The 275563-nt window shown below is 41.7% G+C and overlaps 7 protein-coding genes and 1 long non-coding RNA gene across 25 annotated transcripts; 2 read left to right on the top strand and 6 right to left on the bottom strand.

Moving 5' to 3' along the window:
- Nucleotides 1-7047: 7047 nt before the first annotated feature.
- On the bottom strand, nt 7048-39349 carry LOC309530718 (TPA-induced transmembrane protein). 3 transcript variants are annotated; one of them, XM_082219750.1, is made up of 10 exons: nt 39125-39349; nt 35040-35305; nt 33342-33465; nt 31376-31533; nt 29402-29472; nt 28087-28286; nt 12232-12564; nt 10815-11132; nt 9311-9462; nt 7051-8400 (listed from the first exon to the last, which is right to left on the bottom strand). In XM_082219750.1, exons 2-10 carry the CDS (start codon nt 35124-35126, stop codon nt 8296-8298), a joined length of 1548 nt encoding a protein of 515 aa, XP_082075876.1. In that variant the 5' UTR covers nt 35127-35305; nt 39125-39349; the 3' UTR covers nt 7051-8295. The 3 variants fall into 3 exon arrangements, with proteins under 3 accessions (XP_082075877.1, XP_082075876.1, XP_082075875.1); XM_082219751.1 differs by lacking the exon at nt 39125-39349 and having other exon boundaries at nt 7048-8400; nt 31376-31530; nt 35040-36157; XM_082219749.1 differs by lacking the exon at nt 39125-39349 and having other exon boundaries at nt 35040-36155.
- Nucleotides 15452-22739, top strand: LOC309530741 (uncharacterized protein). 6 transcript variants are annotated; one of them, XM_082219806.1, is made up of 6 exons: nt 15452-17549; nt 17903-17991; nt 19163-19209; nt 19777-19811; nt 21360-21404; nt 21803-22739. In XM_082219806.1, the coding sequence occupies exons 2-6, from the start codon at nt 17966-17968 to the stop codon at nt 22001-22003; spliced, it is 354 nt and encodes a 117-aa protein (XP_082075932.1). In that variant the 5' UTR covers nt 15452-17549; nt 17903-17965; the 3' UTR covers nt 22004-22739. The 6 variants fall into 6 exon arrangements, with proteins under 6 accessions (XP_082075932.1, XP_082075931.1, XP_082075930.1 ...); XM_082219805.1 differs by having other exon boundaries at nt 19160-19209; XM_082219804.1 differs by lacking the exon at nt 17903-17991 and having other exon boundaries at nt 19160-19209.
- A 1715-nt stretch (nt 39350-41064) lies between the features above and the next one.
- Nucleotides 41065-67930, bottom strand: LOC309530709 (suppressor of tumorigenicity 14 protein-like). The gene is made up of 18 exons (XM_082219731.1): nt 67730-67930; nt 67424-67592; nt 66562-66686; nt 65440-65507; nt 64197-64393; nt 64069-64107; nt 61481-61697; nt 59899-60041; nt 58887-58984; nt 54972-55084; nt 53658-53791; nt 52113-52217; nt 51405-51518; nt 49186-49305; nt 47213-47396; nt 45867-46141; nt 45232-45368; nt 41065-44304 (listed from the first exon to the last, which is right to left on the bottom strand). The coding sequence occupies exons 1-18, from the start codon at nt 67808-67810 to the stop codon at nt 44146-44148; spliced, it is 2478 nt and encodes an 825-aa protein (XP_082075857.1). The 5' UTR covers nt 67811-67930; the 3' UTR covers nt 41065-44145.
- Nucleotides 67931-71731: 3801 nt separating this feature from the next.
- On the bottom strand, nt 71732-98180 carry TMPRSS7 (transmembrane serine protease 7; the record flags this gene model as incomplete). The annotated part of the gene is made up of 18 exons (XM_082220468.1): nt 98007-98180; nt 96322-96523; nt 93443-93573; nt 90935-91002; nt 90444-90637; nt 88704-88742; nt 86198-86426; nt 85545-85675; nt 83583-83695; nt 81337-81443; nt 79656-79792; nt 78168-78275; nt 77964-78074; nt 76931-77047; nt 74983-75160; nt 73938-74206; nt 72766-72902; nt 71732-71902 (listed from the first exon to the last, which is right to left on the bottom strand). The coding sequence occupies exons 1-18, from the start codon at nt 98055-98057 to the stop codon at nt 71732-71734; spliced, it is 2493 nt and encodes an 830-aa protein (XP_082076594.1). The 5' UTR covers nt 98058-98180.
- An 18735-nt stretch (nt 98181-116915) lies between these two features.
- TAGLN3 (transgelin 3) lies at nt 116916-127375 on the bottom strand. Of its 2 annotated transcripts, none has more exons than XM_082221626.1 (5): nt 127270-127375; nt 126371-126552; nt 125165-125339; nt 119266-119368; nt 116916-117463 (listed from the first exon to the last, which is right to left on the bottom strand). In XM_082221626.1, exons 2-5 carry the CDS (start codon nt 126548-126550, stop codon nt 117322-117324), a joined length of 600 nt encoding a protein of 199 aa, XP_082077752.1. In that variant the 5' UTR covers nt 126551-126552; nt 127270-127375; the 3' UTR covers nt 116916-117321. The 2 variants fall into 2 exon arrangements, with proteins under 2 accessions (XP_082077752.1, XP_082077751.1); XM_082221625.1 differs by lacking the exon at nt 127270-127375 and adding an exon at nt 126893-127248.
- Nucleotides 127376-127451: 76 nt separating this feature from the next.
- On the top strand, nt 127452-131607 carry LOC309531874. Of its 2 annotated transcripts, XR_014219501.1 has the most exons (3): nt 127452-127853; nt 128915-129075; nt 129963-131607. It is a non-coding gene; the product is annotated as an uncharacterized lncRNA (long non-coding RNA). The 2 variants fall into 2 exon arrangements; XR_014219502.1 differs by lacking the exon at nt 127452-127853 and having other exon boundaries at nt 128242-129075.
- A 3951-nt stretch (nt 131608-135558) lies between these two features.
- ABHD10 (abhydrolase domain containing 10, depalmitoylase) lies at nt 135559-142287 on the bottom strand. The gene is made up of 5 exons (XM_082219782.1): nt 142134-142287; nt 139666-139849; nt 139334-139445; nt 138059-138196; nt 135559-136853 (listed from the first exon to the last, which is right to left on the bottom strand). Exons 1-5 carry the CDS (start codon nt 142231-142233, stop codon nt 136518-136520), a joined length of 870 nt encoding a protein of 289 aa, XP_082075908.1. The 5' UTR covers nt 142234-142287; the 3' UTR covers nt 135559-136517.
- A 6551-nt stretch (nt 142288-148838) lies between these two features.
- Nucleotides 148839-226185, bottom strand: PHLDB2 (pleckstrin homology like domain family B member 2). Of its 9 annotated transcripts, XM_082219698.1 has the most exons (22): nt 226065-226185; nt 203195-203298; nt 201173-201271; nt 196152-197488; nt 185428-185811; nt 182757-182900; nt 181361-181498; nt 170086-170214; nt 168118-168273; nt 166990-167100; nt 165708-165797; nt 164079-164213; nt 162164-162337; nt 159843-159977; nt 159407-159506; nt 156058-156093; nt 155196-155403; nt 154698-154788; nt 152696-152842; nt 151478-151697; nt 150308-150393; nt 148839-149304 (listed from the first exon to the last, which is right to left on the bottom strand). In XM_082219698.1, the coding sequence occupies exons 3-22, from the start codon at nt 201255-201257 to the stop codon at nt 149164-149166; spliced, it is 4047 nt and encodes a 1348-aa protein (XP_082075824.1). In that variant the 5' UTR covers nt 201258-201271; nt 203195-203298; nt 226065-226185; the 3' UTR covers nt 148839-149163. The 9 variants fall into 9 exon arrangements, with proteins under 9 accessions (XP_082075824.1, XP_082075823.1, XP_082075825.1 ...); XM_082219697.1 differs by lacking the exon at nt 203195-203298 and having other exon boundaries at nt 226065-226184; XM_082219699.1 differs by lacking the exons at nt 203195-203298; nt 226065-226185 and adding an exon at nt 225916-226058.
- Nucleotides 226186-275563: the final 49378 nt, after the last annotated feature.

Below are 275563 nucleotides of genomic sequence, written 5' to 3'. Positions count from 1 at the left end.
ATGTTTGTGAGATTATCAGGGCCCCTAACTTTTGATGACTTTTACTAGGGAAATGCTTTAAATAAAAATCTGAGGTCTTTACTACTGTTCCTGTTCTATTTTATGACTGTGCTTTAAACAAAGCCCAAAGTCCTGAGATCATAGAATATTCTAAAGTAAGAAATGACCTATGGGTTGTAGTCAAGTAAGTTTTACTCAGCAGTAGCCCTATTGAAAGTACTGTAATGGCTCTAACTTAGGCACATTCATTCATTTCAGTGGATCTGCTAAGAGTAAAACATGTTTGAATACTACCCTATATATTCTACAGAGCCGGAGTATTAAATATTGTTTCTTAATATTGTAAATGCAAGGCAGTTGGTACACAGAGGCAAAGCCGGCACACATAGAAGGAGTAAGAGAACCTACAAGCAATGAGGAGATGTCCCTACTACACAAAGAAGAAGTGTATACTCAATGCTGTGCCCATGTTTGCCTCTGCCTCCATCACTGCAGGCATTTGGACCTTAGAGGTTTGCCCAGAAGTGGGGGCGGCCTTTATGCACCCCATGTTAATACTACAGTGGTGCCTCGCAAGACGAAATTAATTCGTTCCGCAAGTTTTTTCTTCTTGCGAGTTTTTCGTCTTGCAAAGCACGGTTTCCCATAGGAACGCATTGAAAATCAATCAATGCGTTCCTATGGAGACCGTCCGGGGACAGAGGGGACCTGTTTTAAAGCAAGGGAAGGGGCAGCGGGGAGAATCGCTTCTCCCCGTTGCCGCCCCTTGGTTCAAAAGGGGTCCGGGGAGAGAGGGGAAGGCGCGCGTGAGATTGCGGAGTTGGCAACGGGGAGAAGCGATCTTCTCCCCGCCGCCCCTTGCTTCAAAAGAGGTCTGGGGTGCGCCGGCAAGCTTCGTTTTGCGAAGCAAGCCCATAGGGAAATTCGTCTTGCGAAGCAACTTGAAAACGAAAAAACCTTTCATCTTGCGAGTTTTTCGTCTCGCGAGGCGTTCGTCTTGCGGGGCACCACTGTATTGAGCTAGGTGGACCAATTGTCCAACTTGGGATAAGGAACTTCCTGTGCTCCTCAGTTCCCTGCATCTTGATTGGCTGATGCTTGGAGCTCTAGTCTAGTATTATGAAGGAGAAAAACTCCATAGCAGCTTTCATCGGGGGAGGGCATTAACTCAGTGGTACATACATACATACATACATACATACATACCATTTAAACCATGATGGCCTACATCACGGGGAGGGGGGGAATACAACAGTTAAATACATTAACTACAACATAGCAAAAGTAGTCATAAACAATAAACAAAACATTAAAAAATACACAATTAAACAACAATTTTCACATAGATTACAACAAGATCTAAAATAAAACACCAACAACAGCCTCAGCTGTTCAGCAGCCTCAGCTACTGATAGAACTTCGGTGTTGCATGAAGAACGTCCCAGCTTTCAAATCCTGTCATCTCCAGGTAGATAGGCCAATGGTCTGACTCAATGTAAAGCAGCTTTCTGTGTTTCTGCATTCTTGTCTTAACAGATGCCCTTTAGGACCTGACTGGAGTTGGTTACTGGTTCCCAATTTGTTCGTCCCGCCTTTTATACAGTGGTGAATGAGCATCCCCAATAAGGAACTACATTTTAGATTCTGTTTTGAATATTCATGGGAAAAAAGGAACTGAAAATTTGTCACTAGGATTGCCATAAAAAGGTAAAGGTAAAGGTACCCCTGCCCGAACGGGCCAGTCTTGCCAGACTCTGGGGTTTGTGCGCCCATCTCACATCTATTGGCCGGGGGCCAGCGCTGTCCGAGGACACTTCCGGGTCACGTGGCCAGCGTGACAACGCTGCTCTGGCGAGCCAGAGCCGCACACGGAACGCCGTTTACCTTCCCGCTGGTAAGCGGTACCTATTTATCTACTTGCCCCCGGGGGTGCTTTCGAACTGCTAGGTGGGCAGGCGCTGGGACCGAGCAGCGGGAGCGCACCCCGCCGCGGGGATTCGAACCGCCGACCTTTTGATCGGCAAGCCCTAGTCATGGTAATTCCTGACATGTCCTGGTTTTGGGGTGTAAAAATGGGGAAATCACAATTTTGCGGGCGTCAGGAATTTTACTTTTTGAAATATGGCAACCCAGCTTAGAACCAACCTCAGCCTCCTTCTCTCATATGGGCAGCCAGTGAGTGAGCAAGGCGGTCTGCAAGAATGGTCTGGATTGCGTTCTTGCATAATAGCTCTTTGAGTCATAATAGCTCTTTGAGTCATCCAGCTGCCACTTCCTAAGGGACGCAAATTTGATTGCTGCTTTTAGAGCTCCTAGATGACTGGTTTATCAAGCATTCTTCCTGATTTCCTTGCACGAAGTTTACATACAGGATATATATATAGCTGCCATATCTTGAAGAACAAAAAGAGGACAGCCTGAGACGCTACCAGACCGAGTGGGAGAAAGAGGCATGCTGGCTCAGGCTGGCAGCAGTCATGGCATGCAGAGCAGCCCGCACTCCACTTAAATATTTATTATTTACACAATAATTCCTTTTTTATTTATTATAATTTTGTGTGCCCTCGGCTTGGTCTCCTTGCAGTGGAATCACCTACGGTGCCCTAAATCGGGTGCTGATCCCATCTTCATTTCTGAATTATTCACAAGAGGTTTTGCAAGAGAAATTGACCCCCGGCTCAAACCAAACTCAGCCATTTTGTGGTTCACCTCAGTTGCAAAAATGTATTGACCGGCCTTGGTCTCTTCCCTTGTTTATTTCTTTGTTATTGTTATGTTAACGTCAAAAATTCAGGAAAACGTAAAAAATATTCCAGCTATTATCATAGTATTCTTTTTGCTTCTGAATCTCTCAACTGCTCATTTTTTGGGCTCTTGTGTATAGCAAATCTCAAGAGATGCCAAATGAAGAACAGGACGCTATCATGTTTAACAAACAAACAAACAAAAGGACATTTCTGGGATCTTACTTCCCCAATAAATCTGTTCAGCTTTGAAAGGCTTGTGTTAAGAAGTTGACAAATTAAAAAGATTCTGTAAAGACTGTAGCTCAGTTGGTAGAGCATGAGATTCTTAATCTTTGGGCAAAGATTTGGGGAAAACAGTCTTGCATTGAAGGTGGTTAGACTAGATGATTCTTGTGGTCCCTCCCAACTCTATAATTCTATGACTAAACTCTCTCCTCTACCACAGGTGCCCTTTGGGAAGGGTCCTGATTACTTTTTATATGTTAATTACTACTTCTTTTGCTTTTTTAAAATGTATATTACTGTAACATGTAAGTTGCCTTGAATCCCCCCCCAATAAATTATTATAATAATATGGCCTCTTCTTTAACAGTTCCAGATTACTGTTATTGTTACCAGCAGCCATAATTACATCATCAAAAGGATGGTGTCTTCTCTTTAACAGCTCCAGAGGAATATATTTATATATTCTTTCTTTCTTTCTTTCTTTCTTTCTTTCTTTCTTTCTTTCTTTCTTTCTAAATTACTGGACGAATTTGCACTACCCCGTTTTGAAAAGAAACAAAAATTAAGCACATCTGTTTCCTTAAGCAATGAAATGAATCTATAATTTTTGTTCCAGTGTTAAGGAAAAAGCTTAGCAGTCAAACCAGTCCGCTTTTTAAGCGTTCCTGCTGAATTTGTACAAGAGCCATCTTCTTTACTGTCACAGATTCATGAAACTGATATACTGTAAAGGGGAAAGCAGGTTTTTGAAAAGGATACTCTTGTATAGAGCATTGTTTTCTGCCTGCCTGTTTAATAATGAAAAAGTCAAGAGGTAACAGACTATTTTAAGAGGTATTCAATTCATAGATCTTAAAGGGGCACCCAGTTCTGAGATCAGATAAGGCCGCGGACGAAATTGGCAGAAACAGCAGTAAACAAAACACAATTGCACTGAATTAGTTCTCATTAAAGAGATAGTGCCACTCTAGTAACTTTGGAAGAGTAAAGGCATTGTCTGAAGGCCTTAATAGGTGATATAATATACTGGTCTTCTAGCACCAACTTTGCTCAATTTCTTTTAAAACATTTTAGGCTCTTACATAGATTATTGAAACTGCTGTGTCCTGAAGAAACAGACAATATCCTTAACCCAAATATGTTGTAGTATGCAGGCTGTTTCTTTGGCCCTCTTGAGGTCCTGTCTTCCAAGCCATTGTAACCTAGTGAAGGTCGAGAATGGGTCTACACTTATTTCCCCTTCCATCCCATCATGGTATACCGGCTCAACCCCACCCTGGTGTTCACACATAGGTAGCCGCGTACCATGAGCTCCCAGCACCAGGGGTGTGCATGCGTGCTGGGGGGGGCATGCGTGTGTGCCACGGAATGGGTCACAAAGGGTGGAGGGTGGAGGATCTCACCCCAGCCTCCCAGCTCTCACCGCTGACACTGCCAGAGCGACCCCACACCAGAGCCAAGAAGAACCACACTGTGTTGCCTGCCCACCCACACAGGAGGAGCTTGGCCACTCAACACAGTACTTGGCAGGCATGAATGAAGCACACCCACAGCAGTGCACCCAGCATGGCCTGATACGGTGCTCCTCTCTGTTGGTTGCGCAGATGCTGAGAGAGGTATGTAACAAAGGAAATCCCCTGTGTTGCAAAAACTGACAATATTAAGCAATATAGTCATACCTCGGGTTGAAGCTGCTTCAGGTTGAGAGCTTTCGGGTTGCGCTCCGTGGCGACCCGGAAGTAATGGAACACGTTACTTCCAGGTTTCGCCGCTCACACATGCACAGATGGTCAAAATGATGTCACCTGCGGAAGCGGCGAATCGCGCACGGGCACCGGTTGTGTTCACTTCAGGATGCGAACAGGGCTCCGGAACAGATTCCGTTCATATCCAGAGGTACCATTGTATTGTTATTTTTTAAAAAAATCATTTTTATTAATTTTCCAATTAATAATCCAATCATAATCCAAATAAAAAACTAAAATAAAAAAGACCAAATTGTAATCCAAATTATAATTATTGATTTTTTGGAGCTCCCTATAGTCTGGATCTCTGAAGCATATCTCCACATCTCAGTCCTGCCTCTCCTAAGCAATATTGTTATTTAAGCAATAACAGGCAACACAAGGCTAATAATGTTCTTTTGTATATAATTTTTATTAATTTTCAACTTTTAATAATTATATAATACCATAACATAACAACCATTATATCATTTGCTCTGCCAAGCTTTCGACTTCCCTCCGTCCTTTTTCTGGTTTCCTTCTGTTACATTTTATTTTGCACATTTATAACATCTCCATCCTATATTTAACTTTGCTTGTCTTAAATAGAATGTTGATTCTTCTCATGAAGTGAGCCCTATCTCCATCCTGCTAGTGTCTTTATATGTGTACAGTTAGTCTCTAAATATAATATAAATTTAAGTCCATTCTTTCTGGAATGCTTGCTCACTCTGGTTCCAGATGCGTACAGTCAGCTTTGCCGCTCTCGCATACTCCATTACTTTCACCTGCCATTCTTCTATTGTTGGTAGCTCCTGTTTCCATTTTTGGGCTTGTAAAATTATTGCTGCCGTTGTAGCATACATAAACAGTTTTTGATCTATTTTTGGTATTTCCACTCCAATCATTCCTAATAGAAATGCTTCAGGTCTTTTTGGAAGGGTGTATCTGAACATTTTTTAAAAACTCATTATATATATTGAGGCTAATAATGATCTAACAATATATATATAACCTGTAATATTTCACAATTCTTAAACAGAGAATATATGATGGAGATACAAATAATAAAATAATAAATCAATATTGTATCAACAAAATACGGAAGGTAATCAATCAATATCACAGAGGTAAACAAGCCTTTCAATAGTCCCAATCCTGTAATCATGTGATAATAGAAACTCCAAGCGTAGCAGTTCTTGAACAGAGAATATGTAATAGATTTGCAGAAAATAAAAGTCTATCATTGTTGCATGAACAAAATTAGGCAATATAGTCCATCGGTAACCTCTCTATTGGTTCCACTGACACTGGGAGAGGAACACCAGGCCTCAATGCACCAGGGGCGCCTGCAATGCACCCCCTCAAAAATATGCACCCTGGACCACTGCTCCACTGCCCCCCCCTACACTATGCCCCTGCACATTGGCAGATATGTCTGTAGAAAGGACTCTGCATTGTATATGCTTCAGCAAGCACAGAAAGTATAGCACCTTATAGGCAGATGCCTTATGCCTCTGGAGAAGGTGGTGGTGCATGAATATTGCTGCATGAATTTTCACTGATAAAACCACACCACCACCACCTTCTGAAGAGGCATAAGGCATCTGCCTATAAGGCATGCTCAGTTCACACACATTTATAAGTATGGGGGGGGGGGATGTAAATAGTGGAGGAGGCAGGAAGGCCAAAAATGCAAGAGATGAAGTCTGTGGTGTTTCTCTGAGAAGCTCAGAAGTGACTTCAGCTTGCGTTGCCGTTGATCGCAGAAGCACCACCAGATGGCATCAGACGCTCTTCCCATCCAACGATGAGTCACTTAGTTGAAAAAACGACAACTAAACTCAAGCCCAAGAAAATACAACCGTCTTCGTGGTATTATTTGTCTAGAATGGAATATGATGTGACTGTATAATAAAATATGATATAGCCAATGACTGCAGTTAAATAGGAGCCACAGTTTTATGCATTGGGTCTGACAAAAAAGAACATTGCAAGAATTGGGAGTTTGAGGTCCCCTCACAAGACTATCCCGTGAAAAGGTATGTTGAATGATGACACCACTTTTCTCCAATGGCATTTTTCCTTTTCTTTTATGAATGAGCTGTTGCCCCCACCTGGCGATATTAAGGTAAAGGTAAAGGGACCCCTGACGATTAGGGAGCCGGCGTTTGTCCGCAGACAGCTTCCGGGTCATGTGGCCGGCATGACTAAGCCGCTTCTGGCGAACCAGAGCAGCGCACAGAAACGCTGTTTACCTTCCCGCCGGAGCAGTACCTATTTATCTACTTGCACTTTGACGTGCTTTTGAACTGCTAGGTTGGCAGGAGCAGGGACCGAGCAACGGGAGCTCACCCCGTCACGGGGGAAGCTTAGGCTAATAATGATTTTGTCTCCTTTTCCTTTTATGATTAACTCTCACTCCTCTGGCTTACTGGGACATTGCTAACACCATTAAAACTACGGATTCTAAAAGTTTTTAGAAAGTTGCTTTGAGACTTTCTCTCATATAAACCACCGACAAATAAATTAAATAAAACAACAACCATTATAACAATCTCATTCGGAGGCCACCCTCTGAGACACCTTTATGAGAACTGTGATTCCTCATGTTGTTTAATTATAACAGCCAGTTGAAATTCCTACATCACAGGGGGTTGGACTAGATGACCCTACATCTCTTCCAACTCTACAATTCTACAATATTCCACAACCGGCTGCTACCACCAAGAGCATCTTCTTCCCGGTAGTCTTGCCAGAAGCATCTGAAGAAGCACCTCTGAAGAGGATGTCAAGACTCAGGTAGGTATACATGGGAGAAAGTGGCTGGTCTCAAATGGTTTAGAGCTTTTAAGGTCAACTCCAGCTTAGAACCACCCTTTGGTGTATTTTTTAAAGCATCCTAACATCTTTCCAAAAGGCAAACCAGAAGCGCTCTACCAGGTTTAGATACCAGAAAATAGGGAGCAGCCCTGGTCACTAGCAAAGGTGGGAGTGAATGAGAGTCATCTATTTTTTTCTTTCTTATTAAGATTCACCAATATAACATATACACCCAAGCTTTCTCAATATTTAGTGAGATGTTTTTTTGTGACTGCCTCACATATATAGACATGATGTAAAAAGGTTCAATGAGTTTCCTTTCCCCCCTAATGGTCTTGAAGTATTTTGATATGTATTTTCCATACATGTCACCTCCCTTAACCCAGCAACAGAATCAGAACTTTATCTTCAAGCCAGTCATGTCTGTCTCACTTTTATCAGATGGACTGAGTCATTTTTCATTTGAATTTCCACTGCATTTTTAAGTGTCACAATAGCAAACTGGCCCTCGGAGTTCACAGTTTCAGAATTCCAGTGGCCACAATGCATAAAATATGTAGCAAATAAATATGTTCTGTTTTTATTATTCTAGTCTATAGAAACAGATTTTTCCAATAAATAGTCATAATATTGGGCAATGTAGCTTAATTCCTGAAGATCCTACTGAAGATTTTATATGAACTTAATATAGAATCCAGCAGGCAATTCTCTGTTCGCACAGAAACATTCTGAGTTCACATTCTTAAAAGTCTGGTGTTGTTTGTCCAAAATATATTTCATCTGTTCAGAAGGCTTTCTTCAGGAAATGGTTCCACTACAACGTGTTCCTGAGTATAGGAATATCTTGCACCCGTCGTGCATCCAGGACATACAGGAAGAACCTATCAACAGAGATATATTTTACTTTAAAGATGGTGAACTAGATGGGCAGTTCCAGAATGCTGACTTTTGCACGTAAATGTGTTCTCTTCAGAACCTGCAGCTGAGAAATATCTTCTCACATTGACCATATATTGCCTTCAAACCATGGGCAAGTATGATGCCTTCTAAAGATGCAAAGGAGTTTAGTTTTTGCAGCAGGGCCATCCCTACTGTTACGCAGAGGACCTCAGAGAGCAGGTGCTGGTAAGAACTGGTGGCTTGCTTCAATATTCCCCTTTACTGGAGTTGCATGTACTACATGGTCTACCCTTCAGCCCCTAAGCTAGTCTGCCTTTCCATCACCAGTTCTGAAATCAGATTCAACTGCGAGTCCAGTAGACTTCTATACACGGAATGGAGAAAGGGCACCATCTAGTATTGCAGCTTAGGCTGGAAAGTTTATGAACCATTCCTGCTGTAAAGCTTGTACCAATTTTTCTCTTCCTTCTCTGTCACTTCTACAGAATGTTGCAGCATCACAAACATTCTGAGGTGCCAAGTTACTAGTGAACTTTATGATGGTTGCCACCTAAGGATGCTCTGTAGGACAGCAAAATCAATTGCCTCAATATCTAGACCATAAAAGAGGCTGGATGGTAAACTTTTGCTACTAAAGTAGGCATTACTGTGCCCAGATAGGCAGTATAAGCTAGTTTAGAGGTTTTTCAAACAAAACAAACAAAAAACAAAATGCAGCAATATTTCAGAATTCAAATTCAACTTTTGAAACTTATTTTTTGAAATTGAGTTTTCTGGCTGTCTAGAAGCCTGAAATCTTAAGTCTTGTGGCTATATTTTTTTTTTTAAAAAACTTTTTTGTACAACTTTGTCAAATTCTTTCTTACTTTCTCAATCAATCAATATATTTACCATGCATAGAAGGTCTTGCTTCTCATTGGCTGGGTGTAGCCTCCTCCAACGGTACCAGATAAAAAAGAGCAATAGACCAAGGGAAAACATGGCCACCAAAATGCAAATTGCAATAGTGGCAGAAGTTCCTGGCAGTAGATCTTCATTTTGAACTGCAGAAATAAACAAACAAACAAACAAACAAATAAATAAATAAATAAATAAATAAATAAATAAATAAATAAATAAGAATTGCTACTGAACAAGCATCAGAAAAAGTGGTGGAAAATAGCTTGATGTCTATACATAATAAGCTCAGCAGATGTATACCAATAGGGAGGAATTTCAATTCACTTAGTAGTTTCAAAACAATACATGAACCAAAACACAGCCACCCTTCAAAAATTACACTTATCTGAATTTTGCAATGTAGTTCTCCAGCCAAATAGCATGTGCAAAGGTACATATGTTGGGGGGATGTGTGCATAAAAATGCATATATAAGTGAAAATAGCATACTAAAACACATTATTTTGGGGGAACTTGCCTTGTAAAATGTGTATATCATGCAAATGTGCATACAGACATTTGTACATTATGAGACATTACCACTAAAATGCTGTTGAAAGGACAAGGACTTAAAAACTGATGTGGGGAAATGTATCTCAGACTGGGAAACTGAGAAACTGAGAGAAACTGAAACTGATAGATTTGTCCCTCCATTTCTTTAACTGATCCCCAAGATCTACACTGTGTGTTACGAAAGGTGTGCATTTTGGCAGCACTATAACATCTGTGCTGTAGGCAGGTGTGGATGCTGGTGCATACAAGTTGTTGTTGTTGTTGTTGTTGTTGTTGTTGTTGTTACCACTGGCATATGCACAGTATTTGAGGCAGTGCCATGGTGTAAGTACCATCTTGTTTCCTAACATGTCATTTCTTTATAAACATAGGTATTTTATCATGGAAAGATTCATCACAGTATATAAACAACACAGCCAGAAGCACAGTCAACAGCCAAGGACATCATTTTATTTTCACTCCCCATCTTCTGTCCTGGATTTTAACACATGTAAGATAATGATTTGTGAAGCTGCCTTTCTTTCAACCGACTAGGAAACAATGTCTCATTTTTAGCTATTCCAAAAGTGTAGTATGGTCTTCAAAATCTCTTTCGTCCATCCCACCTCCCAAAAAATCCATGTTTTGTTTAGAGTGTGGCATTGGTGGTGCATTTAGAAAATGCATATTCTACAGGGTGCTAAAAAATATTGGGAGTGCCAAGTAAAAGAAATGTTATACTGATTTGGCCAAAAGCAGGACCCTCCACTCATGGGGAAACCTGTGCCCAACAATGCGGATCACAACAGGTCACAAAACTGCAAGCACCCTGAAGAAAGGTGGCTAAAAGACTAGAGGTGATGGGCACACCCTGCAATCAAGTTGTCTTCTTCTTTTTTAATGTTCTATGCAATCAGCTTTTTTTAAAAAAGTAAGTAAATTAAACTCAGAATCATCAAACTCACCATGTATAATCCCAGGTATAATCCCAGGTAAAGTCACCTCTTGTTCAGTGTTTAAAGATGGATGATGAATAACACAGGTTATTGTGTTGTCCCAGACATCTTTGAGGAAGACATAAGAAAAATTGCTGACAACGGTCACTGTCTGGTTTAGGTGCTGGGTGACATACTGCTTTGGCTCCACCAGAAGAGGTTTGGTGACCTTCCAGGTTATCTCTGGAGCTGGTCTCCCTGTTGCTGAGCAGCTTATCTCCACCACTTCTTCTTCAGGATTGCCTGGATCCAATACACTCTTCACCGTCACTTGGGGTTGTGTTAGAGCTTTAAAACAAAAGAAGCTAGTTAAAATGTCTTTGTAACTGCTAATTAAAAACTAAGAAGCCTGAGAAAGCAGGTACATCTTTCACTTGGTGCTGAAATGGCAAAGACTCTCCTCCCTGAAGGGGAGGGGAGGGGTTGTGGTCGGGGCTCAAGCTCCGGCTAGCAGGGGGCGTGGCCCCCTGCCGCCCACTCACCTGGCTGGCGCTCACGCCCTCTCGGTGGCCATCCAACCAGGGGCCACGGAGGGGGCGTGTTCAGCAGCATTTTGCTGCAGCGCCAGCCTTCCTCGGCCTCATTCTTCCTTCCTTCGCCCCTTGCGAGTCACCCACCCTCCACTCCCTTTAGTTAGGGCTTAGGTTTTTTGGCCTTGCTATGGACCTTAGGTTGGTTGCCCTGGTTGTCTAGGGGGCCTGGTAGGAGTTTTTCCATTTGGCATTAGGCTTTTTGGTTTTTTCACCTACCTCGTAGCAATCGTCACAACTTTTGTGGTATTGGTGGGTAGGTTAGGCATTGGAATAATGTGTTGCGCTGTGTGGAAGTGCTAGGTGTGGCCATCGCCTATGCCTTCAATTTTTAGGGGTATTCCGTTAAAGGAATCTGGGGGTCGTGTATTCCGTCCGATGCCTGCTTGGCGGGAGGCCATGGCACGACCTTCGGTGACAGCAGGGGTGAGCCTATAGTTGGATTAGCATCAACAGGCTCCACCTACTGGTGAAGAACCCACTTGTTTCGATCCAATGCCTAAGCCAATACCTTTTCAATTGCTGTAACCAATAAAGTTGTGGCCTCTTCTAGCCCATTAACCTTATATCACGTGTCCCTGTGTCTTCATTTCACTTCGCCTGGGTCGGGTCCTCGAACCACAAGAGGTCTTGATGTACTCATAAGTACAAGGCAACACCAAGGGAAGGCTGTATCTGTCATTGCCATTAAATGTAAAAAAGAGAGAGCCCCCTCTGCTGATCTGAGAGCATGGGAAGGGTTGATGTAGGAAACGTTGCCCTTTCAAGTACAAATGTTCTTGCTGAAAAGAAATAACATGGCATTGTTGGCCTTCCAGTAAGATCGGAGGCTTCCTTTAAGATCATACGACTCTTACCATAGACCTTGAGACATGTCCTGCCTGTGATGGGTCCTATGGGAAATACATTGAAGATGCACTTGTAACAGCCTTCATCCTTGAGTGTAGCATGGAAGGTGATGGCAGAAACCATCAGTCCACTTTGGGACATGTGGACATTTCTTTTGAATTTGCTCAGTATTGTAGTGCCACCAGCCTCACTGTAAGTAGCCATGTTGGTCTCTTGTTCCCCCTGCTCCTGCTGCCAGGTGATCTGAACAACGTCGTGCTTTTTGGCCAGCCGACATTGCAAAGTGACATTTTCTCCTGCTGTGATGTTCTGAAACCGCTCGTGAATCACCTGTGCTGCACCTGCAAAAGAAGCCAAGACTGCTTAAATTCTTGGGAGCTCAACAAACGCTTAGAACATAAGAAAATTCTACTGGATCAGACCAAAGGTCCATCTGTTCTCTCAACATCCTGTTCTCACAATGGCCACCAGACGCCAGACTCCTATGGTATTTTCATAAACAGGGATGGTCCAATTTGGCAATCTCGGATTCTCATTTCTCCTATCTTAGGCTCAGTTCTCCAAATTTCCACCGCGGTTTTTTTATAGCCCTCAAGAATAGCATCTACATTTCCGTGCTCACATAATGTACCTGTTTCTATGCAGATTTTGCCTAATACACCAATTTTTGCAAAATAATTTCCCCAAATGCATTTTTATATCTTCCTTTCACTAATATATGCATATGTAAACACACTTTACCCTAGTATATGCATTTTTGTACACACTAAAAGGTAAAGGTAAAGGTACCCCTGCCCGTATGGGCCAGTCTTGACAGACTCTAGGGTTTTGCGCCCATCTCACTCAAGAGGCCGGGGGCCAGCGCTGTCCGGAGACACTTCCGGGTCACGTGGCCAGTGTGACATCGCTGCTCTGGCGAGCCAGAGCCGCACACGGAACGCCGTTTACCTTCCCGCTAGTAAGCGGTCCCTATTTATCTACTTGCACCCGGGGGTGCTTTCAAACTGCTAGGTTGGCAGGAGCTGGGACCAAACAACAGGAGCGCACCCCACCACGGGGATTCGAACCGCCGCCTTTCGATCGGCAAGCCCTAGGCGCTGAGGCTTTTACCCACAGCGCCACCCGCGTCCCTTTGTACATACTACTTGGCTGCAAAACTGCACTGCAAAATTAAACTGATTTCCGTTGCTGTTCATGTCCTGTTTTGGTAAGGGCAAATATAGTAGGCCCAACTTTAAATGTGAACTGGATCTTAAATGTGAACTCTTCCATCCCTAAAAAATAATAAACAAAGCATCTATCATCAGCTTTAGCAACACACTGCAAACTTCCCACCTTCTCGATAGTCATGTGGAAACTCAAGGCTGTGTTGAAGTAACATTCTCTGATCTGGAAATATTTCTCCATAATCACTGATGTAAGAAATGCACACTTCACCTGCTCAGAGGTACTTTTTTCATTAAATCAGAGAATCAAAGAACTGGAAGTGACTTCGAAATATGTTAAGCTTCTTTTTAAAGCTACACTCTCAGCAAGCAACATGTATAAGAGTGACAGAACAGGTACAATAACAAAAGAATAGATGCATCATATGATAAGTGATAAGCTGCTCTGGAGACACAACCTATGGTCAGAAACAGCTGAAGGCAGCTGTATAGAGAACAGCATTCAGGGCCCACCTGAATGACACAGAGATGATGCATAAGTCCCTAGAGTTCACCTCTAACCCAGACATATAGTTCTGTTATGTAGACTTGTTTTAAAAGTGTTTCTGATTTCATCTGAGTCTTTATTGATCATTATTTTATAATCATTTTCTGTACACCACTTACGATATTTACTTTTTCTATTTAGCAATTCATACATTTTCCTGAATGAATGAATGAATGAATGAATAAAGCAGTTCAACCACCTTCTTGGTGCAGGATCTGAAATGTGAGACACCTTGTCCCATATATTCTATTATGTTCCAGATTTGAACCTTGAATAAAAAGTAGGTGGCAGGGCTCAGCCCTGTTGCTCCATGGCACAGATCATTTTCATTCACTACAGGGTCTAGTTCACTACATTTATGTTACATTTTTGTTACATGTCAATTGGTAGTCTTTGGAGCACCAGTGGTCCATGAGCTTCGATCAGGTTGTCTGTGATGTGTCTATGGATTTGCGGTTGAAGATGAGAGATGGCACATCCATTACATTAAATATCCATATGGATTTTCAGTTGTAATTTGTAATGCTTCTTCTATTTCTTCTGTTGTGTTTTATAAGATTACAAGTGGAACTCAATGGAATTCAAATTGTAATATAATAAAAGTACAATACATGAGAAATGATAGAATGAATAAAAATACAACAAAAACGATGTGGCGTTGCAATGGCTACAAAAGGCAGAAAGATAATTAAATGGTCTTCCAAGACTCACAGCCATTTTCAAGTGGTCTGTTGCAGGGGGAATGTTTAGGAACAGCTGTGCTAGAGAATCAGTGGCATTTTCACAGGGATTTTGCAAATACGGTAATTAAACTACAGTACAATGGTAACTTGGGTTAAGAACTTAATTCGTTCTGGAGGTCCGTTCTTAACCTGAAACTGTTCTTAACCTGAGGTACCTACCACTTTAGCTAATGGGGCCTCCCACTGCTGCCGCACCACTACTGCGCGATTTCTGTTCTCACCCTGAAGCAAAGTTCTTAACCTGAGGTACTATTTCTGTGTTAGTGAAGTCTGAAACCTGAAGCATCTGTAACTAGAGGTACCACCTTATGTGCATTTATCTGTAAATAAAAACAGCATACAGTAAGGGTAAAACCAGGTCTGAGCTACCTTCCGCTGCACTACACTGCACTGCTCTCGACAAACAAAGACAGCAGTAGCTGCTGCAGGCACTTCAGCTGATGTTTCTGGGCTGAGCACCACCACCCATTCCTGCAACCACTCCCTGCATAAGCTAATGAGCAGCAGTGGAGAAGGACTAGCTGCACTTTAAAAACAGCTGCTGTTGCAGCAACCGCTATATTACCTTAAAATACCTCCAGGAGCAATGGACAGCTGCCGTATAGCAGCAAAACCACAAGTTTTCACTTGGAGTCCTGACCAAAAAATGTAAAAGGGGATGGTAGCATCAGACCTAGTGGGACCAACAGTTGCCCTACCACTCCAGGCACTGACATCCCAGAGCTTGAATTAAACTAGCTTGCCATGGTGCAGTACTCACCAGATAGCACCATCATGCAGAATACGAAGGTGAGCCGAAACGCAGAGTACATCTTGCCTCTGTAGTCTGCTGTCGACTGATCAGTTCTGCATTGTGTATTCAGAAATATAGTTACTTCTGCTTTGGATACTCCCAGGGGGAACTGGCTTTCATAACAGCTACACTTTGATGGTAATTGAACACACACACACACACATCGGCCCATTTTAACTATAAACAAATTAAATTATTCGGTCTTATCTTTTTCCATTTCAAAAGAAATTGATATTTTTATATCTCAGGACTTTGGATAGTGAGAAGAGAAACATTTCCATATTAAAGCTAAAGGAAGCTTTGCATTCCTGAATGTTATTGTCCCTGTTTTGAATGTGGGACACATTCTAGCCAGGCAAAAGCACTCAAAAAGGGCCTGGCCTAGAGAGAGAGTCTTAAGCACCAAAAAGAGAGGCCTGGAGTGCCATAATCGCCCTTTGGGTCTGAGATTCCTCACACTTGAGACAGTAAATAAAACCACAACTTTGACCCCTGACAACACTTATTTCTCTAAATCTTCTTTCCCCCCAAACTTTGTGCTCTCAGGCAAGGCCGCCACATGTGCCTATATGCACCTATTTCTTTCACATCTTCTCCAATAGTAGGTAGCAGGGCAGTGCTGCTTACCTGACTTCCCCACTGTCTATAACCAAGAAGGAGAGACGAAGGGGTGAAATGGCAAAGGAATCAAATTTCTAGTCTGCTTATCTTCCCAAAACAGCACAAGGCAGCAAACAACAAAGTAGTAGAAACAGGATAATTAAAATTAAATAAACCTATTTAAAACCTTCAAAAATAATAAAGGACATCTAAAAATCATTTTTTTAAAAATACCAACTAAAATCTTTTAAAGCTATCCTCAGGCAACGCATTGGCTCAAGACTTTAGCCCAAGGAGAGCCAAGGTGATGCTCTCTCAATGTTCTTGGACTCCAGCACCCATCAACCGCAGCTTGCATGGCCAATGGCCAGGGGTGATGGGAACTGTAGTTCAGCAGCATCTAGAGGGCACCGTGTTGGCTACCCCTGCTTGGCCCCTTTCACCATGAGTGCTCACATATTCAATTGTGGGGACAGATGCCCAGCCAATTAGCCCTGCACTTTCTTAGCCTTTATATGCCCAAGTTAGTGTGAGATTCTACCAGGGAAGGGCCATATCTCAGGTAGAGCACCGGCTTTGTATGCAGAAGGTCTCAGGCTCAACTCCAACATTTCCAGGTAGGGCTGGAAGAAAACCTTGCCTGAAGAGCAGCTTCCAGTGTAGACAGTACTGAGCTATATAGACTAATGTTCTGACTCTGTATAAGGGAGCTTCCTATGTTTCTACAACAGCATAAGCTCCTCGTAGGCCAGACACCAAAAGACTAGTAAGACCAAGTACTGTTTATTGCAATGAATTTAATCATGTTTTCCCCTGAGCTTCTATGGACTCCAATGCTCAGCTGGTTCTACAGACCCAAGATGTCTCATACATAGCAGACAAGGTCAATGGTAGGGTTGCCATATTTCAAGGGGTAAAAATCTGGACACAAAAAGTTGTTGAGCTTTTTTAGAGCCAAGCCAGAGCCAGAAACTGAACCAGAGCTGCCCTTGCACACACACCCAAAAATTTAGAACCCAAAATCCTGAACATTTGCTTTAAAATGTAAAATTCTCTCCAGGTGGGCATGTAGGACCCCAAAAAGAAGACATGTCCTGGAATTCCTAAACATATGGCAACCCTGTCAATAGTGTTACATCCATGACACAGTATTCTAAAAAAGAAACATTTTACTAATCACTTTGGCTGCATGATTCATCATACTTCAAAACCCCATGTTGTCAGTTTACGATATGTGCTATAAAAGGAAAACACCCAGAAACCACTAGATAGCAAAAAGTTTACCGTACACACAGTTCTTTATCCCCAAGAAACCAACTTCTTCTTATTTATTTCCTTAAAACACAGTTTTTGTAACATGATTGTTTAAACCTTCTTCCAGGATTTATTTCTATTTTTGTGCTTGGGGACACTGGATGAAAAATGAGGAGGTGGACATCAGGCTGCTTTGCAAACGAAAGAGGAACAACATTGTGTGGTACGTTTTATGAGCAAACTTCTTTTATACTATTTTATCACGTGGGCAAAATGTTTAGCTGGAGATAAGGTGAAAGTCAGATGATGATTCATGATGAACCCCCAAAAAGAATCCCAGCCATATCACCTGGGTCTTTCCTCTCTCGTTACTAGAAAGCCACAATTAGCCTGTTCTGACATATCACTTTGCAGAAGTGACATCATTTATCTCTTTGGCAGCTACACACCTACCTGTGATGTAAAAGGGGAATTTCTTTGCTGTGTCATTTTACTCTATTGATTTTGGTTATGGAAACCATGTGAAAGAACGTTTATACCTTCTGACGGAATTTACTCTTCTAACGTTATTGGCAGAGCAATTACTATAACACACTCAAAAAAGGAAGGAAGGGGAAGTTGAAAACTCTCACAGAAGAGATGGGGAATAAAGGAACCAAAGAACGGTACGTTTAGTGTTACTTCAAGTGGGAGGGGATTCAGGTTATCCCAGCTCCAGATTTAACCTTGGACTTTCCCACTTCAAGCAGATAATGGACCAAACTTCTTCAATGGTTTAATAAAAGCTGTACTTATAAAATGATGTCGGGAGACAAGGCTTCTTGTATACTTGGCATCCTATGTCTGCATGCTTTTAATCTATAATATATAGCTATAGATATGTAGATATAGTTTTAATTCTATTAATGTTTAATTGTTTTTTTTTAAATTATTCTTTTTCTGTGTTTTAACTGTTCTTATTTTATCTTTAAGCCACCTTGAATCCCTGCCAGGGAAAAAGGCTGGGTTTAATAATGCTTGAGGATCTCAAACTTAGATGTACAGAAGAGGGATCCTAAACCTAAAGGATTGTGATGTTCTACCATCTTAAGGCTGGACTTCCTTGGGATGAGGCTGAAGTGTTAGGGATAAGCCCTCCATCCACTAGACAATGCCGTCCAATTTGGCTTTCATGAACTCTATGCATTTTTCTATTAATTCGTTATTTCTATTAATTCATTATTATAAGGTAGCTTCCTATGTTAAGTTGTGGGCTCGCCTCACTATACTGAAACTTTCCCTTTTCCCTATTAGCAGGACCATTTCATAGTCAGATGGGGTGTGGGCATTATTTCATATAAAAATGGACACCAACGCAAAGAAAGACAATTCTAAAGTCTTGTGTTTGCTATTGTGCCACGAATCACTTCACACACCCATTCATGTAAGAGTTTCTGTATGTAGGATCAGTTTATCTCTCTTTGACATGCCTCTGCCTTAGTAAGACACCCAGATGAAACAAGGAGTTGGAGAAATGGGTGCTAAGGAAAATAGGAAGCTGCCTTGTACTGAGCCGGACCATCTAGCTCAGAATTACCTACAATGAATAGCAGCGGCCTTCCAAAAGTTTTAGGCAGAGTACTCTTCCAGCCCTTATTGGAGATGTTTGGGATTGAACCTGAAACCTTCTGCATGCAAAACAGATGCTCTACCACTCATCTATTGCCCTGATCTGGGAGAGGTCTTCCCATCTCTGGTAGGGAACAGATATTCAGAAGGGGAAAGCATTTACAGTATTTGTACACTGTGGCTGAACTCCATTCTCAAACAGCTTCTCTGGTTTTTATGTTGCAGCAGAAAGCCTTTGCCCTGCCTGAGGAGAAAGAAAGGCTTTCACATCAGAAGTGAGTGAGTAGTTACTTCTCTAAGCCTATTGCAGAGCCTGGCTAGGGGGGCTTCTAGAGCATCACCACTTTGGGGCGGCATTCAATCGCACACTGGCAAAGGCAGGTTATGCAATTAAATTTGGTCTGGAGGTCTTGCACAACAAACCCAGTTCCTCCAAAGATTGGCCTTTCCCCACATGATGGGAAATTGCACCAGGAAAGTGTGGATCACAACTTGCTTGACACAACACAAGGAAACAAAAATGAATTCTAGATAAACAGGCTTTGTAGAAGTGAAAATGACAGCACTGCAGCAGAGCTTCACGCTTTTCAGATCGACTGAGCAAAGGGCTTTGGGGTTTTTTCAGTATTAGAACTGAGGTGAGCTTTCACAAAAAAAGCCCACTCCTAGTTACCATAAGCTTTTCTTATTTCTGCTGCCTAAATTAGGTGGGGAAAGTTAATTTTGTTGTTGCCATTGAAAGTCAGGAAGCAGGATCCATGATATTTGTAGTTTCTCATGCCTACCTCAATGTTGTTGTCATTATTTTTACACTCAAATCTTATTTCTGCTTCTCCTTCCAGTACAAGCTGAGGACGTTTCATCAGTTCATGATGAGGTACTGAAAGATTTTTCCTATCCTCTTCAAGATTGTGTTTATTATTTATATTTATATCCTGTTTTCCCTCTGAGGAGCTCAAAGTGACAATAGTTACTGTATTTTTCACTCCATAAGACACACTTTTTTCCTCCTAAAAAGTAAGGAGAAATGTCTTTGCGTCTTATGGAGTGAATGTGTGGTCCCTGGAGCTGAATTGCCCAGGGGCAAAAACAGATAATATTTTTTCTTTTTTCTTTTTTGAAAGTGGGAAGTGTTGAAACAAAGTGGCTGATCGGCAAGTGATTGGGAGGGAGATAAGGGACGCTAGCAATAAAGGAGGCTGCCTGGCAGGGGGAAGGTAAAGACAGCGAACTTGCAAGGAGAGGAGACAGGAAGACAGGAAGCAATGAGGAGAGAAATTAGAAGAAAAGGAGGAGCAAAAAACTGCTCCAGCTAAGGCAAACAAGAGGGAAGGGAGTGTTGAAAGGAAGCAGCTGATCGGCAAGCAATTGGGAGGGAGAAAAGGGACACTAGGGATAAAAGAGGCTGCCTGGGAAGGGGAAGGTAAAAGCCCATGGATCCTCAGGATTTTTGCATAGGGTCACCCCAAATTCACCATCAGATCACATAGCATGTTCATGGCTACAGCTTGCACCAAATAACCACACACCCACTGTTTCGTGGGGTTGCAATGGCACAAAAACATGGTTACAAAACATGGATCCACATGGATCCTCAGGATTTTTGCGTCGGGCTACCCCAAACTCACTGTCAGATCACATGTCTGTGGCCACAGCATGAACTACAAAAATCATACATCCACTGTTTCATTCAGAATATTTTTCTTCTTGTTTTCCTCTAAAAACTAGGTGTGTCTTATGGTCAGGTGCATCTTATGGCGCGAAAAATACTGTATTTCCCTTCCCATTTTATGTTCCTAGTAAGCAAACACCTCTTCACAGGAAACCTGAGTATTGTAGCTTTGTAAAGGGAAGGGGGCCTCCCAGCAACTCTCAATTACCCCTTAATGAACTACAGGATGCCTTGGCGGAAAACATGATTGTTTAAAGTGGAGCAATACTGCTTTAAACATATAGCACAGGTCAGGCCGTATTGTACTTATTAATTGCTAAAAGCTGCCTCTTTTGGTGTTTACCCTAGAAGGCAAGATTAAAGGCATGAGTTAAATAAATAAATATCATATTTTTTAAAAGGTAACAAATTCTTTAGGATTACAAAATGTTGCTTCAATATCAGTCATATATGAGAACTGACAGATATTTGTAATACCTAAGGTCAAGCTGATAAATGAGAAAGAGGCCCTGCTAGAGCATAATTGTGTCACACTAACAAGGGATTATTTATTTACTTGCGTTCTGAACTCTCTTGTCCCATTTGGTTCCTATTCTGGTGTCATGCTCTAAGGCCAAGGAGTGTAAAGAGAAGTTTGGGTTTTGCATAAGGATGAGTCATAAATTCTGTGTGAACTTGATGGCCTCATACAAACTGGGAAAATTTACAATGTTCAGCAGAGGTAACCACTGAGAGATTTTGTTGTTGTTATAGGAATGGCTGAGTTATTCTGGGAGACTCATATCTCATTATGCTCAGGTGAATACCAAGCAGAAACCAACAAAATATATTTGTGACAGAGCCCTACTGAAATCCATGATACTGAAGTATGGAGTTAAATACTTACAGGGACTCCAGATATTACAGAACTCCAACTCCAAGGGAAGTAAACTCTTCAAGGGAGAGCCAAGCCAAATTATTTTGCATTAAAAACAAACAAACATGACTAAGCGTGGAAACTTGGAAAACTGAAGTTAAGATAGATAAAATGATAAACTGGGGGGGGGGGGGACGGACCAAAACTGACAGATTATCCAGTTCCTAGCTGCACTACCAATGATTGGTAACAGTATTAGGCAGAAGAATTTCATTTACGGTCTCCACACACAATTGAAAGCTGCATTTTTTTATGTTAAAGTTGATTTCTTTCTTCCCAGGAGAACACTGATGACAAAGTCTCTGCAGAGCCCTCTGAAATATGCTACGCTACCCTTGACCATATTATTAGAGGAAATGGCATTAAAGGACACAAAACAAGCACTACCACCATCTATGAAGATGTCATCATTATTCCGAAAAGAGTGAGCTCTTCCTGCTTCCAGTACAACAGTGACTATGATGATGTTGTGAAAGATTAGTTCTCCTCTTTGGGATAAGAAAACATTACATTTCGTAGCATAATGGCGAAAATTTCATTGCCATAAATACAGCTATAGTGCCTCAAGTTATTTTGGGGTGGTGGTGACACATGCATTGCATAAGCACCTGCGCTCAGAGATCTGCACTGGTTGCCAATTTTCTACTGGGCGAAGTTCAAGGTGTTGCTATTCGTATATAAAGCCCTTAACAACTTCAATTTACCTATGAGATTTCCTCCCCTCATATATGACCATTCAACTGCAGTGGAACTGACATGGCTGCGGGTGTCAAATGATACTTGTTCTGCAGTTGTAAGAACTCGATCTTTTCATATGGCAGCACCTCCATTTTGCAACTCCCTGTCTATTGATATCAGGAAGGACCCCTTCACTGTACTCCTTTTTCCACTTGCTAAGAGCATTTTTGTCCAGACCACCCTACCCAGATGTTTAGAAAGCTGGTGTGGATTTTAATCTAATTTTGGTCTATTGTTATTTTAACTTTTCCAGTATTTTAAATGATTGTTGTTAGTTTTATTGTGATAAATTTACTGTTTATTGTGTTAGTGGTAATTTTATTTTAGCAATTTATTTCTCACTAATTATTATTGCAGTTAGTGATAATTGAGGTTTTTTAAAAATAATAAAAATAAAGTGGTGTATAAATTTTACAAAATAGAAAACAATAAACATCCCTCTCACCCAAGCACTGCTGTTGTAGTCATTAGGACCTGAAGACTTTTTCTGCTCTTTTGATTGTAAATTGTTTTACCTGGTTTTCATGTTGCATTTTTATATTGTTACCTGGCAGTTGTAGTGAATGTAGGTCATTAACAGTAACAACAGCAGCAGCAGCAGCAGCAGCAGCAATAAAGCTCAAGGTGATGAGTGGAAAGGGAAGAAAGCTTTGGTCAGTGTGGCTGGTGTCCACTGCCATGGTCGTTCATTCAAAGGCTCATCCCAGATCCCAAATGGAATTGGGCTGATTTAGGTCAGTCTGGGATTTGGTTGGCTTCAGTGGAGGCAGCAGAGTTTTAATGCACGGGAGAGAAGGAGCCAAATTTTATTTTATTTGACATATTTATCTGCTGCTTAATTACCTAAGTATCTAGTAGTGTACACAAAAATTACCGTATTAAAATTTATACAATGGATAAAAGCAATCAAAAGTAATCATAAAAACAGAAAACTCCCTGAAAAATGCCTGCTGAAAAAGAAAGGTATTTGGCAGGCTCCTGAAGTTGAATGGTGAGAGCCCCTCTTTAATCTTAACTGACAGGAAGTTCCACAGAATCATGGAAACCTATCTAAGAGTTTGCTTGCCCATGTGGGTCTGTCTCTTGGGCTTCTCCTAATTGGGGTACTTCCTCATCTGAAATAAACTTTGAAGAAATTAAAAAAGGTGTTTTCTCTCTTTAAATGTCACAGTGTAATGACTGATGATTGTGATGGGCCTTTAGCTGTCACTGTAAACCACCCTGGAAATTATTCACATTGAACGATAAGCTACAAATCTATTGGATGAAGAAACTAACACCTACTGATTCCTCTCCTGGGGTCCCTTCATAAGAATTCCTTGTTGGTTTTCTTTAATACTGTGATTCGTTAATTATGAACGTATCCCTGTTAAGGTGGCTCTAGTCATTCTCAGAAGGGTAGTTTCAGAAAGGGATACTGGGGAAACTCCTGTTGCCCATGTTTCATCTTGTCCCTCATGATATTTAACACATACATGAAATTTCTGGGTGAGGTCATTGGAGGTTTGAAGTTCATTGGGTTGGCTCCAACACAGCCACCCCACTTGCGCAATGAAGGTTCATTCTGCTCTCTATCCCTACAGTTCCTTGTACACCCTCATAATCTGCCACAGAGGGAGCAGATTAGGGAGGGGCAGGAAAGGAGAGGAAGGGTAAGCCCTGTTCCATGAGTAGAATACCAAACACACTATGTTGGATAAAACCCAGGACCATCTCCTTCTCTTTCCATCTAAATGCAAGGGAGCTGTTCAAGTTCTGAATTAAGCTCCAGCTATGGAGTTATGTGGCACTGTGGGTTAAACCACAGAGCCTAGGTCAGAAGGTCAGCGGTTCGAATCCCCACGACAGGGTGAGCTCCCATTGCTCGGTCCCTGCTCCTGCCAACCTAGCAGTTTGAAAGTACATCAAAGTGCAAGTAGATAAATAGGTACCGCTCTGGTGGGAAGGTAAATGCCGTTTCCGTGCACTGCTCTGGTTCGCCAGAAGCGGCTTAGTCATGCTGGCCACATGACCCGGAAGCTGTATGCTGGCTCCCTTGGCCAATAAAGCGAGATGAGCGTCGCAACCCCAGAGTCGGTCACGACTGGACCTAATGGTCAGGGTCCCTTTACCTTTACTATGTATGACATTAAATATGGCTTTGCTCTGAAAATGTAGGGGTTTCTTTTTAAAAAATGAAAATAGCATAAATATTGCCATACAGCAGGTAGAAAAGAATTATTTAACTCCTTAGTTACCCGTTGCAGTTCTGAGGTAAAACCCTCCATTGAAGCAAGGATTTGTATTGGTAGGAAATTCCCCATTGGAGCTAATGGGGCTTTTCCTACCAAAGCATTACTGACACCAGAAGAGGGGTTTTCCTCAGGACTGCAGCAGGGGAGGAAAGAGTTAAATCCTTCCCCACATGAACGCTCTGATACCATTAATTATCAACACCACACCCGCTACTGATATAATTTGCATTTTGAAAAAGCCGGCACAGTAAATACAAACACACATTTAGTGTCATGTGAAGACCTCAGTGTCTGATCTTATGGATGTGAATGAACAAACTGAAGCTTTATACAGGAGAAGAGGTGCTTCTGGTCAGTAATAAGGCAGTTCAGAGAAGAGGGGCTCAGCCTATGTTGAATAGGGTTGCACTTCCTCTGAAGACTCAGGTTTGTAGTTTGGGCGCACTCCTGGATTCAGCCCTGAAACTGGCTACCCAGGTATCAGAAGTGGCCTGGAGTCAGTGGCAAAGCTGTATGCTCCAGCACCGGGGGCGGGGAGCAGGCGAGGGCATGGCTGGTGCATGCCACCCTGTGGGGAGGGGCGCATGGCATGGTGGTGTAGCACGTCGCCCGTGGGGGCATGGCGTGCGTCCTAGGGGCATGGTACGCCACCTGTGGGGGCGTGGTGCCCAGTGCAGTGGGGGGTGCACGGCGTGTGTCCGGGGGCGTGGCAGCTATGGTACCCCCCTCGCCAATCGTGCCAGGGGCGATGCACTCCCCCCCCCGCCCAGTGCCTGGAGTGATTCTATACACTGCTTCTGTTCCTCAAAATGTAAGATCTGGATTCAGTGAGACCTGCCTTAGTTACATCTCTGGGCTTGCCATTCAAGAGTGTTCAGGAACTCCAACTGTATCAGAATATTATACTCAGACTATTGACTCAGAATATTACACTCAGACTATAGGAAGCATATACAGTCATACCTCGGGTTGAAGTTGCTTCAGGTTGAGCGCTTTCGGGTTGTGCTCCGCGGCGACCCAGAAGTAACAGAACGCGTTACTTCCAGGTTTCGCCGCTCGCCCAGACGGTCAAAATGACGTCACTTGCATGCGGGGAAGCAGCGAATCGCGACCTGCATACGTGCAGATGCGCAGTTGCGGGTTGCGTTCACTTCAGGATGAGAACGGGGCTCCAGAATGGATCCCATTCGCATCCTGAGGTATCACTGTTCCTCTCATGTCATGTTGTAGCAGCTTCAGTGACCACCAACCTGTTTACAGGCACAATTCAAAGTGCTGATTATGATCTATCAAAATTAAGATATCTGAATAACTATTCCCTGATATGAGTTTCCCTGCATCTTAATATCTTAAAGATATTATACATTTCAACTTCTCAAGCATGTTTGGTGGGAATTTGAGTGGACCTTCTCAGCGTCAGCTCCCAGGGTTTGCAACATCTTCCCATTAGATGCAACGGAGGAGAATTCAGATTCCAGAAAACAAAACTCTCCTTGTAGGGCCAATATGGTTTGCTTTGTCCATTCACTACAGATTATCACTCCAGGGTTTTGAAACAAACATACTGTACTGATGGCACATTTCATCCACCATAAAAGGAAAATAAAGCAACGGACATAAAAAAAGAATTAGTTACCAGTAATTAAAAAATAGAACGTTGTTGCTTAACATTCAAGGCATTTCAGCACCATCATGTTATTATACAACTGCACTTTTGTTTCTATTTGTGTCCCTCTAGATGTCCCTTTCATTGCACATTCATGATGATTTATGCTTCTGATGCTGTTGGATCACACATGATCCTGCTTACCATACTATTTACACCTGCACATGTTTTGGGGTGGTAATACTGTTTCATTGTCAACCAAAGTTTATCTTGTAACTTTTCATACCACACAAATGTTTGGAGTTTTTTGTCCAGATTTTGTCACATTACAGACCCCTCCAGGCAGCAGTAATGTGGATGCAAGAATAACAGAACAACTAACAAATCAGAATATATCCACCACTAAAACACTCTTATAGTGTCATAACACACCCACAATAAAACATGAGTCTGGACATCTTAATACGCACAGTCCAGCAGTCTGCTGAGAAACTTGGAAAGACTGTCATAACTGAGAAACCAAAATGGCTTTCAGAATGATACCTTACTAACTTTGGGTTCATGATACTAAGGAGCAGCTCTAGCTTGAATGAAGCCTTATGCGTCTATGTTCTGGAACTCTCCTTTCATCAAGCTGCAAACAACCAGATTTGGTTGTGGTCAGATAACAGTCCAAAAAACTCATATGTTCTTCTAAACGGGCATCTATAACATTGCCAGTGGCCACCATCTTATCCACTTGACTGATGCAGTCATATTCTCCTGAAGTTCTTGATTTCAGTAAGAGGTCTGAAGACATGCTGGAAATGATCCATAGTTCTTTGAACAAGATGTCCTTGTTTCCATATATGACCCTTCCTCTGATGACATTTTGGAGCTCCACCAGTCTGCTTACTATTCACGCTTCCTCGTGCTATTCACCAGTCTGTATTTCTTTAGAAACAAGAATATTATTACTTTTAAAAGAAGAAAGAAAGCCATTGCTAAAACTAATAACTGATTGGCACATCTCCCCTAATTTATCTTCTCTAATTTACACTCATCCACAAATATACATATAACCAACTGTTATATATGTGCCAAACATACAAACACACACACACACACACACACACACACACACACCACACATAACCCAACACATACACACACAGCCTATTTCTAGATCATAAAGTTATTATCTATGCAATATTTGATCAGACATAAAGGCCACATCCACACTATACATTTAAAGCACTATTATACCACTTAAACAGCCATGCCTTCCCTCAAAAGAATCTTAGGGGCTGCACTTGTTTGAGCAGGTTAAGCAAGTGGTTTTTAACTCCACTATGTAGAACCAATGACAATACAGTCGTACCTTGGAAGTCAAATGGAATCCGTTCCGGAAATCCGTTCGACTTCCAAAATGTTCGAAAACCAAAGTGCAGCTTCTGATTGGCTGCAGGAAACTCCTGCAGCCAATCGTAAGCTGTGGAAGCCCCATTGGGCATTCAGCTTCCAAAAATAGTTTGCAAACCAGAACAGTCACTTCTGGGTTTGCGGTGTTCAGGAGCCAAAAGAGAACTAAGCTATTCGAAAACCAAGGTGTGACTGTACTGTTGTTTTATACTCTGGGAATTATACAACAGTAAGGGAATCAGAATATTCACAGAATCTGCATATAAGGTTGCATAGAGCAAAGTTGTTGCATTGGCACAAGAATGCATGCCTGCACAACAGGTCTTCCTTTCCCTGCATCCCCACCTTCAAATTTTCTCCAGAAGCTTGGAAGACACCCCAGAACAGATTAGGGTTGGAGGAGGCACATGAGGAAAGGGAGTCCCAGTGTGCAGGTGTAAGTTATTGTGCTAATCAGATAACTTCCCTGGGTATATGCTAAGGGAGTGAAATATTACAGAGAGGTTCATTCACTAAATAACCTTTCTAGAAAATTCACACTTTAAAAAATAAAGAGTACAGTTCTTCACTGCATGAGGTACTTACGCGTTACTGAAAGGGAACTTGGATCAAGCGTCATGTTTGTGCAATCAGGTACATTCAGCCCATCCATTTCTTCCTTGTCATAAATATTTTGCCTTAAAATATTCATCACAAAGCCTTCACTCATTCTAGACTTCATAAACTCTTCAGTCTCAGGTGGCACCATGAACCATAAAAGGTAGGATGCTGAACTGTTTTCTTTACTGTAAGAAGGAAAGAAACATTGTGGGAATGAAAAGCCATTGGGTTATACAGCTATTCTTTTCCCTACTTTCAATACGCTTCATGAAGTAATGTGATAAATGCACATTTGGGAGCAAAAAACAAAGAAAGACTGGGGTGCTCTCCTTTGCATCATAGGAATGTAAGCTGGCAGTATTATTATTATTATTATTATTATTATTATTATTATTAATTACCCTGCCCATCTGGCTGGGTTTCCCCAGCCACTCTGGGCAACTCCCAACAGAATATTAAAAACACGATAAAACATCAAACATTAAAAGCTTCGCTGAACAGGGTTGCCTCCAGGTGTCCCTCAAAAGTCAGATAGTTGTTTATTTCCTTGACATCTGATGGGAAGGCATCCCACAGGGTGGGTGCCACCACCGAGAAGGCCCTCTGCCTGGTTCCCTGTAAGCTCACTTCTCGCAGTGAAGGAACCGCCAGAAGGTCCTCAACACTGGACCTCAGTGTCCAGGCTGAATGATGGGAGTGGAGACGCTCCTTCAGGTATACTGGGCTGGGGCCGTTTCACGTTGGAGTGGCTTTAAAAAAAATAAATCTCACAACTTCTTAAAGCCCCAAAGCTATATTGTAGGGCTCTCGAACCCTTAATCATTGCAAAGAGGAATGAATGTAGCTTGCTGGGTGGACTGTTATTGCACCCGCCACCCTTAATACTTTAATAGCAATAGGTTATGGCTGCCATACATCTGGGTTTTCTCAAACACATCCAGGAATCACTGCGAAAAATGGCGTCCTGGCAGATTTTTGCTGAATTGGCAAGTTGGGCTAACAAAAAAATATGGGGCGGGGTGTTCCCCCCAAAAGCTCAACAACTTCAACAAAAAAGTAAAAAAAAGCCTCCGGATTTTCACTTTGGGAGAAAATGGTAACCCTACAACAGGTGGTGAGTGCTGAACAAAGTAGAGCCAAAACAGGGCCACCAAGAAACAATTAAAAAAAAATGGACTGAACATTTTAAGAAATCAAATATGGACTGTGTTAAAATTTTCTCAACACACTTTCCCCCCATTCAGTTTCAGGTGTTCTAAATCACATAATTGAATCCTTGGAGCTGACTCCCCTTTCCTACCTGAAGGAAACAACTTCAGCCATGACGAAATACCGTCCAAGTGCAGGTGAATGACTGTATACATCTGTAAGCTTGAGAGAGAAGACATTAATTACTGACACATGTTATTCACTTATCTATTTATTTATTGCGTTTATGTCTCTTTCAGGAGCTCCGTGTGGTGTACATGGTTCTCGTCCTCTTAGTTTATTCCCCACATCAACGTTATAAAGTAGGTTAGGTTTGGAGACAGTGACTGGCCCAAGGTCAACAACTGGGCTTCAAGTGTTTTCATTTTGTATTTTTATGTTGTGAACTGTCCTGTGATCTTTGGATGAAGGGTGGTATGCAAATTTAACAAACAAACAAACAAAGACTATGAACCCAGGTCTCTTCCAGGTCCTAGACCAACACACTAACCACTGCACCACACTGGTTGCTGATATTGTACATTGCATTGATATTGTTTAGCTATTCTCCATGACACTCTGTGACATTATGGGCTATAACATTTCAGAAATGTCATCTACAGAGTTACAAATTACTTTAGATAAATAGTAAGTCTCCTTCTGACATTTTGCTTGCCTAAATTACATCCTGCCTTCCTTACTTGAAGGCAAAATTACACCTTCCTATCACTTTTGTTTCCCAACTAGTTCCCAAGTAGCGATCCTTCCTGCTTTTCTAAGGGGGGAAATGTTGTCTTAACATTCTGACCAGGTTACCCAAGGGATGAACAATGAAAATACCACCATCAGTTGGACCAGGCTGTAGTTTAGAAGGCCCTGGTGCAATTGTCACTGCATCATATTATTCCCAGGGACATTCCTGGAAGGGGGGGGCGTGCAGCTGACCTGTTTGGGCAATGAGAGGAGTCATTTTCTTCCCCCAAGAATGATCCTGGGAAGGACAACACCAGAGGCACTGACTTGCACCCAAGATTGAGGGGTCCTAGTGGACGGCGTGCATGTGCACAAGAAGCGTCGTTGGGAGGAGGCTGAGTGTGACACAGCTTCAATGGCTGGTGGCTCCTTCTCTCGCACACTCAGGAGCCAGCCACTGAAGCTGTGCTGTGCTCAGCTCAGCACTGGCCCTCCTCCATCCCCTCAACACTGAGGGGCTCCTAGCAGATATTGGAGGGGGGGGCAAAAACACCTTGGCCCCATAGAGCTGGTGCTCCTGGACAACGCATCATGACATAAGAATGATCTCATTGGAATATTCTATTCAAAACGGAGACCTTGTTTGGCTCATTGTTGCCACCTCAAGCAACAGTAAGGATGGATGGCTCACCACAGAGCCATTCTGAACAGATTTCATTGCCCCCAGAACTGGCTCCATGTTTGCTTGTTGACGGGTGGACACATCTACCCACTTTTACAAAGAGGGAGGGAGGTGCTTGGGGACTGGTCCTAGGGCTGCCTCCTTATTTCTTCAACCTTTTAAATATTTTGGTTTGTTTAGAGCAGCTTTGTGGCTGCACAGTGTGTGTGTGTGTGTGTGTGTGTGTGTGTGTGTAAACAAATTTCCAAGAAATGGCTGCACATGATAATTTCCTACCTGGAGATTGTATGGGGTGGAGGAGATGACTGTCCCATCTTTCCCTCCTTATATTGACTGGAAGTAACTCACCAGGCTTTCAGACAGAGGGCCATTCTCTTCCCTATCTGGAGATGCCTGGGATTGAACCTGGGACTTTCCACATGCATGACAGATGCTCTGTTACTGACCTATGGCCCATCTCCTAAGGATGAGGGTCTTGTGCCTTATAAGAATGGGACAGAAAATATGTTCATGTGTGAGATCATGGGATCATTTGAGTTAGAAAGGACCTTGAAGGTCACCCAGTCCAATATACTGCTCAATGCAGGATGAAGTGGCAGAATGAATAAATACAGGAGACGTAAAGGGAGTTCTGTTTCACCGGCAGAAACTGTTCAGTTTGTGCAATGATGTCACTGGATACCACCATGGGACCTTAGCTGGAAAACTTACCCTCTTACTAAGATTTTCAAAAATCAACTTAAATGCTGATTCTGAGAGCTCCAGGTCAGGATTAGTACAGTGAATTTTTAATATCCCTGTGAAATTATGAAGACTGCCATGTTCTATTGATTCAGGGTCCCAGTAGTCATCTTCATCTATATAAACTGCTAGAATAATAATAAAAAGTATTTGTAGTAACTCTCACAAGCTAGCCAATATATTTTTCATCATATAATGATTCTAAATAATAATAACAACAATAACAACAATAGCAATAACAACACCTTCCTCTCAACGAGATGAAACACATGTCTATATTTCAATTTCATTAAACCAAGATCAGTGGTTTGGGCTGTGGGCTGTTGCAAAATCATAGGAGATTAGAGTTGGAGGACATCTAGACAAACTTCTTGCTCAGTGCAGGAACCTTGCAAATACAGCCCATTCTATGACAGCAGTGGGTGGGCAGAGAGTAGAATGATGGCTTTATGCCCAGCCATATACCTGCATTCAAGCACAGATGAGTCTATGTGCATACAAACTGCACATGGAAAATTCAATTCACATGATCAAGATTCTTGAAAAAGAGGCATGGAAAAAATGTGAAGCAAATAAATAAAACCAGTGACCTTGCCTTTGAAAAGTTTTCTAAGTATATGTACAGTCTGTACGCATTTAGGCTCTTTCATGCTATTCCCCCTTTTACATTTTTAATTGAATGTTCAGTGAATGTTCAATACACATGCCGATGACATGCTTACATTTACACCCAGGGCCAAATTCAAAGCAGAAGTAATGCTAGCATACCCAGACACTGGTGGTGCCTCTTTTTCACAGCATACAGACACAGCTATCTCTTGGGACCTAACTAGACACAGTGCATAGGATGAATAGTATCATGTGCTCTGTATAAATAAAGCAGCTATGGTGAAAGTTCAGATGGTTCAGAAATGGTGAAAGTGTCATCGGCATGTGTATTGAACATTCACTGAACATTCAATTAAAAATGTAAAAGGGAGATAGCATTAAAGAGCCTAAATGCATACAGACTGTACATATACTTAGAAAACTTTTCAAAGACAAGGTCACATGTTTCACTCTCAGTGTTGATCTATAACCCCCAAAGAAATAAAAGTGTGTTGAAAACTGAATAAGTCTGAAAGCCATTTTTAAATCAACTATAGCATGTTAAATTTTCAATGTTCTGTCAGTTTTGCATCATAGTTAAAACACAGGCATAGGCAAACTCGGCCCTCCAGATGTTTTGGGACTACAACTCCCATCATTCCTAGCTAACAGGACCAGTGGTCAGGAATGATGGGAGTTGTAGTCCCAAAACATCTGGAGGGCCGAGTTTGCCTATGCCTGTCAAAACAGCTTTGTGAGGAGGAATCCTAATTTTTCTTTCATAGATGGAGAAAGGTGAGAGACATTGCCCAAGATCACATAAGAAGTTCAAGGCAGAGGTGAGCCTTGATCCAAGTCTTCAGATAAATGTCTAACTGCAGGGGCAATGCTGGTTTTAAATTCTTTGCCATTTCTAATCCACAGGAGTACCCCCTCCTCACATAGAAACACTGTCGGTATACACACTCTACATTTAAAGCACCCCCCCCCAATAATCCTGAGTACTGTAGTTTGCGAAGGGTTATGGAAATTGTAGCTCTGTGGGGATAAACTATAAGTCTCAGGATTCTTCGGTATGCGTGTCCTTAAAAGGTATGGTGTGTATGCTGCCATAGAAGTCCCAATCTAGATGATTACATTAAGTCCTATTGCTTTTCAGTGGGAATTCAGATACAATCCTATAACCACTTACCCGGAAGTAAAGCCCATTGAACTCAGTAGGACTTACTTTGGTGTAGACATCATATAAGGACTGCCCTGTTAGTCACAAGTAACTTGAGACCATGGTGGGGAGTAGCTCTCCCTACATAACTTTGGTGTCATTTCATATTGGAAGAAGGGTACATACCTGAATAGAAAACTAAACTTAGAATAGTCACAAGAATCAACACCAGAAAAGCGGAAGTTAAAATCATCCACAGCTTGCATTTCCAAAAAACAGTTTCAAAACATGACTTGAAGTAGGCTGGCGTCTGTCACAATAAAAGAGTAAAAGGGGGGAAATACATTAATAAGTTATGTGAAAGATTGAAAGCAATCTCTAATTGAATTATTCCAACACACATGTATTAGATTTGACCTTGTAGATCAAGGTAACCAATGCCTCTAGATGTTGCTGAACTACAGCTTCCATGATCCCTGGCCATTGCTCATGCTGGATGGGACTGACAAGAGTTGGAGTCCAACAACATCTCAAGAGCATCATTCTTCCTACCCCCAAGTCTATAACAATATTGGAAACCCCAAAAGGAGATGTTGGAGCTCGGAACTCAACAAGTAGAAGCTGTCATACTAAGTTCCTAGCTTGAAGAGCTAACTGTTACACCTTTAGTAAACATCTGTGTTTGCTAAGCAGGATGTTTGCTATCACATGCATACTTGCTTAAACCAGCACCTTCTTTGTTGAGAATAAAGAGCGATAGGGTTACAACAGTTTCAGGTGTGAATAGCTGTAGGCTTTGAAATCCATGTTCTTGCGCCATAAATATGATAGTGAGCACATCACATTAAAAATAGAGTTGCAACATGTTGCATGACTACCTAGGAATAAATCACATGCAGATTTAAACATTTTATTTTAACAACTGAGACCTGCAACAAAATGTTGCAGTGTTGAGTGCCTGAGTGCACTATTCACACATTGTACTGTTGACCGTATTGTTTGCTTCCCCCAAAATACTCCATTCCATCCCTCTTCTCACCAGATTCCCGCCTTCCCAACATGTTAGGTCCCCCCCTCCCCACGATTTGTTTGTACTTCAGCAAGCCTTGGGATCACCTCAACCTGCTGATAGCAACATCTTGTTTGTGTATTATTGTTTGCTTTATAAGAAGCAATGCTTTGAGAACTGAGATTGTTGTTAGCATGTTGAATTTTAATATCTGAACATGTAAAAGTATAGGGTATATCTTTCATTTATGTGCAGATTCTCTCCCCCCCCCCTAAGAACTGTTAATGAATGGGGGAGAGTGATAACTCTTTTAAGGCAGCCACCTTAGAGACATTTACCTGTCCCATTGAACTTGATGGCTCTTGCTTCTGAGCAGACATACATAGGGCTTAATTGCAAACTAATCACAACCCACCTTGGTTTTACTAGTCGAAAACCATGTATACATAACATGCATAAATGTAAGACTTTTCACACACGAAGCTCACACACGAAAATGCTGGTGAATTTTCATGACAACTTTTTTTAAAGTTGCAGACTGATGTGGAAATGTGGCAAGATTAAGATTAGAAAAATGAGGAAGTGAGAGAAACTGAAACTGGCTGATTCATGCATCGCTGCGCCCCTGAAACTGATATGTTGGCATTCTTAGTGAGAAACAGGTGTTGTATCTGTTAATTGGGGGTGTTTCACACTGAATTACCCAATTTTTCCATGTGAAACACACACACACACACACACACACACACACACACCTTTAAAACTGTTAAAGTCAAATCTTGTCCCAAGAGAATTCTTTATTATTCTGAATCAATGCAGATTAATTGTAGTAACACACTTTTACCAAACAGAAAGTGAATAATTCAGTGGTTTACCTGATTATGGGCTTCAGGATTAAGAGGTTCATGCTCCCGTTCTTCATTGCTTAGTGCTGGTAAATCAATGGTCTCATGGCCATTCATTGCTTCTTATTCCCAGTGAAGAACTTTTCAACACAGGACATGTGAGCAGGAAAAACTAACTTCCTCTGCATTTTCAGCCCTGGGTATGTTTCTGATGATAACACGCCAGAGCCGAAAGGTTTCTATTGTTCCCATGTCCCATATCCTGTGCCCCTGAAACAGGACGATAGACTGGAATGCTTCAAAACAAAAACAAAAAATAGATTTTAAGTGAGCTCTTGGAAAAATCAATACGTAAAAGTTGAGAAGTCCCAGTTTTATCAGCGTTCGGGAAATGCAAAGTCTCGTTCGAGGGTTGTGCAAAGAAAGGCTGGATTTTCCAGTTTGGTAAGCCTGCCTTCTGCAGACACAAGCAGGTAATATAACCTGAGGCAGCCCAGCCCTTGCTGGAGTGACAAATAAAAGCTCATGCTTGTACAAGAATGAAACTAGATCCTTGACAGGGATGGCCTTCTTAGATATCAAAGAACGCTAGCACAAAAAACCGTGATTGTAGATGAGAGCTGGAAAAATTCAAATTATATACAAAGCTTCTTTTGTCTGACAGTGGCTAATTGCTAGACTAATAACTACATATATCTAGATAAGAATCTTGCCTAAAGGACCCCAGCAGAACCCTGGCATTTTCAAAGAACATTTGATCATTAATTCCTTGAAGGAATTTTGTAAATATAGACTTGGCCCTACTAAGCCAACTGGGAAAGAATGAAATATAATATTAAGGCTGAACTCCTATGCAGACTTATTTGAGCCGCATCAAACATGATGGCACTTACAGTACCTCTGAATAAACAAATGCAGAATTGTAACATTAGAGTACTGTTGCAAGGGTTAATAACAATATTCTGCACGTCTACTTAGAAGTAAGTTCCATTGACTTCAGTGGGATTTATTCCTGGGTAAGTGAGTTTATTATTGCAACTTTAGTGTCTGTTTCTTACTATTGAGATATCATACTTGGTTTCCATGGCTGTAAAGGTATGTCATCGGAGACTATAGTTATACATCTTCAACTTCACAGTGACTAGTTCAAGCTAAACTTAAAGCATGTCCACCCAGCAGTAAATTAATAATAATAATAATAATAATAATAATAATAATAATAATAATAATAATGTATTATTTGTACCCCACCCATCTGGCTGGGCTTCCTCAGCCACTCTGGGTGGCTTCCAACAAAGATTAAAAATACATTAAAATTTCACATATTAAAAACTTCCCTGAACAGAGCTGCCTTCAGATGTCTTCTAAATGTCAGGTAATTGTTTATCTCTTTGACATCTGATGGGAGGACGTTCCACAGGTGGGCGCCACTACTGAATATGTCCTCTGCCTGGTTCCCTGTAGCTTTGCTTCTCACAGTGAGGGAACCGCCAGAAGGCCCTCGGCGCTGGACCTCAGTGTCTGGGCAGAACGATAGGGGTGGAGACGCTCCTTCAGGTATACTGGGCTGAGAGTGTTTAGGGCTTTAAAGGTCAACACCAACACTTTGAATTGTGCTCGGAAATGCCATTGAGCTCAATATTAAATGTATGTTTGAACTTAAAGTGCCCTGACCTGCCGGTGAGGCTATCAGGGGAGAAGCCTATGTTTCAAGCAGTCTAGCCAAAATTCTGTCCAGCCCAATCCAGTTTTAAAGATATAAAGAAACAGAGGATGACTTGAAATTATGCAACGGTCAGTTTTGGACACCACCAAATCCACGTGGGTCACCTGTTCTTTGTCTTCCATACTATAGTGAGACACTTTTCTGTTTAAATTATAGGAATTATTTCTGAATTTGCATCATTTCAGACATATAAATTAACACACACTAATACAAACCTTTTCTCCTCTCTTCTAATAATGCATTTATTCCTCCTTTTCCTTTTGATAAATCTTACATGGCCAGTCTACCAGCCAGGGAACAAGGATATATGAAGAATTCTAAATACAAATGGGTGCTGTTGCACACATGACTCCACCCCACGGTTCCTACAACCAAAATACAGACATCTAGCCCTGTTACTGATACATGATTTCAGATCAGCAGACGAGGAAGAAGCATGGACAACTACCTTTGGTCTTTTTAGAGGTGGCACAATGGGTCAGTGTGTCTGGCTGTTAACCGGAAGTTTGGTGGTTCAAGCCCACTCAGGTACAGCTGAGGGAAGTATTACTGCATTGCAGAGGGTTGGACTAGATGTCCCTGAGGATCCCTTCCAACTCCACAGTTCTATGATTCCCTCACCCTCATTATTGCCATGGTTTGAAAGTCCTGCCCCATGCATGGTTGCATCAGGGTAAAGGTGGTTTGCAATAGGAAGTTATCCTTCTGGCCAAGAGAAATGCAATTTTTGTGGTCAGTCTACCTTTTTCTTTTTTGTCAAGAGTTGGGGTGCACTGTTGCACTGATTATATAACAATTATGTTATGTATAATTACAATAGTGAAATCACAAATATTTATGTGATTGCACTATACCCTTCCTGTTATCTTGATCGTTTCAGGTGGTCTTTTCCTGTGAGAATGAATACGATCACCGCTCACTTGGATCACTGGTGAATTTGCAACCATCTTTCTGAGAAACATTAGACATCCTATGGCAGGTGTAGCATTGACCTAAGTGCATTTGTGTTTGTGTTCACCATGCACATGGTGGACCATCCCAAAATGAACAGTGATGTTAACCAGTCCTTTCAAGTAATGGATATGAGTCACTTTTTGCTCAATTCATTTTATGTTGCAATCCAGATGAGCACATTTTATTTACACCACTTATGGTAAATAGTTTCCTGTTCCCACAGAAGCCCCAGTTTGAAAATGACAACACTACTCTTTAAAACTTCCATAAGCTCAACAGGAAACATGGAGTTTAAATTCTGTCAGAGCCACTTAAAATAAACCCAGTAAGAAATGTCATATACAACAGGTTTCTGTTTTGTTTTTGATTTTTACCAAAATTAGTTTTAATTTCCATTCCTCCAAAGGGCTTAAAGTTTTACAGCTTTAAAAGCCCTGTGGGGATCTTTGGGAACACATCTGTAGTTTCAAAACAACAACAGCCACTACCACCAAGTACCTGTGGAGCAAATGCAGACTTTGGAATTGGAAAGAGCTGGATAACATTTTATTCATTACATAATTTATTTCTTTTCGATTCCTGACTGATGCTATTCTCTGAGGTTCAGGCTCAGAAGGAATGAAACATGGTATTTATGGAAAACAAATAGAACTATGACATAGTTGCTGTTGATGTGGATGTTCATGCTGTTTCCTCCAGAAACCGTTACCAACTCTGGACATTTTCAGAATGGATTGAACTAACACACACACACAAATACAAAAAGGCATTGTATCGGGGAAATATGCTATGTAGAAATGTGTATATTAGCTAAAAATGCACACAGTTTAAGCTGTAGCCCTATACACACTTATCCAAGAGGATGGTCTATTGAACTCAATGGGATTTACTTCTGAGTAAATGTGAGTAGGATTACATTGTTGGTCCTTTTTTGCATAATACACTTAAGTCACTTTTCTGCATCCTTGGCTTTCATCTAAACAAGAAAAGTCTTGCATCTCTTCCCAGAAGATTCTTAGGCTTTGTCAGACAAATCTAGATTCTGATACAGTGGTATTTTCACATGGAAAGCACCTTCCATGACTCAGGTTAATTACCCAAGTACACAACACAGAATTTTATGTGGGTGGGTTGTATCCAACTAAGTTCTATTCAGAGTAGGTTCATTGAAATTCCCATTTCTTTCAGTGGGCCCACTCTGAGTATTGCTGACTTTGGCTACAACACTGTGTGAGTGTACATGTGAGTTTATAGTACTGAGCTGTGCAGATGTAATACTACCTAGGGCATCAAAGCTGTACTATATTGAATTAGACAAAATAGGTCAAGTTAAGGAAAAATGACAAAACACAAGGATATTTAAAAAAATAAAAAAGCATTTGTCATCACATTTATTTGAGTATACATGTAAAGGAAGAATCTAAATCTTAAATACCTTAAGTTTATGCAGTCCAGCAGCCTGAAATTCTGAATTCACTTTGAAGCTGCAATCTTTTAATGTGTGCCTGGAACCTATTATCTTTCCAACGGAATTTTCTTTTGTTTTCTTTTAGTCCCTTTCACTCTCCATTGGCTCTTTCTTAACCAGGCAGGAGAAAATGTGGGAATATTCTCTGTTATAGCTCAGGAGGTGAAACTGCAGATGAATCATTAACTGTGCTAATGTGTTGCTTCACTTTTCCACATAACCCGGATGTCCAGAGTTCATTCACGGTTCTTTAGCTTCAGTATAACTTAGTATATCGCTCATCTGTTATTTATCTGTTTATTGCTATGTTACGGCTCTACATTTTTCGTACTCACCACTTCCTGAGCAGGAGGAAGTCACAGTGGCAGGTGTTTACAAGGTTAATGTTGACAAGTCATGTAGTGCTCCCGTAATGCTTGATGTTGGTTATTTTATTTTATTTTAACAAAGCGTGTTCTCCTTCAGGGAGAGCACGTGTTGCGGTGGGGTCTACTGAGCCACCCCCTTTGTTGCTGGGTAAGTTCTCCAAAATGGCCAGGGGGCAGTGATTGGATTGCTGAGTTGCTGGGGCAAAAGTTATGTTGCAATTTTGGTGGGAGGGGTAAAAGGTTTTAATACTCTGCACACAGCCTTGTGCTTTCTCTTTTGCTGCGTGCAACGGATCACCCGCCCACCCGCCCTAGAGTAAGGGGTTGTTGCATTGACCTTGCTATGCCTGTCATGGGGTCGTCTGCCTTTGAGCAGGGGCCTGGTAGGAATTTTTCCATCTGGCAAATTGGCCGGCTGGGTGGTTTTTGCCTACTGCGTAGCAAATCGTCACAACTTGTAAGGTTGTGGTTAGGCATTGGTTATAAATTGGTGGAGGAGGGGTTAGGATAGGCTGGGCCTGCCCCTCCATGGAGGGGTTAGGATAGGCTGGGCCTGCCCCTCCATGGTTGCTGCGGAAAGGGAATTCCGTTAAAGGAATCCTGGGGCTTGCCATCTTTTCGTCCAATCCCTGGAATGGGACTAGGGCCGGCAAGCCTTCGGGGAGCATGCGGATGAGAATTGAGGGTCTGTGACTCAGCTCCATTTTTCCCCGACTTGCTTTCCCCCGCACTGTCTTTCGGTGGTGCCCGGAAGTCAGTTCTGTCCCCAGGCGGGGGGACAGATAGTCTTAACCAATGCCTAAATAACCACTCACGGTTTGTATTTTAATAAAGTTGTGGCCAAAATCATGCCAAAAATCTTAAACAAAAATTACGTGTCCATTGTGAGTTATTTTGGGGGTGGATTGGGGACCTCGACACGCAAGTTGAATGTAGAGGAACAAGCAGATACTTAGGCAGCCTGTATAGCAAGGTCAGGTCACCTTTGACCCTCCGAGAGCTAGAACTGATGTGAGTCCAACACCACAGATTAGCCATACTTATTGTATAAATACTTATTATATAAGCCCTTTGAATTCCCTAAAGTTACTTCCATCTCAAAAAAAATCAGACTGTTTCACTTTCATTAGCCCCATCACCAACTGAAAAACTGTTTTTTCCAACACCAACCTTGGGAGATACCGTATTTTTTGCTCTATAAGACACACACTTTCCCTCCTAAAAAGTAAGGGGAAATGTGTGTGTGTTTTATGGAGCGAATGCAGGTTGCACAGCTTTCCTGCACAACGTTGCTCCCGCTGCGCTGCTCCCGTTGCTTTCGCTGAAGCCAGAACAGCAAGAGGGATAGCTGTGCTGAAGAGGCTTCGTGCGGCTATCCTTCTTGCTGTTCTGGCTTCAGGGATAGCTGCGCAAAGCCTCTTCAACAACAGTTGATTCAGAATTTTTTTTCTCTTGTTTTCCTCATCTAAAAACTAGGTGCATCTTATGGTCGGCGCATTTTATAGAGCGAAAAATACGGTAGGTAGGGCATGCATTCATTTGGAAACATTGACCGTTCAACTGTTTAGAGGTGCTTTTGAAATCACCGCTGTCTATGGGGGTTCCCGGTGGCCTCCATGGTGAAGAGCACCTACCCCCAGCTTCGGCTGGTGTGTCAACTGTGTCATTTTCCAGTCAGGAATAATGTAGTCACTGTGGCACATGTGTTGGTGTCCTTCTGTTTAGTCTTTCCCAATGTGTTCTATGTGGGGCTTCGCTTTTGCCTGGGGCAGACTGTGGCTGGTGCAGAATAATGCAGCCCAGGTGGTTCATGTCACACACCATTGCTGAAGGATTTCCACTGGCTACCTATTAAAACCAAGCCACTTTTAAAATCCTGTTACTTGCATTTAAAGCAACTTTGCAACAGGGTTACCCGAAAGACCAGCAAAGACGTTTAGATCAACAAATGAAACCTGATTATATTTGCCATGACCGAATGATTTTTGGCTTATGGTAACATGGTAGTGGGCTTTTTCACTGGTGACACCAGTGTTGTGAATTTCTCTCCCTGCTGAAATATTACCATTCCCCTGTCTCTCAAAGTCACACCTGCTTAAGCAAATATTCCCCTGATCTCCTAAATAGAACCTCTTCTTTTGATAGTTCTTTTAACTAGTGTAACTGTTACACTGTTTTAATGGGCTTGTTTCCTGCACATTTTAATTAATGGATGTTTTCATGTTTAGATGAAGCTGTTTTATTGTGTATTTTAATCTTAACTAGCTGTATTTATACTCATTATTTTGCTGTTGGCTTTTATTTGTTTGTAAACGCAATGGGAATCTTCTTGAAATGAAAGGTGGCATATAATTTCTTCTGAATCATCACTATCAACTGAACATTACATCTTAGTTTCTCTCGATGCAAATTTGTCCATGGTATCCTTTATGTTTATTTGGGAGGATACCATAATCTTAGTCATAATCTTAGATATGTTTTGTCACTGATCTGATATTCTTCTTTCACTATTCCCTTCACACCAATATGCTCCCTTTCTGTTTAAGGAATGTCTGCCCATGTCAACATCCCTCTATATCTGAAATCCAAAAGAAGAGGCACTTTTCTCTTTCTGTAGTCTTCCAGCAGTGGCCGACCTTGGGGGTCTCAAATTTCAGCAGCTCCCTGTGCAATGCCAAAATTCGCCCCGCCCCACCTCTCACCTTCCACTCTCCAACATAGTTACGGTGCCCCCTAGGCTCCATGTCTTAAATCCACCTCTGCTTGCAAAGTTACTGAGGTGTAAGAGGGGGCAGTTGCCTCTTGGCATATTCAGTATCATTCAAAGCACACACAACCTGAAGAACTACCCACCATTAAAGGAAAGGACAGGACTACTAGACATGATGGCTATTCTCTGCCTCCACCATCAGAGACAGTATACTTCTAAATATAAGTTGCTGGAAACCACCAGGCAGGAGAGTGCTCTTGTACTCAGATCCTGCTTCAAGGTTTCCCACAGTCCTTCAGTTGGTCACTGTGAGAACCTTATGCTGAACTAGATGGGCCTTTATCCTGCTCCAACAAGGCTCTTATGTTCTGAAGTGTGTGTACATTGCTTTGCATTCTGTGGTGAAAGAAAGGCAGGTTATAAATAAACATTTACAGCCACAGTCCTCTGGTGAAGTCCTTTTGCTTTTATTTTCTCTTGCTTTGCTTCTCAACCTCCCTTGCTTTTGTGTATAAGGCTCCCAGGTCGTTTCCTCTCCAGGAACTGACCACATTCAGACCTACTTATCTTCAACAAGCTTGCTGCCTCCTATGCCTTCAAATCATGAAACATATCACTGGCATTCTAAGAGCTACTGGTGATTTAGATTACATTTGCCAGGCCAGAAGCTGTGCTTTACAAACAAAATTAAAAAGAGGGAACTTAAATACAAGGTGTCATGTGAATAGTCTCAGTGAAATGAAAGTGATTCTAAATGCTAGCAGGAAGGACATAGTTTCATTGTACATAAGGAACTTGACAAAACAAGGATGCTGAACAGACTTCACTCAAACTGATGGAACAATCTCTTTGGCTTAGTTACAGAGTTAGCTAAAGGTCCTATACAATTCATTATCTAACCTAACACTCATATTACCAGGAGGTGATGATGGGTGGGTGAATAGATGGTTAAAAAGTCCACTGAGAAGAGCAAAATAAAACCAGGAATTCTGAAAGAATGAAGAATCTTGTGGCACCTTGAAGACCAACCATTTTACTGTGGCATAAGCGTTTGTAGGCTAACAGCCCACTTCTTCACTGTATCAAAATGTTAGCCTAGGTAACAGGGGTAAATCCACCGTGGCTTCAGAAGAAAATGAAATGTAGGAAGAACAGACAGTAGTAACTTATTAAAATAACTCATCACTGCATTTCTGCATTTCATTTACCTTTGTCCTCCCTGTTTATAATCTCCTTCTTCTTCCAACAATTAGTATCTATAGACTTGTAACTCAGGATAACACTTCATATATCTGATGAAGTGGGATATTGTCTGTGAAACTTTATACTTGTTAGCCTTTATAATGCTGCAAGAGTTTTTGATGTTTTTGCTGCAGCCAACCAACACAACCACCTTCTGGAAACTGACAGAGAAGGGAAATTGAAGCTTCATCAGTCTCTAACTCCCATCCCAAAAATTAAAGCATCCTTTATTTTCAGCATATTTGGTATCTTCCAAAGGTCTTCATACATCTCAGAAATGGACAATTTTTGTTGTCAGGGAAGAAGAAAGCCTGCATGCCTATTAACAGCAAATCATCAAAAGCAAGATCAAAGCTAATGCAAAGCAGAAACTGCATCAAAATACTTGCAGGCAGATACTGATCAAATGTTCTACTCCATTTACCCATCCCTGTTGATGGAACACCGAGAAAATCAACAAAAACAGTGAAATAAACCTTGTGGTTGTGTTCATATTGCCCTTTGCAGTGGGAAACATTCACTGATTTTTGCCTGCTAAAATTTTATATACATTCCATATGCCCATACAAAATATATCTGTAATGTCTCTCCTTTATCATAGTATAAATCCTGTTTGGTTCATCAATAAGAATGTGTGCATACTTTTGGCTTTCTCCAGAACTCATCTGTCATTTTGTGTATTGACGAATCCAGTCATAAAGTGTTGTGATCTTGGTGTAAACGCCAGGGCGATTCCGTCGAGCACATCCTTCACCCCAGCTGACAATGCCTGTAAGGTACCATCTGTTCCCTCTTCCTAAACAGGCTAACGGACCCCCAGAGTCACCCTAAAAGGAAGGACAGAAGCCTCACTTTTTGCTTCATTGCATAACTAATGCATATTTGCAGTTAGGATTGTGATATGATACACACTTCCACATTTGTGCTGTTTTATCAATTCTTATACAGTCATTCCCAAAACCCGTAAGTCACCATGTGTAATTGTGGTCTGACGATATATTGTCTATCAGGTTCACATGGTATTAGATGATACTTGTTCCCTGGTGGGTGTGACTGGTTAAATGAATGCTTGAACTCCTGTGATTAGTGTTGTTGTTAACACTGTTTGGCACAATGTGTCTGATTCCCAACTAACATACTACTGCAGTCTAGACAATATGCTTTTACAGGTACACGACTTGAGCCAGGATTGGGAAGAGAGTCACCATGAGGAAGCCTGCTTCAACATAGCCTCAGAGATCCGGGAGATTAGGTTAATATGTAGGTGTATGTTGCATGTGCCTCAGATATTATTTTATTTTACTCCAACATCAAAGGCAGAAAGGAATGAGGTTGAGGTTGATATGGCTCAAGAAGGCATATGTCAGTACAAATTGGTACTCATTTAGGATTCAAATGCAAGTATTCTTGAAATTAAAAGTTAAGAACATAATATTTAAAGAATCTTTAATGGACACCTCAGATAATTTTCTAGTAATGCTTGGAGTAGGCCCATTGAAATCAATGGGACTTAAGTTAGTTGCTACTAACTTACTCCCATTGATATCATTGTGGTTACGTTTATTTAAAAAACTTCTATCCTACCTAATTTTCAAAATAAACTCAGTGGGTCTACTCTGACTAAGTCTGGATCCAACCCAGAGATGTCTAATGTCTTTTTTCTATGGGAATAAGAAAACATTCCTGGGAAAAATAATTTTGAAAGGACTGATGTACAAATCAGTGTCACTTTTCACAATCATTTTCCACTTTACCTGACATGCGTCAATGCCACCATTAAGGTTCCCCGCACACAGCATCCGAGAAGTAATCAGATCGTCATAAAGCTTGTTGCAAACACTCTGATCAATTATTTTCACCTTCGCTTCTTGCAGTGTTTTTGCAAGTTCACCTACAACAACAGAAACATTGCATGGGTTCAGTATGATGGTTCTGATTGCAAAGTGAGAGGTGAAAAAAATAATAATCAAGATCTGCCTTAGAACTTTTAACTTTTCCTTGCCTATATGTTCCCAGAATAAAAAACGATTGGCACAGCACATGGTGAATTAAACTGAATAAAGGTTAATCTAATTGAACATTTCCAAATCTAAGCATATTACCTTCCTAGTGGCTTCTTAAGTTTACTATCCTCTAAGAATAAACTAAAATTAAAGAGTTCCACCATTTGTCACTGAGGATATGTATTTAGAATTGCCACAAGTGATATCCAATTGAGCTAGGCCATATACCTTAAGTTCTATTAATGTTATTTATTTATTACATTCATTATACTCCACTTTTTAGCCAAGGGTGGATCCCAGAGTGGCTCACATTTACAATCCACAAAAAGGTACAATATATTAGGATGCTTGGCATTTGCAATAAACATATCCAGAAATGAACATACTATTTTCTTTTACGGCTCCCCAGCCAGTTACATAGCAGACAGTTCCATAAATTAATAGTCTACGACTGCTTGGTAAACATATGGGCTGTACCAGCTCATTGAAGAATACTGGTGACTCCATTTCCAACAGGGCAATGTCATAGTCTGAGATATATTGGTCATAATGTGGGTGAACAATGATCCTTTTGATCGATCTCATCGCTACGTGATTCTCATTATTTCTGTTAATGACCTTTATACCCATATATGCTGTCCAGCCAGATGCTATAGAGTATCTGAAAAACAACAAAACGTGCAGTTTTCCATGTGCTCTTCTTATACGGGTCTCATTCATTTGAATGGGAATTGCATAATTTATTCATTTTATTATTTGTATTTATAGCTCAGCCTTCACCAAATTGCTCAAAAGGCAGGTTACTAAAAAAACAAAACAAAACACCCCCAAAAAACTCCACATAAAACACATACAAGTTCTAATAGAATCATAAAATAAAACAACAAAACTAAGAAAATAACCAAACAGCACAGTTCACCAATCCAGCAGGAAGGAAGACTCCATTCAGCCCAAGGCCTAGATCTTGATCAATCATTTTTTTAAAAACCCTCAAGCTATCACAAAATACACTTTTGGGGAGGAGTCATTCCACAACCTAGGTCACCACAGAGAAGGCCCTCTTCTGTATCTTCATCTCTCAGTCCAGGGAAGGCAGCGATACTGTCAACATGGCCTCTCCTGTTGATTTTTTAACACCCAGGCAGCTTGATGCAAGAAAAGGCACTCATTCAAATATTTGGGACCCAAGTTGTGTATATGTCAGTGTTACCACCTTTAATTAGGCTCCATACTGCATTGGCACTTTCAAGACTGATGAAATGGGTTTTGCATAGCCTCCAACATCCAGGTGATCCAAATTGTAACGCTTGGGGGAGTTTTGGTCCCGAGCTCTTGCAAGAGCCAGCTGACAAGTGCCAGAGCACCGGACCAAAAAAGGGGACATTCCAGGATCCAATAAGAAGCTGGATTCTGTGATTTCTGCAATTCCTCCTTAAATCAGGATGGTTAAGTTGTATGGTGTCGAGCCATGAACAACCACCAGCCACTGTGCTCTGCTGCATTCTGGACCAGGTCACAGTTTTCAAAGCCTCTTCAAGGGTAGCCCCACTTAGAGCATATTGCAAAAATTTAATCTGGAAATAAAGATTCTAATCAGAACAACACAGAGAGGATCTGAAACAGTCTGGGCTGCCTCCAAGTGCTACAGACATAGAAGGCAAATCTTGTGGTTACTGTACGCCCCTAGTGATTATTTATCAGTAATGAATGCTTCACATTATATAATGCGTACCTTATCGAATCGGAGTCCTGAAAGCAATGGGCAGCAGATACCAGCCAACTATTTGAAATAATAGATGCACCACATATATGGCCATATGTTTTTAGCTGCAAGCTGGCTTGCCAAGGCCACTTTCCATACTTTGCATCTTCACCACCAACAATTCTGGGTCTTTTTACCTGACTCCTTCCACATGCTAATAAAAAAATGAAATACATATGGAGGTTATGTATGTAAAAACAAAATACTCTACCAGTCATGCACTGCAATCCTGAACAGACTTTCTAGGGCACAAGTCCCATTTAGTTTAACTAGATTTTCTTTGGTAAATCTGCTTAGATTTGCACTGTAGAAGTGCAATTGCACATACATGGACAAAAGACCTACTAAATATATTGGGACATCTATCTTTCATGTAAAGGGTTTGTGACAGGGTTAGGTTCCTGAAGCCTTCCAGATGTTGACTTCTTACTCCTGTCACTTCCAGCCAGCATGGTCAATGGTCAAGGATGATGGGCAGAGGGCATTGAGGGCAGCATGACTGATTTTGACACACTACGCCCAGAGCCTAGGGGGTGTCACAGGGCAGCACAAGTAGGATGTAGTGAATTGAGCAGAATGGAAGATGAGAGGCAGGGAGAACTAAATATTCACCTCACACAGGGCACCGCTTGAAGTCTGCCCCTGTAATGGGAATGGTTGTTCAGCAACATCTGGAAACCCAGAAGTTATCCACTCCTTATTGAGGAACTAGCTTTATAAATTTTTATTTATTTATTTATACCCTGCCCATCTGGCTGGGTTTCCCCAGCCACCCTGGGTGGCTCCTAACAGAGGACTAAAAACAGAATAAAACTTCAGACATTAAAAACTTCCATAAACAGGGCTGCCTTCAGATGTCTTCTAAAAGTCAGATAGTTGTTTATTTCCTTGACATCTGATGGGAGGGCGTTCTGCAGGGCGGGCGCCACTACTGAGAAGGCCCTGTGCCTGGTTCCCTGTAACCTCACTTCTCGCAGGGAGGGAACCGCCAGAAGGCCCTCGGCACTGGACCTCAGTGTCCGGGCTGAACGAAGGGGGTGGAGATGCTCCTTCAGGTATACTGGGCCAAGGCCGTTTAGGGCTTTAATGGTCAGCACCAACACTTTGAATTGTGCTCGGAAACATACTGGGGGCCAATGTAGGTCTTTAAGGATAAACCCTACTTCAGAGCCATGTGTGACTTGCAGTGGATGCAATGCTCTCACACTTTGCTGATTCTTACTTCAGCAGAGAAATCACACATGTCAACATATCGCTTTGAACACATAGAGCTACTCCTTCCAATTAAATGATGAGAAATGTTATGACAACTCCTAGAGCTCCTTTCCCCCATCAATACAGGGGATTTCTCCTGTGCCTTCAATGTATCATTGGAGCAAGGCACTGGTTTTTTATTTCAGATAAAGTTTTCCTGTTCAATTGATTTGAAATAAGGTTATTTGGTCATGGTAGATGGGGCTGATGGGAAATGTAGTCCAAGAACATTTCAAAGGCACTATGTTGGCTATCTCTGATGTAAGGCCTCTGTGAATGATGAGAACCTCAGTATAATGGTCAGGGAGGAGATGTAGGGAAATACACACGTTGTGGTAGAGCTTGTGGCCTGTAGAAGAGATTGATAGCAACTGGAGTGAGACATGGTAATGGCACCCTTTCTTCTTCTTCTCAATCTCCCTAAACTACAACCCTTAGGAATTACTATATGAGAACCTCTTCTCCTTACTGTACTGGACAGATTTTGAGCTCCAGTGTAGGCCTGGGCCATCAGGACAGAGCATAGAGCAAAGAGATAATATAGCAGCTATGTCACTGATGAAAAAGTACCATATTCCTAGATAATGGGTACCTAGAGCTCCATGTGCACATTAGTGTGTACATAGTCCTGATCTGAAATACACAGACACATTTCAGCTCACTTCGTTGTTCACTCATTATTGACTTACCACAGTTCATTTCATCAGATCCATCTGCACAGTCTCTTATTCCATCACACTCTGGGTTTTGCTTTATTGGACACTTTCCATTTAGACATTTATATGCATGCTGTGAGCAGCTTCTATAGGCTGAAAGAATAGAGTGACAGATGAGAAACATAGCAATGATGCATTTCATGGCGCTGCCTCATAGGTCATGCAGCATAATTAAAGCAATGCATTTTCTAAAAATACATAGAATCACAAAGCTGTAGAGTTGGAAGGGACAATGACAGTCATCTAGTCCAACTCCCTGCAATGCTGGAATCTTTTGCCCAACGTGGAACTGAAACGCACATTCCTGAGATTAAGAGTCTCAGGCTCTACTGACTGAGCTAAATGTATAATTTCATAGGTGTCTTGGCAATATGTTTGATAACCTAGACCAGGGCTATCCAACATGGTGCTCTCCACATGTTGTTGAAACTTCAACTTCCATTATCTATTAGCATTGGCCATGCTGCCTGAGGTTGTCTGAAGTTGCAGTCTAAGAACATCTGTTTTCTATCCTTGACTTCCACATGCCAAAAGTTCCATTTTGCCACTGGAAAAGCTGTTTAATGTAAAGATATTCAGATCTGATTCTGAAACCTTGTGCCCAGTAAACAACACACACTTCTTCTGTGTGCGCACAGTCTGTTGTGTGGCTAAAGTGCACAGGGGAGCGAGTCTTCTTTTAAAAAAGGTTTCGGCAAGAATTATCTGCTTGGCAATTGTTTGCCCTTACGTAAACTTTTTGATTAAGTAAAACAACAGTTCACAATGTTTAAACTTTTCCCCATTTTCAGAACACATTCTTCAGTATTCTTGAGATACTACTCTCAGGCAGTCACTATTTCATTGCTTTCACTGCCATGTCTAAAAGATGTTTTGTGCTTATCCTGGACAAAATGTCTTATTGTGGAGATTTAAAAAACAGACTGTTAAAAAACATCCTTGTAACATCTTTGGGTACTCATGCATTTAATAATTTTAAAAGTATGAATATTAGTCTTCAGAAAAAGCACACAAACACCTGGCTTGAGAGCAGTAAATGTGAAAAGGATCTAGGAGTCTTGGTTGACCACAAACTTGACATGAGCCAACAGGATGACGCGGCAGCTAAAAAAGCCAATGCAATTATGGGCTGCATCAATAGGAGTATAGCATCTAGATCAAGAGAAGTAATAGTGCCACTGTATTCTGCTCTGGTCAGACCACACCTGGAGTACTGTGTCCAGTTCTGGGCACCACAGTTCAAGAAGGACACTGACAAACTGGAACGTGTCCAGAGGAGGGCAACCGAAATGGTCAAAGGCCTGGAAACGATGCCTTATGAGGAACGGCTAAGGGAGCTGGGCATGTTTAGCCTGGAGAAAAGGCGGTTAAGGGGTGATATGATAGCCATGTTCAAATATATAAAAGGATGTCATATAGAGGAGGGAGAAAGGTTGTTTTCTGCTGCTCCAGAGAAGCGGACACGGCGCAATGGATCCAAACTACAAGAAAGAAGATTCCACCTAAACATTAGGAAGAACTTCCTGACAGTAAGAGCTGTTCGACAGTGGAATTTGCTGCCAAGGAGTGTGGTGGAGTTTCCTACTTTGGAGGTCTTTAAGCAGAGGCTTGACAACCATATGTCAGGTGTGCTCTGGTGGTGTTTCCTGCTTGGCAGGGGGTTGGACTCGATGGCCCTTGTGATCTCTTCCAACTCTATGATTCTATGATTCTATGATTCTAAATGGGGTTTTTTCCCTGTGTGGTGGGAACAAATATAATGTATGTTTTAGACATATTGCATTAAGCAAGCATAAGATAAATCAGAAAGAGCTGTCAGGAAGGGGCAGTGCACTGCACCTGGCATCCCATCAGTGGCATTCTTAGTGCTTACTGAGAGAGGGAGGGATGCAGCAGCAGAGAGGTCAACATTGTGCAGATGCACCTGTGAGAGCACTGGATTAGCTCTTCTAGTGTGCCTGAGCTACCAACCTCACCCCTGCCTTGCTCCTCCCCTCTTTCTCCCATAAACACTAGTGAGACCACTGATGGTAGACCAGATGGGTGGCAGCATCCCTCCCTGCCAACTGTTCCTGCAATAAATAAGAGCATGGTGCATATCAACATAACCCATGAGAAAATGATGCAAGAACGCCCTACGTTGCTGGCATTTTCGTAATTCCCAGTCTAAAATTTGTTTATGTTGTTCTTACCGCAATTGTCTTCCTCCTCATCACTCTCACTTTCACAGCTGCCATCTCCTTTACAAGGCCTGGAATGGTGTTTACACTTCCCATCACCACAATTAGACTTCACGGGATTGCAACCTAGGGAAGAATTTTATCATCAAGACTGTGGTGTTTCATTCAACAGCAGATGTCCCCAGAGAGCACATATCCACTGCCGTTGCTTCCTTTAAAATGAACCCCGGGAATTGTTGACAACCTTAGGATTCAGTTAGAGAGACCTAGTCCCACCTGAAACAAGTCCAAATCCTGGACTGAAAACTAGGAAGTACTGTTAAACCAATATGAAATTAGAATATGTCCCAATAAAACATGGTCTTCTCATGCAGTAGACCAGGAAAATTTACTTTCTTTAGCATCACCACTGCTTAGTTTGCTATTCAAAGTTCTTTATATGAAACAAATCTCAATTCTTGACTGAGCTGTTAAAACACTTCACAAAATGAAAGGTATTTTTAATAAACGAATGGGTCAGGGAAGGGTCTGATGACCTGTACTGATATTCAAGCTCTATATGCTTAATGGCTCTGATTTTATTATTTATGTCATAAAATTTATAAACTGTTTGATTGTTTAAAACCAACCAACCAATCAGCCCTGCAAGCTGTTTTCTTTCCAGCCAATACCTTACCAAGCTATATTTACAATGTTCTAATTAGCTCACGATGAACTCACCACAGTTTACCTCATCACTTCCATCGGCGCAGTCTTTCCACCCATCACATCTACTGTTTAAAGAGACACATGTTTTGTCGGAACATTTAAATTGCCTAGGACAAGCTGAAAGAATTGAAAAATATCAGACTACCATAGATAATCATGATGACACTGAGTCACAGAGTAAAATTCTGTACTCTTATGACAGCTGAGTAGGATAAGATTTGTCCCAAACCCGCTTTGGTGACAGGGGAAAACATATTAGAATAGCTATAACCTTGTACCAGAGGACCAAAGTCAAATGGCAATGGACTTTCCCCATCTCTTCCCAGATGGGGACTTTCCCCATCTCTTCCCAGCATGCTCCTATAGACTCAGCAGAGGCTAGAAGTTCTGGCTAATTTTGCAGCCAATAGCAGCACTCTACCAGAAGCATATAAGCGCTAACAAGGTAACTGCGATCTTACAGTATCTCAGAATCTGAGATAAGGGATCGTGTGGTGCCTGTTGTTGGACTACAATTCCCATAAGCCCAGCTAACATCACCAATGGTCAGGGAGGGTGACAGATTTCATGAATCCCATTTCCACTGCTGCAACTAGATACAGGGCATACACATTGATAGATCCAGGTAGGAATCCCATATCTCCAAGTGAGACTACTCTGACACCATCCATCTCTTAACCCAAGCAGAAGACAGCAAGGATTTTAGCTACAGAGTGTCCCACCTTTGTCTCTGCACCTAAAATATGTACCAGCTAGACAATGTTTGGTGGCATGACCACTGACATGGAGTCACAGAAAGGTTATGAATGCTGGTGAGGTCCCTAGTTCAGACACCTTTGTTGGTGAATGCAGAGCACTCCACTGAACTTATTAGTATGGCTGGCCAAGCATTTATTATTTATCCTTCCCTGAAGGGTATGAGTCAGCACAAGGAACATAACAGTCATTGGAGACAGAGTTTCAGTGCAATTTCTTATATGGGATGGATGACTACACTATATTTTCAAACAGGTTAGTAACCCAATACAGACTTTCGGTCTGCCACTAGGAGAGAGGGAGCTTGGTTGGGAATGGAATAGTATCTTGTTGATAACAGCCCTTTTTAAGTCATTCATCACACTGCCCATGTCTTTCTACAGGCAACCAAACAGTCATCCATCACCCACAGAGATACCAACCTATTGAGATCCAGTGTGGTATAGTGGTTAGGGTGTTGGACCTGTAGGACTTGGGTGACCAGAGATCAAATCCTCATGCAGCCATGAAGCTCATTGGATGACCTTGGATGACCTTGACTATTTGTTTATTCACAAGCCCTCAACCCACATGTATACCAATCATTAGGGGTAAGCATTTTTCTAGCAAACCAAAAAATCAAACATTTGTTGAACTTTCAATTGTAGCCTCAGATCTGCTGACTCCTCCTGCTTCATAATAGGGATAGACATAGGTGTGAAGGAGGCACATTTGGGACAAGCTAGAAGAAATGTGTTCATACTCAATCAGTAAATGACCATGATAATGCTATTAATACTTCATACATCTGTGTCCACTTACGGTCTGTGTGGCTGAAAGCTCTGAATTCAATATAAAAACCCCTGTGTGTGACCAGTTCATCTGAATGGAAATGGATGGCCACTGAATAGCCATATTCCTTGACCCTGCTGCCTTCCCCAATAGGTTTACAATATCTGATATGAATAAAACACAACAAAATTACAGATATATAATACATCACTATAATAGAACTAATCAAAGAGTGTATTCACAGTGCGATTCTACAGTGCATGCTTACTCAGATGTAAGCCTCATGGAATTCGATGGGACTCCCAGGTCAGTAAGTATAGGATTGCAACCAAGCGGAGCAACCATAAGATGGTGATGGAGAGATTCTATAGTGGACGGTGTAGAAGTAGGGTCAATGGAAGGGAAAATAAGTACCCCATCTCCAAGGCTGGCACAGTTCTTTCCTTGGTTTGGCGAGGCAGTGAGAAGGTGATGGAGAAACCAGGAGGTCTTTGGACCCAAGGCGTCCCTTTTTCTTCCTACTGCCTTCAGCTCACTGACAGTGGAAGAGTAATAGCAGTGGAGCTTTTTGTGGAAAGGGATGTCCATAGCATCCTATGGTCTCTCAGCCTCCATCACAGGCAGCACAGGACTGCTCCTCTTTAATTGCATTCATCATAACTTGTCGTTTTGACAACTTCTTATGACTCAAGATCGTGTTACAGTTGTCATTTTCAGAATTCCAGTCCAGATTAAGGACTCATCTGTGCTATACATTTAAAGCAGTATCATGCCACTTTTATCATTCATGGCTTCCCCCAAAGTATTTTAGGAACTGTACTTTGTTAAGGGTGCTGAGAGTTGTTAGGGGATCCCTGTTCTCCTCACAGAGCTCCATTTTTCAGAAGTAAGAGGGGGTGTCTGTTAAACCACTCAGAGTCAGTTGAAATTTGGTAGGGTTGCCATGTGTCCTCATTTTCCAATACACACCCTCTTTTTCAGGGGCATAATTTCTGTCTGGGTAGATTTTTTTAATTTGCCAAAATGTCTCCGGCTATACTTGCTGGATGTGACATAGACATAATGAATGGTCTTCTCTTCTCCTGCCCCCCTCAGCAATATATCACAGCTTCTATAGCCTACATATAGTAGGGGTATTTAGTCATCATAGCGTCCTCTTTTTTGCTCTTAAAAATATGGCAACCCTACATTGTGGCAAAATGTGGTCAGTTTTTCAAATTTTATTATTCTAATTTTACTTACAACCCTTTCCTTTTTTAATTATCTATAACCATAAACGACTCTTCACCTATGGATGTCAACAAAGTTGTTTCAAGAAAAGTAGCAGAAAAGGTTGTAGCTCACCTAATTCCATCAATTTCCAACCAATCTTTATCACATCTATTGGATCCAAGGGATGGTTCCTGAACTTGTATTACAAGAATTTTTAGCAGCAATCTATAGCCAGGCAGTGGTGCCTAAGATATAAAAAAGCATTTAAAAAAAATAAAAATCATGGGGAAGAACATTTATTGTACTTTTAATACTTAAAAACAACCTGCCTCTTGGTCCTAAACACATGAACAGTGCGATCCTGTCTGGTCTACTGAGATGCAAGTCCTACCAAGTTCAGTGGTACACCCAGGGAAGTGGGCATAGAAGGTATGGGAAACTTGTGCGGCCATCCAGATATTGTTGGACTACAGTTCCCATAATTCCTAAGCACTGCTCAAGTTGGCTGGGACTGATGGAAATTGGAGTCTACCAACATCCAGGGGACCACAGATTCTCTACCGTAGATTATAGAATGGGATCCATTACACACATACCTGGAACATACCCTCTCCCCTGTTGGTTTCTGTTGGGAGACGGATGTGATGTTACTGGTTTCTTGTTCCTTTGTTCTTCAGTTGCTCTCTGCTTTCACAGAGAGAGCATGTATATTTCTTTTCTTTTTGCGTAGTGAGAAATAAAGCCTAGCAATGTAGCTCATATTTCTCATCCCTTCTGCCGTTTTGGATACTCTGGTGAATGGGGAACGTGCCTGGAGCCTTATCAAAGGAGGAGGAGATTCCGGAGGGCTCGACCAGAGGAGTAGCTCGGTCGTAGCAGAGATTCCGACATCTCCTCCCAACTGAACATAGGCTGGATGATAAGGGAAACAAACCCCCTTCTTTCAATGAGTATGAGATTGCAAGGTGTTTATGAACTTCCGGGTTAGCGCCTCCGGTAATGGCTGAATTCCTCTGACCGGGAGGAATTCGCTTCGTGGAAATTAGGGTCTGACTGCCACGGCGAAGGTGGGGACCCACAAAAAATCACAGGCAGGAGAAGCCTGTGAATGTGGGATTCGGCTGGCACCTTTTGCGCCTCCCCTACTCACGGGGAAACCCGGTTTCGGGGATCCGGAGCGACGTGGGGTGAGTGGCGCGGTGCTTCGAATTGACTGCTTCTTTCACGGAGTGAAGCCGAATTGCTGTTGCCGGAGAGCGCTGACTTTTTCCTGTGGCCAATTCGATTTTAAAACAACTACCCGTGAGTAGAACGGAAAATTGGATTTTTAAACGTCTTAATTTGGTACCGAAACAGGGAGGTTTCAAACAGGAAGTCCGCCTTCCCCTTTTGTAAATAGACTGGAGCAAAAAGGCTGCAAGCTAAAGTCTTGGAAAGCTTTTCATAAAGGATTAAACTTCCATCGGCTAAAATCATCAAACCCCCCTTGGAAGCAGGAGGAGAGGGGGGAATTTTTAGACCATGTAAGCCTGCAGGAGAGAGTGAAGAAAGTCAAATTACCACCGCTCTGAACCTGGAAACGGCTGCTAGTAGGACTGAAGTTTTGGATATGTTCATTGACTGTGAATAGATCGTTTGTTGACAGTAAGTTAAAGAAGAGAAATACATTGTTTCCATTGTCTCCTTCTGCGTTTAAAAAGGAGTAAATGTAATTGAAAATTGAAACTAACTTTATTGTTTGAATTGTGCTTAAAATGATTGATACAAATAGAAATTGTTTCCCCCTAGAGGAAGCCTTTGAAATTGTTACATAAGCTGAGCGGGGAATTTCCAGCTGTAAGACAAGACCGTGAGAATCTGGGATTGACCTTGGACTGTTAAGAATGTTGACAGAAGAAGCCTTAGTGGTTGCATTATGTACACTGGAACAGCTCCATAGGAAGACGGATGTGATGATTATAAAAATTGATAACTTGGAACAAAAAGTGACTAACTTGGGACAAAAAGTGAATATTAATACAGAAACTATTCAGGAATCGATACAGGGATCTACCTTGACATGGCAAATTTAGGAGAAGGCGGGGGAGAAAGTTGTTAGAGCCCCAGCCTCACAAATGCAATTTGATGACTATAAGTGGATGCCTTTTATGACTGAATCTAGAGAAAGCCAGACTTTGAGGATTGGAGCCCCGCTCGGACTGGAGAAGGAAAGTTGGATAGATCCCTTCATGCAGGGATTTGTTGACTTTTGGGACTTGGACTTGGGTCAGGAGGAGACTGGAGTTGTGGGGACTGCCAGACTTGGAGGAACTTTGAAATACGACTGGAAATATCTTGTGAATTTCAGTTTTAACTATGGAGATTTGGCTGATTTGTCGAGAAGGAATAAAAACATTGCTAGGTGGGAATTTCCTCGAGATTTACTTTTCAGCATCAAAGGAAAGAAAATAAGAACAAGATTAGGAGAAGACAAAGTAAAGTGCATGTATAAACATGAAGAAGGCTCGCAGAAGGGACTTGGAAAAGAGTTAAGAGCCTCGGACAGAAGATCACCAGGTTGATGGACTATATGGAATTGACGGAAATGACTGGCAGAATCCGAGACCAGGGAGAAGAGACGGTGGAAGATTATTGGAAAAAGTTTAAAATCTATATATGGAAATAATGTAAAATTAATGAATGTTAGAAAAATGTTGGAAGGAAATTATATGGCTTTAGTAGAAATGTTTTAAGGAATTAAGCATAAATAAGTATTATAGTTTTAATGGAAACTAAGGTTAAAATATGTTAAGATAATTATATGACAGAAAATAGAGAAAGATGGAAAGGATTTGCTGAAACAATTAATAGAAATGGAATACAAAAAGGGAGGTGAGAGGAGGTTGATGAAACAAGGGAATGAAAGAGAGGACATTGAGATGGTATGATGTGTGTTTTTTGAACTGTTTTTGCTTTTGTTTTGTTTAATGTGTTAATGTTGTGTTGTGTATTGCTTATATATTGTACTGTATGTTTTTTCTTCTTTTTTCTACCCCCCTTCTTTCCTTTTTGTAAGGTTTAAAAGTAATAAATATTATTTTTTTTAAAAAAGAGATTGCAAGGTGTTTATGTGCCCCGGTTTTCCCACTGCAAAAAGTACCATATTGGCCTGAATATAAGCCGCACCCGAATATAAGCCACACCTTTAAAATTGGAGGGGGGGAAAGAAAAAATACCCGAATATAAGCTGCTCCATTCCTCGCTGCTCCTGGGCATACTGGGCAGGGAGGGGGGAACTGCACTGTGTTGCTGGCGGCCTTTCCCCTCCCTCGTTCTCTCCCTTCCTGGCCTTGGGGGAGAGGACGGGGGACTACATGAGGGATGGTCGCCGCTTTGCCGCGCTCCTGGCTGTATACTGTAAGATCACGAATATAAGCCACACTTTAACTTTTCATGGTCGGAATTTGGGGGAAGGGAAAAGTGAGGCTTATATTCAGGCCAATATGGTACTTTTAAGCTTTCTGCCTTGCTTACCAGGCTCTGGGAAAATCTTATGTGGGCTCGCAAAATGTAGTGATATCTCAGATGGCCCAGAGAGATCCCACAAGGGCCTCCTGAGCCTGTGTGAAATCTTCCCTGAGCCTGGTAAGAAAATCTGAGAACTTTTAAGCTCTTCACCTTGCGTGTGTTTCATTTGTCCAGTTGCAGTTGGCCAGCTGCCAAGAGTGTAAAGCTGTGATCGCACACGTTACATGTGTGCAAGATGTGAGTTGACTGCAATAGAGAGTGCAGTAGGGTCATGAATGCTACCCTAGTCTCTTCGAGGAAGATTAGGACACAATGTTATAACAATCCAAAATCCATATTAGGCTGATATAATGCCTATTTCTCCTCACCACACAAACGATAATCACATGTATGTAAGATCTGTCATTTCATTTAAAATTATTTCCTTCTGTTTTTCTGGTCTCCTTGTTTTAGAAGAGCTTATTTCTTTTTTTTGGGAGGGGAATCAAGTTTTTAAAAGATTTTCATTAAAAGTTCCCTGTTACTTCTAAGAGTACATACTCTAATAATCCAGTGGCAGTCAATATTCGGTGGATAGTAACTTGGGTAGTATGGAGAAATTACAGTCCCATTCCAAGAGATGTATCGACCGCCACATTCTAAGGAGAAAATAAAACAAAACATTATTATTCTGAAGAACTGCTCATCTCTTGTTATGGAAAGCATGGGAAAAGCTCTTCTTGAAGTGAATGGGAGGTTTTTTTTTCATATTCAAGTAGCTGGTACGAGGTGGTGGAGCAAAAAAGAATTACTATAGGTGGGTAGTATTAAATTCACCACCACCACCAAATATAGATCAGGTGTTCTGCGTGGGCAACCTGATTTTAAAAAACTGCATCTAAGTGCACAGTTGTGGAGCTAATAGATCATCTGGCTTTTCCCTCAGGAAAGAAAGAATGGCATAGAAATAACTCTCTCTACTCTGCTAGGCCAAGGGGGTTCTTCCTTTCTCATTGTGCAAGGGAAAACACATACAAAGTATGATGATTCACTTATTTCCCCCTATGCATCGTACAACAAATGACATTTGGAACCCCCTTCACTGACTTTCAGAAGCTGGTTGTTTTGCTGCTCAGAGAATATGCTTTCACAGTGATGATATGCGGAGGCAGCTCAGTTTGCCACCATCCGCTTTGAGAAAAATTTGCAACAGATTTGTATACCTTTGTAATAAGAAGGGTGACAGAATTAGTATTCCCCCCAAAGCATCTTTCATCACTTGGCTCACTCTTCTCAATGCCATTGTGAACTTGAGAGAGCTACTGTCCCAAGTCACTTGAATCACGAGTCATTCAATACAGCCAAAAAGTGGATCGTTTCACTCCAGCACTTGTGCATCCCATGTCAGTCTTAGAAAACCCTAATATTATTATAGAGTTGGGTCAAAATAATCCTTGAATCCGTGTCTTATTCCCCATTTTAAATCCACATAAATATTTCAAATATAACACAACTGCATGTGACCCATCAAAACTTGTTCACAAACAATGCTTGGCATCTGGCAACTACATACCAATTTTAGGAACTGCTTGAAAATATGCATTCAATATATTGCTCTCTTTTCTTCGGTCCAATGAGAATGTGACCAACATGACATTACTCGATGAAGTTAAACGTATAACTGGGGACGTCCAGGCCCCGGACGACCCACACCATCTGAAATACATCCAGGCAGATTACAAAGCTGATTTGGAGGGCAGAAAGTCTCTTCCACTACTATACGTACCACCTAAGGGGCCTTGGGACACAGGGTGCTCTATCCCATGTAATGAGAGAGAGAGAGAGAGAGAGAGAGAGAGAGAGAGAGAGCACTGCTTTGTGTCTACGGGGCAAACTTTTTATTTTTATTTATATATATATATAATTTTCATTACATTTTCTAATTTACATTTCAAAATATTCATTTAAACAACCTTAAACCAATGACTTCCCTTCTTCTCTTTCCATGGTTCATTTTGCATACCTTAAAGGTAAAGGGACCCCTGACCATTAGGTCCAGTCGTAGGCCAACTCTGGGGTTGCTGCGCTGATCTCGCTTTATTGGCCGAGTGAGCCGGCGTAAAGCTTCTGTGTCATGTGGCCAGCATGACCAAGCTGCTTCTGGTGAACCAGAGCAGTGCACAGAAACTCAGTTTACCTTCCTGCCAGAGCAGTACCTATTTATCTATTTGCACTTTGACGTGCTTTCGAACTACTAGGTTGGCAGGAGCAGGGACCGAGCAACAGGAGCTCACCCCATCGCGGGGATTTGAACTGCGACCTTCTGATCAGCAACTCCTAGGCTCTGTGGTTTAACCCACAGCGCCACCCACGTCCCTTCGCATGCCTTACATCCCTGCATATTTTACACAAACTAAACCAGTCCATAATCCATTGCTACATCCATCAAAACTTATTTAAACTGGTGGATTTATCTTAATGCCACCAGCATTTTAAAATGAACACAGTTTTCACCCATGTATACCGTAAACATTTTCCAGTCTTCTTTAAACATGCATTCTTCTTGTTCTCTTATTCTAAATGATAAAACCGCAAGCTGTGTGTATTCCATCAGTTTAAATTGGCATTCTTCTTTGGTTGGGACCTCACTCATTTTCCATTTTGAGGCTAGGAAAACATGGGCCGCAGGAGTAGCATACATAAATAGTCTTTTTTGACACCTGGGAATTTATCCCCAACAAAAAGGACCCTGTTTTGTTTTTGTTTTTTGAAAGGTACTTTAAAACATTTCCCCCCAGTTCATTATACCGTGGTACCTCGGGTTACATACACTTCAGGTTACATACGCTTCAGGTTACACACTCCGCTAACCCAGAAATAGTGCTTCAGGTTAAGAACTTTGCTTCAGGATAAGAACAGAAATCAGGCTCCGGCGGCACGGCAGCAGCAGGAGGCCCCATTAGCTAAAGTGGTGCTTCAGGTTAAGAGCAGTTTTAGGTTAAGAACAGGCCTCTGGAAATGATTTAAGTACTTAACCCGAGGTACCACTGTATATCATTTCCCAATACTCTTTTACAAGTCCACCACATATGATAAAATGTACCCTCAACCTCATTAGATCTCCAGCATGGAGCAAACTTTGTAAATGCTCTTACCTTGTAATGATCTTATTTTGCAGAGGGAGAAGGAAGTCATATGCGGATAGCCTGTGAGATGCACAGCTCCCAGGAGTCACGCTATGCAAGGGAACAACCACTAGTCTCACAACGTGGTCCGATGGAACTCGCAGCCTCCACTGATAAAAAGATCTCTTAGGATTCATCAGTGTTAAGGTCCTATTATTACCAGGCTTTGCATAGAGGTCAAAGGCCACTGGTAGACAAAACCAAAATAGATCAGTGGCTGAAAAGCAGAAAAGCAGAGAAATGAATCCAGACCCTGTCGGCCCGGATCCCAGGAACCAGTTGTCTACGCCACAAAAGGCAGGCTTGTCCATCACATCAGACAAGGACTGAATACATTATGAGACAGCTCTGTGCTATGCTCTCACCCGATGAAGTTGTCCTCCTTTGGGACAAGGCGGAGGCACAAAGGAGATGAAAAAGGATCTACACTGGGCACCTGATTAGTGGCTAGAAGACTTGAATTTCTCTGTACCAAGCCAGCACCTTTCACCAGATAACTGAATGCAAAGCAGCTCTAAGTGCATCAACTAATGGAAAAAACAGGTGAAGCACATCAGCTTAAGTAGAGCACACAGTAGAAGACAATTCCTCTTTCTTACAGCACTATCTTAAGCCCAATTGTTCAGAAATCTTACTGAGGTCTATGGGGCTTACTCTCAACTACAGCTGTATCCTTAAGGTAAATGCAGCAAACATCATTTGTATAATATCTAACTCTTCCAGCATTAAAAAGATCATTATGAGCTTCACCATAATCATTGTGCGGATGAGGAATCATGACTGACTTGTCCACAGCTGTTGAGGCGAAGAGTGTAATTGTTAGTCCACTAAGCCAAGCCAGCTCAAAATTTCTCAGATCCATAAACCATGTCAGCATATTGGTCTTCTTCTTTTTACTTTATCCAGAGGTTAAGACCATATTGTGGCCCAGCCAGCAGGACTAAACAATTACGGTTCTTCTCACATATCATCCCATTAATTACAGTCATATTGTAGGGACAAAACAGCTCGGAACTGATCTGCTGTTATCATGCCATAATCTTTGAGCAGCATGCTTCAAGGCACAGCAGCAATTCCCAAAAGAGAGGGAGATATTTGTTCTTATCTTTGGTGAAGGGCTGGAGCAGAGATCAAGGCTTCTGGCCCCTTCCAGAGCTCCTACTCAGATGACATCTGTGGAGGTAGCAATACATGGATGGACGGAACAGTACTGGTCTTGCAGCCCTCATTCTCCCCATCTGCTTGTTCACCTAAAGCTGTGAACAAAGCCTATGTGTGCTCTGTTTACTACTGCAAGATACAGGAGCTGGCCAGCAGGGGCACTCCTGATAATCTACTGCTGCCACCGCCACCACTGACTTCCACATGCTGAGTGCTCTAGCAAGTTCTTATACAGCCTTTATAAAATAAGCAAATAACTCGACATACCTCACATTGTGAGAGTGCAACATTGATTTAAATTGGCCAATTATGCAACTGACAAGTGGGGCCTGTAAGAAAAATGCTGCAGTGTGGAGCTCTCCAGCCAGCCATGTCCTCTTCTAAGATAATCCATTCCACTCCCCCTCTCCTCAGTTTTCAGTCACAAGTACACATAACTGTCAATCAGCTCAGTACCCATTGGGCTCTTTGGGGTTTTCTTCTCCTTATGTCCTTCCTCCGCCTGTTGTATTATTATTATCCCTCCCTCTTATGCATGGATGGTGCTATTTTGGCAACATAGGGATCCATACACAGACTTCAGTTTTCCAGTGCTATAACACCATCTACTGAGAAACCTTGAATGGGTTACAGTCCCAGATTTAGAAGATTAGGAGAAGGCCCTTTGGAAATACTTAAATAGTCTGGATTCGTATTTATAAGCTGAAAATAGGGATGCAGAAGAAATTTGATATTGTTTGCATTTTAACAAGGAACTACATAATTTGCATTTCTCAAACTGCAGGGTGAACCAAAACACAACTATCCTTCAACATTCTCACTTTTCAAAATTTTGCAATCCAGTTCTCTATCTGAACTCTCTCTCTCTCTGGAATCTGTTAGGGGAGCATCTGTGCAAAATATCTTTATTAGTGAACATAACATACAAAAAAGGATTTTGTCAGGGGAAATTGCTTGCATAAATATGTATATCTGTCAACACTGTATGCAAAAATGTGTTTATTAGGATAAATTCATGTCATGCTAAAGGGCTGGTGAATTTTCATGAAGATTTCATGAAGATTTTTTTAAAGTGGCAGATTGCTGCAGAAATGTGGAGAGCTGAAACGAATAGGTCCATCCATCTTTGCAGACAATGGTTGCAATTGACTCAGAGTGCAATACATTTTTTTCTGCAGAAGTAGCCTTGTAATGAAAATGAGTTGCATAGGGGTGCAAAGGTGGTCTTGAGCAACCCTGCTCATTTCCATGTCTCTTGAGCTGGAGATGTTCCTCTTACTCACTGAATCCTTTAGGTTCAACTTAAGAGCAAGCACTGATGAAACAAAAGAAAGTTGTGCTAGAGCAACATTTGAAATGGTGTGCCATTGGACAATGGGGACAAACATAGCTCTTACCTGCTTTCCATGTCACATCATAGTCCATAGAATCTGAAACTAAAAATGATGAAGAATCCTCAAAATTAGTGGCATATGCATTCCTATGAATTATTGGAACTTCTAAAGAATATAAAAAATAATGTTACCAAAGAGCTCCATGGTAATAACATCAAAATCCTCCTCCAAAGAATATACTTCAGCCGTGCTGTTTTCAGTGGCAGGTGCCCGTTTACTGAGTATTTGCTTTTGCTTTGTCGAAGACAGATTTTGAATAGAAAGAACCATATCTTGTGGGGCCCAAAATGTACTCCAGTAATAAGCTCGAAGGCCACTCTTTCCTTCACTGGAGGAAGATGACAAAATAAGACTGAAGAAGAGCATCGGCTTGGAGAGGGATGTCTTGTTGCTCTCTGCCTGTGCACAAGGGTATCAAGGCAGATTTCCAGCACATAGGGAGAAGTTTGTGAGTTAAATGGGGTCACACATTCAAACTACAAGCACCAATCAAACCTCTTTTTTTTCTTTTTCCCCCCTAGGGAGATTCCTGCTCACGTGAAGATGGTTGTTAAACATTTAGATCCTGCACTTCACCATAAACTAAGGGTGAAATGCAACCACTAACAATGTGGTTATGTACATCTGCAAAGAGCTGGTGAACTGGGAAGTCCTTGGTTCACATTTAACCTCAGATGCACAATATTTATGTGGCATTATACATGACTGTAGACCTGTTCCTGTCTATTCTGCATCTAGCGTGCTCCCACCATTGGTTTGGGAAGCGGTATAAACACCATTTTAGCCACAATCCTTAGGTATCCTGCCATTTCTTATGAAATACTATGCTCTGATATCCATCTTCACCCTCAAGCAAATAAAAAACAAAAACAGCTCTGATCCAAACAGAGAAAAAAAGCAACCTAGCTTCACTTAAGCTGGTAATATGTACCCAGCCCAAGTCACCATCTCTCAGCCTCATTCATCTCATGAGGCATAATGCTCATATTGAGGTGGGAAATGTCTTTTGAAGGTGTTTAAAAGGTATATTGTGTATGCAGCCAATGGCAGAAATGAGCTGCAATGAACTAAGTTCCATTGCTTTTGTATATGTTCTTTGACTCAGGCAGTAAATAGTCTTAGACCAGTGCTAACCATCCACTGACTTTCACATTCACTTCCCCTGCTTAGACTATTTCAAAAAGGCTATCTGAGATGGAATGGGAAGTTTATTTAGAATTCTAGCCAAAGTCTAATCTGAACTGGAATAAGACTAAATTCCTAATGAGATCCTCTACTTAACTTTATTATCTTCTGATTCTTGAAAACATGAATAGAGAAGACAAAACAAATGCCTACAGTCAGAAAAAGGGTTTTTGAAATTCTGGTACTTACCTAAAAGCAGTAATAACAGATGTCAAGTAATAATTCCCTAAGCCAGAAGATCCATACAATTCTGGAAACTGAGAGTTAAACAATTAGAAAACTAAATATAAAGAACAAGAAAAAGTCTGTAAAAGATATAGCTTTTTAAAGAGTTCCAAGTAACAAAAACATTTTCTTGCCATTGTTTTATGTCTAGCACAAATAAGTAGGTAGCCAGCGCTGGTCGATTCATTTTTACAAGGTAGCATGATACTGATTCTTCATGAAATAGTAGTTATTGAATGATAAAAATCAGTATTGATTTAGACTATTTAAGATCTCTGTCATTTCTGGCTTCTAATCAGGCCATGGGCCACTCATGCAACCCATGCACAAAGCAGCTTTGAGGTACCCGGTGAATTCAGTTGGGAAATGCAAGCTAACAGAGAGATGCTTTGTATTTTCAAGCCTTCTGTTAGCAAGGAGCTAGAAAAGTGTTTTGATCTTGCAAATAGAGTAAACTTGGGAGAGAAGTGCAAGAAAGCAAGTATTGTTGAGCTGGAAGAGGAAATTTGAAAAGGGGTTTGCTTTAAATATAAACTAATTGTCCAAAAATCTCCACAAAGAAATGCACTAAGGCGGCAATCGTATACAAACTTACTAGGGGCTAAGTTGTATTGAACTCAGTGGGGCCTATTTCTGAGTAGGCAGAGAATATATATGAAATATCTACTGTACTGTGTAAAGCAGAAGAAGACACAACTCTGCTTACAGGAAATGGAACCAGAGACTGTTTTTTTCTAATTCTAGAAGGCTTAAGATATTTCAGTTCCTGAAGCATAACGTCAAAGTGGCACCCACGTGCAACAACAAAAATACGAATTGACCACTTTCTGGGTGGGTGTGAAAAGTGCTGCCCATACCAGGTTGTCTCGGCATGCTTAGTGGTAAGACTGACATTGGTAATGGTCTTCAATTTTGATCAAGCCACCACAACCCTCCCTTTAAGGCAACTCAAAAAAGATAGGCGCATGTCCCTTAACCGTCCCTCAGCAGGTCTAGTTTCATCAGCAGCATATCCCAAGTACAAAACCTATCAAATGAAATTTGAACCAAAATGTAGTCCCTTATATTTTCCATAGGCAAACTCACACAATTCTGGACAGCTTCAGCTTGCATTATAAATGTATGTGATTTGGGGTGCATTAGGTCACTTGTGTAGGTCAGGTTAGGAATTTCTAGGCTTCCACCAATGTAGATGAAAGAGAATGCAGGAGCTGGAAGGAAGGGAGGGGAAATATTAGCAAAACAAAAACAGGTTAATTCATGCTGGGGGGGAAAGGTTGCTTTAAAAGGCATCAGACTAACTTCTGTGTTAACAGGAAGACACTCCCTTTTAATACACAACATCAAATCAAAGTCCACTACAAGATTTTATTCAAAAAATATCATCAGATGATCTTCAGTATTCAAATGGAAATCTACTTTCACTGGATTCAAATGAAGACACAACTATCGGATGAATCTGACTTTTGTCAGTGCCTGCTCATAATATTCTCAAGTGATCAAGAAGGTGTATGTAGGACTTTCTTACACACACTATGCAGATGTTTAACTTTGAAATGTTATTGATTTTTATCTGTATGTTTTCTAACCATTTTTTTTAAAGGTTAAAGCTAAATTCATACCCAAGGGGCAACACTTTTAAACGATTTGGCTTTGCAGATAGTGTAGGATTAGCATTATTTGCAAACCATAGATCTTGAGTACAGCGTGTCCCCCCAATGCAACAACTTTCTGCATTAGTGGACAAAAACACCAAAAACACAAGATTCTCATAGTGTGCCAAAACTAGTTGGTTATGAATATTTGTCATAAACACGATACATCATTGGCATCCTGGAACTAAATAAAAACCCATTAAAAATAGTTTTAACATTAACCTGCTTGAAAAGCAATGAAGGCAACCTTTACATGTTTATAGAAATTAAAATCTTGAAGTAGTGACACTTACATAATGTATAGTACAGCACCAGCAGAATCACAGTGACAGTCAAGGAAATCACAGGTAATGTTTGTAAAAGACATCTTTTCCAGAAACGAAAAGGCACTTTTTGGCCAAAAGAATGCTTTCGACTTGCAATATCTTCTTGTGAAGCCTGGCTGTGGTGAAAAGGCAGACCCTGTTCAAGAAGGAAGGAATCAGCAAGCAAATCAAGGAAAATGATTCTGCCTTTGCTCAGCTGACAAGCGAATTAATCGCTGTATTATTCATGAGCAATTTACAAGCGTGTTAGGAAACCGAATTGCAATTTCTTACCAGTCCAGAGAGAAAGTGTGAGTCACAAGGAGTAGGTATGCTGTATATAACAGAGAGGCGCCTGGATGGGAAAGACCTCATGATGATGCTTCCCTGGTTTGTTCTGCCTTCTACATATCAAAATCCTAGAAGCAACTAGGGCTTTTGTATTTGGAACCTCAGGGGAAAACAATGCCTTTCCCTCTTATTGTTGTCCTTGGTTCTCCTTTGCTATATGACTAAACAGCCTCCCGGCTGAGCACCTGTGGTTCAGGTAGTAGGTGGGAAGGAAAATAAGCCATCCTGGCTGTAACTCTTTCTTTTCCAAACCAGGCAGATGGGATCAGGTTTACACAAAAGGACTCTCGGTTAAGATAGCATCTCCTTTGAAAATGGACAAATGAGACAAACCCCAATGCTATTCGTGCAAAAACTCAGTTTTTGATAGCAGCGCTTTACAGCATGCGCACCAGCATTTCTTAAAACAAAGGGAGGGGAAAGAATATCGGCTGTAATGAGCAACTCGGACAATGACTGAAATAGCCTGAGTGAAATCAAAGGAACTTACTGACCCTTTTAAAATGCTTACATCCTTGCAACAAAACCAAGTGAACCAAGAACAGTAATTAAGAACACAGAGGGATTTTGTTACAGCATGGTTACGGTTGAGGGACGTATTTAAAAGTCTGAAAACCTTGCACACACTTTACCCTTTTGAGTAGAACTTCTTGGCTTCTTTGTTTACAGGACATGGCACTGGGGGGAGGGGTGTTTAAATGATATAGGGTTTTTTGTATTTTTAAAAATCTGCTTCTGGAATGATGTTTTTCTCACTCTCGCCCCACCACAAAAATAAAATCTATCAACAATTTAGTTAAATTAAAAGCCTATTATGAACAAACAGTGGTACCTCGGGTTAAGTACTTAATTCGTTCCGGAGGTCCATTCTTAACCTGAAACTGTTCTTAACCTGAAGCACCACTTTAGCTAATGGCGCCTCCTGCTGCCGCTGCGCCGCCAGAGCATGATTTCTGTTCTCATCCTGAAGCAAAGTTCTTAACCTGAAGCACTATTTCTGGGTTAGCGGAGTCTGTAACCTGAAGCGTATGTAACCTGAAGTGTATGTAACCTGATGTACCACTGTACTAAAACCCAAGGTCATCTAATATATAGCATAGTTGCCCTGTGCATCTTTAGAATGCTAGCATGCTTTGATGGTATGATGAGATCAGAATCACATTTTACTGGCATTTGTAGGTATTCTTCACTATGCTGTGCTTTGGACTTTCAAGCAGGAGAGGTAGTAAAACGGTTCCTCTCTTGACGGTTTAATAGCAGGGCATTCCCCCTGAAGGTAGTGAAGGGTAGTAATACACACCATAAATCTGAAACACGTTTAAAGCATATTGCTTCTCCTGGGATTTGTAGTTTACCCCTCACGCAGCTACAGTTCCCAGCAACCATCGCAAACTACAGCTCCCAAGGTTCTTTGGGGGAAGTCATGTGCTGTAAATATATGATGTGTGTGTGTAGCCCAAGTTAACTCATTTTACTTTACACCAGAGTAATAGGTGTACTTTGTCTTGTGTCCTGTTGTAGCGGGAATGTGGTTCATAAATGTGTAAAACAACCACATATTCGGATCCATGTAGTCATACTTCTTCTCTGCCCTATTTTAGAGACTCAGGCTGGCTCAGATTCTATTAACACCAATCACTGTAACTAGTCCAAAAAATGGCATAAATGAAACGCCAGCAAGTGGGACCTGCAACAAAATGTTGGTGCATTCTCCAGCCAGTAGTACTCTACTTCCCATCTCCCCATTTTCTTTTCCAACTAACAATCTACATTATGTGGCTATTGCGTATACTTCATTATTGCTGGGCCATTTGTTTGATTTTTGCTGGCTGTTGTTTTATGTTTTTTTCCTTTTTTATGTATTTCTGTAGAACTTGGTATTCCCCCAAGCATGCTTCTATTTTCTTCTTTCCCAGCAGCTCTTTGCTGACTGCAAATCCTGGCAGCCCTCTGAGCTGAGGTCACTTTCTGCAGAAGTGATACTTTATTTATCCTGAACCGCAGCTCATCCACACTTCTGCTTGTCCCATGCCTAGAAAGCACATGTCCAAACTGTTTCCCACTTGCCCCATGCTTTCTAGGCACGGATCTGAGCTGTTTTGCCTTTGCCTCAACACTTTCCCCCAGAAAATCCATTCTTCAGTGCTAAATCATACTGAACATCAATCCAGAGAAAACCTGATTGATGTTCACTCCAACTCAGCGATAAACAGCAGGTTTTCCATGAGGCATGTGGTAGGGCAAGCAGAAATGTGGACTAACCCTCAGAATGGTTACTAAAAAGCTTTAGGGGAAAATAAGTCCTAGAGAACACTTCTGGCCTCCAATCGTATCATAAAATGAGCGTGTTCTAAATTGCCACTGATGTCTATCCCTTGCAGAGCATTTATTACAGTATTTTAGACTTGCACTTATGTATGAACTATTATTTGGTTTCTCAGCGCTATGACATTGGCACCTGAATCTGGCAGACCTTTCCACTGAAGAGTACTGCACTTGAGGTGAGATCAGATTATGTATTTCAACTTGTGATTAATCTTTCACATCTGCAAGTCATCCATTGAAGTTGCATTCATGGAGGGGTGTAAGAATTGTAAATTCTAACTTTGTAAGAAGATCAAACCTATCCATTCTGAAGGAAATCAGCCCTGAGTGCTCACTGGAAGGACAGATCCTGAAGCTGATTCTCCAATACTTCGGCCACCTCATAAGAAGAAAAGACTCCCTGGAAAAGACCCTGATGTTGCGAAAGATGGAGGGCACGAGGAGAAGGGGACGACAGAGGACGACATGGTTGGACAGTGTTCTTGAAGCTACCAACATGAGTTTGACCAAACTGTGAGAGGCAGTGGAAGACAGGAGTGCCTAGCGTGCTCTGGTCCATGGGGTCATGAAGAGTTGGACACAACTAAACGACTAAACAACAACAAACTAAGCTAGTTTCTACACATAACCATTTCTATCCTCTGTCCAGGCAAACAAGAAGAATGATCAGAGTTCAAGGACAAATTCCAGCCCGGTAAAAACACCTGGGGAGGTTGTGAAGCAGGTCAGGTGAGGTGTGTCGCTGAGGAGAAGTGTGGCCTGGAGCAAGTCCTGAGAGCCAGGCAGAGACGCTTGGAGAGCTGAATTGTTTACATGGGCTTGGAGTTTCCCACCTCTAGTAAAAACTGGAAATAGGCAGTCAGGTCTTGTATCTGGCCAGAGGAGCAATGACTGATGGGAGGAGTGCTTAGAGATGAAACACTATGGTACACTATGGTTTGAGGGAGGTCACAGCTCAGAGGCAGATGAGGGGGAAAGTTGAGAAATAATAGGAGAGGAGAAACAGGCAGAGTCGGAGCAGCAGCTGGCTGACACAGTGTCATTAGAAAGCGTCCCAGACCCTCCATCTCCCAGAACCCAGTGAGCCTTAAAAGCAGGAGAGCAAAGAGCTCAGAGACAGAAGGCATGTAGCAGCACCTGTAGAAGTGACAAATGAGGAAGTGGAAGAGACGGGGGTGGAGTTTCACTCAGGACAATGCCATTATCCAAGAGGCTGGGTTCTATAGCCTCTCTCTGTAAATACTGAAATAAAAAGGATGGTAAGAAATTATCCCTTGTCTTTATACTTTCTTGGGCAGCCAGTCAGGCGACACTGACATCCTGACACATGCCTAGTGTTGTAGTCTTATAAAGTATCTTTTCCCCTGCATTTGATGCAAATAATCATTAAAAATATACCAAAAATTAAGTTTTTGTGGCATCACTTGAGAGTAGAAACATAGACTTTTCAAGACCTCTGTACAATTCTACTTACTGAGCATGTGGTCGTGCCATTCATTCTGAGGCCATGGGTGTAGCAGACACAATGACAAACTGAAAACACCGCTAATCATTTAGTAAATGTGGTTTTAATGAGGACATTTCAGAGCTGACTCTGTTTCAAGTGTAATTGCTGCTAAATTAAAAAACTGAAGGCACATATTTGTGTATCCATGTAGCAAAATTTGACACCCTTGTGTATACTCCGGGGAAATTGGGTCTTCCACAGCCGTAGCCCCAGCTAACGATTCCCATCAAGAACCACTTTCCATCACTTTTGCTTCGACATGATAGCGGTCCTCCAGAATCTCCCTAAAAAAAGACATTGTTTTCAAAAGTCAACACATTCTGCTGTTTTAGATCATTTCTGTTGATAGCATCAATTATCTACCAATGTGGATAAAAGCTGTCCCCAGGTGTCAGGGACAGGCAGGGCTCTGAAGACTATGTGGCGGAGGCATGGGGAATGACCCAGTAGAGGAGACCAGCGATTTATGGGGATTGGGGCCACTCACAAGGTGGGAGCCGGGGGGGGGAGGTCAAGCAGTCTGAGATAGAGGAAGGTGCACCAGATGTGGCAGAAGAGGAAAAGGCTGTTCAGCCAATAGATGGGTCAGTAGGCACGCTACCTTCTCCCACCCCACCCCGTCTCCCAGAACCAGGAGACGTATGAATTGGGAAGAACAGTGGCGCCTTCCATGCAGGAGAAGTCTCAGGTTGCAGGAGCGCAACCTGTCAGGGGAGTATATAACATGGGTAGGCAAACTAAGGCCCCAGGACCAGATCCGGCCCCATCGCTTTCTCAGTCTGGCCTGTGGACGGTCCAGGAGTCAGCGTGTTTTTATATGAGTAGAATGTGTCCTTTTATTTAAAATGCATCTCTGGGTTATTTGTGGGGCATAGGAATTCTTTCATCCTCCCCCCAAAAAAAAATATAGTCCAGCCCCCCATAAGGTCTGAGGGACAGAGGACCGGCCCCCTGCTGAACATTTTTTTGACCCCTGGTATATAAGATCCAGTTGAGACCAGTGTCATTAGGTTTCCTAGCACAGACCTGAACTGGAATGCAGTCAAAAGTCAATGCTAATGTTTTGGGTGGTGGGGGTGAGGAATAGTAAGCAGCGGTGGTGAGCAAGTATAATTGGGGCAAGTATGTGAGAGAGCAAGGTACTTACTTTGCAGCTATCCCTTTTCCCAGACAGCATCCCAGCACACAGCATGCGGGCTGTAATAAGCCCATACGTTGAATGACACAGTGTTTGATCAACAATCTCTACCTCTGCTTTTTGCAAAACTGTCGAGGTTTCATCATCTGGAAAAGTTTAATGATTTAGGCAAGATGATAATTCTCGAGTACCTGATCTCTCACTCCAGATCCAGATAGCAATCCTTATAGCAACTATACTAAACCTGGCTCTTATCCATTCTAAGAAAACCAACAACGTCTTTATTTATACATCTTATGAATAGAAAGTAAGTTATACTGAAATGGGATTCTCTTCCAAGGAAAGGTGATGTTGGCTTCTGTCCTAGCTCTTATTGTTGTTACTGTTATTATTTATGAGTTTAGAGGGATCAAATCAGCGCTTGTTGTTTCAATGATCTTTACAATAATCCTGTGAGGTAAGTAAATATTACCATCCTCATATTGCAGGTGGCCAACTGAGGCTGACAAAAAGGGCTTCCTTTTACGCTGGTGCCCTCATGATCCATCATGGCCAGTAGAACCATTACAGAAAGCATGTCAGAGACAGGGAATGTGTGGCTCTCCAGGTATTGTTGGACTACAACTCTCATCATCCCTGACCCTTGCCCATGCTGGCTGGGACTGATGGGAGTTGGAGTCCAAGGGTTATAGGCTGCTCCTCATCCCTGGCATAGATGGCACAATGCTGATGCTTCCTTCAGAAAGTTCTAACTTGTTTGCCAGAGTTCAGGTGTTGCTTAAAATGAGCAAAAGAAGTCGCTTTTTATCTATTTTTTGCATTTATGTCCCATTTTTCTCTCCAAGATGCTCAAGGTGGCATATATGGTTCTCGCCCCTCCTCATTCAATCCCCACAACAACCCCATGACTGTATCTGTAGGCAGTGGCTGGCCCCGTGAGCTTCATGACTGAGTGTGGATCTGAACCCTGGTCTCCCAGGTCCGAGTCTGGCACTCTAACCACGACACCACATGGACTCCCTTTGCTTCTGCTTTGTCACCTAATCCATTATCTGTTTCGAGAAAATATGATTATGCATTGATATTACAGAGGCAAACTCTGTGCTAAACATAAAAAAGTGAAACAAAAAATCTCTCATTGCAATTCCCAGAAGGTTGGCAAAAAGGAGCAGGAAGCTAACCTGTTTCTTGCTTTTGCCCCCATCCTGTTACCCAGCACTTCTCCCCAGTGTGAACTCTGTGTGTGATGGGAGGCAGGCAAATTGGCTGAATTAGCCACCTCATTGTATCCAGCCATGGTGTGCTTAACTGGAGCAGGGCAATGTCGTAGTCATAATTCCTGCTGTTGTAGTACTCGTGCACAATAATCCTTCTCACAGTAGAGACAAATTTGGCTTTTCCTTGAGTGCGCATTCCCAAATGAGCTGTCCAGATTCTAGGATCAGATAACCTTAAGGAAAGCAGATTATCTGCATTAGTAGCCAGACTTCTAGAACAAGGTATGAAAACTCTGGAGCGCACACACACACACACACAGCAATTGTGAACCGTTAGAGCATCATGTGTCCTTTCCTAAGCCAGACAGAAGCTCTGGGCTTTGGTAAGGAGGTGCCAGGGGAAAATTTAGAGGACTAGACTTGTCCCCCTAGTCTACTGACCACTCACTGCTGCCCATAATGTCCCAGGAATGAACTGACAGTGGTGCCACATTGTTGTGTGAGTCAACTGACTTGGGCAAGAGCACAGCACCAAAGGATGTGTGTCTTTTGGTACCATGCACTTGTGCCTGTTTTCTTCAGGGGAATATTGGAGGGTGTGCAACTGAGGAATCCAAAACAAGGGTTGTGGGACTAAGATGGAAGCGTGGGACCAAGGACCACACCTGCCTATGCAAACCTCCAAGAGACATGTGCCAGGGGTAGTTGGGCCTGGAGCACAAAGTGGGCTCTGAGCAGGGATCTGCCATGGACAGATGGAAATGGGTGAATATTGGAAAAGCCAAGCACTAGGCAGCCTTGTGCACTGACCCTTCACCTATGCAAAGGGAGGCCAGGCTATTTTTCAAGCTGCATATTGGAAATCTCATAATTGCGCTGCATGGTTGACTGTTACAAATTAACAGGAGAAGAAGGAGTGCATTGTACTTCATGTCTATCCCATACATGCCACTACTTTGGAGTTATGAGAAAGGAGAAGCTATGGATGAAGGGATTTCTAATTACTCACCTGTTCCCTTGAAAACAATGGGCAGCGGAGAGAAGCCACTCCTTTGATATCACAGAGGCTCCACAGTAAGCAACTCCAGCAAAATGGAGGCTGACTTGCCACGGCCATTCACCTTCGTGGGCATCCAGCCCCCCCACAATCCGGGGGGGCATGTTGCGGTATTTAGTGCTGCCACAGCCTTTGGAAGAGGGTTAACAGTTCAACATTTCCCTTGCAGCAGCAGCCATGGCGGAATACTGATTTTCCAATAATACAGTTAACTGGATGAGCACTCTAAATATAACTAGTTTATGTGCAAACTGAGGTATGCCTATTTGGAGTGCAAGGGAATACATGACAGTGGTCTTGATTCAGGTGTAAATTAAGGGTTTATTTATTCACAGGAAGGTTTCTGACTTATGTTTTTGTTTTACACAAGGCCCTTGCATGGGGGCACACAACTTTTTAAAAACTCTCCCCAAATTTCAAATACTTTGCACCATTGCCATTAGGGAAAAAGTCAGAAGTCCCCACTGTCTGTATAGCGACCAACACAATACCCTCTGGATTTGTTATGCAAACCTGTGGCTGGTGCAATGAGAGCCTAGTTAGGGATGGGAATCCATGTAGCACATCATTCATTGGCCCTTATCACATTGTAGGGGATGGGGAAGGACTGAGATAAGCAAAGTCCTGTTTCCTGCAGGAGAAGCTGCATGGCTTAGATGGGCGGAGACCCAGTGACACTTTGACTGCCTTACAGAGACCACTGGTAATTAATGCAAATGGTAGATGTCATTATCTCCAATTCTATACTGAGTTAAGATCTTAATATATTATTAGGGATTGAGAATTTGCAGATTAATTCATGCAGCTGTTAGTTAGGCCTAGGAATTTTCTGTGGTGGATCAAGCACCATAAACTATTTACATTCAGCTGGAAGAAGAGTGCCCATAGCTTTAGTTTGCTTCCTAGGTTCAGTCCCTGGCATCTCTAAATAAAAGCATCTGGAAGCAAAGGATGTGAAAGACCTCTGCCTCAGACCCTCGAAAACCACTGGCAACTCTGACTATCATGAGATAAATGAGCAGTTTGACCTGGCATAAGGTATCTTTCAGTATCTATGGACTAAAATATGCTAATGAATACCTATCGTGTTGCACAGAGCAGTGTGCATGGGCTGGGAGAAGCATGTGCAGCTTTGAAAAATGAAGCCAATAATTCACGTGAACCGGAAAGCTGGTTTTGTTTCTGTTTTTAAATGGAGATGTGACTTCCCCATTCAGATGTGAACATCCCAGCTGAGTGTTTCTTATGAGTCATGTTCCCATGCTCACACACATCAGCTTTGACTAGAATTTCTGCCCACGTTGTTATTGAAGCTACCTGTGATCCTTTTAAAATATTCTCAGAATATTACCCAACAACTGATAACTAGTTAATCTGAATCAATGAAACAATAGCTTTGAGATTCTCTGCCTTATCTCTGCTCCCAGGCTGGGGCTAGTTTGCAAGGAGAGACTCCATTGATTAGACTCTGGCTCGTGAAGGGACTGAATGCTGCCCAGTCCAACAGGATGGCACAACACTTGCCCCCCCCCCCCCCGCGGCACCGGCAACCCACACTACACCCCTGTGCAAGGGACTTCCATGCATGCAATGGAACTTCCTCCCCCTCTCCTGTCCCATCCACCCCCACCCTCAAAATCTGAAACAGATTGGAGGTGGAGTGCAGCCATTGAAGACCATTGAATGCAATGAAGTATTTGATGCACCATAATACTGTAGCACAGCTTTCTACAAACTGGTCGTTTACAGTTATTTTGGACTGTAACTCCCATCATCACTGACCATTAGCCATGATGTAGAATGATGGGATCTGTAGTCCTACAGCATTTGGAGGATGCCAGATTAAGAAGGGCTGTCCTAGTAAGCATTTTTTAAGCATTTCAGCCTTGATCAGACTTACTGCAATTGTTTTCATCACTTCGATCGAGGCAGTCTACAATCCCGTCACATCTTGCATTCTGCTTCCTGAAGCAAATATTATTGCTGCACTTAAATGTATTGTTGGTACACGGAATGCCTGAAAAAGAACCAGTGACAAAATACATGCTTCAGCAGTTTCAGTTTTATTCATTTTTTCATCCAAGAAATGAAAATGTTTCAGCACTGGCTCAGATATTGAAACTTTGGAACTGTAGTTTGTTAAGTGTGTTGAGAGTTGTTATGAGACCCCAATGCCCCTTACCGAGCTACAATTCTCGAAAATGTTTAATGGTCAATCCCTATTCTGCCTGAGCACACCTGCCTGAGCAAACTTCCAAGAGACATGTGCCAGGGATGGTTGGGCCTGGAGCACAAAGTGGGAACTCTGAGAATTGTAGCTCTGTGAGAGGAATTGTCACAGATGCCAAACAGATGCCTATCAGAATCTCACTAGTAGGGCATTATTGATGCTCAATAGCCTTCTCCCCACTTGTGTTCCCCAGAAACTGGTATGCTGAGGCCTATTGCCTTCAGCTGTGGAGGTAGAACATAACCCTCAAGGCTAGTAGACTTTGATAGTCTTATCATTCATAAATTTGTCCAACCCTTTTTTTAAAGCCATCCATGCCAGTGGCCATTACTTCATTTTCGAATTCTCAATTTTAATTGTGCTCTGTGAATAAGTACTTCTTTTCATCTGCCCTGAATCTTCCGACATTCAGTTTCACAAAAGGCTCACATCCAGATGAGGTGCTACCAGCTCACTTTTGACACCAGTACTTGGTGTGTCTTTTTAAGCCAGAGGCAAAGGGTTGTATCCAATGTTTGCATGAACGGAAAGCAGTCCGTTCAATAGATCTTTCTCCTCTCCTGATTAGAAAAAATCAGAGCTAAAAATAATGGTCTTGAATTGGTATCAAGCCCAAAGTATTGTGGGTCATTCTAATAACTAGAATGAGCAATTTGTGCAGTGAAACTGTTGCACTTAACAACTTTTATGGGGTGGGACTCACTTTCAGTGCAATGTCGTTCATCTTGACCATCTTCACAGTCATTTATTCCATCACAGAAAAGGGAATGGTGCTGTGTTAGGAAGCTGGTGTTACAGTTTTGCTTGGGAACACCTAAAATGAGAAGAAATGCAGCAAGTCACTAAGAAAGGTAACTTTAAAGAGTGGTCATAATATTTCAGGGCTCATCTGCTACGGATACTTAACCACAAAAGAGCTCATCGCTTTCATCAAAGCAGTCATTGATCCCATCACAGCGCCGAGTTTGTTGAACACATAAACCTGTGTGGCATTCAAAAGTTCCAAGTGGACAAGCTGAAGGCAAGAGGGAAAACAGTTAGGACCTCTAGCTTTTAAAGTAATTTTGGCTCTTACACTTATACTGTGCTGAAGCCTGCTCTCAACTATCTCAAAAGTTTTCTTTTCCTGCCATATTCTCAGGGCACTTGAGAATTTCTGTGGAATGCTTGTAGGTGTGGTGGCTTTGAGCCGACCTTAGCATTGTGAGGTGTCCAAGTGTGGTATGTGTGCATGTCTCTTTCCAGTAAACATTTGCCCAGTAACTCTGCTGCAGCATTCCTGGCTGCCTGAACTTCACGATCTTCAAAATTTATTGGAAGGAAATACTTCATGATGTCTTCCCCTGGGCTTTAACCAAAGCACGGGGACCTGGGAAGGCCACGGAGTGCAGACCTCCAATGAGATGATATGTTGAGTGATTGGGCACCTCCAAAGTAAGGTAAGAGCAACACAAATTCTGCACTGCAGTCATTAATATTTCATTAAATATTTCACTATCTGATATTTTTCAAATGCAATGCCTTTTCTTATAATGATGGGAAATTGTAAAAAAGAAGAAGAAAAGTTGGAAAAATTAATGGCATAACACCAGTTAATGACACAGTTGGTTCTCCCAAAATGAAATGTGCTTCATAGGTGCTTTTGCATCACTCTTATTTATTACAAAGGGGGCGGGAATGCTACTTGGAAGGTACTGCCTTTTAATAAAACTCAGTGAAATATTATTTTGTGAGTTACTCATAAACCTGAGATAAAATTTAAAACTACCAATTTATCAGGAAAAGAAGATACTGGTCAAAGCTGAGATGTATAGTCTAAGAAAGATGGCATATAAGGACTCATCTCAATCTCAATCTCATGCCATGCTCTACTAGGAAGAGTTAACTCAATAGCTGAGTTGCCAAATCATTTATAGGTGTAATCTATTTCAGCTTTCCCTAATCTGGCAATCTGCATATATTTTGGACTACAACTTCCATCAACCCCAGTCAGGTCAACTCTGTAGATTGGAGGTAAATGGAGTTGTGGTCCAAAACATCTGGAAGACACCAGGTTTGGGAAGTCTGATCTATCTGTTACAATTTCATATTTCAGCATATTTAGCAAGTCATGTTGCTTAGCCTGCATTAGCAAGTCATGCTTTTTAAAAAAATAATAGGAGCAGCTGCCATCTTATACACATGTTCATAAAACCATGTCACATCAAGCTTATATAGCTGAAATGTGGATTATAACTGCTGGACAGAAAGTAGAAAACAGAAAGAAAGGAAAAACCTTCACACACAAAAACTCAGCATTATCCTGCATGCCAAAGATGGCTTCCAGTATTTTTTAGTAAAGATGCATTCAGGTGGTGTTCCAAAAGCTATAAAGGAAAGTTAAAATCAGTCTTACGTTGGCTGATATTGTAGCTTCCATATTCTACAAGCAGTGGCTGCTCTGAAATTTTGGAACTACATTGAAACTCAACGTTAACTGCAAAGCTTGCAACTCGGAATATTGTTTGATGATCAATGTAATAACCGCAATACCTGTGGGATGAATGTATGTTAACTTGTGGGGCATGGAACATCTTTCATCACTAAAAGACAAGAACAGTCGTAGTTGAAGTATATTTGAATTCCTCAACGTTTTTAATAACTGCATTCTAAAATCATCACCTGGTACAAAAGAGTAAGAGTAGGGTTCAACTCCTGCTAGCACAACTCTATATGCACCCCAATGACTTCCCCCAAATTCATTCTGGAGGGTCAAGAGAACTGCCAGAACAGCACATAGAGGAAGGAGAGGAGAGGCTGTTCTGTCAATGTAGCAAAAATGCTTGTGCTGATTGAGTACTACATTGAATTTCACCCAAAGGAAATTTGTACATGTGGAAATAATTGTTCTGCCCATTGCCTTTCCACTGGTGTATCTGATAGCCCCTTTCAGTGAACATTGTGGCAATGACACAACTAAAATTGGCATCTGGAGAGTATTGTTTGGGCCATTGTCTGTGAAACATAACCCTTCCATCCTAATCAATCTATTTGTTCAGACGACTCCATTTTTTACAAAGTGGTTCATAGGTTGCTGCCTTCTCTGTAAAGCTTTCTTATGTGATCTCAGTATTTTAATATGAGGTTGTATGTTTGTTGTATGCTTAGGGTAGGGAATTTGCTCAGTGACAGTGACGGATGTGCTTTGCATTCAAAAGGTTGCAGGTTAAATTGTCTCCACAGTTAAGCCGGGCAGTAGATAATGAAAAACATCTCTCTCCACACACCCGGCCTGGAAAGTTGCAATCACTCAGAGTAGACCGTACTGGGCCAATGGACAAATAACATCATTAGGTATGTTTCCTATGTTCACAACTTTCTGAGGTCAAATAATTTAGGGTGCTGCTATACATTTCTATGCAGACACACACCAGCATGTTTTCTATTTGCCCCTATAAATATCTGGGCTTAATGCCAACTGGAATGGAGAATGATATCCTTCCAGCTTTTGCCTCTGCCCAACTCATCAGCGGCATGAGGCCCTCAGAACGTTACCCACAAAGGAATGTGGCCGTTGGGCCAGTAGCAGGCAGTGTGGCAGGGCGTCATCATTTATGTTACCTTATGGCAGTAGAGTAGCTACAACTTACTGGAAGCCAAGAGAGAGCAGGAGGGGCAAGATGTTGGGGAGGCCCAAGCTGAGCAAACACATCAGCTAAGTCAGCTCCTGCTGGTGTATTCGCTCAGCACCAACCTCTCCACCATTTAATTCTCCCACTCTCCCTCCCAGTAAGCAGCAGCGACTCCACTGCTGGGAGGTCAGGTAAGCACTGTTGTCTCACTGCACCATCAGCTACTGCCTTGGGCTCGAAAGCCTTCCCCATTCTACAATTGACACAAGCCACACAGGATACCTTGTATCCAAATAATGCTGAAGAATGAACAGGAAGCAAATGAGAACAGTTTGTATCTTGACGTGCACATTAAAATAAAGACCATCAGGATGATGTGATGATCACATGACTACTTGCTATGACAACTTCCTCAATCTGCTGCCTACCTCCTCAAGAATATATAGTCTATGTTCATATACTTACATGTGTTCGTTAATTTTCCACCATCCATGCTCACAGCCTTTAATGCTTTTTTCACTGATAGTATAATTATGAAATTTCAGCGCTATGCCAAGATTTTTTAGGGGAGTCTGTTTTAAGGAAATAAGGGATACATTTTAAAAAATATTTTTAACAACTGTGGACAATTCAACTTGATATTACTACTCCTCCTCCTACTATAAGATACATGCAAGGGTTTCACTTGTCCCAGAGCTCATCAAGATTCATTCAGATACCAGTAACAACATAAAGATGGAAACACATCTGATGAGAGCCACATTCTTCGGTAGGTTAAATGTGTGCTAACGTTTGCTACCTTGAGAAAAATCACCCGGCTATTACTGCAGTATGCTTTGGGTGGAGGCTCTGACAAACTAGGCACCGAATGTCTACTAAGGAATTTTCTCCCTCAATATGTATGATTGGCTCCCAACTTGGATGGCTTTAAAATAAAGTTAAACAAGTTCATGGGGAATAATGTTCTACCTCCACTAGGGGCACTGTCTCCTGAGGGCTGAACCCTTTTGGGCCCCGAAATATTTGGGGGGAGGGGACCGAGCCCTCCAAAAGGCCTCCCAATGAGGCTGAGCACAGAGCTGAGCAGGATGCAGCCTCAATGCTCTGACTCCTCCTTCTCCTCCTCCTCCTCCTGCGGACGGGAAGGAGTTTGGAAGCAGCTCCAGGCTGGTGGTGGCAGCAGGAGCAGGAGCAGGAGCAGGAGCAGGAGCAGGAGCAGGAGAAGCCATGACCATTGAAGCTGTGCTGCTAATGCGCTGCTGCTGTGCTAGGCTTCACTTCCTCTGATGTCATGACATCACACGTACAATAAACACACAAGATGTAACCGGCTGTACGTTTGAAAAAATAAGATATACTATTCGATGTATTGAATTGTAGATTTCAACAGAAGTAGCTCATAAAGTTCAATGAAAATGTAGAAGACCCAGTGGATCAGTTCATTCTCTAATCAATTTATGCCTTGTTTAGCCTTGTTTTGCCGTCCTGGGCTTCATCAGTAGTACAAACTCATATATGATATCACTACTACTATGCTATAAGATCCACTGTCCTGGCTAATATTCTGGAAATCCTTGTCTTAGACTCTGTGAAAGGATTCTGTGGAACTGTATACACTTGGCTGGCCACTGTGAGAACAGGATGATGGACTGGATGGGTGGTCATTATCCAGATCCAGCAGGAGCCTGCTTATGATTAATAATAATAATAATAATAATAATAATAATAATAATAATATATTATTTATACCCTGCCCATCTGCCTGGGTTTCCCTAGACACTCTGGGCAGCTTCCAACAAAAGATTAAAAATACATTGAATAAACATCAGTCATTAAAAACTTCCCTAAACAGGGCTGCCTTCAGAAGAAGAAGAAGAAGAAGAGTTTGGATTTGATATCCCGCCTTTCACTCCCCTTCAGGAGTCTCAAAGCGGCTAACAATCTCCTTTCCCTTCCTCCCCCACAACAAACACTCTGTGAGGTGAGTGGGGCTGAGAGACTTCACAGAAGTGTGACTGACCCAAGGTCACCCAGCAGCTGCATGTGGAGGAGCGGAGACGCGAACCCGGTTACCCAGATTACGTGACTACCGCTCTTAACCACTACACCACACTGGCTCTCACACAGAAGCCTTCTAAACGTCAGAATAATTGTTTATTTCTTTGACATCTGATGGGAGGGCGTTCCACAGGGTGGGCGCCACTACCGAGAAGGCCCTCTGCCTGGTTCCCTGTAACTTCATACTCCCCACTGAGTAGCCACATCAAGGTCTGATACAGCTGTGAATGAGGGCTTCCAGATCTGAGCATTGGCACCCAGGTTTAAGCACTAACATGCTGCTGGTTCAAAACTGACCACAGGGTCCTCATCACAACAGTAGCACTTTTTGTTTTCCCTGTGCCAGGCTACAGGGAGTAACAGCACTTGCCGCAGCTCAGATGCCAGCTCCTCAGAGCCTTGGGAAAGAGGTCAGACTGGCAGTGGCCAAGAGGAAGTGCAGCTTTCCATCGCCTCACAAGGGAACCTTTCATCTCCCACTACAGCTACTTGACCCACAAAGAGAGAGATCGAGATCCAAGCTTTGTGCTGAGATCAAAGGGCTCAGAATCTTGCAAAGAGAGACTGACAGACAGAGAGCCCTGTTTCCAACTGACACGAAACACACCAAAGGGCAGTTGCGAAACACCTGCACAATGGGGTTTCAAAATTACCTGGAAACTCCATGTGCAAATGCATTTTGGAGGGTAGTAACTTGGGTAATAAGGACTCATGATTCTCCCTTCAAACCGAGGACTTCCCAATGCCAGTATAGCTTTGCCGCATTCTGAGAAAAGAAAGATGCATTTCCATATTATTGCACAATCTGGAAACCAAGAATCAGCCAAAAGAAGAAGTCATTACTTCCAGTATGGCTTTCTTCATTTTAAGTAATACTTTGTTTGTTTTAGGATTTCTGTCCTGCCTTTTTATGTATGTTTCAGGGCGGTGAACAATGAAAACAAGGCAAAACATAGTAAACAGCAGACACAAAACAAGGTGCATAAAAATTAACCAGGGAAAGCAATATCAGCTTTTTCATCACATGGAGGACTACTTGAGGACATGATAGAGACGTAGGTCTTTTTTGCTACCATCGTCGCTTCACTTCATGGTGCATGTGGTTGTGGTTCCTAACCACTGTGTGGTTGGTTTCACACCAGAAGTTGCACCACTTCTGCTCTGGCCATCATCCGCCTGCTTCATTGCTTGTAGTTCTAGGGGAAACCAAGGAACAAAGCAAGCTTTGCAGTGTCAGATGGGGCACTCTGTGGATTTAGTGTTAATTGTCTTCCCCATTTCAGTATTCCACAGTAAAGTTAGGTCCTCAAAAGAATAACCAGATATGGCTACTGAAAAATCCCCCAGATCATATTCTGTAAGTCTCTGAGACCATCTGAATCGGTCCTCCACCCCTATGGGGGTATACCGATGCTGCAAGCCCAAACTTTACTAGGGATCTAACCATGACAAAAAGATCAGTTCCATCCCTCCAACATCTACTCCAGCACTTGCCCTAAAGTGAAGACTAAGTTTAGTGCACTTTTGTGTTGTTCTGCCCCCTGATTGTCATGGAGGCTATGAAGTCCCAAGCTGAACTAAAGATAGCAGCCTTGGCATGAATATTGAAGTCATGCAGAACTATAATCATGGAGAGCACCTCCAACAGCTTGGTTAAGGTGGTCGTTGGGCAATTGGGTGGGTAGTTAACCAACAGCACCCCCAGTCTGTCCCACTAACCCAACAACTATCCCTATTGTCCCTATTGGAAAAGATGTGACAGATAAAGAAAAAAGGGTGAAATGGACCACAAGGACCCATAATGGGCAAGCATGTTCCAGTGACATAATGACCTTTGTTATTTTGAAATGCCCCTAATTGTTTGGGAAGGGCCATCACTCAGAGTCCCTGCTTCACATGCAGAAGATCCCAGATTCCAGATTCAGTTTGTGGTAGGGCTAGGAAGGTCCCCTGTCTGAAACCCTGGAGAGCCACTGTCAGTCAGTGAAGACAATACTGAACTAGATGAATCAGAGGTTTGACTTCATTCAAGGCAGCCTCCTATATTCCTTTGTTACGGTGAAACTAAGAACAATCTTATGTCATATGTGTATTTGACAACTACTCCATCTGCTGGCATAATGGAGTAAAAGGGATACTGGTTATTTCTATAATGCAAATGCAACTGGTGTTTCACGTTGGGTTGGGGCAGCAAGGCATTTTCCATGCTGCAGAGCTGCACTGCATGATCTGAGACCCCAGAATCCCTTGCAGGGTCACAGAAGATGCTGAGGTGCAGTTCTTAGATTACATGCTGTTTCAATGGCACCTGAATAAACTGCCCTTCCATACAATTACTTGGATTACTTATACAGCTGGGTCAGCCCTGGAGACTGAAGACATTGAGAAGCAAGCAAACAAACAACCAACTGGTTGTAAAAAGAGCTGAAGTTAGGCAGGTCATGGGAAAGATGAAAGAGAGAAATGTTATAAAGGTGACAGAAAACATAAATTCAGACAGGTATGTCTCACATATGTGATGTAGGATTTGTACTGTTTTTGATGGTAGGGGGAAAACTTAACTAATGATGAGTCTACAGCTGGAGTTTCCACATTTAACAAATGAGAACACTTACTTTCTTGTGGGATGACCTCAAAGTACCCATGAAATTCCTTCACTTTCTTCACTTGCGTGGACTTCAGAGTAACCAGCATCAAATTATTTGTAGAAACGAAAGACAGGAATGAATTGGTTGGTTCACAAATTCTGAAAATGAATTGATTTTTCTTCATGTGTAGAAAGTATGGGAATTACAATGCATCATTAGCCTTGTTACTAGAATTGGCCCTTTGGCTAGCCAATAGTTTAAGGAAGCCACAATAACTGGGATGGTAAACTCATGTTAGACTTTGATACTGTTGTCACAGCAGATGCTATAGGGGTGTTCAAAGCCCCGTCTGCTTCAATCAGTTAATACAATTCAATAACATGGACAAGATGTTTGCCAATCGCATGCCTTTGGGACCCCTGCCCCAATCTATCCTGCCCTTCCTTCCAAATGACTCCCAGATTATAGCAACACACCCTTTTGTGGGTCTTCCCATAAAGTTTGGTCTGCAAACTGCTGTTAGGAGCAACATACTGCTAGCAAGCAATACCTTGCTAAGGAATCTACAGTGGCTGCCAATGGACAAGTTTAATATACATGTTTTTGTTTTGTTTTTTAAAAAATGAACTTCTTTTCTGCTTGCAGAAACCAAATAAATTGTACTGAAAAGGCATACCTACCGATACAGTATCTTACTTTTGATTGGCATCAGGGAGTCATAAATGGTCAACGAATCAGTGATGCAATTGTCTGCTTCAATCTGAATGGATGCTACGGAGAGGCGGATTAAGTAGCCGACCAATGCAATCAGTTTGAAATAGCAGATCACCCTTCCAGATGCTGTTGAAATGTCCAATGGAAAGTGCTGGTGCAGCCGGTCTGCATGCAGGTCATATATGCAACTTGAACCTACAGTAAATGTTGATTAGTATCATGGAGATTACAATGCTTGGTAAAAGACAATGCTTAAGCTTTACGGAAAGGCAAGATAATATTTTTGACATGTCACTGATAAAATATCAGTTGATCCTACTGACATTTATAACCAGATTTGCCCATTTAATTTTGGATTCAACCCCCCAAAAAATGTATTTCTGTACAGTGGTTCCTTGGTTCTCGAACTCAATCCATTCTGGAAGTCTGTTCGACTTCCAAAATGTTCAAAAACCAAGACACGGCTTCTGATTGGCCCCAGAAACAATGCCGACAGCCGAAACAGACATTCGCTTCCAAAAAATGTTCGCAAAACCAGGTTTGCGGCATTCAGGAGCCGATTTGTTCGTTAACTAGGCCGTTCGGGAACAAAGGTACCACTGTATTTTTTAAAAAAAATTTAACTAGATTTAAATGCCGCTCAATCTAAGCAGTTTGCAAAAAAACAATACATCATATAAATTAAAAATGCCCATAAAATCAGATGTTAAAACCAAGTTAATGTGATTTCAGAGAGATATCACCAGACATTGGTGGCAGAGGTTGCAGGGCAGGTGAGGTGTCCACACGGATGCCCCCTATGGGAATTCAGTCACCTGAGGCAATGGCTTCACCCCACCTAATGCTGCTGCAGCCACTTTTCTAAAAAATGGACTTTTGAAAAGTGACAGGAAAAACTGTGCTGAAAAGTGTGAGATAATAATTGCTTGATGTGACATCATATAACCTTCCCACAAAAACCGCCGAAGACATTTTGCTGCCTGAGGCAAAGGATAAGATACTCCTTATTTCCCCGTTCCAAAAAGCTAACCAGGTTGACAGCTGCCTCTTACTTCACTAGTCAGGAAATGCATTGGAGGGGAAGACACCAAAGGATTTCTTTCTTTCTGTGTGTGTGTGTGTGTGTGTGTGTGTGTGTGTGTGTGTGTGAGAGAGAGAGAGAGAGAGAGAGAGAGAGTATTAGATAGGGCCAGACCAAGAAATTTTGTCACCTGAGGATCCTGCCACCCAAAGCAGTTGTTTCACCTTGCCTCACATGTGGGCCTGCAGTGCTCCCCACAAACCAGAACGAGCACTCAGTAAAGAGCTGGCATTCCCACAAAGTTGTGCAAACAATCAGAATGAATATTCAGTAAACAGGTCATCTGGAAACAACGAGACAGGAGGAGAGGGAAAGACAGAAAGAGAGATGTGTGGTGTGAATGTATGTGTGGGAGAGTGGGTGAGCAGAGGAATAAAAGCCATTTTCAGATTGAAAGAAGCAGACCTAGAAGAAGCAATTGCTAGCAGGAACAGCCAAATCTATCGATTTCAGTTTCTCATTTTTCCAGTCTTAAGTTTAATTCTCCATATTTCTGCATCAATTTACTTTTTTTTTTAAAAAAAAAAAACCCTCTCATTAAAATGTGGCAGCATTTGAGTGCAGATGTCTCCCTTTTTGCAGTGGCGTAGTGTGGGGGGTGCAGGGGGGGCCGGCCGCACCGGGCGCAACATCTGGGGGTTAGGGTTAGGGGGCGCAAATCCATGGGTTAGGGGGCGCAAATCACTTGCCTTGCCCTGGGTGCTGACAACCCACGCTACGCCACTGCCTTTTTGCAAACAATTGTCCTGATATAATGCATATTATATATATTCTCATGAATATATGCATTTTTATCTATACTTCCTGTTAATAAACACATTTCTGTACACATTATTTGCTTGAAGAACCACATCAAAGATGGGCAATGTGAATTTTGAATAATAACTGTGCTTAGGTTTGCATAATGGTTTGAAGGTGAATTTCCCCCTCATCTCTAGCTGTGAAATCAGGAGCATCTTGGGGTCTTGGGAGATCTCATGTGAGGGCTGCACGGCTGCATTTCTGCTGTCTGGTATCAGTGTACACACTGATTGTCCCTACTAATTCTCTACTTCTATAGTTGCAAAATATTTTTGAAATATCACAAACCCCTCCTCTAAAGAAGCCCAAACCCTGGTAGTGTCTCCTTCTATCTCCCAGAGAAACAGGGAGCATTTCCCAATACTAATTTCCCTCTCAGGTTGTTGTAAGAATGACATCTTTGAACACTCAAAAGCATGATCTAAATGCTAAATTACCCAACAGATCCAATGTTTAGCCTTGTACAAAGCTTACATTGTAGAAGGTGATACAGATACAGGCAGGATTCAATTCTCACCGCATAATATATGTTTGCCATTTTGAAATGTGTTAAATGGGAAAATGTGTTTTAAAAAAACTCAGTCATGTACCTGTTCCTGTTGTTGAAGAGTAATCTGATCGAAGCCCAACTGCATGGGAGGAGAAAATACAAATGACTCTGTGCATATTTAAACAAACAGACCAGCAGGCAACATATGAATGTAATACAGTATGATCACAACATATATGCATTTAACATGTGTGATTTCAACATGAAGTGGCTGAAGTCTGGCCAGTAGTAATCACACAAATGACATGCAGAGAAGGCAGAGAGCTTAAATGTTCTTTCTGTGCAGGGTTTTCTCAGTGCAGAAAGAATCATAGAAGCATAGTTGGAAGGGATCAGAAGGATCATTGAGTCCAAATCCCTGCAACGCAGGAATCTTTCACCCAATGTGAGGCTTCAATCCACAAGCCTGAGGTTCAGAGTCCCATGCTCTACTGACTGAACTACTCCTCAGAGCATTTAAGCTCTCAGACTTACTGTGCTCTGGGATGCACTTGTGATATCTTGCTAGAGCTTGAACAGTCCCACGAGATATTGTGAGAGCATCCCAGAGCCTGGTAAAAGCTCTCTGCCTTGCTTGGGGGACAGGAAAGGCAGACATGGTATACAACTCTGGAAAGATAAGGACGCTCACATTGGGTAGTTCCAAAGGGCTGGTTGAAGTATACACTTTTTTGCATATAAGCGCCATCTCCGGAATATAACCACCACACAGTATGAAACTGCACTGCGCTGCATTGCAGTGTTAATTGGGAACTTGAGAATAGGGACCTATTGATATGACAATAATTCGTGTGAATTTGTGAAGTCGCCACGAAAGGATGTTTTCCAGGATTTTATTCAGACGAAAAGACTTAAAATGCATTGCAATGAACTTGCAGGGAGAGGGATATGGGATCCTGTCAGCTGGTTTCACTCTGGAACTCTACATAGGGTTGGCCAAAAACATTTCTTATTGCTTAAAGCACCCACCCACCCCCGCACCGTAAGGTAAGATAATAGTCCCAAGGCCAACCACCTGAGCTTGAAAATCCCAGGAGTGTCTCTCACTTCTCCCTGGTGGTAAAAAAAAATACATTAATTCTCCAGTCTGTTGAGTGGAGGATTCCAACCTATGGGGTTCAGGGTGCTTCTTCACAAGCTCCTTCCCCTTAGCAGAGCCACTTGCAGAGCAGCATCCTGCAGGTGGGAACCCCCATGCTCTTGTAGGTCGAGATACAGCATCTCCTTCCCCAGTGCTTCTCCTGGCCATATGTTTAATGAGGGTATTTTAATTTATTTGGGGCTGAATCCAGGGCAGGGCAGGTTTCCCTGGTTTGGATTGATCCTGGAGGCCCAAATTAGGCCAGGCAGGGGCGCTGTGCACAACCCTATCAAAAACTAGCTGTCTGAAGTAGACACCTCACTCTACTTAATGTAGGGCTAGCTCTACATTAAGGTATCAAAGCAGACACGTGAGCACATTCCTATATGAATGGATTGAATTCTATAAGAAAGTCATTAGGAGGGAGGACGTTCCAATGACAAATGGCATCAACTGATGATAAACACAAAGGGATATAAATCCAATTATCACCATCACCCTGTTGAGAAAAATTGTATTAGTACCATTAGGCCCAGTTCAGATCTTCGCATAGCAAATCTCCTTTTCCAGTTCCATGAGGTGATTATTTCAGAGGCAAAAGTTATAGATTCTAGTTTTTTTCAGTACAGCAAGCTATTAATTGTGTCAGAAGGTTCACTTTCTTCAGAGGAAAAATAGCAACTGCCAAGGGATACCAACCGCTAAGCACAATGGAGTCCATATCGACAGCAAGGCCTTGAAGACTCCCTACTGAGGTTCGATTGATGATGCTTGTCTGAATTGAGTCCTTTAAAATAGCAGCTACACAATCTTCACAAAACACTTGGCCTTTAGCCTGTGGCACCACAAACACAATCCAGAAATGGACAAGAAGACCCCCATTGTTGTTGTTACTGAAATCAAATGGAAAAGGAAATTACATCACGGTGTTTCTGAGACTCGGGTGCTTGAAAATCTATAGCTTTTCTTATCATTGTTGTTGTTGCTGTTGTTGTTTATAATGTACCAACATTTTTTTAATGTAAGATACTTTATGGGACATGGGAGTGCTTTCTGTGTTTGGATTTGGTCACATATGATAAGGCTTTTGGTTTGCAACAAGAGACAGTACACGGATAGTAAATGCTGCAACACAACATTATTTCTCGCTAAGACCCCCAGCCACAAATGAAATGGAAAATATGTCCCACCTGACATCTGAGACAATGGATTGCTTATAGAATTTGGAGAAAGCAGATTTGGTATATACCAAGTTCATCTGAAAGAGAAGATGCACAGAATGGTTGGGCAATCCCACACAGACTAAATTAAAATTAATCTTGCTGAGGGCACTTCCAGATCACTGGTTTATTGAGTATTCATCCTGATTTCTTTGCAGGGCAATTAGACAATGTTGGCTGTTTAATGAGCATTTATTCTGATTTCTTTGTGGGGAGGTTAGACAATGTTGTGTCAAGGAGGTGTTACCCCCACAGTTTCTGGTACATTCCCCCATTGCATTTCTTATCACAAAAGAGTTGATCTTTAGGCGAAGGAAATAGGTCATGCAAGACCTTCAAATCAACTTTAATTGTGCAACTTTAATTTGTCTGTATGTGATTGAATCCTGCCCCAAAATAGCGAAAGTCTGGAAGCACCCTGAGAGTTGCCTGATATGCAGTACAGCAGATTCAGCAGCCCTGTTTGTTTATAACAAGGATATCATTCTCAGCTTTGAAGGAGGGAGTACTGGAGATTTATGGAACCTTTATGATAAGTTATTTAAGTTGTTGACTGCATTATTCATATTAATGCCAACATAGACTTCTAAGCAAGATTACACACACAAAAATCCCACCCAGTTATGCAAACATTTAAATATAAGCATCCATATTTAAACTATGCAATAAATCAATATAATTAAAAATTAAAATATGCACATCTATAAAATATGCAGTAAAACAATTCTATCAAGAAAGCACCATGATTACGGTAAATCAGAAGACTCAGACTGAGAGATTGAGGGAATGCCTATATAAACAGGTGCATCTTCAATGTAAAGCATAAGGAATCCTTGGGAAGTGGTGCTTCCCTGGGAATCATGTTTTTCTTCCAGCTCTTGGCTGGTTTTCCAGTGCACAGTGAATAATCAGTAAATAACAGAGTCAGTGAGTTAAGAGAAAGGGGAAATACAATGAAGACCAGCAAACAGTGCTGAAAGTTTGGTCAGTTAGTTTTGAGCCATCCAGTCCACCAAGACCCATTTATTTTGGGGATGTGGCTGTACAAGTTGCATGGGACCTACTGGATAGTGACTGTGCAGCATAACTCATGCACACAGACACATCTTGTATTTTAAGCATATTAATTAAAGACTGAGACTCATGCTTTTGTTCTCCTTTGCACCATTTCAAGCACTCATTATTGGAGAGAATGTACCAAATTCCAAAAACTATTGAACCCCCACCCATAAGCAGTGCCCTTCCACTTCCCTCTTTCTATTGAAATTAGTTCTTTGAAAGCTGCGTACTCCTTCAAGAAGCCACATTAGGGCTGCAGCTCAGTGGTTGGGCATCTGCTTTGCATGCAGAAGGTCCGAAGTTCAATCCTTGGCGTCTCCGGGGAGGGTTAGCAGAGACTCCTGCCTGAAATCCTGGACAGCTGCCACTAATCTGTGTAGACAATACTGAGCTGGGTGGACCAATGGTCTGACTCAGTATAAGGGGGATTCATTATCTGCATATGTGTGTTGGTCTACCACACCTGGAGTACTGTGTCCAATTCAGAGTACCACAATTTAAGAAGGCTATTGACAATCCTTGACATGCACAGAGGAGGGTGACCAAGACAATCAAGGGTTTGGAAACCAAGCCTTATGAGGAACGGTTGAGGGAGCTGGGTACGTTTAGGCTGGCTAAGAGACTGAGAGGAGAGAGGATAGCCATCTTCAAATATCTAAAGGACTGTCACATGGAGGATGGAAGAAGCTTGTTATCTCCTGCTCTGGAGATGAAGACCCAAACCGATGGATTCACGTAACAAGAAAGGAGATTCTGACTGAACATGAGGAAGATCTTTCTGGTGGTAAGATCTGTTTGACAGTGGAATGGACTCACTTGAAACTTTTTAGAGTCGCCTTCCTTGGAGGTATTAAAGCAGAGGTTGGAGGGCCATCTGTCCTGGATTCTTTAGTTGAGATTCCTGCTTAGCAAAGGGTTGGATTGGTGACCCTCGGGGTCCACTCTACACTTCTATGATTCTCTCTCTCTCTGTGTGTGTGTGTGTGTGTTTTCCCTGGGAAGACTACATGACATTGTGGCATTGTAGTGATGGCCATCAACTTGGCTATAAAAGAGGATTAGACAAATCCATGGAGGATAAGGCAAACAGTGTCTACAAGCCATGAGGACTATGTTCTACCTCCATGGCCAGAGACAGTATTACTCTGAATACCAGTTGCTAGGAAACGCCAGCCGGGAGAGTTCTGTTGCAGGCCACTGTGAGAACAGGTTGCTGGGCTAGGTGAGCCTTCATCCTGATACAGCAGTAATCTTTCTATGGTACTGCAAATACGACACAGAGAGAAAATTCCAGAATGTGTTATCTCCCTTTATTGACACACTACAAAAGGCAAGGCTTGCTGGGTCCACACAACCAGCTGATTATTGCATATGCTTTGGAGATAATGTGGAACACAAGGGTTGCTATTTTTTCCTTACCACTTGCTGCACATTCTGTGCAACAGAGAGAAACTCCCTGGATTCCTTCTGCCGATACTCTGGGAGAAACTCAATGTTGGCAACACGAAATAATCCAACAAAATACAGTGCATCTTTGTTTTCTGCCTGAACTGTAAAACAAAAAGGTGAGTGTTATTTTTATTTTTCCTTTTTTCATTATGGTAATAAAAAGAGCACAACAAAGCATCAAAACAACACATTTTTAAAAGTTTTAAATAGTAACGTATCCTAATATCTTAAAATAATAATGTCAAGGTTGCCAGGAATAGTATATTTCAGCCATCAAACATTTGGATGAACAGGGATGTTTTTCAGACTTTCCTTAATGTTAATAATAAGGGAGACAGGTACACCTCACCAGGGAAGGCATCTCATAGATAGAGAACTGCTACCAAGAAGGCTCTGATATAGGTCAACACCAACCAGGTAGCACACAATGATAGTCTGTGCAGTCTTGCACACAGTCCTGCAATCTGAATGGTAGATCAGTAATCAGTCATGTGTGTCGCCTTAACTTTTGGACAAAGTACTACTTTAAAAATATTAAAGCAGCATATATCTATTCATGTGTGTGTCGATCCTTACATATAATGAAGACTCGTTTTAAAAACAAGTAAACTGCTTTGGGAAAAGTATATTGTCAAGGGCACAGACACTAGCCAATAGACCCCCATATGATAACCAGGTTTTCCTTAATATGTTGGAATTTCACTACATAATAATGTATTAGCATTTTGCCCTTTAAAAAGTTTTTTACTATAGAGCCAGAAAAATAATGCAATAGCTCAGTCATAATCATGAAGTAAAACAAGGAAGAAATGCATTTACAGAAAATCACATAAAGCACACACACAAACTTGGGTTTGGGATGATTATGGTGGAGGACAATTCATTAAGAAGAGCTAATGGAGATCTTCCTCTCACTTTGGAACTGTGGGTGCACACCTTATAGAACCAAATTCTCATCCAGACTACTCTCCTATATCTAGTTAAATGTTGGGCTCTGAGGAACAGGTTTTCCAAGATGCTGCTCGGATTCTCTTTTAACTGACATTCCGGCATAGACATCTTCTGAAGGAGAAAAACAGCCTCCATTGTAAATAGAAAACCTTTTTATAGAGCCAATAAAAAGCAACATAATAGAAAATGACTTTCTAGAGCATTGTTTATACCTCTATGAGTGTTCTTTAAATGTAAATATGGGGAAAGGCCTCATAAAGCATTGCCTACAATGGAGATACAGAAACTCGCGCTTCCGGGTTGGTGCCTCCGGCAATGGCGGAGTTCCTCTGATCGGGAGGAACTTGCCCCGTGGGAATCTGTACTGCCGCGGCGAAGGCGGAGACCCATAAAAATCACAGGCGGGAGAAGCCTGTGAACGTGGGATTCGGCGGGCACCTTTTGCGCCTCCCCTACTCGCGGGGAGGAAAGAACAGATGAAATGTTAACAGAAGAGGCCTTAGTGGTTGCATTATTGAAAATAAATGACTCGCTGGAACAGCTTCACAAGAAAACAGAAGTGATGAATGTGAAAGCGGACGCTGCAAATAATAAAATTGATTTAATTGCAGAAAGTTTAAATAATCTGGGACAAAAGGTGAACACCAACACAGAAACCACCCAGAAATTGACACAGGAATCTACTTTAATACGGCAAACTGCGGATGAAGTCAGGGAGAAAACCTTTGCTGCTGAATGTAAAACAACACAACTGGAGTGTGAGAGAGCCCCATACATTCAAAAGCAACTTGACAAATATAAGCTGACATTTGCTATGATGGAGCTTAAAGAAAAACAGATAAATTTGAGGATCAGAACCCCACCAGAACAGGGAAAGGAAAGTTTGACAGAGCTTCAGGAGGAGACAGGATCAACATCAGCTGAGAAAGAGAGATTTTTGGGGGGTCAGTTGGACCGCCAAAAATGTGAATTTACTTAAGGGTAACTGTGAAGGACGTTGGATTGAAGAGAAGGGGGATTGGGAAATATGGACAAATCTGAAGTTGTTATGGTTGGGCCGAGCTGTTGTGGTGGGGATGAGGGTTGCTGTGTTGCCAGGGATGTTGCTTTTGTGTCAAAAAGTGCAAGTTATGGATGGGAGGGATTGTTTCAGGAGGTGGCAGAGGGATGTTCCTGGATTGGTTTGGCAGGGCAGGAAGCCTCGAGTAAAACTTAAGATATTGACGGATGCTAAAGAAGGAGGTGGATCTGTGAATCATCTGCTTTTTGCTGGCTGAGAGAATGGCTGTCTTTTAAAAGCACTGAAGTGTTGGATAATGGCAGATGAAATTGATGGACTAGACGGAATTGGCGGAAAAGACTGGCAAGATCCGAGACCAGGGAGAAGAGTCGGTGGAAGAAGACTGGGGAAAGTTTAAAGACTATTTATAGAAATATTGTAAAATTAATGAATGTTAGAAGAATGTTGGAATGAAATCATATGGCTTCAGTAGAAATGTTATAAGGAATTAAGTATAAATAGATTAATAGAGTATTAAAGGAAAATAAGGTTAAAAGGTGTTAAGATAATTATAGGATAGAAAACAGGGGAAGATGGTAAGGAATTGCTGAAATAATTAATAGAAGTGGAATACAAAAAGGGAGGTGTGAGGAGGCCGTGGAAATATGGGAAATAAAGATAAGATATTGGAAGTTTTTTCTTTTTTCTTTTTTCCCTTCTTTCTTTTGATGTGTTTTAAAGTGTTTTTGTTTTGTTTTGTTAATTTTTATGTAGTGTTTTTGTATTATAATGTATTGTTTTTTCTTTGTTTTTTCTTTTGTAAGTGTTTAAATTGTTGTAAAAGTAATAAATATTATATATATATATAAAAAGCAACAATGGAGATACAGAAACTCACCAATAAAGAGCCACAATAACGTCCAAGTTATAACACCTACAATGAAGAGGACCACTGTAAACAGGATGATTTTATTTTGAAAATTCCAGAGAGACTTGTTTCTTTTGGCTTTCCTCTTTGATTTTGCTGACCTATTGAGTTTCCTTGCAATTCTTTCCCACTTTTCTTCTGAATCTGCCATTTGTACTGATACATTTGATACCTTAATCAAAGAGGGGAGAAAGAATCACATAGATAAATGTCCAGTATGTCTCAGTTCAGCATTTCCCAAAGGCAGACATATTCATTCCACACTTGAATGGCATGCCGTCAGTGTAGTCCTGAGTGACTCTTCAGTGCTCTATTGCTTCATCAAAATGCCACAGCAGTTGTGATATTCCACACAATCCCGGTATGCTTACACAAATGTAAATCTCAATGAGTCTTACTTTTCAGTTAGGACCACCATACACTCCTAAAACTGTTTCTCATGGTCTGTTTATTATTTTACTACTGTGTCCTTGGTGCACTATATAAAATAACATACCAGCAGCAAAGAATTTCAACACAATCAGCAGAGATGACAATCTGGAATCTGGTGAAGTGATAGGCTTGAAGCACCCTACATATGCAGCACTAAGGTTGCTACTTACAATTTGTAAATACTACTACTACTACTACTACTACTAATAATAATTTTATAAATCCATGCAAATAATGCCACATCTGCTTCCCCCTCCCTTTACTTTGCGTTTCTCTCCAGCCCAAGCAGGTGAGGTGGAGTCAGTACATAGCAGCCACCAGACATCAACTGCCATTACTGCTCAATTTTCCAGCTATCAGTAGCCATCAGTAGAATCACCTTTTGCTATTGAAACACTCAGTTCAAAAAGGGCCATCTCCCATATCCAAAGTGTCCTGTGCTTCTTTGTGAAGAAGGGCAGGATATAAATCAAATCCTATTAACAGGGCTTCACATTTTTCCTGGTCAACCCTTTCTCCCTTTAAATATTTCACAGGGACTATAAACTCTTTTGAACTTCCTTGCTTTTCCTTCCATCATACTATTTGGTCAGACACCAACAGCAGAACAGTGCATTTTCAGCAAGGTTACTTCATCCAGAGTAGCAAATTTCATAGTTGACTGCTATAATTTAAGTATCTCAAATTATTTCTTTAATTGGTTAAAGAGCAATGTGTCTCCCCGCCCCCTCGCTTATGCCACCTCTGATTATGCGTTGTAGAATTCATTCCCATTAATAAAACAATTTAAGTATCACAGAACACTGAATTATTTAAGTCCTCCTCTTCCTTTTAACCACCTGTCAGCAGTCCAGGATAACAGTTACTATGCCAACTAGCTGAATGCGAACTATATTTAGATATGCTGTATAATTAATTGATTTGTTTTTCAAAAACAAATGAATGAAATAAGTTTTAACAGAACTTCACTCCGCCTCCTGATGTAGATCTCCTGCCATTAGCTCTCAAGGGCTGATCTTGTGCCCTATCAATTGCATGTAAATAAATGCACATCATATTTCACCAAAAAACCCAGTTAAAATTAGCTACAGCATTGACAGCACCAGTTAATTCTCAGATATTGCTTTCATAATTCATGGGCTCAGCAAGTATATGATAAACAGAACACATTGTTATTTCAACCAGGCACAACATTGCAGTGCATTTAAAGTTTACTTACTTACACTTAATTCATCTTCAGGATTAGCAGGTCTGTCACTGCCTTGTTCATCCATTGTAGGAGGCTGATTCTTTGCAAACAAGCAAGCAAACAAACAAATAAACAGAACTCGCACAATGAGAGCTGCAGGTATCTACTGCCAAGGACTGTTAGAAACTATGCTTGAAGAAGAACTGGTAACACCGTCAAAGCAGACTTTCCTGGGGTGGCATCAATTTACATCAAAGAATTTCCATTGGTAATTTCATCTGCCCTTTTCTGCTGCTGCTGTGAACATTTCAAAAGAAACAAAACATTATCAAGCAGCACTGGACTCCAAATTTGGCTGCTCAAATTATCTTCCTAATACTATAGTACATTAAAAAATATTGTATTTGTATATTATGTATACTTTAACATTGTTAGCAGCAAGGCTAAGACGCCTTTCAATGGTAGTTTAGGTAAGGATAAGTAGTTAAAAGTAATTAAAACAGAACAGCAGGGAAAGAAGAGGGAATGGGGTGTAATGAAGTCTCACAAAGTTCTGTTTTTGACGACTAGTTCAATGCTGTTGTTTTTGAAATATCAAATGTTAAATTCTATTTTTAAAAATCTCCTTTTTTGGTGCCCCCACTTCATGGGTGCCCTAAGCAAGTGCTTAGTCTGCTTATTGGGAAACCCAGTACTGCGCCAAGAATGCCAACTTGAATAAAGTATTGTGGGGGCCCAGGAAAGCCCTGCCCCACAAAAGTGATCACATGACACAGTGCACACACATCATTTGAATGGGAATGCCCATCAACTTTGCAGGGGTCCAGGGAGTTGGTTCCTATGCACTGCACATGGCAATGCTGGCATTGCAGCTGGGTATCACTAGAATAGCAGAGTTCTGCAAGTCGGTTGCATAAGATCTTTTTGCACTAACCTAATTCTGAACCTAGATGGATGTGGCCTTTTGATACCCTTTGCCTCCTCTTAGTGATTTATCCCTTGCTTCCTTCAATTAAACAGAACATTCAGGTTTGCACATTAATCTAAGAGTATAACTATGCTGCAGACTTTAAGTAGTTTAGCAGTCCTGTTTGAATATAACAATAAACCATGGTATAACATTGCATGATAATCAGGTGTGAGCCTGTGCCACCATCCAAATCCATTTCTCTAACCCCTTGAGGCAGATGGGGGTAAGATGCAGGGGGTCACATGAGGATGGCAGAGGGAGCTTTTTTATATTAACTGGTATGTAACATGTATAAAGAAAATAAATGGTAACAGATGAGCTGGTTTTGTGGTTAGGGTATACAACCCAGGTCAGAGGCATGCATGAAGCTGAGACTCAGTCCTACCGCATCTCCTGCATATAACAGTAGGGCATGTTGATTGAATTTTTCTACTTTCAAATTTAAAAAATGAGCGGTGCTAAAAAGTTGTAACATGACTTGGGAATTCAAAAGTTATTCTGATTAAATATAATTTAGGTTTGCTTGTAAAGCATGCGTAAAATTGCATAGAAAACATTAAAAATGATTGCCTAGCACTTGCAGTTATATTATATATCAATAAGATTTATTATTTATTATTACTATTATTTAGCATTCCCTGACATTTCAGAAGGTGAAATTAAATTTCTTGGGTTTTCTGAAAGCAGTATATGTGCTCCTTCATCAAACCTTGACCAAGCTGAGTGTTGTCCGACTACAAAACTTATAGCATATTTGAATTCCTCACACCAAAAAACATGTTTTTAAGACTACTCACTGAAGTAAATGGCAAAAACTATGTTTCACCCCCTAAAATGGCATGCCCTAATATGTCGCACAGAATGAACCGCTGCTCACAAACAGCACAAATTCAGTAGAGTTGTACAGCTAGTAAAGCAAAGCCAAGAAAACTCTTGTCATTACCCCTAGCCCTTTCCAAAAACAGATAAGGAGCTATTCCTGAATGTTCAACCATCTTTGTAAACTCTCCTGTGAGATGCTAGGAAAGGCAACAGAGAGCTCAGTGGTAGAGTACATGTTCTGCAGGTAGAATGACCTCTGTGAAGCAGCCTTGCAGCTGGTCAGAGTAGCTAATATGTGGCTGACCGATGGGCTGGCCTGGTATAAGTCAGTCTCCTGTGTTAATTGGAACTCACAACCACTAGAGGACACTGTGGCTCTTGCCTGTCACACCAGCTGCAAATATAATTCAGCACAGCTGTTTCTTTGTACTGCCTTCATATCCACCAGGACCATCCTGCATTGCAGCAGGACCAGCACAATATTAAAGAAACCCAACATCATGGGGAAATGGTCCCTTACCACCACCACATACAACTAGATTTCAGTTCTTTTCTTGAGGGACATTCCTCACAGTCAAACACATGGGCAGCTCAGATCTTTGACTCTTATGGCTAGCAGTAGATTCTTTTGTTGACTAATATCCAACTTGTAATTGAAATCCATCGATTTCTGCTGAATTTCAACATTTGACTTGTGAAAATTAAAGACTGGTGGGGGTTTCATAGTGTTTCCAGACCTGATATATAACTGTCACCAACAGAGCTTCCAGAATAAAACGTCTGGCTTATGACGCAGTTGTAACAAGTGTAATCCAGCAAATTGAAATGAACTTATGTAGATGAAGCTTGCATATTTCTTTTCTGATAGGCCATGGATATTGAAAGGGTAACAGAGCACATATTATAGCTAATCATCCATTCAGCTCCCTGTGACATTTTAAGGACACAGAAGAGGCATCAATTCCTATTGGCTAACATTTTTGCTTCATTACCCTTTCATCCAAGTGACCAAAAGGAAGTCTCATCAGCTTCTCTTTCCATTGATGTGATATATCAACAGTCTCTTGAACAGTTTATCTTGGAGTAGCAGATGCTGAGAACAGGCAGTTGATGGTTGGAAGATGCTGTTCCTGTCAACTTTGAAACTGTTAGCGGTGGAAGTGTGAATGTATTTTTTCATCAACTGGTGCTAATTGGCTTACCAATGCCAAAACGTTTGTGTTATTACCAATGCTCTATTTTCCACTGTCACTAGTCTGTTTCCTGCTAACTGCTGTACTCTTCTGTTTTTGCCCTTCATGCCCCCTCACCTCACTCCTCTGCATTCCCACCCCCCACCCCCTATGGACAGGTGCTTGCCAATTTAGGATTGCATCATGCATCTGGTGAAGTGGACTGCAGTCCATGAAAGCTTGCCCCATAACAGGTTTGTTAGTCTTTGAGCTGCCAAATGACTTTTTGTTCTCCATAGTTCATATCGCAAAGAAGACAGACAAGGACACTGCCTTCAGTTTCATTCAATCAATAATTTCCTCCAAAATTAGGAATATGTATCCCAGGTGATTGAACCATTATTGTATTTAAAGAGAGGCTCTTAAATGAGCAAGGAAGCTTAGTCATCAGCTCAATAGCTTATTTTTAGATGTAGAAATAAGCCCAAACATTTCACTTCCATTAAAATTATGTAGCCTATGACATCTTGAAAATTACCTTTTTGCCAGCATAGAAAACAAAACAAATCAAAAACCACTCCTATACTTTGCTGGAAACAGGTATTCCATATATATTGAGATTTACTTAAGGAATATCCTGCTTTTCCCTTCAGCGAGAAAGATTTTAAAAAATGAAATCAAGAAGATGGAAAGAGAGTATAATATTAAATTTAAAATAAAAAAAATTCCTTCCAGTAGCACCTTAAAGACCAACTAAGTTAGTTCTTGGTATGAGCTTTCGTGTGCATGCACACTTCTTCAGATAGCAGTTCGCAGACCAACACGGCTACCTATCTGTAATTAAATTTAATTGTGCTAAAAATATATATTTACATCATTGTCTCTGACCAGCATTATATTTGTCTATTTTATTTTATTTTTGCCATAAAAAGGGAGTGGTATTTTCCCCTGGAGGTTCTTGGCAATGTACACTCTACAGAAAATGGATTTGATTATTATTTTGTACCACTTGTGACAGTCCCACAAAACAAATATATAATTTTGCAGGAAAGAGATACAGATAGAGATTGAAGTCCTACTGAATTCAATGGGGTCCCCCCCCAGGTAAGTAGGGCTAGGAATATAGCCTTAAATAGTAAAATGATCCTTGTGCTTGGAATTAGTGGACTCGAAAGCTACATAGATCTGAAATTGGGCTTAAAATGTTGGGTTCACTTCCTTGGAATAATGGCCCCAAAGTCACCTGTGATTCCCAGGGGCTGTATGGTGGTGCAAAAATTATGCTTGGCTTGGAGAAAGGAGATGCAGAGATATTTCTTTCCCTCTCTCATAATTCTAAAACCCAGAGTCATCTAACAAAACTGGACCGCAAGCACCCAGCATGAAAGGTCTGAGATGGCAGGGTGACTATCATGTAGTCAGCAGGACAAGCCACAATCATGGAAACAATCCAACCATGTGGTATCAGCTGCTACTTTAAAACAGCCTCTGTGTAGTGCGCCATACCAGTGGTAGACATGTGACCTCCAGTTGGGCATTTTCCTACTGCTTACTGGCAGGGGTGCCAACTTGAATAAAATATTGGGGGCAGAAGAAGAAGAAGAAGAAGAGTTTGGATTTGATATCCCGCTTTATCACTACCGGAAGGAGTCTCAAAGCGGCTAACATTCTCCTTTCCCTTCCTCCCCCACAACAAACACTCTGTGAGGTGAGTGGGGCTGAGAGACTTCAAAGAAGTGTGACTGGCCCAAGGTCACCCAGCAGTTGCATGTGGAGGAGCGGGGACGCGAACCCGGTTCCCCAGATTACGTGACTACCGCTCTTAACCACTACACCACACTGGCTCTCGGGCAGGGGAACAGGTAAGCCCCACCCCACATAATCGATCACATGATGTGGTGCAAACACACCACTTGAATGGCAATTCCCATCAACTTTTGGGCCCTCAGCCTCCTCAAATATTTGGGGGGGCTGAAGACCCCTCAAACCCTAGGAGGTGGCTCCTATGCACCCTGGGAAGTAGAGGGAGAGGTGGTGGCAACTTCAGTGCAGTCCAAATGCACTGGCAGAGCCTATCCAACACTTCTGCTGGCGTATTTGCATCACAACAACCTCTCCAGTGCGCCCTGCGCCCTGGCAAGCAACAGCAACATGACCGACTGGAGGTCAGGTGTGCAGTGGTGCCCCATCATGTCATTTGGAAAGCTCAACAAACCGAAGGACATCGTCCTCTTTCTGTGCTCCTCCTGATGGAAAACAGGCAGATGGGGACAGATATACCCCTCCTTTAAGACATTTACATCCTGCCTTCTCTTGTTTATTATGTACTACTATCAATGACTAAACTCTTTAGCGATGAAACGTCAGATTACCAGAATTATGTCCAAGCACTGAACCACTGTTATATCACACTTGGACTCTCTATTACTGCATTTGCAATTGTTCAAGATAAAATCTATTTTGGAAAGAGAAGAAATGAGCACTGAACCACTGATATATTAAAGGTGAATTCTTTATTTACTGTGCTTGTTATTGTTTAAGATAAAACCTATTTGGGAAAGAAACTACTTGCCATTTTTATGGACGTTTATTGTTTGTTTACCGATAGTTGCCTTGGTGATAGTATCGATTCCATTATTGAATCCCAAGTTCATCTAGATATATGTCATAAGCATAAAATCAACTTAAAGTTGTGTAAGTGATTTGCCAAATTTGTAAACTAGGTCCATCTCTCTAGACACAGTTTCAGAAGGTCAGGCATCAGGGAGTATCACAATTCTTTGCTATATGAATCCCTAAAGCTGCTTTTATTCAACTGAAGCCAGCAATCTCTCATTGCTTTGTGAAATGCTACCTTTATCTACATCTGTGGATCCAGTTTGCCTGCATCAACCTATTCCGGCGGGAATTCAAGGTACAGAAAATCGTAGATTCAAATTCTTAAGGGACTGCTCACATTACCCAGTTGCTGTTCTCAAAGCACAGCCTATTGTGAGTGAGAGGCACATGTGGCACTTATAGCAGTGGCCTTGCAATACTGACAATGGCAGCCAGACAGCATTCTTTCTTCTGAGCTCTCTGTCAGAATTCATGCTTAGCACATAATACACATATCATGTGAACAAGAATCCCTTTAAGACATTGCTCTTGTAGTTGTGTGCCAAGGTAAACTGTTGAATGGTTGTCTGGAAAAGGGACCCTGTGCGTAAAAAGAGGGAGCAGCAGAAACAAACAGTATAAACAGTTCGGAATATATTAGTTTATTGATTTACAGCATTGTCTTATAGGGCAGGGAGAAATTGTGCTATGAAATTGACTACAAAAGCAATTAAAAGGGGCTGTGTATCCAATGATGTACCAACAGAGTCATGCAACAGGACTCTCATTTCCTCTCCTCCCCCTCAGGATGGCATATTATTACTATTACTATTATTATTATTATTATTATTATTATTATTAACAGCAGCAGCAACAACAACAGTGGCCACACCCTGGAAACATCTTCAACTGGCCAGTGAAACCAAGTGAGGGTAGTCAATGGGTCTCAAACCCTTAATGACTTAGGGACTTCCCCTGCATGCAAAGACAGATTCTGGTAAATGGAGGAGATGAGACCAATAGTGGGTTCAATGGTCAAGAAGGCAGTTTCTGCATGTGCTGCAGAGGGAAGTGAGGGGCAGATGGGGCTCATGAACCTGGGAAGGTAGTCCATCTAAGAGAAGGAAAACTCTGATCCTAAACCTCCACTGCCTTGTGGGATATAACTGCCTTGTGCGATATTTAAAGGCTCTAACTCAAGATATGTAATCTTCACCCTGGAAATTTCTTCTTTTGCTGGGATGGTGTTCTCTTGCTCTATAGAGTTAGGGAACATTTCCATTCTTTTTATTCTGGCAAGGCTCCTGTGCCTTTCAACAGCTGCATGACGAGCAGAAATTGAGCAGCTGATTCTTTTCCAGGCATGCAGATGCTTAACCGAATTCTCGACCCATTCCTTGTGAGAAATTGGACAGCTCAGCATTTCACAGGGATCAGATTCACTGTCCATCAAACATTTAGGGCAGTCTTCCCGCTTTAGCTCAAAAAGCATTCTGGTTGAATGTTGCAGTTTAGAAAGCGACTTCTGTTCCAACTATTATGGCAGCCACTCCAGATTCTTGCCATCTTTTGAGAATCCCACTTACACAAATGAGTGATTATACTAGCAATCATTCAGCCTTTTCACAAACCATCTGGAACCTCAAAACATTTTACTCTTTCACTCTAATTCTTAAAACCATCACAGTTATTACAATTAGCAGCAGCAGCAGCAGACAAAACTGCATTTTTGCTCCTTTGTTGTTTAACCCATACCTTTTAATTCTCACATCTGCAAGGAATGGGATGCCATCAGTTTACACAATATGCCAATCCTTTCATACCAAACTATATTTATTATTACAAGCAGTGTTTCATAGGAGCAAATGGGGCTCTGCCCCACCAGCTTCAGCCAGACCCACACTGCAGGAGTGGCACGGCCTGTTAGCTTCCTCCTCCTTAGTCTGCATTGTTGCTCATGTAGAAGCCAGCAGGGAGGAGGATGGGGGCAAAATTAGAATTTGTTGTTTCCTCCTGTCATTGGCTCTGACTCCATCTGCTGTCAGTCTCCCAACATTTCACCCTACCAGTCTCAGTGGACACCAGCCATCACTGGTTGCAAGATATGTGCACACTCTTGTGTGGAGTGGCCCCCAGAAGGTTCATTAAGGGCAAATGTGGCCCTTGCATAAAAAAGTAGCCACCGCAGACCAGAGTGCCCCTGTTGTGGAGATGATGCTGTGATGGACAGTTTAGGTCACCTGAACTGTGTTGACTAACATCTCTTTCCAGTGCTTCCTCTGTTACATGGAGGGTTTTTTTAAAGAGAAGAGTCCTTCTAATCTTTGGTTGACCTACACACCAGTGTCAGTACTGCAGCAGACAACAAACCACAATACAACCCGGGGAACTGAAAGGGAAGGAACCAAAGCACAGGGAGATTACATGGCATGCCTGGCAGGAGACAAGACAAGTTGGATGGTGAAGGAGCAGGACTGCAGCAATGGGAGGAAGAATGAATGGGAAGGAATCTCCTCTCTCCACAGAACACCCCATCCTTCATACCGCCAGTCTTAAGAGCTAGGCGATAATAATATTGAATAGATTGGTGCACCCAGAAACTACTAAGATTCAGGTTGGCTCCTTCAGTTTGTTGCTGCTCAAGACTGAGAAATGATCTTCAAAAAGTGAAATCCCAGTGGATTGCTCACTAGCCAAGACCTATAGTGTATCTTAGGAATTGTAAGAATTCTACCTAAAACAATAGTTCAGTCACTTCTGAAAGCACCGGACTGATAACCAAACTAAATTAGCATTTCAGGCCTCTGTTTGCACCTTTATATTTTCCTTTACCCATCAACAGAAACCAAGCATTCATGTGCAAACCCACCACACTTCATTGCATTTCACACATTATTGAACAAGCACATTAGCAAGAGATAGCTTAGGGACATGGACATGTGGCTTTTAGAAACTGTCCTCCAAATGGGAAATGTTAACCAGTTAATAGCTTACAGTTCCATAGACATAGTAAGCCCCAAAGATTATAAATATATTGCTATATCCCTATCATGTGTGAAGCCGTGTGACTTGTATATTTCCCCCTACTTACAATCCAATCCTCCTTTGATATGCATGATTTATTGAATGAACATTATCAGTAGCAAAAATTGTCTTTGTCTAGCTGTCTCAACTGCACACGCAGCAACAAGGCAAATATCTGGGAAAATCTCAGAGTCATTTATATAATCAACTAAATCATAAATCACTAAACGTTGATTTATATGAGCAAGCTCTCATTCAGCCTATCCTGATTCAGCAGTGCTTGTTTATACAAACCAGGATTACCAAAGTATAAGAATTCATTGCATGCACAGCTATTAGAAGGTTGGCTGAAATAGGTTCACAGATTACGTTGTATCTGAGATTTTGAATGATACACATTTTAAATGGGTTGTTTATGTATACCTGTTATTGTTTACATGCTTACTAAATAAGACAGAACAGAAGAGAATGAAGATGTCCCAAAGCAAATACTGTATATATTTTCCTTTCTTTTCCCTGACTTCCCTTTGGTTGTTGACCATATCAGCAAATATTAAGACACTAGACAATTAAAGGATTCTATTTTGTTGATTCTTCTTCTGAGCAGAAGATCTGACTACACTCCAGACTATACAGTTACAGGCCTCAGCTCCAAAGCATTGTCTATCTGCTGCCACTAATCATTTTCTGCTAGGATTGATCCATTATCAGGGCAGCAAGAGAGAATTTCTATCATGGGGGCCATTCCAGAGAAATCTCATTAGAACTAAAGGTCACAGCACAGTATGTAGTACTAAACTCGTCACAACTCTAGCCATATTTATTCCTGCTGCTCCAACACAGCAGTAAGTCTCTATTTTATAACATTATTTAAGGTCACAGATGATGCATTGACAGAGACGTGAGCCCTGGACAACTATGGTCTGGGTGTGGGTGAAATACACACAAAGCTGGAAATGTTAATTTTCCAGTCACCTGGAAGGATGGGAGGACCACTTTTCCATTCAAAACTGGCCAGTGGAATGGCTGTTCTTACAGGTTCTGAAAGATCTCCCTTACAGACACAAAGCTCATGGAGATTCTACTTGAGGTAGATTGGCAGGGCTAATCCATGACCCTGCAGATATCGCTGCATTCCAGTTCCCGACATCTCTGCGCTTGCTTGCTGGCTGGCTGGCACTGCTGGGTGCTAGGAGTCCCCCAGCATCTGGAGGCAGGGCTGGCTCAAAACATTTCACTGCCTGAGATTAAGGACTAGATGGTGCTTCCTTTCCCATTATGCATACAGAACTGATTAGACTGCCTGAGGCAGCTGTCTCACATTGCCTAATGGTAGGACTGGCCCTGTCTGAAGGGCCACAGGTTTCCCATCCCTGATGCAGATTCTCTCAGAAAACTGTACACTGAGAATGTTTACTAATCGCTTCTAAGATAACATCCTTCACATCTGTTCTGACTGAGGTGTCACTCTGAATATAGTATAGCTCTCAAGCATTCCCAGCTAGCTGCGATTGCTTGGATGAGTTTATGTTACTGCAGCTTGAGGATATAGGCATGAATCTTTTCCAGTTTTTTTAAAGCTGCTAAATTCAGACAAAAAATGCTTTGTTTTTTCAATATATATTGGACCCATGATGAATAAATAAAATTGATAAATAAAACACGATAAAACCAGGCATCTTTTAAGATAATAAAAACTGCAGCCAACAATAGGATACTAAAATATCATCAGCACAAAGATTATCTTTCTCTTTTGCTGGATGATTTTTTTTTAAAAAAAGATTAAAGTAAAACAGTGCCAGATTTATATGGGGATATATCTTTATATCTCCAAAGGAACTTTTATTTTTAGTGAAAGCTGGGCATTTAAGGAAGGAAACTTGAATCACCTCAATGGCCAGGTCCCCAAAAACCTCCCATGGCTACAACCTGGCTTGAAAGATGGGGATTTGAAGAAGAGGTTGCAGATGAGCAGTAAATGGAAGGGGTGTGTGGAAAGGCCTGTAGGAGATCATTTCAACATCATTTCTCTCGCTTACTTAGTAACAGTGGGTGACAGGAACAACTGAAATGTTTCATGATAAACCAGCCACATTTGCTAATGAGCAAACACCCACAGTGTGTGTGTGGCGGTGGCGGCGGGCGGTGGCAGAATCCTTCCTTCCATCTTTCCCCCCTCCTTTGTCAATTAAAGCTTACTTGTATTGTATTACTCTAATGTTCCCAAGCCCTGATTTGATTGAACTGGCTAACTGGATATCCTAGGATTTATTGTGTTTCCTGCCTGTTGTAATAAGCTTTGCTTGGGCTGACGCATTCAGAGCAGAGCAGACCAAGCTGGGTGTAGGAAGAGAGAAGCATACTGGTTCTTGCTTTTGTGGGAGGCCATTGTCTGACCAAAACTAAACCAGAGGACTGCTATGATCATGTGACTTTGAGCAGCTTCTGTTTAGTATGTGCCATCATCTAGCAGGCAAAGCATGCAGCTTTACAGATTACACTGCGGCCATTCCTACCATTAGGCAGAGTGAGGTGATAGCCTCAGGCAGCAATGCTGCATGTGCCAGGTTCAAGGTTCTTTTGCTAGTGCACAAACCCCTGAACAATGCAGGTCCGGAATAGCTTATGATGTGTCTTACCCTATAATAGTTAAGAAACCTTTTCAGCGTTTGCCATGTCAAAGAAGTGTTGGATACGGGTATGATAGATGATGTTTTAGGATCCTATTGTCCATTGCAGTCTTTATTATCTTAGTTGTGCCTGGTTTTATTGAACCATAATTCATCATAGACTCAGTATATAGAGGAAGAAGATGGCATCGCATTTCTCTAAAAATGGAACAGGCTGAATGGTGCCAAATTTAGACTGATTAATGCTAAGGCCAGGGATGCTTGTGTGCGCACAGGGCAGTATTTGGGTCTCAGGTGCCTTCCTGCAGGCCTGTTGGGAATCCCACAGGAGCTGTGTGTTTACTCTCTATATTATTTGGGAGAAGGGCGCTTCCAGGTGTAGACAATTTACAAGCATGCTTTTAGAAATTGAATAGCTATTCTCCTTCCAACCCCAGAAGTTGGGGGACAATTTTCCTTGAGACCACTGGGTGTAGAGAGATGTTTAAATGCTCCCTCTAAGCTTGTAGGACTCCCACTCCTGCCTACTTTCCGCTGCAATGGGAAGGGAGGAGGAGAGAAAATGAATTAGAAAGGGAAGTGATAAACCAATAGAGTTGGTTTCATATTAAGTGCCCATGGTCGGAGCAGCCTGGGACTCTTATGTTCGGGATAATTTGGTGTCATTGTTAGTGTTCTGAATGTTGTCTGACCATATCACCAGGCTGGCCATCAAGAAGCCCTCTGTTTCTGGGCAATGTGGAGGCATATTCCTGCTCTATTCTGCCTCGATCAGACCACACCCAGACTACTGTGTCCAGTTCTGGGCATTACAATTTAAGAAGGATATTAACACCCTGGAACATGTGCAGAGGACAACAACCAAGATGATCAAGGGTCTGGAGACCAAGCCTTATGAATAATGGTTGAAGGAGCTCCATATGGTTAGCCTAAGAGGAGACTGAGAGGAGATATGATAGCCACCTTCAAATATCTAAAGGGCTGTCACATGGAGGATGGAGAAAGCTTGTTTTCTCCAGCTGTGGAGGGGAGAACTCGAACCAACAGTTTCAAGTTACAAGAAAGGAGATTCTGACTGAACATCAGGAAGAGCTTTGTGACAGTAAGAGCTGTTCAAGAGTGGAACAGACTCCCATGAAAGGTGGTGGGTTCCCCTCCCCTGAAGCTTTTTAAGCAGAGGTTGGATGGTCATCTGTCATGGATGCTTTAATTGTGATTCCTGCATTACAGGGGTTGGACCAGATGATTCTCAGGGTCCCTTCCAACCCTACAATTCAGTGAAAAGAACATTATGGCCAATCCAGTCACAGAATCATAGAATCACAGAATTGTAGAATTGGAAGGGACCCTATCTAGTCCAACCCCCTGCAATGAAGGAATCCCAGCTAAAGCATCCATGACCGATGGCCACCAAGCCTTTGCTTAAATACCTCCAAAGAAAGAGAGCCCACCACCTCCCAAGGGAGACTTGAGAGTTTGTAGGGCAGCAGTTGAAGAAGGAGCAAAAAGGGTTTTCTTGTGTGTGTGTGTTTCCTTGTGGCTGATTAGCTGTTCTCCCTGTGCAAAGGTCAGAGGGGGCAGGGTTTCTGTTGAGGCAGGGGATTAGCTGTGGGAGGAGCTTATCAGAGTTTGTAGGGCAGCAGTTGAAGAAGGAGCAAAAAGGGTTTTCTTGTGTGTGTGTGTTTCCTTGTGGCTGATTAGCTGTTCTCCCTGTGCAAAGGTCAGAGGGGGCAGGGTTTCTGTTGAGGCAGGGGATTAGCTGTGGGAGGAGCTTATCAGAGTTTGTAGGGCAGCAGTTGAAGAAGGAGCAAAAAGGGTTTTCTTGTGTGTGTGTGTTTCCTTGTGGCTGATTAGCTGTTCTCCCTGTGCAAAGGTCAGAGGGGGCAGGGTTTCTGTTGAGGAAGGGGATTAGCTGTGGGAGGAGCTTATCAGAGTTTGTAGGGCAGCAGTTGAAGAAGGAGCAAAAAGGGTTTTCTTGTGTGTGTGTGTTTCCTTGTGGCTGATTAGCTGTTCTCCCTGTGCAAAGGTCAGAGGGGGCAGGGTTTCTGTTGAGGCAGGGGATTAGCTGTGGGAGGAGCTTATCAGAGTTTGTAGGGCAGCAGTTGAAGAAGGAGCAAAAAGGGTTTTCTTGTGTGTGTGTGTTTCCTTGTGGCTGATTAGCTGTTCTCCCTGTGCAAAGGTCAGAGGGGGCAGGGTTTCTGTTGAGGCAGGGGATTAGCTGTGGGAGGAGCTTATCAGAGTTTGTAGGGCAGCAGTTGAAGAAGGAGCAAAAAGGGTTTTCTTGTGTGTGTGTGTTTCCTTGTGGCTGATTAGCTGTTCTCCCTGTGCAAAGGTCAGAGGGGGCAGGGTTTCTGTTGAGGCAGGGGATTAGCTGTGGGAGGAGCTTATCAGAGTTTGTAGGGCATCTTTTAGATTTAGGGGAGCTAGTCTCAAACGTTTGTTGGGGGAGACCTAGGTTTTTTTGTGGGGGAAGTTATTTGTCCTGTCTTCAAGCTTTTTATGATGGAGAACCTCTGTAGCCACCCCCAACGACACAATCTCAAGATGGAAGGGGAGGGGACAGCTGCAGTCGCCTGCGATTCCTGCGCAATGTTTGCCATCTTGCCAAAGGTTGCAGGCAGCTTTACCTGCAGCAATTGCATGTTGATTGCCCTTTTAAGAGACAAAGTCCAGCAACTGGAGGAACGTGTAGCTACGCTCCAAAGAATTAGAGAGCTGGAGCTCTTCTTGGAAGCAACAGAGCACACCGTCCCCACCAAGGAGGAGACAGGGGACTCCCCTGAGAAGGAGGCTAGTTCACCAACTCAGGAGCCAGATATATGGAGAAACGTGACTCAAAGAAGTAGGAGGCCCAGGGTTCACTCTGATTGTTTAGAAATACACAATCGCTTTGAGGTCCTTTCCCCTAGCATGGAAGACGAAGAGCAGACTCCATTTGAGGATCTCTCCCTCATTACAGTCGATCAGGTATATGAAGACGAGCAGCAAAGTCAGTCCTCAGGGAATGTGCAGGCGACCTTGGAACGGACAGCTCACGGAAGAACCCCGACCAAACCCAAGAGGAGGCGTGTAGTGGTGATAGGGGATTCCCTACTGAGGGGAACAGAAGCAGTGATCTATGGGCCTGACAAGATGTCTCGGGAAGTGTGCTGTCTCCCCGGGGCTAAGATCCAAGATGTAACTGAACGACTGCAAGGAATCATAAAACCCACTGACAAATACCCCTTCCTCTTGGTTCATGTGGGAACCAATGACACTGCAAGCAATAGCCTCCAGAAGATCAAAAGAGACTACGAGGCTCTCGGCAGGAAATTGAAGCAACTAAATGCACAAATTGTCATCTCGTCTGTCCTCCCAGTTGAACGACGTGGCCCAGGGAGAGAGGGGAAAATAGTGGAAGTGAACAGCTGGCTTCGCAAATGGTGTAAACAGGAACGGTTTGGATTCTTAGATCACGGACTGCAGTTTCTTGAAGATGGACTTCTGGCAAGTGATGGGCTGCACCTCACAACGGTTGGGAGAAATGTTTTTGCCAAAAATCTCAGAAACCTCATCAGGAGGGCTTTAAACTGACTAATGTGGGGGAGGGAGACAGTGCTCCTGAAGGTAGGAGTCTATCAATTAATGAAGATGATCATCCAAATGTCATAGACCAAATGGAGCAAACAGCACGTGGACCTAGTGGTGGGAGAAAAAAATCCTTAAATAAGAGACACGGGGGAATGATTAATGGACTTCAATGTCTGTACACTAATGCGCAAAGCATGGGAAATAAACAAGATGAGCTTGAGCTCTTGGTACAGCAAACTAAATATGACATAATAGGTATCACTGAAACCTGGTGGGATAAGTCCCACGATTGGAATGTAATAATGGGGGGATACAATCTATTTCAGAGAAACAGACCAGACAAGAAAGGAGGAGGAGTGGCGTTATATGTCAGGGATGTGTATACCTGTGAAGAGATCCAAGATTTAGAACCTCAAAGCCAAAGTGAGAGCATTTGGGTCAAAATTAAGGGAGAGAAGAATAACAGAGACCTCATTGTGGGAGTTTACTATAGATCCCCAAGCCAAACGGAGGACATAGATGATGCCTTCCTGGAACAGATGGCCAAGCATGCAAAAGGAAGGGAGATAGTAGTAATGGGGGACTTCAATTACCCGGATATTTGTTGGACGTCAAACTCAGCCAAGAGCATAAGGTCAAACAGATTCCTCACTGGCCTTGCAGACAACTTCATTGTCCAGAAAGTGGGAGAAGCAACAAGAGGAACAGCCATTTTAGATCTGGTCCTAACCAATGTTGATGACCTGGTTAGTGGGGTAGATGTGGAAGGATCATTAGGCGCGAGTGATCATGCTCTTCTGAAGTTTACTATACAGCGGAAAGGAGCAGCCAAGCATACTAGGACTCAATTTCTTGACTTTAAGAAAGCCGACTTCATAAAACTTAGGGAAGTGCTGGGTGAGATCCCATGGACAGCAATACTAAAAGGAAAGGGAGTTCATGATGGCTGGGAGTTTGTTAAGAGGGAGATACTAAAAGCACAACGTCAGGCAATACCAATGAGACGGAAACATGGAAGGTGCCTAAAGAAGCCAGGGTGGCTATCTAAAGAACTTTTAACTGAATTAAGATTAAAAAAGGATGTGTACAAAAAATGGAAAAGGGGGGAAACCACCAAAGAGGAATTCAAACAAATAGCCAGCACGTGTAGACACAAAGTCAGAAAAGCTAAAGCACAGAATGAACTCAGGCTTGCTAGAGAGGTTAAAAGCAACAAAAAAGGCTTTTATGGGTATGTTCGTAGCAAAAGGAAGAACAAAGAAACAGTGGGGTCACTCAGAGGAGAAGATGGTGAAATGCAAACAGGGGAGACAGAAAGGGCTGAACTCCTCAATGCCTTCTTTGCCTCAGTCTTCTCCGATAAAGAAAACAATGCCCGACCTGAAGAATTTGGAGCAAATGATTCAGCAAAGGAAACACAGCCCAGAATAACTAAGGAGATAGTACAAGAATATTTGGCTAGTTTAGATGTATTCAAGTCTCCAGGGCCAGATGAACTGCATCCAAGAGTATTAAAAGAACTGGCAGATGTGATCTCAGAACCACTGGCAGTCATCTTTGAGAATTCCTGGAGAACAGGCGAAGTCCCGGCAGACTGGAGGAGGGCAAATGTTGTCCCTATTTTCAAAAAGGGGAAAAGAGAGGACCCAAATAATTACCGCCCAGTCAGTCTGACATCAATAGCAGGGAAGATTCTGGAGCAGATCATTAAGCAAACAGTCTGTGAGCATCTAGAAAGGAATGCTGTGATCACCAATAGCCAGCATGGATTTCTGAAAAATAAGTCATGTCAGACTAACCTGATCTCGTTTTTTGACAGAATTACAAGCCTGGTAGATGAAGGGAACGCAGTGGATGTAGCCTACCTTGATTTCAGCAAGGCATTTGACAAGGTGCCCCATGATATTCTTGTAAAGAAGCTGGTAAAATGCGGTCTTGACTATGCTACCACTCAGTGGATTTGTAACTGGCTGACTGACCGAACCCAAAGGGTGCTCATCAATGGTTCCTCTTCATCCTGGAGAAGAGTGACTAGTGGGGTGCCACAGGGTTCTGTCTTGGGCCCGGTCTTATTCAACATCTTTATCAACGACTTGGATGATGGACTCAAGGGCATCCTGATCAAATTTGCAGATGACACCAAACTGGGAGGGGTGGCTAACACCCCAGAGGACAGGATCACACTTCAAAACGACCTTGACAGATTAGAGAACTGGGCCAAAACAAACAAGATGAATTTTAACAGGGAGAAATGTAAAGTATTGCACTTGGGCAAAAAAAATGAGAGGCACAAATACAAGATGGGTGACACCTGGCTTGAGAGCAGTACATGTGAAAAGGATCTAGGAGTCTTGGTTGACCACAAACTTGACATGAGCCAACAGTGTGACGCGGCAGCTAAAAAAGCCAATGCAATTCTGGGCTGCATCAATAGGAGTATAGCATCTAGATCAAGGGAAGTAATAATGCCACTGTATTCTGCTCTGGTCAGACCTCACCTGGAGTACTGTGTCCAGTTCTGGGCACCACAATTCAAGAAGGACACGGACAAACTGGAACGTGTCCAGAGGAGGGCAACCAAAATGGTCAAAGGCCTGGAAACGATGCCTTATGAGGAACGGCTAAGGGAGCTGGGCATGTTTAGCCTGGAGAAGAGGAGGTTAAGGGGTGATATGATAGCCATGTTCAAATATATAAAAGGATGTCACATAGAGGAGGGAGAAAGGTTGTTTTCTGCTGCTCCAGAGAAGCGGACACGGAGCAATGGATCCAAACTACAAGAAAGAAGATTCCACCTAAACATTAGGAAGAACTTCCTGACAGTAAGAGCTGTTCGACAGTGGAATTTGCTGCCAAGGAGTGTGGTGGAGTCTCCCACTTTGGAGGTCTTTAAGCAGAGGCTTGACAACCATATGTCAGGAGTGCTCTGATGGTGTTTCCTGCTTGGCAGGGGGTTGGACTCGATGGCCCTTGTGGTCTCTTCCAACTCTATGATTCTATGATTCTATGAGACTTTCCCACTGTCAAACAGCTCTTACTGTGAGCAAGTTTTCCTGTATATTTAGTCAGAATCTCCTTTCTTGTAACTTGAAGCCATTGGTTCGAGTCCTACCCTCTAGAACAGGATCCTGTTCCAGCATCCTGTTCTCACAGTGGCCAACCAGACGCTTTCAGGAAACCCACAAGCAAGACAGCAGCATCCCCACCCTCATGGGGCATCCAGCAACTGGCACCAGAAGCATTATTGCCTCTGGCCATGAAGGCATCACTTCCACCATGTCCTTGGATTCCATGGATCCACCATACCCAGCAAGGTTCTCAAGGATGCTGTTGGTGTATTTCCAAAAAACAAAATTAAAAACTGGGTGTGTGGCTGGCCTGCTTGGGATGTGCCTGCTGGGTGTGTGGCTGGCCTGGGATTCTTTAAATAAACATTTCTTCTGTGTTTCTCCTTCCTTTCCAGGGCTGAGAATATATTGGATGAAGCACCCATTAAGCCAGTTTAGCAACAGCAAACATTCATACCTGGCCTAAAATAACTATAGGATTGTTTGGCTCATTCAACTCTTCCTGTGATAGGTCAGCCCATTCATTTCTTCTAGGTATAGCACAGGCTTGTCCAACTTCCAAGAGACTGTGATCTACTCCTGCTATAAAAAAGCTGGTGGTGATCTACCCACTGGATTGACCAAAGTTGCTAGGCTTTTTTTTAGAAAATCAAGTTGTTGAGCTTTCAGAGGAAAGTCAAAGTTGCTGAGCTTTTATGGAAAAGTAAAAGTTGTTGAACTTTTTTGGGGAGCTCAAAGTTTTTTGGGAGGGGGTGGAAGTGATCCCTCAATCTACCGCGATCTACCACAGGCTCCCCACGATCTACCAGTAGATCGCGATCTACCTGTTGGCCATCCCTGGTATAGCAGATCCAAATGGCACCTGGGTGAAGCTGCAGGTTTGGTCCATCCCCCCCCCTTATTGGGATCATCGTCATCAGCATCACAGCCCATGTTAGAGCTCAAAGTTAGGCACATTCTTCTCATTGGTATCAAACCCTGCAAAACATATTCTCTCTCCTTGCCTATTGGAAAAATTAAATCAGACCCTGGCTTTGCTCTATAGAAAGCCTTGTGTTTCTCTCTTTACAGAGCAAGTCTTTTTCCAGATTGTTTTTTCCCCCTGAATTATTTTTATTTTTAGAAGAGCAAATTATTTCACCAGTAGAGTGGAGAAGAAGATTGCCGAGGTGCAAGAGAGCAAGTTCAATAAGACACAAGTACAGAAGGTAACAAACTGCAAATAAATACAGAAAAACAGTCTTTGCATAGTTCAGAAACGAACATCACAGGGCATCAATGTGCTGTGCGAAGTGGTACACATCAAGCACACAGGTCCACATTTCAGGTTGAAAGGTTGCAGCTGGAAAAAGAAATCCAAAAATCTTAGAAGGGAAAACTTAGAAGCAGATTTTTTTTTTCTTTTTAGCATGAACATTAACTAGCTATATTTTTCCCCCCAGTCAGGCCATGCTGTAGATTGTGTGAGTGTGTGTTTAAAGGTGGAGAATGTGACCTATATGATCTGTCTTGGCATGCCGTATCCCGTCATCCCAGACTGAGACGCTCCCTTGTTGCTCCCCATTTGGAGACCGATGACATTCTGTCCTTGACGAAGCTGCTCTTCCGAAAACCCTCGCCGGTTCTTTTGTGCTTTCCTGTGAAGACGAATTTGTAAATGTGACAAGCCTGAAGTTAGTTCTCATTTGCACATCGCTTTGAGCACTTAGGTGGATTGGTGAAGCAGATCAAAAGTGGTACATGTTCTGGGCTTTAATTCCTCGCATTCATTTTCCTTAAAAAGGAACACAGGTACAGTAAGTGCTGTAGCTCTCATCCAGAGGACAGCAAAGGGCAAAGCAAGTGGGGCATGATCAGAGAAAGACTCCTACTAGAGCAGCCTTCCTCCTGCCTGGTGTCCTCCAAATGTTTTCAATTGGACTACAACTCCCATCATCCCTGACTATTGTGCCACTGCTGAGTCCCAACGTATCTGGAAGGCAGCAGACTGGGGAAGGCTGTTCTAGAGTTTAGACAGCTTCTGATCCTTCTTAGAAAGGTTCCCATCCACCCTAAAGATCAGAAAACTAGATCTCCTGGGTTTGTTGCTGTTGATGCATTAGCTATGCCCACAAAATAGAGGGGGAAAATCTTTTAGCATGGCCAAATCAATATAACGCTTTCCCAATGGCTGAGGTCTTAAGTAATCTGGCCACCATCCAGCAAAACACTTAAGTGGATGCCCAAATGATCTGCTAGATTAAGGCAAGAATGTTGAAGACTGAGCACCATTGTCCCAGGAGCTGGTGTTACAAAATCCATAAAATGCCAACTCTGCAATGAGTTGTCCAGAAAAGTTGGCTCTCTTACACTGGTGTATACTTGCTTTTTTATTTTTTAAAAAAGGTTTCATTGCAGGTTCTGGATGATTTAGTCACAGCTGCCAATTAATTTGCACAAATCGGTTATACAACAAAACTTTGAGGAAAGACTCCATTTTTAAAAGCACACAGCATGCAATACATTTATTTGATTATGAATACAAATGTCTTTGGAATTATCCTAGGGGGGGGTGAAACTGCTTATCAGAATTTGAAAAGGGGCCTCGTGTGCCATAATTCTAGCAGCCTTTTCATGACCATTTTTCATAGCACTCTTCCTTCATTCCACCCCCAACATTCAGTCAGTCAGCCTCTGGAGTATCGCCTCCTCCTGCTGGTTTCACATATGAATACAGTGGGAAATAATTTAGAAATTTATTTAGAAGTTTAGAATCATCTGTGGACAATTAGATGACTATATTATATGATGCAATGGGTCAGTTAATGTAGGGTTGCCATATGTTCGGAATTTCCCAGATGTAGCTGGGATTCAGCAGACTGTAACAGCGCCCAGGCAGAAATGACTTAAATGTCCAGAAAAATCCAGATGTATTGCAACCCATGTTGGAAATGTAGATTTTGGTGAATTTCCCTAAAAATGCCTCAAAAACTTCTCCTTTTTTTGAGATTTTGCTAAAAAATAATCCTGCCCACAGATGCCCCTGGATGGGCTTGAACCACCAACCTTCTGGTTAACCCATTAACTAGGGTTGCCATATTTCAAAAAAAATGGCCAAAGTTGTGGAGCCTTTTTTTTTTTTAGCAAAATCTCAAAAAAAAGAGGGTCCAGCAAATTCTGGACATATAGCAGCCCTAGGAAAAATACAATTTAAGGCCATACCTCCCAGTGCATTAGAATTCCTACAACAACAGAAAAATAATTAAGAGGTCCACCAAAACTCTCAGCAATTTTCATGTGACCCATTGGGGTGGGTGGGGGAATGGAGGTTTGGGAACCACCCTGCTCAGAGATTGACAATATGAATTCAGTAAATGGTGAATTTGGTGCTGATTGACACATTTAGTCTACACCCAAAACATGGTCCCAGGGGATCCAGGGAAGAGCTATAGATCCTTACCTGTGAAACCAGGCTGGATCCCCTCTATAGCATCCGTCATCCCTTGTGACAGCTTCACTGCCCAAAGCCATTAAAGTTCTTTGTACAGCAGCCATGTCCTTCCCTAGAAAGGCAGAGGAAGAGAGAGATTCTTTACTGCTACATTGTTCGGTTGTAGTTTTGACAGTTCTGTAGACACCAGTTCAATCCCAGAAATCCCCAAGGCTTTGTTATCCCATTATGTTTTCTGTTTCTCTTCTGGTCTCATGGGCACCATCAGGGTTTCCCTAACCCAGAACTGCTGCTTCTTTCACCTTGCAAACTGCATGGTTTGCAGTTGACACTGGGATAGTTCTGCAATTCCCCCCAATACAGTGCAGTTTGGGGTGTTATTTTCACCAATATATACATCCCCCCCAACACTTTACACTAGTGTGCACATCTCTGTGAATGCTACCTGACATTGTAAAATTTGGAGAAGTGTGAATTTTGGAGGATGAATTGTTTTTGGAGTTAGATAAGTTTGTCTTTAAAGGTGAATTGAATCAAATTTCTCCTTCATCCCTAATTCCTAAAGCTATGAATACTGAAGTCTGGGCCTGCCCATTCTGTGTATAGCTCTGTATACAGCACACTTAACTTAGGACCGCTCATACACCTTCTCTGCTTATGCCTCACACTTTGCTCCATGTCCAGTGAACTCATTGTCCTTCCACTACCAGTCAGATCCCTTCCTTGTGTCAAGACAAGACCCTACACTGATCCCTCAGTCTCCCCATTTTAGCAAGCCAATCCTTCCACATAAAAATGCTTCCCTTTGCAAAGCTTGGTCTTAGTCTGCATCTCCACCATACCTCTCAAGCTGTATCATACCTCTTTAAACAACCGTGCCTCTCCCAAAGAATTCTGGATCCTGTCTTTTGTTAAAGGTGCTGAGAGCCCTGTTCCCTTCACAGAGCTAAGATTCCCGAAGAGGTTTAACAGTCAAACCCTCTTCCCAAGGAACTCTGTATAGTGCAGATGGGGCCTTAAATTGACCTAATTGCAGAGAGACTGATGCGTGACCCCACTTAACCTCAAATCTAAAGTGGCACAACAATATTGAAAACCATGGAGCGCAGCGTGTGGAAAGAGAAATCACTGCTGGAGCTACTGCAGGGGAAAGTGACTGTGTTTATTGTGGAAATAGGCTGCCACTGATTTCATACCAATCCTTGTTAGAAACATCATTCAACTCATTAATCTTCACAGCAGTCCCAAAGCAAATCAGCTTTGCTATCTTCATTTAACAAAGGCAGGGAGATGGTCAGGGGCAACAGAAAGAGGCAGCATTACAGTAGGAGGCGAGGGCCATTGATGGCTATATTCTGCAGCCACACAATGCTTCCAAATATCAGTGTCCCATTTTAAGCAGGCTATCCTGGATCACAGAAGCCAATCCTGGCTTCAGTTTGGGTCCTGGAATATCTCGTTTTTTGGTCCAGCGCTCTGGCACAAGGATGCTCTGATGCAACCCTGCTGACGATTGCCAGAGCGTCAGATTGGAAGTCATTTTACCAATAATTGGTTAATTAGATTATATGATTTATGCTGTACTTGTGAGGTTCTGTTCTGTTATTGTTATTTGCTGTTTGCAAGCAGTTTGAGGATTTGTTTGAATCGAAAACAGCATAGAAATACAATCAATTGATCAATTAGGCTGGTGTGGGAGCCAAGAGTCTGAGCTTTAAACTGGGAAGGTGTCTTAGATCAAATCTCACCCCAACCGTAAATTCCTAAGTGATTTCTTAATCTCAGCCCCAAACTGAATCCCCACTCAGCCATGAAGCTCGCTGGGTGAGCTTGGGCTGGTCACCGTCTCTCAGCCTAACCTTCCTCACAGGGGTGTTGTAGGGATGAAATGGGAAGGAAGAGACCCATGTAGACCACCTTGAGCTCCTTGGAAGAAAGTGTGGTGTATAAATGTAATAAACATAAAACACAAACACAAAACACGTACCAGAAATATGGAGGGGAGAGCATCATAGCAACAAGCTCCTCATTCCATCCAACACATCTTCTATTGTTGAATGAACAGGAGCACAGGTGCTTTAATGAACACACAGAGTGGAGCCTGCACCCACAATGTTCCAGAAACATACACATATTTTAAACTCCTGCAAAGGGCCCAAGCAGAAGCCTTTTCCAGCCCTGCATTCTGCTATAGCACACTGGAAATCATGGCTTGAAAATGGCTGTCCCAAGCAGTTGATCTCAGTACAGTTCAGGAACTCAGAACAACTGATCAACGAATGATGAATCAATACATCCAGGCTCTTCAAGTTCTGTTCTAAGCTTTTCTTACAGGGCTGGGGGACCTGTGACTCTCCAGACATGGCTGGACTGCAGCTATCATCATCTGATGATGCTTGGCCATGCTGACTGGGGCTTATGGTAGTTGGCGCCCACCACTATATGGAGGGTTACAGGTTCCCTACCCCTGTTCTATAATTAGGGACCCCTGACCGTTAGGTCCAGTCGCGGACAACTCTGGGGTTGTGGCACTCATCTCGCTCTATAGGCCGAAGGAGCCGGCGTACAGCTTCCAGGTCATGTGGCCAGCATGACTAAGCCACTTCTAGCGAACCAGAGCAGCGCATGGAAACACCGTTTATCTTCCCACCAGAGCAGTGCCTATTTATTTATTTACTTGCACTTTGATGTGCTTTCAAACTGCTTGGTGGGCAGGAGCTGGGACCGAGCAACGGGAGCTCACCCCGTTGCAAGGATTCGAACTGCCGACCTTCTGATCAGCAAGCCCAAGGCTCAGTGGTTTAGACCACAGTGCCACCAGTGTCCCTTATAATAATTATAATCAGGGATAGGCAAATCCATCAATTTTAGCTCTCCCATTTACCCATTTTCTGAATGTTAAATTCAGCTCTCTACATTCTGTGTCCATTTGCTCAGCCAGGCTCAGCTGACATTAAATTTCCAACCTTGGCTCAGTCAAAGATATGCTGGCGTAACTTGCCCGTCTCAAATGAGGTGAAGCTCACTGATCTGAGGCCAGTGCAAGTCCCCAGAAAGGGACACTCCAAGGTCATGGTAGAGGAAGCACCAGAGAGAGCAGACCAAGGCTGGATCCTAAGCCTGTTCCACTCAGTCATGTCATCAGGCAACCTGGCACAGAACACAGTTTTAATGGCTCCCTTCTGCCAGGGTTTGGCAGAGTAGCAGCAGCAGCAGCTCCATTGCTGAATGCAGTTTGGATATGGTGCTACTTTATGTGAGCTTATTTTACACCTGCATGTTTTTCACCAGCTTCCTGTAGGATTACTCCCAATCTTGCCCCATGGAGGCAAAGGGAAATGAGAGGGTGGGCCATATGTCTTACTTTACAGAACACAATCCTCTCTTTGAGGAGGTCCAAGTTTGGTCCAAGTTCAGCTTACAGATAAAGATCCTACACGAAGGGAGGAGAGCAGCATCCTTGAAGTTTCTCATCAATATTTAGCACCTGGACCAAGCAGGCAAACGGGCCACCTATTTATCCTATTTTAGTATTGTATTTCTGTGTAAATTATAGTCATTATTTGCAAATACATATAAATTAGCACATGCAATTTGCCTTTTTTTTTTTTTTGGCAATGTGTAAGTAAGCCCAAGAATGGACTTCAGCCACAGGAAGAAGAGCTTGCTTCAGCCTTCTCCCCTGAGAGCTAGTAGTCACATTCTTCAGGGCTTTCAGCTGACACTGTCTCAAGCCTTCCTGGCCATTATCGTCATTACATATCTATAAAAGGACCATGGATGCAAAAGTCACAGTAAATGGGTTAGACGAGCCTGCAGGCTCATAATCTAATTTAAAACACAGAATGAACAGAAAGGAGGGGAAGTGGATGGTTTGTTGATTGCTACGTAGGACTAAGAAATAGAAAATAATCAAAACCAAAGAAAACGGAAGAATGAGTTGGTTGTGAAAACTGATTTGTGTTTTTGTCTTGAATCATGTACACAAATTAGACAGCTGCTGCATGCATGCTTTTTCTTACACAGGGATTAGCTCCATGTGAGAAAAATGTCATGCGTGAAAAGATTTTAACATGGCTACTTTTCTGGAAGGTGTACATACGTAGACACCCAGTAGAGGTTCTGGGAAACAACTTGTTGTGTAAAGTGGATTCACATCATCACATGGGTTGACGCTAACTCTAGTCCTCCAAAGAGAGAGAGAGTTTTAGGAAGGGAAAACAAATCAAAGATGAAGGGAAATTGTTGAATCAGATTGTGAAAATGAAAGATGTTGCAATCTTGAGCTCAGAAAACAAGCAAAACACTAGTGGCTAAAACACTGCATCTCCTCCTTGCGCCCCACTGACTGAGGTTGAAATGAACAGAGATGTCCCAGCCTCCTATCACCTGCTGGATGTGTCAGCTGGTGGGTAGGCCGCTGGCAAAATTCCTGCTGGTGGGAGCCAGTTGAAAGCCTTAAAAGAAGGCATTCCGTGGGTGACTGACAGAAACTGAGCCAGTGTGGACCCTGGATGGATTGGACCCTGAGCTGATTCCATTGCTGTCCTGCAATGGCTTAGGACCTGATCGCTGCACCAACTCCCAGACTGCTTCAGTGATCTGCCTGCTCCCCACCCACTGTGCATTGCAGGACTACAACTACAGATGTGGTGGTGGTTTCGCTGCTCCATACAACCCCACCGGCAAAGGGAAGGGAGGTTTGGATTGCAGCCTAAATCGCAAATGACTCTGAATCCTATCTCCTAACCCAAAATTCTGATCAAAGCTTAAAGCGTTAGCAAAATTTAGTTCAAGAATTCTCTATATGCTGTACATGACTACGTACAACTCTCTTCCTTTGAGTTTCTGAGTTATAATATGATCATACAGTTGGGCAAACATCTTCAAAATGCACACATGTTGTTCATGGTAGGAACACATGATGCTGTCTTCTATTGAGTCAGATCCAATGACCCATCTTGCTTAATATTGGCTGCACTGACTGGCAACAGCTCTCCAGGGTTTCAAACAAGAAGTCTTTCCCAGCTCATATCTGAAGATGCTGAGGACTGAACTCAGAACTTTCTACATGCAAAGCAGTTGATCTACAACAGAGCTATGGGCCTTCTAGAAAGTGATGGACAACATGCTTAACAGTTTGGGCTTGATATTGGCAAGAAGAGGATTAGTGGTTGATCTATAAGTTGTTAAAAGAAGTCCTGTACTTTGCTAGTGGATATTTCCCGTGTGGGTATGAACATTCAAGGTTACTAGATGTCCCCTGGCATTTAGGAGCATGCTTTAACTCCAGAGCATAACAGCAGCAAAGAAATGAGACCGTGTTCCTTCAGAAACCTTATTGTGGACCATGCTGATTGGGGCTGATGGGAATTGGAATTCAACAATGGAGGGCCATAGTCTCCCTATCTTTGGCCTAAATGCTAGCTGGGAATTGCCCCATCTTCCAGCGATGGAGTAAGACCATGTAGGTCCAAGCCCGGCCCAATCCAACAGTTTGCCCTGACTAGGTTACTTTAGATAACCGCCTCACTCAAGCATGAAAATGGACACTGTTGTGGGAATACTGTTCATAGTGAAAATTGGATATTACCACAGTTTCTGCTGAACCTTCTATAGAAACTACCCTTTCCCTTAGATTTGATAGGTTTCCATCAAAGTATATATTTTTCAGTTATGGATTAGTACAAAAGATGTCATAAACTCCTGGAAAAAATATAAAATCTCTCAGAGAAGATAACAAGCTGGGGAAAACATGGTTGTGACACAACAGAAACAGAAGAGAAAGATAATGACATCAGGGAATTTCAACCCTAGAGACGCACATGATTAGCATCAGTCTAAGTAGTGTAATATAAAGAAGGCAATTGTCCCTTCAATAAAAGCTCATATAAATGGATATTGGTACCTTCCCATAAATCCACTGTCTGGAAAATATCTGTTGTTCGTATTCCATAGAGTTCTGCCGCTTTCAAGAATTGGGAAATTTGCTCCATTTGCTTGAAAGCCATCTTTGATTCTGTGATCTTTGGAATGGGTTCTTTCCCCTTGGGATGTAAACTGTTTATTAACTTGCACAGCAGCTGGGAGATTAAAGATAGAAGCAGAAATGAAGAGGGGGGAAAATCAATTAGTTCCAGCTGACTAAAGACAACATGTACACGCTATTGATTTTATGGTGTGGGTGCTCTGGTGCCACTCACGGAAGGAAATCTTCTCAAAAATCAAATCAAATAACAACTGAGAATAATTCTGAATGTGTTAGAAGCAAATAAGTTTTTTTAAAAAAAAATGCAAGCCAAAGCTTCCATTTCTGCAGCTGGACCAAACATGCATGGATGTACTCAGGCGGACAAAATCAAATCATTCGCTAAAGGTTACATAACAATTGACAGTTGTGTGGGAGAGCAAAACGGTAGCTGCAGTCCAACTGTAAGTGCTTCCATTTGGTATACTGTTAAAAACACAATGACAGAGGCTCAATAATTTGCCATGTCTTATATCTCCAGGGCAAAGGACAGCATCTTTGTGCTTATTTGGTTAAAAAAAATAAAAATCCAACATGTCATTTAAAGTCTTCAGGATGTTTACAAAAACAGATCAGGAATGTAGCATAAGCACATTTTACTTTTACTTTTCTTTTTAAAAACCAACACTGACTGGTTTCTAAAGAAGATAAACCTGGTATTAAAAGCTCGGCTAAAAAAAAAAAGGAAATCTGTTCTTCTTCTAATTGTCAGAGAAATAGTTACCGAATTATATAATCTGCCCATTTGTCTCTATGCACATATACTGGCTATTGTTTCTAAAACCTCCTGATCATAATAAGCAATTGTTTTAAATATTTTAATTGTCCTAAAAGAGAAAAACAGTTTAGAAATGAAACTGATACTCTTGGTAAAATGTCAAGTTAAATTCCAATCCCTAAGTATCACTTTGTTACCTAATGATTTCTACAGGGTTTATATGGAAGTAGGGTTGTTGCTGGAGGTGGGGAGTGGGGAAACACTGTCCAAGGTAATTGATTAGCTTTCTCCAAAGGAGCTGCGGAGGGCAAAAGTTAAGGAGCAAATCTTAAAGCACACGTTATTATTATTATCAGACTATTACTTACTGTTCCATCCATTAACCATTTCTGGAAATGTTGCCTTCCTGGAGGGGGATGCTCTGTGTTTTCACCACACTGTATGATAATCCAGTCCACCAGCCGACTCTCCAGTTCTGTGTCATATTTCTGTTCGATTTTTTCCTGGACTTCTCGGCTTAAACCATAGCTGGGTCCTCTATTGGCCATCTCTAGGAAGAAGAAAAACCACTTTATTTAATTTGCAAGAGGTGCAAAGTGCTGAGCATCTATTACCCAGCATCTATTCTGAACATCCTGGAAAGGGATTACTACACAATCCCAAATGCATTACAAAAAAATCAAAACCAAAAGCCTCATAAATTGTGATGCCAGTAAAGGGTTTGTGTGTGCTTGCATGAAATCATCAAAGCTGACATTTCAGCTGCAAGTGAAATTTCTGTCGTTGCTAGGAAGAGATGTAAGCATTTCATATTAACATTGCAATTGCCAGCAAATCCAAAGGAATTAAAAGCAAAAAGAAGGCCAAAAAGAAAAAAAAAGGTCTATTACAGGACAACTTGGAATAGCCTTTCAGTGACGCAGGTGATCTGGTGATTTTCAGCAGTGATCTGGGTCCAGAAATGCAGAGACCATCGAAGCAAGAAATGTTGGTAAAATTTATGAAGAGTCGAAGGCTGCTGCGATGCTCTGCTGCTCCTGGAACTGCTGCTGTGGGAGCATCGTGATCTGAAGAAGGCTGTATTGATTTGATTTTCCTCACAGATGAGGAGGGTCAAAGCAGGGGCGTTGCTAAGAGCTATTAAAGAGGCCCTCCTACTCTGTCATGGCCAGAAAAGGATCCCTATTCATCTCAATCCTCTGCAGCCTGCTCCTCTGCACACACTTCTGCTGCTGTCACTCCTTGTATTCTAGGCTTCGGTACTCACTTCTACGTTCTTATGCTGCAGCCGTTGTCATGGTGCCCAAGAAGATTGCTATTAAAAATACTCTCCCGATTACATCCGTTCGCTGTTGGCTTCTTTAAACCCAAGACAAACCTGCAGAAAATGCATGGAACAGAGCAGCAAAGATGTATTGTCAATAAACAGCAAAAATCATCAGTGTAAATTGAAAGAAGGCGACTATTTTAATCTGCTTGAATGGAAATAAGAAAGCTAAGCAGCTAAATGCCATCTCAGAGGAGGACAGAGTTCTCCACCCCAATTCCCTGCAATGCAGTGCCGGACAGAATATTCCACATTCTTTAAAAGTCTAGAACTTTTCCAGTTCTGACTAAGCAAGCTTTGTCTTATGCAGAGCTGAGGGTAGCAAGCAAAGGTGCATGGTGGGTCACAACAACAGCTGTTCAGGACCAGCCCAAGATGCTTTGCTGCCTGAGCTGAGACAGCAAATGGCGCTCCAACCCCAAAGGCAAGATGCATGGTACCGAAGGCCAGGACATCAAATGGACAAGTTGTTTTGGCAGCTGAGGAAGAATAGCCCACCAGCATCTCTGTCTGCAAATGTAATGGTATGATAATAGTAATTCAAATAGCTAGCAATTTCTTTGCATTTCATGATACCTAACCACCTCAGTTCTGCTTATCTATAGTAAAGGTAAAGGGACCCCTGACAGTTAAGACCAGTCGTGGCCGACTCTGGGGTTGCGGCGCTCATCTCGCTTTATTGGCCGAGGGAGCCGGCATACAGTCATATGGCCAGCATGACTAAGCCGCTTCTGGCGAACCAGAACAGCACATGGAAATGCTGTTTACCTTCCCGCCAGAGTGGTACCTATTTATCTACTTGCACTTTGATGTGCTTTCGAACTGCTAGGTTGGCAGGAGCTGGGACCAAGCAATAGGAGCTCACCCCATCGCGAGGATTCGAACCAACTTTCTGATCAGCAAGTCCTAGGCTCTGTGGTTTAACCCACAGTGCCACCCGCGTCCTGCATATCTATAGTACCAGCTCATTATTCAATGGCCTTTGACAACACCATGGCTTGTGCCTGCTGAACTTAGACCAGAGGATCTCATTCTATTGCTTGCATTGCAGGCATTACACCAACTTCACACCAAAACGTTGGCTTATACTGGTTCAGATGAAAGCTTGGGGAATGATGCTTTGAAGGCTCCCATATATGTTTTGAAAGCTCCTGCCATGCAAAATTAGCAAAGGAAGAACTCTTCCCCACAACATCCATTTTGTAGGTATGTGTGTTTTCCTCCCTTGCCTATGGGGAAAGCATTCAGATATCCAGTCCTGAAGCGAAGGACAAGGCAGCACCTCCTATTCACTTACAGAAGCCCACCAGCCTGGCAATTGAAACTCTGTCCTTCAACAGAAGGAAAAGGTCAGCATCTTCAGGCGAAATGGTTGGGGGTTTCCACTTCTACACAAACACAGTATCTGCCATTGGGATGACTCAGCTATCTCACTCTGCCTAATGCTAGGGCTGGCCCCGAGTCCAGCAAAAGGTTTGTCACATGAGTATCCTGATCATGTTTCCTTCTCCCTCCTTTCCATGCCACTCGAGAGAACTGCCGTCATGTACTTCATATATAGTCATTCTATGTTGCATCTTTTCAGATTTGCGGCCAAGCCTGTTCCACACATTCCCGACTGTTCAGATACTCAAGACGTGAGCTCTCTGGTTTATATAATTCTCAGACTCTCCTGGCTTGACTTGAATACATGAAAAATTCAGTGGGTGACCTGATTTCCCTGCAAGATTTTCATATTGTGTACTGGTATGTATTTATTTTTAAATAAGTCGCCTGAAAAAAATTCTTATGTAACTCAGCTCTCTTAGAGCTCATCCTACTGCACACACAGCATGCGGTTTGTGATAAAGAAATGAGGCATCTGTGGATATATATTTTTTTAAGTACTGCCTCAATTGTGTACAAACAGCTAGGTTGCATATACTGATAAAATTCAATTTTTTTGTTCTGGAAAAGAAAGCTATGAAGAGGGTCTATTATTCTACTATCCCTGTAAGACAAAGGGGATTTTAATGCACTGCATTTCCTTTGAATTAATTCATACAACTCTAGAACATGGCAGTGTCACTTCAGATCCACTTCCAACAGGATGAGTCACACTGTAAGGATTGTAGTCAACAAATGAATAGCCATCACCTTATCTTTTACGTTGCGAACTGCCCTGTGATCTTTGGGTGAAGGGTGGTATACAAATTTAACAGATAAATAAAAATACTTACAATATGCATTTGGAAGGGACACATCTCAGTGGTAGAGTTCCTTGCATGCAATAAGTCCCGAGTTCAATCCTTGCCATGTCCAGGTAGGGCCTAAAACGCTAGAGAGCCACTTGCTCTCCGTGTAGACAATACTGAGCTAGATGGACCAGTGGTCAGACTCAGTGTAAGACAGTTTCCTATGTTCAAGGAAAGAGCACTCTCTCTCTTGGTGGAGAGGGCTCCATGGCACGTGTGGAGGACCTTTGACCCTCCAAAAGTTCTGAATTATTAACTCCAGGCAGCTGCAGGAAGCAGGGCCAACAGCCAGGGATGATGAGATTTGTAGTTCTTTAACCAGTGCTGATGCTAAGTGGAGTGTGGAGCCTCTGCAAATCAATGTTCCAAGCTGAAATGCTACTTTCTTTTCCTCCCAAGGCCAGACATACTGAATGTGTACTTTAAAAAAGAAGGAGGAAACAGAACGTGACTTTTATAAAAGTGGCTGTATATTGGTGACAGGGGAAGAAAAGAAGAATTCTGAATTCTGGCATACTTGAATAAAAATTAAACGATTCTGGCAATGCACACAAAAAACGGTACTCTAATGTAGATAAGCACGGTATGTTTTAGCATGTGCTTATTTCATAGTCACTCTTTCCTCATGCAGTGCATAATCAAAATCAGCCATTGAAAACTGTTCCCATGGGTACACAATGGGCACTATTTTCTGCTTAGTAGACAGATGGAGAAAGCGCAAACAACAGATGCAATATAGTCCAATATAGTTTTATTGAAAAATTGGGCTTCAGACAAGCCGTTCATGTCAAGAGTTTTTCAGTAAGACCAGAAGGATTGTTCAGACATCTTAGTGCCCACAGTCAAATATGCATCTTTGAAATCCATTGATGATATCACATGCGCTTTCAAGAACTGTGACTTCTTTAATACAAAGGCAGGATGGTATAGTGAATGTCACCAGGTCACAGGAAATTATGTAGGCAGAATTAGCATAGAAATTACAGGGCAGGAAGCAGGTCAAGATCTGAAAACACCCCCCCTGCCCTGGAGGTGCTATGAATAGCAGTTGTACAATTCCTAAGGTTAGGGTGAGTTAAAACAAAAAACACACCAGGCTTTTGAAATGATAAATATTTTACTCCTATTTTTTTTTTGGGGGGGGGAGCATCTTAAAATGTAGGAGAAAATATGGTGGGAAATGACCCTGATAAATACACATGGCCAATATACACAGAAGTAAACTGGCACACTTGAACCCTGAATGCATTGGTTTCAAATTCACAAGGGCCACCTGATTATATAAGCTGCTACAGCATAAAACTGCATAGACAAGAAAACGAGACAGTTGCAAGCTGATGCCTGAAAAACAAAGAACGCCACCTATTTCCCCATATTGATTGTGGTACCATGAGTCAGCAACCAACCTTGTCCCCAGTCTTCCAAAGGACATGGTAAGAGGTCATGTGGTCCAACTGGTGATTCCTCCTGCTTCCCTTGGAAACTGAGCAGGCATTACAGTGATCTAGTATCTTAAAGAGAAAAAGCCAGTGGGGACTTGGATGTGTAAATCAAGGGGAATGAAAAATGTTACTGCTTCACACTCCGCTAAAACCAACACAGTAAATTCAAAATATGGGTTTTGCTCCATAGAGCCCCATTAAATACACCCTGTGGCCTAGGTATGGTTTTAAGGCTTTTTGACTGCCATTGTTTCTTTGAACAGCAGGCACACCCATGCCCAATCATGAACTGCTTTTGCAAGTCTCCTCAGTTTCAGAAAGGGGTTGCCATATGGTATAGCAGACAGCCGTTGAAGAACAAAGACGGAGCCCAGATGCCCCTCACGTGTGCAGAACTCTCAGTCACCAGACAAAGCTGTGAATATCTGCATGACTGATTTCATCAGGCACCTAGATTTATTTCTTAGATTTATTAGTTGCTTGTTACCTTCCATGGTCTACAAGCAATTTACGTATAAAAGCATAAGTGTATGTACATTATACCAATGAAATTCATATAAAATACCAACATTCTCAAACACCACACACACCAAAAAACCAAATGCCCCATAAGTGTCACTGGAAGCTTTGGCAGCATGTTAACAGCAGAACAAAATCAGCTCAGTGCATCAAAATTAATTGGGAAACTAGGCTGATACAGCCTAGAATAGCATTGGCTTCTTTTTTTGCTGCTGCATCATTAGTTTGTGGTCTACTAAGATCACTAGATCCTTTTCATATGTACTACTGGAAAGCCAGATGTCCTACCTAAGTGTAAAACCTTTCATTTGTCACTACTGAAATTCATTTTGTTAGTTTTGGCACAGTTCTCCAATCTGTTTGGGTCAACCTGAATCCTGTTTCTGTCTCCAGCAGCAGCGGCTACTCCACTGAGTTTGGTATCATCAATATGAGAATACTATATTTAAAATAAGAACTCTTAAACTCCAAATTTTAAAACAATAAAAGAAGTACAATGGTTGCGGCAGAATATAGAAACTGAGCTGAGCATCTATGAAATATACATTGCATCTCAATCAGCCTTCTAACTGTTCAAATCAAATTCCACCCATTTCCCCATACACGTTCCCAGCTTATTTCGTTCATGACAGCTGGGGCTGTTTTATTTCCCAGACAAATCTGTAGGGGGGGACAATAATGAAGAGTTTTAGTACTACAAACCTAATCAAACCTGTCACAGCAAGAGGCATTTCAAATTAATTGAAACCTGGCGATTAGAACAGGATTGTCTTTATTGACCATGAATGTTAAAAGAAATTTAACACTGCAGTTGTGAGAAATATCTGCCCTTAAAGTCATCTTCCTTTGCTCAGATGTAGGAAAAAAATTCAAACAGATAATTCATTTCTATTTTAAGTACAGATGTCCTAAAACAAGTCAGTAATGGCCAATTTTTCAAATCACACAGCAGAAGAACTATAGCTTTGGACATGATGACATCTGAGGTGAGGTCAAAACAGCATAAGTTTCATTCCAGCTGTTTTAATGACAGAAAGGAAGGCATCACACTCCTTTTTGCTTCTGCTTCTTGAAACTACTGTTTCACAGCATGTCTGATCCTGGGTCAAAAGGCTGTAATAATTGGGTTTACACAACAGCTTTTACATGCTCCATATACGTTGCCCTCATTTCCTGCTTATGTGCATTTCTCAGGCAACTGGTTGGCCACGGTAGAGAAAAGGATGCTGAATTCAATAGGCCTTTGATGAAGTCCAACAGGGATCTCACATTCCTCTCTCACTAATACAAAGTAAAGCAAGCTAGTATTATGCCACTAGTTTATATAAGGATATGATTGTGAGGTAGCAGCTTCCTACAAAAACTGACTCATAGATGTTAAGTATCACCTTTTTAGCTACTGCACAACACTGGAATCATTACACAAGGATTCTTAAAAGTCATGTTAATTCAAAATGCATTTTTAATTTCAAGCTTTATTTCTAACGAAGAAAAGAATATATTCAGCAGTATTGACTGCAGTAAGCTTTGACCATGTCCACTCTCATATTCGCTGGGATGAAATGCCAGCTGGTTTCTTCACTCCTAGAATTGTCTCTTGCACCTTTTCAATAAACATTTATGTAGTTTTATGAAAAAAAAATTGTCCAATTTTGCTTCACTGTCCTCTCCCCTTCCCCTGCTGTAGTCGTTCGGATTATAAAGCTGCAGGGAAGAACTATTGCTGATAATCAGCATATAGAATCTAAACCACTTTAGGATCTGAATTTCCTGAAGGAACTGATATATAGGCAAGCAAAAATCAACATACTATCAGGAGGATAAGATTAGATCTACACCTTTGGAACAAGGTGATTTGGTTACTCAGTAACATTTTATAGTGGAATAAGCAACCAGTGCTGCCTCAGTTTGCCACTGAACTTGCTTCCAAGAGAAGTATGAAAAGCACAGCCATACTCCAGGCCCATAGTAAGTGATCAGCTGACCTTTTTCTTACTGTTGGTTCAATGGTCCAGTCATGAGCATTACATATACACTACGAAGGGCATTCCACTCCTTTACACTCTGCACCAGAGTAAATTTTAGCATGGCTATTCGACTAATCCAGAAAAGCTACTACAGTGGTACCCCGCAAGACGAATGCCTCGCAATACAAAAAACTCGCTAGACGAAAGTTTTTTCCGTTCACGATTTGCCTCGCAAGACGAATTTCCCCTATGGGCTTGCTTCGCAAGACGAAAACGTCTCGCGACTTTTTTTCTTTGACTAAAAACAAAGACATGTTTTGTTTATAAAGTTAATTTATTTTCCCTTAAATTTTTGAACTGCTCTTTACAGTATGTGTGACTTTAAAGAGCAGTTAATAAACTGTTGTTGTACCAAATTTGGCTTTATTTGGACTTTTTTTGACCATAGGAACGCATTAATTGATTTTCAATGCATTCCTATGGGATTTCGTGCTTCGCAAGACGAAAAATTCGCTAGACGACAAAAATTGCGGAACGAATTAATTTCGTCTTGCGGGGCACCACTGTATGAAAATTGTAAGCATGTTGTAAGTCATGGAGGAAAGAAATTCAGAGGACAAAGTCCTGCAGTGGTTTAGCTGCTTGAAGAGTAAAACATCCCACTCAAAACTCTTTATAGATAAGCCATTCAATTGTCTTGTTGGATAGTGTCATATATTGTATAAAAACACACTTCAGAACAGCACCTCTTTTTTATTATTAAATGTACTGAATAATTGCATAAGAATGTTAATGAAGAGCTACTTTTTGTCACTACAGTTCAATTCAGGTTGTAGTTTAGGCAGCGTCATTTAATTCCTTTCAAAGTCCATTCGGTGGATTAATTTCTAGCACCTAAAACAAGTTTCTACTACACATGCACTTCCATATATATGGCATTTCTTTTAGTACAAATTTGAGATAACTGTTTTATCATTGACTTTCTATAGTATGGGACCATTCTCTATGCTCCAACCTCTCACCAGCACAAGTAGCTGTGGAGATACACAACAGCAAAATAGAAGAGACCAAGAGCTGATACTAAATCTACCCAAATTGAAAAAGGCAACTCTTCAATTGCATAAAGGGCTTTTTCTTGTACCTCAGAAGTATTAACTTTTTCTTGTACCTCAGAAGTATTAACTGGCTGTAGCCTAATATAGAAATTATCAGCAACAGTTTTCATATCAAGTACTCAGAAATAATAATAATAAATGTCCTCAGCATACAAACTTATGCTTATGTTATTTGACAGGTTCAAACTCAGGTCACCCAGGCTTGTGTTGACATGTAGCATCACATTCTCAAGTTGAAAAACTACGTTTGCAACCTTGCAATTAAAGGCATCCTCCTCCCTAGAGATGTGAAATGCTGTGCTGCGAATCCTTAAGGTGCACCACTGAACTCCAATTGTTGAAGAGTCTCAGCGGGAATAGCACCTTCTGAGATGGTAGGGTTTCCACATGTAAGAACTTAATGTAAGATCTGGTTAAATGCTGCAAAACAAACCACACCATAATTTAAACTTATTTCTTCCATATATTATTCAGGAAAAGTTTTACTTTTCTGCATTTCACACACTGGTAAAATCCAGTAAAGCGGCCCTCTGTGTGCACAGGGAGCATATCCTTTGAAGAAATGCCATACAGTCAGGGCAATTCTACCTGCAATAACCAGCAACATGAACCAACTGTTAAGGTTTTCAATTATAACCAAGAATTACAACAGAATAGGTCATCCCACATTTGAACCTTTAGTTGCATGATCTAGTAATACTGCCTTTCTGCTGCAGAAATGTGGCTTCAAGTATAAATCTTTTAATATTATAATGAACTTTATATAATTTTTTTTATTAGAAATGAATGATAAAAGACCTGTTTCCCCTCACCTAAGAAAGGATACGTTGTGTAGTCAAAAACCAAGAACTGTGAGAAATGTTAACCTTAGGATTCAATGGTGAATGGCTTCCTCAAGACTACATGTCTAACGGTATTCTCTAGTAACAATCTTATAACTAGCACAGAGCAATTCCTATAACAGAATTTTATTTGCAAACTAGGTCTTCTGTTTTGGAAAGCCTGACAATCCTCACCACTGGCAAATGGAAGAATTGACAACCACAAGATCAGGCTTGTGAAATTACACAAAAGTCCACATTACAAATCTGATCTTCTTTGGCAGACTACCCACGGACGTTTATCAAAAAGGAACAGAAATCTTTGACTTGTTTACATGTAAAGCACACTTAAATACTAGGCACTACACACAGCTGGAATCAAGCCCCATTCACTGTAATTTCCGGTTGTGTTTAGGCTTCTGAATGTGAAATTCCCCCAACATATGTTCCTTCTTTGGTGGAAAGATAATTGTTTTTGCTTTTCCTTTGGTGACTGAGTTGAAAAATAATAAGGAACAATTCCAGTGGCATGTAACTCCTTTATAGGAAGTACATCAATAATTGAAACCCATTTTAAATAATTCAATATTAAGCATGCTTTCTCCTTACATTCTCTCTACACTATGAAAACCAGGTGCATTCATTCATGCTATAAATAACAAACATTGCACATATATTTCAGGTACATTTCTAGAAAGTTTGACTTGTCAAGTTATATTTCACAACTCAAGTGGAAAAACTTTACAATGCATATTTATTTTTAACGTGTACAAAAGGGTGAAAAAGTCACACCGTACTGCAAGTAGTAATCATTGGCACAAAAATACCTGGGTACAAAAATATAGGAAATGTATGTTGCATAAAAGGGTCAGTGGTGATTTGCATTGAGCAGAAGGGTTTAAACAGCAGCATTTTCTTCACATTATTATTTGTGCAAATGCATCGTTAAGAATATTTACAAAAAAGAGAAGAAAACTAAGCAAGGAAACCATGGTAGGGCTCCAAGTTACCCTCTGAAATGTCCTGCTGCCCCGACTGAGCAACAGAGCCCATGTAAACTTCCTTTGCTTCTCTCATTAGGGAATTCATGCTAAGTGCTGAGCTCCTCAATTAAGTCTTCCACTGTGTATATGATAAGTTTGATATCTTCCTTCTCTTTCATCCGATGGTGACCAGCTTTGCGGAGAATAATATCCACATCTGTGCTAACAACGCGTTCTGCAATCTTCATAGAAGTCTCCCACGGGACATCCTCATCTTTTATGCCATGGATAAGCCTCACAGGGCATTTTATGGGAAGAGGGCTAGTTAACACACAGTGATTTTCTGCTTCCTGGATGAGTCCATATGGCACAGAATAAACCCCTTCTTCATTGTGCTTGGTTGGCACCTTCCATTCACCTTTTTCTTCAATTTCCATTTTTTGCTAGGAAGTAAAAACATATATCTATCTATATATATCTATTACAAACTAAACTCCCAAGGCAGGACCTGAAAGTCACTCTCCATCCTAAGGTGAGTTTCTCCAAGTGTTAACTGATATCAGCACCTCACCATCACATAATTATGGACTTGAATCATCAAGGAACACCAAGAGTAGGAGAGGAAGTTCAAAGCAAATCTTTTTCACAGCTGGGATAGGCCACATGTAAAGTAGTGCTTTTATCAAGCAAATAACTGTTACAAGCTAAACCTGCTGTTGTGTGCTGGTTAAGAAAAAGGGCTACAAAAAACTAGGAAGGACAAAGCCTGATTCTGCTGTCAATGCACTATGAAGATTCTTCAGTTATCAATACATCCAAAAACCATTTTCAGGACTTGTCACACCAAGCACCAGCAGAAGAAATAAAACTCAAAGCAGAATATTCAAGTGAAGGTGCAAAGGACCAGATCTATTCTTAATAATTCCCGCTGTGATCTAGTTGGGAAAGTTAACAAGTTACAATCTGCAACAGTTGGAAAGTGAACAAACCCAGATTCTTAGACAGGGTTCAGATAATGTTATTCATCAGCTTTATAGAGATGTTAAATAGCTTAGGAGAGCCTTGCTCAGTGGGTGGAGCCTCAGCAATAGACCTCCCAGAAACAGCATCGCTGATGCTAAGGTTGTGGCAACACAAACACACCGGCACAGCCAATCTAACGTTGCTGTTGACAATACCTGTGAACCCCAACCTCACTGTCAAATCCACCGTCACAGAAAGTGCCAGTGATGCACCTGCCAGGAGGCTACTGCTGAAGCTCTGCCCCAATGAGAACTCCTTTAAGAGCCTGGGGGACACGATGGAACCCTGTAGGACCCTGTACTGTCAATGCCACAGGACCAATCAGCTGTTGCCCAGTCATATAAGTGACATTTCTCTACACACATGCTGTCTATAATAACAGAAGCCTTTTAAGTAGTGAAGTAAAACGTACAAAAAAGAGGGCTACTTAAAAAATTAGCGAAGGCATCCTAAAAATGTCAAGTGTTTATTTGACAATCCTCAAGAGGCTTGCAAAAGTTGGAAGAATTGTTTTCTGTGGTGCTTTTTCTGTCTGACATACACTGTGTACTCTTAAGACAGAACACAACTTCTACATGAAAAAAGTGCCTATTTTGGTCAGGAAAGCCTTATTATTCCTCCTTACCTCTACAGGAAGCTGTTGATAAGTTGATACTAGATAGTCTGCCGCTGCAGCTACTCCAACTAGTGCAGCCACCTTCTCTGGACGAGCAATTGCAGCATGAAGCATCAACCATCCGCCCAAACTGGAACCAACTAAAATCTTAATGTGAGACCAGTATTAGTTAGTTTATTGCATGCTCGTTAATCAACTGCGCCACCATAAACAAAAAGAGTCAGGAGATAAAGGTATGAGGACTGTCCAGGAGAATATGAACACCAGTTGACATGGCAAGCACATTTGCAGTCCTGTACCTTCTGAAATTCAATCAGTAGCTCGGGGGGCTGTTATTACTTAGCATAGTTCTTGGGTGGTTTAAACATGTTGGCTCTATTGCTCTAAACATATTTTAAAACTTTATTTTAGAGCTGTGTAACACACATACTTAAATATGCTCTCAAATGAACTTTTTTAAAAAGCAGTTTTACTCAATTGTCTCATGAACAACAATTACCCAGAAAATGTTATCAACCAGAAGCCAGATTCCCAGCAGCATTGTGCAAATCTGGGAATGTGAGCGATATCCAGTTAGACTATAGGTAGGCAAACGAAGGCCCGGGGCTGGATGTGGCGCAATTGCCTTCTAAATCCGGCCCGCAGATGGTCTGGGAATCAGTGTGTTTTTACATGACTAGAATGTGTCCTTTTATTTAAAATGCATCTCTGGGTTATTTGTGGGGCATAGGAATTCGTTCATTTATTTTTTTTCCAAAATATAGTCCGGCCCCCCACAAGGTCTGAGGGACAGTGGACTGGCCCCCTGCTAAAAAAGTTTGCTGACCCCTGAGTTAGACAGTTCCTCCAGTGCAAGGAGTTTTAGCTGTGCCATGCAACTTCCCGCGCTCTCCTCGGGTGCTCCCTAAATTTGTTGTAGGGGTGCTCTCCTCTCCCTGGGGCATATGCAGGGAGAGCGGAAACTCCTTGCGCTAGTGAAACTGTTTAGTTGCATATGTTTGCTTCTTTGAAAGTTACACAGGCTGAAAATGGCAACATATTCAACAACTTTTATTCACAAAAGAGGGCTTGGACTACATTCACAGGGGCTGCCAACCTTTTCGGAACTGTGGGGATATTTAGGCACCACAAACCCTGCACAACCAATTCTACTGGCTACAGCAGAAACAATTTTTTTAAAGGGGGGAGCTTAATTTCAGGAAGCAGAACACCACACTAGCAACCCCTGTACTTGTACCTGAGAGAAATTTTTATGCTAGGTTTAAAAATAAAGACATAGTCAACCTGTGGTCCTTGTGTGAGTTCATCCAATACTGAAAGTACATCCTTCCGCCACTTTCCCAACGTACATTCTTTAACATCGCCTTCTGAACTTCCACAGCCTCTATAGTCAAACCTGTGAAATTAGGCAAGAGAGGGATCTCAATAAAAGCATAGCTTTGCACAAATGACACTCAACAGGGCCACAAAATGAAAAGTCTGGAAAACATTTAACAATACAAAGAGCTGGAATACATTTCATTAACATTTAGAGAAGGTTCAGAATAATAATAATTTATCAATGTAATTTATTGAACGGTGTTTGCATTTAATTAGCATATACTTCTAAGACATACCTTACAAAAGCGTGGCCCACTGATTTGCAGTAGTCTTCGAGTGCAAGTGCCTTGTTACCATTCATATTTGAAAGAAAACCTGAGAGAAAGACAACTCCAGGATTCTTGCCTTTGAGCTTGTGATAGGCTAGGTTTGGATTATCAGGACGGCTAAGAAAACTGTGTGAGGATTTTTGTCTGCAACCTAAACAGAAGACATTTCTAAGCCATGTATGTTTTGCCTGTTGACAGTATTGATACATATCATTCGGAAAAGCTAGCAGTGTTCTGATGTCAGCTGCCTAACAGTCCTATCTGCAACTTTTCACTATTATTGTTTTCAAAGTAAAAAACAAAAACAAATCGAGACCAGAATGTGCAACACACATATCATATGCAAACATTGTCATCTATTGAGGTAGATATTCATAGAAATAAGAATCACATGAATGTTTTAAAATTATATGCATTGATTTGACAAACACTATACAACGAATTAACGCATATACAGAAAATAAACAAACCATTATTTTTTAAATTTACCTTCCACACATCCATCAACATCACGGTGGATTTGATTTAAATCAAATTGATTTAAATCACGATTTTAATCATGATTTAAATCACTAGTCAGTAAGACTACTTAAATCTTTTCTTTTTTTACAGAAAGACTCATTTTTACTGGTATACAGTGGTACCTCTGGATACGAACGGGATCCGTTCCAGAGCCCCGTTCGCATCCTGAAACGAATGCAACCCGCGTCTGCGCGTCGCGATTTGCCGCTTCCATGCATGACGTCATTTTGAGCATCTGCGCATGCGGTGAAACCCGGAAGTAATGCATTCCGTTACTTCCGGGTCGCGGCGGAGCCTATGTGGTGGCAGGAGCCTATGGGCACAAAGGAAGGCCTCTGTGGGCACTCGCAGGCACCCTAGCGGTGATCCCTATTCCAAGGGCACACCCAAAGCTGAAGCTGCATCTGGCATGCAGGCTGAGACCCTACCTGCCCGCAGACTGTCTCACTAGTGGTACATACTCTAGTTAGCTCCTGCTTGGACTACTGCAATGTGCTCTACATGGGGCTGCCTTTGAAGGTGACCCAGAAACTACAATTAATCCAGAATGTGGCAGCTAGACTGATGACTGGGAGTGGCTGCCAAGACCATTTAACACCGGTCCTGAAAGACCTACACTGGTTCCCAGTACGTTTCCGGGCACAATTCAAGGTGTTGGTGCTGACCTTTAAAGCCCTAAATGACCTCGGCCCAGTATACCCAAAGGAGTGTCTCCACCCCCATCGTTCAGTCCGGACACTGAGGTCCAGCTCTAAGGGCTTTCTGGTGTTTCCCTCACTGCGAGATGCTAGGTTACAGGGAACCAGGCAGGGGGTCTTCTTGGTAATGGTGCCTGCCCTGTGGAACGCCCTCCCATCAGATGTCAAGGAAATAAACAACTATCTGACTTTTAGAAGACATCTGAAGGCAGCCCTGTTTAGGGAAGTTTTTAATGTGTGATGTTTTATTCTGTTTTCAATCTGTTGGCAGCCACCCAGAGTGGTGGGGAAACCCAACCAGATGGGCAGGGTACAAATAATAAATTATAATTATTATAGCCATCTTCTGAAGCTAAGCAGGTCCGGGTCTTCTGGCCTGTACTTCGAAATGATACTACTTGAGAAGAACATTGTTACTTCAAACAAGCTTGCATCAACTTTATGGTAGAGTGTGATTTCTTGGGCAGAAGGAAGGGAGGCTTTGTCTGCCCCAGGGCTACACTGCAATTCCAGGGACTCACATGTCCTTGTGAAAACAAAACAGTGCAGTGGGAATTGGGTGTGGCCAACTGTCTCCCACAATGCGAGTGGCCACACAGAAATGACACAACAGTGTTCAATCTGGAGTGACTTTCTTTAAAGCCTCATGGCTGCCCACTTCTCTTTCTCTTCCTACCTTTTTCTCACCACAAGGGCAGCCTTTGTAGTCCGCCTCTGGCTGGGCAGGCACGAGGCAGTGATGGCCATCAATTTGGGTGGCTTAAAAAAAAAGGCCGAATTCATGAGGACCACTGGCGGCCACGATGGCTACTATAGCTGTCAACGTTTCCCTTATTCCGAATAGGATTCCTCGCAATAAAAGGGAAAAGTTGACAGCTATGAAGGCTACTGTTTGGAGCCAGAGGCGCTTCTGAATCCTGCTCGCTGACCTGGGCGGCCACCGTGAGAGAGGATGCCCGACTAGCCATTTCCTGACCCAGCAAGGACGTGGATTGGGGGGGGGGGGAGATTGGCGGCCCGCCAGTTGCCGGACTACAACTCCCATGATCCTTCGCCACAGGGCTGAGGGGAAATGGAGTCCGACAACACCTGGAGCCTCGCCCGCGTGAAGCCTCGGCAGGAACCCACGCGAAGAAGAAGAGGCGGCGGAGGAGGAGGCGGAATGGCGCTTCCATCGCGCTACCGTCCGGCCGAGCCACGCCCCCTCGCACTTACCCGGCAGCTGAGGGAAGCCCACCAGCGCCGTCGCTCGAGCGGCCTCTGGGCCCCAGCAGCGGCGGCTCTCCCGCCACAGGATTCTCGCCGCCCCCGCCATCGCCCTGCAGCGCAGACGCGCGAGGGAGCGCACGCCCCTTCCCCTCGGGCCGCTCGGCGAGGAAGCGAGTGCGCATGCGCCTAGCCAGGAAGTGGTGGGTGGAGCCTGTCGGTTTTAGACTACGCATGCTCGAAAAGCCCGCGGGGGGGGGAGTTCTGTGGGAAGCGCGGGAAAGGCGCGCTAAGGTGAGGAGAGCCGCTAGGAAGTGGAAGCTGGGCTTGGAAGCGGGCAGGATTTTGCTGTCCGTCTTCATGGCTGCTCGCAGTGAGAACCTTACGGGCGGGGTAAAAATGAACACTTGAGAGGGAATGGGAGGGAAGTTTGGGGTTGGGCTGGATGATCTTTGGGGGACCCTTTTGAAAACCAGTTCTATGGAAACTGCCCGTTGCTGCTTCCTCGCCGTCAAACCCCGGTGACACTAGTTACGGTGTATTAGATTGTCCCAAATAATAACACAATAACCGGCCTATTACGAAGCTGGTGTAAACTTATTTATTTCTTTATACATCTATTTTTGCTTTCCCCTCCCAGTCTCACCTCCCTATGGGGAATCTTATGCATGCCCCGAGGGTGGTTTAATTATTTTTAACTCATTTCCCTATTCTATGGACAGTTGCTTTGGGGTTAGGGAGGGAAAAGTAATCTTTTCCCCAGAGCAGTATAGTTGGTCTGCACTGACTCAGAGAGGCTCTTCAGGGATTTAGGCAAGGAAAATTCCCAGCCCTATGTGGCGGTGCTGGGGGTTGAACCTGTGAGCTTCTCTGTGAACTACACAGCCTCTCCCCAGTTAGGACGCAGTTCCCCCACATTCGTGTCCAGACATCCAACTAATCCTTAGCCTTAGAAGCTGCAAGATGTAGGAGACTAGCTCAGGTTTGGGACTGGGGGTCTGGTGTAATATACGGGTTTTGGAAGAAAGGCTTGACTGCTGCCAGAGAGAGACCCCAGTCCTGCCTGGATGCTGCTCCACCCCTTATGCTGCCAAGCATATGAGTGAATTCAGTATTAAATTTGAATTTATTAAGGAAACAACATAGCTTTAAAATAAGAAAGTTCAGTATTGTGAAGGACGCAGCTTTAAAAGATGTGTTGGAATTGATTTTAATGAGTACAAAATGGGAATGGAGTTGAGAGACGACCTAACCTGGGGAGAGAACAGCAAAGACCTGGTGAAGAGAGCACAGCAGAGGTTATATTTTCTGAGAATCCTCCGGAAAAACAATCTCTCAAAGGACCTCTTGATGGCATTTTACCATTGCACTGTGGAGAGTGTACTAACTTATGGTCTGAGTGTGTGGTTTGGGAGCTGCACGGCCAGGGAAAAAACAATGCTATCCAGGGTTGTAAAGACTGCAGAAAGAATAATTGGGTGCACTCTTCCCACCTTAGATCAAATCTATGCTGCCAGGTGCCATAAGAAGGCGGCAGAGATAGCACATGACAGTACGCACCCCGGAAATGATCTCTTTCAGCTTCTGCCTTCTGGAAGAAGGTATAAGGTTATACAGGCCAGGACTAGCCGCCTGAGAAACAGTTTATATGCAAATGCAATTCTGCTTCTAAACACAGCATAAGGGGTTTCTATAGTATAGTGTATTTTTAAATAGGGTTTTAGAGTTTTTAGGGGGTTTTGAATGTTTTATGTAGTTTTTATGTAGTTTTGTGGTAGTTTTATGTAGTTTTATGTAGTTTTTCAATTTCATTGTCCTGCATGGGACAATGACAATAAAGATATATCCTATATCATAAACACTTAGCTGCTTAGTGTTATTATTGGAAAGCCCACAGAAAAATCTATCTTTAGATACAATCTTTCAAATGATCATCACATTGGTTTATGTTTGCCCCATACAATTAGGTCAGAGGTTTTCAACCTTTTTGAGTCCACGGGTCCCTTGACCAACTAATTTTTTTCTGTGGCACCCCTGTGGGCCTCAGGACCCCAGTTATGTCACCTCTTGCCTGCAGAACTGGCAGCCCCTCAACCTTTTTGAACAGCCTCCCTTGTGGAGTGTTCTCTCAGCCTCCTCTCCTTGAGAGTCCTTTGGGCAGCCGCTGCCCCTGGTCTCTGACTTATCTCCCCCCCCACACACTCACCAAAGAGAGGTACCTCCTGCCCCACAAGGGCCTGGGAAGAGGATGCCCCCAGCCTTAGTGGCCCAACAGAGAGTGGCCAGAGGTGAATGTGAAGCTAGCACCTTACCTTGGGAGGCTGCAGTGGCAGCAATGGGTGCTGCTGGGCCTGCATGGCGGAAAGGCTCCCTTTCAGCACCAGGCACTCAGCTCCCAGGCAGGTCTTGCACACAGCAAGCACAAGGCCAGTGCAGCACCTGCCTGCCTGGTATCCCAACAGCAAGGGCTGGTGGATTAGCTGGTTGGCCCCGTCGTCTGCTTGCTTGCTTACTCCGAGGTCGCCTCTGCTCCCAGCAACCAGCATCCCAAGGCCAGCCCCAGAGGCACCATTCAGCTGGGGAGCTTGTAGCTGGGGCTGCTGCAACAAAAAGCCATGCAAGCTTTTGGGAGGCAGAGACGAGAGGGCATCGGAAGGAGAGAAGGAAAGAGGGACAGAGGCCAGTGTTGCTCAAGGCATCTCTGACTATCCTTCAAGGCACCCCAGCTTGAAAACCACTGAATTAGGTGTTTGAAGAAACTGATTTGTGTCTTGAACAGTCTTAGTCATCCCATGTTCCCATACCCACAGTAAATGAATGGGGATTTAAAATAGATTCAAGGTTTTCAGCCTGATTCTACCCTAGAACAGGAGTGGGGAACCTGGGAGTTTAATACAGCTCTCCTGTCTAGTCCTGAAGTTACAGGTTCTCTTTACCCACACGCTCTGGCTGGCCCTGTCCTTCAATTTTTGTTTTTTTGCTGGTCACAATGTGTGTCCTTGAACTCTGTTAATGGATGAAAGATAGTGTGAGATGTGTAGAAACTAGCCTTCTGTAGAAACATAAAATGTGTATTTATTACTCCACCAAGTTTTGCTTCTGGTCCCACACAACTTCAGCTCCCCGGAAGGTGTACCCCAAAGGGAATACAGCCCCATGTTCCCTGCTCTTGTAGCAAATGTGGTTAGGATTGCATGAGCTGAGCAGCATGAGCATATAGGGCAGAGGTCAGCAAACTTTTTCAGCAGGGGGCCGGACCACTGTCCCTCAGACCTTGGGGGGGGGGCAGACTATATTTTGAAAAGAAAAGAAAAAATGAACCAATTCCTATGCCCCACAAATAATCCAGAGGTGCATTTTAAATAAAAGGACACATTCTATTCATGTAAAAACATGCTGATTCCAGGACCGTCCGTGGGCTGGATTTAGAAGGCAATTGGGGCGGATCTGGCCCCTGGGCCTTAGTTTGCCTACCCATGATATAGGGTGTGATCAGCCTTGTAAACATGCCCAGAAAAGTTACGTATCCTGCAGCAAATTTTGCTAGTCTGCTATGGGCTAGGGAGCTCATGATGCTTGGTGCATGCAAACAGAAGTCCTAGCACTGAGTTAAAGACCTTCAGGGCTGCACATTGATTAAAGCTTCCTGCTGTAAGAAACTAGACATATTATTTGAAAATAAAAGATCAGGTATTTTCAAACATTTATTTGAATGTTATTACAACATGGAAGATACAAAAAGATTAGAAAACCTGTAAAACGATATAGAAGTAAAATCAAAATACATGACAAAAATTATATAACCCAATGCCACTCATTTCTGGAATTTATCCTCAAACATTGCAAACATCATTTGTTTTCATTTATGGGAATTTCTATACTTCTTCATTTTTATTTTTTTAAAACCATCTAAGCTGTTTATCCAGTCTTCTTTTTTTAAGAGGATTTTAATTATGCTTTGTGATAAGAGATCCTTTCTTTCTATTCACAATGAATATCATTTATACTGCATTCCTGAAAAATCACTTACATCACAGTAGATTGAAACTTTAATCAAACTTAAGCAAATGTAGCCTTAAACCATGCTTGTCAGGCTGCAAGTCAGAGCTGGGGAACTCAGGCCAGGAAGCCCTTGGGCGGGACTATGCAGGCCACGCCCCCTCCACAGGCCACACCTCTCACAGCCCTGTGCCACACCCTCCTGGAGTGTTTTTGCCTCTGTTAATGCCTCTTGTTTGCCTGGATGGTGAGCTGTGTAGGCTGCTTCTGTAGAAACCTCCTGCAGGGCTGTAATGTAGCCTACTGAAAAACCTTCAGTCTCATTCAGTGCTCCGCCCACTTTGCCTCTGCCCCACCCACCATTGTCATGTGGTCCCCAGTAGGCTGGGGAGCAATGGAGTAGGGCCCTCATGTTGAGAAAGGTTCTGTAACCCTGCTGCAAGCACACTTGGACGTAATTTTTCAGGACTGCGGCATTTGTGAACTATCGTAACCACATTATTGGCCATACCATATTGTGTGATTTTTTTTAAACAAAAACAAACAAACAAACAGCTCTTTTCATGCAGGATATATTTAAACTTAAACCACTTTTGCGAGTGTGATTTATTATCTATATTTTTCTTGAACAGAAACAATGATTTTCATTTCCTACATTAAAAAGCATATGGCACTTACAAATTCAGATTATTAAAAGAGAATATCAAACACAGACTTGAACTTAAAAATTCAATCATTCATCTGAACACAATATTCAAGGATTAAAATGTGTTTTCTTTTAATGGAAAAGATCTTCAAGGAATATATAATTTTTATGAGAGAGATACAGTAATCCCTTCAATTACACAAACACTTCAGACTTTCTGGGGCGAATGCAGCCACCTTCAGACTATTGGAACTTTAACTGATCCACTGGGTCTAAAACACCTTTGCCATATCATCATAGGAAGCTGTCTTATAGAAAATTAAGACCATTTGACAACCTAGTCCAGTATTGTCTGTCATTTTGACTGACAGCATCTCCTTAGGGCCTCAGGTAGAAGCCTTTTTACATCACCTGCCCGAACCTTTTTAATTGGAGAGGACATGGATTGAAACTGGGGCTTTTGGCACTCAAAACATCTTTTCTACTACTGATCTACAATCTCCCGTATCAGTTGCTTAGAGATCACAGGGCACAGAAAATACTGTATTCACTGTATTTGGGCTAAGGGGGAATGTATTATATTTTTTACATTTCTTGTATATTTAGTTTGTAAGAAAGTTTCAAGTATGTGTATACTGTCCGCAGATCTCAGAGCAGTTCACAAAATAAAATACTTGTCTTGGGGCTAATTCACTCTTTCACTTGTCCCGTATTTTGATCAAACTATATACCGATGGATTCATCCAGGCCCAAGAGCTTTTATTGTTTCATGGCTGTGCCTTGGGAAAATCCAATCTTAAACACTGAATCAGAAGCTTGGTGAGTAAAATATCTCTTCAGCTTTTTCATGCATCTGGTAAGGTCCGATTCAGCGGGCAAAATCCGATTTTTGCAAGGGAAACGGCAGAATGGCGAGAAAAGCCCTTGGACCTGGGAGAATTAATATGTACACAATACAATCAAAATGCAGGTCAAATAAAAGTGTGAGTACAAATGCAAGTGGTAACTGATGACATAAGGCTGTGATGGCACCCTGGAGGGTTGGATTGGGAGCGTAGCAGTAAGACAAATGGGCAGTGGATCTAGCAGCAGCTGCGTTGTTTATCATGCAGAGTAAGTTTACATGGCTTCTATTCAGGCACTGAAACATAGCTGCTGGTCCTGGTGAAATGCAATAGAAATACTCCTACCCTTCTTCACCACCAGCACATATAAAATTCTGGTCAGACTGAAGGAGTCTGGTTGATGACTGGTCTCAAGTGTGCCCAAGAAAATTGCCCCAGCTTCTTGTTTCTGTCAACCGACCCTCGGAGGGTATTCAGTTACGCTGAAATCTGTCACAGTCTTTATGCGAAAGGGTTGAAATCTGTGAACTTTTCCAATGCGAATACAGGGCATTCCCTAACCCATCTGTGGGCTGATCATATATCCCCTATGTGAGGTCCCGGATATTCAGAACAAAGATTTCTCTGTAGCTATATACTACAAAATCTTGCATTTGGGGAAAATTTCTGCCTTTAGGGGATGCTAAAACTACCAGCACATAATTTTAAAGTTTTGGCTTTTTAGCTGCAGTTCTTAACTCTATCAATATTCTTTACCCACAAAATTCTTTCTTCAGTTTTAGCAGGCAGAATGTCGTAATGTTGCAAGAACTTAAATAATTTAAGTCATTGATACTGAAGAAACGCAGGACATGAACCTCTCTACATACAAATTTTCAGCTGATACTGCCCTTTTAGTGAAATGAGTGATGTTTGGAAGTTACTCAATTCATGTACAGTATTTTCAAAAGAACAAGCTAATGGTAATATTTTGAAATGCCCCAATAATATTTATGAAGTGTTTTAATGCTTTTTCATCACATGAAAGCTAAATCTCATTATACAGTGTGAATCTTTGGTTCTGCAGTAAACTAAGACAAAAACATCGCACACTGTAGTTTTAAAAATTTGTTATAAAACCTATAAGGAAATTAAAATTATACAGAATTTCTGTACATTAAATACAGACATCATACCTTTCCCTTTCATTTCTTAATAGTGAAATACTGATGAGTATATTAACACTTTTATGCTATGAAGTTTCTTTTTATTAGGAAATTTTGCAGGAAATTGCCATAGAATCTCTGTGCCAGGCTTATGGTGATCTGATTATCCATTTTGGAGCACTACAATCTTTTAAGCAGCTTTTCTTTTCTTCTGCTATGTCAGTGATTAACAAATCTAAGAATTAATGTTCCCGTACACAGCATGTGTTCCGTTTCTGACCTGTGGCTTCTTGTTTTTGTGTGTGACTTGTCCAACATGATAAAATATGGCTTCTCCCCACCTTCCCCAAATGTGAGGCTGTTTATTGCATTATGCCCTGCCAAAGAAACTTTGCCCCATTTTACTATAACATGAAGTGGGTATAGCCTTCTGCCCCTGTAACTATTACATCCATCCATATCCGCATAGCTTCTGGTGTGGGGGCCACCATGTAATATATTCTGTCATGTGTCTTAACGCTGAAAGTAAGCAACGGATTAGGACTCTGGAAGGAAAGAAAAAAGAATACATAAAGTCAATTGCATAATACAACCTGTGTGCTGCAAAGTAAGTTTACATGCATTAGAAGTTCATATCTTAACTTAGTAAGCTGAAATATGAACGAGCCCATGGCCATCCGCAGAGACCTTTCGTGCAAGCTAGGATACAGACCAGTAGGTTTTCCATTAGTCCAGGGAGTACAACTGCCATCATCCCTAACCACTGGCCATGCTGATGGAAGCCGGAATAAAAAAATATGGATACCCACAGCTTAGCCACTCATTTAATAGCCGCATTTACCTGGTCTGGTCAAACTGGGAAGCTATAGGTTATAGAAGATGTGCAAAGGGGCTGAAAAGACGTGTTTGTATATAAATTTACTAAGTTGGTGAGTGTTACCGATTCTGATTCTCTGCCTTCCACAGATGACAGTAGGACAGGAGTGCAGGATTTTTGAATTTTAACTGTTGTAGGCAAGGGAATTTCCCCAGGCACAGCTTTCCTCCCACCTGACAGTCTTCACCTGTCAAAATTTTCTCTTCTGGCCAACTATGAAAGTTCTGTGAATTCTGTTCTTTACATCTGTGCAATGATCTTTGCAGTGGGAACTAGACATATCTTCAAGTTTTCCGTGCCACGGCCTGCAAGTTTTCACTGCTCCTCCTTAAAAGCCACTTTAAAAACTGTAAAAACACTGTGAATTTTTGAAGGAGCACTGAAACAGTATACTGACAGTATACTTACTGAAATGACAACTCCGCTTGACTTGATTTATCACAGACATGATAATGAGTAGTAGTGGGATTTTTAGCATCAAAATCATGTGTCTCACTTTTTCTGTCAGTTGTATTACTGTGCATATGTGAAAAATTTAAAGTGGTGTTTTACATCAAAAAATCTTGGCGCCAAATAAGTGTTTTACTAAAACTAGGTTCTAACCCACTTTAGGAACTATGATACTTTCAAAGAGTAAATAAGTATATATTTATAGGAAAACTTTTTTTTACCTTATTAGCATTCTTTAGGTGATCATAATAGACTTCTTCAATGGCTTGAAAATAAATTACTCCTTTTAACTTGGTTTCATGTTTGTCTACAATAAGGAAAAGAAAAGTTGAAACTAACACCCCACCATAGGGATTGAAGGATCAACCTATACAACATGTTTTGCCACCAACAATAGAAGGTTTTTTAAAAAAGTTTATTTATTAACTATTCCAGGAAAACCTCTACTTCTTTCTTCATTTAGATTACCTTTACTACAGCACACTAATTCAGAGTGTATATACGTACATGAAAGGGAAATATAGGTACAGTACTTCTTATCTGAGTGCTTTGTAAAGGAGAACGAAGCATATGCTATTAGCATCAGCAGAGTATCAGCAAGAAGCGATTGTAGGTATTTGGCAGCACAAAAGCTTCTTTATTTACAGCAGATCAAAACAACAAACATGGCTGTGTGTGAGCAGCAGCTTCACACATGTCTTCTCTGTCCAAAAGCAGAGAACAAAGAGAGAAAGTACAAAAGCGGACAGAACGGAAATACAGTGTCTGAATTCTGTTCCCACACTCCTATCACTATGGAATGTAAACAGTGGATCGCAAGATCCAACATCAATGAGAGAATGAAATTACTAACAAGGATTGTAGTCTATATGTGGTGGAGACAGCAACCCAAATCATTACAGTTTTACCTCGGAAGTTGAACACCTTGCAACTTGAACGTTTTGACTCCCGAACACCGCAAACCCAGAAGTGAGTGTTCTGGTTTTTGAACGTTCTTTGGAACCCAAATGTCCAAGGCGGGTTCCGCGGGTTCCAGTTGGCTGCAGGAGCTTCCTGCAGCCAATCCTTGGTTTCCGAATGTTTTTGAAGTTGAACAAACTTCTGGAACGGATTCTGTTCGAATTCTGAGGTACAACTGTTTTACCAAGAGTTAAGTCCCACTGGTGAAAGTTCCAAACAAATAGGATGACTCAGTTTGCTAAGAAGAGATTTACCTGCATGTCTTTATTTGAGTCATGTGACTAGAAGCATCAGAGCATTAGGAAGCTCCGTGAGTTATTACAAGATAAAATGTAAACGGTTAAAATTAGGCAAGCAACAAGTAACTTAAATAAGTAGCAGCACTGATATAACTTAATAGACAAACCATAGGAAGGCTCCATACAACTTACCTGCATAATAAGAAAATGTTCTCTTGTTCCTATCAAACACAAACCATCGCTTCTTCCAGGTTTTAATTTTTCCTCCCATCTTAATAAGAAAACCTCGGCAGGTCTTCTCTGTGAGTGAGACATGGTAACAGGTCTCTATATTGTGTCCTGCTGTCTCTATGTGGCTGCGTAGATCAAAATCTTCCTTTCTGACAGGTAAATAACGAGTCAAAGGGCGAGACTAATGGGAACAGCAAAAAATAAAAATAAAAATCAATATTTTTCCTTTCTCCGCTTATATGTAAAATATATTCATGTGCATTCAACACCTGAAATAAAGTACCCAATCTGAAACTTACGCTTTTTATTGCACACTTACACACAGAGTGCTTAGTCACAACCTTAGAAACCAAATGTCGACAGCCCTCATGATAGATAATCTCAGTCTTAATTATCTGACAAAGGCATCAACTTCACACATTAAATTTTGAAGGCGTACATACCCCTCACATATTTTAAGTGCACATGTAAATATGTGAAGTTGAAATAGATAAATGTATGCTTTCTCAACCTTTAGGTGGAAGTGTAAAAGAATTATAAACCCTACCACTAAGTGCCATAGTACTGAAGAGAACTGGAAGGGAGGAGAGAGAGGCTGCTTTTTACAAAAGAGTAAGGAAACATCTGACCACAGATCTCTGTCACTTTGTCTAGTTTGGTCTTCAGTATTTACCCTGGGAGATAAAGGAATGACAGGTAGCACAGTGACCTCTGCTGGCTATGTACTACCAGCAGCCTAGTATTAAGTTGACTGCATCCGTCTCATTCTAGAAGACTTTGAAGGCTTAATATCAGGCATAGGCAAACTCGGACCTGCAGATGTTTTGGGACTAAAACTCCCTAGCTAACAGGGCCAGTGGTCTGGAATGATGGGAGTTGTAGTCCCAAAACATCTGGAGGGCCGAGTTTGCCTATGCTTGCTTAATATCATTTCAAAGTCTGTGTGCTTACACCCTCTTTCCTGCTCTTGAGGTGGCTGATCCAGGGGAGAGGGAAAGACACGACCAAAGTGGGTGGCCCTCACAGCAGTCACTCATAACCCAATTGCCTAAAAAAAGTTGGCACAACCCCTGCTTTATCAAAGCCCTTCACAAGTGAGAATCCATAGCGTCTTGCAATTGGGCTTCCCTCCCATCTCTTTAATATTTGTCTTCCCATCCAGTGCCCGCATTTTCTTACCTGCGACCTTTGCTTTTCACGTATCTTAACTTCTTTTTCAATTAGTTTTTGTCGTTGGCTAGTTTCTTCTTGCAGTCTTTTTTCAAGCTGTTCCCTGCGACGTTTTTCTTCTTCCAGCGCTCTTTTTTTAGCTTCCATTTCTCGTTCCTAAAAGCCGCCCCGTACAACATTGTATTATAAATGTGTTGTTGTAAAAAAACAAAAACAAAAAAACCCCAACCCTATTAAATACACATTAAGCTCAAACACATTCCCTACCAATACATTCATCAGTGTGCCAGTTCTACAGTATTGCACTGCCTGATGGCAAATCGTAACTAAACTCTTATTCTAATGACACAAACATGGCCTTTACACATATATATTATTACTACCCATCCACCTTGTGTCTGAGTCTAAGATATGCCCGTAAAAATGAGACTATGAAATAATGCCGGAACCAAACATAAATATAAATGATGAGGCCTTGGCAAAGAATGAAAAGTAAATATTTTTGCCTCAGTGTCAAGGTTTTTACTTTTTAATTATTTCAGTTAACGCCTGTGTCTAGAAGTTTGTAAATGACAACATGTGGCATATTTTCATTCACTCAACTATAATAAACAGAGGCTGATGAAAACATCTACTGCCCATAGTGGCTACATTCATTATGCTAAGGATAGAGTTTTTCTTTTGCTCATGTGCAAGGTCAACCTTATTGAAAAGTGGGTTCATGGTTCAGTCATAGAGCTTACATATTATGGTACTTAGTTAAAAACTCAGTGAAACCATTTCAGCCATGAAAGGCTTCTGTTTCAGGCCCTGCACAAAAATCAGTTTGAGCCCCGTTCCCAATGCTGAAAAGAGAGACATGAACCGACTGTATAAAGTGGCTCAGAAAACAACACATCTACAGTCAAAGGACAAAGCTGGTGTCTATTTAAGCTAAGCTGCAAGGTTAATCATTTTCAGAACTCCAAATATAGGCGGAAATCCTACAAAAGAACTGGAGGTACGTATGAACATATGTACTTCAGGGGATTTCATATAAAGATTCAATGTTTAGATGTGATGAGGTAACACATCTAAAGTTTGAACCTGTATTTCTTTGAATTTCCTTGAAGTAGGACCAGTAGGGTCCAATCATCTCTTTTTTGTCTAACCCCTTATTTTTTAATCCTAGTTCCAGTTCCTCTTAGAGCAAGCAAGGGTGCAATTGAGTCAGAGGCAGCTCAATACATTTTGATATCCCCTGGTTGCAATGTCCTATTTCATGCTGCAAGGACTTCTTGGGGTGCTTATCTTAGACAATGGCCTGCTTTATTACTGGCCCTAATACCTGTTTTGTTTGTTCCTCTAGGCCAGGTTTCCTCAACCTCGGCCCTCCAGATGTTTTGAGACTACAATTCCCATCATCCCTGACTACTGGTCCTGCTAGCTAGGGATCATGGGAGTTGCAAGCAAAAAACATCTGGAGGGCCGAGGTTGAGGAAGCCTGTTCTAGGATAACGCTGAATTTAGAGCACAGAAGTCCTTGCAGCATGAAATAGGACATTGCAACCAGGGGATATCTCTGTACAGTCATACCTCGGGTTACAGACGCTTCAGGTTGCATTTTTTGCGTTGCAGACCGCCGAAACCCGGAAGTACCAGAACGGGTTTGGTGCGTCTGCGCATGCGTAAAGCATGATTTAGCACTTCTGTGCATGTGCGACTACCGAAACTGTAACCTGTATGTGCGCAGATTCAATGCTGCAGGTTGTGGACACTGCGGGTTGCGACCATGTATCCCGCACGGATCACGTTCACAACCTGAGCGTCCTCTGTACTTTACTGCGTATTTCTTAGGCAGAACCACCAAATACTTTGTGGTGAGCAGATAAAATTGTAATTTTAAAAGGGACTGAAGCAGGAGCAAAGAAATAACTCAAAACGAATTCTGCGAAAACCGAACCCTTTCAAACCCCTGCTGGGGATACAAAGTCAATTTGTACTATAACCATGTTTGCTAATGTTAGATTACCCTGGATTCAAGTAATCGAGTCTTTTCAGCATGAGCTTGTTTCAAAAGTCTTTCCATTTCTTCTATTCTTGCAACATTTGAAGTACTGGCACTAGTAAAGGAGAGGAAAAAAGAGAGTCTGACTTTCAGAAAACAGTTTCGTATTAAGAGATGTAATTCCAGTCTTTTTGTTGATAAGTTTGGATACAAGATCTGGGTATGGTCTGGTTACCTTAACGTGCAGAGAACTAGACACAAACCCAGTGCAAACAATATATGTAAGCCTGTGAAATTACCTGTAGCAAAACTACAGGGAGAAGTGCAACTTCTGCTCTATCAATGAAACTATCTATGCATGTACATGCCTGAAAAATACTGTTCTGTATGACCCTCTGCAATCCACTAAGGGTGCCTTTAGAAATAATGTTAGGATGCTGGCTGGATAAGCCCTTAAACTGCATATTTTTTTAAAAAAACAATATTTTTAAAGTGTCAAATTTACTGGAAAAAATTATTTACCTGGAGATATTATCTGGGGAGCAGGCAGAAATGCTGGTCTCCATACTGTCAGAACTGTCTAAGCTTAGAGTATCAAAGGCATGGTCCTTGAAATTATGATCAGGATAATGGAAGGCGTTCAGATACACATTTGATTCAGAAGCAGTTCTGCTGTAGAACTGGGGAGATTTCTGGATTTGATCTTCACAAATATGTTGGTTGTTATAACCTAGAATGAGAAGCAGAAAATATGAGTTAATTTTCCTACTTTTTATATTTTTTAAAAAAACTTTTTTTAAAAGAGAAGCATTTTGAACACTGCTGTATTCTAACCGGGATTGAAGCACTGCAAATGTTTATTACTACTATCTTTCTTAGTAAAACAGCAGCGAATTGGATTATGTATTTGACATATTTCTGATCAGTATTCTTGTCTCTTTTTGTAAAATGAGATTTCAATTACAGGGTTGGTCTTCTGGACAACATCTAATGATATCTGCAACACTGTTTGCTAGATAAAGGTGTGCAAGCAGATGAATACTGTGTGTAAGTTACTGGCTGAAAAATGATTTATTGGTTGGCTGCATATGTATTTCTTATTGGTCCTTATTCTGATGGGATCTGATAATTTTAGCTTTTGTGTTTTTTGTTTGTTTTATTGTTGTAAGCAGCCTTGGACAGGTCTGGAAAGGTGAACTAGAAATATTTTATAAGAAATAAATAAATCACATTGGAATAGTTTGTAACACACATAATATGATATAAAGCCAATACCAGTATGGCATGTAACTTAAAGGCAAGCATTAATGTGCAAGAAGCTTTCATTGTTAGAACACTGGAGAAAATTATGAGGATATAATTTGCAACAATGGATAAAAATTACCTTTAATACTTGCACTTTTGGAATGATTAATTGCTCCTTAATTTTTTTTAAGAGAGAGAGAGAGAGAGAGAGAGAGAGAAGGAAAGAAGAAAAGAGAAATTACTATAATTTTGCCATTTGGGGAATTTGAGTTTAAAAAATCCAGATGAGAGCACTTAAAAGTACTCAAGCACTAACTGCTTTTATTCATGCAGCACCACAATACGTGCTGGGTCAGGGGTGGGCATTTTGGGGATGGGGGAAAACTTATTTTGGAGGTTTGTTCCGCCTCCAAAAGCATTTAGCTGTTTAGGAGTGCTGCAGACACTTAAGCACCAAAGATACTCTACTAAATCTGAAGTTATTAATCCAGAGGAAAACTACAACATTCAGTTTAGTTTAGCTTTAATCCAGGAAGACATGCAAGACTACATCTGATAGAAAAGCAAACTGGGTTAAAGGTTTTTAGAGGTAAACAGGAAAAAAAAGATTACTAGAAGTACACAGAAAAGAAACAAAAATAAATTTTAAAAAGCAATGCCAGTTATTTAAATATTATAATAACTTTTTTGAATGCAATCTATGTTGCAATCACAATTATTCATTTCAAAGGTTTTGTTTTTTAATAAGGAACACAGTCAAGTAAACATAAATCCTTCAAAATACCCCCTTTTTATTATTTTGGATCAGTGTTATACAGACCAGTCTACTTCTCCTATGTGCTGCAAACACAAATAATTTGTCACATCTTTCTGAAGTTGCCAACCCAGAAAACATGGAGATGTCCAACTTTATTGTCAATGTTTTGTTCCATTGCTGCTTCTTTATTATGCTAGATAATCTTTTTGCATCCTTCAGCACAGAAGGGCAGAAAAGACTCATGTGTTACAGGAAAGCTGGATGCTACACAATTTTGTGGATTAGCACGTTTTCTAAAACTGGTTGGCGTGGCTGTACTGCCAAGTGTGTGAACAGATATCTAGAATCTGTGTATTCTCTTATTTATTTTCATGCAAATCCTCTGTTGCTGACATATGAACCAGATTGACTCTCAAGAAACATCAGGTTTATTTGTCAGCAGCAGAGGAATTGCATGAAAATAAATATTTCAGACTAGACAATACAGAAGGAATCGGGTGGTTAACCTAACTGTGTTTTCAAGTTTCATTTGCAAATCCAAGCTGGCAGCAGCAGCAGTGGGCAAAGTTTACTTTCAAACATTCATTCTTTAAAGCCCTCTTCAGGTATTTCTCAACATGAGATTGTATCTTATAATGGGGATCGTGGAGCCATGCTGTCTCCATTGTCTCATTCCCTGCCATTCACATGTTAGGGGATTGACTGAAATGGGGAAGCTTGCTGAAAATGCAGTTAAGCTCTCTCTGTGATGTGGAACCCTGACTCCACAGGGTTCTAGATCATGCAAGTCTTCACACATGCAGCAGACTTCTCCATTGCAGACATTTCCCCATCACATAGATAGGCAGACAAAATGGTAGAAGCCAGGCTGCTTGCACATGAATGTAGCTTGAAGGGAGCTACAAAAATCACTGCAACCACCAGAAAAAAATTAAAGGAACTTTAGAATTTCCACGTTTGCCGGTTCTGAATGACTTGATGGTGTCCCTTTTTTCAGTGACAACCACAAAAGCAAACACATACAGCCACACAAAGAACATTCCTCATACCTTTTCTGCTTTTTCCTGATTTAAATAAGAAATTAAAAAATAAAAAAGTGTTATGCTATAGACATTTAAAAGCAGGATAAAATAATTAGGCTAAAAAGAGCTACAAGCACAGAATGCAGACTTGGCAAAGATAAGCTGGCTAATCTATGTCTTGGTGCACAATTTTATTTAGTACAGTTTATTCTGGGCTACAGTCCTATTTGAACTTAATTTCAAATAAATGGACATGTGCTTCAGTTGTAAGTCCCTAAGAAATAATTTAAAAGTTACCTAGCTCTCTTGCGAGACCACATCACAATCTAAAAGTCTGAATTATTTTTAATAATTTTAAGCATCGGTTTTTCGGTTGCAAACCTACAGGCATTTCCCAGGAATAAATTCCATGTTTAGGATTACACTTCTTGATTACTACTGCAGATGTGGAAAGCCCAACTCGCCTTGCCTTAGTCCATAGACAAAAAGGCAGCTGCAGAAATCAAGGCTTCTAAGGTTATGAGGCCCCATTTGCCTTTATGTAGTTCTCTTTAGGTCCCTTTAATGTGAATTAGCATAGTAGTAATGCTGCAATCATCGGAATGGGTGCAGAAGATTCACAACTAAGATAGGCCATTCCATTAATGGTTTAGTTCAGGGATGGGGAAACAGTGGCTCCAGTTGCTATTGGAATACAGCTGCCATCGCCCCTTACCCTGGTTGTCACCCCTGGTTGTGCCAGCTGAGGCTGATGGGATCTGGGTTAGTTCAAATATTAATCAGTCACCAACTTATAAAACTTTGCTTAGCCAATAGTTTCTGTAGTAAGTAATTAATGTCAAATGAAGACTCATTAAGACTCAACAAAAGTACTGCAGTAGTTATCTTAAGCATTAAGAGAGAAGAAGTTACTACAGTCGTACCTTGGTTTTCAAACAGCTTAGTTCTCAAATGTTTTGGCTCCCAAACGCTACAAGCAGAAGCTGTGCTTTAGTTTTCGAACGTTTTGGATTCCGTTCGACTTCCAATGTACGACTGTACAGGCATTTTGGGGCGTCTAATGGACCAGTTGTAATGAAGGAAAAGGTATTTAAGGTCCAAGCTGTCACTTTAAATTGCATTATATTATGCAATATAAATGCATTATATAATGTGCACATTGTAGTGCACAGGGACTGGATATGCACAAATCCTCCCACACAATAGACTGAACAAACACATCTTAGGTAAGAACATCAGGCTCTGGAAGGCTGGTATGCTCAAGGACCAGTCAGAATAACAGGCAGGATCAAGAACCATGAAGTTTCACGGGATTATCCATTTTCTAAACAGGGCGCCTGGCTTTTAATCAGTCTTAAGGTATAATTCTATACACAGGGCAATCCTAAGCATATTCCAAGTCCTACTGTATTCAAGGGGACTTCCTTCTGAGCAGACACAAATAAGGTTGCCCTGGGAAAGATATTGCCCACTTGTTGAGAGTATTATGCACACACTTATGCAAGAACAGAGTGGTTCCCATTTTGGTGTGTAATCAATAATTATATCAAGAAAACTTAATTAATCTAAGACTCCAAAAAGCATTGCAGCTGAATGAATGCATTTTCCACTTATCAAATTAAAAAGAAAAACTGATTAGTGTGAAATGGGATTTCCTTTTCAACGGCATTGTGTTGCAGTGTATGAGGATAATTTTTAAACAGCCTTACCTTTATGCATCCTCCTTGGTTCAGACTCTTTGGTCATAGTTCCCAAACAATGAGGGAGTACGCTGCCGCAGCTGTTGCTTTGTCCAAGTGGAGGATGACCCTGCATAAAATAATAGTGATTAGCATTCACAAATATCAGCAATCCATGCTGTCCAATGGTGGCTTTGCCTAAGCTGAAAACTGTTTCTGCTCATTTCAGTCAGCACACCCAGTCACACTGCTGTACAATCAAAAGAATCCAGGATGCTCAACTTAAGACAAAGAGATTAAGGGTAAGAAATAACAAAGAGGTAAAACAGGAATAAAGTAAAAGGAATCACAGACTACACAACGGGATGCAAAAATTAAAGCAAATTGAGAAATTAAATTCCTGCTTGTCTTTGATGAACGAAATACTTCTGTAACCTAGATATTATAATCTATAATCTATAATCACCTTAACACTCCTTCCAAGAGTAGAACTGCTGAAATGGGGAGACACGGAGGGAGCTGGCTTCTTGCGTGGCAAGGTATCACTCATGTATGGGCCTTCTTTATGCTGCTTCTTCCTCTCTTCCAGATTTCGGAAATGCTTAAAAATATGAAATTGCAGTGTGATCATATGGGAGCCTGCAGGCTGTAAATGTTGGCATTAAACAAGGTGCAGTTCTTAAATAAATAAATAAACAAACAAACCTAAATGCTGTTTGAAAACACAGCCCAAAACAGGACAAGGAAAAGCCAGTAGGGGAGAGTTTCTCTGTTTAAAAATTCTTAAGTGCATAGGAATTACAGCACACACACAAACCAAAAAGAGAAATGTTTTACAGTTCCACATATTTAAACTAACAGTGCCTTAAAAAAAAATTCCAAGGGTGATTTAATATAATTAAATTACAAGGGAGATTCCCTGGACAAGTTTCAATGAAACTTAAGGAGATTTTGAATCATTTGGGATAGTATTCAGGCATCCAAGAGAACATGCGAGGGCAGAAACGAAGGAGTAGGAAGGGGCCATGTGCACTAATCCTGCCCTAACATCAACCTTCATGAATTGAGAAGAAAACTCTGTAGGGGGATTCTAAGTGTGTTTGGCTGAGTGCTTAGACTGTGACAGGGAGCCCTGCACAACCAAGGCTCCCAGCTGTGTATAGGATTCTATGTTCAGATGAGGCCACTTAGAATAGTCCGTCAGATATTCCTGCTCATGATGGAACAGTAGAGTGTTGCAGACAGGACAAGCATGTACAGCCCCATGCTCATGGCCACCCCAAGTTTGCCACTGTGGGAACAGGATGCAGCCTCTTTTTATGTTCTTATGCAGAGTTTGTGCCCTCTTGTGTTCTGAATAGGACACTGGATACAAATCTTACTGATCGTGAATTTGCTGTCCCATTTTAGGATGGTTAAAAATCACCAAGTGTTACTGTGACATTTTCACTAAGGTAAAAAGATTAAGCACATTGGACATGAAACAATGTTACAGAAATGATACATAATGCCAACAAAAGAACAATGTTATTTTGTCTAATTGTGGCATTGTGATTTGATTCATAGTAGTTGTTTTTTTAAAAAAATACACAGCTTTATACAGGCCAACAGGCTTCCTTAAAACAAATGTGATTTAATCCCACAAAGTGAGGTCTGCCTGCAGCCTTATACACCTTTAGCTGCCAGGTGAAAACACTCCTCTTCAACCAGACCTTTGGCTGGCTGACATCCTATATCCTTTTAAATATGTTTGGGGAAAAGTGAGGGGGGATGTAGGGATTGTTTCGTTGTTACTGTTTTTATTATGTATTTTGTGTTTCTATATTGTATTTTTATGCCGTGTACTGCCCAGAAATCTATGGATCAAGGGCAGTATACAAATTTCATAAATAAGAAACTTGGATGTTACATGTTTCCATCTCCTATATTATGTGTTTCATCCAAACAATGCTCCACTCATGAAGGAAGGTTCCACTTGTAGAAAGGCTCTCTGCGTCCACAGATTTCTTCCATGATCAGAGTGCTAGGTTTGGATCCAACTAATTGTCCTGCAGTTTCAGTTTAGTATGATCTCAAACTGGCTACTACTACTTTTTAGAAGCTTAAGCCATACACAGCAACTCCTGTTCTATTAAAATAAATGTTTTAAACTTGATCTATCACTGGCATTCCTACTGTTGTAAACTATTGATTGCAAATGCCTCTCTCAGTTGAGATTTCTGAAGCAACAGCTGTAGTATTTCTACATGCCATAAATACAAGACCAAGTTGTTGAATAAAACATTTCACTGTTAATATATTTTACTGTGCGGCTCTCATTAACAGAAAATATCAGGTGGCAAACATCAGGAAGATGTGGATAACTTTTAAAAACCTTATACACATAATTCAAATAACTACTGATGTCCACAGAAGCAAGAACAGATTGTAAGTGGGTCTCTCCCCCCTTAGGCACTGAACTCTGCTAGTTTGACCTAGAAACTGCGAGATGAACACTGTGATACAGCTCAGGGCACTATGCATGTGTAAAAAAAGGCTGCTGGGGGCGCTGTGCATGCAAAGTCCTTTAGAAAATGTTAGAATTCCACCCATCAACTGTAATGGAAAGGGAATGTGGTACTGAATTCAGCCTCCCACACACACCCTCCTCACTCCCTTCCAACACCTGATTGGTTGGCAGGATTTTATGGCTGCCTGTTTTGCATGCACTCTCTCAGACTGAAGCAGAAAATTCCGTGCAAAAATAATTACATGGTTATCAAGGCAGTCAGCCTTCAGGCAGGTTACCTGTGACTGCCTTCGGTGTTTCTTAGCTGGAAGAGGTGGTGGTGTGTCAGGCAAAGGAAAAGGCTCTACATTTGCAGCCCTGACCTCAGACCAGTGGGCTGGTGAAAGTTGTGCAAGAGGGCGAGGAGAAAGGGAGTGAGGAAACACAAATCCAGAACAGAGAGGCGATCTTAGCTTTATAGGAAAGAGAGAAATTACGTTCAGAGGCTTCTAAACAGGATGACACACAAGCTGACAGCAATACACACACAGAGAGAAGCATTTTATGGTAGTACAAAGCAGCCTGTTCCAACCCTGTGTCCCCAGATGTTGTTGGACTACAACTCTCAACATCCTTGACCACTAGCCATGCTGCCTGGGTATGATGTTGGATGTAGCTCAACAACATCTGGGGAATCTGGGCTGGCTTCAACAACATCTGGACTTGCTTCATCAGCCTACGTGATGGGAAGCATGAGGTGTAACCCACAGGTGATAACAGGCAGGTGCAGAGAAAGCAGGCAAGCAGCATTTTCTGTCGAAGGAGTTTACTTAAGGGCTTGCGGCATTCTACTGGGTGAAAGCAAATCTGGGGCTATCCAAACCAAAGCAATAAAATGTATGAATGCTGATGGTGAAATGAAAAACACATGTTTTTACAGATTTAACTGCTTTTGTGGCTAAAGTGTTTAGATTAAAATTAGATATACCAGACTCAATTCCTGCAGCTAATGTACATTATGTATGTATTATTTATGGCAGCAGTTAAATATTTCTGGATATGGAATTACTTCTTTTCATAGCTAAAAAGGTGCTTCTCCCCCACCCCTCACACAGTCACAGGAAACAGCTGGGAAAGCAACCAGGGAACAGTCTGAAGAAAATACCATCTAGGGATATACTTAAATTTGTATAAATTAACGGGACATAAAGAGCGTAAAACATTCTACACTCACAATGTTAAATTCCACCAAGTGATGTTTGAGTGAACTCCACAATTTAGTAAAACCAAATTTATGTGGTTTAAACCTCATTCCACAGAAGTCATACCCAAGTACTTGGTCTGTTGTCCGAATGCCATATGATTTTCAGCTCTCTAAAAAGCTGACTGTACAATGTCAATGTACCTTTTTAGGGTTTGAAGTATCAATTACTCAGCTTGGGCAGTGCTGAAGAAAAGGGGTGGGGTTTGTTGCAAAACATTGGCACAGGTTTGGAAGAGAACCCAAATTTTGGGGATCAAGTAATATACCTCCTTTTCAAAGGCTTGTCCCTTATTTCAGCCTGGTATACCTCTAAAACATCCTTTCCCCTTACTGAAGAGAAAGTAATTAGTTAACTGGGCCTTATCTGAATGTGAATGTGAATCTTTCTGACATTGCTGTTATCCCTGGAAACAAAGGTTTGTGTGTGTGGTTTCACCGTGTTGTGTGGTTAATGGAAGGCCATCTGCAAATGAACACTGTACAGTTGTACCTTGGTTTTTGAACAGCTTACTTCTCGAACGTTTTGGCTCCTGAACGCCAGAAACCTGTTCCAGTCTGTGAACTATTTTTGGAAGCCAAACATCCGATGGGGCTTTCACAGCTTCTGATTGGCTGCAGGCGCTTCCTGCAGCCAATCGGTAGCCACATTTGGGTTTCCAAACATTTTGGAAGTCAAACGGCTTCCAGAACTGGTTCCGTTCAACTTCCAAGGTACGACTGTATAGAGCTTCTGGTTCAGTTGCAGTATTCTTCCCAAGGTGTGGAGATGTTTAGATGGCCCCAAGTCTTAAACCTGAGTTTTCTCCCTGAAACAGACTCTAGGTATAAAACTAAATTTAGCTCTCTTTTAAATTGGATATATGCAGTTTTACCACGAACCTGCAAAAACCAAGGGAACAGAACTTTGCAAGCAAAATGCATACAAACGGGAAATGTCTCTCAGAACAAACCTCTTTATTTTGTGTCTGGCTCATCAGGCCAGCTGTGGAAGGAACAGCCTCAGCAGCCGTGGGGGCTTGAGTGGAAGGGGATATATTCGTGGAATTGCCATACGGCTCACTAATGTCATTTACACTCACATAACCCTAAAGGGAGGAATTCAGAAGTTAAAAATAAGAAGAAGCACAAGCTAAACGGCATGCAAGAGTATTAAGGTTCCCAGTGTGCTGTGAAAGTTAGTTTAGTGATCCAGCCAATTTCTGTGGTATTACAAAAAAGTTTCATTAAAATATTTTTTTTAAATCATAGAAATTACAAGCACTGAAAATCTGAATGCTTTAACTTATTGTAAACAAAATTGTTATCATTATATCTGAAGTGGTTTTCATTAAGAGGTAGAACCATTATAACTTAATATGTTTGGTTCAATACGTTTAAATGTAAAAATACTGCTAGATTTCAAAGGTAACTCCCACTATTGCCCCTCATGTGGCTATTTCATGTACCACAGATTACAATGTGGTAGCTTTATGATCTACAACCATTGGAGGGCAGTTCTTCAACAGAAGATGTTTTTAAAAAATTGGCTCCCAGCACAGTTTACAAACTATCGGTGTGTGGGAGGATAGGGGGGAGGGGAGAAAAAGAAAAATTCCAAAGGAATTGTAAAATCATTTAAGAGCATGAAGCTCTGGCAAAGGGAGGCTGCCTTTATTCCAGTGCATTTCAGTGAGTTACTATACTGCAATTAGATGCAGGTTTTTGTTGGTCCTAAGCAACACCCTCCCTGCAAATTTTACTTTTTTGGTTAATATCAAAATACTGACAATTTAATAATTTAGGGACACATTCATCAGCTTTGGGTTTTGTTAAGGTCATCAGAGTAGCTGCAATTCTCTGTTAAAAGTATAAGTCTAGGATTTCATTAGCAGCAGCAGTAGCAAAAGCAGCAGAAGGGTTTTAGGCAAAAGCAAGCTGCAGGAGGATATATTGGAAGAGAATGCACTTTCTAAAAATCCTAACTAAATTTAGTCCCTGAAAAGTACTCTTGCAAGAACACTGCCAGAATTTTTCATATAGTCTAGAAATGAATGATTGATCTGGGCCGAAATACTCTGGAACAGATGGAAATATCTGGACATTTAACTCTGGTTTTGAGGAACTATATTTTGGAAGGTATTAGAATGGCTTCAGAAAAACACTTAATACATCTGTAGGACTTAGTTTTCATTTTTCAAAATTTTGTATGAAGGGTGAGACCACCATGTTTGCATGTGCACACTGGAAGGAGTCGTTTTGGTAATTATCTTCAACATAGGAATACCACGCCACCATAAAGTAGACACAAGGACATGTGCTTTTATGGAAGCTGGGGAAGGCACAATGGATGCATATTTACAGACATACACAAAAAACCTCCAAACCCGACAAAAAGGGATACAATTATGTCAAATTTTATATAAATCCTGCATGGCTAAGCTATCTTTAAAAACATCTATGCAGACCATTTACACACAAAGGAGACTGGACCACATGTCATTTCACACTGAATATTATAAAACGTGCAGCTCTAAATCACCATCTAATACGGAGAACAGTAACTGCTTTCTCTCTCCTTCTCCCAAGTTTCACATTTTTACCTCTTTTAGACTGCTGGGACTTAGGGGGAAGCCTTTTCCTCCCGATAGTGAAGAGTATTTCTTTTCTAGATTACAAAGGTTCTCCTTCTCCTGTTAGCAGATATAAGTTATATTTCAGATACAAATGTTGACAGTCACTTCTATGACAGAACACACACAGAGCACCACAAACAGTCTCAGGCTTTGTTTGTACTCTTCAGAAATAACAAAACTAGACTTAAAAAATTAATGAAGTGGTGAATAAATGTTTCTGGGTGATACTCAAGTAGGTCATGGAGAGACCCAGTGAAATTAATGGACCCAATTTTGTCATCTTCATTAATTTTAATAGGATTACTCAGAGTAGGATTAGCTTTGACTGCAACCCAATGTCTTAGATAACTGAAGCCATTCATTTCAATGGGTCTACTCCTGAGTATACTCACATTGGATATCAGCCTCTGTTTGGAATTGCATTGTATCTCTGTTCATTCCTTTCAACCCCCCATCATCAAATCATATCCCAGTACACAGTTATTTCGCCATGGATTTAGGGTAGTTTGACAAGCACCTTGGTTTTTGGCATTTGTTAACCAGTATTTCCTATGGCAAGCACATAAAATATGGTTGGATAACATGCACATGTGGGTTGTGTTTATGTGCCTGGAATCCTGAGTGGGCCATGTCCAAGGGCTTGTGAAATCACCTGTACAAACAGGGATGACACCCACAACAGAATGGCATCAATTCCGTTTAGTAAACATTCTGCAAAATGACAGCACAGTTTAGAGCAATTGTCAAGAAAATCTTCCGATAATTGTAGTTGTACAGTAATTGCTAGATTCAGGTAGGTAGCCGTGTTGGTCTGACACAGTCGAAATAAAAAAATTAAAAAAAAAATAGTCCAGTAGCACCTTAGAGACAAACTAAGTTAGTTCTGAGTATAAGCTTTTGTGTGCATGCACAATTCTTCAAGATACACTGAAACAGAAGTCACCAGTCCCTTATATATAGTGGGAAGGTAGGGTGGGGTTTTTCTCAGAAGGATAGTTGGAGATGGGTGATTGACTCAATGGGTATGGTAAACCTGTTGATGATTATTAACGACTGCAATTAGTCCTACAGGAAAAAGCAAGGGATAGTATGCAGATGACCAAAAATCGCTTTAGCATATGTAATGAGACAAGAATCCAATATTTCTATTCAGACCAGCTCTCTCCATAGTTTTCAGTTTAGTAATAAGCTGTAATTCAGCAACTTCTCTTTCAATAATGTTGTCTTTGAATCAAGGAAAAGTGCTTACCCTCTGCAACATCATTAGAAGGTTATTCTTCTCTTTCACAAAATGATCTTGTTCTCTTTGTGCCTGCTGGACAATATGATTGGCTTGTTTTTTGAGGGCAGAAATTTTTTCCTATGGCAAAGATAGCACCAAAACAGTCAATATGAGCTTGGGAGTATAATGTACGTATGCACTACTGATCAGGAAGACACTCCCAGGAAGGAAACTAAAGACACTTCTGCACCAGTAACTCTTGCCTGTAGTTCTTGTTGTTGTGTATATTTCATACAACAACCATTTTCACAAACAATATATAGAAATGTTAACTTGCAGTGTAGATTACAACATTAGCTGGTGCAGATGTACAGTGGTGCCTCGCAAGACGAAAAGAATCCGTTCTGTGATTCTCTTCGTCTAGCGGTTTTTTCGTCTTGCGAAGCAAGCCCATTGACGGATTAGCGGATTAGCGCTATTAGCGGCTTTTAGGCTTATCGGATCAGCTGATAAGCGGCTTAGCTGCTTAGAAAAGGGGGGGGGAAACCCCGCAGGAACTCGCAAGACATTTTCGTCTTGCGAAGCAAGCCCATAGGAGATTCGTTTTGCGAAGCACCTGCAAAACGGAAAACTCTTTCGTCTAGTGAGTTTTCCGTCTTGCGAGGCATTCGTCTTGCGGGGCACCACTGTACTCAATCAAGAAACACACATGAAAGCACTTGAGGATGGATGCCAGCTTTAATTGCAGTATCTAAATTAATCTGAGCTGAAAACTAGTGGAAACCTTTACTTTTTCCTGAACTGGAACAACCCAAAGCAAATCACATCACCTTGTGGTAGGGTTGCCATATTTCAAAAAGTAGAGACTGCATGAATTTCCCAGTATTCAGGCCTTAAAGGAAGCAGTTTCAGAAGAATGTAAGCCTCCGTAAATGTGTTTAGGATTGCTCTGTAAACATGAACTTGTTCAGCCACATTTTGTGAATCTTCACTGTCCTATGAATAGTATTTACATTTTTCAACATGAATTGGAACATAAACCCATTACTGAATTACTGAATTGGCCAGTAATTGGCCAGAACAACATCTCACGAAATGGAACCAAGCCACAAAAAAGCAATGATATTACCTACTTTATTTTTAAAGCAATTTTACCTTTCTACTGACAATGTTGCGTTGATATTCAGCCACCTCACGCAGGAGCTGCTGTGTTAAGTTCTCCTTCTCCTCATCTAACCTGCTCTCATTTTCAAGCTGCTGAAACTCCAGATCTTCAAAGTGTTTGCTTTCTACCTCCAGCAGGTCAGCATCCTTTAACAACAAAAGTCAGTGTATATATATTTTTTAAAGTTGTATATCATTAGGCGAAAGTAGGCATGCGGCACCATCCCAAACAAAAATAAGGCTCAGGAAGTTCAAGTCAGTGTGCATAAGATCACACTCTAAGACCTTTAAAAAAAGAAGACGAAAAACAGCTATTTATGACATTTACATTGTTTTTTGAACTGTTGACTGGATGTTAAAAAGGATCATGTATATCCTCAAATCAATTCGTGATATTGAATAGCAGATCAATCTGAGTGCCCCACCCGTGTAATGATCTTTTGGTCACAGTTCAGCACAACCAAGAGATGATCTAGAACTATGTAGATGTAAGGATAAAAAGAGTTAAGAAGCAAGGAAAGGAACATCCAGTAGGCTTGACCTCCCTTCCCTCTTACCTCATTCTCCAGGGATGCTAGTTTTGTGCCTCTTGCCATTCATCGATGACCAAGTTTAAGTTGCATGAAAAGCAGATGGATGGAAAGATAGTATGCAGCTCTCCCCCACATACCCTTCCACCACTACAACCTCCAAAAGCTACTTTAGCATTAAAAAGTCAAGTGAAATTTATACAGAATTCCACGTAATATAAAAGTATGAACTGGGAAATTCAGGAGATGCTGTTTAATACTCTGGTCTCCCTTAGTTCAAGAAAGCAGGTTCCATAATAAAAAGGGGAACTGAATATAAATGGAATATTGGGAAAGAAATCTTGTTTCGGTCTATGAATAGTCATCACCCAAGTGTCTCATAATGGTGAGCCAAATCCTGGATAAATAGATGAGTGTTCTTTTGCAACAATATGGCAAGCGAAGCTGTTGAAGGACAGAATTCTCTGTCTATGGCAAGGATGGGGAGGCTGTAGCGGGACCACAATTCACATCTTCTGTGAGTATTGGTCATGCTGACTGGGGGTAGATGTTGGTGTCCAACAACATCTGAAGGACCACATGTCTTCACCTCTAATCTATGGTGTTAGCAGAACTCCATAAAGAAGCACTTAATATGCCAAGCAGCATGCCTTGAATACGTAGCTAATTTCCATTTAGAATTGTTTTATTCAACATGGAGGTGAAAGTGTAATGTTTTACACTAAGAATGCGTCTGAACTGGAATTTCTTCTGGCATTGTATTCTATCTTATTCTTTCTCACTGTCCCAAGAACGCTTCCATGTCTCAATATTGTGGGGGGTTAATTTCCTCAAAACAAAACAAAAGAAAGCCCACTGAATGTGGGTGGGTAAACCTGTATAGTCGCCTAGCTATAATTTTGAAACAGCATCTACGGCAACGGTGATTTTTTTCCTCTTTTTTTCTTGAAATTTAATAAAGAATTTTTTTTAAAAAAAACAGATTTCATTCAATAGGTAAGAAACAACTTTGAAGGAGGAAAGGATTTCATAGTGGTGGCAAAGGTAAACTTAAAAGCAACTGCAAACATAATGAGGGCTAAAATTAGATCGCTAAGTGCAGTTATTAGACTCAAGAATTTATCCAACACGCTTACAGCAAATTACCCTAAAGCTCAACTAAACATCACAAGTACACAAACACAGGCACACACAACTCTGATTTGCCAACAGCCAAAGGGTGCTAAACATTAACTGGTTGGCAACTTCTAAAGTATGTATCACAAACCAATTTTTAATCCAGCCCTTCACATTCTGTTTATTCATCACCATGCAACAATCCTGTTAGCAGTGCAGAAAACCAGTAAACCCTCGAGATGAGAGGCAGTCAGCAAGTCGTCTTTCAACACTTGTGCTTCTACAAAAAAATAGAGGAATCCATGCTACTGACCCTGTTTAGCTGCTGTTGCAATTGTTCCCGCATGGACTCAGGGCAATTATCAAGCTGTGTCTTCTGCTCGGTATAAAGCTCCTGAAGCTTTTCTAGTTTTTCCCTCTGAGCATCAAGCTTTATTTTTTCCTGGAGTTTGAACCAGAAAAATAAAGAACAGAATTACCTTCAAACCCAAAGCAGTTGTTAGTGATTCTGATGGCACATGGAGCAGGGTTGAGTGGCGGGGATAGGATCGGTCCTAAAGGTGCAGCAGGGATGCTTAAACATGCTGGAAGGCTGTGGCTAATTTTCATGTGCCACAGCATAATCTAGGTATCATATTAATAAACCTGGCAGATGCTAAAGAATGGTTAGTTGACATATGTTAACATTTATTGATTATGTCTCAGGTGCACAAAGGCAAGTTCTCCATTGCGAAACGGAGACTCTGGAGATGGATTCAGAAGACTGGATAAGAGTCACTACAAAGCTTCCTTAAAAGTGCAGAGGGATGGTAATGCTGGCTAAAAACCGTATGGTTGAAGGATATAGATGCCACATGGAAAACTGTTAAGCAATAACCACTTTGCTTGTGGCAATTTGCATCCACCCTCAAACCTTGGAAACTGAAATAAAATATAAAAGTTTGCTTGGTCTGAATTATTTCATACTTCTCTCTACCATCCATAAAGTTCAGCTCTATTAAGGCTGGAATTTTGCCTCCATTAAATTCGGACCTTGGAAAGATCAGGTGCTACACATATATAATTTGTGGGTATACTCATCCCCACTGCACATTAAATTCCATTAATTAAATTTAGATTTTTCAGAACATGTTACTGGATCTAGGACATTGATTAGTAGAAACTAATCAACTTAAGAGGTGGGTTTGTAATTTGACTGCAATTGTCAGTGTCGCAATGCTTTTTATATATATACAAGAAATGGCATCCTTTAGTACTTTCAAGATCAATGGGACACTAGCTATTTAGAAATGGAATCAGTAGTATGTTAGTCTCCAAATGAGAGAAGGACAGAAAAGGGTGAGATTTTACAAAGCGAACTAAATAGAATACTATCCAGAATGACACAGAAGTAACAGGCAGAGAGAACAAGAATGATGGTTTTTAATAGTTTATAAGCAGTGAAAGGATGAACTGAGGCACAGCGTATCGGTTTGGAACAGGAAATTCTGTTTCAGAAATCAAACATGCTGAATGAACAGGACTGGTTCAATTCACTCTAAAGGGAATGCTATAATGACCTCCAATATAAATTTGGCTCTCAAGACATCCAGTCCCTGTTTTGAAGATGAAAGGAATTCCATAGTATGCACTTTTCTTTTAATGCAGATTGAAATATGTTAAATTTGTGTCTTTCTGTGTTTCTGATAAGCATGTCATAAGACTTTTGGACTTCTCCAGAACAAAACCTTTTAGACACACAGATCTAGAAAAACATCAATCATTCCTTCTAGTTATAGGACTAGATCCTGTCCTATATCTGAAACCATATTGTCAATAAACAACTCATGTAAGTGTTACAGTTTCACTTTTTAAAACGGAACTTTTGCTGCAGAAGAACAACATATTTCAGACCACAGCATTTTGTTGGAAAAATAGTACAGTCACCAAAGTTCTGCAATTTTTCAAGGCTTTTAAACACACTAATGAAAGAATTGCAGCTATGACTCAAGTTGCCAATAAGCAAGCTGTATCTGCTTACATGTGCTCTGCCAGCTGTTTAATTCCTATACTTATGGTTCATGGAATCATAGAATTGCAGAGACGGAAAGGGACTGTGAGGATCATCTCGTCCAACCCCTTGTAAATATGCTAGCGGTTTTATTGCTGCACCACTAGCCCAGATTGCCTCATGCAGTGCCTAAACAACGACTGGTTCAAAATTGATATACACATATATAGAAGGACATGTTCTTATCCTGAGCGCCTCCTCTGAAACAACAAAAGGCACACTGTTCCACTTGTGGTGGACAATACAATGTGCCCAGTAATCTTTCACATTAGTTCAAAATTAACCCAATTGTTCACTGTTTTGCTGCAACAACTGCTGGGCTTCATACAGCTGCAACATCAATCTTCGTAGCACATCCAGCTGGATTCCACTCTTTTCATTCACTTACTGTGTTTGTATATTAAGGGGTATATCCATCCTGTTAAACTACAGATGTCCTGGAAACTTTATAGGAGTTGAAAGCAGGGACAAACAATAGGATACTTTGTCACATGTACTTTCTGCTGCAAACAACTGCGGTTTCATGCGGGGAAAGTATTTCTTGGACTGGTAAGAACAGTTAAGATTTTCCAGTGCACATAACATTGTTTTGGGTTTAGGTCCCATCTCTTCCCAACAGACCATTCTAGGTTATTCAGCCCCAGCTCCCACTAGCATATGGGTGCATGTAAAAATTCATAACAAGATGAAGGAAAGTCACACACTTCAGTAGTTCTGTATGATCATGCAGGAATTACTCTCCACTAGACATCTCTTTTTTTTTTTTTTTGCACCAAGATTTCTATAATTTAAAGAATTCTATCTGTATTTACTCCTTTATTTTTCAGATTAGTAGTCTAGCATTCTGCCATAACAAGCACAGAAGGCACTTCACAATTAAAAGCTGTCATCTTAATTATCCTAACACTGGGCTGCTTTAACCTTGATACCCTTTCTTCTTTACTTGTTAGACCCAACATTGACAAAGATGCTCTGTGCATTCCTCTTGCATTTGTTTCACTCTGACTAAATCCTACCTGGGTGCTTTTTGTCCCAAAGGAGGAAACATGCAGGCATTCTATAGTAACCTCTATGTTTGCCCTATAGGGCAAACAACAGCTTCAGAAAAGAAAGAAAAATAGATAAGGAAAGTAGTGTATGACCAAAAAAGAAAGAAGGTAAATACCAATAGCTCAACACCTCCTCACATTCTGCTTCTTCCCATGAATGTGCTATTCCTGGCACTGAAGCCAGCCCTATACAGGGTCAGGGCAGGGGGGGCGGGCGGGCGGGTTGGATCATGCCAGTTCCAGCCCCCCTCACAACCCCCAAAGTCTAGGCATTCCACACAGGGATAAGCATTCCACACACATAGATGTGAACCACGTACTTGGTATGCTACATTTTTACACAATATTCCAATTACACAATTTTCATATGGATGTGTAGGGCCCCCGGGTTGCTGTTCTTCCCCATGCGCCAAGGGAGACACAAGCACCATTCTCCCTATGCTCATGCTGAAAGTCCGCATCAGGTTTTAATGTCCAGGCTGTCAGTGAAGAGGCTAGCAATGGTACCAGCCACAACAACTATGTTACATCTCCACAGCCAGAAGCCACTTGCTGGGAATCACAAGTGGGAAAAGGGCTGTTGTGTGCTGAAGTCCCGCTGCCGGGCTTCTCATAGGCATCTGGCTGGCAGCCACAGTGAGTACAGGCTCTTACATTCTGAAAGTTTCACAAGTCCACATCTATACTGTTTTTGTAAGCCAACTGGAGAACTTTCCTTACTGAGTGGCATTTGAACATGGTTAATAAATAAGCACACACTGTTGCCCATGCTGTCCTGAGCAGTATAATTCCTGGCTGAGAGGAAAAATTCAAAGCAAGGAAGAACTATTTCAGACTTTTATTGCAGCATCCTTATTGAGGTTGCTAATGGGTTTCTAAGGATATTTTCTGCCTAGCAAATAGCTTAGCATATTTGATAATTTAAAAAAGGAGCCAGAGATAGTATGAGGATACTCCTTCAGCAATCACAGTGCAAAACTGCCCCACTGAAAAAGACAACAGAGAGAATATGGCTTATTTCAAGAAAGAAGCAACCTGTTTATCACTCAAAGTGACAAGATGTCCACAGTTTGCTATTCACTGCATGGGAACTGAGGCTATCTAAGACAACCAGTACTCTTTTAACCACAGCAGGAATTGATATATTAAGCATTTATCGCTGACAAGCGTTCTGCAAACAGTCAAGTGACCTTGACCAGTGCTATTTGCTACATGTTGGTTTGGTGCCTAGGACAACAATTACGCAAGATAGATGCATTATTTTTGATCCCCAGTAAGCTTGTATCTGAGATCATAAAGGTCTGTGGAAGCATGGCTTATATTTACAAGACCAATAACCTTATAAACTGGATTACTGCAATCCTACAGATGACTGAAGCACAAAAACTAAACTGCTGAGCAGCTGAACTGTCTAAACTGTCAGCGGGGATTCCTGGGTCCTATCCTTAAATTACAACAGCATACTTACCCACAAGAAAAAAGTAATTCTGGAGCAAGTTTTCAAAGGCAGCCAGACAAATATACATTATAAACGCAAATATGATTTAGCGATCAATGAAATTAATCTATTTTTATGTAATGTATAGCCACTTTTGTCAACAAACTTTTTAGTGCAAAATGGGTTCTCCAATTTATTTAACTATATTTATATACTGCTTAAATAAATAAAAAACTCTAAGCAGTTTATATAACATATTCATAAGAAAATCCCAATAAAGTCAACACATAAAACACACATAGAGAAAAGGAATTATCAAATTGTAGCTAAAGTTATCAGTTTTAAAAACATACATACATAATCAAATTACATGTCTGACTAGGCTTGTCTGAACAAAAATTTTTTTTAGCAGGCATCAAAAACAGTACAGTGAAGGCGCCTGTATTTACTAGATTGGTGCAACAAGTCTTGCAAGTCAACAGCTTCTCAAACCTAAGCTTTGCTATTCCATTAAAAGGACTGAGCACCACTCATGATAAAAACACTTCTACCTAGCATTCCTCTAATGCCAGCTGATGTTAAATATTAGCAGTAGTTTATAGCAGCAATAGGAGTGACTTTCCAGCTCTGGTCTATCAGTAGCAGGTTGACAGCTGTGCATCTACAATAAGGGAAAGCCAAGTGTAGGCAAACTTTTCTGTTTACTATATGCAGCTATTTCCACTACATTATGCAGATCAGTGGAATGATAAAATCGATTGTATTGGATTTCCTGCAGCTCCTGATCTAGACAGTTGTACTCCCAAAGGAAACCAGAAAATATAATAAAGATTCTTGAATATGTTGAGAAAGAAAATACAATGCAATGAAATCTGGGATACGGGTTATGTCACAGTAGGCACTGTCCAATAGGTGCCCATGTATATTAGAGAGCTCTGCCAGTTCTGAAGCTAGAAGGTAGTTCTTTATATGTTATGGCTTAAAATACCTGGAAAATGGTTTGAACAAAGACTGCAATGGGGCAGGAAAGATGAACACATGTGCCATAGGCAATGGCAGAGCTAAATACCACTCTCTGAACAGCTACTGTCTATTCTGTCTTATATATAGCCTTAAACAGTTTTTCTGCATTTCCAAAGCTTCTACTTCAAACACTCTTCTTTGCTGGGGTAACAGGGAAGCTACAGAGAAAAGCTAGCATAGTTTATTGCACAGTGGTGCTAAATACAAGGCTGTTATTGAGCTCATCTTACAAGGGAAGCAGTTAATTTGGGAGGCTAACAGCTGCATGCTACGGATGGAGAAGGAAACCTGAGACCAAGTGGAAGAGCCATTTCCTTTTTCTTTTTAAGATGTGGTGTCTCAATAAAGAGAGGAATGCTTTTTCTTAAAGCCAAAGCAGCATCTCCTATGGACTCTTAAAAAAAACCCAACCCAAGCACAAAATAATTTGAATCCTCTCTATTAAAATAAATATTCACTAGCGCAAACATTTCTATTGAATGTGTTTTGTGCTATTCAGCTTTGAATGTGATGTATGATGGATATGTGCAAGAACTATGTTTTATAGAACAAAAAAGGGCAAGCGGAAGACATGAATAATCAGCAGAAGGCTCTATCCTTTACCTCCAAAACCTTTCACAATTTTCAGGCAGAGAAATATATAATGTTCCAACTTTGCACATCAAAGTAAACTGTGGTTTGTGGCTTACCACGAGCAAGTAGTATACTAGTGCACACTATCCAAATTGCTGCCACTTTGCTCCTCTTCTGGGATGAAGAGCAAGCCATTAAGCTTGACTTATCACTATGCACAAACTCAGAATTATGCTTTATTTTTTCCTAGTAAACCATGATCATGAAGCCAAGGTTTGTTCTTGGCTTCCTGAGTGTCCGTCTTCCTGGCCTGTTGCTCATGCTCATGCAAGCTAAGGTGCAAAACTGATGCAATGAGGCAGACTAGCATACCGCTTCTGCATGGTAAGCTATGATCTGGGCTGACGTCCAGTTTCATGATTATCACATGGAACAAGCAACGAAATGATTCATATCCCCCAACCTGTCAAATTAGATCTCGACAGGATGCTAGCACTTTTGCAATATTTTTGTTTAAAGCAGGGGTGAATCTCCACACCTCTTTAATACATTTGTCCAGCATTCAACCAGAGAACAACTTAGGCATTTTGTTACTGGCAGGAAAAGACTCAGATTTAATGGGACACACCAGGCAGCTATAAACAAGTAACACGGGAAGTTGTAAATGAGACAGTTACAAAACACTGAACAGCAGTTTGTGATGCTAGTAAAGAATCAGAATTTTTCTCTGGCACTTAGGAAGTCCTAGAATGCATGCACATGCGCAGTTTAGAGGATCTCGTGGAGCAGCCAATCCCATACTGACTACATACCCTTTGATGCCGGAAAGGAACCCACAAGCTTAGCCAAGAATCCAGCTGGGAACTGGCCCAGATCAAACTCCTGTTTCTTAGCGCTGCCGCCACCATCCTCCATTTCCTTCCCCTAGTCACGAGAGGTCTTTTTCCACCCAGGTGAACATGCATGATAGAGATTGCAGCTCACTGTTTTCCTTTCCACTAGATCTTTGCTATTAGGAAGAGCTGGGAGATCCTGACCAGGAGATAAGCAGCAACAGAGAAATGGAAGCGGCAAAGGTCCAGCGGCAGGGGGAAGTTAAGAGCCACAGCCCATCCTGCATACCCTTCCCTTCCTCTCTGGCAGCTGTGACCGTGTCAAATATCACCGTCAAGAGTCGCTGCTTGGATTCCCAGCTGTAGCTGGAAGCGGTGAATCCTATCTGTTCCCTACACATGCACAAACAAGGCAAGGAGCTTCTTTCCTACAGAGGAAATTCCACTGAGTACACCTGTTTTCACCAGTCTCATCTTATATCAAAGCCATTTTCCCACTGGGAAGATAATTCCATATAAGCTACACTATGGGAAAGGGGCATTTTATGCATGTCTAAGAAATACAACCTGTATAATTGCATAGAGCCTAAATATAATTTTAAGAAAGTTCTGGAAATATGAAAGTCAGTTCTGAACTGCAAAAAAAATGTCACCCCAAATAAGCTATAACTGAGATGGCTGAGCTAAGTAATGCATTTTGTCTCCTGCCTTAGGGCTGGACCACGTGAAGTTCAGGTCTAATGTTTTACATTCCCATTAGCAATATGATTCTATAAACTGATATTAAATTTATAACAGAAGCACTTAATAAGCTTACTACCCATTGGCATTGTCAGATGGTTGGCCAAGACTTTATAAACCGTGGCTTATAAAGCCAGGATGAACACCATAGACATATGCTCCTCCCTCACCCCTCCTTTCAACATCAAGATACAGTGGTACCTCGAGTTACAAATGCCTCGGGTTACAGGCGTTTCAGGTTACAAAATCCGCTAATCTGGAAGTTACCTCGAGTTGAGAACTTTGTCCCAGGATGAGAATGGAAATCGTGTGCCCCATTAGCGAAAGCACACCTCTAGTTAAGAACAGTTTCAGGTTAAGAATGGGCCTCCAGAACAAATTAAGTTCGTAACTAGAGGTACCACTGTACTGGCTTACATTAGGCCAGAGTTCTCTGTGCATTTGAAATGGGAAACTGACCTTAATTAAGGATAACAAACCAGAAGAATAAGCTTAGCTTAGGCCCCATGTGAAGTCCTCCAAGATCCTCCATCTGGCCTTCAAGATTCCTCCCAGGCCACACCTTTCACAAACACTGCTCGGCACCCTTCCTAGAGTGCTTCAGCCTAGCTAGAATGTGTTCTTGATCTGAGATTACTGCATCTTGTTTGTCAGGATGCAGAGACGCATCTCTCTGTGTAGAAACTTCCAACTTTTGCATGGCTAGAATGTGCAAAAGTAAGATTCGCATCTATTGCTCTGGCCCCTTCCCACCACTAGCATGTGGGAACTCTGCCCCATGAGGGAATACAGTCCACAGCCTGGAAAAGGTTCCCCACACCTAGGATAAAATATTAAAAAATTATCCATAATGTGAAGATTTAAACACTCAGGGTCATCCAAAGAAAGAGATTAACGACAGATTCTAGGCAGATAGAGCAAAGTGCATATAGCCTCACTGCCCAACATAACTTATGGAACTCATTGCCACAGGATGTGATGATGGCTACTAGTTTAGAGAAAATCATGGAAGAGGATATGCCTGTCTATATGGCTGTGAGGCACCTCCATGTTCAGGGAATGTATGTTGCTTCCATGCCTTGGATGTGGACTTGCCAGAGCATCCTAGAGGCATTGTGTTGGCTCTATGGACCTTTGGCTTAATGCAGTGAAGCTCTTCTTTTGTACTAATTGTCTGTCCTACGAACATTTATCCAAGCTCCACTGATCCTTCATCTTTTATTCCACATTAGCAAATAGTACACAGCCTAAATTCAGCGGTAGTCTCATAATGCTGGCATTTTTTTGCTGGCGTTGAATTTAGTCTTCCTGCAAATTAAGAAATCAAGTAAACTGGGTTCAATTTTATTCAAAACATTTTAACTTAATATAACCTACTCAGGTGGTTGTGAATGTGCAGTTTCCTTTTCAATTGCTGCAGAACAATGGGATTTGCTTTGCAGTAAATTACTGTGAAGGCATAAGTGGTTCAATATTCTGCAGCGTGTTGTATGGTGTCTATGGTCTTTGAAGTAGATGAATAAGATTACAAGTAATATGAAAATTCTCCCTTTAGTCTATTTTAAGCAAGCAGATGGAAAGCTGATTATGTTTTCATTCATGATATCTCTTAAGAATTTCACAAGCTTCTGAAGCAGGTGCCCTTAAACGGTCAGATGACTTTGCATAAGACTTCCTGTCAAACAGGTGCCTAGATCAGCAATTAATTCCAGTCTTAACTCTTTCCATAAACATCAAGCTATCACCACCGCAAAACAGACCTGCCATCATTGGTGCTATATATTTTTATGAATGAAATGGTTTTGTCTTTCACAAGTTGTACACAGATATCATTTCACTATTCACAAATCTCCATTCACTGGTGGAAGAGATCAGAACAGCTGTTCAGAAGTGAACAGCAATACCAGAAAACGGAATACGAGTGGGGAAATGATACCACATGGGCTTTAAGGCTGAAGGAAGATACTGAAGGAGTCAAAATGATACATGGGAAGGATGCAGGTGTGAACTACAGCTGCTCCTTACAACTACCGTATTTACTCGAGTGTAAGGCGCACCTTTTTTGGCCAAATTATGTCATGAAAATTAGGGTGTGCATTAGGTTTCATGGCACATTAGATTCAATCACAAGCTTGAAAAGCACCGCTGATGCAGCAAATACTTTAGGGGTTCATAGGTTCTGAAAACTTAGGTGCGCATTAGATTCGATGGCGCATGAGATTCACATCAATACGGTATCATCAAACCATTTGTAAACCACTAGAAACTAGAAGCTACAAAACCATTTATTCCAATGGTTCTTTCAGGAACAGCGTGTTAAAAAACAGAACTCACAGAGCAATCCTGACTAGTGCATCTCCTACATACATTAAGCTGCAATCTAAATATGTTGTTGTTGTTTAGTCGTTTAGTTGTGTCTGACTCTTTGTGATCCCATGGACCAGAGCACGCCAGGCACTCCTGTCTTCCACTGGTCAAACTCTATATACTATAATATAATACAATAATATATAAAATAATGTATATATAATAAAATTATATTATTATTTTTATAACTGCCAACGGTTGTGAAGGCAGTGTAAATCTTCTCTCTGTTGGGTGAATTTTAGTTACAGGCATCCTAATTTGGCCCATGAAACTGTCTTTCCACAGCCATACACACTGAATCTCATAGAACATTACAAGAAAATAAGTTGTGAAATTTAAGTGTTTTTTTAATATTTTTATGTTGGTTTTTTTTTTTTTGTAAAAAATTGGAAACTTTAATAAATATCTTTTTTTTTAAAAAAAAAAAGAATCTCATAGAACATCAGGGCAGATGTGGGACGGCTAAAGCTGCAGCTGCAAATGAACAAGCAGGAGCCTCGCAATGCGCTCCAGATTGTTTCTCTGCAAGCAGAGCTTGCATTCAGCAGCTTTTAAATTTGATGCCAAATGCATGCTCCATTGAGGCAAGTTCCATACAAGAGTTCCCAATGGAAGGACCGATGTAGGAGGACTGCTGAAAGGGTAAAGCATTTATATACACATATGCACATCACTTCTCACATTCCTAAAAGCTATGGCCATGGGGTATTTTTTTTTTACTGGCACACAACTTTGGACCTAATTTAGTGATTATGTGGATTCTCATTTTTACATAATCTTGAATTTCTGGAATGTGATAACATTTCATTAAAATGTTACAGTATTTGCATGTTGGCTTCCACGTTACACATAAAATGATTTAACGTAATGTTCAATGCTCTTTTGCAATTTAGATTTTTGTTTCCTTTTGTCCCCTCAGTATTCTGTAGCAGGTTATCAAAACATTATGTTTAGGAGAGCAAATTACAGGCGTGCAAAATTTAATGTACTTAAGCTAAAAATATGTAGCCATGAGAGGTAAATAAAATTCTCAAGATTTTCACTACGATGAAGGAAACCCATTGCAGATGACATTATTAAAATTGCTGAACATGCACAATAAGAAAAAGACTGTAGACACCACATTAAAGTGCAGAATCCCCCCTGTTATGCCTTACTTGTGTCTACTCAGAAGAAAATCTGAGTTTAATTTGATTTACTCCCAGGAAACTGCAAATGATTGCAGCCTTAGTTCTCATTCTTCATAATTCAACATGTTGTGTGTTTTCTTAATAACTGTGTTTCTTCAATAAGTAACTAATTATAGTATCAATGCCCAACAAAACCCACACCAAGTTCAAGTTATCTTTCTTTTTTAATTTCCACAGTGGCTTCTAAATTAGTTCACAAAATTTTTTATTTCATCTTAAAACAATGCACCATGACACACTATTTTCTTTTGAAAATACTAGTTACTGAAATTCCAATTCTGCACAAAAATATAATTAAAACAGGGATACCATAACTTTATTTACCTTGGTCTTTTCACCAATGGCATTTCTCTCCAGCTCAGCTATCTTCCTGTTTAAATGATCCAGTATTTCCTTCTCCTTGAGAAGTTCAGCTGTTTCAGATTTCTGCTCCCCATCCAATAGGGCACATTCCATATCCATCTAAGAACACGAACAAATTTCTCAGCCTCAAGCCAGCTCACAAAGAAATACTGACACACACTTTTTGAAGGCCTATTCATGCATGCTGCATATTTTAAAACACACTGTGATGCAAAGCCACATTAACTTCTCTTGAGATAGTTTAAGACATGTACAAAAACAGCATGCTATTGAAAACGGAATCCAAGGTTGGCAATTTTTCAAGAACTTTCTAGTGCTTCTGCTTCTGTCTGCTTGTAGTATTTTCACTTCCTCATGGCACAGTTGTTATGTTCATCCCTTTTGCAACAGCTGCTCCCCCTTTACTAAGGTTATTCACTAGGAACTGAGTCATTTGCAGGTTGTTTTTGGCAATGTGAGATCCCAAGTAAAGCAGAATTCAGAAGGGATTTATAATTTAACGGTGCCGTTCATTTCCTTACGCTTTGGCTATGGCAGATACCTCTGCAGTACTCCCAAGTAATACTTTGCAGTTCATATTTGCAATTTTGTAGCATTCATTACTTACATGACTGCAATCCTAAACACACTTACTAGAGGGTAAGCCCCCTTGAATATAGTGCGGTTTATAGATTAGACACCAAGATCCAAGCTGTTGTCCCAATGAGGATCACCAACCCCCACCCCAAGCTGCTATAGCACCCTTCACTTGGATGTGCTATTGTGCTATCATTCGCATAGGACTAAAAATAAATGCTAACACCCAATGTGCTGGTGCTAAGGAGTGTGGCCAGCAGGTATATCAGCATCATGAGTACAGCTACTGTAAAAGGCACATTCTTGCTGTGCCTTCCATAGTTGTCAACTTTTCCCTTTTCTTGCAAGGAATCCTATTCAGAATAAGGGAATTTCCCTTAAAAAAGGGGAAAGTTGACAGCTATGGTGCCTTCATGTGTTCACAAAATACATGTGTTGGCATGATGACCATTGTACCACGGGCAAGGTACCCTTTTGGCCCAGCTGAACAGATGGTTATCTCCCCACCAAGCCATAGGCCAACTTTGACAGGTGGGCAGGGCCACCTGTCAATCTTCAGCTGATAGGCAGGTAAGCATGGCTTGGGGGGAAATGGGGGGGGCAATTTGGACCCACCAGAAGACCAGGTTTGATCCATGGGCTAGTGGCTCTCCAGCCTTGTTTCATATCAACCAACATTTCAGTAATCAGATGAATGTGTTTTATGTACACCTGCAGCTTCTTGCAGCAAGATAGAGGCTCAAATCTAATCAGATAAAAACAAAGAGAATACTTTTTATACCTCCCTAGAGGACTCATCCATCTGATCATTTAAATCTTTGACCTTCTGTTCAAGTTCTTCCAAGTTATTCAGTATTATAATGCGCTGTTCTTCCATCTGATTAAGCTCCAGTGATCTTTGTTCATCACTTATGCACTCTGGTGTCTGAAAGAACAACAAGGAAGTGTTGTTACTTTTTAAAAATACAAGTTCCCAAAATGTATGTTTTCTCACTGCTCCACCCCCACCCCAACAACTGCTCTTAGTATTACCTAAAAATACCAGGCCCAAAACGTTGCTTAAGCCAGCAGATTTTTAAGAACAGCAGCAGCAGAATTGCACTGTATAAATCAGATTTTCCCCCTCCTTTGTTAATACTGTTGTCTCATATTCCTCAAAGGTGCTGTTTCAAAACTCCTACCCGTTTACCTATTGGACAATATGGGAAGATACAAAAACTAGTGTCAAGGCAATTTTCTGAGCAACTATTTTCTGCATCCTGTGATTTTTTTTCCTGGGGGGATGCAGGGGCACACATACTCCTTAACAGTTTGTGAATTTTTGTACTTTTGTCCACTTACTGTATTTATTTTCCCCGATTTGAACTACAAAATGGTGATTTTCTTGAGTCAAAATGAGAGTACCCCTAAACATTATTTTTTATATAGAAAGAAAAGCACTGCCTGCGTCAAACTGCTTTAAACCCTAGCACAGGCAGAGACTGATAGCACAACAATCTCTTCAGGTTTATTCACACATTGCCTGTGCTTAGGACTGCATCCCTGGTGTCCTGACTATGGCTTTTGTGTTCCAAGGGGGGCTGGTTAGTCTCCAGAGGGCAAATTAGTTGCATAAGGTCACAAGAGTATTTCTCAGTATCAGAACTACACCCAGGACTCAGTTCCTATTCTCTGTCCTTTGCCTTAAATTACTAAACCATATGCCCTTCTCTCAGACGTCTGTTAAGCAATACAGTTTTGGAGCTACAACTCTGGCATTTTAGAACAAATAATGAATTGCATTCAAGTGATCACTGCTATTGCTATTAACATAATATAACAGATTTTTTTTTTATGAACTGTACTCCTTACTAGCACTAGTAATCCTAACAGGAAAGCCCCCTTTTCACAAGAATCCCTGCTCAGCTATTTCTAACACTGCAGCTTGGGTTTCACCTTCCTAGCAGAGAATTAACAACAGGGCTCTTCACTTATAGGAGGCAAAGTATAATCATAAGGAAGAGATGCAAGACCACAATCCTGTAAAGACAAAGGGGGGGGGGACATTATAAACAAGCAGAGGGGGCACATGAAGAAGGGACTAGATGACTATTGCAGGGTGTGGGTCAGTTCATATAGCAGTATAGTGAGCAGTATAGACCATCCCCCCAGGAACAGCACTATGTGCTTTGAGAGGGAAAGAAGTATAAAGGTGACATGGAACAATTCCATACATCTCTCTCTTTCCTTATGATATGAAGAATGTACCAAAAGGGAGAAACTAACAGGACTGTCCCTCATCCTCAGCCTAACCCAGTTGGTCACTGCTGCAACAATAATACATTTTTTCTTCTATGATTCCCTGTTCACCAACAATACACAGCAGCATCTGTCTCCTGGGAGCTCTGTGCAGAGTGTTTTAACTTCTGAAAAATTATTCTGCTGATCCCACTTCTACTAAGACCTGAAGATTCAGGGTTCAATTTTTCTAAAAAGTCAATTCCGATCTCTTCGGGGTGTTGAAAAAACTCCAGCCTGGATTCCCCTCTCTTTCTGCCCTCCCAAAACCATTAGCAGTCTGCTAATCATAGCTCAGTGGGATGTGCAGTGCTTGTGTTGACAGTTCCAGGCACCATGCCATTCTCTAGTACAGGATACTATAAGGTCTAAAGGGCTCGAGGATGCAAATTCACTTTTCTCATCCTAGTTTTCCTTTACCGGCTGACATATAACATTCTGTGTTTCCTGGAGGCAACTGAGCACACCCAGACATCATGAATCCTCTCTTTCGAATAGCATCACACTACACTTGTGAAAAACAGTTTAACGAAGACCACGTTGAGAGAGACAAGAGTACTTATTGCCCCCCTTTTTAGTTTCTCTCTCTCTAGAAAAAAGTAACGTCCAGAGGCATAAGAAAGGTCTAACTGACAGCTACTTGTTGTTTCATTTGGACCATATGTCAGCATTGAAAAGAAAAGAAGTCACCAGCTTTTATTTTTGAATACTGATCTGGTTGCGTATTTTGCAATGGCTTCACTTCCCATCCGTTGCTCTGATTGGTGCCAAGGGGACTGTGCACTTCCTGGATGCCGCCACAGTGTGGCAGCCTTGAATGTAGCCTGCACTACTATATGAACTGGGCTCTCTTTCTTTGGTTGTCCAACAGCGATGGCAGCTGAAAATCAAGTAGACCCACCCACCCCCCTTGGCAGTGGCAGTCAGTCAGTCACCAACAAACAGCATTGGGACCTGTCCGTGAAGAGGAGGTTGGTGCTGTTCAGAAAAGAAGTTACAAGGTGTTAGTTTGCACTTATCTGGATTGTGGCCTCAAAACTGGCATTTCTAAGCTAAACATATATAAACGCAGGTTTGCGATTGAAACTTGTGGATTTTAACTGTTTCTCGTGGTAACTGATCTAACACAGAACGGGATCCCCAGCCAGTTTGTCTTATAAAGTATTTGCCATTACCTTGGACATGATGCTCAGGTAGGATGATTCATTGGCACTCTTCAAGAAGGGAGACGAAGGTAAGGGTGATGTTGTCCTGTTGTCACCTAAATGTTTATTTGTCCTCATCCCTCGGGGGGTAAGGAATCCCATAGCATTTTGACCTAGATCACTGAACTCAGAGAAGTCGGTATCTCCAGTTGGCATCTGCAAGTGATTTCTGAATCTTGTTTCGGGAGTCATCTGAGAATCGTCAAAGACAGAATCTTCCTCAGATACCTGAAGCTTTTCAAGTTCTTTATTGATTTTCTGAACATCAGCTACGGTTGTGACAGTGGCAGGATCACTGTCTGGCTTGGAATATTCTGCACACAGGTTAAGAATGGTCTCCAGCCGCTGACGCTCCTAATATTTGAAAGAAGCAATGAAAACCATTAAAGGTGAGGGCTAGGATAAATGCAGAAATTAATATTAGCATCAAACTGAATGAAAAGGGTACTTAAAAACTGGCACATTGATCCTGAATCCTATATCCTGGAATGTAGGCATCATGGATTTCAATCTAACATTCTTCTAATTAGCAAGCAATTCGTACATACTTTATAAATTTAAGCAAGCAACACGCAAAGGTCATGCAAGGCATAAACTTTTAGTAAATTATGATCACTCACAGAAAACAATGGACTTCAGAAGGGCAAATCTTCTAAATAAACATTTGTGGTAATGCAAACGTTAGGGTCTAAGCAGACTATGAAGGATTACGACTACATCAACATCAGTGATTGCTGAATCTCCTCTTGAGAAACGTTGCAAACCACACTTCATGCTTACATTTCAACATATGAGTACTCTGTACTTGTGCAGTTCATGTGACTGCAAGGCTGAGGGTTTGGCCAAATTACACCACCATAGGCTTGAGAAAGCTGTCACCAACACATATACTTTCAGGTACAGTATAAAGTCAGTTTTAAAGGATGGTTCTCCAGGATGCAAGTTAAACATGTTACAGTAGCCTTAACCTTGCATTCAAAAGCACTGTGCATGATAACTAGGGCAACTAGAGTCTCAGCTGCCAGCTACCTAATTTTCAGTGTTAAGAAGTACTCCTTTAACCTTAATCTTAACCGAGTACTCAACTTCAATCTGTCTGCAAACTGAACATAAGACTAGGCACAAAAAATAAGATCCAGTCCAAGCCTATGATTGTAAGGCCTGCTGAGTCCAAGGGAGCTTACTCCCAAGTAAATGTGCACAGGATTGCAATGTTACAGCACAATCTGATGCATGTCTATATAGGAACGAGTCTCGTGGAATTTATTCCAGGATAAGTGTGTCTGCACCCTCTGGGTGATTTGCAAGCGGGTGGTATACAGATAGTTTTAAAAATAAATAAAAATGCTTAACAATGTTATAGAAAGGACTCATTCCTCCCCCCCTTTCTTAAAAAAATCTTGGGGGAAAGGCAAGTGGAGTTTGTGAAATCAAGATTTTCTGCATATCCATGAAAAACATGCAAGTATATGAAAAAAGAGCCCAATGCTATCCCGAAAAAGATAAGATTATGAGAAAATTCTGTACTTGCTTCTGAATTCTACCTTCTAGTCATGGAGAAAATATCAGTATAGTTGAGCTAGCATAGCTAGTCAAATGCATTCTTGAATGATATTGTATAGCATAGCTAGTCAAATGCATTCTAGAATTATCTTGTAACCTGACTTCCCCTCTTCTCCCCTCTCAAGACAGTAAACTGAAAAGACAAAATGACAACAAAATCCTTGCACCTCAAAACTCCTTTGCTCACTCCATGCTTTTTCTCCACAAGCCTCCAGCTCCCTCTTCATTTGCTTAGCCCGTATTTTCTCTCTTCCTCTTAAACCCGTATTCTTTGAGTAGCCAACCCATTTCTGAAAGCATCGTCTAACTGCTGGCCAGGAACATTTATCCATCCCTTGATGCTGCAACAGGCTACTGTGCTGGCACTTTTGCTACACCTTCACGGCAATGGTTGGGATAAACAAAACTCCACCCCCACACAGAGCGACAGGATGTGTTCGTACTGGCGTCTCTCCTCACCCACTCTTTGGAAGACAGGACATATCAAATGGAAGCCTGCGTGGCTGCCGTTCACCTTAGCCTTTCTCAAATGCAACGGGGTGAGTTTTGCTCTCAATCCAGAACTGACAACACAGTCTAGAATGCACCAAACTTTAGGGTAAACGGGTCTTTTTTATATTTAAAAAATGCAGAAAAAAATCTTGAGGATATCACCGTTTTAAGAACTGATTCTCAACCACTGAGAATGCAGAGAAAAGCTTCTTTCTGAATGCAACTGCTGATACTTCAAACATAGAACTCAATATGTGGATTTTAAATCTGGGAAAGCTGAAAACAGGTAGGTTCAGCGAGAAACCACAAGCCCCTAAATGCCTATATTTGCAAGAAAGAACTCCTCTATGCCTAAATAACAAACATAGCTTCCTTTCGCTACAGAGGTAATAGGAGACTATGTTGCATTGCTTCATTTCTATTTTGACTTGCACAACGTGGTATGAGAAAGCTTATGCACAGGAAGTTCTGTCGGCTGCTATTCTGTGCTGTCTGTTCATATCATCCTATTGGCTGCCAGCTAGTCATGGTTTCATTGCACCTGCATTCTGTTCATGCCATAAATTTAATTTCTTTTTGCAACTCAGGAAAACAGAGAGGCAACCAAGAGACTCGCAGGAATTACCACACGTAGTCGCAAGTTTCTTTTTATTACCACAGCATATTTCACAAAATATGACACTCATCGCATTACAGTGGTACCTCGGGTTAAGTACTTAATTCATTCTGGAGTTACGTACTTAACCTAAAACTGTTTTTAACCTGAAGCACCACTTTAGCTAATGGGGCCTCCTGCTGCTGCCACGCCGCTGGAGCACAATTTCTGTTCTCATCCTGAAGCAAAGTTCTTAACCTGAAGCACTATTTCTGGGTTAGCGGAGTCTGTAACCTGAAGCATATGTAACCCAAGGTACCACTGTATAAGACAACTGCCTATTCTATGGAGATTCAAAGGGCACAATCCACCATGAAATTAAAATAGAGAAGAAAAAACACAATGAGATTATTAGAGAGGATGGTATTCAACTAAGCATAATCAGTGTAGGCCCATTAAAATGAATGAACATGACTAAATGAGGCTCATTAATTTCAACAGATCTAAGCTGGGTAAAATGCAGTTGAATACCACCCAGTATTCAGTAGGGTCCAAGTACTTCCCATTAGCCTGTGAAACTTTATGCATGCTGTATTTTCTGCGAATGATCTACCTTCAGGTGAGAAAAGGGGTTCTGGGCCTATGGTTTGACACTATTAGTCCATGGCTGGCCACAGAAGATGTTCTGTGTCCTTGGTTCTAGCAACTCCTCTGCCTCATAGTTCAACAATAGGGTCACAACCACCTTTTCCCCCGAAAGAAATTTGTGATGAAATCTATGGTTCTGCGAAGGTGGAACAGAGTGCAAACAGACTTGCATATCTCCAACCCTTACAAGTTCTGTCTGTTCCATTTGTACTGCTGCTCTCTTACATTCTATGGTGTTACATAGATTCAATATGTTATTGCACATGTAAATCGGAGCTTCCCTACCTCCTGAGTTTTCTAGTCTACAGGTAAGAGCTGGAGCAAGTGTAGTAACATGTGAACTGGAAATCTTTGTGTCAAATCTCACCTCAGGCATGAACTCACTTGCTGCCTTTAAGGTGTCACTACTTCCCAACCTCAACCCACAATATGAAATATGGGGATGGTAAGATTAACCAGGCTTTTGGCACATTCATAATCCAGCATTTCAATATATGGATTTAGTTTAAGAGTATTATTATTATTATTATTATTATTTATACCCCACCCATCTGTCTGGGCTTCCCCAGCCACTCTGGTTGGCTCTCAATAGAATATGAATAATAATAAACACAATAAAACATCAAACATTAGAAACTTCCCCAACAGGGCTGCCTTCAGATGTCTTCTAACAGTCAGATAGTTGTTTATTTCCTTGACATCTGACGGGAGGGCGTTCTACAGGCTGGGCGCCACCACCGAGAAGGCCCTCTGCCTGGTTCCCTGTAACCTCACTTCTCACAGTGAGGGAACTACCAGAAGGCCCTTGGAGCTGGACCTCAGTGTCAAGGCTGAACAATGGGGGTGGAGACACTCCCTCAGGTATACTGGGCCGAGGCTGTTTAGGTAACATTTCATTGTTTTGCCTATTATATTCCACCACTATCTGCTAATCCCACATCTGCTATGTGAAATGGCAATAAGATTTTAATTTATAAATTATTATTATTATTATTATTATTATTATTATTCACACACGAGCAGCACAACCAATGGCCCCTGAGACCATCCTGAGTAGCACAATAATAAGAAGAGTAATGTGATCAATGTCTCCTTAAGAAGCACTGGCTTTGACCTGTGAAGACTTCAGTGGCTCAGCACCCTAAGGAAACTCTCTTTTCATATGACCCTTAGGTCATCAGCAGAGACCATCTTCGGAGTACCCTCTCTGGCAGTAAGGTGGCAACGAGAGAACCTTTTGAATTGTAGGTCCCTGACTATGGAGTGCTCTCCCCAGAAAAAACCACCAGGTGGCAGCATTACTTCCTTTTTTAGTGCCATGACTAGGGAGCTTCCTAACCAGCGTTTCAACTGAGCATTCATGTTAACGCGTTCATACAAAAGTTACTGAGCATTCATCGCGATATGTTCATGCAAAGGTATCTGGGAGGCACTGGGGGACAACAACTGTTATCCTGCACTTTCCGGTGCAATTTTCTGTCACTTTTCTTATTGGACCTTTTGCAAGCAGGAAAAGTGATAAACTGCACTAGAAAGAGCAAAATAAGAACCCCATTTTGCATGAAGAAACAGCCTCTCCAGCAGCCAAGACTTTTCTCTACTCCCAGGGATTGGATTTTAATTTTTTCTCTGGCTGCTTGGTGGTGGTTGCTTTAACAGTGATCCTTCTGATGTTTTTGGGGAATGAGGCTTTTTACCTGTTTGTGTGTGACCACTTACATCCTGGTGTGTGCGAATTCCTATATTTTCCTCTTTTTTATCTTGTTGCAAGTAGCCCTGAGATCTTTGTGATACAAGGAGATGAGCAAACGTTACTATTCTCTTTGCTTCGCTAATCAAGGGTCTAATCAAGATGTAGCACAGATCGGAACATACTCCTTATATAAAATGAATAAAATAACTCTATATTTTCCAACTCTATGATTCTGTGATAGGGTGGTGATTGAATCTTTTTCAGCCCTAAGGTCACACTGACGGCCACACGCCTCTCTGTGGGCTACATGAACTAGCACATGTACATACACAGCACACTCACGAAACATGCAGGAACACAGCACCCCTTCATTCACACATGCAGATGCATACACACATAATCAGCATTTCCAACCCTTTCCACTCCAATGCTTGGGGAGCGTGCCCTTTACTCTCCACAGAAAGCGACGTGTAACATGAAATGAACATGTCCACACATCCTCCACTCCAGCCCTGAGGTACAGGTGAAATACTGACACTTTACTGTTAAAGAGCAGGCAGAGGGCTTTATCTCTCCTCTCAGTGCTGCGGTGCTGAGCACTGAGATCCTTCTGGCTGCTCTTGAGTTAGAAGATTTATATCAGGCATAGGCAAGCTCTGACCATCCAGATGTTTTGGAACTACAATTCCCACCATCCCTAGCTAACAGGACCAGTGGTCAGGGATGATGGGAATTGTAGTCACAAAACATCTGGAGGGCTGGAGTTTGCCTATGCCTGATTTATGTTCTGATCTTAGTGCTGTAGTGGATTTCATCTCCAGATCTCCAGGATCCGGATTGCTCTCTAAACATCAGACAGAGAACTTCATATCCTGATCACTTGGACTGGAATGTATATATTAAATTTGTATTAAATTTTCTGTTTTACAATTCTGAATACTCATCTAAACATCCTTAAAATACCAGAGACTTCCCTTCTTCTCTTTCCATAGTTCATTTTGCATACCATAAATCCCTGCATATTTAACATAAACGAAACCATTCCATATTCCATTGTTACATCTATCAAAACTTATTTGCGCTCTTGAATTTATCTTAATGCTGCCAATGTATTCAAGTGTACACAATTTTCCTCCATATATTCAATAAACATTTTCCAATCTTCTCTAAACATATGTTCTTGTTCTCTTATTCTATATGTTAAGTCTGCAAGCCGCGCATATTCTGTCAACTTAAGTTGCCACTCTTCTTTGGTTGGGACATGCTCATTTTCCATTTTAGGGCTAACAAAACCCGGGCCGCAGTAGTGGCATACATAAATAACCTTTTTTGCTATTTTAATCACTGAGATGGGATGCAAAACAACTGAAACCAACCCTATGTGTGCTTTTGCATATCTATTACAGAATTTTTTATTAAGTAGCACCACCTAGAGGCAAAACTGTGCACGTCCTTAAACTGCAGACTGGTTTTACTCAATTTGGACACCAGAGGCAGAGCTGTCCATTTCTCTTCAGCAGTCCATTCCCTAACTTCAACATGTCAGCAGCCTGAGGCATGAAAGCAAGACAGAATAATAGAACCAGACAATTGTAGAGTTGAAAGGCACCATGAGGCTCATCTAGTCTAACTTCCCTGCAATGCGGGAATCTTTTTGCCTGACGTGGGGTTCAAACCCATGACCCTGATTTTCAGAGTCTCTTGCTTCACCAGCTGAGCTATCCCATGGTCCAATGCTTGAACACAGAGAAGCAAAGGCTAACCAACTGGGCCAAATCATTTGGCCACGTGTCGCTGAAAGATCCCAGAAGATTCAGCACTGCCTCTTGTCAGACACGCAGAAGAACCCTGTTACTAAAAATATGCTAACTTGCTAAAGGGGTCAGTACCACGATCAAGCATGATATTGACTACTGTTCCTGAATTGATGTGCCAACAAGGAACTAGGCATGCTATGGAAATGGAAGGAGCTTCGGCTTTTATGAGTTAAATCTATGTTTTATCTCTGCTTGGTAAACAAAGGATCTATGCACAATTCCAGAAGCTGGAATTCTCCCTGCTTGCTAGTCATTTATCTGCCTCATTGGAAGTGGAACTCACAGGGGCCTAGTACTGTATTGGGGGTAAGTTGGATCAGGAATATAGAGCAGGAGAAAGAGTCAAACAATTCTTCCTCTGGTGCTGTAAAAGTAAAGGTACCCCTGACCGTTAGGTCCAGTCATGGACGACTCTGGGGTTGCGGCGCTCATCTCGCTTTATTGGCCGAGGGAGCCGGCGTACAGCTTCTGGGTCATGTGGCCAGCATGACTAAGCCACTTCTGCCGAACCAGAGCAGCACACGGAAATGCCGTTTACCTTCCCGCCAGAGCGGTACCTATTTATCTACTTGCACTTTGATGTGCTTTCGAACTGCTAGGCGGGCAGGAGCTGGGACCAAACAACGGGAGCTCACCCCATCACAGGGATTCGAACCGCCAACTTTCTGATTGGCAAGCCCTAGGTTCTGTGGTTTAGACCACAGTGCCACCCAGAAAGCCAGCAACCGCACACTGTCACTATCAAATAAACAGCCCTGAATTATATCCAGACGTTGGACGTTTTATGTTCTTGTAGAGAAATCTTATACATACCAACTCAGAAGTATTTCCCATTTGCTTCAATGGGGCTTACTCCCACATAAATTGGACCTAAGATTGTAGCCTCAAAGTGAGACACTAATATTGCATATTATTTCATTGTTTTCCCTGAAGAGGCAGGGAATCCTCCATGGCATACTTACAAGGTTCCTGGAAATGTAACATCCCTACTTGTCAAAATAAAAAATTCCTTCCAGTAGCACCTTAAAGACCAACTAAGTTAGTTCTTGGTATGAGCTTTCGTGTGCATGCACACTTCTTCAGATACACTGAAACAGAAGTTCTCCTACTGGTTTCTCTGTTTTGTGATTCTTGAGAAACCAGTAGGAGAACACTTCAATCTCCCAGGACATTCTATACAAGATCTCAAAGTAGCTGTTTTACTACAAAGGAATTTCAGAAATAGACTGGAAAGAGAAGCTGCTGAATTGCAACTCATTACCAAACTTAAAACCATGGAGAGACCTGGTCTGAACAAAGACATTGGATTCTTATCTCATTATACATGACTAAGCCATTTTTCACCTTCTCACCCCTTGCCTTTTCCTGTAAGACCTATTGCAGTCGTTAAGAGTCGTCAACAGGCTCATCTCAGCTATCTGCCAATCACCCATTCCCACCACCCTTCTGAGTAATACCCCTCCCCACCTTCTCACTATATAGAAGGATCTGGCAACTTCTGTTTCAGTGTATCTGAAGAAGTGTGCATGCACACGAAAGCTCATACCAAGAACTAACTTAGTTGGTCTTTAAGGTGCTACTGGAAGGAATTTTTTATTTTGACTATGGCAAACCAACACGGCTACCTATCTGTAACTATCCCTACTTGTGCATTTGAATGAGTTCTCAAGAAAACAGAATAAATTATTGTGATCTGAGAATAATTAATGCTGAACACTTTTTTTTTTAAGTAAGGAGGAGAAGATGCTAAAACTAGCTTCTTATTTATCCACTGGAAATGGATCTAGATTGTTCTTTGCTTGATTCTCCACGCACAGGGCAGAAACGCAGAGCGAGTCTGGCGTCACAGCTTGCCCTGTAACTAAGCACAACACCAAGAGGCTCCTTTGAAGGATAGTACAATTAAAGCTGCAGAACAGCTGACCTTTTGAAAAAAGCATTAAGCCAAGGATGGAAGGGGTCTGCCCAGCAAATACACGCTTCCTTCCAGAGCTGTTATTGTTGGTTCTTAACGCCCTTCAAAGGTTTGAACACAAAGTCCTCAATCCCAGCCCTCTGAGTGGCCAACTTGAAAGACAATTACCCTTCTAGAATGCTAAAAATGGAAAACTAAATTAAGTGGGAGGAAATTCCTTCATATGTAAACACCGAGGCTCTTTCCACATGTCACAAACCAGCAGGCCTACATCCTATTACAGGATGAAAGCTGTTAAAAGGGAGAAGAAAGTGCTGCTGTAAGGGAAACAACAGCCAAACAGAATCTGAAACAAATATTTTGTCATTTTATCTTTATGATAAGTACTATTCCTCAAGCTTTCACAAGGCTACAATTACTGATTCCTCCAAATCTCTCATTAAGAGATTTCTCTTTTTAGCTCTGTATACCCACATCAGCACTGAATATCCTCTATCGTGTGGGGCCACAGGGCACCTAGTATGACTTTCTAATGTCCCACTAGGCCTCTGAAACGTGTTTCTCTGCACATTCCATCCTTCAAGCAGAACGCACTAGGAACAGGAACCACCGGAATACTTGCTGACTGTTGCAAACCAATGACAAGAGGCTTAGAGCCAGTGCAGAATGCACACACATTGTTAGATTTCTCATCACTTACGGGCTTGATGACTTACAGCTGCATGTATGAAGCCCACTGTTATTTGAGGTACTCTGTTTTATATGGAATGGCTCGTTCACACATTCAAGTCACCACTTGATACTTACTGCAAGTCGTGCAGTGATTTACATGCATGTGTGAACTCTCCCTGGGAAAAAAGCGCTTTGAAGGTTAGTCCTGTGCTATCTCACCATTTTAAAAAACTGCCTGGCACAAGTTATGATGCCCCCAAATGGAAATATGCTCCGACTGAACAATCTATTTATTTTCTTGCAATTACCGGTACATTCAGCCTTTCTTCTGATATAGATCCTGAGGCAGCGTACATTTGGTTCCCAGGTGGCCACCCACCCAGACCTGTTTAGCTTCAGCAGGTAAAAGGTAAAGGACCCCCAGACGGTTAAGCCCAGTCAAAGGCGACTATGGGGTTGTGGCGCTCATCTCACTTTCATGCGTTTGTCCACAGACAGCTTTCCAGGTCATGTGGCCAGCAGGACTAAACCGCTTCTGGCACAACAGAACACCTTGATGTAAGCCAGAGCACAAGGAAATGCCTTTTACCTTTCCGCCACAGTGGTACCTATTTATCTACTTGCACTGGTGTGTTTTTGAACTGCTAGGTTGGCAGGAGCTGGGACAGAGCAACAGGAGCTCATCCCATCGTGAGGATTTGAACCGTTGACCTTCTGATCAACAAGCCCAAGAGGCTCAGTGGTTTAGACCACAGTGCCACCCACAAGGTGGTGCCATCACATGCCTTCAGACCATACTCTGGTCTGCATGCTGTCACAAAATTTTCCAGTTTGCTCCCTTCAACAAAATGCACACAAGAATGCCTCCAAACAGCTTAGGCTGGAGACACGAATTACTTACCCAGCCACCACAAAACAATGACATCAACTTTTTTTCTTTAAGTGCTGTATCCTTGCAGCCTATAATTTGTGGCTTTTAAGTATATGGTCATTTTGGCAGAACACGCAGGATGAATGGCTGAAATTCCTATCAATTTCCTACATCATACATATGATTTCATTAGACCGCCCAGATTTCAAGGCAGGACACTACATGGCCAATTGACTTCAGAGGTTGACAGAGTAAACACTGTCTCACCCATGTACAAGGTCAAACCCCCAAATCTGAAAACACAACAGCAGTGTGTGAGCGCCTGCACACACACACACACACACACACACACAACTTAATAATTTTAACTTGGGCAAAGGCTTGGAAGCAGAACGTCTTGTTAAAAATTAACCAGAAAGTATCATTACCAGTCGTTCCATCTCCTGTTCTTTCAGCCTTTCTTCCCTCTGCCTCCGGTGGTAATCCATGAGGTCATCCCTTCCGGAAACAGAACTAATGCTATTCTTTCGCTCCCGGACGGAAGGGGTCTGCCTGAGGCTTTCCAGCTCCATTTCCTCGAACTCCATGGAACTGCTGGAAACTTTCCTTCTGATAGGGAACGCTCTCTCGGGATCCACAGGGGTGAAAGAATTGATCGGGCTGGTCCCTGAGAGTCCAAGTCTGTCAAAGTCATCAGGCCCATAGGGGGAAGAAGAAGCCAGGAGCATTTTCCGAGCTATGCGGGGGCTGGCAGGAACACTGAGAGTTGAATTCACATAGGAATTGGTTTCAGATGCAAAGTTCGTATGCGGCAAAACCCCTGAGGTGTAGGAAGAAAAGTTAAGGTAATTGTCAGCATCCAGTATACTCTGAGGTAGTAGATCTTTTTCCACAATCTTTTTTCTTTTGGTGTTCCCAAGGGAGCTCCTTGGGGGTAAACTTAGCGGCACCAGCTGGCTTTCTGACGATTTGTAAAGCCTGGGTAAAGAACGGCTATAAACTCCCATATGGCTCAGGGAGCCTCCAGAATACTTCCTGGTTCTAGACCCCAACATGTCCACGGTTGGGTCCTTCTGTTTAGCTGCTCTGGTCTGAAGTGAAAGGAGATCTTGAATATTCATCCTCCTGCCTTGCTTTGGGCTGGAGGGCATACTAGCCGCTCCCGAGCATCCGAGTGGCGAAAGAATTATCTCATTCCCTGAGCTTCCATTCCACATGGCAAGAAGAGACGCAGCGTTTTTCCGCCCATCCAGCACTCCTGGGAAGTAGACGTTATCGTAAGATTTATTCTTCTGACTATACTTTGAGTAGGGAAACTTATCCAGATGTCCAAACTGTTTCTCATTTTCTCTGGCAACGTAAATATCAAAGTCTCTCTTCCCTAGGCTGTACCCACTTAAGGATGGAGACGTGCCTGAAATGGAGCCCAGATGTTTCCCAGAGATGTTCTTTTCTGAAAGGTAAGAGCTCTCACAAGCCAATGGCTTGCTTCCTTGGAGCTTGGAAGCAGACGACATACTCTTAACGCTAGACGCAGGGCTGGATTTGGGTGGCAGCGGCTGTGAGAGTGTTAAGTAAGAACCGGCACAATCACCGTTTGCCTTGAACCTCAGACTCGGCGAATTTTTTTTCTGGTTAAGTCTGTCCATTATATCCTGGAGATCATTTTCAAGGGAATTCATCACTCCCTCCTTCCCTAAATTGGGATTTTGTAATTCCACCTGGTTTTGCACGTGACCGTACTCTTCCATCATTTTACTGGCATCTGAAAGAGGGAGGAAAAGAAGGAAAAGAAAAAAGTTTCAGCAAGTGAATTATTTGGCATTCAACCTGCAATCGGATTACAATTCATGTGCAGAAACTCACATTGCATGAAATCCATAATGCCTTTCTAGTAAATATGGTCATATAATCCAATAATGATTGTTACTTTCAGAGAATGTGTTTCAAAGTACTTTATAAAAATTCGGGGAGGTTTCAAATAACCATCTTGTAAGAAAAATCAAGGTGGAGAAGAGGGTTATCTCAATGTAGTGGAAGCAATAACTACACCAGACTTGCCCAGCATGTGTTTCTACCAAATCAGCAATGCACAATGACCCACCAGGGACACAATAACCTGTTTTAGCTGCCTGCCTGCCTGCCAGCAGAAATGGGGTACAAGGGCTGGATGGTTAAAGCTCTGACTGGCTACTGTATATGGGTGGTAAGTTTCATTAGGCTTTGCTGGGTCACAGGTACCATTGGCCTGTCTAAATCTTCCAGATTACCCAGAGTTTCTTTGGTGATCAGACCACATTATTAAATTTATTACATTCAGATTCCACTTTTCCTCCAAAAAGCAAAAGGGAGTGTACATGGGTTCTCCTGGCTTCCATTTTATTCTCACAACACCCCTGAAAAGTAGGTCAGATTGAGAAAAAGTGAATGGTCCAGCGAGCTTCCTGGCCGAGGTGAGATTTAAACCCTTGTCTTCCAGGTTCTAATCCAACACTCTAATCACTTTATACCCTCCCCTAATGAAGTCTCTCATCTTGCCGAGATAGCAGAATTATATGGGATTACTGGCAAAGGTCATAGTAGCATGATTCACAATCTATGCTGTTCCTTTTCCAAAACTCTCTGGATTCAGCTGGCAGTTTTAGTAAGCTGGCAAACTGACTTCGAACAAAAACTCATGTTTTATAATATGAATACAGTTCCAATCAAAATACTATCATGGAGAAGTATTTTATTTTGCACCTTGCCTGCCAAGAAGCACAATCCAACCTGAAGTCTCAAAGTTTCTCATACTTAATGGGATGTCATTTCTAATAAATGGTACAACAGGAACTATGTAGTGCAATCCTGCCTTTATCAGGGATGGCAGCAGCTAGTTCTCAAACGCCTTGGTACGCAAACAACTTGGAACCCAAACACTGCAAACCCGGAAGTAGGTGTTCCAGTTTGTGAACTTCTTTCGGAAGCCAAACATGCTCCATTTTGAGTGCCACACTTCCGTTTTGAGTACCACACTTCTGTTTTGAGTGTTAAGCTGAAGCCTGTCTGTTTTTGCTATTTATTTTGAGTTTTAGTTTTTGCGGCTCTTTTTTGTTTGTTTCTGTGACTGTGTGGAACCCAGTTCAGCTACTGATCAATTGATTGTGCGTCTGCAGTACATTGTTTATTGTTTCCATTTTATGAATCAATGGTCTCGTTAGATAGTAAAATTCATATTAAATTGATGTTTTAGGGGTTGTTTTTAAAAATCTGGAATGGATTAATCCATTTTGCATTACTTTCTATGGGAAAGTGCACCTTGCTTTTGGAATGCTTTGGTTTTGGAATGGACTTCCTGAACGGTTAAAGTTTGAGAATCAAGGTACCACTCTATACAATTTTACATATTTTGAAAATATATTTTAAAATTCCTATGCCCCAGGTCTCGGTCTCCATCAATAGCAAAAGCAGACAGGTTCCTTGGTATATGAAGTTTCTGTATAAACAGAGCTGAAGCTTATTACTTTTTTTTAACCTAATAAACCACCTAAAACTAATCTCCAGTTCGGTTTGTATAAAATTGCTTTGTTTCTCTTTATTTCTGTTTTCCAACTATGAAGGAACCTGTTTGTTTTGCCTAAGCATGGCCTGTAATCTTAGATGGAAGGACCCAGGTTTTCAAGTTAACAAAACAGACAGCATTTCCCCCTGAAAGTTTGTCAAACACAGTTTAGATTTATCAGTGGTGATACAAAAGACTATCCATCTGTGAAAGGGAGTCAAAGCACATGGGAAAATTTATTCATTGGCAAGTATCTTCCATTACTCCACCCAACACGCACAAGAACAATTTGATTCAACTGCTAGAGTTATTATGTGCAGCTTCACATACCAGCCACCTAAGGACTGGAGCCTGGATGTTTAATATCCCAGCAATCCACAACCAGATGCCCATTGCCTAAGAAAGTTTCTGCTACTTCCCCCTTCTTGACCAACCACACACTTAACTTTGACAAACATGCCAGCAAACCCATAAAGATCTGGAAAATTGCCCTGAAATGGAAAACTCTCCCCCTTAACCTCAAATGTGGTAGATGGCAAAATAGATGTTCAGAAAAGCACATCATTTGTTCCAGAGCTGAACTAAGGGAGCCAAAGCAGGTTTGTGGGACTGAGATTTGGTTCCAGCTAAACACTATGGATTTTTCAAGACGATTTAGGAACACAGAAAGTTAATGCAATATTTCCTGTTAATAAGTGCACATTTCTCCTTACCACACTGATCACATATCTACATTTATTTTTAAATTTAGACTCCATTTAAGCTGTTTCTGATATGGAGTTCCCTGCTGAAGTATGACTTCTGAGACGGTTTTATTGGCACTCCCAACATAGCACAGATAAAACAGTTTGTTTTCATAGGTGCAAGAAGAACCTTTTCCAGCTGAAGGTCAGCCAGAGTTGAAATTGATTAGCTTTCATTACAGTAGTGCCTGTCTCATCTGTATAGGCTGGATTTGCTAGTTAAAGCTATACGGATACATTGTCTTTTTCCTACTTGTCCGGTTTCTTAAAATAGGTAGCTAATTGGGAGACTCAGCATTATTGAACAGAAAGACTAACCAAATGAAGCTTGTTTTCCTGTAGCAGACCACAGTGGCATACGTGAGGTTGCAATACTAAACACATCTACTGAGGAATAAGCCTCACAGAGCATACAGGACTCACTTTTGAAAAAGCATGTGCAGGTTTATTTTGTGAATTACTGAAGTAACCTGAAGAAGAAGAAGAAGAAGAAGAAGAAGAAGAAGAAGAAGAAGAAGAATTTATTATTTCTACCCCACCCATCTGGCTGGTTCCCCAGCCACTCTGGGCGGCTCGCAAAAGAATATTAAAACATCAAACATTAAAAACTTCCCTAAACAGGGCTGCCTTCAGATGTCTTCTAAAAATCAGATAGTTGTTTATTTCCTTGACATCCGATGCGAGGGTGTTCCACAGGGTGGGTACCACCACCGAGAAGGCCCTCTTGCCTGGCTCCCTGCAACCTCACTTCTCGTAGGGAGGGAACCACCAGAAGGCTCTCGGAGCTGGACCTCAGTGTCTAGGCTGAATTATGGGGGTGGAGACAGAATTGTACAGCAGAGTTGGGCATCAACATTTAAACAGTACCAGAACCATTAAATGTTATGACCGAGGTGGGGAACATTTTCCTCACAGAAGCATATGCCAGTGGCAGGTGAGTCTGAAGCCAAAACTGAGCTTGGCTAGAGCCTGAAGTGTACATCAATTCATTTCCACACACACAAAAGCACATCTCACTCACCCTCCCATTCTCTCTCTTTCTCTCTGACTCTCACATTCAAAAAACATGGGTACACAAACTGGCAAAAAAGAATCCATTCACTGTAGCGCTTCCTCCCCTGTGTTAAGTAAACATCCCTCTAAATATAAATGACACAACTCATACCTGTCCCAAGATTCTGGTAAGTGAGATTATTTCTTTCTGACATCATATCATTTGCTAGAAGGAGCAGGCGCTCAGGCTGAGCCATGTAAATATTGACACCTGTAAATAAAACAAAGAGTGTTACTTTAATAAACCAACCATTGTAATGGTCACGAATGCTTTGAAAACATAATCTGATTTACTTGTTGAAGCATTATAGCTGCCATTTGAAACTAAGCAGATCTGCAGCACAACTGATAAGCGTAAAATCCAAAAACAAGTTACAAATAAAAAATCTGAATAAGACAGAAACAGAAGTTGGGAGTGGGCTGGGGGCAGAACAGAAAGAAAGAGCCCCCAAAGCAACAGCCAAATCAAGAAAAAGATTAGCTCTGTGAGGTCAAAGGATAAACACACGCCCTGGATAGACATTTCACTGATATGTGTCAAAGATTTTAACATTCAAACAATGTCCTCCAAAGTTCCCCATTCTTTCCAATCTGCATTCGGAGGACACATATGTGTTACCAGACACATTCATGATGATAGAAAGAGTCAATCCACATAGTCATTCCTCTTGCATATGCTGTTTGGTCCCCTTCAGTGACATAAATGGAGGGGCTCTGACCTGGGGCTCTTTGAAGCTGTCAGCATGTGACAGTGGCCACACCCAAGCTGGTGCCAAACCAACTGCTGTGCTTTCTTTTGGACCACATCAGTGAGTCCGAGAGGAGGGGGTCCTGTCATTTGGGCAGCCCAGGACTTCCATACACAGGTCTGTGCATCTAGGGAGGTCACTTCGGATACTGCTAACACAGCAGTTTGACTTCACCCCCAGAAGCACCCTCCATTGTCTCTAGAGACAGATGGATGCCAACAATGCTTTCTACTCAGTTATACCAGGGGTGGGGAACCTCAGGCTGAGGGGCCAAAAGCAGCCCTCCAAGGTCTTTCTCTCTCACACACCCTTGAAATTCTTCTCAGGCCACATTCCTACCTCCAGACCAGAACTAGCTCTGTTTTCCACTGAATTGTTTTTGTCTGATAGAAATGTGTCCTTGAATTATAATACTTGCCTGGATGGAAACTAGAGAGGGGTGTGCAACCTCTTTTTTTTTTTAAAAAAAAAAAACAAACTTCCTTGGAGATTTTTAAGCAGAGGTTGGATGGTCAACTGTCATGGATGCTTTACTTGAGATTCCTGGACTAGATGACTTTTGGATCCCTTCCAACTCTAAGATTCTATGACCCTATGTTTTGCAGAAACTAGGCAACTGTAGAAAGGTAAAAGTTGTTTGCACTGCTCTGCTCCCTTTTTCCTCTGGCCCTCCTACCCTTGGCATGTGGACCTCGGGTGACTGAAGAAGAGTTTGGATTTGATATCCCGCTTTATCACTACCCTAAGGAGTCTCAAAGTGGCTAACATTCTCCTTTCCCTTCCTCCCCCACAACAAACTGTGAGGTGAGTGAGGCTGAGAGACTTCAGAGAAGTGTGACTAGCCCAAGGTCACCCAGCAGCTGCATGTGGAGGAGCGGGGAAGAGAACCCGGTTCACCAGATTATGAGTCCACCGCTCTTAACCACTACACCACACTGGCTCCAAAAGGGAATGTGGTTCTCAGACACAACTCATGTAGCTACTGCCTAAGCACATTTCCCACCAAAGATCATTAAGTGATCTCTTTTTTAACATATATTTATTCACGTTTAGTCTGCCCCATCCAAAAGGCACACAGGAGATAACTTCTTTAAAACTGACACAAATAAGGTAATTTGTACTTCATCATTAAGCAGAAGAGTGGGAAGAAAATATTTAATAAAATCAGAAAGGATCATAATGAGGAAGAGCTCGTTTATTTCCTTCACTGCATTTCGCTGGCATACCACACACAGGCAAGCTATTTGAGGACATGCATAAAAAATATTTTGATCTCGGCAAGCAGCCTTGTATGCAGGTTCTTAAGACATGGATGTTTGAAGAACATTCAAGAAAGATCAAAGGTGCCGCACAAATATTATTGGTATAAGAAAATGGGAACGAACTTTAATTCCAACGGCTCTGCCTTCACAAACAATCTTCCATCAAAATGAAGCCATGAGCCAAGTTGTCGAAAACACAGTGGGAGAATGATTCACTTTTGAAGCGTCTAAGGAAATAATACCAAAATAAAATAAAATAAAGACTTTTTTTTTAATCCAAGCTTACAGTTTCTATTGCCTTCTATGAGCAAAAATAAATAAATAAAATATTTTAACCCACAAGCGAGCAGTAAAGGGTTTAGAAACAAGCTAAAATAAAGCTGGTAAACAGCAAGTAACTTTCTGGATAAACCCTGAAGGTTTAACATTTGTTTTTGCTTTTCAAATATATACCTTGGATCCCGAATGCCCTGGAACTCAGACATTTTGGCTCCTGAATGCCACAAACTCGGAAATGATTGTTCAGTTTGTAAATGTTATTTTGGAAGCCGAACGTCTGATGGGGCTTCCGCAGCTTCCAATTGGCTGCAGCCAATCAGAAGTGGCGCTTTGGTTTCTGAACGTTTTGAAAGTCAAACGGACTTCTGGAACTGATTCCGTTTGACTTCCAAGGTACGACTATATTATGCTTGCTATAGAGAGCTGATAGGTGAGAAAAATCTGGTAGAAGGTTAATACGGTGATATCTTGGATTACATACACTTCAGGTTACGGACGCTTCAGGTTACAGACTCTGCTAACCCAGAAATAGGGCTTCAGGTTAAGAACTTTGCTTCAGGATGAGAACAGAAATTGTGCTCCGGCGGCACGGCAGCAGCAGGAGGCCCCATTAGTTAAAGTGGTGCTTCAGGTTAAGAACAGTTTCACGTTAAGAACAGGCCTCCCAAACAAATTAAGTTCTTAACCTGAGGTACTACTGTATAGGGAAGTGCCATAATTCAAGATCCCAGATTCATCAGTTTCCTTGTCTGAAACCCTGAATAGCTGCTACAAGTCAGGGTAGACAATAGATTGAGCTGCATGGACTGAAGGCCTAGCTCTCTATAAGGTAATATCAAGTTCTTGTGTTCTTATTTAGGAATCTCAAAATGTGGCATGCAAAAATAGGAAGTTTAGGGTCAGACAAGTAAGCCAATGAGGCCCAATGGAACTGTTTCCAGTATGAAAGCTTCAGTGGAACGCTCTCCACCCGCTAAAAAAAAAGGGGGGGGATCACTGAGCATTAGAAATGAATGGACCCATTGGAGAAGCATGACACAGCCTTACAAAACAGCACTTAGGCGACTGTTTTTCGAGTGGCTAGAAAGTTAAAGATCTCTGTGTTTTTGACTTCCGGTTCCGGTCGCGGACGGCGAGGAAGCGCGGAAAGCCAAGCTAAGGGCTTTCCGAATATCTCGGAGATAAGGGGTGTCGCAAGGGCACTGCGCCCCCCAAAAAATTGGAAGCCCAGGGGGGGAACCCCTGGGGGAAGGTTTCCCAGCGGCGCGGAGCGGCGTTTTACATCCGCGGGTCCTCCCCGTACACCAGAGAGGAGAGACAGGGCGGAGCCGCAGGCGCACAATGGGGAATTACCGTCTCCGAGCTACGATGCCTCAAGCTTCCACCGAAAATTGCGACGAGCCACTACGGGTTTAAAACAGATACCCCATCGTTTCTGGACTTAAAACAACAAAGAAGAGAAGGAGTAAAGATGGGTGAGTCCGGGTATTAACTGCTTTACATACGGTCCCCACCCGACGGAGGGCGAAAAGGGCGCAGATTCAGAGAAGCACAGTTAGTAAGAAAGCAGAATAACTCATAACGACCGAACTGTGTATGCGCAGAAGGAGGAGGGTTATTTTTTCTCTTTACAGACTTAACTAAAGGAACGAACTGAACTTCCATTTATCGGAAGTTCAAAGACTGTTTGCCTAAGTGACGTATATTTTCGCTAGAAACTTGAAGTGGATCCACGAGTACATTTGGACGCTTATTTGGATGCTTATTTCGGGATATTGCTCAAGTTTTGTTTCCCTCTGTGACTCTTTATTGGCGAGCCAGTGGGCACACACAGCGGTAAGCGTCAAGGGAACAAACTCAAGAGAACAGGAGAAGCACAAAGGGGAGGAGACAAACAGAATATGGTCACACCCTGAAGAGACTTACTGCTGATAGCCGGGGATAATTGCTGATTAAGGACTATACCAGCTCTCCCTTTTTATTTACTTAAGATATATGGGACTTTTACTTAAGATATATGGGATTTCTCCTTTTGGGCCGATGTAAGAGTCTTCTGTTAATGTTGTAAAGGAAGTTAAAGACGGATATCTATTTGTAATAGAAGTAACAAAACCCCATCTTCTCCTTAGTGACTTAGACTGATTGTCACTTATGGTCTTTTGTAAACTGGTGTATACCCCCTCACTTATTTAATCTCTACCCCCTCCCCCTCCACCTAACTAACTTAGTAGTAGCTCAACTCTCTGTACAGATATTGTTATATCCCTCTACTAGCCTCCCTGATTGACCTCTCTTTTGTATATCCTGCAAAGTTTACACAATAACCCGTCTGTTCCCCCTCCACCCTTTGGCCTCCCCATGTGCGTCTTTTGGATAACTTCCCCGATATTTTGGTATTCTGGAGATAAGGGACTCTGTTAAGTTTTGGGTACTTTGTGTGGGAATTTGTTGGGAGTATAATGGTACTCTTCTAGGTAACTAAACAGACTATCTGGGACAGCCGCACAGAGGGGAATAAGGAGATTGTGAGCCCTTAAAGGGAGAGAACCAGCACTGGAAAGTTCAACGGGTAAATAGGAGCAAAAATGCAGGGGAAGAATGGGAAAAGGGGGGGGGACACCAGGGGAAAGAAAAATCTCAAGACAAGAAGAAATTAAAGACTTGGATTTTCTGTGGTTAAAAATTAAGGAGGAACTCAAGCAGAACGAAAACAATATAGAGAATAAATTAGAGGAAATGCAAGATAGGATAGACAAAAGAATAGAGGGAGCTATAGGAGAGCTTGGAAAGAAAGTTCAAGAGTTAACAGTCAAAGCAAAGACATTTGAGGAATCTAACAAAAAAATTCAAAAAGACATGAGAGAACAGAAAAGGGAGACAGAGAAAATGAAGGAGGAGTTGCGAGAGTTGAACAAATCACAGGAGCAGATATGGGACAATATTGCGATGACTGAAATGCGACAAAGACAAATGCACTTAAAATTTAGAGGCATAGAGGAAGAAATGAAAGAGAATATTAAAGAAAAAATAACTATAGAACTAGCAAAATGGCTAGAGATCAAAGAAGAGGAGGTCGCGTATACAATAGAAAACGCCTTTAGGATTAAAATGAGAACACACCAGAACAAAACCAGGAAGTCCATTGGGGATTGCCTAGTAATGTTTAACTCAATAGGAATGAGGAATCTGATACTTAAAACAAGTTATCATAAAAAGCTAGTAATAGGCGGTAGACCAATAATTGTCCTGAAAGAGATTCCGGTCAGGCTACTACGCAAGAGGGAAGGGTACAGACACATAATAGGTGTCCTGAGAAGGAACAACATCCAATATAGATGGGAATTCCCTGAGGGAATTGCTTTCTTTTTCAAAGACAAGAGATTCAAACTGAACAGCTCGTTAGAGGTAGAGAAGTTCCTGAGAAGATACGAGAAGGAACTTACCAAAAAGGAGAGTGGAATATTGGATAGAAAGGACGTGAGGGAGGGAGGAGGTGAGGGAGGGGGGAGGGTGAGGCTGCAGAGAGGGGAGGGGGAAGGAGAAGGAGAGGAGGTTGAGGGGGAAAGTGTAGCGGAAGGGGAAGAAACAGGGGAAGAAACAGAGGAAGAGGAAGAAACAAAGAATTAATAATCGGACACAAACGCTACATCTTTCCTAAATAATGTCTTTAACTTTTTTAACATGGAATGTCAACGGTCTAAATGAGAAATTCAAAAGAAATAAAATATTGAAAGTTTTGAAAAATAAGAAATGTGATGTGGTATGCTGCCAAGAGACCCATGTGGCTAAAAGGCATAAACATATACTGATCAATAAAAAGCTGGGAAAGGAGTTTATTAACTCAGAAGTGAATAAAAAGAGAGGGTTGGTCATCTATGCTAAAGAGAAACTGGAACCTAAAGTAATATGCAAAGATGAGGAGGGGAGGATCCTAGGGATCCAGATTACCAACCAAGGGGAAAGATTTAACGTAGTATCGATATATGCCCCTAATAGAAATAAAACCGAGTTCTACAAAAAACTGGAACAAATGCTATCAGAATTAGAAAATTATAAACTAATTTTACTAGGGGACCTGAATGGAGTCCCGGAACCTAATATTGACAGAAGCGAAAAGAGAAGGAAAGGGAAGCAAGGGAAACTCCCAAAAACTTTTGATGATCTCCAAGAAAATTTAGATCTATTGGACATTTGGAGATACAAAAACCCTACAGAGAAACAGTTTACCCATTTCTCTGGAGTACACCAGAGCTGGGGCAGAATAGACCAGATCTGGGTCTCCAGAGAGCTTACGCTGAGAGCGGGGAGGTGTATAATAGAGCCCAGAACATTATCGGATCATAATTCAATTTTTTTGGAAATAAAAGGTACTCCATCAGGCCCGTATAGATGGAGAATGAACGATTATCTACTGGAACAAGATGAGATTACTGATAAGGCAAAGAATGTTTTGAAAGAATATTTTGACCATAACCTGCATAAAGAAACAAAAATTAATGTGGTCTGGGATGCCAGTAAGGCAGTCCTTAGAGGCTTTTTGATCCAACAGAACAAATTTAGGAAGAATTTGAGAGAAGCAAAGAAGGAAGAGGTAGTTAAGCAACTAAAAGAAGTAGAGGACAAATTAACAAAAAACCCTGGGGATGAGAGGTATATTCAAATCTATAAATTATTACAAACTCAATACTCAACACTGCTGAATCGTGAAATAGAATGGGGAATAAAGACGATGAAACAAAGATATTTCGAATCAGCAAATAAAACTGGTAAGTTGCTAGCGTGGCAACTGAGGAAAAGGCAAAAGCAAAAGGTGATTAATAAAATTAAATTTGAAGATCAAATAATAGAGGACCCCAGTGAGATCAAAGAAAAGTTCCTTCAATACTACGAAAATCTGTATAAAAAGAAAGAGGCGGAAGATACAAACGAGATAGGTAGGTATCTGGAAAGGAACGGGAAAGAAGACCTAACAGATGAGGAAAAGATAATGCTAAATGAACCAGTAACGATGGATGAGGTCAGAGATGCAATCAAGAAAATGAAACCCGGAAAAGCCCCTGGCCCAGATGGCCTCTCTCAAAAATATTATAAAACCTTAGAGGAACATCTGATCCCGGTACTCTGTAGTGTAATTAACAATATCCTCCAAGGAGGGGAAATGCCGGATTCGTGGAGAGAGGCATATATCACATTAATACCCAAAGCAGACTCCGAAATACTTAACATAGCAAACTACAGACCAATATCATTGCTCAATAATGATTACAAGATTTTTGCAGGAATAATGGCAAACAGGTTAAAGAAATATCTGAATAGAGCAATCCATAGGGACCAAGCCGGATTTCTGCCGGGTAGGCAGATAAAGGAGAATGTGAGGCATGTAGTTAACATAATTGAATATTTGGACCTTAGGATTGATATCCCTGCCGCCCTAATCTTTATAGATGCCGAAAAGGCTTTTGATAATGTATCCTGGGAATTCCTCATTAAATGTATGGAGAGGGTGGGAATAAGAGGGCCATTCCTAGAGGGCATTAGAGCAATCTACTCAAACCAGAAAGCGAAACTTAGTATTAACGGTAATTCAACAAACTCATTTAAGATCACAAAAGGTACAAGGCAGGGGTGTCCATTATCACCCCTGTTATTTATCATGGTACTGGAGGTTATATTGAACAAGATTAGAGGTACTCCAGAAATAAGAGGGATTAAGATAGGTAAAAAAGAATACAAGGTTAAGGCTTACGCCGACGACCTAGTAATATCAATAGAAGAACCTCTAGAGAGGATAAATGCAATCATTGATGCAATGGAGGAATTTGGGGGACTATCTGGGTTCAAATTGAATAAAACAAAAACAAAAATGCTGGTAAAGAACTTAGACGAACAATCAAAAAACAGAATTGAACTAGAATCTGGGATAAAGACATCAAAAAAGGTTAAGTATCTGGGTATTTGGCTCTCAACGAAAAATATAAATTTGGTGGAGGACAATTACAACAGAACATGGAGAGAATGTAAAAGAGATCTGGATAGTTGGAGTAGACTACACCTCTCATGGGAAGGCAGAATGGCCGCCATCAAGATGAACATCCTCCCCAAAATGATATTTCTATTCCAAAATATCCCGGTAATCAGGGGTACAACGATGTTTAAGAACTGGCAGAGGACCCTTTCTAGATTTATTTGGCAGGGCAAAAGGGCCAGAATTAAGTATAAGCTGCTTACGGATAAAAGAGATAGAGGTGGATTTGCGCTACCGAACCTACAACTATACTATGAGGCCTCGTGTTTATGCTGGGTGAAGGAATGGATTGTACTGGACAACACCGACTTACTGGATTTGGAGGGTTTTAATGCTAGGTATGGATGGCATGCTTACCTATGGCAGGATAAGGGGAGAGTGCACAAAGGTTTTTCTAGTCATATCATAAGAGGGGCGCTACTGGAAGTGTGGAACAGATGTAAGAACTTGGTAGAAAAAGATACCCCTTTATGGCTGTCACCTATAGATATTCTAGTAAGTAAAAAAGTGAATATGGAAGGTAGAAGATGGACCTATGCCGAACTTTTGAAAAGATCTGAGAAAGGTTGGGAAATTAGGCCCTACGAAGAGTTAAAAGATAAATTAACGGGGTGGATACAATTCCACCAAATTAGCTCTTTATGGAATGAACACAAAAAAGCTGGGATGAGCAAAAACAAATCCAAATTCCAGTTAGAAATAATAGAAGGGAAGTCTAAACACCTAACTAAAATGTATAACCAACTATTAGACTGGGATACTATGGATGAGGAAGTTAAAGAAGTTATGATCAAGTGGGCCATAGACATAGGACATCCCCTAGAATATGATAAATGGAAAAAACTATGGACCAAGGATATGAAATTCTCAGCATGTGTCAGCCTCCGAGAGAACATGGAAAAGATGATGTACCGTTGGTACATCACTCCAACAAAATTAGCTAAAATGTATAAAACCGGAGACAAGACCTGTTGGAAGTGCCAAAAGAAAGAGGGAGACTTCTTTCATATGTGGTGGTCTTGTGATGTAGTAAAGAAGTTTTGGGGCTCTGTCTATGACGAATTAAAAAAGATGCTAAAGTACACCTTCCCAAAAAAACCCGAAGCATTCCTTTTAGGAATGACGGGTAGTGAGATCAATAAGGATGACCAAACCTTATTTCAGTACGCAACCGTAGCCGCTAGGGTGCTGCTAGCGCAGAAATGGAAAAACCCCAGCATCCCAACAATTATGGACTGGCGAACCAAACTAATTGAATATATTGACTTAGCAATAATGACGCAGAAGATTAGGCATCAGAAAAATACGAAATTTATTAATGACTGGAATAAATTTTTTTCATACATGGAGATGACATTAGGAAATACCAAAGTCACAGTAGGTATAATTTAAAAGCTGTGAGGTAAAACATGACGATTAGTATAAGACACTGCTGTAAATATCGTTGAGATAGAGGTCTCGTCGTGGTGGTGGGAAGTCAAGGATCGGAAATATTGTATATCGATTTTTGAACTATTTTATTGTCTTTTTATCTTTTTTGTGATTTGCTTTAATATTAACAATGTATATGTATTTTTTAGAGGTTGGATTACAATAAAAACTTTTTAAAACTTAAAAAAAAAAGAAATGAATGGACCCATTAAAGTCCAGTGTGCCTTTTCCTGCTTCTGTGCAGATTTCTAATGGCATATGCTTAAAATACGTAGGGAAACACAAAAGCAAAATTTGTTTTTTAAAAATAAAATAAATATATATAAGGTGGCCAAAGGGCTGCAGTGGTCCCCCCCTCTACCTTTTTGAAAAGGTATTTCAAAATACCTTCAGCTAAGTTTTTCCTTAAGAGTTGACTCACTGAAATCAATGTATCTAACTTAGTCATGTTCCTTAATTTCATTGCGTCTACACCGAATAATACTGAATACCACAGAATGGCCAACTTGGGGAGTTCCTTCCACCTTCCACACTTCCACTTCCCCAGAGTGACAGGACTTGATAATGTGTCATTGCTCTTAGGCAGAAATGTCCCCCCATCACTCCTGTGGTCTTCAAGTATCCAAAGACAACTATAATATGTCCTCTCAGTCTTCTCTTAGCCCACTAAACGTACCCAACTCTCTCAACCGTTCCTCATAAGGCTTAGTTTCCAAACCCTTGATCATCTTGGTCACCCCCTTCTGAACACATTCCAGCTTGTAAATAGATTTGTGGAACATTTTATTATCCTTTTTTTTGTTTTGTTTTGTTTTAGCTCCTGCTGGTAACATTTTCTGTTTAAATCATTTCATGTGTTACTCTTGAAACATTTTATTATGAAAAAAATAAAGAAATATTGCTGAAAACAGGCAAGATATCAAATGTTACTCATCCCTCTGTTAAAAATGCAGGATCTTATTTTGTATAGCATTTATTGTTGGATATTTCTCCAAATGGAGCCCTCTAAAAATCAAATGCAGAAAACTCCATACAACGGTTTTATTATTTGTACTCTCTTGCCATTTTGTATCAATGTTTCCTCTGACTGACAAGGTTCTCTCCACAAAATATTCTTTTTTAAAAAAATATTTTAAAAAATCGCTTCTGCACCAGTTTACCTCACAGCATTTGACAGCTTTCAACCCTAACATTTTCATCTGAGAGGGAAAAGGACAATCATCATTATATTTGGACAAGTATGCTAACATGCTGAGTAAACCAAAATCATTCCAATCACATAATAAATTAACTGTGCATGAGATGCAAAAAATAAATAAATAAAGACTTAATCTGTCCTGACTAAAAATCAGAAGGTAAATGTACAATGTAGAAAATCTGTGAAGTAGTTTAGCCTCACTAAGAATTTGTCTGAAAGAAAAAGCAGCCGCTTTGGGCACATTTTGAAGTCCGGACAAGTGGCAGCAGGACTTAGCAGCCCATCAACTCACACAGGTCAGGGGCAGGCAAACTGATGCACCATTCCAGAGCAGGCTCTGGAACTGAACCCAGGCCTATGCAGTCATGTGATCCTGGGCCAACACAGCCTCTCTGCGCCTGGGAATGCCCTCTGTCAGGGCCACCAGCAGCAGCTGTTTCATGAATGCCACGGACTGCCCTGGATTAATGTTAACTCCTTTTTTTTTGCAAAACTGATTATACAGCAGCCCTAGCAAAACGCACTAATGCAGACCTTATGTGTGCTTCAGTCCTAGTTTGACTTCCCACGCCGTGCCGTATAAGACACTGCCTGTCTGTTCAGGACCACATTTCACCACATCTGTGAGATGCCACCCACGAAACTTCTACCTGCTGCAGCAATGCAGAATAGGGAGCTCCGCACAAACAGAGTCACAGACAGACGCCAACGGGAGTGTAAAGCCAGGTCTGGATTGCAGTATCAGATCAACACTGGCTTTTAACCTTGATTTAAAATCTCATTAAATGTTTGTTGTTGTTGTTTAGTTGTTTAGTTGTTTAGTCATGTCCGACTCTTCGTGACCCCATGGACGAGAGCACGCCGGGCACTCCTGTCTTCCACTGCCTCCCGCAGTTTGGTCAGGCTCATGTTTGTAGCTTCGATAACACTGTCCAACCATCTCTTCCTCTGTCGTCCCCTTCTCCTTGTGCCCTCCATCTTTCCCAACATCAGGGTCTTTTCCAGGGAGTCTTCTCATGAGGAGGCTAAAGTACTGGAGCCTCAACTTCAGGATCTGTCCTTCCAATGAGCACTTAGGGCTGATTTCCTTAAGAATGAATAGGTTTGATCTTCTTGCAGTCCATGGGACTCTCAAGAGTCTCCTCCAGCACCATAATTCAAGGTTTAGCTATGCTAAATTAAAGGTTTAGCTACGCTTAAAATATTTTAAACAAGTTAAATCCATATTTTCTCTCCTCAGCTTCCCCACTCTTCACACCTGTGAGTACAGTAACAACACTCTGAGAACAAAACTAACATAACTCGACCCATTTCCTTCGTGCACTCAAAGGAAAGGAATTGTTGGGAAAGAAAGGGTTTCGTTACAAATACTTCGCAGAATGAGAGAAAGATAACATCAATTAATCAAAATTAAAACTTTAAAATTCACATTATTACTAGCATCATAGGATCAGAAGTTCAGTGTTGGGCAAGTGAAATTAGTTCTGTTTGTGAAAAGAGAATGCTCCCCATTACCTATTTCTGTTGAAACACCCCCATAACATAATGTCATTCTGTTCAGAAGATTCCCCCAACCCTGTTTCATGTTTTCAGGGTACACAGAGAAATGCGTAGAGTCTATTAACAGAGCCCTGTTAGGTCCATGGAAAGGAATTCAGGATCCAAGCCATTAAGTTGTACTCTTCATTCATATATATGTACTGAAAGTGATATGTAGCTGTGAAGTTATTTTCTTTCAAGAGTAGGAGATGCAGTCAAGAGGGAATGGACAACAATTTGGTTGGAGGAAGCAAGCAGCAACAAATCATGTTGAAGGGCCTTCTTTGCTTTTTCTTTTAGATCTTGGACTCAAAAATTACAACACAAGAAAACCCTTCCTCAATGAGAAACTAAACATTTCATGACAGGGATGGTAAAGTATGACCCTCCTGATGTTGTTGAACAGCTCCTCCCATCTCTGACTGTTGGCCATGCTGGCTGGGGCTGATGGGATTTAGAGTCCAACAACTTCTGCAGGGCTGAAAGTTTTCCCTCCCTGCTTTATAAAACAGAACTTAAGGGAAATGAACTTCTCTGTGAAAATAACAGTTGTGTCAATGCAGGTCTATTTACTGCCCCACCTTGAATCGTGGTGTATTTGATACCGTATTCTGCAAAACTTTTAGCTCATTAAGGAAGCTTAAAGGTAAAGGTACCCCTGCCCGTACGGGCCAGTCTTGCCAGACTCTAGGGTTGTGCGCTCATCTCACTCTATAGGCCGGGAGCCAGCGCTGTCCGCAGACACTTCCAGGTCACGTGGCCAGCGTGACAAGCTGCATCTGGCAGCTGCATCTGGCACACGGAACGCCGTTTACCTTCCCGCTGGTAAGCGGTCCCTATTTATCTACTTGCACCCAGAGGTGCTTTCGAACTGCTAGGTTGGCAGACGCTGGGACCGAACGACGGGAGCGCACTCCCGCCGCGGGGATTCGAACTGCCGACCATGCGATCGGCAAGTCCTAGGCGCTGAGATTTTACCCACCCGCGTCCCTAAGGAACCTTATCTTCACTTAATAAGCAAAATGTGGCATATTCACATCCGAACAGCAGAAAGCCAAGTTTTATACCTTAGAAGCAAAGAACATAATAAATGCAACTGTGGTGCCAGAAAGAGCTGACGATGATAGAAAGGCCAAAAATTCCCCATATGGCACACATCTGAACATTTCACAAGTCTAATTGCAATATGCATTTCTGCCTCCCAAAATGAATTTTATGATCACAGAAACGTCACGCAAGCTTTTCACATATTTACCATCAAAATCAAATCATGCGATCAGAATGATAACACAGAACAAAGGTCCCTTTTCTAAAGTTGCAGGGGAAAGGTGAGAGTTCCAAATTTGCAACTACAAAATTTGTAATCTGATTCAGGACTACCGATTTGCGGCATCTGTTCTACAGATCACTTACTCAGAGGCTGTGTTTTGACACATTCGACAGCTACTAAGTTCTGAAATCCTGAACTAAGAGAGAATTTGGCAGTGAGAGAGTTTAAGGACACATCCAGCAATATGTATTTCAGCAAAAGAAGAAGAAGAAGAAGAAAAACCTTGGTGATCCAGATGTTTCAGATTAACCCTTCCCCCAGAGAAGTACACTTACAACATTGTCAGAGCCATTTAAAAAGTCAAACCAATGCATCAAATCTGTGTGGATCCTGTTTTATGCATTTCTCTCATGGCCAAACAATTTATTATTAAAACACTGGAATTTTTTCTTAATTGTCCCAATACCGTTATTCTTTTCAAAACCATTCCAGGTGAAAATAAAACTGTTCGAGACACACAAACATTTGAAAGCTACTATTACCATTTAAGGTCTTATTCTACTTTGGAAGATGGAGGGCAGACCCTGTGGCTGAAGGGACTTTCTGAGGGAGTCTGAGGAACTGAGGCAAACAGCAGCCACATCACAGATTTGAAATGAACACATTGGAGGGTCCAGATGGCATCCACCCAACAGCTCTTAAAGAACTTAAATATGTAATTGCTGCTCTTTTTTTAAAAAAATAATAATAATACCCGGGCCCCTGCAACTGGTCCCTATGGGTGGCTTCTTTCTCTGAGCACCAAGAAGAGGTCAATGCAACACCAATTTTAAATAAGGGATTCAGGGAGGATATGGGAAATTATCTGAACTTAATGTATGTTCGGGACGCGGGTGGCGCTGTGGGCTAAAGCCTCAGCGCCTAGGGCTTGCCGATCGAAAGGTCGGCGGTTCGAATCCCCAAGGCGGGGTGCGCTCCCGCTGCTCGGTCCCAGCGCCTGCCAACCTAGCAGTTCGAAAGCACCCCCGGGTGCAAGTAGATAAATAGGTACCGCTTACCAGCGGGAAGGTAAACGGCGTTCCGTGTGCTGCGCTGGCTCGCCAGATGCAGCTTTGTCACGCTGGCCACGTGACCCGGAAGTGTCTCCGGACAGCGCTGGCCCCCGGCCAATAGATGTGAGATGGGCGCACAAACCCCAGAGTCTGCCAAGACTGGCCCGTTCGGGCAGGGGTACCTTTACCTTTACCTTTAATGTATGTTCTAGGAACACTGGTGGAAAGCACATAGAAGAAGAAGTATTGATGAAGAGCCAGCATGGCCTCCACAAATTTGTCATTTCTAACTCACCTCTTGGAGTTAGCTTTTTCAGTAAGCATGTGGATGAGGTTAACTGGACTTTCAAAAAGCTTTTGGTACAGTACGACACCAAAAACTGCTAGAGGAGTCATGATGTAAGGAGGCAGAAGAAGAAATGAACTGTTCTCACAATGGAAAGATTAACAAAAAAACGGAGTCCCCTCAGGATCAGGACTGGGATCTGTGCTTTTTAACTTGTTCATAAAAAGACCTGGAGTCAGAAGTAAGCTGGCCAAGTTTGCTGATTATACCACATTATTTGAGGTGGTTAAAGGAGGGTTGGGTCATGGGGAGTTTCCAAAGGATGTATCCAAACTGTGTTAAGGGGTATGAAAATGGCAAACTCAATGAAAGAAGTGTCAAGTGATACACATTGGGGTAAAAATTTCTAATTTCACATACAGTGGTACCTCTACTTACGAACGTGATCTGTTTCAGGGTGCCGTTTGCACCCCAAAAAGTCTGTAAGTAGAGTGCTGCTACTGCGCATGCGCGAAGCGCGATAGAGTGCTTCTGCGCATGAGAGAAGCGTGTAGATCACTTCTACGCCTGCGGCGAACCCAGAAGTAAACACTTCCAGGTTTGCCGCGTTCGTAACCTGTAAAGCCGCAACGTGAAGCAAACGTAACACGATGTATGACTATATATGCTCTTGGGGTCTGAACTGGCAGTGACTGACCACAAATGAGATCTTAGGGCCAACCATAGATAGTTTGATTAAAGTGTTGACCCACTGGGAAGCTGCTATGAAAATTGAAAGGAATCGAAAGGAAAGGAATTGAAAATAAATAAAACTGTCATTGCCATAATGCCATTATACAAATATATGCTGTGAGAACACTTGGAATACTGCACCTCAAAGAGGGTATTGTAGAGCTGGAAAGGGGGCAGGAAAGGGCAACCGAAATCATCATCAGCAGCAGCACCATCACTTTTAATTTGAATACCGTCTTTCTATTTTTACAATACCTAAGGCGGTTTACAAGCTGAAGAAACAAAGAATGTACACCTTATAACAATCTAATCCAATACAAAAATGTGATAATAAAACATAACTTTAAAATAAGCAACTTATATCAAATGAAGTAATATTCAACAATGAACAATGGCCTGCAGCAACTCAAGTAGTGAGGTGAGGTGACGTTAAAAAACCTGGAGCTTTTCAGTTCAGAGAAAAGGCAAGTAAGGTGGGGGGGACATGTACAGCTATATATAATCAGGCATGGTGTAGAGAAGCTGGATAGAAAGACATTTCTCTTCTTCTCTCACTAGACTAGAAATTGGTATCATCCAATGAACCTGAATATTCATTGAGGTTGTATTTGGGGTATATGTATTAATGAAGTAAGATGATATTGGTGTCTATCAGACTGTTGCATGTTAAACTTTCTGGTGGGGGTTAGTGTCACAGAAGAGTTATAGAAAGAACTTGACATATAAACCACAATTTACCACTGGAAAGTACTGCCCTTGTAACACTACAAATGTGGGAAAAGACTGGCAGAGGAAGCTCTTATGACTTTTTCTTTTCCTCAGAGGAAATCATGTGGAACACTGCAAGAGCAGCATCTTTTAACAAACGTGTAGTATTACAGTAGTTTGCTAGATAATCTACACTTTTGGTGACCACATCTATTGGAAAAATATTTTTTAAGGCTGTCTTCAGGATGTACATAGGTAGGATACACACATACAGATCAGAAAGGTTTTGCTGGCTTGATACAAAACCCAACCAATTCTACTTTGAAAGGAAGGGTATCGTTGTTTGATTTGGTTTACAGTCATCATCAGATAGCTCTGATGTTAAGTCTGTTTAGAAATCTACTATTAGTATTCTTGGGAGAAAAATTAGAAGTTCCACAGCTGAGGTTAGTGCTCACATTATCCTTTTCAAGAAGCTCATACATCTGAAATGCAAAGTCCATACAGTCTGATTTATCATTGTTATGCTTACTTGCAAATAAGTTGCACTGCTTTTCATGCAGATCATTCGTGGAAGTAAGCCTCCCTCTATTTAATGGAAAGATTTGATTTGATTTTAATTAAGGTAGTTATAGGACATTTTCAATCCCAGGGCAGTTTATACAAGAGTAATATATAATCCCAGCTATAATAAAATGTATCTCACTTGGATGAGTGTTTAAAATTGCAGCCTATATCCAACACTTTATTGAAGGGTGTGGGTGTGATGAGATGAATTGTTTTTTATTTTATTTTCAACAGAGAAACTGAGGGATACGACCTTCTTCAGCTTGGAAGCCACATTCCCTTCTAGGGCCAAATGCCAGCAGCAGGTGACAAATGCGGCTGAGCATTTGTTGCAGATTTTACCTTAGTACAGGAGACTGAGTTTCACACACCCCTCTCTGTTCTCCATTTAGGGAATCACAGTGTTTTTATCAGAATTCAAGGACACATTCCAACCAGGCAAAACCAGGACACAAAGCAGGACCAATAGGGGATGTGGCCTGGAGAGGATTCCAAGGGCCAGATAAGAGAGGCTTGGTGGCCCTGAGGGTCTCCACCCCTGCGTTAGTGGGCTTCCACCTACCAGCCACTGCTGAGCTGGAATTCATTTGCAGACCTGATACCTATCAAACAGGGAGTGGACAGAGCCTGAGAGCAGAAAGCTCTCTCCAGAAAGGAATTCTTCCTTATCCAGTGTTTATGTCAATGACTCATCTTGTTTTGAAGGTTCTTTACAAGTCGAGAGGGCTTCCTACTCATTTGCCATTTCCCCTTTTCGCATCACCTTGTTTGCATTTGACTGTCAATTGCAACAGGACACACCTATCATTGCATAACATCCTTCACCCACTGACTATTATCTGTCTAATCTATGCATATATGTTTATGCTAACTAAGGACAATACTTCATACATATGAGCAAAGCAAATCTGCTAGTCTTTCACTTCGCTGGTTTTGTAGGCAAAGCTGTAGATCTCATGGGTGCATGAGGATGAATGGGAGCTTCCAACAAAAACGAAACAAATGGATTCAAGATTGTATAAGCCAATCAACCTAGCTTTTATATTCTCATTTTGTTCTTTTTCTCCTGGTTTTCAGATGGAATGCTTCCCAGCCTCACCAGGATATTCTGAAGAACCTGGCATCTTCTGCAAGCAAAGCCGATGCACTACCACTAAGCCACAGTGCTGGGACCTCATTTAAAAGGTTAATAATATCGGAGGAGGGGAGGCTTAAAAACCATACACTCTGACCATATGGCAAGGAAATCATTTCATTTCAGGTGAAATTTAGAACAATGGCCTTTCAGTCCAAGAAACTTCAAACCTCAATGAGTGGACCCTGTCCCCAAGCAATGAACATTATAAAAGTGTTGTTTTTGGCTTAAGGCAAACTAACTCTGGATGCTGGGAAGCAGACGGAACTGTATTAAAGCTGTCCAGAAGCAGGCTTAAGATCCCTGATCCCTGAAAGAACACATGAAGTACCAGAGAGTGGTATATATCACCATTCCTGTCACTGCAGGATCCTCAGAAAAGAGACAACCGGCACTCACATGCAGTTCTGTATTTACTTCACTGGCACAACAATGGAAATAAAACATACAGGAAGAATAAGAGCATAACAAAATGCATTTGGGGCTTCTAATTGCTCTTGCTCTTTTAGTCCTTGTAACTATTACATCTTCATCCTCATCTCTTTTTTACTTTTGCCATCTTGTTTTAAAAATAATCCTGTTTTGAATGCTAGTATGATTATCAATTTATTCTTTCCCTACACAAAACATTCAGTAATTGGTTTCCTCTGAAGAACCTGTTCAAAACATGCAGCCTGATCCTACACATTTCCCCAGAAAACCCTGCTCAGTTCATCCATGTAAGTGTGCCTACGACTGTAGCCTTATTCCATCTTGTTTTGAACTCATAATAGTTATCCATAAAAGGTAAAGGGACCCCTGACCATTAGGTCCAGTTGTGGCCGACTCTGGGGTTGCAGCGATCATCTCGCTTTATTGGCCAAGGGAGCCGGCGTACAGCTTCCGGGTCATGTGGCCAGCAGGACTAAGCCGCTTCTGGAGAACCAGAGCACTGCACGAAAACGCCATTTACCTTCCCGCCGGAGTGGTACCTATTTATCTACTTGCACTTTGACATGCTTTCAAACTGCTAGGTGAGCAGGAGCAGGGACCAAGCAATGGGAGCTCATCCTGTCACGGGGATTCGAACCACCGACCTTCTGATCGGCAAGTCCTAGGCTCTGTGGTTTAACCCATAGAGCCACCTGTGTCCCAACAGTTATCTATACTTGGATCCAACTAGCACCTCCTCTTCGTTTTTCTCTCCCTAATGTCATATGCTGACAATGTATTCAAGGTAACAGCTAGAACATGTTTGACTGCTTCATAGCTCCATATGGTCAAAGCATTTTAATAAGAGCAAGAACTACAGCATCAGTGTTGCCAAATGTGAAGTAAACCTCATCAGTGATGGAAGTGGCAAGCAGCAGTTAACATAACATACTGTAATTATCAAGGTACTTACTCAAGAACGTCTGAGTGCTACAGAATGTTAATAAGACAATCCCAGTACAAATTGCTCTTAGCAGACAGTAGCCATATATTTCTATAAAATAGTTTCCCTTCAGTTTTCAAACACATCCATTTTTTAAAACTGAAGAACATTTATTCTTATTAATCATGACTTGTATTCCATCCTATCTCAAAGGTTTCTAGCACATCTAAAACCAGCACACAGGTATTATCTACCAAGCATACAAAGCTTTAAGGTAAATTCCACCACTACAAATAGTTCTAGTGATATAAGCCAACTCAAATAATAAGGTCCTCCTACAGTGCTTACAGTATCTAGAAGGTAAGGTAAAAGTAAAGGACTCCTGGATGGTTAAGTCCAGTCAAAGGCGACTATAGGGTTACAGCGCTCATCTCACTTTCAGGTCGAGGGAGCCGGCATTTGTCCACAGACAGCTTTCTGGGTCATGTGGCCAGCATGACTAAACAACTTCTGGTGCAACGTAACAGAAACCAGAGTGCATGGGAATGCCGTTTACCTTTCCCGCCACAGTGGAACCTATTTATCTACTTGCACTCGCATGCTTTCAAACTGCTAGGTTGGCAGGACCTGGGACAGAGCAATGGGAGCTCACTCCATTGCGGGGATTCAAACCGCCAACTTCCTGATCTGCAAGCCCAAGAGGTTCAGTGGTTTAGACCACAGCGCCACCCATGTTCCATCCATCTAGAAGGATAGTTGTATTAGGTCACATCTTTGCCATACGTTAAATGAGTATTTAAAATCCCCAGTGCCACCACCTCTGTATTGTATGGCTTCAGTTCCAAGGTCATAATTTGACCTTGACCCCAGACAGTGATTCAGAAGAGAGGTTTCTGCCCCTAGAGCAGTGGAGAATGAGATGAGTGGTATTACCACATTTTACTCTGAACCTTTGGCTGCTTGCTATCTTTCAACAAACAGAGCTGGTAACAACAAGTGCAGATATGATCACTAAAGAATCCCACAGGTTATCAACCAGGAAACTCACACATGCATTCAAGGATAACCCCTGTGTGCTCACAAAATAAAGATTATGGTTTATCAATATCTGGACATCCACAGTGTGAGATGGTCCAGAGTGGTCAGAAACTTCCTAACTTGATCTTGAAACAACTGAAGCAATCTGTGTTCCAAAGCTAGAAGCAGGATTGAAAAAAGGACAAGGCAGAATGCCTAGATGCCTAGAACTGTACGCCAACTACTTGCTGTAACGATTTCCCCAATTTTCCCACAAAGGAGGAGGCAGAATGAAAATGAGCTTTTTGACATAAAGTAAATATTTCTAACACAGTAGCCAAATGAACCCTGTGTTCAGCAGTTGCAAACTTCCATTCTCTTCATGAACTAAAAATCGCTCTTGTTATAAGAGGTCCAGCCTTTCCCATGTATTTTAACCACCTAGGAAGGGCAAGCATTTAGTATGGATACTCCCTCTTACCAAGCAATCTGTCAAGGGGGAAACAAACTGAAAATAATCTCAGGACTTTGGTTCAAATATGTTATCAACGTCAGATTGGAGATTAGCGAATTTTATCTGTAAAGTGCCTTCCAAATCTGTTGCAGAAACCACAGATAATTTGACACCCAGGTGGGAAGAAAGAAGTCCACGCAGTACATGCCAAAGTAATATTATCAATCTCTTTATTACAGCCAATGACTGAAGTATGATACTATGCAATGGTGGTGATGAAGATCGTTCCACTGTCATCACATGGTCTTTCTAAAGAACTTCATGCCAAATTGGGTAGAAGTCTTCTGCAACCTTAGCTTTTGACATTTATTTTGTACTTCAGGGCTTCTATATGCCATAGGAAGATCCACTGCTGTTTCAGTGGGAGAAGGAGATAAGAGTCCATAGCTCCCTTGCTTCAGAGATAATACAAGTCAACATACCTTCCACCCCTCTGAGAGGAGAAAACCTTAAGAGAGTTCTGGAAACCTAGTGCCTTGGAAGTCGAATAGAATCCATTCTGGAACTCCATTTGACTTCCAAAATGTTAGGAAACCAAAGTGTGGCTTCTGATTGGCTGCAGGAAGCTCCTGCAGCCAATCGGAAGCCGTGGAAGCCCCATCAGACGTTCGGCTTCCAAAAATAGTTTGCAAACCGGAACAGTCACTTCTGGGTTTGCGACATTCAGGAGCCAAAACATTTGAGAACCAAGCTGTTCGAAAACCAAGATACAACTGTATATCACTTCAATAGAGGTTTAGAGCTGCAACATCTGAATCTTTATGGGTTCTATATTACCTTCCATATTACCTTTTTCAATTTCAGGCAACCTGTTCCCAGGTTAGAATTTCCAGTGAAAATATGCGTAAGTTCCTAAGTGTTCTCACCAAGTGCATTTCATTCTCATTAGATTTCCTCTAATCTCCCAAACCTCACAGTGAGCTGTGAAAGGACCTTTGCCAACAGCAGACATTGCCCTTCTGTGTAAGGTCAGTGATCCCTTTGCCTTTTTCTAAAGTTAAATCAATTTTAAAAGCAATGCAAGCTGAATATGCTTTGTTTCCCCCTTGATTTTTGAGTGACATTGTCATAAATGCATTAGGCTGCACTGTCCAGAGGCCAACCACCACCAAGAGGTTTCATTCCACAGTAGTTTTGTGGTTCAGGGAACCACAGCAAGACCAGTCAAACTAAACTATATAGGAGCCTGTACCACAAGGGCAAACAAGATCCCTTATCAAACAGAAAATGCATCAGTCCAAACTAATTAGAATTAATTATGTCTCATAATTATCAAGAAGGAAGTAGTACAGCAAAGCAAGTTGAAAGCATGCAAACATTAAGTCTATTTCACAGAAATAGACTGCAAATGTATCTTTGTTTCAGCAGACAGTTGCGGCTTAAAGGAATAGGGGATCCTATGCTAAACCAATGAGTCTGCCACCCATTATTTTATCCCTGCTGCTCCTGGAATATAAATTCAGATTCACACAGCCTCCTTTCCTTCTGCTCAGCTTCTGAAATTGTCTATAATATAGTCAGCATTCTACCCCTCCAATTGGAAAAGCTATTCATACCTTGATGTTTTTCCTAACTTGAAAACATTTATTCAGTTCCCTAATTTTATGAAGAAGCAACTGCTATATTATGAGCTTTAGAATATTCCGAGGTGCAGGCACAGTCTTAACCTCCCATATAGCTAATCACCATAAGAACCAGAATCTAGATGGTGGCGCTACTCTGTAACTTGCTTCCCATAATAGTAAACCAGTCCCAACCAGATCTTTCATGTCAGTCAGTGATTATGTTTGAATTCCAAGGTCTACTCAGTGAAGGTGATGCACTTCACTGAATCCATCACCTGCAGAAGACTGCTACTAGAGTATAACTTAAGGAAAGTTACTGCTTACATCTATACAACCTATGCACATAGCCTTTATGTTCTGTAAAGAATTTAGCAGTCTTTCTTGTCTTCACAATAGCTTTGAAGTGGGTTTCCATTATTTCTGTTTAAAAGATGATCAGAGATCTTTGGATGATACTAGAAGTGCTGACTGGCAAGTGAATGAACTCTCTGTGCTCACATTCTCTATACAGTACTTGCACAGAGATATGCATGCTGTATGAGTGACCTCCAATTTTGCACAAGTTGCAGCGGAAGAGCAAAAATACCAATGCAAGGAACCTGTGCACTCACTTAAGGCAGAGATGGGGACACAGCTCTCCCCCTCCCAGAACATTGGCTATGCTACCTGGAGTCCAACAACATCCAGTGGGCCAGAGGTTCCCCATGCCTGACATAAGGGTAGCACTGACTGTATTATCCAAAGACATTCTGTGTTTTTGACGCAACTGAGATTTAAACTCCAGTCCAGAAAATCACAGTTCAGCAACCTATGCCAGGCAGAGCCAACACGTTGTTGTCCAGGTGTTGAACTTCAGCTCCCATCATTCCTGGCCATTCACCCCATACTGGCTGGGGCTGATGGGAGACAGAATCCAGTAACATTGGAAAGACCTTATGTTGGCTACCATTCAGTCTATGTACTGGACCAAACTGCGGTGAAGGGGCTATCCATCTCTTGACCACCCTGATTGTGAGTTCAGCATGTTACACTTTGATCACAAAAATGACAGAGTCTAGTGACATCTTAGAGAAAACTTGATTCAGCATTCCATAAGCATCTCAGGGTAAATTATCCTACAGATTTAAAATACGTAAACAGTCTACCATGACTAGCACTTTGTGCGTCTGACAAGTCCGCAAAAGCTTATGCCACAATAAATCTGTTAGTCTTTAAGACACCACAAGACGTCTCTCTCTCTCTCTCTCTCTCTCTTTGTGTGTGTGTGTTTGCTGTAACAGACAAACACAGCTATCATTTTCCAGGCTCAAGTTCTGGATTATGTGATCTGAAGCACATGTTTCAACTTCTGTCCTGTGCTCTCCTGACAACAACCAATGAACTTTGCTTGAATAAGAGCAGTAAAATGACATCTTAATTTGCTTAGAAAAACTCTATGCAAAACTGAGGAGAGCATCACCAAACAGATCCTATTTGTGAATGCACAGATGAAGTCTTTGGGCTTATGAAGAGAAAGAGAGAGAGAGAACAGAACACAAAAAGCTTCCTTTAAGAGACATTTTTAAAGGGCAACAATCATCTGGGATAACATACAAAAGAGGGAAACCCTACAGGAGGAAACAGCAAGTGGGTGAGAGGAAACTGCCTAGCTGTGTTTGTACAAAGTCTCTTTCAAGGCAAGCACTAATCCTTCAGCTACAGCGGGTTCCTAACCAAAGCTCTGCTGAATGATTCTCAGCGGAAAGGAACAGTTTACATTAAGTCAACAGTGCCCTGGACTTTCAAAAAAACAAAACAAATGCTGCGCTGTCCCCGTTTCTTCTCAGCAGAGGCTTTTAGCCTAATCTAAGCAAGCCCATTAGCAGAAATTTGTAGAAGTTGAAAAACAAACGCGCCACAGTTTGCAAAAGCAAAAAGCCCAGCAAGATTAAAATGCATGCAAAGCGACCAGTAAATCTTCCCCCATGAAAGACAAAACAAATCTGTCTGCCACGGAGCATAAAAGAGCAGGGAGTCCTGGTGGGCAACAGAGACAGGTTTTGGGTTGTTAAGTAGGTGCCTTTTCCGGAGATGCCCTCCAAAATGCATTCCCTCCAAAAACAAAACTTCAGGGCAAAGTTTACAATCCTCTCCTGGGTTTTGTTTAGCTTCCGGACGGAGAGACGGACTTGCCTTTCTCAGGCAGCGCTCCCTGCCCGGCACACAAGCTGCCTGCTGCGCGCTTTCTGCGCTCCTTCTCCCCGCACGTTGCGCGCGCGGGCGCGCAGATACCCAAACGCGCGCGGGACAAAAGCAGTTGCTCCAGGCAGCGCCTCACTCACCTCCTGGCGCTGCTGCCTTTTGTGCATCCTTCGCTTTCCCCAGCCACTCCGGAGACTCCCATCGCGGGCGCCTTACCAAGAGAGACACCCCCCTCCCGCCTCCTTCCTCAGCCCGACAGGATCCTCCTCCTGCTGCTGCTGCTGCTCCTGCTGCTCCTATTCCTCCCTGCGCAGCCGAAGCCAGTCCCGCCCATTAGGGTATCCAAGCTCCAGCCGAAGAGCGCCGCCACACAAACTCACACACACCCCTCCCGGCTACAATGGTTCGTTCCCTCCGGGATAACAGGGAGAGGGAAGGATCGAAAGAGGAGGGGTGCGAGGGACGCGCGCAGAGTCAGGAAGAAAGATAATTTTTCCTAGCACTGGAAAGCTAACGAGCTGGGAGAAAGGGGAAAAGGAGTGGGGGGGGGATACTTCCAAATACTTCGCTCTGCATCTGATTGCACTTTGGCCCCCGAAGGTTTAGGGCCAGTGGCTGTCTCTCAGCCTATCCTACCTGGTAGGATTCTTGGGAGGATAAAGCGGAGAGGGAACAACCACCTGCACTATCTTGAGCTCCTTGGAGAAAAGTTGGAATAAAGATGTAATACGAATAGTAAACTGCAGTGCTGGTCACACTTACTTAGGAAGGAGGTCCGTTGAAGTCAGTGGGATTTTCTTCTGAGTGGACATTTATTGGCTGCGGTTGTAAATCCGTTATGTCTTTACAAGACTCGGTTTGGAGAAGAAATTCAGGTTGGCCGTCTAGAATCCAGTTCTGGAGAAGAAAGCCTGTATTTGGGGGAACAAGGTGAAATCCTCCCTTGAGGCTCTTGGGAAGTAGATTTCAGTGGCTGCCAATGCTGCAGTGACACCCACTTTAGGGCAGGATGGGGGCAGAAAGCCAAGGTGCCACTCAGCATGGCAGGGGGTTAGACTAGATGACCCTTGGGGTCCCTTCCAACTCTACAATTCAATGAAAGCAAGATGAGCAGGAAGGCACCCAAAAGCAGCAGGGCTGGATTGTCACTTTTTAAAAAATAAGGGTTGGATCCAGACCTATTCATACTTGGAGTAGCCCAATTAAAATCAGTGGGGCTTAAATTAGTGGGCTTTACTTCCAAGAAAGTGTGTCTGCTGTCCTAAACACACTTAACCTGAACGAGGCTGCAATTCTAACCCCAATTACCTGGGAGTAAGAATGCCCATTGGCATGGTTAGGCTTGCAGTGTAAATCTGAATCTGACCTATTACCATCTAAAAAGGAAGGTCACATAGAAGCATTCACTCTGGAGTGCAAAATTATGTCATTGCACTACTGGTGCCACACTTCCTACTCTCTCCCTTGGCTGACTTGTAGGGCGTAAGTTTCTCACTGCTGCTGGAGAGCACATTGCAGATAGAGCCTTTGCAGGCTAAAGTCCTGGATTGCGGCAATACAATTCCCCCTTTCCAGGACTACTCCCAGTGACATCATGCTAGGAGCAATGTGCCTGGAGCGCTTTAGGGGAGCTGGTTGAGAAATCTCTTGTAAAACTTTGCACAGATTTTCTGCAAAAGGGCAGGCTGTCGGGGAACAACAAATAGTTATTCATCATGAGTCAGCTTCCTATCTGTGACATCAGCAAGAAAAATAGGAGGAGAGCCAGAAAGAGGGGAGGGAAGGAGTCTAGTCTCAGAAGACTCCCCCTTCTCCTTCTCCTCCTCCTGTCCAGAGATTGGACTGGAGTCAGACTCGCAGGAAAAGGATGTCTGCAGCCGGACTCTCTCAGGAATCCAGCTGTGTTTATTCTCCCCTCTTGCACAGAGACTTGAGGACATTTCAGAGGGGGACTGCTTAGCATCCACCCTTTGGACTGCTTAAGCAGCAACCCTTCAATATCACTTCCTTAGAAAAAAGATTGGGATAAGTTCACCTCCTTGAAACTCTTGCTCTCTAAAGGAGCTTCAGAGAGCTATTTCAAATTGCTTGCAAAATGGTTATAGCAACCCCACGAGTAAAAAAGAGAGGGTTTGTTTTGGTCATGTGTGACCTTACACAGGAAACGCTGAGGGCCTTTTCTGTTTTGTCATTATTCATTTAGTTGGCCCAGACAATGTTGTGTTGAGTTCAACATAATCCTTTTAAGTCTGTGCCTACATTGGCCAGAGTTTCCTCCATTACTAAGGCAAGAGGTTGCCTGGAGCTCTTGCTTCTGCTCCAGGCTGCTGTTTTATTGCTTTGGGTGCATTCTGCAACCTCTGGCTTTAACAAAATCCCTTTGTTTTCAGAAAAGTACCATCGCCGTAGATGCAGCTTTCCTCCCACAAATTGTGCCCAAAGCGACTCACTCACAACATATAAAATGAACAATAGCTTTAAAAAAATAGAAACAATTATAAACAATCTTATCGATAAATATAAAATCAATATATAGTTTAAACAGAGGAGAAAATGATACCAATACAAAAGTAGAATTGTTGCACAAAGGCACCACCATGGTCCAGATGATGTATCTGTAGTTTGGATCCAAGACTCCATTTTCAAACATCCATAGATTCCACCCCAACTTTCAGCTAGGGCACTGTAGACATCCCATCCTGGCTCTCACCCAGAAAGTGGTCTTATGCCCACCGTTATTGTGCCTCTTGCCCCACATGGTGGCCATCTGGCGTTTTGAACACAGCAACAGCATCAGCTCAAAATGCCTTCTTTGTCAAGGACAACGAATACACTCTCTTCCCTTCCTCTCTCCCCATTTCCCATTCTAGTCCACACACCAACATCTGCCATGCAAGCAATACTCTGATTACTGTTTATCAGAAGCCATTGAGTGCTGCATGCAAAATGCAGAATCCAGCAAAAAGGTCCAGTAACTGCTGGGAAATTAGGTTTCATTTTCTGGTAAGTGTCTTGTAAATCGTGTCTAGTTGTTAGTTAGTGACTTGTTAATTCAAGATGATATCTCATGTGGCTACAAAACAACATGGTGTAGCATGGCAGTTTAAAACTAGTCATAAAATTCCTAATGTCTAGACAAAAGTCAGAAGAACCACAGTTATCATAATATTTACTGTAAATTATATAAATAAGATTATAAAAGATCCCTGACATGGAATGTTAACTGGCAAAAGCCCACATATCTTGTTCTTTTATAGCAATTCCACAGAGGCATACCTATTTAATATCCACAAGAACAAAACAAACATTTATTCTGTTTTAAAAAGCAACAACAACACCTCTAGTATATTTAAAAGTACTGTTGTTATATTGCTGAACAAAAAGAAATACTTTGTCATGCCCTTCTCTACTGCTTTGTTTCATCTTTTTAAAATAAAATAAAAGCGATACTCAGAAGGGAATATGCCAGATTATGCACGCTCCAAACTTTATTCTGTATAGATGCCACATTTACAAAGGCATGTATAGCTTCACTTGGGCTGCAGCTCAGAGTAAGTCCCATTGAACACAATGCGGCTTACTTCCAAGTTCACATGTATAGGATTCTGATGTTAATACTCTTTGAAAACTGTGTGTGTGTGTTTCCCTCCCTCAGAACTATTTTTAAAATGGCAGATCCATTAGCCAGCTGGCATTTCATCAGCATGGTAGCAATGATGACAGGACAATTGTGCTGAAGCCAAGCATGCCAGTGTCCATTCCATTTGATTCCCCCATCAACACAGTGTCATCATTCCTTGCTTACTTAACACGTTTAATCTTCACTGAGCTGTGTTGGGTTTCCCCTTTAGTATTTTCCTCTCAAGAGATAGTGGACTTCTGTCCATTTTGGGGCTCCTTCAAGCCAGCTGATACTTCCTCTTAATTCCTAGATGGCGCCGTTTTCTTTATATAAGGATCCACGTTTAAATTACGAAATTACGAATGTGCTACTAGCTTGTAGGATTTGAGAGAGTTTGATGTGCTTCACATATACTTTCATGGTGTGATGGTTACGACCTGGCAAGGCAAGCGCCAACTTCAATAAAATTGAGTGAAGCCTTCGTGAAGACTGTTTACACCAGGATTCTTTGGGGGAAGCCATAACTGTTTAAAGCAGCATAAGAAAAACATTTGCATCTCACTTTTCCTCTACAAATCCCCATTTTATCCTGTGGTATGCGTTAGGGTGGACGCAGGTGGCGCTGTGGGTTAAACCACAGCGCCTAGGACTTGCCGATCAGAAGGTGGGCGGTTCAAATCCCCGCAACGGGGTGAGCTCTCGTTGCTCAGTCCCTGCTCCTGCCCACCTAGCAGTTTGAAAGCACGTCAAAGTGCAAGTAGATAAATAGGTACCACTCCGGCGTGAAGGTAAACGGCATTTCCGTGTGCTGCTCTGGTTTTCCAGAAGCGGCTTAGTCATGCTGGCCACATGACCCAGAAGCTGTACGCTGGCTCCCTCAGCCAATAATGTGGGATGAACGCCGCAACCCCAGAGTCGGCCACGACTGGACCTAATGGTCAGCGGCCCCTTTACCTTTATGCGTTATGGTGAAAGTTAGTGACTAGCCCAATATCACCGAGTGATGCTATTTTTAGCTTGTAACTGTGGATGATACTCAACAAAGTTTTACTCATCAAAGACCCACTGAAATTAATAACATGACCTTACTTTGCAATGTTAATTTATGCCAATGAATTTCCTCAGAGTAAAACTTAGTTAATAAGCACCCTGTGTGTTGTAACCTTCCCAGAGATCTCCAGTAATGAGGGATGGGCCATAAATGTGCCAAGCAAACAAATACATAAAATATTAAAATGATAGTAATCAACAATGACTGTGTGTGTCTAAAGAGAAGGAATGAAAAAGAGGGGGTTGTGTGAGACAAGGAACATAGTAACCGATAACTTGAAACTGCTTAAGTAGGCTAGCGCATAAGCCAGTCTGCAGCCACAACAAAATTGTTGTCTTTGTTGCTACAGCAATCGTATGTGTTTTCCATTCACTTAAGCCATTAAGAGCTTCCTGAAAATAGTCAAAACATTCCCTTAATCAGACTCCTGATTAATGTAAATGACCAGCTACCTGGTGCAAAACATGTTGACTCAGAAGACAAATATATCACTGACTTAGGATGTGTTTTTTTTTTTTTAAAAAAACCGATTTAGAATAGTAGGTGATGTTCATTAGCACCGAGCACTGAAAGGCCATTCTACATTGTATCAGACACCAGTGGTTGTCCTTGCCTAACTAGTAAGAGAAAACTTTTTGCATTGAATTTCTGGTGCTTGTGTTTTACAAGTTGCTTCTACTGGACGTAGCCACTTACAGTTGAGAGGGGGTGGATTATGGGGTCCTTGACATTTATAAAATACTTTCCTAGCATAACATTCCATTCTAGGGGTGCAGCTGATTCAGATCTGTTCTGAATTCCTTATGTCAGCCTGGTCTGCAACTGTAAAATCAAGAATTATTTGGGGCCAAGGCTTACCCAGACTTTGCTCCAGAAGCCTTTGGCTTGGTTCATGTGAAGTAACCAGGGAAAAAGCAGACCATTGAGCATGTGCGAAATGCCTTAAAGAGGAGCCTTGAAGTGTAAAAGGATCAGACCAAAGGCCTATAAAACAAAAGGCCAATAAAAATGAAATAAAATGCAAACTATAAAAACAATAAAACTATTCCTACAGATGCACATTTAATATGTACAATTCGCCCCAAATAGCTAGTATTCCATCACCAACCACTTACCAGATATGGTTACGGCTCAATTTGAGACAAAGCTTATCTTGTCATCATTCAATCATTTTATATACTACCCTTCATTCAAATATCACTGAGCAGTTTACAATATAAAAGAACATTATAATATTTGTTATGGATAAATATTGAATATATAAATAATGTGGTTGTAAAACATATTAGCCTGGTAGCCTCCAAACCTTCATTTCTGACCTTGAGGTACCTTTTTTCTTCATCATCAAAACATAAATTTGAGACAATCCAAACAAGAGGGAACCTTTGCCAATGTTGGCAAGTTTTTGGTGTGGTTTCTTTAATATATAAGTGGACAGAGGCTGTTCCACAGAAATAAAAATATTTTTTCCTGTCTCCTAAACCAAATATTAAAACTATTCTAGGTAAGTGAAGGTACTTTATACAAGCTGGGCAAAAACATCCTAAAGATATACCCAAACTAGCCCACACAAAACCATAAAAGGTGATTCATCAAGTCACACGTCAACCTCTATTTAGAGTGTGCTGACTGAAGGACTAAAGGATTTGATAGAAACCACACCTTGCCAGGGGAATTTACGATATGAGACCAGCACAAAAGATACACGGGCAGAACCATTCCAGGCAGCTAGAGCTCCTCCTGAAGCCACTGTTCTCCTAGCATTAAGAACATAAAAGAGCCTGCTGGATCAGGCCAATGGCCCATCTAGTCCATTCTCACTGTGGCCAACCAGATGCCTGTGTGAGACCTGCAAGCAAGATCCAAGCACCAGAGCACTCTCATCTCCTGTAGTCTCCAGCTCTTGGTATTCAGAAGCATTGCTTCGGACTTCTAACCTCTCCCTGGAAGTGACAAATAGGCAGTTAAAACACACTGAGAGCCATTGTGGTGTAGTGGTTAAGAGCAGTAGACTCATAATCTGGTGAACCGGGTTTGTGTCTCCGGTCCTCCACATGCAGCTGCTGGGTGACCTTGGGCTAGTCACACTTCTTTGAAGTCTCTCAGCCCCACTCACCTCACAGAGTGTTTGTTGTGAGGGAGGAAGAGAAAGGAGAATGTTAGCCACTTTGAGACTCCTTCGGGTAGTGATAAAGCACAATATCAAATCCAAACTCTTCTTCTTCTACTACTACTTCCCTTGACACGGCATCTATGGCTGAGTCTAGTGGCTGGGTGGCAAGACAAATGTTCCACAACATGTGTCTTTCATGTTTGCTGCTGCTGTGTGGCTCAGAGGTAAGGGCAGGTGTCACCAATATGGCACCTACAGCCAATGGTGTTCCTGTCAGGACCTCCAACAGTACCCACAAAAGATCTCAGGACATATTCCCTCAAAAATCTGCATTGCCCAAGAGACAGTCAACTTAATTGGTGCTCCATGTTTTAATATTTAGATTCCCCCTTCCTTCCTCCACAAAACCTTAAATAAATATTTTAAGTGGAGAACCCTTGTTGACAAATGAATATAAATACTATCAAATTATTAGGAGAAGTTTATTTGTAGTAAAGTGAACCCAGCACACATTTTGTGACTGCAATACCATTTTTGTGTCGGGGTCGTGTATTGAAAAGGGCATTGTTCAATGTGGGATAAGCTCCAGCATTGAGAAAAACAGTGGGTTATTTTATTTGCTTTCATTCCCTCTGTCTGCTCTATTTTCTGCTAGTTCATGTGAATATTTTAAGGCCATTTAATTCTCCACACCCTTAATAAAATGAATGAACAAAGCATGACCATTTCACAGCAACTGCCTTACATGGAACCAGCCTTGAATACAAAAATATTCCCATGTGTTGTTGAAACCACAACTTACCTCTACAAAATATTTAGCAGGAGTTATTCATGTACAATGCTTGAAAAATATCTGGATGTATTTCACACCAATTTATATTTCAGAAAGTATTAAAAACAAAAAACAAAATTGGTGGTGTATGCAGCCTTGCACGTAAGTCTGCAAGTGCAAATGTTACCAGCTATAGATATTTGTTATTTTACTCCCATCACAAACACACAGACTGATTCACATACGTACCAGAACTGTTGAGAGCATCAAGGCTGAAAGACAAGCTCTTCTAGGTCAGACAAAAGGCATATTCAGTCCTGCACAGTCACCAAGCAGAACTAACTTCTGGAAATGGATCATGGACTTCATTTACTAAGCAAAATTACAAAACCAACGTCTAATGGTAAAAAAATGAAAATTAAAAGGCCACACTTAACAGTGTGTTAGTTTTGTCTAATGATTATCTGTGGGCTTTTGTTTTGTTTTCGTTGCTGTTTCAAAATTTGTTTTACTCAAGATTATTCAAGATTATTTAGCAACTATATCCTCCATAGGCAGTATCATAAAACAAGGGGGGAAATAATAGGATAGCACCCACCCACTTCCTCCATCTGCACATTAAAATATGACTTTGGAAACCTCAGCAAAATATAACCAATTGCCATGAACTGCGCAGAATGGGAGAAATTATTGCAATAAGCTACAGTCATTTCTGATTTCAGGTTATCTACATGTTACAGCAGCTAACAGGAATCACCAGGATTGGGTTATTCAAGAGAGAGACTGAGGCAGCCACCCCACCAGGGGAGAAGTAACATTAGCTTCTGGGTTCTCTCACAAGATCTCGCCAGAATCCGGATGCTGCCACTGCCACACAACCGAGGGTTCAGCAGTGGGGCAGTAGTATCTCTGAGCGGTACACTTGGGGTTAGTGTTTACCCAGCGTTAGTGTTTTCTTTGGGAATGAGGCTCAGTAGAGGCTAGTGTCTGGCTTATTTACACATATATACAACCTGGAGCTTTCAGTGGAGGGTCTCACGGCAACAGCACCCCAAAAAGTGCTAGCTTAATCTATAGCAGAAGCAAAGCAGCATAACAGCTCCTCTTTCCGATTCCTGGTTACATCACTCCCAACTCTAACCCCATTCCTCTCCCCTACCCTAAGTTCTGGTCTCTTTTATAACTCAGGGGAAGGTCCCTCCTTTGATGTGCTAAAACTGATTACAGTGGTACCTTGGTTTACAAACTTAATACCTTGGTTTACAAACTTAACCAAACAAACTTGGTTTACAAACTTAATCCAGAAGTCCGTTCTTAAACCAAAGCAGTCTTAAACCAAGGCGTGCTTTCCCATAGCAGCGGGAGACTCAATTTACAAATGGAACACACTCAACAGGAAGCGAAGCAAATCTTTTCTTTCTCTTCACTTTCTCCTATAGGGGTGTGGTTTTGAAAAAAATGGCTCCAGAAATTTCCTTCAGACATAAATCCTATGCCAGAGACTTCATGTGGGCCCAGTAAAAAGCTATGTGGCATATCAACATGCAAGGATAGGGTATATCATTCCTTTACTATCAGTTCCTAGGAGGCAGGAGCACTTCTGCATTTGTCTACCTTTTAGGTATGCACATGTCTATGCATACATATGAGATTTAAAATAATGGTGCAATGGGTAATGCAATGGTGATGAAAAGTGGGTGAGCAGGAACTTAGGCAGTCACGCTGTCACCAACAACAGGTGACAATTAAACTCAGCAACAGCTGGCTACTGCCTCAAACGTCAGCTCTAGCATCTGCGCAAAGCCCTAATCCAAGAACAATAATGTGCACACAGACTATGACCATTAGACTTTTTGCTGGGTCACAGTCCCAGGAAAACATGATACATCAACTACACTGTGTACTGAATTAAATGGGCTTCTCCACCAATGAGTGTGCCTAAGACATAATAAGCCTTAGGCTTCATCTCTATCATGCTTTGGAGATGACTCTGGGTTGGACAGTTCTGATCCAGCCAAAGTGAGATTGCCTGCCCTTTCCAACCATCTGGAGTACCTGCTTTGTTTTCAGTGTTCCAATATGTCAACACAGTGCTAGTCCTTCTTCAGGGAAATTCGGAGAATTGAAGCTTAAACATTTAGGTGTGCTGTCTGTCTCTCTTCTTTTCATGCTGTTGCCCTGAAGAAGGACCAACCAGTAGGGTCCAAAAATGCATCAGAATAATAAACCTCCTGTCCAGCTTTTTGCTCTTGTAAGTGGAAAGTAAACCATTCTTTAAATGAAATAATTTAAAAGAATTAATTGGAATACAGTGCCGGCCCACGGTTCTTCACCTTTTGGGAAGAAATAACAATTCCATCTTTTTTCTCACACATTTTTAATTAGCTTTCCCCCACCTGTTTGTAGAGAACATATGGCTTCAATCATGTCATGTTATCCTATAGCCAAGATTCTTATATGCTGACGCACAGAAAGAGAAAATAGCACATATGCTTTAAATTACATTTAGTTTTACATAAGTAGAACATTAATGCACATTGCTGTTTTTCAATTTATCAGTTCAAGATTAAGGGCCTTTTCACATAATCAGGTTTATAGCATATTAAGTGCACATTTGTTTCTCATTTATTGTGCAGACTCCTCACATCTTTCTTGCTGCGCTTCTGTTGTGGAGCATTTTTGAAACCCACAAAGAGCCAGTATGTGAGGCAGTATAAGGGCATGAACAAGGAAGACTTCAGTTCTTGCCCATGAAGCTCACTGGTTAAATATGCACCAATCATGACCTTTCAGGATAACTACATCATAGAGTTCTGAGGATGAAATGGGATGTTTGCCACCTTGCACTCCCCTCTAGGCAGCATCATCATTTCTATGGCTATCTGAACACTTTGTTTTGATGTTGATGTTGATATTGTTTTGTGTTTATTTAATCATAGTTCTTAGCTATTATGGCACTCGATTTTTAAAAGAATTTCATGGAGGAAAGTAGGGTTTTTAAAAGGAAGTAAAACTTAGACCCAACAAAATATTTAAAAATAATGTTTTACGTTTATACGTATGAAAGTTGAGGAAATTTTTACAAGTTACTAATCCAGTTAGATTGAAAAATATATACCAAGAATATACTATTGTGAGTTTGGAGGGTGGGTAAGCAGCATGCCTGAGCCCCCTTCTAATTCTTGAATCCAGTACAGATTCAATTCCTGGAACAACGAAGACCCTCTTCATCACAAGTTCCAGTTATATATGCGTGTATGTAAATAAACCATGTATCCTAAAGACCACATTATCTGCTGTTCCTCATTCCAAAGGAAACACGAACATTAGGTAAGCATCCCTGAAACCCCTAAAATCTCACACCGCTCAGAGATTGGGATGATGAGCAACAATACAGACCACTGTTGTAGATGCAACATGCCAGAAGCTAATGTAATTCATGTTATGTGGCACACACTAATATTCAAGTAATCTGGGATTTAGTTATTTCAGAAATGGTGATGATGATGATGATGATGATGACAACAGCAGCAGCAATAAATACTGGGTTACCATCGTCAACAAGATCCAGGGTGAATGGAAATGATAACGTATTTGTTAGCAGCTCCCAGAATGTTAATATGCCAAAACTAGGAAAATGTCACATGTCTTCCTCTAGATTAGTAACTAGTTAAAAGTCTGGGAGATTTGCATGTATTGAAAAACAGAGTCTGTTTATTCAGGACTGGAACAATTAAGTAAGATTCAGCTAGGATTCATTTAAAGGTGAACGTAACCAATTCACACATTCAAAACCAATATGCAAACACTGTTGAAATTTGTATTTCTCTGAATTTTGCAATACAGTTCCCCAGCCATGTATTATGTACAAAAATGCATATGCTAGGGTAATGTGCTACCTGCTGTCTCACCATTGTGTGATCCTTTAAGTTTTATGTTAGTCTTCAGCTCTTTGGAGGTTTTTGCAGTTTGCAAGGTGATGGAGAAATACATTGAAAGTTTGTGCCAAATGAACATTTCATGGGAAGATGTGTAAACACCTCACAAGCAAATCCGGACAGATGCAGGGTGCACTTTCATATAACCTCCCTGTAAACAAATCAGAATGAACACTCAGTGAAGATCAGACATAGTCTAATCACTGCATAGGCTTTATGCCAGAAAATCAGAATGGGTGTTGAATAAACATGCAGGAGCCCGCAGTTCACATCCTCCCACTGACTTGGAAGTCTGTGACTTCAGCTCGTTTTGGATATGCAAAAGACATAATTTAAATATTTGCTGCAGCAGATACAAAGGTTGTGAGCAACATCTAAAAATGTTGCTGTTGACCACAATGGAACATGAATTTCACTCAAACCCATTTGGAGTACAGATAGGGTATAAATATCTGAAATCTCTTGAAGAAATTATCTATCACTACCACGTCTGGATTTAATCTTTGGTTGTCTGCTTTAAATTTGCCCTCGATGCAATTGCAATATTACAGTTGGGCCTGACAGTAACCAGAAATTGGATAGATACGTTATTTTTCTTTCAACAATTCTCTTTTGGGGATTCCGAAACTGCAATTGATGTCCTGGAACTACAGAAGACTCTATGTGCAGAGAAAGGGCATCTTGGGTAAGCTTATTTAGGTCGGCAGAATGCTTTCTGATCTGACTGAGGAAACTGGGTAGCACATCTAAGTGAAGAAACATTTGAGGCCCTAGTTTTGCAGCCTTTTTGCTGCTGAGAAAGACATCTTTGGGGCTTCTTTTTAAAAGAACCCCTCAAATTGCAGTTATTTATTTACTGTATGTTCTTTATGCCATTACTCAACCTTTGATTTTGTGGTTGTTTTGTAATTACCCATCTTAAACCAGCCCTGCAGGGCAGATGCTGGTAGGAGCTTATATATAAGAACTCAGCCGACTTGCTGGTCTAGGGCCACACGAAAACTTGCCAGCAGGAGATGGAATTAAAACACAACATCATGCAAGAGACAGCAGAACAACACTACCACTGATTCCTTTTTCAAACCTGAGCACAATCAGAGAATGTCCACCACAAAAAACAAAAGATTACAGCTATTCCAAGTGTCTTTCCTCCCCTCAAACACACCCACACCCTACCTTTAAAGCACTTAGCTTCTCCCAAAGAATCTGAGAGCTGTAGTTTACGTCTTACAGAGCTACAATTCCCAGCACACTTAACAAACCACAGTCTCCAAGAATGTAATGACAATAATATAATTGTCATGACAATAATACTTAGCATTTAACTAGCAAGTCAAGCAAAGAACTGGCTAACAGTGGCAAAGTGAAATGGATGCATGTTTCTCACATTTCTGTGATGTGTGCACATGCATGGATATGCTGCAAATGGGAACATATTTTTTATCAGGGTCTATATCAGGTCACGACTGGACCTAATGGTCAGGGGTCCCTTTACCTTTATATCAGGACTAGGGTCACATCCCACACTGTATGTGTGCTTAAGAGGAACAGCATAAGGGTCTGAAATGAGCTAAACTCTTTACCACATAATATGCTCTGAACACAACAATGTCCCATGCTAGTCCGATAATGTGAATTGGTCCATTGTTCTTTGTATAGAGAGACCACAGAAATGGGAAATAATTGTATACATTTCCTCCCCTTTCCAAAAACCATACTGTTGATTTTTAAAATCAAAGTCACTTCTTTATGAACTTGTTTATGACAAAAAAGAATGTATTTCAAACTGATTCCCCCAAACACCAGCCCAGCTTTGTCAAACATTTCCTAAAGCTGAAGAGTGCCTTCTCATCTCTCTCTCTCAACATATGGAGTACTGTCAAAAATGTAACAAACAAACAAGCAATCTTTATATTTATCTAAAGTTCTGCAAGAAAAAATACACCCAAAAGGACAGGCCAGATACAATCCTGGACCACAGTGGAGGCAGCCTTTCAGTGACCCAGTTGGCATGACAAACTTGTTGGAGTTTCTGAAACTTGGAACACACATTTGGCAGGAATTCTGGAGTTTTTCCATTCAAAATAAAGACAGAAACTTGTTTAGATACAGTTGCCAGTGCTTTTTAAATTTATTTTTTAACATGAAGAATGCAGTTACCATGTCATTAAGTAAAGTATTCCTCTACATGAAGAGGTATTGAGGTTGCTATCTCATATCCACTTACCTGGGAGAATACATTTACAGGATTGCTCCAAAATACACAAGCATTGCTCTTCAGGCAGCTATTAGATTATTTAACCATGTAGGATGCCTGGTGACACAGCTACAGTACTTCTATAATTACTTTGTTCTGCAAATTTTCCATGCACATGGTCACAAAGTAGAGCCTGTGTGCTTATCCAGAATTAACGCTTCTCCACTCGCCCCACCATTGCTCTAATGTTTAGCTTGTCTGCAGTGGGAAGCCCGATCCTGATTGGCCAGGGTTCAAAATCACAGAGGGAGCCTTCAGTCACTGTGAAGGCCTCCCACTGCTGATGCACAGTGGTACCTTGGTTGTCAAAAGCCGAAAACCTGGAAGTGTTCCGGTTTTCGAATGTTGTTTGGAAGCCAAACGTCTGATGAGGTTGTTGGCTATTCAGAAGATGCACCTTGGTTTTTGAACATTTCAAATGGACTTCTGGAATGGATATTGCTATTGATTTGCTATTTATTTATTTTGCATTTTTGCATTTTTGAGGCTTTTTCGGTTAATCTGTTTTTGTGACTGTGTGGAACCCAGTTCAGCTACTAATTGATTGATTGATTGATTGATTGTGTGGCTGTTGAAATGGATAAAAAAAAACCTCCATCCAAACAATGACTATCATCAGTGCAGGTAAGAATTTTTTTAAATTTTTTTTTACCATCTACAATACTATCTTACTTATTTTATAGTACAGTATTGCTTTCATTTTATGGCTCAATGGTCTGGTTAGTAAAATTCATGCTAAATTGCTGTGTTAGGGGTTGTTTTTAAAAGTCTGGAACGAATTACTCCATTTTGCATTACTTTCTGATGGGAAAGTGCACCTTGGTTTTGGAACGCTTTGGTTTTGGAATGGACTTCTGGAACGGATTAAGTTTGAGAACCAAGGTACCACTGTAATGCTGAACCTAATGACAGCAACAGGGGCAGGAGGCGGAGCATAGCCTTGGGGGAGGAGCTAAATGCACTGTGTCAAAATCTCTGTCAACACCTCTCCACACAAACAGTACAAGAGGAGGGCTTATGTGCTGCAACTGAATTGATGCATAGGGCCTTCAACAATGCTCTACACTGTCAGGCTGAATTTTTTCACAGTGATTTTTATGAACATATGAACACAGAATAGAAACTTCATACTGTATATGGTGGCAGTTATCTATGGGACACTGGTGCGGAAAGCAAGATAGAAATACTAGTTTGTGTTTCTCAGGGACAAACTATAAGGAGACGCTTTCAGAAAACATAACTTTACTTAAGATGTTGTTTTTTGCACTACATTGGTTCCCCCCACCCCTGCAAATGAGTATTAACTTGTATGTAATGAAGTACAAAATTCCAAATCACTTAATTTTTTGTGTGTGTGCCTGCAGGAGCATATGATAGCCATATACCTGCATGAACATATGATACCCATAACATTTCTGCTACTTTCTTTAAGACATACTTTATCTAGGTAAAAATGTGTATCTAGGTAAAAATGTGTACCAAAACCTGATTAGACTTTTAAAGTCAAAATTTAAATGGCATATGCTTGGTGCTGAATTCCAAACAAAATGGAGTCATGCTGAATATACCATATATACAGTAAACTGGAAACTTGGCCTTGGCGAAAGCATAGAAAGAATAACTGACAGGTTCACATGCAGATTTTCTCAATTCCTTCCTATGGTACGATGACAGCACTCAACTCAAGTCAAAAGTGAATCAGCAACAGCTCCAGGCAATTTATTCTACATTGGCCAAGGCAGATCTTGGAACACTGCAAGGCAAGTACGGCTTCCAAAGTTTCTGTTTCTAAGCAGAGAAACTCATATTTCAAATCTACACATGCACATAAACATGAAAGTAAAAGATATTGCCTTCTACAGTTTGCAGTGACTGAAAAAACCTGTGAGTTTTGCCCCATTAACAGGGATTTGTTATACTGCCTTTTTCACTTTTGGAAGGAAGTCTGTAGCTCAGTGACAGAGCACACGATTTGCATGAAAAAAAGTTCTAGCATTAGTTCTTGGCATCCCCAGGTACAACAAGAGAAAATTCTGTGTCTGGAATCCTGGAGAGCCATTGCCATTAATTGACAATCCTGAGCTGAATGCAAGGCTTTTTTTTCAGCAGAGCTCAGCACTTCTCAGGTGGGTGCCATTGCCATTCTAAGAGAGCAAGCACCTCTTTTTCTTGAAAAATAGCACTGGCTAAATGGACCAATGGTCAGACCTGATATAGGGTAAGGCAATTAGCTGCAACTTTTAATTTTGTGATTTTTAATAATAGTCTGTGAAATGATGCCTTAAGGTTTCTGGAGTCACTGATTGAGCTGCCAGGTTTGGGTATTAATACTGAATGTCAGTTGAGAGGTTTTTTTAAAAATATGACCAGTATTTTATGCTATGGTGAATAACAAATTTGCCAAGAACAGTGAACTATGGCATTAAGGCCCCCAAATTCTGTACATCTGAATTACGTCCATTAGAAAAGGCGGGGTGCGCTTATTTCTCTCTGTGTTACAATAATACAAACCATTTTGAGTTCATAGAATCATAGACTTGTAGAGTTTGAAGGGACCACAAGGGTCATCTAGTCCAACCCCCTGCAAGGCAGGAAACGTTTGCCCAATGTGGGGCTCAAACCCTGAGATTAAGAGTCTCATGGTCTACAAACTGAGCTATCTTACTTCCATTCAGTCCAATTTGTTTGTAGAGAGGTTAGACAATGTTGCCTCCAGCAAAAGTTATCATACACTTTTCTGTGCATTTCCCATTATATGCATTATCTCAAAAGCTCAGGCAGGGGGTGAAAGTTGCAGTGTGTGTGTGTGTGTGTGGCTTTGTTGTGCAACAACTCCAAAGCAGCTTTAATTGAACAACCTAAGTTTGCAGAACTGAATCCCGCCGCCAAATAGCAGTGGTCTGGAAGCATCCTTGCTGTTTGAGTCAACAGATTTTTAAACTGCGCACAAAAAATGTCCCAGAGGTGTGCCAATTTTTATGTGAGCTCCATTTAAGGTGTTGTTTGTACATAAAGGGAAAGATGCCAGCTTTCTCATCAGTTCTGGTTTGATCTGCTACTTTCTGTATTAATGCCTCTCACATTAGGGCTTTTTCTTTATCCTCTACGGTTGTCACACTCGGCTCTGCTGAAAACAAACTGAGATTCAAACAGCAATCATGGGACAAGTAATAAGACCTTCCCTGAGATATATGATACACATGACTTTCTTGGGTTACCGGCATCGGACTGCATTGTAGCCCAATAGTTTACAGGAAGGTAGAAATAAAGCCAACATCATTATTCATATATGCATCAATACTTTTAGCTCATCTCTTGATGGCAGAAACTTCTGAAGGCGATTCTGAAGAAGTCATCACTTTGAGGGAGGTGGCGTTTGAATCATTAGATGACTTCAATACAAAGCTCCATATTTGGGGTGGTGGTGAAAACCCTTTCCAGGAAGTGACCGCTTCACCCTCTCTCACAAAAAGACTTGGGAACGTGACAAAGCGAAGGACGAACTGTTGAACTGGAGAGGTGGTGTGATCAGAACTTCAAAGTGTTCTGCATTCTTAAGAGCCAGAGTTGTAATGAAGACGGGAGGCAGGCACATCCTGCTCATAAACTGAAGCTTTAAACAGCCTTTTAAAGACATATATCTCTGCCTCTGACTCCTAATTCCTAAAATTGTTTTCTTTTTTTGCCCTGCTCAGTTTTATCTGTTATATATAGCTTTTTGCCTGTTTTCTTTGAATATTGTTTTTGTTGCTTTATATGAATTTATATTGATTTCCCCAATTGTATTTTATGAGACAAATAAATGAAATAGTCACATATAGGTAAAAAGGTAAAGGTGAAGGACCCTTGTCAAGTCCAGTCAAAGGTGACTATGGGGTTGCAGTGCTCATCTCGCTTTCAGGCCGAGGGAGCTGGCGTTTGTCCACAGACAGCTTGCCGGGTCATGTGGCCAGCAGGAATAAGCCGCTTCTGGCGCAACGGAACACCGTGATGGAAACCAGAGCACACAGAAACACCGTTTAGCTTACCACTGCAGTGGTACCTATTTATCTATTTGCACTGGTGTGCTTTCAAACTGCTAGGTTGGCAAGAACTGGGACAGAGCAACGGGAGCTCACCCTGTCAGTGGGATTTGAACTGCCGACCTCCTGATCGGCAAACCCAAGAGGCTCAGTGGTTTAGACCACAACACCACCTTCATCACATATATAAGGCCCTGAACTGAGGTCATGAAGACAATGAGTATGGCTGCATGCGTTTCTCTGTGATGAGGTCTTGAAACTTACTTCTGAGTAAACAGGATGCTGGACTAGATAGTCCAATCCAGCAGGGCTCTTAATCTGTGATTATGCCTCACATAGTCCAAGTGTGCAAATATCCTGAGTTGCAAAGTAAGCAGCTGGCTGCCAAATCTGGCTTGATTTTTTTAAAACTGGGACTTTTAGTTCAGTAGTAATTCAGTTCTTTGTTTTATATTGTGATGGCTTACGGTTGCTTATAAACAGTACATCTGAACTGACTGAACTGAACTGTTTCATTGACAGTACTTTCCCAGGGGAATAAAGTGCTATTTATAAAGTTTATAAAATGAGAAGGGAAATCCGGTTCACGCAGTGAAGAGAAACTTCACTTCTGGCATGAGGTCAGTGCCTCTATAATTAACATTTCACAAACCCGCAAGCTTGGAGCACCTTCAGGAAACACATTTTTAACATGGCAAGAATATTGATCCATATGGTTATTTAAATTGGGTGCTCTGTTTCCTGCTGAGTGCTCAGTCACCTATTTCCGAGACACAGGTGAGGAAAGCAAGAAATAAAATAATTTCATTGAGATCTATATTTGCAATCACAACTGCTGTTTAAACAGCAACCACAGCAAATATACAAGAGGGCAATCAGAACACTCTTTCACTGCAAGGAATCAATGAGCATATAAAGTACATTTTATACATGTACTACTAAATGCAATACTAGAAACAGGAAGTCTTCCAGCCGTTTTGTATTTACTACCATTACAAAATGCACACAAATGAGGGCGGGTGAGGTCTTTTTTTGGGGGGGGGGGTGCAAACAAGAAACAATTAGACCATTTTAAATGGCCTGGATACTAAGATCTCTTGAACGCCATCATGTTTCTTTGACTGTTATACTTTTTATGTTTGACTACTGGATTATGTTTTATGTTTCATACTGGATTGTTTTATTTGATGTTTTAATTTGATGTAGGTTGTAAACTGCTTTGAGATTTTCCCCCTTTAAAATATAAAACGGTATAGAACTGAACGAATAATATTAGTAAGAGTAACCAGACAGCAAGTTTCTCTCTTATGCTTAATCCATATCAGATTGGAACACTCTTCCAACTTCCAGCATTCTCTGGTATCAGATACCATTTGCAGAAAAGGTCAAAACACAGCAATAAAGTGTACAGATGTCTTGCGGTTTTAAATAACTACTTCCAGAGTTATTGAGCCCCACTGGGCCACAAAATGTTTCTTATTTTACTCTGTTAATTCAAGGCCTCTTGCTGCATAGTTAGAGGGGGTAACTTTAAAAAATAGATTATTCATGGACGTATGTGTCTTTCCTTAACAAGAGGCACGCAAGACTCTGCAGATGTAACCACAAGAGTTATAAAATGATCAGAACAAAGTGAAGGGATGTAGAACATGGATTTCTAAAAGGTTTTTCCTGGCGAGATATCTGTGGGGGAAGGGGAGAGAGGGAGACTTTGATCATGTTGCAATTTAGCAGGATTTATGTCTTTGATCTAAAAAGTTTAATATTCCCTGAATACTGGATTAAGACAATATTCCTAACTAAAAACAAAACAAAAACCTTTGGGCTTCTTACATGTACACACACCTTGTTGCTTGCCAATCTCTCTCTCTTTTTCTCATTATTTCTTTTCACTGTTTTTCCACTCCAGGGTGAATTTATTCCAATCACCAGACAATAATAACTCAACTTTCTCATTTGTGGCATAAACCTTAAGCCTATTAAAGTTGTTTGGCCACAGGCTATACACATGTCTTGCTTTCTGCCTCTGTAACCCAACTGGCTCGAAATAAAGGCACTAGAGTAAATTCAAAGCTAATAAGTCATGTTACCAAACTGCACACACACACACCACCTCATCCTTAAAGGGCAGACCCATGGAGAAATAGAACAAATTACCTGGACAGAAGTTGCAGATAGAAGCTGGTTTGTGGAGGAAAACACTTCAAAACACAGTGCTCAAAATGTCAACATCCTCCATGGTTCTACGTTGTGAAGAGTCTGTTGCACCGATACACCAGCTCTACCCATAGTTTGGTGCTTTTCATACAAAAGGTTCTGGACCCAAAACCTGGCATCTCCAGAGAGAGCAAGGAGGAAAGACTCTTGTCTGATACCCTGAGAGTAGCTGCTAGTCTGTGTCAACCATATTGAGATGGATCAACAGCCTAATTTGGTGTGAGGCAGCTTCGTGCACTCCTAAGGCCACAGAAACCTTGCTCCGAGCCATTTGGGTTCTTGTTTGACTGCTCCCTGGTTGCTGGGCCTATGGATTTAGGTCATAGAATTTTGCTAGAATAATGGTTTGATTTCTCCATTTAAGGTTGAATGGGTGTCATGGTGGAGAATGGCTTTCTCTGTTAGACAAGCTTGACTCTTCTCCTTAGGGATTCCACCCACTTCTCCCACAGACACTACACTGTTGTTCCTCAAACATTCAGCTACATTACTTACGCGTGCACTGCTCGGGATATGTACATATTAAATGCGCTTTCCAAATAAGAGTCACTCTACTTAGAATGGCTATGCTCGGTCGCTGCTTTTAATAAAACAAAGCCAAACCATTAAGGAAATATAAATCAAAACTAAAAGGTCCATTGTTTGCTTGACTGGATGTAAGCATCCCTTGGGAAGAGGAGTGCATGTTAGAGAAATCCAGCTGTTTCAGTCTGTATGGCGTCAAACTGAAATAAAACATGTGTGTGCATTGTAAGGTTATTCAAAGAGACACAGGGTAGAGATACTGACGTTTGCCACTGGTCAGGGGACCAAGGACCATTGGGAGTCTGTGCATCCTGCCTCCCAGGAAGAACATCATGGCAAAGGGAAGATCAACTTGGCCCAAGTGTTGGCTAGAGAAGCAGCAGCTGCCCTTCCTTCCCCGCTCCCTGCCAGATAGGACACTCTGCTCCCAACTAACCATTTTCTTCAGCCTGCAAAACTGACAGAGAAGATGTTCTGGCCCGATCCAACAGGGATAGCTGCTGAGAATGCATATGTATGAGAGACACTTTTTCAGGGAGCGGGGTGTAAAAATAACCTGTTGTTTCTAAGTCACATTGAGAATGATTTGATTGGAAGGTATAGTATAAATCTTCAAAATATATACATGCACACACACATTATGGCTTTTGCCATGTATCTGTGGGAAGCCACAGTTGGTGAGACGTAAGAAGAGAGGACGCTAACATCATCAGAAGACGATGACGACGATTGGGAACTGAATAAAACTCAATAATAATTGAAATTAATGCACCTAAGTTAGTTGCATCCATTCACTTCGGTAGGTTCACTCTGAGTCGGTTGCATGAGATATCACCCACTATTTATGACTACATGTTTTTCTGTTTATTTCCCTTCCAGTTGTTGGAGGACTGCAGTTTCCATCATCCTTAACCACTGGCCATCCTGGCTGAGGCTGATGGAAATTAGAGTTCAACACCATCTGGAGGACCACAGGTTACACACCCCTGCTGCTATCAAGGCTCAGAAACAAATGTTTTGCTGATAAGCTTGCAAGAGGGAAAACCTCCTTAATTGTAAGTGTTTAGGACTCAGCCCACATAACATCATTGGGAGGGATGTTTAAATGTCCCCCATGCTCTGCTGGGAAGCATGAGTCATTTGTCACAGTCTAAGAGTGGTAACAATTACTTCTGTGTGTGTGTGTGTGTGTGTGTGTGTGTGCTTGCTGAAAATGAGAGATGCATTAACACATATGGATTCCATCCTTTGGAAGGCATGGAGGGGACCAATCTGATATTAAAGAATTTCAGGAAAGATTACAGTGTTTGAGCCTTGATGGAGGAGCTTTTAAAGCATCTCCCATGCTACATATGGCTATTTGATATCACCCTGATATTCCTTGAGGCTGTTCTGAGACAAATCTCTCAGTTACATATTATCGATATAAGTACAGTGGTACCTCAAGTTAAGTACTTAATTTGTTCCGGAGGTCCGTTCTTAACCTGAAACTGTTCTTAACCTGAAGCACCACTTTAGCTAATGGGGCCTCCTGCTGCCGCCGCCGCACCACCGGAGCACGATTTCTGTTCTCATCCTGAAGCAAAGTTCTTAACCAAAGTTCTTAACCTGAAGCAAAGTTCTTAACTCCTGTCTGGGTTAGTGGAGTCTGTAACCTGAAGCGTATGTAACCTGAAACGTATGTAATCCAAGGTACCACTGTATATATTCCGTTACAAAAAACGTGTAGATATTCGTATGAAAATCAAGCTTTATTCAATTGAATATTGTATGTTTGTTCCTACCAGAGGCAGCTCATATTTACATGGCCCATTTGCTTGCCAAATAACTCTGGGCTCCAACCATCCTCATACGCTCTTTGGGGGATGTTAGTTAATACGCAAACACAGAATGCTATTTCTCCTATTGGCTCTTCCTGTTCCAACCACAGCTGTCCTGTTGTACACAGTGTATTATTAAACCTTCTAGGAAGGTTGAAGTTAATAACCAGTTTCCCTAAAGGAACATTTTCCCCCCTACAAAGGGATTTATTATCTGAAGTCACACAGACAGCAATTTTTTTTACAACCATAAAATAAATAAGCCTGCTGTCATCCGGAACGTTTGGGCCAAACATTTAGCAAATGAGATGGTACCCTAAAAGAGAGAAGATTTGCTACTGAAACAGTTCCAAGGTCATGAATGCAGTGTTATAGAGTTTTTGACCTATCTTGCCAACCTTTGACCCAAAGAGGGCTTATCCAACTTTCACTGCTATTTGGCTAGGAGAGTTTTGTCCAGCAAGACAGTGGCAGAAGCCACACACGCCAAACCTTTCATTGCTGGTTTGTTCTCTAAAGGCACTGGAATTCCTATCAAATGCAATCCATTTGAAATTCTCATTCCTAACTACCAACCAAAATGAGTTGGCCATATTTCCATGACCAAAGTGTTTTTAGTGGTGAAAATAAGAGCTATGGTATATTCATCTTTATGACCAACAACAGATAGACTCAGCCGCACACCTCATCACTGGCCAGGAAATTGCACAGAGCTTCAATTTTCTATCCAGACCTTGCAATTTTATGATGCTTAAAAATGTACTGTGCTGCATCTTGGAACCCTCCTGACCAAATATATAACCCTCTACTCATACAGGACAACCTCCCTGGTGCTTGCCAACCATACTGATTTAGGTGCCTGCACTGGATTGCCAAAGCAGAAGTCTTACTGGGCACATACAGTAGATGGCAGGTCACAGCACATGGCTGTTGACCTACACTTGGTTTAGCACAGAGATGGGGAAACAGTGGCCCTCCAACTCCCATCACCCCTGACCATTAGCACTGCTCACTGAGGCTGATGGGAGTTAGAGTCCAACAGAACCTGGAAGGCCACAGGTTTGGATGGTCACAGGTTGTACAGGGAGAAGTTATGGGGGAAATGGCAATTGCTTGTCAGCTGAAAGCAGAAGAGCAAGATTGAGAAGATATGCAGACATTCAATTTTTTGTTCTGGAATAGTTACAGCAGGGTAATAGTTCCCCTATGAATGTTTGAACAATGCATACATTAATAATAATAATAATAATAATAATAATAATAATAATAATAATAATTTATTACTTATACCCCCCCCCATCTGGCTGGGCTTCCCCAGTCACTCTGGGCAGCATCCAACAAAACATTAAAATACAATAATGCATCAAACATTAAAAGCTGCAAGGGGCTCCATTTCAAGGGCTGCCTTCAAATGTCTTAAAGTTGCATAAGCTAAGGACAGTAGTTTCTCCCCACCATCTGCCTTTAATTAGGTCAGATTTTTGTTTGTTTGTTAGGCTAGTATTGTCCTCAGGGTCTCAGGTGAGCTCTTTACAATCCTTTTAAGATGGAAATGCCAGGGATTAAATATAGGACCTTCTGCAAATAAAACACACACTTTACGACCAAATTCCTGGTATTATCTATAGTGTTTAGATGCTGATATGAGCATGTGTTGCTGTATTTTGGCAAATATGATCAACACATCACACCATATGAGCAACCAAGAAGAACGTGTAGATTCCACTGGATTTTATTTTACTGTTTAGCTATTTTTATTTCGCTTGGCTCAATTATTTTGTTCTTCAAGCAGCCACCAATTAACTCTGATGGCTGTGAACTTCACTGAAGCCTGACTCCATTACAAAGCATCAGTTTGACTTTGCCAATTAAAAGTCTAGAGAAAACCAACTGCAGTGCAGCTGGGTCTGTTTTCTTCTTTCTGTAGCAAGTGCAATTTTGCATGGTTTGGCCTTTTATGGTGTATTGTTATCCCAGATCTAGCGGTGATATGGACATTAAGGTTCAAAGGAAAGAATTTGAGGCTGCAGAGCTCCCAGAGCTGGTTTAATGGATGTCCATGTCCATGAGAGCGCAAAAGTGAATACAGTTACTTCTACAAATGACTTCAAAATGGAAAGTTTTATAAATTATAACCAGAATGCCATGCAAATTTTAAGGTGGTTATTTTTAGTTTCTTGTTGTCTAGTGTTGTCTAGTTGTCTTCTTGTGGCTTAAGCCTGATTAGTACTTCATCAACATTAGAAGAAAATGAAGTAGTGATCAAGGCCAATTATATACCGGTTGAATGTAGGATGTGAACACCCCTTGTGAGACGGCACACTGTGGTCACGTCTGTTTCCTGTCTGTTCCTCTTTACATTTTAGCCCAAGCTTATAATGCTGACATCAACCTTTCAGTTCCAGCCCTGGAGAATGGTAATCACATTTCACACTTCATGGTATAAACAGATCAAGAAGCTAGAGAGGGAGTTACTTTGCCTTCTCCTTCTCTGCATAGCCAGTACTGGAAAGGGTTTTCCTGTTTCTCAGAAACTTCTCGAGTTGTTGGTGTCAAGTTAGACTGAATATTCGCACAGATCAACTCACAAAATAGACTGTTTTGAACTCGCAAAGGAGCACTCTGGCCTGTCTAGGTTGCTCATGAGACCAAGGGGTTATATAAAGAATACTATAGTCCCTGTACACCCAGCCAATGATGCAGATAGCTAGTACATGTCAACAGATGCTAAACTGAAGGGTGGCGATACAAATCTCACAGTTCCTCAATCATCATCATTCTTAGGACTGGACGAAAGTCAGGTAAAGAAGGCGGTATTACGATGCATTCCCTAGTTTCCCCCCAGTGAAGTGTCATGGACTGGCAGGCTGCAGGGGTGGCCCCAGCTGGGGAACCCCCAGGAGAAAAGGGCTCAGAGAGAGGGGATCGGTGGTGGGATGATGATAATGTCATTGGAAGTCTACTCAATATTGATCCAGAGTAGATTCCAATGTATAGTTAGCAGGATTCCCCCCCAAAATAGACCAGAGGCAATTGTATTTCACCCAGCAGAGCTTTACTGCTACTGAAGGCAAATAAGCATAATGGTCACAAATCCAATACAATCAGGATTGGCACTGTCCATAAGAAATCCAGTTGCAGCAGGCTTAACAAACTTACAATTACTTTAATACAGAACACCACACCAGAACAAAAAGAGAGAGAGAAACATAAAGTGTGTGAAACCTAGGCTCCTTCTGGCCTCACTATTATAGTCAGCATGACCTTGACAGAAAAAGTTAACAGAACTAGTTAAAACCAGCTGTACTCCGCTTCCCAGAAGGTATAACCCAAACATCAGGAACCTTCTTGCTTGCCTCTTTCACACAGAGAAGCTTCTAGCACTTTCTTGAATTAATCAGAACAGGGGGGAAACTCTACACATCAGAGCAATACTTTTTGCACTAAGAAATGCAAACTGACAGATAAATGGTCAGACGGAGAAGAGGGAGCAGAAAACAAGGAGGAAATGTTGGAAGCTGAAGAGGCAACAGGGTTTAGTGAGCAGGAAGAGGCTGTGGCAGAGAGTGGTCCAGAATCAGAGACTGGAGAAGAGGCGGGGCAGGAGACACAAGAGGAGTTCCTCTGCTGAAGTATCTAAGAAGTTGAGGAATAATTTCTATGAGGCTGAATACTGGAACTAGAAGACAATAAATTGAGCAAAATGCTGTTAATGAATCAATGAAAGAAGTGAAAGAAAAATCTATTTCCCCCTGAAAAAGAAGATACGCTGAAAAGCATTTTGGGCATGTTGCATTTTGTGCTCTCTTTCCCACATTTTGAACTTTGCCCTTTTGTTTTCTTTTTATTTCCTCTCCCCCTTTCCTGTCTGTGAACTGAGGAACTGCAGTGGTGCAATTTAGGATTTGTGTCCTCTCCAGCGAGCCTCTTCGTGTGCAGGGAAAAACTTGGGTTCACATGCTACAGCTTCTGACGTATTTCCCCCCTGAAAGTTGCCCTTCCGCACTGCATTGCAAGCTGCTTTGAAAATCATTCCGCCACATTTCAAAAGCCATGTGCAATGTGTGGGTATGCAAGGGGCTCCATTTCAAGGGGGGGGGAGTGGGAAAGGAGACCTATATAAGGTATGCTTTTCTTGACTCACAGCCTAGATTTGAAAGCAGAAAATAAAGAAGCTAAACTTGACTTTTAAATCCCCAGAACATACTGATTAACAAATGACACATCCTTATAATTAAATATAGTACATTCCTATGAGTTATACTTGCTCTTTCTTTTAAATTCCAAATTCTGCACATTTAAGGCCAATGTATTTTCTTTTGTTGCTGGAGTTTTACCAGCAATGCAGTGAGAAACTTTCACTGACTAAGCTACTCCGTCTTGCCTTTAAAATAAATAAAAATAATAAAAATAAAGTAATTATTTCAGTGATAAATGACAACGTTACTGCCTTCAGAATTATTTCCATTCCTATCTAACTTTCCCCTGAGGAAAATAGTTTTACTTTGGATTGATCTGTGCAGCTAAAAGAAAACCACTGCATGTGAAACATAGAAGGCATTTAGGTGGCTGAAGCTTGGCTCCAAGTCAAGCATTTGGTACGTAAAACAAGATTATACAGCGGAGACTAATGCGTGTGCTCCCCTGAATAACATGCCCTTTCTCAGGCCCTCGAAGTTTAATCCACTCTCCTAATCTACTCCAAAGCATTTCTTATGGCTCCGGAAGGTCTGTTAAGTACAGGAACCACAGCCTAAGCCATTGGATCAGTGTAGGAAGGCCCAATATCAAAGCTTGGACAGTTTCTGCCATTTTAAGGATGTGGGGAAGGGCCATTGCTCAGTGGCAGACAATTTGCTTTCCTTGCAGAAGTTCACAGGTTCAATCCCTGGCATCTCCAGATAGGACTGGCAGGGTCTCCTGCTTGAAACCCTGGAGCCATTGCCAGTCAGTGTAAACAATACCAAGTTAGATGGACCAATGTTCTGGCATAAAATAAGGAAACTTCCTTTGTCCCTAAAATGTAGAGCACCACCATTTCTGATTTCACTTCTTAGGGGATTTTTAAAGACAGTGTTCCCTGAAATTCTGAAATCTGAAGCTTTATTGGAATTAACACCAAGGCCAGTTTCAATCTTCTTTACAGTTTGTGTGTGAGGAATAGATCACTATAATCAATAGTAATTCATTGACAATCCCAAAAGCTTCATAAACAGCTATGTGCCAAATCTGTGCATTATTCATTGATATATCTGATTTGCTAGCTGCAGTTGCCTTAATTTTCAAAAAGAATTAGCCCATTTATCCTCTCCTTGGCCAAATGTTAAATGGGGGAAACCCCCCCCCCCGAGAAGTTTCACTAACTTTTATCAGTGTTTGGAGATAAACATATGGCATGCTTATAATTCTTTTGAAAGCCCTTTCAAGCAGTAGATGTCTGGGTTGCAAAGTCTACAGTGCAATTAATAACATGAATGTGTTTTGCAGTCTTTATTTTGTATACTAATAAAGGTTCAAGACTTTGCATGTTTATTTCCTGCCCTAAATCAGCTGGAGGACCCTGGAGAGACTGATTTCCAGCACTGGCACTAACTGGCAGAGCAGGGTCATGTCCAGGAGAGTCAAGATACGATACATGGGATCATAACAGGCAAGGCAGGGTTTGTCAGGACCCTGGTCAGATGACTGTGGCAGATGCTGTCTGGAAGTCACCCAAAGCATGCAGTTGTCTCAGCACCATGCAGAGGTCTGCTGCTGACCCTGGCCTCTCTGAGGAATCAACTGTTCTCTGCCCAGTTCTGCAAAGAGGGGATTGAGATAAGAAAATATGACAGCCAAAATGGCATCACATGCACACGGGAGGTATCAGAAGACTTGGGGTACCCCCAGGATTTGAAGTCTTGTTGGGGGGATCCAACCCCCAACGGCCCAGTGTGGACCTAGCATGCTCAGTGCTCATGGAATATTGACTAAGAGGTGGCTATGGAAAATGATGTGGAGGAGTAAATGGAGCAAATGAGGATTTGTCCCCAGGGATGGGAGAGAGAGCAGCCCATAGAAATCAATGGGGAAATCCAAGATTTCAGCATGTCTGGTCATCACTTTCATCCTGTGAAACAGCCCATGAAAACTGAACATGCTTATTGGGTATGCAGTGCTAACAGTTGCAGAAGGGAAGGTGCACTGCAACTGCTAAAGGACACATTCTACTTATGTAAAAACACGCTGATTCCCATGGGCCGGATTTAGAAAGTGATTGGGCTGGATCTGGCCCCCGGGCCTTTGTTTGCCTCCCCATGCCATAAACAGAAGCACCTCAGCCTGCAACGTTTTGTTATGGGGGACGGGGACACGCACACACATGCTCATTCAACTAAGTTTTATTCAGAGTCAACCTATTGAAATTAATGGGCTGAAGTTCCCCATGTCCATTAATTTCTGTGGGTCTACTCTGAGTAGGACTAGTGTTGGCTTCCATCCATGGGGTGGGATTCATTTAACAAGTCCCATTTGTGGAAGCCCTGTGGGATGGTTTCTGCTTGCACAACAGGGCTTCCCCAGCTCCTTTCCTTGCACCCCCTACCCTATTGGCTCTGTGGGTATTGGGAGATCCCCCAGAACAGCACACATGGGGTGGTGGTGGGATTGTTCAGCTGGCAAGCTGTAGAGGTTGTACTGATGTGATGTACACCATAGTAAGACACTGAATTCCACCCATATTTACTTTTAAGTTGGAATGCCAAGCGTGCGCAAATTTACTTCTGAGAAGATAGCATAGAAATTTGCTGTCAGATTGTGCAAGAGTAAGGATGATTCTGTGTGAATCGTTGCTCTGCCTAAGCATCCTGGTTAGGAGGAAGCAAGGTCACTACAGTGACTTATGCAGAGTACAACTAGAAATTCCCTCTGAGGGCAGGCAATGCGGCTGCTTATCTGACTCAGTAGGGATCTGATTATGCAGTCCCACCTCAGGTAGAGATACCTCAGGGGAAAAAGTGTGGTTGAGCAGTTTATTGTTAGGAGATGTGATTGGCAAACAGCTCTAGCAGTGGGTGTTTTCGGCATAGAGGACTTTCCTGCTTACCGTATTTCATATATTGATTTCTTGGAACACACAAACAAAAGATTACACAGCACAATCGTGTGCTCCAGCTCAGAAGGAATTACTGATTTGAAGAAAGGTCCATCTACACTAGTTCTAATCTAACCTGCAGACAAATGACATAGAGAGGCGCATAGGGAAAGAGCTGGTTCCAGTACATAATAAGCTGTTTTATACTAGGTCTGATTATCATTCCATCTGCCTTGATTTGGTCTACTCTGGTTGGCAAAGGTTGTTCAGAAGCCTTTCCCAACACTTCTTAGATGATCCTTCTAATGGAAGGTCCCAGAAATTAAACCTGGGACGTCCTGCGTGCAAAAACATGCATGGAAACCTAGGACGCTGCCTTATATACCAGTGTAGCATAATGGTTAAAGTGTTGAACTAGGACTTAGGAGACCTGGGTTAGAATCCCCACACAGCCATAAAGCTTACAGGGCAACCTTGAGATAAATCCCTCAGCTGAAGCTACATCACAGTTGTTGTGAGGATAAAACCAGGAGAAGGAAAACCATGTACACCACCCTTCAGCTCCTTTGAAAGAAAGTTGGAATTGAATTGTAATAAATAAGTAAATAATAAACACCACGTCAGCTCATTGGTTGATGAAGCTCAGTATTGTCAGCTGACTCGCCGTGGCTCTACCTGGACTGAACCTAGCACCTTTGGTCTGCAAGGCATATTGCTCTATCACTAAGTGAAAGTCCTTCTCCTTATACTCTGCTATTGAGAAATGGACCTGTGATCTCATGACTATGGGCAATCTCATGTGCTGCTGAGAGAGAGAGAGTTGCCCTGGCAATCTTTGCCCCTTCCTTACTGCATTGTTCCTGCCACTACCATATTACTTTCAGCACCCGCTGCCTTGGCGGCCAACTCGTTTGAGAAGACCAGATCCTCGCCGGCTGCTCTTGTCTTTTTTTTTTATAAATTTTTTTATTGGTTTTACAAAAGTTTTTTATAACAAACAAACATATAAAAAGACAAACAAACAAGCATAATTTCATAATATCTTTTCATAATCCTCTTTTCTGGGACTCCCCCATACCTCCCCTTTCTGCATCCCCAAGTCCATAGTTTTATAACAACTTATAAATGTTTTTTTTCCGACCTAATTCATCTTAATCCTTTCTTTAATCTAATCTTATATCACTGTAACCCTTTCTTTCTGAAAACCTCTACATTCTAGCATTCATCAAGTTTGTAATAGTCCTTGAGATAAATTTTAAATTTCTTCCATTCTTCTTCCGCAGTCTCCTTTCCCTGATCACGGATTCTGCTAGTCATCTCGGCCAATGTCATATAGTCAATCACTTTCATCTGCCACTCTTCCAAGGTGGGTAGGTCTTGTGTCTTCCAATACTTTGCGATCAATATTCTTGCTGCTGTTGTTGCATACATAAAAAAAGTTCTATCCTTCTTTGGCACCAGTTGGCCGACAATGCCCAAGAGAAAGGCCTCTGGTTTCTTAAGAAAAGTATATTTAAATACCTTTTTCATTTCGTTATATATCATTTCCCAGAAAGCCTTAATCTTCGGGCATGTCCACCAAAGATGGTAAAAGGTACCTTTAGTTTCTTTACATTTCCAACATTTGTTATCAGGCAAGTGGTAAATTTTTGCTAGCTTGACTGGGGTCATGTACCACCTATACATCATTTTCATAATATTTTCCTTTAAGGCATTACATGCCGTAAATTTAATACCGGTGTTCTTGTCTCTGGACTCATGCCAAATGTCCCTGACAGCCTCCAGGGAATATTGCTGACTTTATCACTTCTCTCAACAGGGAGGAAAAGACCAAAAAGAAAAGGAAAAAGAAGACTCTTTCCAGTGGACTCCTTCAAAATAGGAACTGTGGTTTAAAAGTGCTGAGCTTCAGGCTCCGCAGGACATTGCATGTGGATGAATAAGGCATTCAACTCTGGGAGGTTTTGCAAGCCGGATCCAGTGTTCTATTAATAAATATTTTAAAGCCGCTTCAGTGTTGTTATAAAAGAGCATGGAAACTGCTCCCTCCTAAGCGTTCTAGGCTATGCACAGCCTTGCAACACTATTCCTTCATCCAACAATGCTCCCAGCACAACTCTTTTTTATTATCATCATCAGACGTTGAAAGGAAGGTGCATTCCACCTCATGAATATTTTAGCCAGAAACAATTAGCTTGCATGCTTATCAGAGGCGGGGAATGGCCCTTTGGTCTACAAGTGCTTTCTCCAAACAAGTCTGGAGTGGGAGTGGGTGGGATGGCATGCTTAAAACATTCCAGATCTGAAGTCAGGCATTGTCTCATAGCATCTCAATGCGTGGGCACGGCTGAGCTTCAGAGAGGAAGACTGCCTAAGTGTATCTCCAGACAGCTCGGAATGCCAGTGGTGCCATTCAGAAGACTGAATGGAAGCCCTCATGAATTATGTCCATAGCTCTAGCCAATAGTGAAATGGTTATCAGGTTTTGAGACTCCCACAACATGAATCTGAATGGAGCGTCTTCCTCCTCTTTGCAAAAGTCATAAGCAAATAGTCCAACACACACAGAGATAGCTTCAGAATAGAACTCTCAGTAGTTTTCCCCCCTGAAAGCAAAGGTAACTGCGTTGGTTCATAAGAAAAGTTCCAAAATCCACAATAGGGCAAAATACTTAGCAGCTTGACTGAAAAGTCACAAAATAGTGAGCAAGATTTTGAGTTCTCCAGGACTCTTCATTTGGCTGGATATTATACAAGGTGTGGGAGAAGGAAGAGAAAATTGTGTCATAATGTTAAGGCTGCAACAGCTACACTGAAGTCAGTCTTAAGATGGAGTGCAGGAAGAAGCCATAGACTTAATAATTTTAGACCTGGGATGAGGAACCTGTGGCCTTCCAGTTGCTGTTGAGCTCCAACTCCCATCAGCCAGGGGTGGTTGGAGTTGGAGTTCAACACCTGGAGAGCCCAGATTTGCCATTCCTAGATTGGCTCTCTTTGGATTATGTAGGTTCCAGGTTACACTTGTGATCCTCGCATGAAGAAACACACAATGGCTGATCCCTTACTTCTAAAGATCCAAAATCTAGCAGTTCCTCTAGACCTGTCTCCTGTCTAAATTGAGACACACAGGTTCCTTGGGGTAGAGAACAACAGGAAAGAGAAACACTATGTCAAGCCGAAGATTCATTTTAGGTGGTGGTACTATACTTTTAAAAAAATGAAAAAATAAGGCAATGGAAACCAAATTAGGTGGTTTGAACACAGAACACAGTCCCATCTTTGGGTTGCAAGCCCTTTCTTCATGAGAAGCTTTCAAGTATAACATTTGAGGCTGCTGTATTCTGTCTCAAAGCACCTGCCCACAAGCTGCCCTCTCTGACAGGATTTTTGTAATGAGGTATTCCCAGGATCAGCAGTGACAAAGAATGGGATTCCAAAGGTCAACACAGGACCTTTTTACAAATTTGTCCAGGCAAACTTCCCATTAAAACTATAGCAGTTCTCCATCTATTTCTACAAATGGATAATGCACTTCTACATACCTTGCAAGCCCAGATGCAAATACTACTCCTAACATTTTCTTACCTGGGTGAAAAGGGATATATGGAAACCTGGCATCATGACAACTGCACTACAGCCCTGTGCCAACTATGTAATGTGTTTATCTTGTAGCGCACAGTCAAAATAAATAAATATTTTAACCGTCAGTGTAAATCTTGTAAGTATATTCTTAGTATCCCCCAGGGCCCATTTCTACTTCTGGTACTTCAGCTACAGAAGACAGTTTGGTCCAGAGACTTATTTTGAGCATTTTTACTGAACAGAACATACAGAGACAAATTCTGAGACCTTTTTCAAAGAGACAACTTAAATTACTTTTTCTCCTGGCCAGACTTTTTCAAATGGAATGAAGAATCTTTGTTAACTAAAAGATACTTTCAGTTTTATAATGACCTCTTTGGTACTGCAAGCCACATCAACGGTACAGTGGTACCTCGGGTTAAGAACTTAATTCGTTCTGGAGGTCTGTTCTTAACTTGAAACTGTTCTTAACCTGAAGCACCACTTTAGCTAATGGGTCCTCCCACTGCTGCTGCGCCACCGGAGCATGATTTCTGTTCTCATCTTGAAGCAAAGTTCTTAACCCAAGGTAATATTTCTGAGTTAGCGGAGTCTGTAACTTGAAGCGTATGTAGCCAAAGCCCGAGGTACCACTGTATTTGGCACATTCCAAAAGCATATTTAGTGCTTCTTGTGCTTTGCTCAGTGGCTTTCAACAAATGATATAATAATGTATCTAACAGCTGGCATTCATCTAGGGATGCAGAAATTTGTTCAGTCCACAATTTTAAATGAACTGGTCTAACTTGCTAGTTCTTGACTTATATGCAGATCAGAATGCAGCTGCCATTAAGATTATGCCTGTCTCCAAATTCTGCAGTGCACTTTTGGTTCAAAAAATGTATACATGTATTTTTAAAAATGTGTACCAAAAATTGTTGTTTTAGAAGAAAACGCACTGGAAAATGTATAAAAATGTGGAACATTTAAGGGAAGAATGTGTACAAAAAGTGAGCAATTTAAGTACAGTGCTGTGTGTGTGTGTGTGTGTGTGTGTGTGTGTGTGTGTGTTTGTATGCAACCTGCAAAAAGGAGAAAATGGACCCATGATTCAGGACATGTATATCTTACATCGATCAGAAATAGACAGATCCATACATGCATACATTGGCCTTGTGGGCATCAGGTACACACATAAAAATGAAGAACTAAAAGTTTAGAACCAGGAAGTGCAGTAACTAGACTGCTGGATTTGGGAAATTCATGTTCAAAACCTTTTTGAGATATGAAATTTTCTGTGAAGTCTTGGGCAAAGTCTTGGATGTCTCAGCCTAACTTGCTTTTCCTTCCTAGTGAGTGAGTTTAGGCTTGAAGCTTAAAGCATTTCCCTGTCACTAAAGCAGAATAGTCCTATTTCTTTCTCACTTCTGGTTCTGGTTCTGTGTTCCTGAAGACAAATCCTTACATATAAATTAGTAAGCATCATACAAACTTACTCATTGAGTCCAGCTGGCTAGGAAGGCCAGGCGAAAGAAGAACATGGCGCACCTGGTTTCCCATTGTATGGAAGGCACCTTCACAGGCTCATGGTTTCATTTCTCCAGGGCAGAGATGACTTGGGCATGACATACACAATCCTCTTTGCATCCTCATTCTCAGATTTCAGCCAGACTATCAGTGCAATCTGTGTGTGTTTATTCAGAAGCAAATCCCGTGGTGCTGATATGAACTTATTCCTTAAGAAATCTGTTTAGCAGAAGGATGCCATCATACTCTTATCCCAGGATAAGCTCCATTGGACAGGGTCAATACTTTATGGGCAGAGTGATCATAAAGAAGTGGGGGAAATCCATAGTGAAGAAACCATCACTTCCTAAGCCCTTTTGGCTTGTGGAAGGTGGGAGGGAGCAACTTTTCCTTCCATTGTCTGGTATTAAAATATTTCCCTCCCATTGCCTGCATTGGCCAGTTTGGGTGTATATATTGGGTGAATGAGGTGGCACAGAATCTGCTGACTGCACAGTCTCCCATGACACACTGCCAGAGAACTATGTTTCTGGCCTTCCATGCAGGTGGCATTGCAGGACAATCAGAGAGCTTGCCACCACAACAAGGGATCTCCAGGATGCATGTAGATCTCCTTCTCCACAAACAAATCTCCCTCTCTGCCCCTGGAGAGGGAGATCCACAGGATCCAACAACCACTCAACCCTCTCTCCGAGTTCCCTTCAATTCTTTATCATGTGCTGATACCCCAGATTCCTTATTTTGCTTAATAAATTGCCCTTTCGGAATTGCTGAAAACACCTTCTCTTGCCTTCCACAATTATCTAACCATCTGTTGGTTGAAGTTTTGTTTACTTCAGCTCATATTTGCATAGTTCATGTTATTTTGTGCATTCTGAGATAAAATAATGCAATAAAGTAAAAAGAAAACCTGGCAAAAGTTCATATCAGAAGTGTAACTTTCTGGGCTTTTTGTTTTATTTTAGCTGCAACCATTTTAAGAGGAGACTGAAAAAGCAGCTTGACAAATCTCATCTCCAATCCACATAATTATTGCTGGTATAAAACAGCAATCTTGCTTACCCAGTTGCACGCAGTATTAATGTTGTTGCCACATGTCTTGGGATATGCTGGAGAAATTTTCCTCAGCTCTGCCAGTGAACTGATTCATTTGTTATTAATGCAAGCCATATTTAGCAATGTATCTACAGCACAAGAAGAATCCCCTTTCATCCCAGTGAGACTCCACCTCCATAAAGCTGAATCCCCCAAAGCCCTCTGGATTCTATTTTGTATGACCAAATGAGGTAAAACAAAATAAAAATAAAAATGTAAACCTGGGCTAAAATCCACCCCCCAGAGCCTCTGAGTAGCTATTCTTAGCTTTGAAAGGGCTTTTGTTATATGTCTGAGGATGCTGCCTGATTGTATCCTTGTGTCTGCTTTCTCAGTTTTAAACAAGCATGAGGTTAATAGTAGGCAGAAGAATGGTGATAAATAATGCTAATAAAATCCTCATAGAACCATCTAATGGAGTTTCAAAACAGATGCCTGCTGTTCATTCTAACAATGTCAGGAAAATTCAGATGTTCAAGGATCATTCAAGAGGACAGTTATCCTCTAGTAACTTTGGTCTGGTTAAGAAGGTTTGTAGCTGAATTAATAGTTTCAATGCAGACTTGAATACAGTGGTACCTCGGGTTACATACGCTTCAGGTTACATACGCTTCAGGTTACATACGCTTCAGGTTACATACGCTTCAGGTTACAGACTCCGCTAACCCAGAAATAGTGCTTCCGGTTAAGAACTTTGCTTCAGGATGAGAACAGAAATCGTGCTCCGGCGGCGCGGCAACAGCAGGAGGCCCCATTAGCTAAAGTGGTGCTTCAGGTTAAGAACAGTTTCAGGTTAAGTACGAACCTCCGGAACGAATTAAGTACTTAACCTGAGGTAACACTATACTTCTCTGAAACAGCTCTGCTGGTATTCTGTAAACCATTGCAATAGAAGATGGGTCACAACTGGTCTGATCAGTTACCGTTAGAGCAGTGTTTCCCAACCACTGTTCCGCGGCACACTAGTGTGCTGCGAGATGTTGCCTGGTGTGCCGCGGGAAAAATTAAAAAATTCGAAAGATTTTTTTTATTTAAAAAAAAGTCAAATTTTCGATTGGGGCGCTGTCACTAGATGACCCCTGGGGTTCCCTCCCTCCCTCCCGCTCTGTGCCTCCCTCCTCCTCCTCCTCCGGGGAGGCCCTTCCTGGCTCTCGGCCAAGGCTTGGCGGCTGCCACTCACTCACTCGCTCGCCCACCCGTCCCTCCATCCCTGCACCCGGCCTCTCCCCCTCTGTCCCCGGCGCGGGGGCTGTCGGGATCCGTAGTCCCCTCGCCCTTGGGCTCCGCGCCCGCGCGGGGTGCGCGAACTACATTTCCCAGCGTGGCCTGGCGGGCCGGGCGTTTTGTTTGAAGCGCTCTTCTCCCGGCCATGGAATGAGCGCGGCGGCGGCGGCCGGGCGGGCAGGGGCTCTTCTGTGCAGACCCCGCGCAGCCTGCCTGTGGAGATCGGGCGGCAGGATGGAGCCCAGGGATCCCCGCGGAGGTGGAGCGGCGGAGGCGGAGGCTGCCCCCCAGGTAGGGCTGCGTCGGGTTTTTTTTATTTTTGCAATGCTGCATCCGCGCCGGAGGGGACGCATTGGACCGCGGGGAGACCCCTTGGCGGGCGTGCAAGGCAATGCATGCGTGCAGGCGTTGCATGGAGCGCAGCGCAATGCAATGGCAACGCGGCGCCCTGCATGCATGCATGCAACTTCCACCGGCGCTCCGGACTTGGCAGGTGAGGGGGGTCCCCAGTGGGCGGCAGAGAGAGCCGGGAGGGCGAAGGGGAGCCGCGGGGGGAGCAGCGCTGCTCCCCGAGCCGAGCCCGGGGGGAAACTTCGGGTGTTGGAAGCGGAGGCTGGCGGGGGTCCCTCGCCTGCAAAACCTGGTCGCCTCTCATATATTTCGTGCATTGCATTCATCGCCCGCTTTCTCCTCCAAGGAGCTCCCGGGGGCGCGCGTGGTTCTCCCCGTGTTATCCTCGCAACAACAGCCCTGCGAGGTGGGTCAGGCGAGTGGCCCAAGGGAGCACCCAGGGATTGTCCTGGCCAGGTGGGGTGATTTGAACCCTGCTCTCTGCCCGGTCTTCGTCCTCATTTAGCCCCCACATGTGCATGACTGTGCATGACTGAGGTTTTCCCCCCTCGTCTTGGCTATGGTGTGAGTCTGTGCTGTTAATTAATGGGGTTCTGCCTTCGGAGAAGATGAGCCAGCCCTCAAGGAGGTGATTATGTAATTTGCTAGCAATTCATGTCCCTCCCGGCGTGACGCTGCGCGCTGACGTCACAGGGCTGTAATGGTGGTGTGCCTTGAGATTTTTTTCATGAAACAAGTGTGCTTTTGCCCAAAAAAGGTTGGGAAACACTGCGTTAGAGCATGGTGTTGATAATGGGAAGGCTGCAGGTTCGATCCTTGTATGAGACAGCTGCATATTCCAGCACCGCAGGGGGTTGGACCAGATGATCCTCAGGGTCCCCTCCAACTCTACAATTTTATGATTCTATGAGGCATAGGTGCCAACTCCTTGGGGCTCTGGGTGCCCGGGCACCCACAAAATTCCCCACGAAGGGACACGGCACCCACAAATTTTAGTGTCAGGGCAATGCAAACTGCATGGCACTCACGGCCCCGACATTCACAGGGCCAAGTTGGCACTCCTGTTATGAGGCCAAAGGATGCAAAGATGAACAATAGTGGTTGTGCTGCCCCCCCATCTATGGGGTCCAGCCCCACTAATATGCAATGTACAGGCATATACAGGATGAATAATAATAATAATAATATTTGTACCCTGCCCTCCCTGGCCAGATCCGGGCTCAGAGCGGCTAACATCATATAAATAATACAATATGCATAAAAACAAGCAATCAATCGATTAGAATGCACCCCAAAATTAATTCTAATAAATTAAAATTAAATTAAAACTGGACAAATGACAACCCTCAGGTTAAAATTGAAAGCGGTTAATACTCGCCAGGACCAACTGTTTCCACTGTTATTATAAGGACCTGTGAGCGGGCTGGGAAACCTCCTTCACGCTTGTTCTTACACAAAGAGAAAATGAGTCAGTATGAACCGTGACAAAAGGCCTGGCAGAACAGCTCCATCTTGCAGGCCCTGCAGAAGGATGTCAAATCTTGCAGGGCCCTGGTCTCTTGTGAGAGAGTGTTCCACCAGGCTGGGGCCAGGGCCAAAAATGCCCTGGCTCCATTCGAGGCCAGTCTAATTTCCCTGGGGCCCAGAGTCTTCAGGGTGTTGTTATTTGCAAATTGTAAGGTCCTCCGTGGGATATACCAGGGGAGGCAGTCCCGTAGGTATGAGGGTCCTAGGCCAAATCAATCCCACATGCATCCTGCTTATCACCCATCCCCTCCCTAGATTTCCTCCCAGCTTGATCTATTACCAAAAGGAAGTCCAGCTGGAAGGAAACTGGTTGTGGACAGGGATGGTAGGGGGAAATGGAGAGAGTACAGTGGTACCTCAGGTTACAGACACTTCAGGTTACATACGCTTCAGGTTACAGACTCCGCTAACCCAGAAATAGTACTTTGGGTTAAGAACTTTGCTTCAGGATGAGAACAGAAATTGCATGATGATGGCGCTGCGGCAGCGGGAGGCCCCATTAGCTATAGTGGTAGCTCAGGTTAAGAACAGTTTCAGGTTAAGAACGGACCTCCCTGGTCCTGAATGGGGTAACTGCCCCTGAAGGACAAGCTGCACAGCCTGGGGTGTTTTTTTGGACTCACAGCTGTCCATGGAGGCACAGGTTAATTCTATGTCCTGGGCTACCAACTCCATCTGGTACATTGGCTGAGACCCTACCTGCCTGCGCACTCTCTTGCCAGAGTGGTACATGCTCTGGTTAGGGGAGTTTTGTTTAATGTTTTATATTTTATTATGTTTTTTATATCTGTTGGAAGCCGCCCAGAATGGCTGGGGAAACCCAGTCAGATAGTCAGCGTATAAATTAATTGTTGTTGTCATTGTTGGGTTTAAGAGAACCAAACTTTAAATACTTTATGCATCATTGTACAACTGTCAGACAATATGGAACCCATGTTTACATGGTGTTCCAATTGTGAGGTTATATCAGCACCAGGGGTGAAAAAATGTCTTGTGTGAAACAGTCATAACAAGAGAACCGTAGGTATTAGGTAGGATCCAGGAAAGACTTTGCTCAGGTTTGGGCCAGAATTTTTATTGCAGTTTGAAATTCATGTAAGCCTGAATGCCATACAAAGCTCATCTCAAATGTTAATGCCCTTCCTTCTAGAGGCACAATATTCTAGATGCTATTTTTAAACTGGAACAGTTTGAGTGCAGTAAATCATGCCCATAAGGCACCACAATTCAATAAACAACCTGTTTCCTTGTTAATCCAGTCCAGAATTCAGAGAACCTGTTTAGTGATGACATAAGCCTACATTTAGATGAAAAGATAAAAGCTTAGAGCCATTGTGTATATTGTCTGTGTCCCATATGGTTTTCTGTTGCATCAAGAGTTTAACAGATATTATGAATGCATCAAGAAATAGGAGTGGGTGAAAAGTTTTCCGCTCCTCCAATTCCTTCTCAATTTTAGAAACAAACTGGCTCAGGTAGGGCTCAACTCTTACCAATCCACTTCAAGTTTATTTGTGTTTCCAAGTGCCTTGCAATTACATGGGGTTGTTACAAAGTCCTGGATTGTGGTGGGGTTTCTGAGCACAATTCAAAGTGTTGGTGCTGACCTTTAAAGCCCTAAACAGCCTCGGCCCAGTATACCAGAAGAAGCATCTCCACCCCCATCATTCAGCCATCATTCATGAGGTCCAGCTCTGAGGGCCTTCTGGCGGTTCCCTCACTGCAAGAAGTGAGGTTACAGGGAACCAGGTAGAGGGCCTTCTCGGTAATGGCACCCGCCCTGTGGAACGCCCTCCCATCTGATGTCAAGGAAATAAAAAACTATCTGATTTTTAGCCCATAGTCATGTTTAGCTACCAAGTGCATGGCGGCTCGTGAGAGGTCATGTTGAACTATCTGCAGCAGACATGTAAGCAGCACTGGGAGAATTTGTTTCCCATTGCGCTCATGGTTCAGTGACTAGACTGTTAAAGGCAGAAGTGGTTGAGATGGACTTGAGTAACCAGTTACAGTGCTGTTACACCTGCCCTCTGTAGCGACCATGACTAATCAGGTGCTGGGAGCAAGATTGACCAAAATGAACAATTGAGCTGATGCTGCGAGACTTTTAATTTGGAGCTTATATTCTCTCCCCCCCTTCCTGTCAAAACAAACAAGAAATCTTTTCCATCTTAGCTTTGGGTCTGTGGAGAGTCCAGCAATCCATAATTCTCCAAAAGGATGTTCATCCTCTTTTTGAAAATCTCCCACGTGGCCCCAGCTGCTTTAGCTTACTGTATCACATGTGCCTTAATCAGCAAGCGCACCAGCCTGAGCTAAAATGTTGCTTTGTTGTAATGTTTTAGACAAAGGCACAGTTGTTTTAAGAAGGGAGCTTTCCACATTTTGAACCACATTTTTATATTTAAAAAATTGCAACTGAGAATCTAGTTTTCCCAGAAGAGGCAAGCTAATAAGGAAAAGAATGCTGTGGTGATCATCTGACCTCAAAATATGAAGAATGGGATACCTTTTCAAAATAAGGAATGTGATGATATCAATCTTTGCAATAATAATGCCTTGAGAAAGTGTCAGACTACAAAACCAAGGTCTAGCCACTCTTTATTTAGTTGAAAATTGTAAGATTGGGGGGGGGGTAAAATTCCTGTTCCTGACAGTGGATGTTAACTTCTATTTAAATGTATATACTTGAGAGCGAACCTGGATGTGATATTAAATCTGCATCTAACCGTAGCTTTTTAAAACCGCAAACCGCACAAGCAGTGGGTATGCACATCATTATTGGGATCACAGCAGCTGTGGAGTAGGGATTTAACTTTTTTCTGGCACCAGTGGATTGAATCTAGCCCAAGGGGTGCCGATGAAATCGGTATGAAAAGTGAATCGTGACTTTAAGACCCAGTGATTTCAGTGGGAACTAATTGCTACTGGGATCCAAACCAGTCAGGAGTTTCCTAGCAATGCAAATTTGAGCTTTATGGAAGGGATTTTCCCAAGGAAGGGTTCGATTGCCCCTGCTGTGATCTTAATAATTATCAGTTTCTCCAGCTGGTGCTATTTGCATTAAAACAACACCATAAAAACCATACTTGTTAAATGTAAAGACACATTTTTAACATGGCTTGCAGAATCAGAGCCTTAGGGCATTTCAGGTATCAAGGACGCAATAATCCTCCTGTTCCTGGATCCTAGCAATCAGGCTCAAGATCTCCTGATAGCACATGACTCATTTCAGGCCTGGCACCAGACAACTTCTTTGTATACCAACCCTGCCCACTTCCTGTCTCATTCTAGCAAAGGTGTGCCCTGAATGAGATGGCATTGGTGTATGGCCAAGGTTAGTGTCTGACGTGATACTTTGTCATCTACATGTTTTTTCCTTGGGATTTTACCTTCTGATTCAAGGTTGTACTAACGTACCCTTAGGGCTTGCTCGCCAGCTCTCTGCTTTTTAAATGACTAATTTCCATTATGTAGCATCCTTACGTATAACTGAACAATACTATTTCACAATATTTTTTTCTAAAAAAAAAAAAAAAACCCAGACAGTGTGAACCAAAAGCAAGAATCTGATCTGCGCATGAAGCCTCCTTCTTCTTGGCAAGGTTCATTGGAAGGAAAGGCAGCTGGGTTAAGACTGTATCTGTGGTGCATTGTAATTGGCTTGCAGAGGAGATGTTCCTATGAGGACTGTGCCCAAACATGCTTGGAAGCAAGTTTATAAGGCCACTGTATCCAAAAGGAGCTTTTAAAGAAGCACACACGTATATGTGCAATTTTATATACTAAAATGCAATACTAAACTTTGGAATTTTAGGTAATACACACACCCAATTCTCATTCTAATATTTGAACATGCTATTTTTTTTGGGGGGGGGGGGTAAAAGAAATATTTTGTATAACACCCTAGCTTTGAACAGATTACCAGTGCAGCATACAATAAAAGTCACATAGGTCACACCTGGGCAGTCAGTAGAGCACAAGACTCTTAATCTCATGGCTGTGGGTTCAAGCCCCACATTGGGCAAAAGATTATTGCATTGCAGGCGGTTGACTAGATGACCCTCATGGTCCCTTCAAACTCTACAATTCTACGATTCTACAAATGTGGCTTATTTTACATAGCTTCCTTCCTATGTGGCATGCAGCAAAACAAGGGGCGCATAGGTACCCCCTAACCAGTCAAGGTGTTTGCAAATTCCTATTTAGACATTCCAATTGCTGGCTTAAGAAATACTGAACATTCTCCTAAACTGTTCCAAATAGTGCATCCAAATATTGCTACTGCTAAGGATTAGGTAAAACCTTCTCTTATGAAACTAAAATAGCAAATAGTAGTAATAATACGGCTATTCTAGTTCAAGTATTTTAATCCACTTGTTTGCTTTACTTTTTTGAACAGTACTTTGGATTTCATCTAGTGAATTAATCTGAAATGTTGGTTTGAGAGGATGAACACCCTTTTTTCCAGCTCCAACAAAGGCAAGTGCACTTCAGATTGTTGTCCCCCCATTTCCAGTTAACAGAGACCTCCCGCCTTAGGTGAATGATTGACCTTGTTTCCAACTGAATGTGGCTGGAATGCTGAATTAGTAACCAACAATTACTTAACTCTACAGGTTTCATATGCGGTGCTTACCTTAAGAGTAAAATATGTGCAACAAGACCTGCTGGCAAACACTCCGCGGCCCCAACTGGCTTTCCTTCAAAAGGCATTAAGAGAGCATTTTCCATCCCCAGCCAAAGGCTCTGTGATGCATATTTCATAAGAGGCAAATTCTCTGCCATGTGCCACTCAGGAATGTGGCTGTCTTGAAGCAGCAACCAGGAGGCTTATCACATTGCCAGAAAGCCTTTCCACAAGGTAAATTAATGAGCTGTTGCACAAACCAAAGTACTTTGGGCTGCTCTGTAATGAAGCTTAACTCTTTTTCTTAAATGCCTTTCTCTAGACAAAAAGTGGATAACTTTCAGTAATAGTAGTAGTAGTAGTAGTAGTAGTAGTAGTAATGATAGAGATATAATGTTGTGGTGCCCTCACAATTTTCCATCTTCATACGGTGCCCTCACAATTTTTATTTTAAAAATGAGTGGGTTTATGTTGTTGCTAGGAGGGGTTGGCCTGCTTTTTTGGTCTGTTTTATTTATTGTGGGGTGTTTAGTCTTTTGTTGGGGGAGGGCTTATCTTTACCAGATTTTCCCATAACAGTTTCTTAGCTTCTGAAAGGTAACTGCCTATAAATGTAGGCTTGTTTAGACAAAGACATGCTTCTGGGACAAAATCCAAATCAAGACCCCTTTGACCACATGACCAGAAATATTGGTCAGCAAGTCTGGAAACTGGTAAAGGATCCACCAAGCTGAAAATGCAGCCACTCTTAATTTTGCATAGTGATCTGTGTAAAGTCATAAGCAGTATGACTTTTGCACTACTTTTGACCTTTCTAAGTGTTCTGCCTGATCAGAGAGATAGGGCAGGGCTCTGCACATTTAATAGCTTTGCAGAAGGGTAAATTTTCAGCAGGTCTTCCTCTACAGAACTGTTGAAGGTGTTGAACCCTATGTCCCAGTGCGTTCATGCAGAATACCCAGAAAGGTTAATAGCAGTGCAAAAGTCATGCTTTCCTTTTCACCTGGTGGCTCTCTTCAAAGGCAGGATGTGTCCATGGAGGGCTGGTCCTTGTGACACTCTCTGTTTGTGTACTTTGCCCCTTACCAGTTCTGCCCCATCAAACAAACAAACCTGGAAGTAGGTTTGTTTGATTATGGTACAGCTAACCTCAGCATTTTCCAACAGCTAACGGCAAGTCATCATGGGAGCGTGGCAGTTTTTGTTTCTACCAAACCATTTGGGGGAGAATAGAATACATAAGCACTCTGGTTCTGGGATCCTTATTGCATTATGCTACACTGGAGTACTCTATAGTGGGATTTGTCTGAGAGGGAAGAACAACACCTCTGTCCCTTGCTCAAAAAACCTGACCAATATGCTCTCTAACTTGGATGTACCTGCTTTTATTAAGGAATCTTACAAAGGATTCCTTATAGCGGGGCTTCCAAAATATGGGTCTCCAGCTGTTTTTGGACTACAATTCCCATCATCCCTGACCACTGATCCTGCTGGCTAGGAATGATGGGAGCTGTAGCCCCAAAACAGCCAAGTTTCTGAAACATTGCCTTATAGTGCCAAAATGAAGTTCTACAGAGAATCAAATGTAATTTCCTAGGTTGAAAGACAAGAAGGTGAAGTAGCATCTTCTAGATGAAAGGAACAGTAATAAACCTTGGCAATGAACTATGACATCAGGGATCACTGCTGTGGACCACAGGCAGGCTTGTGGTCACAGAAGCCATCCCTGGATCCCACAGGGTCCTGTCCCACTGCCCCTGCCCCTCCCTCTGCTGAAATCACACTTGAAAGAAGCCTCCCTTAGACAACAGAAGGCATTCCCTACCAAGTCTAATAGTCTCATGAAGGGCAAGGGGTGGGGGGTTTACACTTGGGATGGAGAGTGTTATGGAATGTGTGTGGTGCCCATGACATTTCCTCTGGTCTGCACATGCACCCACCAGGTCAAAAAGGTCAGCTACTCCTGAATTAGATAGCACACAACTTTGAAATCTATACAACAAACTTCTTTCTAATGCGAATACATCTGTTTATTGTTATCTGCATTTATAAGTTGTTGGAAGAGAAGTTGTACATTTCCTGTAATTGCTTCGCACAACAATTGAACAATTAACAGAATAATTCCATTGTATCCAGTCATGGTGCGCACACACATATAAAGTTAGAAATTTCACGATTTAGAAACAAAACAGCAAGTAAATGTGAAGAACAGATGTAGCCCCAAATTTTACGTACAGAAATAAAGTGAGGTATACTGGCTTTACAATACCCAGGAGTTTTGAAATAGAAAACGTAAGGTACAATGAACCATTTCAACTTGGAACAGTCAACATTCTGGAGAGGGGGGAAAATGAAATGTATACATTTTCAGGAAAAGAATCAAGGACTATTAAAGACATCAGACATGAAAAAAGTGTAGCTCACATAAAGTCAGATATCAGGTACTTATAGGAAATAAATAGTCATAATAAATACTTGACATCCTAATAGACCTTTGTATTCTTCTATCACTTTTGTTTGTAGCAAAAAGTATTAGCTGCAGATTGCTTATGGACCATAAGGATATATTTCATGGGCTACACTGAAAATCAGAACAAAAATCTCTCATGTTTTCCATCAAATTTTAACCTGATAGAGCACAAATTCTTAGAGACTTTCTCATATCATCATTGCATAGTATAAGCAAATAGACTCCAAAACCAGACACCACACTTCCTAACCATGTATTGGGTTGCTAAAGAAAGAGATTCTGCACACAAATATGCTTTCCCTTTAGCTGACTCATAGCTCTTTCCCACCTGATCTGCCTGTCTGCTTCAAAATCAAAATGTTTCTCTGTTTCACCCATGCAACTTTCATGGTTGTCACATTTCCAAGACTGCAAAGGAGTTCCAGGACATAAAAGACCATTTGAGCACTTTTGTTAAGTGTCTGATCACCCATTGCTTTGGTCAGCCAGAACCATAGTGATAAGTGTATTTGTGCTAACTGAGACAACCAAACTCTCACCACCACCCTTGTATATTGCTGGCTGCAGGAATGCATCAAGTTGCCCCAAATACTAGGGCTTACTGTGCTAGGCACTGGACAAAGTATAATATTTATTATGGTTCATTAAAACATTTTATGCAGTCCATAACAATTCACAACATAATATGGCCCGTAACAATTCCAAATGCAATAATTTACAGAAGCCTACAGAATAAATTAACAGAATAATAAATAACAATTTTTTAAAAAAATCTAATCCCTTTATACCACAAGGTCTCATCTGCACAACCACTAAATTGCACAATAACATCCCAACCTAAAGTTTGTAAGAATTGAAATAATATTGACATACTTGGCCTTATTTTTCTGCCTTTGATACCTTTGCTCTTAAATGTATTCTGCATGACTCTAGTGGCAAATGATAGATACTACAAACCACAGGAGTGGTCCTAGTTCTGCAAACTTCCTCTGAAAAGGGAAGTTTCCTCTGAGTGCAGCTTCCTCTGAAAAGCTGTTGGCAACCCACAGTAAGGTTCAGGTGAGTTTTAATCATGCCAATATACCCTTCCCCACCTGCACAAGAGAGCCAATTCACACAGTTGTGTTGTGGAAATCTGCACTTATGCCATTGTGGTGCATGTGCAAATCAGCCTTAAATTTCTTTCTGAAAAGGAGTAGAGGATAGACTATGCTCAAGGGACACTTATTAAGCCAGAGGAATCAAATAGATTAGGTCCTTCATAAACCAGAAAGCAGCCTCCTGTTTTATGTCTAGTTGCTATGCTTCTGATCACTGAGAGGACTTGTTTTATTATACACCAAGCTCAAATGAAAAGGACAGCAAATGAAATTCACAGTAACTGTTCAAGTTATATAACCCCCTTTCTCAAGAAAACCGATACAGTCCAAGTGCAGATGTCCATGTAGCAACTCACCTTCATGCCCTGAGGCATGATATTTAGCATGCCAAGTCTAACTTTAATCCAATTAAAGCCAACTTGCACAGGGACTGCATTTGCCCACAACATCTAACCTTAGTAGCTTTAAATGTATGCAAGTCCTTTGTTCCTTCCCTGCTGCTGTCTGGGAGAGGAAACAAGGCAGAGTCTGGCTTGTTTTCCCAGGTTCACACTAACACCAGATTCTGCATTGCTTCCTCTGCTGTGCAACACAGAAGTGGTGGAGCATCAGATTGCTCATGTACATTAAAAGCACCATCTTAAAACTATGTTTCAACACTGCATGTGAACCAGGACAGAGAGAACCACCTCTCACCAAACACCGAGGAAGCAACCAAATGAAATATTGATCATGCAAACAAAACATCACAAAAATCACCATGAGGCAACTTTATCATGTGAAAAAGTTTAATGAGGCCCCACACTGAGAATCTTCTGGCATTAACATATGGTGCTCTGACAGAGTTCAACTGGCCATATCAAAGATATCAAAATATACCTTTCTTATATTTTCATTTGCTTTAAATTATACTTTTGCTCTGAAACTTGCATGGTAGGACCGAAAACAAACTCAAATAAATACAAAATAAATAGAACAAACTCACCATCTTAATAACAGGCAGCTTACAAACCCAACTGCATACATGTCTGTTTCAACCCCACATCAAAGTATCCATATACATGATCGAGAATCAGAGGTCATTATCAAATCTTTTCTCAGCAACTACCTCTGTCTACACAAATACTGTATGTAATTCCAGGCAGTTTCAGTCACACGACTGTGATTTGTTCACAGGTCACTTCAGTTTTACTGAAAGGTGAGATCATATAGTCACAAATTCTAAGCAAATCAGTGTTTAACTCTTCCAACCACTGATTCACTTCCTGAATGGTATAAACAAGTTCAGGTGTGGAGTTGTCTATTCAAAGGGTGAACTTGTCTCAACTTGTCACTCACCCTGAGACTTGCAACAAGTATGTCCCCTCCATATGATAATGGAGATTTCATTAGGAATAGACCTCAAAATCTTAAGCACTTGTCCCTGACCATCCTTTTCTCTTTACTGGTGACAAAACCATCAAACACCTTCAAAGTCCTGCTGTGCAAATGCTTCAGTTTCAGAGGAAATCCCTCATGTCAGTTTTCATTGCTACACTGTATGCTCAACAACCACATTTTGTTATATCAAACTATTATGTACAAATAAATATAAGCTGAGATGAAGAAAGGAAGAAAACACAACCACTTATCAACCTTATATCACTACTAACTATTAAGCCCAGTGATTCTATCTCGAAGTAGGTTCATAAAATGAACAAAAGCTCAGGCTCTGTATACTCCTGTGAAAGCCCTTTAGAAAGGCAGGAAAATAATGCCTTCATTTCCTGTTCAAACTAATGCACACAGGTTGAAATTGTTCCTAGCATGAGGAATGGACATAAAAGAAAACTCAAACCACCAGATTTGAAACCTGGAATTTTTTGGGCATCATTTGCAATCATTGCAAGCCTGAGATCTGAAGCTGAAATTCCTTTCAGCAAATCTGCTTTTCCCTGAAGGTCCATTAAAATTATATAACAACAGTGGATGAATCTAACCCTTATGAATGCCAAGGGAAGAACTTCCAAACAGGAAGTTATCAAAGTCAACATAAATGCTTTCCCCCATCAGCACAAACTTCAAAAAGAGACACTAATCACATATTGTGCATGTGTGAAACTTAAAATAAATTAAGCTGCTACATGTTAGATATTGGGTTACAAAAGCAGCAGAGGTAGCAGCAACAGCAAACCTTTGGGTCAAATATTGGAGGGGTGACATTGACCCACCTGAGGCTCACAGAAACCCTAGCTTTCTTCTTATATAGTTTTTTGCATACTGTCTTGGAGACAAACAATAAAATAAGCAAACTTCTGCCAACATAAAAGTAGTTTTGATCTTAGTCTTCCACCACCAAACTGCACACACATTATGTTGGAATGCAAAACTCATATGGATTCTGTAGGAAATGTCCATGAGAACTCACTTGGTTTTTTCCAAACTTCTGATGACCAAACTACACTTTAAAAATGCTAACACCCCAAAAGGGGTACTTTCAGAGCATGTAAGAGCAAAGATTGCCCATCTTCACCTTCTGATCTGGGTTCATCTTCTGACTGGGAGGAGGCCAGGGCAATGAAGCAATTCATGCAAAGATGTAACAGACTCCCCTAATGGTAGCAAATTTGCTCCAACTCTGCATAGGGGATTATTTGAAATATTCTGTTACAGCTGGTGCAAAACTCACAGCAGAATTCACTTCCCTCAGAAGGTGGCTAATTGGGAAAGGCAAGGTCAGAGCACTGACTTGCTGAGAGATACATA

This window comes from Podarcis vaucheri (assembly GCF_965113315.1).
Source record: "Podarcis vaucheri genome assembly, chromosome: 4".
NCBI lineage: Eukaryota > Metazoa > Chordata > Lepidosauria > Squamata > Lacertidae > Podarcis > Podarcis vaucheri.
The sequence above is the reverse complement of the archived record's forward strand: the minus strand, read 5'-3'. Positions and strand labels throughout refer to the sequence as shown.

Bases quoted from the DNA above. Each gene is read 5' to 3' on its own strand.
- LOC309530741 (XM_082219804.1), top strand. From the start codon at position 17,488: ATGAAAAATGAGGAGGTGGACATCAGGCTGCTTTGCAAACGAAAGAGG. The intron at 19,210-19,776 runs GTGAGTGAGTAG...TTCTCCTTCCAG, and splicing joins GAAAGGCTTTCACATCAGAA to TACAAGCTGAGGACGTTTCA. The intron at 19,812-21,359 runs GTACTGAAAGAT...TTGTTGTTATAG, and splicing joins TTTCATCAGTTCATGATGAG to GAATGGCTGAGTTATTCTGG.
- LOC309530718 (XM_082219750.1), bottom strand. From the start codon at position 35,126: ATGAATGGCCATGAGACCATTGATTTACCAGCACTAAGCAATGAAGAA. The intron at 11,133-12,231 runs GTAAGAGTCGTA...TTTGTTTTAAAG, and splicing joins GACATGTCTCAAGGTCTATG to CTCTAACACAACCCCAAGTG. The intron at 8,401-9,310 runs GTAAATATATTG...CTCTGTTGATAG, and splicing joins AGCAAGACCTTCTATGCATG to GTTCTTCCTGTATGTCCTGG.
- LOC309530709 (XM_082219731.1), bottom strand. From the start codon at position 67,810: ATGAGGTCTTTCCCATCCAGGCGCCTCTCTGTTATATACAGCATACCT. The intron at 65,508-66,561 runs GTGAGTTTGCCT...TTTAACTCTCAG, and splicing joins CTGAAGCTGTCCAGAATTGT to TTTCCAGAATTGTATGGATC. The intron at 46,142-47,212 runs GTACGCATTATA...GTTGTTTTTCAG, and splicing joins CAGGACTCCGATTCGATAAG to ATACTCTATAGCATCTGGCT.
- TAGLN3 (XM_082221626.1), bottom strand. From the start codon at position 126,550: ATGGCCAATAGAGGACCCAGCTATGGTTTAAGCCGAGAAGTCCAGGAA. The intron at 119,369-125,164 runs GTACCAATATCC...CTGCCTTTCTAG, and splicing joins GACAGTGGATTTATGGGAAG to GGAAGGACATGGCTGCTGTA. The intron at 117,464-119,265 runs GTAAGGATCTAT...TCGTCTTCACAG, and splicing joins GATCCAGCCTGGTTTCACAG to GAAAGCACAAAAGAACCGGC.
- ABHD10 (XM_082219782.1), bottom strand. From the start codon at position 142,233: ATGGCGGGGGCGGCGAGAATCCTGTGGCGGGAGAGCCGCCGCTGCTGG. The intron at 139,446-139,665 runs GTATGTCTTAGA...CTAATTTCACAG, and splicing joins GTGGGCCACGCTTTTGTAAG to GTTTGACTATAGAGGCTGTG. The intron at 138,197-139,333 runs GTTGACTATGTC...TCTCACATTAAG, and splicing joins AACTCACACAAGGACCACAG to ATTTTAGTTGGTTCCAGTTT.
- PHLDB2 (XM_082219698.1), bottom strand. From the start codon at position 201,257: ATGGCTCAGCCTGAGCGCCTGCTCCTTCTAGCAAATGATATGATGTCA. The intron at 168,274-170,085 runs GTCAGTAGCATG...TTGTTGTTAAAG, and splicing joins TGCAACAGCAGCTAAACAGG to GATGCTGACCTGCTGGAGGT. The intron at 156,094-159,406 runs GTAAGGCTGTTT...AAAAAAATTAAG, and splicing joins ACCAAGGAGGATGCATAAAG to GAGCAATTAATCATTCCAAA.